At 50.9% G+C, this 265217-nt stretch overlaps 2 protein-coding genes and 1 non-coding gene across 3 annotated transcripts; 2 read left to right on the top strand and 1 right to left on the bottom strand.

Annotated features, from left to right (window-relative positions):
- Positions 1-22995: 22995 nt before the first annotated feature.
- TRNAV-UAC lies at positions 22996-23068 on the bottom strand. The gene has a single exon. It is a non-coding gene; the product is annotated as a tRNA-Val (tRNA).
- Positions 23069-34689: 11621 nt separating this feature from the next.
- WWC3 (WWC family member 3) lies at positions 34690-144529 on the top strand. The gene is made up of 23 exons (XM_044236067.1): positions 34690-34973; positions 74432-74541; positions 79751-79954; positions 88288-88364; positions 89498-89577; positions 100445-100574; positions 102995-103141; positions 105887-105960; positions 116728-116970; positions 119585-119674; positions 121104-121669; positions 126942-127062; positions 127809-127883; positions 128243-128329; positions 129282-129474; positions 130617-130781; positions 131131-131282; positions 132104-132269; positions 136021-136185; positions 138796-138888; positions 141417-141644; positions 142297-142424; positions 143966-144529. The coding sequence occupies exons 1-23, from the start codon at positions 34690-34692 to the stop codon at positions 144030-144032; spliced, it is 3645 nt and encodes a 1214-aa protein (XP_044092002.1). The 3' UTR covers positions 144033-144529.
- A 20436-nt stretch (positions 144530-164965) lies between these two features.
- Positions 164966-223895, top strand: CLCN4 (chloride voltage-gated channel 4). The gene is made up of 13 exons (XM_044235066.1): positions 164966-165101; positions 166303-166557; positions 189351-189505; positions 191495-191594; positions 195725-195912; positions 198567-198689; positions 203480-203686; positions 203809-203889; positions 205094-205639; positions 207099-207285; positions 208883-209281; positions 215684-215900; positions 222978-223895. The coding sequence occupies exons 3-13, from the start codon at positions 189362-189364 to the stop codon at positions 223066-223068; spliced, it is 2283 nt and encodes a 760-aa protein (XP_044091001.1). The 5' UTR covers positions 164966-165101; positions 166303-166557; positions 189351-189361; the 3' UTR covers positions 223069-223895.
- Positions 223896-265217: the final 41322 nt, after the last annotated feature.

Here is a 265217-nt window from a genome sequence, read left to right as displayed (position 1 = left end):
ACCCTTTGGATCTTGACAGGAATGGGGATGACCATTGCCCTCAGGCCGGAAGCCATCTAAGTATGGCTGGCGTCCTACGGCTGTTGTTCCTTCAATGTTGAGTTCCTCTGAGTAAGAGAATCGTGTCTTCCAGAGATGTTGGGACACATGAGGGATGTGAAGACTCTTTCACGCAAACAAGAGAAAAAAACATGCGTTTGTTTGAGTCGGTGATTCTCAGCTGGGATGATTCTCTCCCTTACGGGACATCTGGCAATGTCTGGGGACATTTTTGATAGTCACAGCTTAGGAGGTAGAGTGCTACTGGCATCTGGTGAGGAGAGGGATACAGCTCAGCAATCGACAAGATGCAAGATAACCCCAACACAGACAAATATCTAGCCCCCGATGTCCACGAGCCCTAGTTGCAAAACCCTGACCTAAACCAAAAAGTAAACAAACAAGCAAAACAATTTATTGGAATAGTCCTGGGATAAGTTCGCAGAATCTGAGAAGCTGAATCAGTCTCAAAAAAAGAAAAAAAGACTATACCAGTGCTGATCCATGATCCTGAGCACCTGGGCAGTAGAAGGGTAGAAGTTCATGGCCATTTGCCAAGGTCTGCTGTACGTATGACTTGCCTCCCCAACATGCAGTCTATCAGGAAAGAATTTGTTTGGCCCAGTAAGGGTCGGAGCGCACTCTCAGGAGGTTCTTCTCCGGCCAGCTGCATGGTGGAAATGGGGCACACGGGGGACACTCCTTCGGCGTTTCCTGTATGAATGAATGACCACCGGTGCTGGCGGCCATTCCTGTGAGCCGCGATAGCGTTACGGGGAAGGGGGCAGAAATCCGGCAGAGAACCAGTCACAGTCCGCCTGCAAGGTCATCTGTGTTAACCCACGTCCAACCCTCTCTGCTTGTCCACTCTCCTCCCACCGTCCAGTTGCCCTCCTGTAAATCCCCTCCTGCAAATGCCCTTGCCTGGAATGTCATCCTCCTGCGCTCCGGGCAGCTGGGAGTCGTTTTCCTTGCCCTGCGCTCCTCCGGCCAGCCCATTCTTCCAATACCTAATTCCGTGTCTTAAATCTTTCCGGCTCGAAATATCCAGAATTTTCCTGACTAAACTGGACTGACATAGCAGAGTTGGTTTCCAGCACTTCTCACTGCACATTTGATGACCCCCTCCTCGACTGCTAGCCCCGTGGGAGGCAACCTCGGACACCAGACGTCTTCCTGCTTCCGGCCAGGCCTCAGGTCGCTGCAAAGCTGGGCTCCATCCTGAATGTCTCAGAAAATTCAAGGAAGGCCTGTAAAACAGGTTCCTAGACTTCCTCCCTCCCCTGCCCCACACCCCAGAAGGTCAGGGTTGGGACTTAAGAATTTGCATTTCTGAAAGCTGACACTGTTGGTCCAGAACCCCTTCGGGGATACACTGCCAACCAGAGCCTCCCCTCTTCCCCCAAAAGTTCACTCGTATTGAACACCTGGTTGAATTATTAGAATTTTTTTTTTTTTTAAGATTTTACTTTCAAGTCATCTCTACACCCAGTGTGGGGCTCAAGCTTACAACCCCGACATCGAGAGTCCCACACGTCAGCGACGGAGACAGCCGGCGCCCCAGAATTATTGGCTTATTTTATTTCATATATATTTGTTTGTTTGTTTGACAAAGAGAGACAGAGGGAACACAAGCAGGGGGAGTGGGAGAGGGAGAAGCATGCCTCCCGCCGAGCACGGAGCCCGATGTGGGGCTCCATCCCAGGACCTGAGCCAAAGGCAGACGTTTAACAACTGAGCCACCCAGGCGCCCCCATTAGAAACATTCTTAAGAAAGCTTGAGGTCGGGCGCCTGGGTGGCTCAGTGGGTTAAGCCGCTGCCTTCGGCTCAGGTCATGATCTCAGGGTCCTGGGATCGAGCCCCGCATCGGGCTCTCTGCTCAGCGGGGAGCCTGCTTCCCTCTCTCCCTGCCTGCCTCTCTGCCTACTTGTGATCTCTCTGTCGAATAAATGAATAAAATCTTAAAAAGAAAGAAAGAAAGCTTGAGGTCAATGGTCCATTTTCAAACAAACTCTACTTTCGCAAAAGGCACTTTTCTCGAAAAATCCAGTTTGGAAGGAGAAGGGGCTGGTTGTTCAGCCCATCTGTTGGCACAAAGCTGCGACACGATGACAAGAAGACCTCTAGTCAAAAGGAAGAATCCACCGACCCAACCGCGAATCATGGCGTTGCCTTCGTCCCACCGGGTGCGTGGGTCGGGAAGTCAGGGCCCCAGAAGCTCCGCGCGGTGGCGCGGGCGACATACGACACGGGCACTGACGTGGTGAGTCCAGCGAGGAAGAACAGTGCTTCCCCTGCCACGTTCGTGCTTCTCTCCGAGGAACCTCCCAGGCGGCCCCGGGACCTCAGACACACCAGTCCCAGAAGGACGGCCACCGGCCCGAGAGAAGCGGCGACCCAGGCGGCCCACAGGAGGACGCGGGCCACCAGCACGTCGGTGGCCGGGTTCCGCAGGCCGCTGGAGGCCTGGCACACGCGACCACCGTGTCTTGAATCGCGCACGTTTCCCACAGGCCCAGCACGCGCTGCTCACTCTCAAGCAAGCCCGAGGACACAGTCTGCCACCGAGGGGCGCAGAGCGTCCCCAAGAGCACGCCTGGCCGGCCACGGAGCCCGGGAGCCCCGCGTTCTTGACCGAGCCCAGCGCTCCGCTCCTCGTCTTCTGGCTGGGCCCGAGCACCCCGGGGAGACCGCGTCTCTGGGAGACCCGGGCCGCCTCGCTACAGGACAGTCTTGAAGAATCCGCGGCACTTGGTGCCACCTGATCGCAAGGGTCACCTCACTCCCTTGTTAGCCAATCGGAAAGCAGCTGCTTATTCCATCAGGGGCCTCCTTAATGGGGCCGCCGTGTTCCCCCTTAATTCCTGCACCTGAGCGCCTGTCACGCACACAGGCCAGACAGAGAAGGGGCGGCCACTGCCCGCCAAGCGGAAGGACAGGCAGGCAGGGACAGGTGCACACACTTGGGAGAATTCTTCCCAGGTGTAAGCGGCACCCACTTTAGCCATCTTATTTTCACAAAAAGGAGGCAGTTTGGACCGGAAGTTATGAAGCATTACAACCACTGGCCAAATTTTTTAAAGGATCATTTCATCGTTTTTAACTAGTTTAAATTCTCTGTAGTATTATCTCTTCCCAAGGTTTGGTATAAGCCTCTCCTTATCCACACCTTCCATTAAAACAGGAGACTGAGATCTTCCTGAGTTTAAAAAAAAAAAAGAGTTTCATGGACCAGCAATTGCACTCCCTGGCATCTGCGCAAAGAAGCTGAGAACATGGGGTGCCTGGGGGCTCAGTTGTTAAGCATCTGCCTTCAGCTTAGGTCATGATCCTGGGGGATTGAGGCCCGAATCGGGCTCCTTGCTCAGAGGAAGCCTGCTTCTCCCCCTCCCTCTCCCCCTGCTTGTGTTCCCTCTCTCGCTGTCTGTCTCTCCGTCAAATATGTAAATAGACATTTTTAAAAACCTTTTTTTTTAATGATACGAATAGTGACAGAATGGTGAATTTGATCTGTACTCTCAGCCATCCTAGCTGTAAGCCATGAGAAAATTTCTGAAGATAAATAAAGAACACAGACCATGTTACTCAGTGATAAGGAGGTAACAGACTGGTGAGAAGTAGCACTGGACTGGGCTAGGGCTTTGGCTTTCAATTATGATCCTTCATTTTTTGTGTGCTATGCATATACCCATTGTTGTATATTAAATATGAAAAAATAAATCAATGCACTGTATAAAAAAACAAAAAAAATCTTTTTTAAAAAAGATTTTATTTCTTTATTTGACATACAGAGATCACAAGTAGGCAGAGAGGCAGGCAGAGAGAGGGGGAAGCAGACCCTGGGATTATGACCTGAGCTGAAGGCAGAGGCTTTAACCCACTGAGCCACCTAGCCGCCCCATAAAAATCTTTTTTAAAAAGCTGAAAACTTATGTCCACACAAAATCTACAGCAGCTCTATCATCAGGGCCAAAATTTGGAAGCAACCAAGATGCCCTCCCCCTGCTTGTGCTCTCTCTGTCTCTCTGAAAAAATCAATAAATAAAAACCTTTTTTTTAAAAATGGAGAGGGGTGCCTGGGTGGCTCAGTGGGTTAAGCCGCTGCCTTCAGCTCAGGTCATGATCTCAGGGTCCTGGGATCGAGTCCCGCATCGGGCTCTCTGCTCAGCGGGGACCCTGCTTCCCTCTCTCTCTCTCTCTCTCTCTCTCTCTGCCAGCCTCTCTGCCTACCTGTGATCTCTCTCTGTGAAATAAATAAATAAAATCTTTAAAAAAAATAAAAAAATGGAGAGAGAGACTATCTATCACTCCAACTCCCAGCTGGAGTCGTCATGACCACTGGTAAAGAAGAATGTTCCACCGTCTGTCTGCTGACTCCAAAATAATGCTCGGGTCCCAGTGCCCCTCTCGGCGGGAAATGTTCTGCGCTGCCCTCTCCACGCATCTCATCTCCACCAGCAGGACGTACCCCCTGGGGCTTCCAAATTCTCCTCCTCTGGGGCTTGGGGACGCACCATTTTCTCTTGGCATGCTGCCCCCTCCTTTCTGCTGTCACAGAGCTTTGTCAAATGGAAGACAAATCCACCCGCAAATCTAGCTGTGTCTGGCCCGGCTTGAGACATGGGGCTGTGAGAAAATACAGAAACGCAGTCAGCCCATCCATTGTTCTATACTAACAAGAATCAAGGAGATTTCTGTTTCTCCCACTTCTAGAACGAGCTCTTGAAGGAATAGCACACACACACATGCACATGCATATTGTTCTATGAGAAATGAAAGGAAGAAAAGAAGAGACCTTGACCTGCTGGGGGGAGGAGCATCTCGCCAGGAAGACGGTGAGATTATCCCACACCCAGTCCCCATTCCTAGTTTCCAGGTACCATCTAGAGGATGGTCACCTACAGCCCAAGGGACACACAGGTCTGAATGGATCTCTGGTTTGTCAGGAGGCCCGAGTCTTCGCTCCAATGCCAAGGACAGAGAGACTAATCCTGGTGAAGCCCAAACAGGGAGCTGGTGTAAGCAGAGTCCACGCTGGTCAGGGCCCATTACGTTAGGACAAGTTCCCAGATTGCAATCCTCTGCTTAGGGGCACTTGGGGGGCTCAGTTGATGAAGCTTCTGCCTTCGGCTCAGGTCATGATCCTGGGGTCCTAGGATTGAGCCCCACATCGGGGGTTCCCTGCTCGGCAAGAAGCCTGCTTCTCCCTCTGCCTGCCGCTCCTTCTGCTTGTGCTCTCTCTTTCTCTCTCTCTGTCAAATGAATAAATAACTTCTTTTAAAAAAAATAAATCCCCTATTTAGATGTTTTTTATTCAATGGTTTTATGGAACCCCGCATCTCGCCGTGGCTTTCTCACTTTTCTGGGACAAGTCTCAAGAAGGTCTGGCTTTTGACAGCCAGTGCAAGGGCTTTGCACACACCCGTGTTTGTCTCTTAAAGAGAATTAATTTGCTTCCTAGAAGAGAAAACCACGTCAACACAAGTCTCGCCAAAATGGCAACATTACTCGTGATAACAAAATCCTTGAGCTAATTGGCCTGCCTCTCTGATGGCCCAACGACACCTCCCACCCAGGACAGATGCTGGTTAGAGCAGATCGCAAAACAGTCACGCACCTCCGGCAAGGTGCCCATGTCTCTTGCTCCAAGGGACTCTTGATTTAATTCTTAGAATCATTTTCATTTTGTTTTTTATTAAGATTTTTATTTTCAAATTCCAGTGTCGCTAACACACAGTGTTGTGCTAAGTCTCAGATGTACAATACAACAAGCCGATGCTTCATCCATCATCCAGTGCTCGTGGTGACAGGTGCCATCCTTCATCCCCACCACCTGCTTCCGCCATGCCCCCACCCAGCTCCCCTCCAGTCACCATCTGTGCATTCTCTAGTGTCCAGGGTCTGTTTTTTTGGTTTGTCTCTTTTTTTCTTTGTTTTGTTTTTTAAATTCCACAGGTGAGTCAAACCATATGGTATTTGTCTTTCTCTGACTTATTTTGCTTAGCATTACACTGTCTAGAACCATCCATGTTGTTGCAAAGGGCAAGAGCTCATTCTTTCTGTGGCTGAGTAATATTCCAGTTCTAGTAGTTTCCTGTATGTAGTATCACATCATCCATAAGTAGTGACAGCTCGGCTTCTTCCTTACCAGTGTGGAAATCTTTTGTTTCTTTGTGTTGTCTGATTGCTGGGGCTCTGCCCTCTAGTACCGTGTGGAATGAGAGTGGTAGGAAATCCTTCTTGCACCTACCTCAGGATGAAGATGTCCTGGTCGGGAATGCTGCCCCACAGACGGAGTCCTGTAGACACGAGCTCACAGTTTCCCTTCTGCCCCGATATTAACCTGGAACAAATCAAGATTCAGAGCTGGAGAAGCTTGGATCAGGAACCAAAGACCCTGGCAGTTGTCCTTGTCAAGCGGCTTCCGTGTCAAATCGGTGTGTGGTCTCAAGCATTTGGGCTCTTCTCCCGCCTTCCTGTTTGCTTCTCCTTGACCTTGCCTGGCAAGCTGGAGCGGGCACCATCTCCTCGGGCTGTTGTGTGTAAGCCGGGCTGTCGCAGGCAGCTTAATTACGGCTCAAAGGCTTTTGAATAGCGTCGACATTTATATTCAGAGACGCACAAAAGTATTTTCTTAAGATTTTATTGATTTATTTGAGAGCAAGAAGGGGGAAGGCAGAGCGCGAGGGAGAAGCAGGCTCCCCACCAAGCGGGGAGCCTGATACATGTTGGGGGGGTCTCGATCCCCGGACTCCAGGATCACAACCTGAGCCAAAGGCAGATACTTCACAGACTGAGCTACCCAGGAGCCCCAGAAGTATTAGTAACAAATTTTACCCAGATTTTTACCCAAATTTTACCATGCCCGCACACCGCGGGCTCTTATGATGACGATTCAGCCGGCAAACGATTTCCCTTATGTGCAACGATTGTAAAATGCCTCGCATATCACAGCCTCAACCGCAGGCTGTTCCCAGGCCTCAGGACCCTTTCCTTCCTACCGGGCACCGGCACGCACAAGACTTACGAAACGGAAAGCCCCGTGGTAGGAGTCAGACTCTGTTCCATATTTTAAAGGTGAAGAGACTGTAAGACTGATTCATAACCTGCAACCGTCTCTGCAGTTTTCCAAGTAATTGCCCCTTGATTATACTGGCTGTTTTTTAGTGGGGGAAGGGAGACATGGATGTAACAAAAATGAGAATGGAATCTCAAACTGTGTCTCTTCGAAAGCCCCTAAGCAGATTGAAAGAAGTGCTGTCACCTACAGCCAAAAAATGATGGTGTTCACTATTTAAAAACCCCGGCCACTCAGCCGGTTAAGCAGCCTGCTCTTGATTTCAGCTTGGGTCCTCGCGGTCTCAGTCCTGAAATTGAGCCCCAGGGGGTTGTCTGCTTCAGGATTCCCTCCCTGCCTCTGCCCCTCCCTGCCCCCAGTACATAAATAAATCTTAAAAACAAAAAACACAAAACAAAAAACACCACCAAAGCCCTCCAGCCATTCATTCATGCATTGCAGCTGTTAGCATCTGTTGAGCACTTCCGGCGTTCCAGATGCAGTCCTAGGCACTGGGAAAGCAAATAGGTCAAGATTTGAGGTCAGAGGACAACCCAGGGTAGCACTCCAGTAAGGACAGAGGGAAGCAGGCGTTGGGACTCAGGGCACGACAGGGTTGCCGTGGAAGGCGGGGAGCAGGCGGCCAGCAGAGGGCACCAGCGAGGAGACAGAGAAGGCCCCTTCCAGGATCTGGAGCAGGGGAGGGGGCCTGACGGCCAGAGGAGCGGTTTGGAAAGGCCCTTCCGGCCACAGTTGAGAAGGGGCTTTTGTCGCAAGCTTCTCGTGACCAGGAATGCAACTGCGGGGAGTGAGGAGGCGGAACGGGGGAGCACAGCCACTGGAAGCGGAGCAGCACCAGGCATGCCAGAAGCTTCCTGCACCTGCTGGCTGTCCTGAGCACCCCTGCCCGCTACCCCCGCCCCCGCCCGTGCCCCAATGTGAGAAGCTCTCTCAGAATGGCATGTCACTGAGCCTTGAAAGGGCCCATGCCAGGAAAGAGCGGGGTTTGAATTCCGACACTGTCGCTGAGGAGCGCTGGGGCCAACTGCGAAGGCTTTCAGCCTGAGCCACGTCGGGGTGGGGTGTGCTGTGGGCCAGGCCCTGGCCCGTGGGGAGGGCTCGGTAAGGGGGATCAGCCTGTGCGCGGGGCGGGGGGCAAATAAGGGGGAGGGAGAGTTTGTGTTAGAGAAGCCGAGAAGGCGGAGGACGGGGATAACTGGGGCCTTGGGGAAATGGTTTCAGCTGGTGTTGACCGCCCCTGCCAGCCCTAATGAGGAGAGTGGAGAGATAGTGGAAGCCGCGGGGCAGATGAGGAAAACAAGTTGCCTGAGTTCCCGGCTCCGGCTTGGTTTGGTTTCCGAGAGCTGTGCGGATGTGAATAGAATAAAGAGAATGGTTGATCCACCCCCCCACACCCCCACCCCCACCCCCCCCCCTCTCTTGGGTCTCTTTGTCTCCTCTGACTCCAGCAGATGGAGCAAAGGAAAAGTGGCCCCATGGCGTTTAATCAGCGCCAGCAGCGGAGTCCATCTCAACAAGAATCTCTCCCTGGTGTCTTAAAGGGACAGTTGCGATGCCTGGGGACATTTCAGGATGTCCTGGCCACAGGGGACTGCTGCCCTCTGGTTGGTAGAAGCCAGGGATGCTGTTCATGCAGTGTCCCGAAATGCACAGGACAGCATCCTCGCTGCCCCCTCCGCCCAGCTTCATCTGGGCCCCAATGTCGCTAGCTCAAGGTCAAGCAACCCCAGACTAAAGAAACATCTCTTGGGAGCCTACTGAGGGCCTGCTTTAGGGGTTGGGAGTGTGGTGGTGAGGAAGTCAGTCTCAGGCTTTGTAGCCTCGGGGAAGACAGCAAAGCGAGTTCAGCCTGAAAAGAGCCACGTAGGGGAGACAGAAGCCGTCAAAGGGGCACCAGAGAGGGGCGCGGCCGGCCCCGGCCGGCTGGAAAGGGCCCCTGGCGGCACGCAGGGAAAGGAGTGCTGGTCTGCCGGGGCGGGGGCGAGGGGCCCGGTGGGAGGGAAGCTTCCAGGAGCGGAGAGAGAGGACGGATGCCCAGCTGGGTCTCGGCCGGAGGCGGCTGTGGCGGCGACGCGGAGAGGGCCGCAGGGTGGGACAGCGAAACACAGGAGAGGTGACAGCCCAGTCAAGGGCGTGGCGGCAGGAACGGAGGGAAAAGAGGGGACGGTCGCAGCAGGACCCGGATCTGGGGCTTGTTGGGAAAGAGGACCAGCAAGTGCGCGGACTAGAGGTGACAGCCATGTGCGGCCCTTGGGCAGCAGAAGCTTTGCGGGGAGGGGGGGTGCTGCTGAGGCTGGTCACAGCTAGACTCCGAACATCCTGGCTGGAAAATCCACCCGAAGCTTGCTCTGTCCTGGCTGCTGCGCAGGGGCTGGAGTTCGGGGACAGCGAGCAAAGCACGCACGGGAGAGGACGTGTTTATAGAGTCAAGACAAAAGCGGGGACAGGAATGCCGTAAAGTCACCAAATCTATGAATGGGACTCTGCTAGGACCCCGTGGGACCAGGAATGTGGAAGGCCACGGCCATCAGGGCACTGGCTGCCACACTGTTGGTGCCCTCCCCTTGCTGAGCCCCTTGAACTTGGCGGAAAAAAATCAGCAAAGGGCTCTTTTTCTCCTACTACCACGTGGACAAACCTTGAAAAGGAGACGTTAAGTGAAAGAAGCCAGATACAAAAGACCCTACAGGCTCTGACTGCACCTGCATGAACGGTCCAGAGCGGGCACGGGGCCAGAGGAGGGGGTGCTGGTGGCTCCAGCGGGGGGGGGGGGGTTGGGGGGGGGGCTGGGACCCGGGAGGGGAGCCACTGTGAGCAGGGACGGGGCTCTTTTTGCGGGGACAGAAATGTTCCAGAAGCATTGTGGTGAGGCTTAACCCCGTGAATATACTACAAATCATTGACTTGAACGCTTCAGATGCGTGAATTGTGTGACATACGGCTAATAGCTCAATAAAACGATTCTATTTATCTGAGAGATTCACACCATCACACCATGAATTGCTGATAAACACTCTTTGTAAACTAAGAAACACAAGACACTTCATTTGATGATACCTATTTGGTTTTTTTTTAGAAAGGTTTTTATTTATTTGTCAGAGAGAGAGCACAAGCGCGGGGAGGGGCAGGCAGAGGGGGAAGCAGGCTCCCTGCTGAGCAAGGAGCCCATCGCAGGCTCCATCCCAGGACCCTGAGAGCATGACCCGAGCGCAAGGCAGACGCTTAACCCACTGAGGCACCCAGGCGTCCCAACGGCGTCTATTTTAAATGAACACTTAACTCTTCGCTGAAACATGAAAGCCGTCTTACCTAACCTGGGGGAGGTGGTGCCCTTTAGAATCGCCTGTGGGATGTTTCAAACTACTCATCCTCCCCCTCAGCCCCCCGCAAGGCACCCCTCCGCTGGCCCTGCAGTCCCGCTGGGGAATCACCTTGCTGGAGGAATTCCCTGAAGATGAGGGATCAGACTCAAACACTCATCATTGCCACTACTACGTAAGATTGTTCTGGAAGGTCTGGCCATGGTGACGCAAGTCAGAGACAGAGAAATAAGGTATAATTATCCTAGAGGAGTGCATAAATTATTGTTCAGCTAACTGGATTCTGCACCTAAAAAAGCCCAAGAGAATGTCTGAAAAAGCCATTGCAACCCAGCAGAAACTTCCATTATGTTGCTCTGCACAAAACACACAAAATCAGCCGCCTTTCTATGTACCTACAGTAGTCCTTTGTAAATTAGAATTGAAACGAAGTCCTTTCACAAAAGCAGCAAACTCACAAATACCTAGCAATGAGCTTGATGTAAAAAGTGCAGGAGGCTTTCTGAAAATTCCTCAGCTCTCCCAAGAGCCAGTGAGAAGGCATGATGCGCGCCGTGCTCCTGGAGGGAGAGACTCCCTTCTTTTTTTTTTTAAGATTTTATTTATTTAAAAAATTTTATTTATTTATTTATCTGACAGAGCACAAGAGAGGGAACACAAGCTGGGGGAGTGGAAGAGGGAGAAGCAGACTCCCCACTGAGCAGGGAGCCTGATGCTGGGCTCCATCCCAGGACCCCGGGACCTCAGGATCATGACCTGAGCCACAGGCAGCCCCTTAACCAACTGAGCCACCCAGGCACCCTGGAGGGAGAGTCTTATCTCAAAAAGTTGTTCACCCTTTTTGGATGAATTGGTTGACTTAATGTGATTCTAAGCAAAAACTTAAGATAAACAGTGAATGAGAAAAAAATGGGTAAAATCCACACATACAAAGATGGGTGTAATTCACTATGTGCCAAACTTATTGCCAAGAAAACCACTGTTAACACAGGTGGATCACTAGTTAGTGGCATTCTTGGCAACAGACTTAGAGAGGCGTGCCCACAGGTGTGTGCATTTTACTGTAAAATGCAGCAAAGAATCAGATGGATTGATTGATGGAGGCAGGAATGGACACAGGATAGACGTGTGAATAAGGAAATCTAGTAAAATGGCAACAGTAGAACGTAGGAGGTAAGTATTGGTGTGTTAGCCATACAATTTTTTCAACGTTGTTGAATATTTGGAGATGCTCATAATAAAAGGTTGGGGAAGATACGGAGCAAAGAATAACAAACCCAAAAATGCTTACATAGTATGAGTCCAATTTTAAAAATATGAGCTGAAAACAGATGGGGAGGAAATGGATGAAAATATTAACTTATGGTGAAATCATATGTGGTTTTTTTTCATATTCCATGCCTTGACCAGATTTTCTTTTTTTACAATATCCAACGCATTGCTGAATACATGTTGAGTACAATATTGAACATAATATGAGGGGTATCGCTACCCACCCACTGGCCCCCTGGCCCAGTGAGAAAAGCCCACTGGGCGGCAGCATCTCCCAGGTGCACTTCCCTCCTGGCCACGACTCTGAGCACCTCCTGAGTTCTCAGAGTGCTCTAAACACAGCTTTAGGCATCTGTCCACCTTGGCTTCTCAGGAGATAACCAAACCTATGGCTGACTCCTGTATTTTGAGTTCTCAGGCCACAGCCCCGCCCATCTTCATCTCCGCCCCCTGCAGCCATTTCTGGGAACCATACCAGTAGCTTTCTATATTTCTTGTCAGTTATTTACAATGTCTCTTTTTTAAAAAAGATTTTGTTTTTAAGTAATCCCCACACCCAATATGGGGCTTGAACCTACAACCCCAAGATCAGGAGTTGCGTGCTCTACTGACTAAGCCACCCAGGTGCCCCTAAAATGTCTTATTTTACTTACTTATTTTTTTTAAATGATTTTATGTTTTTATTTGACAGAGAGAGAGAGAGAGAGTGAGAGAGGGAATACAAGCAAGGGGAGTGGAAAAGGGAGCCGCAGGCTTCCTGCTGTGCGAGGAGCCGGATGTGGGGCTCTATCCCAGGACCCCAGGAGGATCATGACCTGAGCCACCGCTTAACAACTGAGCCACCCAGGTGCCTCAAAATGTTTTATTTTAAATGATCTTTGTCCAGAAACTGAAAAGGAAGAATTTACAAATTTTTCTATGTGATGATATAAAATCCCTGCATGGGAAAGGAAGGAGGGAAGGAAGAAAAGAAGGAAGGGAAAGAAAGAATTATAAAATGATCCTTGAGAAAAAAAAAATTAAAACATATATGACAAAGGGCTGATTTACCTAATTTATGCAGAGCCCCCCCAAAAAAGACGAAGAAAAGCAAATGAAAAGCCCAATAGAAAAAAAAATGAACTAAATGAAAGGGTACAAAGAAACCTAAGTCACGAAGCAACAGGAGAAAATGGTTGTACCTCTAGTTACAACAATAAAACACACCGTAATAAAACACATGCGATCCCAAACAGTAATGGAATAGAATTTCTTAGCTTGCAAATTGCCAGAAGTTAATTGAAGAAGCTGAGTGATATTGGGTGGCGTTGAGGACGGTGGACTGGGCAATGAGTCCTCACACCCTGGTGAAAGCACAAAGGGATGCAACTTTTTGAAGGACGATTTGATGATATCGATGAAATGTATAAAGGCATGTGGCCATCAAGCCCGACCCTGTGCCGAATTTACACTATAGAAATATTTACGTCATTTCACCAAGATTATACATATATATGATATTTATTGCAACATATTTTATCATAGAAAACAAAACCAAACCAAGAACTTGAAGAGACCAAAGTATCCGAACAGGAGTCAGAATGCTAGGCATTTGTAAGAATGAGGAGGCTGGGGCGCCTGAGTGGCCTAGTCAATTAAGTGTCTGCTTTTAGCTCAGGTCATGATCCCAGGGTCCTGGAACGGAGCCCCGCATAGGGCTCCCTGCACAGCAGGAAGCCTGCTTCTCCCTCTCCCTCTCCCGCTCCCCGTGCTGTGCTCCCTTGCTCACGGTCTCTCTCTGTCAAATAAATAAATAAAACCTTAAAAAAAAAAATAGGGGGCACCTGGGTGGCTCAGTGGTTTAAGCCTCTGCCTTCAGCTCAGGTCATGATCTCAGGGTCCTGGGATCGAGTCCCGCATCGGGCTCTCTGCTCAGCGGAGAGCCTGCTTCTCCCTCTCTCTCTGCCTGCCTTCTGCCTACTTGTGATCTCTCTCTGTCTATCAAATAAATAAATAAAAATCTTTAAAAAAAATAGGTAAACAAAGCAAGGATCAAATACAAAAACCAACTTCAAGGTTAGCACCCAAGTGGCAGGAAAGTAGACTTTATACCGAGAGACCTACAACGTCCCTGATCTTTCTGTCTCCCCTGCCCCGGGGAATCAGAATCTTGAGCCAATGGTGAAGCGAGAGTCTGTGTGACTTTTTTCCTTTCTTTGTACTTTTCTGGGTGCTCTTCTGTAATGAGCATGTATCAATTTTAATAATAAAGTTATATATAGTGTCTTTGTTAAAATGCAAAGAATACTTTGGGATTTTATAACTTAACTCCACATTCATAAGCGTTCTTCCATTTCTCCACGAGAGGGCGGCATAAGTACATCAAATAGCAAAAACACCTTCAAGGTATTTGGTCTGAAATTGAACAGGGCTGCTGATTGTCCGGTTGTTCAGTTTGATGTGTTAGTTGCACCCAAAAAAGGTTCATTTAATTGTTTATTTGTATGCTAAAACAACTATGTAGTCATTGTAAAAATTGATATATAGGAGAAAACACCAGCAGTCTACAGACACACTCTCCAAATAGAGCCAAAATTGACAATCTAGCGTTTATCTTCATGTTTATAGATGTATGATGAAAGAGGAAGACACAGGTTTTTATTTTTTATTTATTATTTTTTTTAGATTTTATTTATTTATTTGACAGGGATCACAAGTAGGCAGAGAGGCAGGCACAGAGAGAAAGGTAGGGAAGCAGGCTCCCTGCTCAGCAGGGAGCCCAATTCGCTGGATCCCAGGACCCTGGGATCAAGACCTGAGCCAAAGGCAGAGGCTTTAACCCACTGAGCCTCCCAGGAGCCTCAATACATGTAAATTTGTGTCATCTTTTCTCTGGATATATTTTTTAAACATTTTATTTTTAAGTAATCTCTACACCCAACGTGGGGCTTGAACTCACAGCCCTGAGATTAAGAGTTGCGTGCCCCACTGACTGAGCCTGACTGCTGACCCTGCCTCAGATATTTTTAAGAAAGAAAAGTTTACAGGTAGAGTTGAACATACCTCTGTCCAGTTAAAAAGTTAGTCCCTCTAACGTGAAGTTGGTGTTTGTTTTTCCTATCCTTGATCTTACACTTTGATTACAAAAGTATGTTTCATGAACAACATAGTATTGTTCTGAGTTTTAAAATTCTACACATAATGTAACCAGGAGGGCATATCCTTAATTCACTTAACATTATGATTTCGAGGGGCGCCTGGGTGATTCAGTCAATTGAACATCTGCCTCCACTTCAGGTCATGATCCCCGGGTCTTGGGATGGAGCCCTGCATTGGGATCCCTGCTTGGCAGGGAGTCCGCTTCTCTCTCTCTCTCTGTCAAATAAATAAAATCTTTTAAGAAATATGATTTCAAGATTTACTCATGTAGATATAGACCCAGTTAATTTCAACTGCTCTATGATATTATCATTTATAAATAGAATGCATTATCACATTCCCCTACTGATAAGCAGTTAGGCTGTTTCTAATAATTGAAAATCGCTAGGGGCGCCTGGGTGGCTCAGTGGTTAAAGCCTCTGCCTTCAGCTCAGGTCATGATCCCAGGGTCCTGGGATTGAGCCCCGCATCAGGCTGTCTGCTCAGCAGGGAGCCTGGTTCCTCCTCTCTCTCTCTCTCTCTGCCTGCGTCTCTGCCTACTTGTGATCTCTGTCAAATAAAAATAAATAAATAAATAAAATCGTTAAAAATAAATAGATAGATAGATAGGTAAATAAATAAATAATTGAGAATCACTGCTTTTGTGATGGGGCAGTGGCTCAGGAGCTTTTCTAGAGGCCCAGAGAAGGCTTGAACGTACTGAGCTGAGGAGCTCGGCATTCCAAGAAGGACCGATTCTAAGGCCTGAGCATCTTCAGCTCTACTAGCTACTGCTGAATCACATTTCCAAATGACTGCGTTTTCCAGGTCAGCCAGTCTTTTTTTTTTTTAAGTTTATTTATTCGGGTAATCTCTACACCCAACATGGGGCTTGAACTCACAACCCCAAAATCAAGAGTCGCACGCTCCTCCAGCCGAGCCAGTGGGTGCCGCAGGTCAGCCAGTCTGGCATGAGAGCCCCATTTCTCCACCTCCCCTGTGTGGTGGGACGCGAAGCTTGGAAAATCCGCCAGGTTAAGCATCTTTTCGTGGTCATCGGCCAGCAGGTTTTGTCTTTTGTAAATTTTCTACCCTCAGCCTTTGCTTCGGGTCCACTGGCGTTGTTATCTTTTCCTTATTGATGTGCGCATGTTTTTTTTTTAAAGATTTTATTTATTTATTTGACAGACAGATCACAAGTAGGCAGAGAGGCAGGCAGAGAGAGAGAGGAGGAAGCAGGCTCCCTGCTGAGCAGAGAGCCCGATGTGGGGCTCGATCCAGGACCTGAAGGCAGAGGCTTTAACCCACTGAGCCACCCAGGCGCCGCTCTGATGTGCGCATGTTTTGTGTGTGTTTCTGATTCAGCGCCCGAGGCAGAGCACGAATCCAGTCATGACGAGGGGACGACTATTTACAGAAACACGCACGGGCTGGGGGCAACAGACAAGGGCTAGGCGCCACGCAAGGCAGGCGACAGTGGGCCTGCTCACCACCTCAGGCCTGGGGCGGCCAGACAAAGGTCGGACAACAATTGTCCCTGGATTTCTGGTGTTTGCACACAGCCCAGCTCTGCCGAGCAGCCGGCACTGGCGAGTTTGGTAAGGACGACTGGCTAGTAGCCCGCGCTGGGAGCTGGATAGGGACATCATGAAGACAGAGAAGAACAGTGCCCTCCCCGGAGACATTCCAGGATCCTGAAGTCTTATCCTGCCATCCCGAGACCTTCAAGACCTTCGCTGAGCTTACCTTGCAGTGTGGCCCTGGGGGAGTTCTGCATTCCAGACACGGTCGTCTCCGGAGGGGAGGGTGGGAGCAGCCTGATAGCCTGATATCCTAACTCAGGATTCCTCTCTGGCGGTGCCCTCCCCCCACGTGCAGATGCACGGCACCCTGTGGGGATCGGGGAGCTGGTACCCACTCGAGGGAGTGCTCCGGGCTGCTTTTTGCTGGAATAAAGTCTGTGTCTCTGACCAGGGCTCTGGTGCTTTCTGTCAACATATGTACATGAAAAAGAAAAAAAAAAGACGTGTACGTGAAACAGGGCCAGGCGGACGTGTTAGCTCACACAAAATCTCAGCCTTGGCGGATTCTGAGGCAACAGGAACAAGCAGGGCCTGGGAAAGTGACCGCACTAACCAGAGCTAAGCCCTGTTGGAGGGACGCGGGCAGCTTCCTCCACAGGTGGCCGCTAGGGCCACAAGCTCACTCCACCTGCCTTCGGATGTCCCCCCAGAGGCTCCACCTGGAAACCACAGGGAGCGAGGAGGACGCCAGGTCATCCCAGCCTCGCAATGCGCAATGCGTGGTGCAAAGTGGGGAGGGGGGGGTGGGGGGAATGGGGGTGGGGTGGGGGTGGGGGCAATGGCCGGGGGCCCAGGAAAGGCACGCAGCGCAGCGAACGCTTCTGCGCCTTGCAAAGGTCTTCTCTGGGACTGTGGCTTGTCTTTCCCTCCGTAAGTGCGGTCTGTCTGATACTGATAGTTCGGGGATGCGTTCGGACTTGCTTTGTGTACTTTTACCGGGTCCGTATTTGTAAATGGTCCATGTGTGCACTGACTTCATGTTGTACGCCTGCTTCTGTGTGTGCCCAGTGAGCTCGGGATGCACATCGGTCACGGTAACCAGCCGGCGCAGGGTGTGTTTGTGGGCTGGTTAAAAAAAAGTGGAACTATGGAGGCATCTGGGTGGCTCAGTGGGTTAAGCCTCTGCCTTCAGCTCAGGTCACGATTCCAGGGTCCTGGGATCAAACACCCTCCCCACACCCCCACCCCCGTGTCGGGCTCTCTGCTCAGCAGGGAGCCTGCTTCTTCCTCTCTCTGCCTGCCTCTCTGCCTACTTGTGATCGTCAAATAAATAAATAAAAATCTTTTTTTTAAAGATATTTAACTAAAGATTGATTTATTAAAAAAAAAAAAGTGGAACTACAATACTCAACAATAACCACAAGCAAGAGGGCAGGCGTTTCTATGACTTAGAATGTTCTGGGCTGTGATGTCAGAAACCATGACTCAGGGGAATCAGACAGTGGGGAGACTCAGAGCTCTTTGAGCAAATGCAGATGTAGCTGACTTCAGGGTTGGCTGAATCTTCATCTTCGCGATGTCATTTCGGATCTAGACTTTTCCATGTCTCTTCTCTACTATACTAATTTGATTAACATGTTGGGAGCAAGTGCTGGGTACCTCATGAAACCTGACCACGTCGAGAGGAAGAGATACATAATATAATAAATAAATTATAACAACAAATAATATTGTCCTGTGGCTCTTTCTTAAAAAGAGAGGAGGCTTCCCCCCAGAAGCCTTCCTAGCCTACTCCCGTCACGTGGCTAGGATCGGGCCACACTGGTTTTCTTGAAAACAGGACTAATAAGGCAGAAGATAACATGGTTACTCACGCTGTTGATTCTCAGAGCAAGACAAGGAGTCGGCTTTCCCTTCAAGAGACCTGCTGTGCAGTTCAGGGGTGGATCCCTGGACAGTATTCGGATTCTCGCAGGTAGAAAGGAGAGTAGGTGGGTGTTGGGCAGGTGAACCAAAGCCTTTGCTACAGGTGACCAAACTGTCAAACTCACCAGGAAAAGCCAAGTGATCCAATCACAAACTAAGCCAAAGACCTGAAGAGATGCTTCCCCTCAGAGGACATGCAAATGGCGACAGATGAAAAGGGGCTCAAGATCACTAGCCGTTTGGAAAATACAAATCAAAACCACAGTATTACTGCGCACCCATCAGAAAGGCTAAAATTTAAAAAACAGCGACAGTAGTGAAAACACCAAATGCTGATGAGGATGTGGAGAAACCTGTGCCGTTCCCCACCCCCTTTTTTTAAGATCTTATTTATTTATTTGAGGGAGAGAAAGAGGAGAGAGTGCTCGGGGAAGGACAAAAGGAGAGGGAGAAAGAGTCTTAAGCGGACTCGGTGCTGAGTGTGGAGACCGACCGGGGGCTCGATCTCGTGACCCTGAGATCATGCTGGAGAGGAAACCAAGCATCTGACACTTAACGGATTGTGTTGCCTAGATGCCCCAACCCTGAGCTGTCCTGCATGAGGGGTAGAAATGTAAAATGGTATGGCCCTTGGAGAAAACATTTTGGCAGTTTCTCAAAAGGCTAAACCTACACTTAGCCACATGAAATTCAAATTTCAGCGTCAATAAGGCGGACCTATCGGTACGTGACTGTATCCATCCACTTACGGATTAGGTAAATACGTAACGTGGCTGCTTTCAGGCTCCAATGGCAGGGACAAGTAGTTGTGACAGACCCTCGGCCCGCAATGACTAAAAGATTGAGCACTTGACCACTTACGGAAAAGGTTTGCCAGCGCCTGGCTTCGGTAAATCAGCGCGCGCACAGACACCTTGTCCCGGCAGCGAAACCCCCCCCCTGAGATCGAATGAGCGAAGACGACATAGGACACCAGGAAGGAATCCCACGACATGAAGTGCAGAAAAAGAAACCAGATACAAAAAGGACACATGGAACGCATCCTAGAGACAGAACATTTCAAAGCAGGCCTGGCCGACCCACTCGGACAGGACGCAGGAGGCTGGTCCCCCGGAGGGACAGTTGCGTGACTGGAAGAGGCCAGGCCGGGGCGTCTCAGGGGCTGACTCAGCGGCTGCGTTCAGCTTGTAAACATTCCCTGAGGTTTACACTTACGATTTACACACTTGTAGCAAGTCACGCTGCCACCGAGATGGGCAGAGGAGACCAGTGGTGGCCGCGCGGCTGCTGGGCCGCGTCGGGGACCCGCTGGGTAGATCAAAGCAGGCCCGGGTTTCTTCCGGACGTGCTCCCTTTCTGTTTCTCAGCTCGCCTTCCCTTTCTTGGCTTTCGTCGTTTCCTACGTTTTGTTCCCCGCTCGAGCGGGAGGAAAATCCTCTCAGCTTTGGCAGAGCCATCCTGTGGGCAACAGGAAGGAGGTGGCTGGTACGCAGGTCTGAGCATGTGTCATAGATGCTTATCACCAGGTGACAAATCACCTCCAAATGAATGGCTTCAGCGACAATATTTTCGGGTGTGTTCGTGATTCTGCGGGTCAGCCAGGGCTGTGGCTTCAGCTGTATTCATGCTGGCCAAGATGGAAAGTTCGAGAAGCCTTAAACTTAGACAGTGGGCTCCTCAGGGTTCCTTGCCACAGAGCTATCTTGGGCGACCTTTGAGCAGAGCGGTCTCAGAGTAATCAGACTCCTTACGTGGTGGCTGGCTTCCCAGAGCGAGAAAGCAGAACAGGGCCCCTTCTCTCTTAAGCCTGGGAATGGAAGGCCTAGCTCGTCACTTCCATCCAGTTATGGTCAAAGTAAGAGCGTAAACAAACTCTCTCCTCCTGATACAAGGAACAGAAGTGCATTTGTGACCTTCTTTAATCCACCCCGAACTTTATCTAGGGCGATATGACCGGCGTTGGCAGGAGCTTAGCACACTTCCTGCAGCCCCAGCACTGCACTGATGACAGTCGCCGGAACGTCCCGCCCCGTCCGACTCCCCAGAGCCTCCCGTGGAAACAGCGTGTTTCAACCACCCAAGCGCCGTTCGCATTAACTCAATAACAAATATACACATAATTGAATGACTGATAGAAGAAACTTGCAGAAAACTGACGTTTTCATTTCAAACAAATGGCACTGGGTGATGGACACGAAGGAGCGCCCATGATGGAAGAGCTCGGAGTGTTATGTAAGACTGACCATCACTGACGCGTCACGGACCTCTACTCCCAAACCAATAATGCTCTATAAGTGAATTCGTTGAATTTAAATTAAAAAATAATTTTTTGAAGATTTTATTTGTTTATTTGACAGAGACACAGCGAGAGAGGGAACACTAGCAGGGGGAGTGGGAGACGGAGAAGCAGGCTTCCTGATGGGCAGGGAGCCCGATGCGGGATTCCATCCCAGGACCCTGGGATCATGACCTGAGCCAAAGGCAGAGGCCTAACGACTGAGCCAGCCAGGCGTCCCTAAAAAAATAATTTGAAAAAAATAAAGATTTCATCTTTGACATATAAAAAAAAATAAAAAGAGAGAATAATAAAATAAAAAATAGAAATGATAAAAATAAAAATAGAAAAAATAAAATAATAAAATAGAAGATAAAAAAAATAAAAATAAAAAGAGAAATAAAAAATAAGTAACTAAACCAAATGTTACCGTGTACTCTGTTGAGCAGAAACCCAAGCAACACAGCATCATGGCAAAAGCTGTTAGTGCTTCTTGGATTCTTCTCCAGCCGGCTGCTTCCTAAACCGTCACCTGCATGGGACTCGCGGGGGGGATCTTGTTAAGAAGCAGATCCTGCTTCCGTAGGTCTGGAGTGCGGGGTGATGGGGCTGCCCTGCGGACCACAGGGTATGACTTGGTTTGCTCGGGCACAATCAGACCACGGCGGAATTCAAACAGTCAGAGATTGGGAACTTCCAAAGCACACAGTGGCCACGAATGGGGTTCTTGGGACCAGATCAACAGTCCCTAGTTCAAGTAGTACAGGGCTAAGCTGGTGCTTTATAAGGAACCTAAACAAGCTGGCTGGGGGGAAATAATTTATTCCGATGACAGCCCATCACTCACACACACATCTATAGTGGATGAGAACATGACAAGGGCAGACTATTAAAAGTGAGATTCTGTTCAAGAGAACAGAAGCGCCGCACCTCAGGAGGAAGGCAGCCTGGCTCATATCAGACCTCATCAGCTCTAAGAAGGGTCTGGAGGGCTGAGTAAGGTTCCTGAGTTGGGTGGAATTTATCTGGTAAACAATGCTGGTATTTGCTCACATTATTGCCGTAGGCTTGCAAAGACGGACTTGTGCGTTTGTAAATGTGAGCATAGTAATTTGTGATTTGTCCATCGTACAGCTCTCTGGAAGTGGCGATTAGAGCCCCCAAAAGTGGGGTGTGTGTGTGTGCGTGTGTGTGTGCAAGAAAGATTTATGCATTTTTAAAGATTTGATAGTTGATTTAAGTTGCAGGTTTAAATGCCTTGTTTAGGGGCGCCCAGGTGGCTCAGTGGGTTGAAGCTGCTGCCTTCGGCTCAGGTCATGATCTCAGGGTCCTGGAATCGAGCCCTGCATAGGGCTCTGCTCGGCAGGGAGCCTGCTTCCCCTCTCTCTCTCTGCCTGCCTCTCTGTCTACTTGTGATCTCTGTCAGATAAATAAAATCTAAAAAAAAAAAAATGCCTTGTTTACGTTAACCTTTTAAGTGCAGCCGAGAAACCTTATTATTCTTTTTATTAATTCATTTTTAAGTCCAGCAAATAGTAACAACCTCTTGCAAGGGACCTCTGGAAAATGCTTGATCCTACTGGCAAACTTAGTTCATTAAATACTGTCATGAATTTGCAAGCACATTTACAACTCAGTGTGGGGGGCGCCTGGGTGGCTCAGTGGGGTAAGCCTCTGCCTTCGGCTCAGGTCATGATCCCACGGTCCTGGGATCTCAGCAGGGAGCCTGCTTCCTTCTCTCTCTCTCTCCCTCTCTGCCTGTCTATCTGCCTACTTGTGATCTCTCTCTGTCAAATGGATAGATAAAATCTTTAAAACAAAACAAAAACTCAGTGTGAGGCGCTGGCTGGCTCCGTCAGGGAGCATGCGACTTTTGATCTTGAGGTTGTGAGTTTGAACCCCACATCGGGCATACAGATGACTTAAAAATAAAATCCTAAAGGAGCACCTGAGTGGTTCAGTGGGTTAAAGCCTTTGCCTTCAGCTCAGATCATGATTCCAGGGTCCTTGGATCAAGTCCCGCATCGGGCTCTCTGCTCCGCAGGGAGCCTGTCTCTCTGCCTACTTGTGATCTCTGTCTGTGAAATAAATAAATAAAATCTTTAAAAAAAATCCTAAAAAAAAAGCCCCAAATGCCCCACACGACAGTGTACTGCAGTTTCCTTTTTAATCACTTCAACTGTCTCAATGAACAAGTACACAAATAACTTTCAAGTCTAATGAATTAAACATATAGTGAAACTTAAGTTTTCTTTCTTTTTTTGAAGATTTTATTTGTCTATTTGAAAGAGAGAACATGAGTAGGGCTGAGTAGCAGGCAGAGGGAGAAGCAGACCCGATGCAGGACTTGATCCTGGGACACTGGGATCAAGACCTGAGCTGAAGGCAGATGCCCAACAGACTGAGCCACCCAGGCGCCCCAGAGAAAAAGAACTTCCCACCCGTGGTTCCACTGGGGCTCAAACCCAGGACCTTCTGCGTGTAAAGCAGACGTGATAACCACTACACTATGGAACCTTCATTATTTGTTTTTATGTTTTCTTAAAAATGTCCCAATACTGAAAAAGAAAAAAAAAAAGGTTCCAATACTGTGGATAAAATTAGTTTTCAACTAAAATGACAAGTTTAGATTAATTACCTAATTATGCATTTTACAGTGGTTTCCAAAGCTCAGAAAATCTTGGAAACTTTACAAATGCATAAGATGTCAAATATGCACAGATTCCCTCTTCACCCCAAATACGAATCCTGTAGTTTTGCTTCTCTTAAATTTCTGTACTTTTTCTAAATTCTCAGGCTCAGGTGTATCCCCGTCACAGACAACAGTTACCATCCCATGCCCGAGCCTGCATATACATCCAAGATTTGAGCTGGCCCCTAGCTAGATTCCTGTCAATGCCCCTAATGGGACACTTGAAGGCTATTAATGATTGCTACGTATTGCTGTATTTCATGGGACGTGGTCTCAAGACCCTGACCCTTAGTTGTTGCTGTAGTTGTTTTTAAGACTTTATTTTTAAGTAACCTGTACACCCCACATGGGGCTTGAACTCATGACCCTGAGGTCAGGAGTCACACACTCCCCCAACTGAGGCACCCCCCACCCCTGACCATCCCTTAGTTTTAAGCTCTATCCCTTGGCTGGAGTTTGCATTTAGGTGTAGTGGTTCTCACAATATACTTTTCTCTCTAGCTCCAAAGACCTTTGCACTCGAAGAATCCTAAGATGTGTAAATACCCTTTTATCTGCTAATAAGACCTTGGGAATCCATGGAATCTTTCTAGAAGCTTTGATCAGACTGGGATTGGTTTCTAGGGCAAGATTGCTTAAGAGGTGGTGTGTTTTCTTCCCTACAGGCCCGTCAAGTCTGGGCGCCTCTCTTTTTGTGATTTCAGCAGGAGCGCATACTTTTTTGGATATTCTGAATTACAGTCAATTTTTAGCATCTCACAGGGCCCTGTCTGAGCTGCGGTCACCAAATCTGAGGCCATTTGATGGCAAGGTGTGATGTATCTGTGGAGCAGGCTAATTATTCATTCAACAATATTCATCGATTACCTCTTCTTTGTAGATATACAGCAGAGAACAGAAGATGTTCTTTGCCTTTCCGCTGCTTCTTGCCCAGAATTTCTCAACCTCAGTGCTATAATGCGGGGCCTCTGCTCGCTACATTCCAGCAGCTCCCATCCCACTCCGCATCTTGACAATCAAAAATGTCTCCAGATATTGCCGAATGTTCCTGGGAAGTAAAATCACCCCTCTTGAGGGATGCAGGAACCATAACAGCGTGTCCTGGTTTTGAACGAAAGCGTGTCACATCTTGGTCAATGCGAAATACCTGGTCTGAATCACATCTGTGGGGGGCAGAAGAATGGTCCCGTAAGATGTCCAGACACAACGGGGGCTGTGCAGATGTGGTTAAATTACAGATCTGAAGAGACAGGAAGATTATTCTGGATTATCCAAGTGAACCCAATGGAGTCACACGGGTCCTCTTATGAAGGAAGCAGGAGGTCGGGGTCAGGGAAGGAGGGGTAAGATGTAAGTTGAGGGCAGAAGAGGGACCCGATTGCTGGAAGGGGCCTGAGGCAAGGGCTACAGGCAGACTTTAGATGTTGGAAAGGGTCAGGAAACAGAACCTCCCCAGGAACCCCCAGAAGGGATACAGCCCAGCTGATGCCTTAATTGTAGCACAAGAGACCCATTCTGGACTTCGGACCTTCAGAACTGTAAGATAGTAAGTTTCCGTTCCTTCAAGTCACTACATTTACAGTAATTTGTTACAGCAGCTAGAGAAAACCAATCCAATATCCAAAATTCAGATTCTACTGACTCAGCCGTTTTTACGAAGTTCCGATGGAATTAATTAAAACATTTTTTGTTATGATGGAAATTTTAAGCATGTATATGTGACAGAGAACAGCTCATGGAACCTCCTTGACCCATCGCCAGCTTCAACAATTATCAACTCACGATGACCTTGTTTTTAAATCCACTCACTCCTGCTCTCCATCGCCTGTATGATGTTTAAACAAATCCTAGATATATCATATTTCCCATAATTATTTCCAAATGCATTTCTAAAATGTATGGACTACTTAAAAAAATAACTGAAATATTTTCTTTTTTTTTAAATTTTATTTATTTGACAGAGACACAGTGAGAGAGGGAACACAAGCAGGGGGGGTGGGAGACAGAGAAGCAGGCTTCCCGCCCGGCAGGGAGTCCGATGCAGGGCTCAATCCCAGGACCCTGGGATCATGACTGGAGCTGAAGGCAGATGCTTAACGACTGAGCCACCAAGGCACTCCCGAAATATCATTTTCCAACCCAAATTTAAAAAACAAGAATTCTTAATACCATCACCTCTCAAGGAGTGTTGCCATTTCCGGTTGCCTCATAAATATCACAGAGGTTTTTTCCAGTTTATTTATTTATTTATTTTTAAAATATTTTATTTATTTATTTGAGAGAAAGCCAGAGGGAGAAGACAAGTGAAGGAGAGGGGCAGAGGCAGAAGCAGGCTCCCTGCTGAGCAAAGAGTCTGATGCGGGACTTGATCCCGGGCCCCCGGGATCATGATCTGAGTCTAAGGCAGATATCTAACCGACTGAGCCACCGGGTGCCCCTCCAGCTGCTTTATTAATCACGATTCAAATACAGCCCACACCAGGCTACCAGTTGTTACGTCTCTATAGTCTCTTTTTCTTTTCTTTTTTTTTTTTTTTAAAGATTTTATTTATTTATTTGACAGACAGAGATGACAAGTAGGCAGAGAGGCAGGCAGAGAGAGAGGGAGAAACAGGCTCCCTGCTCAGCAGAGAGCCCGATGTGGGGCTCGATCCCAGGACCCTGAGATCATGACCTGAGCCGAAGGCAGAGGCTTAACCCACGGAGCCCCCCAGGCGCCCCTCTAGTCTCTTTTTCATCTGTAGCCTCCCTTTCCAACACTTTCGTACCCCTAGAAGTGTATTTCTTGGAGAAACAAGGCCATTGGTTGGGTAGAGCCTGCCCAGCTGGGATTTTGCTGATAGCATCGCCAAAGATGGGACTATGGTCCTGCGATGTCTGTGTTTCCTGGAAGCTAGTAATCGGATCTGCAGGCTTTGATCAGATTCAGGTTTGATTTTTTGGCAAGACTGCGTCATAGGTGGCGTGTTCTTCCACGGAAGCGCGTCGGCCCGGCTGCTATCTGTCCGGGATCATAGCAGCCCCCGCAGCTCAATGCCAGGATCCAGTCCCTCTGCAGGGGTGGGGGCTTCTTTCAAACCCAGATTCCATCACTCCTGCTTGAGGATCAGCCGAATGTTCTCACGAAGAGACACTTCCTTAACGACAGGTTGAACGCCCTGTGGTTCAAGGTACTTGTGAGCTTCGGGCTGCTCACGGCAAATACGGGCATTTCCCGCTTGCTGGTGGTCTGCACGGCGGGCACCATTTCTGTTTACGGAATGGGGTCTTGGAGTTAAGCGTGACATACCTGGGGCTTCTGGGTTTGGTGGGATTTCTGGGTGCTGTCGAGGTGGATTTCTGTTGTCTGGGATTTCCTAGCATTGGTTGGGACTCTGTGGACGGAGTCCTATAGATTGCTGTGTGCCCCCACCCCAAAGCAGCAGGAGCCTGGGACAAATTTGCAGGCGTATTGGTTTCCTGGGGACGCAGCAACAAAATACCAGAGAATGGGTGGCTTAAAAAACTTGAAATTTCTTTTCTCACTGCTCTGGAGGCTGGAAGTCTGAAATTAGGTTGTTGCCAGGGCCACGCTACCTCCCTCTGAAGCCTCTCAAGGGAGCGTCTGTTCTAGGTCTTTCTCCTAGATTCTGGTATTGCCGGCAGTCTTCGGCATTCATTGCCTTGTCGCTGCATCACCCCGATCTCTGCCTCCTTCATCACATGGCCTTCTCCTGCATATCTGCATCTTTTCCCTTCTTCTAAGGACACCAGTCATATGGGGTTAAGGTATGATGGTGTGATTTCATCTTAATTTAACTAATTACATCTGACCCTATTTCCAAACAAGGGGATGTTCACCAGGACCAGGCATAGGACCTGAACGTATGTTTTGGGGAGCATACTTCAACCCACAACACCAGGCAGCTTAGGGAGTACGAGCACAAGATGTTCTTCCTGCTGGCAATGTCATGCTGACCTTGGGGAGGTAATTGGCCGGGCAAAGAAGCCTTGGGGAGCAAGTGGTTTGATTTGCAGAGATAAGTTCTTCCTGCCCCTCAAACAATCTTCTGTGCTATAACCAAAAATTGGTGTCCCCACGGAATGTTCAAAGGACATGGCAGCTAGAAGGTATGGACAGGGCCCTGTGCTCCAGAGGACTTGTGCTAGATTTAATGCTCTACTCTCGCCATCTTGAAATTCTTCATATTTTTTTTTTTCAAAGGAGGCATCTGCTATGGTCTGAATGTTTGTGTGCTTCCTGAATTCATATGTTGGAATCCTAACCCCCCGTGTGATGGCACCAGGGGGTGGGGTCTTTAGGAGGCAGGGAAGTCATGGCATTGGAGTCTCGTGAATGGGATCGATGTTCTTTTAAGAGAGACCCAGAGTTCCCTCACCCCTTCTGCCATGGGAGGACACAGAGACCCAGAAGATGCCACCATGCTGGCATCCTGACCTTGGACTTCCCAGCCTCCAGAACTGTAAGAAACAAATTTCTGTTGTTCATAAGCCACTCAGTCTGTGGTCTTTTGTAAAAGCAGTCTGAACGGGCTAAGACAGGACCCCACCTCTCCACTGTGCGCTACAGAACACAGACCACAAGGGATGTGGCCAGTTCTCGGTAGGAACACCTGGCTGGGAGAGGCATAGGAAACAAGGCAACAATCACACGTTGTTTACAGCATAGCTGGCTTGGGGCTGGCTTTCTGCCCGTTTCTTCTTCTGTGTCAGGTAATTCTGGCTGGCCTTCACGGAGGCATGGCCTGAAGTTGAGTGACTAACAGAGCCAGTTCTTAAATGTGTTTATCGTGCAGAGAAAGTGTGAACGTGGCCATGATCATACTTTGCTCACTGACTGGAGTAGGGCTTGGCACATCTTCTTCTTTTTTTTTTTTAAAGATTTATTTATTTATTTATCTCTCAGACAGAGAGAGAGAGAGCGAGCGCGCACATACAAGCAGGGGAACGGCAGGCAGAGGAGAGGGAGAAGTGGACTCCAATGAGCAAGGAGCCGGATGTGGGACTCGATCCCAGGACTTTGAGTTCATGACCTGAGCACAAGGCAGATGCTCAACTGACTGAGCCAGCCAGGTGCCCCTGGGCGTGGCACCTCTTAAATCAATAAACCCCTACTGATTATGAAGTTAAGGAAAACATTACCCAGATGGCTCTTGGAATCAATAGTGGGAAATGGCCCCTCCCCCATCCCATCCCCTTCTGTGTGTGTAACACGGGGCTTGGCGCACGGACGGCTCTGGGCTGGGGGCTTCAGTGAGCTCCCCACGATGCTGCTGCAGCCGGCTTATGAACCACTCTGTGAGCAGAAGGACTTGTGGGGACGCCGAGCGGCTGGGAGTAAAGCGGGCAGATACGATTGCTCATTTCCACGTTGACCCGACTGGACCACGCGGCGCCCAGGTATCTGGGCAAGCGTTGTTCTGGGCGTGTCCGTGACGTTGCTTCTGGACGAGCCGTGTTTGAGTCAACAGACTGAGGAAAGCAGATGTAGGTGGGTCTCCCGCGGTTCGTCGAGGGCCTGAATGATACAGAAAGAATGACTCTCCGTGAGTAAGGGGCAGCTCCTCCTGCGTGACCGTTGGGCCGGGACCTCGCTTTTCCTGCCTTTGGACTTGAACTGAAACATCAGCTCTTCGTGAGGCTCGAGCCCGCTAGCCTTGGACCAGCTACACCATTGGCTGTCCTGGGTCTCCAGGCGCTGATGGCCGATCCGGGGACTCATCAGCCTCCGTAATCACATCAGCGAATTCCTTAGAATGAATCTCTTTGTCTAGCTCTCCGTGTCTCTGGAAAACCCCGAGTAATACGGAGGTCAGCTGGGAACACTGAGCTTCCTGCTCAGGGCAATGCTTTATAGCTGTGGTCAGATCACACTCGACTCGTTACTTACTTACGTTCTCTGAGCCTTGGTTTCCGCGCCATAAAAGCCTAGGCAGTGCAAGTGTCCCTCCCCCTTTGCCGGGGGAGGGGTGTCTCAGCCTCGCACTAGTGGCACGTGGCGGGGATGGCTCTCTGTGGTGGGGCTGTCCTGTGCCCCGCGGGGTGCTGAGCAGCCTCTCTGGTTTCTCCTCACTGGACGCAGGGCAACCTCCTTCCAAAACTGTTTCCAGGCACTGCTACATGTCCCCTGGGGGCCACAGTCGTCACCCTGGCTGAGAATCACGGGTACATAACAACCATCTTGTGGATTTGCCGGGTTGTCACTCTAGGATCTAGCGAGGTTAACCGTATTTCAAAACTGTTCCATTCATGTTGCAGAAGATACTCATTTGTAACACTAGTGTTGTCAAATGGAAAAAAAAAAAATGGTTCATGACCCAGAGGCTGCTCCTTTCTGTGTTGCATAAATCCTCCTTCTTGTTTCTGTAAGTGGGAGACTTCCAAGCTGCTCGGCTTGGCTCACGAGGCTGAGGTCTGCAGTGTAAGAATCTGTTTTTCCAAATACACAGGGGACCGGAGTCATAATCCTGAACCGGAGAATCCAGCCAGAAGGAAGCGTCCTGTAGTACGCTGGCTCACGGCGGCTGTGTTTTCCTAAAATTACGGTTTGCCTGGAATACATTTTCAGTTTACTCATTAGCATTTTGTTGAACATAACCCACGGGCTGGGAAGGAAGAGAGGTAAAAATGTAGCCTTGGCGGGGGTTGGGGGGGGCGGGGAGACTTGGAGAGGAAGGAAGTGGGTGGTTCCGAGCGTTTTAAGATTGGGAGAGAAATCGGTCTAACATTTTTTTAAAATCTGAATTTTAATTACTCAGAAACAAATGGGGTCCACACAACAGCCACGATCAATGCCAAGAACACTGCTTGGGGCTGAGAAGCCGACACGCAGCAGAATACTGCACTGAGATGCACAAAACACAGACTGCCAGGCTTGGCCACACGGCTGTCTTTCCAGAATATCGTGCACGTCTTTGGAGTGGAAGATTAGGAGATGAGAAAACCCCGAATCTCCAAACTGGCCGCACTTACACTTTTGGGAAAAGCGCTGTCAGGCTCTCAGACCACATTCGAGATCTAAACAACAGCTTTTCTGATCACAGGTCAAATAAGTGTCTAAAGTTAAAGTCATAAAGCCACAAAGTAAAACATCAGGGAATAGCCCCACCCTGTCCCCATTCCAGTCCCTGAGCCTGCAGAGGGTTCCCAGGTTAAGAGTTCTGGCATTTTGTCCCTTCCTTTGCAGTCCCTAAGCCCGCCAGACAGGAATTAGCAGGAACTCCATCTAATGTCCTCCACAGCCTGTGGATTTGCATTATTTAAATATATGGGAAGTGCCCATAATTGAGTAATTATTCCAGCATTTAAAGAATGCCAAACAATGAGCGGTTTCTTCTTCAGACCCAATCTTTCCCACTTCCGGTTTCCTCTCAGCGCAACGTGCAGAATTAGCCAATGTGTCATTTCCTAGAACACTTGATTGTTTACACGAGTAAGCAAGACTCCTTTGGCAGTATTTATTTCTCTCATTTTGGATGCGATGATTGTGGCCTTCATGGTACTCCCTTTTCTAAAAGTTTCTCAAGCATCGAATGTGTCTAGATGCAATTCCGCAGTTTGTTTTTTAAAATGAAGACTTTCCTTTGGGAAGAGCAGAAATCTTCGAGCTCTGTGTCGGCTCGTCTGGCATGCAAAGAGCGTGCTGCTTTTACTCCTTAGCAAGCATTTTAAGGAAAATCTTCTGCAAGCTATGCTTCGAGTGCATTTTAACCGTTTCAGAAAAGGGATTTCCCAGAACGTCGGGGCAGCGAACAAGCATCTGCTCCTCACTTCCCCAGAGCCTGCGTGGATTTTTCCTGAGCTGTTTTTCCATCAGAAACCTTGGGGAGAGGATAGGTCACGGCAACGTTGGCGCTCGGCGTTGGCGAGGCTGTGGTTTTTTAATATAGAGGCAACGAAGAATGTGTAATTGTGCCGTCAGCTCAGACCAAAGACTTCTTCCGCTCCAGGCTCCGGCGTGTGCCTCTGGTTTCAGTCCCACATGGAGAGCTCCCCTAGACCGTAAGGAAGATGGGCCTTCGTCTCCCTGACGATCCGCATGCGTACCGTTCTCCCGGATTCCTGGCGGGGCTGGGGAGGCCGGCTTCCCTTCCTCCCCCACCGCCTCTCATCTGTCCCAGCCCCCTGCACGGGTCTTCAGGGACCACCAGAGGCTGCTGAGGGCAAACCTTACGAGTCAAAAAGGGCTAACGGTGCTGTCAACAGGCCTTGGGGGCCCTAGATTCTGACCTTCTTTAGTTAGCTCAGTTGGGGAAGAGAAAAGCACTAGGCCTGCTGCATGTCTCAAGTCAGAGGGGTCCAGGGACCACGAACGCGTGTGTGGACAAGGCTTTTTCAGTGAAGGTCTCCCATCTGTCTTCACTGGCACGCTGTGTCCCCCTTTTCCGAACTCTTCTCTGGAATATCCGCGGGTGTTGTCATGGTGGTCAAATGATTTATATTTGCCAAGTGCTTGGAAGAGAGGAAGCACATCTGACTCTCTTGGGTCAGGCTCCCTAGAAGGATCTCCCTAGAAGATGGTCCCTGTGGGGACCATCGTCTTGTGAGTGACAGGACTGGGGGGGGTGCAGACTGAAGGGGTTTGGGAGGCCGGTGAGGGTGGGGAATGGCTAGCAAAGCCACAGTAGCCCACAGGGAGCTCTGGAGTGTGGTGGCTTGGACTTTGTCTCACGAAGGCAAGAGGCAGGACTGTCCTGCTGCGGAATCAGTCCCTGGGCTGGGGGGTGGGGGACATAAACCTCTCAGAAGTCTGTCAGCCAAGGGTGAACCTCCACGAATGGTGTGTGCCCCAGCCAGGGAGATCTGGGTGGGATGCTGCCATCTGCTACCAGAATCAAGTATTTGGGGTCAGCAGATCCACATGCCAAGGGGACAGGGCTCAGAACTGGGGAATCTGAAGACACGAGCCTCAGTTTCCGCATCCGAGGTGTCTTCCTTTGAGTCTCAGGGGCCTCTCTGCATCCTCAGTTTGGGGTCGGAACCCGGACTTCATCTGTAGACAAATCACAGTTGTACGCGCCTTGTGGCCTGGGGGGCACACAGAATCTATCTTACTCTCTTCAGCATGCCCGTCCCCAGCCCGGGGCTTGTACGCAGAAGGTGTGCAGCGCGGTTCCACCGGTACGCCAGACCTCCCACCTGCAGGGAAAAGCCAGTCCACGCCTGCCTCTCAGCACCTAACTGGATGGAACTCACCCCTCCCCTCCCACCCCTGCCCTTACGCTTTACCTGATGCTTTCTCTTCTTGCTGTTCTTTGTATGAGTCCTTTGATATGTGGGTGTTCTTCCTCTCTCTGGAGAGGCTGGCTTCACTCTCTAACACCCCGCAACCCCATTCAGGGCAGATTTGAGCGACGGTATCCAGATCGGTGAAATTCTGAAAGTACATGATGCCTGGGAAGGCGGGAAGGCAGCTTCAGCCCCGGCACGCTGGGTGGCAAAGTGACTGCGGGTGGGTGGCAAGAGAGAGAAAAGGCAGCGGCAGTTCCCTTGGCAATAACTCATGCCGATCAGGAGGGAAGATGTCAGAGCCGGGAGACTTGGCATCTGGGTATCCTCTGGAATGTGCAAGATCGGGAAGTATTTGCTTTTCTGTCCTCTCCCTGCCTTTCTCTGGAACATCCAATAATCATCCATGTTTCACTAAAAGGACTCTAGTGGTGGGATTTCTGGCATGTAAGTTTCGGGTGGGGGCAGATACTTGGAGAGCAAGGAAGCTTCTGTGCAGTGGTGGGAGGAGGGGAGGAAACACCTTCCTTAGGTTAGGGTTAGGGTTAGCATGTCTAACCAGTTAGCAGTCTCCATGCCTTCACAGTCTTTAAAAACATTTTCCCCTCATAAAAGTAACATTACCATTTTACAAACACTTTGGAGGGTAAATAGTTTTTTAAAAAACCATCTCACTGAAGGATTGCCAACTACTGTGAGCTGTTTGAAAGGTTTTCCTTTAGTTTCTTCTATGTATCTAGATTTGGATCGCTGTTTGACTTTTTACTAGCTATTTTTATATCATCATAACAGTGTTTTAAAACCTTCCTGATACTTTCCTGCATTTCCTGGCATTAAGTCCTGTGGTCAGGGAACTGGAGTACCAAGTAGCTGGGACACTTGGAGCAAGAGAGAACCCTAAAGTTGGACTTCAGTTTCCGTAGCTTGAGATGCGAGCGGAACGTAATTACCACCGAAGTTTCGAGGTTTCGGAATTGATCTGGCCACCTCCCCAGCAGTGGCCGACTTGGGTCTCTGCTCAAACTATCAGATCCTCCAGTCCGGAAGGTGGAAGAGCTCAAGGCAGGTCAGGTGTCCTGGTCCAGAGCGGGGACTCCGGACGAGCCCTTCTCGGGCTCTCCCGGCAGGGACGCATAAGCGCCCACCTGCCCAGTTCCCCGCTTCCAGGTGTGTCCTCCCAGCTCCACCCCAGATGCCTGGCCACGGGTACCTCTTCCAGCTACCCGAGCTCCCTCGGCCTCACTTACGGGGCTTTACCCCACTTCGCGGGACCATCTTGGGTATTCGGGAGACCCAGGGCACAGTTCCCCGCATCCCAAGTGGGCGGAGGGGTGGCTGTCCGCGAACTTCCAAAGCCTGGGAGTGGGTAAAGTGAGGTGACCGCCCTCTCCCCCGGGAATTGTTTGGGTCCCAGGGGTCAACCCGAGGCCGGCCGCGCCTGCTGCTCGGGTGGGGTGCCGTCCTCCCGGCCCTCCTTCCTCTCCGCGGTGGCCCGGGGGCGGACGGACGCGGCGGCGCCCATCCTGGCCCCGGCGCGGTTTCCCAGCGAGGCCGGAGGAGGGAGGTGATGGAATGGGAAGAGGGAGGAGCGCGCGGGGCGGGAGGGGAAGGAGAAGGAGGGGCAGCGGCTTCGGGGAGAAGGAGCCTCCGGCTGGGGAGCCGGAGGAGCAGCAGCAGGAGGAGGTGGGGGCCCAAGGGTAGAGGAGCCGGGAGCCGAGGAGCCCCGGGGGAGCTTGGAGGCGGAGCGGCGGAGGGAGACTGCAGAACTAGCAGGGAGCGCAGACGGTGCCGCCGAGGGCTCCGGGCGGAGGGGGCGGAGCAGCGAGAGGGCGGGGCACGCGGGCGCCCCGCCCCCTCCCGCCCCGGCCGCGCGGAGGAACGAAGATGGCCGGGCGCGCCGCGGGAATCAAGGGGCTGCTGGCAGCAGCGGCGGTGCCGGCGGCGGCGGCGGCTCCGGGACTGTGACTCCACGCGTGGCGGCGATCCGAGCGACCCGGGCGAGCGGGCGGGAGACGCGGGCGACGACGCGGAGGGCCGGGCGGGCGGCGGGCGGACGCCGGTGCGCGGGCGCCGGGCGGAGGATGCACCGGGTGCGGCGGGCGGCTCCCCGCGACTGCCCCCGCGCCCCGGGCGCCGGGCCTTAGTGCTGGCGGAGGAGGCGGCGCGCGCAGGGCGGCCGGGCGGCGGTAGCGGCGGCGGCGGCGGGGCTCGTGCGGTCATGCCGTGGCTGAGCGGCGGCCGGCGGCGGCGGCGGGGAGAGCCGCGGGAGGCCCCGCGGGAGCCGCCGCCGCCCGCGCAGCCCCCTCGGGAGCCGCCGCCGCCCGCGCCCCCCGTCGCGGCCCCCGCGCCCCCGGCGCCCTCCGCGCCGCCGCCGCCGCGGGCCCGGGAGAGCGCCGAGCTGCCGCTGCCCGCCGGCTGGGAGGAGGCGCGCGACTACGACGGCCGCGTCTTCTACATCGACCACAACACGCGCCAGACGTCGTGGATCGACCCCCGCGACCGGTAAGGGCGGGGGCGCTGGCCGGGGCTGGGATCCGGGCGCTCCATCCCTTGGGCTCTGGGAGTGGATCGAGGACGCCCGGAGGCCTCCGGGTCCGGTCGAAGATCGCGTGTCTTCGGGGCCCCTGCGGGGCTCCGGGCGCCCCTCGCCCCCACCCAAGGTCCGGGGGCCTTGGACGAGGATCGAGGCGCCCCCTCTCCGGCCTCGAGGCCCCGAAGTGCGGAGCCCCGGCCGCCTCCCGGCCCCCGCTGCGGGGCCGGCACAGTGACTTGGTTCCCTCACGTCACCCGCTGACCGGCGCCTGGAAGCTGGGCGCCTGGAATTTCCTCTCCCAGGGCTGACGGATGGCCCTCTTTTCCTTTTTCCGCCGGGGCCTCGCCCATCCCTCGCGGGCCTCGGCGGCCCACCGCCCCCGGCCCCGCGGCGGCCAGATGAGCTGTCATCTTGGAGCAGAAACGTGCGCCCCAGCTTCGTGGTGTGGGTTCCTTGTCTGGCGGGCTCAGCCTAGTTTCCAACCAAAGACTGCTGCCAGATGGGCCACTTGAGGGATTCCTAGTTCTTTCGGAGCTGCGAGAGCCTGCTCCCAGACCGTGCTGGTTGCTCTTTAGCGCCTTTTAAACAACCGACTTGAAATTCTGATTGAAATAGCCTTGCGTACTGCAGCCAGAATGGAATATGATTAGACCCATATGCTTTTGGAGTAAGCGCAAAACAAAAGTTGAATTTCAGGTTTTCTTTTTGTGCAAGACGTGAATGGGGCATTAAGTTGTCTTATAATTCATGTGAATCTATCCCGTGGAGTAAAAAATGGATTCTTCTGAAAGCACTACCAGATTCCATTTAATTAAGTTCATGTAATGTGCTTTTCCTTAACTCTCTGTGTGATTGCTGCTTTCAGTGGTTCCGCTTTTTTGGAGAGATGCTTTTGTGCGTGTGTGTGTGTGGGGGGGGGTGGGGGGATTGGGAATTCTGTTGAAACCGAGTGTTTCTAGTGGTTACCTGATATCTTGTGCTATTGGGAGCAACTTCTCACTGCGCTGGGCCTGGGTGCTAGAAAGGAAATTCTGCAGGCTTCCCAGTGGTTTTAAGACTTGAAAAGGCTCAGTGTGATGACATTGCTCCTGCCTCCTCTTTACCTGCACAGGAAAGTGCTGCATGGCACTGGCCTTTGAAAATCAACTCTGGAGGAGGGAAGCTGTGGAATTACCGTTTGAAGAATCTCTCTGGGTTCAGATAGGGAAAAACAAAGCAAAACGATCCTGTTTCCCCGACATTCTCCCTGAACGCAGCTAGCCTCTGGACTCAGAAACTTAGATAAATCCTAGCCCAGTTTTATGGGTTAAAAAGATGCTTAGTTATTTTGAAAATCAGGTGAGATCATATAATAATTTTAACCAAAGGCTAGAGCCACAGCTGTCTGATCAAGCCTTGGATGGTTCTGGAATTGGTAGAACTGCTTGGAACGTAGCGCCCTTTTATGCTGTATGTCTGTTAAAAACCCAAACAACTGGAAAATGAACCAATTAAAAATCCTGTTTGGCTCAGAAAAGGCTAAGGCTCTTTTTTTATGAGGGTAATATAAAACAGTTGTGATTACCCTGGAGTGGGGATTCAAGATGAAAAATAGAAATGTGCAACTTTCCATTTTAATGGTAGGACCCAGGACATAGTTGAGCAGACCCTACAGGACTCAGCTTGTAGAATCTTCCTTTCTGTGTGTTTCACACACATTTCCTATTTCTTTTATTTTTCCAGAAATCTGTTTGTGGTGCTGAATGACATTTTCACCCTTTTCAGACATCACTTATGTTATCGATTTGTTTTAAAGTCCTGTTTCTAATGCTAAAAGTGTCAATTGAGTGAACAAAAGTGCATATTTTACATTTTTTGTAAAGTAAAAACATGTGTATACTTTTATGAGACATTGTTTTTATAGTGAGTGAAAATTCAGCAGGGGACAGCTTGCACTTCAGCTCCCATAATACCTTGCCCGAAATATGTATGGAATGCTCAGCAAGCCGCAAACATTTAAGTGGGTTCTACCGAGGGGTGTAAATGGCGTCTGGTGTAATAGCCACTCTTCTTCCTCTTTCAAAACAGAACCCTGCCGATTTTTATGGGTGACTGATTATCCTTGAAAGTTGTAATTGATTTTTATTATATGGAAAAACTGTTCGTCGGAGCACATTTTCTCCATGTGCATCTGCCACTTAAAACCCTTTTGGAGTTGTGTCTGATTCACACAACTGGAAGACGGTGTTCAAGGACTTTCTCCAAATAGCTTCCAAATAGAGAACTGACAGGAGAGTGGCAAATAAATAAATAAATAGGTCTTTAAAGAAAATGAAGTTAGGAAGGAAGGAATAAATGAAGGTAGTAGGCGAGGCAAAAATTGTTGTTGACTCAGAACATTATTTCATATACCATTTAGTAAAAACTGTATCGCATAAGATATGTTCCTGTAAACAAAGCAACTGAGAGCCAAGGGTTGTAAATGATCTCTTGTAGAGTTTTATAGTGATTCCGAAATTCAGTGTTGTGTTTAACGTCAGTCTGTATTGGCAGCTCAGGGTGTGTTGGTGAATTAGTGGAGTTGTAATTTCTTCTTCTTCTTTTTAAAATTTTATTTATTTATTTGATATATAGAGAGAGACAGTGAGAGGGAGAAGCAGGCTTCCCGCTGAGCAGGGAGCCTGTCGTGGGACTCCATCCTAGGACCCTGGGATCATGACCTAAGCCAAAGCAGGCTTTGAGCAGACGCTTAAACAACTAAGCCACCCAGGCACCCCTGGAGCTGTAATTTCTTTCTCAGGTCACAACCAAAAGGTTGTAAGTATAAGGAAATAATCTTTACAGATGTGGCATCAGATGTATAAAAAAAAATCTCAGTGTTTTCAAAACGGAGTTTTTTTGGTTTGATTTTCAACCCACCTTAGGCTTCAGTTCACTCTCTCTGCAGATCAGTACCGTCTGTATAATTTTCATAGTTTCCTGTGAATTGTACCTAAAGACCTTGTTAAAAAATACAGAGTTGATTGTTTCTGTGGCTGGTAGTTTCTGTGGGTCAGTCTTGCGTGTTTTCTGTTAGTTGCATGCATGTATTCTGTGTATATTAACTCGGAGTTCAATGACCACTGTACACAAAGATATTTGCTATTTAGGCAGAAAACATGGGAAAAACATTTTTGTCTCCTTTGGAAAAATTTAGTGCCTTTGACAGTTGTGTATATATGTGCTTCCTGCATGATTGTGTTGATGTTATCCTACAGATGGACTGAGTGATTGAAACTTCATGTTCTGTTTCTTGGAGCTTAGTTGAGATTTCAATACTGGAATGCCAACCTCGAACAGCTTAGAGATGGTGGACCATATCCCATTTGAGATCAAAGCAGAATGTAAATAATCCTGACGATGGTAGAAGACCCAGATTATATCATGACATAAACTTTCAGGGACCCATTTGTTCTTGAGATGGGATTTCACCTGCTCCAACTGGAGAAATTCTGTGGCATATTAACATTCCTTTGAACAGGCCATTGTTTTTTGGGGAAAACAATCCATGGTTTGGGAATTTGCCAGGCTAGAGCCCCATATAACAGAGCCTGATGACATCATTGCCACCTTCTTGCGACCTTTATCTAGCATTAATTAATAGGAGGTTTACTATATTTACTCCACAGAGTCTATTTCTGGATTATACAAACTTTTTGATAAACAATGATTTCTCCATTTTTCATATTTTAAGATTATTGGTACTGTCTGCATGAACATGGGGAGTGTCTTGCTTTTAAGGCCATAAGGGGTGGGCTCCTGGAAGAATCTTTGTTTAGATTATCAACAGTCATTTCTTGGTCTATTCTTGGCCTAATATCTTTCTTTTTCTTTCCTTCTTTCCTTCCTTCCTTTTTTCTTTCCTTTCTTTCTTTTTTTTTTTTAATGAATAGAAAAGTCATTTCTGAAAATAGAGCCCAGATGTTTAGAAATCTCAAAGTTGCCTTTCCTTCCTTTTCACTACACTGATTTCGGAAGTGGAAGTAACATGTTCTACCTTCTCTGGTAGGTTCTGCTTCAGGAACGCACAGGTCAACTGTTGAGTGTCAGAAGGCACCTGGCGATCCTGGTGAGCTTCTGTTAGCCCAGGTCTTTTTGCTAATGTTGGTTGCCTTTCTGATACATTCAATAAAATTACTCTGATAGAATAAGGCACCGTTGAATTCTCCTGAATTCAGTTATTCCCATTTAAATCCACTAAAATGAAGAAATATTTACAGAGATTCTTGGCCTCCTGTGCCCTGGGAAGGTGGATGGAGGCCCAGGTTTTCTGGGAGTTGGGAGACAGACATATAAAATGAATACAGTGGTCAACAAGGTGGTCATGGTTTCTGAGAAAAGGAGGGAGGGCTCATTTGAGCCTGGTGGTGGTGGGGGTGTCTTTATCTTCTTTCATTGATTTCCTCCGTTGAGGGTTTCTCCTTGGCTTTCTGGGAGCTGAGGAGGAAGGGGAGGAATGTGAAGAAAGTGCTGGAGGCAGGAAGTGCCTGTGGGCTATGGCTATTCGGAACCAGAGAGGTCAACTTCACCGAGCCAGCTTTGTCTTTCTGTGTGAGGTGAGACTTGGACAGGACCGTGAGGGGCTTGCAACCCTCAGCTTGGGAGTTGGAAGTGCTTGGACTGTCTCGTGCAGGCTCCTCATTTCGCACTGCAGGCCACAGCTGTGGGGACGTCCTGCCGGCCGTTGGAAGGACAGGGACTCCTGCGGAGCCTTCTGGCGGGGAACCAGTGCTCCTTCTGGAATGTCACTCAGCTGCCCAAAGTCCACCTGCTTTTAAGCGTCCTACCTCTGTGTGTTCGTTCGCTCATTCATTCATTCATTCCTTCCTTCCACAACTGTTGCACAGCCTCTCAGTCTCAGGTGCTCTTTCCGGGTTAGGGACCCCAGCGGTGAGCACCGGGAGTCTAGTCCCTGCCCCACGGGGCTGACCCATCCCACCATGGTGAGGGTATCTCAAAAGGGTGCCTGCAGAGCTGTGCAATCTCCAGTGTTTTCGAAATGGCGGGTCCTCTTTTTATTTCTTTAAAGCTCAGGGGACTAAGGAAGTGAGAGGAAAGGAGAAAGGGAGCAGGTTGGGGCAGCCCCCAGACAGCAAGCCCGGCAGTGGGGTGGCTGGGCGGGCCGGCCATCGCGCCAGGCGGGAGAGCCTCGGGGCGGCCGTCACGTGAGAGCCGGCACTGCCGGGGCGCGAGCAGCCTTCCCGGGCGGTGTGGAGCTCGGTCAGGGCACCAGAGAGCCACCGGGCCCGGTGAGCTGTCGCTGCCGCTTGGAGCCCTGTCCCACGGGAACGTGCCCGTCTCCACTGTGTGGGGAGGACTCGGAGCGTAGGGATCAGCTGGATTCGCCCTGAAAAGCGTCCTCACTTAAGAGAAAACAAATTTCCGTAGGATTTCCACACCACGAGGTGTTCCATTTGAAAGTACACAGTGCGGTGGCGTTTCGTTTATTCCCAGGGTTGTGCCGGCACCACCGCTATCTAATTCCAGAACTTTCCTGTCACCCCAGAAAGAAATCCTAGAGCTGCTAGCAGTCATTCCCCACTTCCCTGAGGTCCTGGCCACCGCTCCTGTGCTTTCTGTCTCTGTAGATTCGCCTCTTCTGGCTGTTTCCTCTCCGTGCAGTCGTACACTCTATGGCCCCCTGTGGCTGGCTTATCTCGCTCCGCGCAGCGCGGCGGTTCCTCCGTGTCACGTGTAGATCGGTGCTTCGTGCCTTTTCATTGCCAAGTGCTGCTTGGCTGTGTGGCTTGGGCGCAGTTTGGAAGCCGCCCGAAGGGCCCCCTCATCCAGGTGTTCCCTGCCCAGCGGAGGAAGTAGGCGTGGCTTGAATTGCGATGTGTCAACAGCAGCTGTTCTACTCACAGAGAAGTGGCCATTCCCGTGTTCACAGTGACAGAATGTAAATGCGACCTCGTGTAGTCCTTGAGCAATGCAAGACGAGCTTGGATCTGCTGTTGTCTGTTCCCATTGCTTTGCTGCTTGGTTTGGCTCCCCGATAGCTGGAGCCAACCTCTCTGGGGCGCTGGGGGTCCTCCGGGTCCTGGGGGCCTTTGCACATGGTGCCCAGGAAGCCCCGTGTTTTAGGCTTCAGATTCCATTCCTTAGCACGAGCCTCAAGTAGATTGCCGTTTCTGAAGATGGTGTCACAACTCAGTGCAGGTTCCCGTGCTGACCCGAGGTGACATTGGTGGTTCTGTTCCTGCGCTTGGCGTTTCAGAACTGAAACAGAAGCTCTTGGTTGCGGACTGTTTGGGAACTGCTCATCCTGCCTCTCGTGAGAATGTTTTCTTGCCTTTTCTCCCCAGCTGCCTGTTCACGTGGGGCAGTGGCCGTTATCCCGCGGATAGACAGGCGAGCTAGGTGAACCTGTGAGGGCTTGGAATGGGCGAGCGAGTTCGGGGCTTCGTGGTCTCGGGCCGGCTGGTGGACCTTGGCTAGCGGGCCCGGGCCCCCCGAAGTACCGTGGTGGGGCCGGGCCCTCGGAGACCAGGGCAGAGCTGGTCTGGCTGTAGCTGCACGCGTTTGCTCCCTGCCTCCGTTCTCTCTCGGCCAGACAGGCCCCTCGCACACACTGGCCCGCTTCTTAGAGAAGACGGACATTTTTAAGGCTGGGGTGATGCTGTCCTGACAGTAGGCCCTTCTGCAGCCCCTGAGACTTGTTTGTGAAGGGATGTACTGCTTATGCCTGGTCCACGGATGGGTGCAGCCAAAGCAGCGGGAAACGCTGTGCAGATTCATGGTTTGTCGTAATCTCAACTCTCTGTCCTCGCTTGGCGCTCTGCTGCCCTGCGCAGCTGCCCTTTGAAATATTCAGGTCCATGGGGGCCTGGGTGTTTTTTCTTTTTTTTTTTTTTTTAAGATTTTATTTATTTATTTGACAGAGAGATATCACAAGTAGGCAGAGAGGCAGGCAGAGAGAAAGGGAAGCAGGCTCCCCGCCGAGCAGAGAGCCCGATGTGGGGCTCGATCCCAGCACCCGGAGATCATGACCTGAGCCGAAGGCAGCTGCTTAACCCACTGAGCCACCCAGGCGCCCCCCCCTGGGTGTTTTTTCTATGACACGGGGAGCCCACTGAAACATTCTTGCCATATGAGAATGAAACAGCGCACAAATATGCAGAACACATGGAAATCCCCATCTGCCTCTTCCCAGACGGAACCTCCTATAGCAGCTTGCTGTGAGTCCTTCTAGCCCCTTCTCTAAACCAACTAAATACATGTGCAAAAAGCTGGACCTTTGTCTTGGAGTGGGATGGTGCTATCAACTTTTTTCCCCCGTGACTTGACACTCTCATTTAATAGTATGTCTAGGTCCTCTTTCCACTATTGGAGTGTACAGATCTACCACCATTCTTTAAAAAGTTTTTTCCTGAGATAAATTTCACATAACAGAATTACTCATTTTAAAGTCAGCGGCTCTGTTCCATTTACTGCAGTCACAGCGATATGCACCCGCCCCCTCCGTCCAGTTCCAGAACATTTCCTTCAACCCAGAAGGCAACCCTGTCCCCATGAAGCAGCCCCTCCCTGTCTTCCCCTCCCCACAGCCCCAGGCTGCTTTCCCTTCTCTGGCTTTGCCGGACCTGGACATTCCATCTAAATGGAATCGTGTGATATGTGGCCTTTTGTGTGGGGCTTCTTTCCTCTAGCCTGATGGTTTTTTTTTTTTTTTTAAAGATTTATTTATTTATTTATTTGACAGAGAGAGATCACAAGTAGACAGAGAGACAGGCAGAGAGAGAGGAGGAAGCAGGCTCCCTGCTGAGCAGAGAGCCCGATGCGGGACTCGATCCCAGGACTCTGAGATCATGACCTGAGCCGAAGGCAGCGGCTTAACCCACTGAGCCACCCAGGCACCCTAGCCTGATGTTTTTGAGGTTCATTTTAGGGGTCTGGTTTTATGCTTCTGCTTTTACTTTAATACAGGGACGTGCCCTCACGTGATCCTAACCGGCGCAGCTGGGCGAACTGAGCCCATGGGGGCAGCCAGCACGCTCTAAGAAAACTCAGTTGACCATTAAACAAAAAGAGTTTAGCTTTTCGTTTGTTCCTTAACTTAGTCTTTGATTCGTTACTTTGAGAAAGAAGTACAGACTCATCCGCATTTCTTTTTATCATTAGGGATGGGGAGCCAAAGTACTAATGTATGGTAAGACTTTTTAATAGTCTAGATGTTATGTCTGTGCTGGGTGCCACGGAGAATAACAAATGAACATCACCAGCCCTTCTCCTCAGGGTGCTGAGATGCCACCAGGGAAGCAGAGGGAACATCTGCAGAGTAAGAAGCCAGTGCCTTGTGGTTACCCGTGTGCTGCGGGGGGTCGGAGGGGGGCAGCCCTCAGGCCAGTGGCCAAGGCTCCGGCCCCAGCTTGGCTCCTGCCCGCTGCGCCACGCTGCCATGCAAGGTGCTGGATGTCCCTGTGCCTAGATTATCTCACAGGGACAAGGAGGACCATGATACTTGTTGTTATTGAGTTGATGAACCAAGATTTCAGTATGAGTTGTTTCCCAAGCACCATGGCAGGCCCTGGGAGATCCTAGCCCCAGGGCTGGCCTCCCGTAACCCACAGGCTGAATCCAGCCCACCTGGTGTCTTTATCCAGCCTGCAGGAGAAGAATGGGTTTTCCATTTTTAAGTGGTTGGAGAAAAATAACAAGAAGCAAAGTGTTTTGTGAATTTTATGGGAAATTGACATTTTGGTGTTCATGAATAAAGTTCTGTTGGAGCTTAGGTCCACATGCTGTGGCTGCTTTCGAGCTAGAACTGACTACAAGGACAGAGTGAGGTTGCTGGACAGAGACTAGATGGCCCACCAAGCAGAAAATATTACAGTCTGGCTCTTTATAGAAAATGTTTGCTGACCTTAGATCTTAGATCTTAGAATACAGGATCTTAGAATACAGGATTCATTAAGGTAACCGTTGGTCAGTGGGCATGTAGAAGGGGGGAGCACAGGAGAAGACCTGAAGACCCCAGTGGAAAGTCTAACCAACGAGAGGAAAGGGGCTCAGAATCACAAAGGCCAGTGGGGATGTTTTAGTCAAGGATCCCTTCCATAGAAACTTCTTCAAAAAAGGATGTTGTATCTGTCATAAGACAACCAGTGAAAGTAAGATTAGGTCATTTAAATAATATGTGAATTAAGACTAAGAAGGCAAGAGAATAACCACATTTAGAAAGATTTTCATTAGGGGCACCTGGGGAGCTCAGTTGGTTAAGCGTCCGACTCTTCTTTTAGGCTCAGCTCATGATCTCTGGGATGTGAGATGGAGTCTGCGTCGGATGCCTGCTTCAGATTCCTCTCTCCCTCTGCCCCCACTCCCACATGCACGCACTGTCTCTCTCTTCCTCTTAAAAAAAATGAAAGGAAGATTTTCATTAAAAATATGCATTTAATTCTGAGTATCTACTGTACAACATTGTGATTATAGTTAACTACTGTATTGTATCCTCAAATTGCTGAGAGAGTAGATCTTAAATGTCAGCACAGAAAGGAAGTGGTAATTATGTAATGTGATACTTGCTAGTGATAATCGTATTGCAATATAAGTATCAAATCGTCATGTTGTACACCATAAACTTACACAATGTTTTATGTCCAGTGTATCTAATAAAGCTAGAAAGAATACACAGTTAAAAATCGAAGGTTTAGGGGCACCTGGGCGACTCAGTAAATTAAGTGTCTGCCTTGGGCTTAAGTCATAATCCCAGGGTGCTGGGATCGAGTCCCGTGTTGGGCTCCCTGCTCAGCCTAGAGCCTGCTTCTCCCTCTCCCTCTGCCACTCCCCCTGCTGGTGCTCTTTCTCTGTCAAATAAATAAATAAAATCTTAAAAAAAAAAAAACCCACAAAACCCCAAAAATGTGAGGTTTAAAGGTGCAAAAAGCTTTAGTTCCTAGGAGAATTTGAGTAAGGGACTCATTCTTTTGTGCTCCTGGGTAAATGGACCCCCCCCACCTGTACTTTATGAACTTCAGTGAGTTTTAAAGGCCCATTAAGGGAATTGTGTGTGTGCACATATGCGCCTGCTCAGAACATGCAGCTGGAAAGAAGAAATCCAGCTGTTCCCTACCCTTCCACAACTCCCTTTGCAGACCTTGGAGGTGCAGAAAATACCCTCTGGGACTGGTGTTATAGGAAGAGTCCTTCATTAGCCTGTTCCTTGTCAGAGCAGACTGAGAGGCAGTCAAGCCCCAAACCACCATACGATTCCAGGCAACGCAACACACAGAAAGAAACTGGTATGATTCTGTTTATATAGCATTCTTATGGAGAACCGACTAGTGGTTGCCAAGGCTTGGGGATGGGAGGCAGGGGTAGATGTGTCTCTAAAAGTCGCTTGAGAGAGGCTTGTAGTGGTGGGATCTTTCTAGATCTTGATTGCGGTGATGGAAGCTGCACGTGATCAAGTGGCACGGAACTAGTATGTAAGGCGTGCAGCTGCTCACGTACATGGCGACGTCCGCACACATGCAGACTCGAAGGGAGCTGTGCGGGGCGTACCAATGTCAGTTACCTGGTCGGGCTTTGTGCCCTAGTTATGTAGGATGTGCCCCCCAGGGGGGAAACTGGGTGAGGGATGCTCCCCATACATTTCTTGGCGACTTTCTGTGAATTTATGATTGTTGTAAAATAAAGAGTTAAAAAAGAAAAAAAAAGGAAATCAGAGAATGAAGGGACCAAGCAGTTATTTATAGTTTTTTAAAAAATTTAAACCATCTCCTTTCCTTTATTTAGATATTTTTCCAGATCTTCCCTGCCGTTTTTTTTAAAAATGAATTTATTTATTTATTTATTTATTTATTATAAGGATATAATATGTTTTTATCCCCAGGGGTACAGGTCTGTGAATCGCCAGGTTTGCACACTTCACAGCACTCACCATAGCACATACCCTCCCCAATGTCCATAACTCCACCCCTCTTCTCCCAACCCCTTCCCCCCAGCAACCCTCAGTTTGTTTTGTGAGATTAAGAGTCACTTATGGTTTGTCTAGATTTTACTCTGCTTTTTCTACATAGTACCAAGCACATTGTGGGTCCTCAGTAAATGTTGAATGCAATTATGCATGTAGAAACAGATTCTACTTATATGTGTATTTGTGTATTTCACTTGTTTTTTTCCCTATATTCTAGACTTCTCAAGATTGGTCCCCTTTGTCAGCCGTCAGAGCCCCCATTTTGTTGGAGTGGCTACCCTTGCCTTGATTCAGGGGATGTGACCCTCTCTGCAGCTCCTGGAGAAGTCCTGTTTGCTCAAAGTCAGTGGCTCTCAACTAGGAGTGAATTTGTGTCATTTCCCACTCCCCCTCCCGCCCCGGGGGTCATTTGGCAACCTCTGGACAGATTTTTGATTGTGGTAACTGGGGGCAGGGGTGGGGTGCTCCTGGCATTTAGAAGGTAGAGGCCAGGGATGCTGTGAAAGTCCTACAGTGCATAGGACAGTGCAGGTAGGTAACTCCGCCCGCTGCTGACTGTCCTGTCTCCATCCAAGCCTGGAGCAGGGCAGCTAGGTTTACCACAGAACCCAGGTGGGAGCTGGCTGAGAAGCCCAGGCTGGCAGAGGGGAGAGGCTCCATCCTTGGTGAAGGGGGGGCGGTGTGGTTGATTGAAGGTTCTAGAGCTCCTTGCCTGCAGCCCCTTTTCTTACACGAAATGTAAAATGACAGCATCTGCTTCTCCTTCGAAGCCGGCTGAACTGGGGTTTCTTATTTGCAAGCGGTAGAGGTGTTGTCACTCAGGGGCTGCTAGCTTGGGTGTGCGCACCTCCCCCCACTGACCTTGTTACTGGGGGTGTAGGCCGCCACCGGGTAGCTGTGCCATCATTTATTAGATGGTCCTCTGTTTCTGACCATGTAGATTGCCTCTTGATATTTATGACTGTGCAAATACTGTAATTTTAGTGCTGCTTACGTGCAGTGGTTTTCTCTATGATCGGTATAGGCGTGGGATGAATGCAAACCAGCGGTTGCTTGGTTGCTTTTAATACACATGCATTTTGGAACGTAGAATTACAGAAAAGTTGCAAAGATAAGACAGTTTCCCCCATTGTTAACATCTTGTATCAGCCTAGTATCTTTGTCAACACCAAGAAGCCAGTTTTGTTCTCTTCCTAGAACTCCAGACATTACTGGATTTTACCAGTTTTTCTACGAATGTCTTTTTTTCTGTTCCAGGAGGTTTTTTTGTTTTTTGTTTTTTGAATTGTTGCGTTGTTGGTATTTGTAGAGCTCACACCTAGTGTTTGCAGGTTTCTCCTGTAGCTCTCTTCTGCGGGCATTCATTCATCTTTGGTGCCTGTGACAGTCCTGTTAGAAGCGCTCCGAGGCTTCATTTCGTTTAGGGCAGTGACGTCCTCGGGCATTCGCTGAGCGGCGATTTGTGGAGAAGCCTCAACTCTTTCTCGAGCTCTTCTCCAGCCTCACACGCACCCCAGCATTCAGCTGTGGTGCGCAGTCACAGTGCCCGGGTACTGGCTAGATTTCACACGGAACGGGAAAGGCGAGATGGACCTCAGAGGCTCAGAGGCACGCAGAACAACACAATGTCCCCCAAAGGCAAATCCGTAGAGGGAGAAAGCGGACTAGTGGTTGCCCGGCGCCGGAGGTGGGAAAAGAGAGTGATGGCCAGTGGGCACTGGGGATGTTACCGAGGTGCTGGGAATGTTCTAAAACTGGATTATGTCTCGTACAAGTTGCTAAGTTTACAAAAAAAAAATCATCGAATTTTACACATAAAAAGGGAGGATTTTATGGTATGCAGATTATACCTCAATAAAATTGTTTTATTTATTTACTTTAAAAGATTTGTTCATTGATTTTAGAGAGAGTGCATCTGTGAGCGGGGTGGGGGAGGGGAAGAGAATCCTCTCGCAGACTCCCTGCTGAATGTGGAGTCGGATGCAGGGCCAGATCCCAGATCCTGAGATCACGACCTGAGCTGAAATCAAGTGTTGGATGCTTAACCAACTGAGCCACTGAGGGGGTAGCCCCTCAGTAAAATTGTTTTAAAAAAATCTTTCAAAGTGAACCATTCTTACATTCAGGTGGTTACCTTGCTTTGATGGTAGGACAGACCAGGCTGTGCAGATTGGATCTGGCAGCCTCTAGCCGTGCAGGAGGCTTCTGGGCTTCTCTGAATGCTTATACGATATAATCCTGTTTGTTAACTATACTTCCATTAAATATAAAAAAAGTTTGGGGCGCCTGGGGGGCTCAGTGGATTAAGTGTCTGCCTTTAGCTCAGGTCATGATCTCAGGGTTCTGGGATCGAGTCCTGTGTTGGACTCTCTGCTCAGAGGGAAGCCTGCTTCTCCCTCTGCCTGCTGCTCCCCCTGCTTGTGCTTTCTCTCTGTCAAATAAATAAATAAAGTCTTTACAAAAAAAAACAACCCAAAACTTGGGGCACCTGTCTGGCTCAGTCGGTTAAGTGTCCAACTCTTGGTTTTGGCTCGGGTCCTGATCTCAGGGCCGTGAGATCGAGCCCCTTGTCAAAATCTCAAGAGAGATTTTCTCTCTCCCTCTGTCCCCCACTCTCTCTAAAAAACCCGAAAATCAGAAGTAAAAAAAGCTTTAAAACTTTTGGGCGGTCAGCAGGTACACTTACCAGGAAGCTGTGTGTTGGCATTGTCCGGGAGCGTTGCCCACTGTGAGGGAAGAATGTGATCACGCACCGCCTCGTGACCATTACTAGATCAGTGAGATTGGTGGTTTCGTGAAGGCAGCTACCTCTTTTGTTCAGGGGAGTTTATCTTCTGGGACAACTCACTGGCGCTGCTGTTTGTTTTAGAACAGTTGATGTGATGACTGATGAGGTGGCAGTGTTGGCAGTGAAATGAAGTTTGTGGCTAAAGGGCCGATGGATACTTGGGCCTTTACATATCAGCATTCTCACCTTCTGCACATTTTTTGAAGAACCTCTTAAAATTATGGGACATGCTTTTCGTTTCTTAGATATATTAAAATGTGACATTTTCTTGATAGGGTTTGGATGGGTGAACAGGGGCATTGGTATGTCCTGGAGTGTACCGCCAACCATAGGGACCGCTCAGGAGTGGTGACCCCCAACTTCAGCCATAGACAGTCTGAAGTCTGACTTCTGGCTCTGCCATTGGATGTGTGCCCTAAGGCAGTATTTGGGCTCTCTGAGCCTCAGTTTACTCTTGCATAAAACGGGGGCACTTAGAGCAATGTCCAGGGCATAATAGACACGTTTTAATTGTTTTTGTGGTCATAGTGAATAGTCATTCCATGTTGTGAGGCTTCAGTGTCTGTTTTCTTTTGCCTATCAAACTTTCCTCCCTCTGTCCTATGACTTGTGCTTCTGAGTTGCTTCCTTACTTTCCTCGTAGCTCTGTGGCCCTGGAGGCCCACCAGGGGGAAGACAGGTGCTCAGATTCCATGATACCTGTTCTTCCTTTCTGCTTGAAGCTGTTCTTTGCATTCTCTTTGGTTTGGAGGCTGGGGAAGTGAAGTTGCTGGAAACGAAATGTTACTAAAGAGAATGAACAGATCAGAGCAGAGCCACCATACTTTTTTGGTAAAGGGCTAGAGAAAAAATAGCTTAGGGTTTACAGGCCACGGGGTCTCTGTCTCCACCACTCAGCTCTGCTGTTGTCTCCCAAAAGCAGCCAGAGACAGTCTGGAAATGTGGATGGGCCAGGCTGTGCTTCAGTAAAGCTTTATTTATAGAGATAGGAAGCAGGCCGGATTTGGCCCACGGACTCTACATGGCCAATCCGGGAATGACGTCAGGCTAGTTTGTATACCATGTTAACACCCCCAAAGCTTTCGCATGTGTAACTTTCGTTAATGTCACGCTAGCTTAAGATACAAATCTGAAGGGGCGCCTGGGTGGCTCAGTGGGTTAAGCCTCTGCCTTCAGCTTAGGTCGTGATCCCAGGGTCCTGGGATCGAGCCCCGCATCGGGCTCTCTGCTCAGCAGAGAGCCTGCTTCCCTCTCTCTCTGCCTGCCTCTCTGCCTACTTGTGATCTCTGTCTGTCAAATAAATAAATAAAATCTTAAAAAAAAAAAAGATACAAATCTGAAAATACCCCAAATATGTACGCAATTACTCATTTCCAGGTTTTGGTATCGTCCGGTTCTGCAACTAGGTATTTGGGCACCCAGTGATGCTGGAGATCTCGAAGAATTCACATCCTGTGATTAGACCTCATTCCGTAGTTAATGTTGGATACTTAATACTGGACAGGTGTTAAGAATAGGAGAAGTTGATTGAAGGCCAAGATGTTCAGCTACATCTTCTCAGCAACCTTGTGCAGTATCTGCAAGACAGTGTCTGTGTGTATATTAATAGCTTTTGGCTGTACGTTGAATGGATGAACTTACTTTTGGGATGAAATTAAGTTTACACAAATCACTGTGCTGTTTGAGCCTTGGAGGGGCTTCTCAGAGCCCGGGTCCACATCCATCCTGGTGCCTCAGCAAAGTTCTCACTCTTGCGGGGCTCACATGCTGGTGGGAGACGGGAAGGGGGTGAAACGGACTTAGGGGGAGGCAGTGAGAAACAAGTAATGTCACTTCCGCAGTTAAGGTCGATATTGTCCTAGCAGCATGTGGCCAAAGCTGTAAAAGCTGTTTCCACTCGTACATTCACCAAGTCCACTAAAAGAAGCATTGTCGGCTAGGGGCGGCTTTGCCCTCTGGGGGACAGGTGGCGGTGTCCGGAGACAGGTGCGGTGGTGCCCACACGTAGCGGTTGGAGGCCGGGCCGCGGCTCGGCAGGGCGGCTGCTGCACGAAGACGGATCCGGCCTGTGTGTCAGCCGCCCTGGGGCTGGGAACCAATAAACCTTATTGGGGGCACCAATAAACCTTACCGGGACAGCCCTCGCCCCTTTTGGGGACCACACTGCGGTGGGGGCAAGTGGCCGACACCGACCCCATCAGTGCTCACTCTGGGTGAGGTGGCCGGACCGGGTGGCGGTCGGGGAGGCCTCGCTGTTAAGGCACCTTGGGGTGATGCTTGCCAGAGGTAGGGGGAGCCCGAGCTGTCGGGGGGTTGAGGCTTTCGGGGAGAAGGAAGCACAGGTGCTGTGGCACGGAGGGTGGGGGGAGCGCTTGGGGCGAGGTGGCTCCTGATGGGTTTCCGGCACACAGAGGTGTGCCCTGGCGGGGACTCTGGCTGGGACTCTGAGCAGGCCAGGGAGCCTTCTGTGCGGTAGATGTACCACTTTATTGGGGTCCCTCTGACTTCTGTGGGGGGAGTGGGAGGGGAGGGAGCTGACGCAAGAAGACCGGGCGGGAGATAGGGGCTGAGACGGGAGGTCGCAGTGGGGGTGCTTTTCGTTTCTTAGATATATTAAAATGTGACATTTTCTTGATAGGAAAAGCATCCCTGCTGAGCAGAGAGCCCGATGCAGGGCTTGATCCCCAGATCCCGAGACTCTGACCTGAGCCGAAGGCAGAGGCTTAACCCACTGAGCCTCCCCGGCACCGTGGCCCGGCGCATTCAGCCCTGCTCTGGGGGCCTCCCTCAGAGCCCTGGTGGGCTTGGAGAAGCAGGGGTCGGCCGGAATGGAGAGTGTAGCTGTCACGTTGGGACCAGCACAAAGGAGCTGGGCCTTTTGCCTGGCTTTGCTCCTGGTGGCTGTGAGGGATTCTGTGGAAAAGGGAATGTTGTGCAGCGGACGTGTTTTATTCTTGTTATTTTAGCAGTTGGGCTGTGTGTGGACTTAAAGAGTATGTGTTTAGGGAAGATTCCTCTGTGCTTTGGAAATGCCCATGTCATGTTACAGATTGTAGGGTTTAGAATCCGATATTTTATTATGAATTAAAAAAAGAGTGGTGGGTAGTTGCTTGCTAACGGGTGGATGATTTGGGATCTATAATAAGGCACGAGTCCACGGTGGCCAGCTCCCAGGAGTTTCCCCGCCGGGACTTTTCTTTAGAAGCACTGTGGCGCCATTTAGTTGGCCGGACGTAGGCTGCTTCGGGAGGCGTCGCTCGGAGATCGGTCTGTGATTGATCTGGCCCAGGTTAGCCCAAGATCGGCATCTCCTTCATCGCGGTATTAAAAGCCGAGACATCAGAAACCAAACCCTCCCTCCTCCAGTATTATAAACCTCCCAAATGTCACCATGCAGATGGCATATTGACAAAAATGTCGAGGATTACCAAGAATAGCTTCTTGCATTCACATGTGTATCTAGGAGGAGAAGGACAGAGCAGCGTTTCCATTTTAAGCGCCGCCTCTGTGGCCAGAACCAATAATTCCTCTCTGAGCCGCTCTCAACACTCAGCTCTATCTTGGAGCTTTCGACATACTAACTTTCACCTTTGAAATACGAACTTGTGTACTTATTACGCCTTTAAAACTATGAATATTTTCCTTACGCCATATATCACCGAGCTCCTTTAAAAATATAAATCACTCTGAAGTTCGATATAAACACAGAACAGATAAAACACACGTTTTCCCTGAGTCATTGTCAGCATCTCAGTCTGAAATCTCCTGCCAGCGCAATAAATATCTGGGATCCACAGTCTGTGTTTCCTTCAGATGGGCTGATTTTTATCTTGTGTCAAGTGGAGAAACCGGTCACTTTCTTGCCGTCTGTTTCGGGGTGATCGGTAGCCACTTTTTCCTTGGTTGGAGTGGCTGTCATCCCTTTTTTATGGCGGTGAAAATAACAATCTGGCTTGCCACTTTGGGGACAAAGGCTGTTTTTGTCATTTTCAGGGTTATAAAACCGTGTGGATTAATCCCAGCCAGGTGGTGGGGAAAGGAGCAAGAGCTAAACTGGTTCTTCTCCCTCCCTGAGCTTGGAGACCAGTTCCTGGGACACTGTCCAAACTCCGGGTAGTTCAGAGATGACTTGGATCGCCCAGTAGCTAGACAGTTTGCTGGTGAACTCTTCACTGGTCATGCCTCTGAGTCTTGCCTCTTTTTCCCATGGTCTTTTTTTTTTTAAGGTTTTATTTATGTATTTATTTGAAAGAGAGTGAGTGAGTAGGAGGAGCAGAGAGAGGGGAACAAGCAGACTCTGCACTGAGCTCGGAGCCTGACATGGGGCTTGATTCCATGACCCTGAGATTGTGACTTGAGCTGAAATCGAGCCAGACGCTTAACGGGCTGAGCCACCCAGGTGCCCCTCCTGTGGTCTTTTTTATGTTTCACTGGGGGTCAGGCTGCTTTACCTCTCCACCCAGAGTTAAAGGAGGTGCTTTGGCACAATCCAAACTATGAAAACAAACGAAAATCGAAAATTTTCCATGAAGCCAGTGACATCATGGTACCACAGGCATACGAGTTACTGGAATTGGTTTTGTGGAACAGTTGGCCCGTCATGTTTTCATGTTTGCAAAGCTGGGAGGTGTAGGAAGTGGGTTTTTTGTTTTTTTTTTTCCTCACCAAACAGGTAGCCCTACAGTAAAGTTGATACATTCTTATACTAATTAATGGGTTTCAAAGAAAAAGTTCTTTTTTCCTCCTGTGCAGGTAAAGGTGAGACAGAAGTGTGACCTTCAGGCCGCCGCTCTCTTGATAATGAGGTCTTACACTTGCTAGAAAGCTAGGATCACAGTCAGAAGTCTCCAGAAGCAAGGAAGAGAAAGTGCTGGAGAAAAAGTGTCCATTGCAGTGCAGTTTGTTTATAAAGGAGCAAAGGAATACTTTGTGCAGTGGTCCCTTGGGGTAGCTGCCTCCCGGCTCGGGGAGCTCTGTAATGCAGCAGTGTCTTACCCTCTCCGATCAGCTTTCGCAAAACAAGATTTGGGAGCTACCCACAGCGCGCTGGACTGGAGCAGCCTAGGCTTGAAGCCACGGGCGTATTTCTGTTTCGAGCTGGCTCCTCAGCGTCCCTGTGGAGTCTCAGCCTGCGTGTGGCCATTGACAGTCAAGGGGCCCCGTCCCTTTCTGCCCGGCATCCTCTCCAGCCCAGGATGGTTAGCCGGCTCCAGGTGAGAGGGGTTTGTCTTTCGTGGGGCCGGCCCGACCGCAGCTTCCGTCTCACCTACCCACTCGAGTCCTGGTTGCTTCCCAGGAAAGCCATTAACACTTGCCCTTGTTCCGTGTTCCTAATGAGCACACCACGCCCGGTGCTTATTGAGGACGCCCCCCATCTCTCCACCCCCCAGTTTGCATTCGTCTGCGCGTTCTAACCTCTGGACCCCTCCCATTGTTCTGGGGGCATGATACCTGGCATCCACACTCAGCCCTGGTTATATGGCTCTCGAGGGCTTCATAGCTGGGAATTTGGGGCCACTTTGTGTTTCTGAGTGTTACATACCTGTCTGTATTTTTAAAAAAGCATTGATTTTTTTTCTCCCCGGAAGGAGGGAGGACAGCATGTCATACTCTACCTGTGATGAGGGTAGCATCAGATGAAAGCCTGCGGTCTCAGCCGCAGGAGCGCGCTCATTTCTGCGCGAGGGTACAGCTGTCTGTATCTGTATGTAGTACCCTAACCCGCGGCTGTTCAGTCCTAGATGCCAGATTAACCTGGGAGCTAAATGCGTGTGTGTATTTGCATTTACACGCATGCATGCACGCACACACACACACACACACGCGCGCGCGCACACACACACGGCCCCACCTTAGGAGACTCTGATCAGCAGGGCCCAGGAAGCCCCATTACCCATTTTTCTCCCATTTTGAAAGACCGAGGTAAAATTGACATAACATGAAATTAACCGTGAACCATTCATTTTAAACGGTTTAAGTCTGTGACATTTAGTACATTCACAGTGTCGTGCAACCCCTATCTCTGTCTGGTTCCAGGATATTTTCAACACCAGAAAGAAAACCTTGTACCCATTAAGCAGTCGTTCCCCATTCTTCCCTCCTTTCCTCCCCAGACTGCTTTCTGTCTCTCTCGTTTGCCAATTCTGGCCATTTCATAGAAACGGGATCACAGAATATATGGTCTTTTGCGTCTAGCGTGAGGTTTGCAAGGTTCATGCGTGCAGTAGCCCGTAGGGGGGCTTTGTTCTTTGTGTGGCTGCTGCACATCATGCCGCCGTGTGGAAGGCACATCACCCCTTCATTCGATGATGGGCATTGGGTTGTTCCCACCTTGTGGCTGCTGTGAACACGCGCTCTAAGTGTTGGTCGAAGCCTGCTTTCGGTATCGCTGCTCACGTACCTGCGGTGGGATTTGCTGGGTTGCGTCATAATTCCATGTTTAACCTTTTGAGGAGCCGCAGCACCATTTTCCGTTCCTCCCAGCCGCGTGGGAGGGTTCCGCGTTCTCCACATCCACATCGATTCTTGTCGTTTTCTGTTTTTTGTTTGCTTTTTAAAAAAATGGCCATCCTAGTGGGAGTGCAGTGGTGTCTATTGTGGGTTTAAGATTTTATTTACTTATTTGGCAGAGAGACAACATAAGCAGGGGGAGCGGCAGGCAGAGGGGTGAGGGGAAGCAGACTCTTCTCACTGAGCAGGGAGCCCGATGTGGGGCTCGGGCTCAGGACCTCGGCATCATGACCTGAGCCGCAGGCAGACCCACCCCCCCCAGAGCCACCTCGGCATCAAAACCACCTAGTGTGGCTTTGATGTGCATTTACCTGATGATTAATGACAGTGAGCATCTTTTCCCGTGCTTGCTGGACATTTGTATACCTTGGAGAACTATCTATTCCAGCCTCTTGCCTGTTTTTTACATCGGGTTGTTTGCCTTTTTGTTGTTAAATTGGACAGTTTGCTTCCACATTCTGGATATTGGACCCTCGTCAGACGTGATGATTTGCACCTGGTGTCTGGTTTTGAGAGGTTCTGGTGGTTATGAGTAGTGGGCAGGCCCACGAACCACAGATCCAGACCAGTGGTTCTGTTTATTTTTTGTTTTTGTTTTAAGATTTTATTTTATTTATTTGACAGAGAGACACACAGAGAGAGGGAACACAGGGAGAGTGGGAGAGGGAGAAGCAGGCTCTCTGCTGAGCAGGGAGCCTGATGAGGGGCTCGACCCCAGGACCCTGGGATCATGACCTGAGCCGAAGGCAGCCTCTTAACCGACTGCCTTCTTAACCGACTGCTTAACTGAGCCCCCCGAGGCACCCCTGGAGTAGTGATTCGTGAGGCATCCTACAAAGTACCTAGAAAGCTTTCTAAAACCAAACAAAACCTCTCCAAAATGCAGCCCCCTACCCTCAAGCTACCCAGGGGTTCCAATAAGCTCTCTCCTCACCAAAAAACAAATAACTACGTGACAAAGCAGACGTTAGAGGTGACTGATGCCCTAACTGAATGGATAGGTGTCGTTAAAACAGACAATCCAGCAGTCCTGTAGAGAATCAGCCAGCATCAGTTCCCTGCTCCCCCTCCTCCAGAATGTTCTAGGTAGAGCATTTGTTCGGTGTGCAGTAGGCCATCCTTCACCATGTTCACGCGCGTCCCAGGATGGCTTGGGCCTCCAGAAGTGCCAGCACCGAGGCTTGCCATGTTGTTTGGTCTCTCCGGGTAGCACTCGTCTGCACATTTCTTCTGTGCCCAGGGGCAGGCTACCTCAGCATTTGCCTGTAGGCCGTGGAGCTGGGCCCTTAGTATTTCTTTTTAAGTTTCATCTGATGGAGAGAGCCCCATTGGTGCTTGGTTGAAGCATCATTTTATTTTAAATTAATTAATTTATTTGTCAGAGACAGGGAGAGAGCACAAGCAGGGGTAGTGGCAGACAAAGGGAGCAGCAGGCTCCCCTGCTGCGCAGGAGCCGGATGTGGGGCTCACTCCCAGGACCCTGGGATCATGCATGACCTGAGCCGAAGGCAGACGCTTAACTGACTGAGCCGCCCGGGCATCCTGGAAACATCATTTTAATCATGTTAACGTGGAATGTTGTTTTCCACTCTAAAATATGTCATCGGCCTGTTTCCCCCCTACCTTGTATACCCTGAATCCCAAAGGATGGCTGGAGGCTTGGCTTTTGATTCTGGGCCAGTTGGTGAAACTTTCTATCGAAAGAAGTTCTCATCTGATAGATGTGATAGGAAGCTGGGCGTGGGTGGGGAGGGCGGGATCCCCAGGGCTCTGCTTCATAGGAATCTCTTAAGAGAAAATACCTCCCGCTGATCTGGCCTGTGTCCTGCGGCACCCTTTATCACCCCGGGGGGCCCTTCTCGTTCCTCGGTTGGTAGGTTGGTAGGAGCCAGGAGCGTGCGGTGTGCGGCGTGCTGGGGGCTTGGTTCTCCCTCCCCGTGCGTTCTGCCCCAGGCCGCCATCCGCCCTCTTCCTCCCGTGTGTCCAGCTGGTCTGAAAGACTAACTTCCGAGCACGCTTTGGGAACCACATAGGATATGATTTTGATGCCTGGGAAAGGAAAAGAGAAAGATCGCCTCAAAGGGCTTCAGTGCCGTGGAACTGCCCGTGTTTTATGAAATTCCAAGTTAGGGCACAAGGTGGTTTTACTGGGCAGTTTTTATAGGGTCCGTATGTGCTGCGTCAAGTTCAGCCTCAGAGGACGGTGGCCGCACCGTCTGTTTTGCGTAACTGCCTGGCCAGCCACATGTCGCCTGCCTCTTAGCGCGCGCTCTCTGTGCCGTGTCCGACATCGGGGACTGTGTCAGAACTGCCATCTCCCTGCGAGAAAAGGAGAAGCCGGCCCCGTGCAGAAGAATCCCCTCCCAACGGGGATGGTCCTCGTCGGCTTTAGTCGTCATTTGTCTTTGGGGACTGTGATCCCCTGTGCCAGTTCTTCAGTGTTCAAGAGAGTTAGAAATTCTGGCGTTTGAAATGAGATCTTCTGAGTTTTAATGTGGGCAGCTCGCGGCGCCTGGGTGGCTCAGTGGGTTAAAGCCTCTGCCTTCGGCTTGGGTCATGATCCCAGGGTCCTGGGATCGAGCCCCGCATCAGGCTCTCTGCTCAGCAGGGAGCCTGTTTCCTCCTCTCTCTCTGCCAGCCTCGCAACCTACTTGTGATCTCTCTCTGTCAAATAAATAAATAAAATCTTTACAAGAAAAAAAAAATCTTGGCAGCTCAAGGGGGTTTTGTTAGAGCACTCCGAGGGCCAGCACTGCAAACCAGACAGACCACGTCTGCAGGCCCAGTTGGCCCCTGGCTTGCCCCTGTCCCAGGCGGAGAGGCAGGAACCCGAGCGGAGTGCGGCGGTGGCCACACTTGCCCGGGTGGATCATGGGAAGAGGAGGGGAGACCAGGCTCTGTGGGATTCTGGGTAAACTCTCCCTTTAAAAAATGATCTATTTGTATAAACGTACCACAATTCAGCCCAGCCCCCTCTCTACAAATACTGCTGTGCTCACTTGTCTTCTCTAGCATTTTTGCTTTTCGTAAACAAAGGAACCAAAATGTGATCATATATCCACTGATTTTATAGCCGCTCTTCCTCCCTGACCAACAGTCAAAGCACTTGCAAGTCACTGCAGTGTGTTGGTTTTTTAAAGATTTATTAGATTTCAAGGATTTATTTTAGAGAGAGGCTGCACGTGCACACGCGAGCTGGGAGAGGGGCAGAGGGAGAGGGAAAGAGGGACTCCTCAAGCTGGCGCCCCTGCTGAGCGTGGAGCCCGGTGTGGGGCTCCATCCCAGGACCCCTGAGACCACAGCCTGAGCCGACGTCAGGAGTTGACACTGAACCGACTGAGCCACTCAGGCGCCCCTGTCACGATGTTATTACGTATTAAATGTACTTTAAAATTACCCCAGGTAGGCCTCACAAGGGCAGGAATTCCGTTTCAGTGATTACTCCTTCCATCCGTAGCGCCTAAGCAAAGTCTGGAATGGAGCAGGTACTCCGTGAACAGCTCTTGAATGGTTGTTGGTGTGCAGTAAGTTACTGGGTCCTATTGTTGACCATTTGGCTTGTTTCTTTTTTTCTTGTTACTGTGCATAGTACCGCGATGCACCTTTTTACACATGACGCTCTTCACATATTTTAGGTAATTTTCATAGGCGGTGCTGTTGACATGACAGGCTTTGGGGTGGGGGCTGTCCCGTACGTTGGAGGACGTTTAGCGGTGTCCCTGTCCTCTGCGCAGCCCCTGCCAGGTGTCCCTGGGAGGCAGAATGACTCCCGGTTGAAAGCCACTGGGCTAGTGGGATTAGCAAACCAAAGAGCGTCAACGGATTTTAAGATCTTGGATCTTAAAATATATGCTGCTTGGAAAAAATATTTCAGCGAACTATTATTTGCTGCCGTTCTCTCCTCCCCCGTTGTACCCAGTCTCCTTCTCCCGAGAGAGCAGTGTCTTCCCGCTGCCCTTTGACCGGCGCAGTGCTTCGGACAGAACAGTCCGTGACGACGGATGTGGTCAGCGTCTGCCCTGTCCGGGATTGCAGCCACGAGCCACGTGTGGTTCTGGAGTACTTGAAATGTGGCTAGCGCAACTGAAGGATGGGGTTTTCATTTTATTGAATTTTCATTAATTTAATGCGAAGTAGCCACGTGCCGCTAGTGGCTGCCGCCGTGGGCAGTGCGGGAAAGGCTCTCTCTGGAACCCCCAAATTACCTGCCCTTCGCACAGTGGTCTGGCTGAAAATCAAATCAGTAACAAGTTTTGAGGCGACGTCTCTGTGGTCGGTGTGTGGTTACTGTTGAGTTCGGCTCCTTTGCTTATGTTCCAGCCTCCCGGGCAGGAAAGCAGTCTAAAGAAATAAGGCCTGATTGAGACACGGAGGAGCCGGGCTGCTCTCTGGCGCCCTGAGCCTGCCTGGAATGTGTTTGCCTGTAAATCCTGATGCACCTGGTTTGGGAATTCTGGCTTACAGTTCCCCTTAGCTCGTACCATTCACTTTCTCCTTTTCAAGACCTTTCCTCCCCACTGGCCTATATAGAGGGCTGTCTGTCTAGCCCTCCCTTTCTTCCTCCGTCCGTCCCTCTGTCCACTCATTTGTCCGTCCACCCCCATCCTTCCTTTCGTTCATGCCTTTCCATGCATCCATTCCTCTGTCTATCCATCCATCCATTTTTCTATCCATCCATCCCTCCATGCTTCCATTGACCACCGTCCAGCTGTCTGTCCATCTCTCCATCCCTTCCTCCATCTTTGTCCGTCCTTCATTCGCCCCTCCACCTGCTCTCCCTCCTTCCCTTCGTCCATCCGAGCACAGTCACTCCTGCTGTGGGTTCAGGGTCTGGGCTAGGTACCACAAGGAAAGACCTCTATGATCCTTGGCTTTGCGGTGTACACGGACTAACGGGGGCATCTGAAGACCCTTGTCCTTCAGTGAAGATTTAGAACAGAGCACAGTGTTCGGACCAAGATTGCCTGGGCTTGCGGTAAGGTAGCTTCTCCAGGAAAAGGGGGTATGGATGCTCAGAGTGAGAAGCTGAGTTAAGGGTGCCTGGGGGGCTCAGTGGGTTACGCCTCTGCCTTCGACTCAGGTCATGATCCCCTGGGATTGAGCTGTGTTGGGCTCTCTGCTCAGCAGGGAGCCTACTTCCCCCTCCCCCTCCCCCTGCCTCTCTGTCTACTTGTGATCTCTCTGTCAAATAAATGAGTAAAATCTTAAAAAAAGAAAAAAAAGAAGACGAGTTAAGGTCATTTCAGGGTTTAGAGCACTGGGCTGGTTTGGGGGAGGATCGCGAAGACCAAAGGCCTGTGTCCCTGCAGTCTCATTCTCCGCCACCGGGTTGTCGGGCCACCCTGTCTGACAGCCCCTTGGTCTTGCTTGTTTTCTGGTCCTGAGAACAGCTCCTTTTCTCATGCACCCCTCTGACCCCACGAAGCCGACCTCAGGCGCCCAAGGTTTGCTTCAGCAAAAGGACCTTGCTGTCGGGTCCTGGTAAGCAGTGTTTTGGGGATCCCAGGGGCCCCCGGCAGTTGTGCTTGTGTGATTAAGCCGGCACGATGTACCGCACCTTTGCTCTTCATTGACAGCGCGGAACTCTGCGAGGGGCTGCGGCTCCAGGGGCTGATGGCCTGGCCTTGGAGTTTGGCATTAAGAAGTTTGACAGAACAGATGCTTTCTTCTCCCGAAGAGCCGGTGGCTTGTTCTAAGCACTGCTTTCTGATTTGAGGACAGCCGGCGGCTGAGCTCTGGGGTAGCGGCCGGTCCTGCCCGGCTCTCCGGGCCCGTGTCCCGCGTGTCCTCCGGGAGGAGGAGCCCCTGCTGCTGCCGCCCGCCCTGCTGGCAGGGCCGAGGGGCGACTCCACAGGCTTCCCGGTGGTGGCTTTAGAGCTGGACGAAGCCTCGGAGAGGGCCCGCGGTGTGTCCTCCGAGGGAGCTAACCCCAATCCAGTGCGCCCAGCTGGAGGGGCTCGCCCGGGGCTCCTCGGACCGGCCCGTGTGTCCCCGCGCCCGTGCCTGTGGACATGAAGGCTCTTCCGGAGGTGTTAGGGTGCAGAGGTTTTGGCCAGGGTGGCAGGGGCCGCGAGGAAGAGGCACTGGAGCTGGTGGGCTTGGGGCGATGCGCCCTGGCTCGGGTCCAAGTGGAGTCGCATTTCAAGTAGTTGTCACGATGTGCCGTGTTTCCTGTGCGTGTCCAGGTGGGAGACTCAGCTTTGTTCCGGGCTCACGGAGAACTGGGGGCTCACTGTGAAGCCACTTCGTGGTTGCTCACGGTCCTGCCCTGAGCACTTTTTTTTTTTTTTTTAACAATACTTGCAACTCGGTATTTGAGCAAAATGGCAGATTGCTGACTGCAGCGCCTACTGTTCTGGGGGTAGCTTCTTATGGTGGAGGGGCACCAGCTGTCCTGACCCCAGCTCGGGTCACTCACTCAGTCACGGGGTTGCTGGCCCGTGCCCTGGGTCCCGGCTTGGGGTGCTGTGCTCTCAGGGCTGCAGTGACTTGTTCCCACCTCTTTGGAGAGTGGCGGGGGGCGCCTTGTGGAAAGCTCCCCGCTGTCGAATGAACCCTTGGATGGGGGTGTGCCGAAGACCTCAAACGCAGCACCTTCCCCACGTGACTTCCAGGGAGCCCTGCAGGGTCACAGGAGGAAGGGGAGGAAGGGAAGCGGCGGCCAGGTGGGCAGAGTTACTCGCCCTGTAGCACATGGCCTCCGGGGGCGTGCCCTCCCCACCAAGGTCCTGGCCTTGGCACTGCCCATCCGCCCCATCCCCCCTGCCCCCCTCCCCCCCACTCCTCCACTTCTTCGTTTTCTGGTTTTCTGCCCGCCCCTCCAGTCCCTCTACCTGCTATCCACTTTCTCCGCAGCCCCGGGGATCTTTCCGGATGGCTGATCTGATGGTGGCCTGTGTGCCCCGCCTCCATTCCTCCTGACTTCCCACGGCCTAGAGACTGCGCCCCTGCTTTGTCAGGCCAGCCCTCGCCTCCTGGGAAGGCTTCCTCTTGCCGAACACGCCCTCGTGACATCTGCTGGGGGCCAGGGCAGGGCCCTGGTTCATCTGGCCCTGGCCTGTGTGGCTCTGGCAGCCTCCTGTGCCCTCCCGGGCTAGGGCAGAAGCAGCCTTGAGTGCTCCAGTCTTGGGCTTTGAACCTACCGCTGGGTGAATCTGGCCCTTCCCCCAGGAACTGCACTCCCTACCTGCTGCCTCTTCCCCTGGCTGGGGAGCCTTGGGAACAGGGATCCTGAAACTGGAAGGCCCGGACTGGCAACATTTTGCATACATCTGAGGGCAGTGTTCTGGGTGTATGTGTAGGCACATTTTTCTAGGGAGGAGATCAGTGGCTTATCTCTGATTCCCAAGGAGCTCCAAGGCCAGAAAGACGCATGGTCCCTGGGAACTTAACTATTCCCGGTGTCCTCTCCTGGCCTGTGTTTCTTCAGAGGAGCGTGACGAGCGGCTGCATGTCTTAGATGTTCTGGCATTTCCCCCTTTGCTTCTGTCGTGGATTCAGTTGGTGATACATGCAAAGATGCTGAGTTAAGGAAAGGAATGAAATTCTCAGCAAAGATGCTGAGTTAGAAAGGAATGAAATTCTCATGCCGAAAAGAAAGCAGATTGCAGGAAAGTTGGCTGTTTTGGTCGGGGGAGAGGTGATTAGTGCAAGAAAGAATGCATGATAAAATCCTTTTCCTCTTAAAAGCCTGGCGCAGGACCTTTGCAACTGGGAACCACCCAAAGGGGTTAGCTTGATCCCGGCGCTGTTTGCAAAGCTGAGATTGAGATCACAGAGCCCAGAGGACTGTGACGTCACTGCTGCATGCTGCTTGTCTGAACTGATGGCCAGGACCCTCCCTGGTCGCCTCCCCCTGTGACGCCATTTCTAAAGAATGTTATTGTTGGGCCTCCCGGCCTTTGAGGCTTTCCTCTCCCATTTCAGTTGAATTTACTTCTTCCGTCAATTGTTACTATTTCTTTCCTTTTTTCCCCCAAATCCTTCCTTAAAACCTCCCCTTTTGATTTTTAAATATCTCTTTCTGTCAGTCGTATTTGGTAGTGGTCAAGAATCAAGCTTCTGTAGCACTACATTTTATTTTTAAAGGTGTAGGTTCCCGCCTCCTCTAGCCTTTTGTCCATATTAAAAATAAGGCGGCCTTTTGCTGCCTAACTGCGCTCCCATCCGAGTCATGGCCACCAGAGATAAAAGTTACTTCGAACGGGACTGTGGCGCATGTATGCTTATAGGCACACCTTGGGTTGGGTTCTAGAACGCCACCGTAAAGCAAATGTCATTAATAAAGTGAGCCAAGTGAGCATCTTGGTCTCTCAGTGTGCATAAATGTTACATTTACACCACACTGTAGTCTCTTAAGTGTGCAGTAGTGTGATGTCTAAAAAATAGTGTATGTACATTGATTATAAGATCCTTTATTGCTAAAAAAGTGCTAGCCATTATCTGAGCCTTCGGTGAGCTGTGATCACGGGTCACAGATCACGGTAACAAGTACAACAATGAGAGAGTTGGAAATACTACGAGAATTACCGCAACGTGCCAGAGGCAAGAAGTGAGCAGATACCGTTGGAAAACAGGTGCCAACAGACTCACTCTGTGCAGGGCTGCCACAAACCTTCTATTTGTAAAAAACACGGTATTTGCACGTATTTGCAAAGTGCAGTAAAAGGAGGTAGACCTGTATTCTGACGGCGTCTTTATTTCTAGCGTTTTCCCCGGGAATGGTGGTTGTTGCCTGATTGGCTCTTGGGGCCCTTTCATTTTTGTCTGGACTCCTCCGAGCCCAGTGGGCCTTCAGGGGGCCAGCTAGTGACCCGTAAGGGCTTCTTCCCAGTGCTGGGACCAGTCTGGCCACGTCTTAGGTGCACATCCCTGAGTTCAGAGTCCTGCTAGGTGAAATGGGGGTGATGATAATGGACTCAACTCTGAAAATTGTGCTGATTAAAGGAGGTTCTGCCTGCGTGGCCGGAGGGCGGGGTGGGTTGGCCCCGGCCCTGGTGGGTGTGGCCGCACACTTTCCACTGTGTCTGCCAGACGTGGGCGGAGGTCGGCGGTAGCCCTCGAGGTAGCCCTAGACCCGAGGTAGCCCTAGACGGGCTTCACTCACCTAGAGGCGTGTCCGCGAGCACCGCCTTTCCAAGCACTGCCCACGGCTGCAGAAGGGAAGGACACTTGCTGCACACACAGAACCGGAAGAAAAATTTCATAACATGGCATGTGCCATGCTACCCCCACGAGGCGTGGTGCATTCTCCTCTTTTCTCCTTAAACTACAACACCGATCGGGACCCACTCCGTGGATTTCTGTACTCACGATAGTGTGAGGGCCCGATGCGGAGTAATGTGGCCAATGCATGCAGCACACTGCAGATGATTAGTTTACAGACCGTGTCAGCACATGCCCCACTGTTCGGAGGACGCACTGGGACACTGGTGAGCCATAACTTAGAATCTGTGGATCCGGATCACCAAGATGTTAGTTCTGACAACCTAAGGTGAGGTGACAGTGAAGTGTTTCCACGTGTTTCATAGACTCGGACTCTTGAAGTTGTTTCTTCCCACTGTAAGTGACCAACTTAGGAGGAATCTCAATGCGTGTGTGTACACTTTTTTTTTTTAAGTTTTTTTTTTATTTGACAGAGAGAGTACAAGCACAAGGGAACGGCAGGGAGGGGGAGAAACAGGCTCCCCACTGAGCAGGGAGCCCGATGCGGGGCTTGCTCCCAGGACCCTGGGACCATCACCTGAGACAAAGGCAGTCGCCTAACCAAATGAGCCACCCAGGCGCCTGTGCGTGTATAGATTTTTAACACACTTACAGTGAGGTGTAACTTACATCCCTCAGACTTTCCCATTTCAATGTTGTGCGATGCATTTTAGTAAATGTTTACAGCTGTGTGAGCATCACTGTTTGTTGGTTCAAATATTGCCATCTCCCATTGTTTCCACCTCCGGCCCATGCCCCTTTCCTATTCTAGTCTCTCAGAGTCACAGATCTGCTTTCTCTCTGTGTGCGGATTTTGGAATGCCAGCTTTTCTGGTTCCTCCTTGGAAAAGACAGATTCCAGAACCCAGACTCCTGGAAGTCATCATCTGTCCACCCTCCCCACCGAGCGAGACCTGCCGGGGCTGGGGTTTTCCCCGGTGACCAGCCGCGTGGTCTGGAGCCCAGGGAGTGGGGGCCAGCTCGGGTCCGTCTGCAGCAGTTGGGCACCAAAGGCTGGACTGTGCGGGCACAGGGTGGGTGTGTGGACTTTCAAGGCAGCCGGGGAATCTCGGAGGACCCAGAGGTGACTTTCGGTCCCCTTGTGAAGGCCCCTCAGTATGCACCGGCCCCCCTCCGCACCAGGGGTCTGGGATGCCATTTCTAACTCGACAGGCCCGCGTTTCCTACTGCACTAATAAACAGATCCTGAGCACCTGTTATCCCGTCCCCAAGAGGAAGAGAGGCATCCGCCACACGGCAGCCCACTCCCTGGGACCCAGTCTCTCAGGCCTGAGCGCTGTGCGCCTGCCTTGAGCTGGTTCTGCCGAGACGGAGACATCTACCAAGGACTCTAGAGCTACTATAAACGTACATGCGGTGGCAGACTCCATTCACCATTGATCGGGTCAAGTCCGTGACTCCCCCCATGTGCGTGTTGGTGAGGCACCTAGGGGACACTCCCTGGAGCTCTGTGGGGGCGGGTGAGAAAGGGAGGAGACCCCGTTCCTGTCCGGAAGGAACAGACACCCGGGGGGGGATGCGACCCGACGTGAACAAGTAATGGCGTTCTGCTCGTAGTTTTAACAGGTGTCCCAGAGAGAGAGAAAGGGCTGCGGCTGGCCCCAGAAAGGGCAGCTTGCTTCCTGCTGGGCTGGGCTGGGTCAGGAGGCATCTGGGGCAGCGCTGGGAGAAGCTGGACTTGAATAGGAGGGGATGGGAGGGAAGCATGGCGAAGGGAAAGCACATTCCAAGGTGGGGAAGAGCAGTTCCTGCGGTTTCTGTCCGGTGGACAGCGGGGGGCTGGGGGGAAGCAAAGAGTTCCCCGCGTGAGGTTCTGCGGTCTTAGCAACCTTAGCAGTCTTTCCACATCCCCACTAGGGGCTTGTGGAAGATGGCCTTTCAGGCTTGATATTTCTTAAGGACTCTCGGTCTCAGCAGGTGGGGCTTGCCGTGATCTTTCATAGAATCAGACGGTCACCGAGCGAGGTGAGACCCTGGAGCTGTGCCGACCAGCCCCGTGGACACAGCCACGTGGGAGATGGCGCACGTCCGTCGTCTCCAGCCTGGGATGAGATGCGCTCTGAGTGTAAAGCATAGACACTGTAGGCAACAATGTGAAATACCTGCTTATGGTCTTTCTAATCACATCATACGAAGTCGCTGTTACAGGTTAGATCCCATGTCAAGGTAATGGCCCCGCCCCAGAAGTCTGTAACGCTCCCTGGGAGCCAGGTAGGTCAGAAAATTTGAAGGGAAGTCGTTTTAATTTCTTGAGGATGGATTTGGAACTAGAATGGAAACCAATGGTATCCCCTCTGAAGAACATACTAAAAACAAGCACGGACTGGGAATACCGAGTTGAGCTCGCTCTAGGAGCCTGGAGCAGATAGTGCAAGTGCCGTGGGGCCGTCCTGCTCTCCCTCGCGCGAGGAGGATGCGTGAAGACTCAGTGACGAGCCTTCTCTCCACCGTCACCCTCTGCTGCCCACCGCCCCTTTCCTGCCCCTCGCTGCGGTTCCTGGCAGAGCCCAGCCCCCTGCGCCTGGCCGGGAAGGAGGGCACCATCTTGGAGGCCCTGGATCCCTATCAGCTGTTCTCCCCGGCCGTGGGTTGTGGCCGGCCAGATCATGGCCTCCCAAGACGTCCACGTCCTCATCCCTTGAAACCGCGACTGTGTTACCTGACGTGGCAAAGAGAGACTTCGCAGGCGTGACCAGGTTCGGGACCTTGCAGTGGGGAGATTATCCCAGCTATCTGGGTGGGCCCAGTGTCATCACGAGGGTCTCTGGAAGTGGGAGAGAAAACTGGAGAGGTGGCATCCTGAGAAAGACTCGACCAGCCGTGGCCGACTTGGGAGAGGGAGGCAGCTGGAGAAGCCAAGAGAACACATTTCCTCCCTAGGGCCTCCAGGGGGGAGGCCGCCTCCTGACGCTTTGGTTTTAGGTCTGTGAAACCAAGCTGCACCGGTGAGCTCCACACCTGGAAGATAATACACGTGTGTTGTTTAAAGCCACCAAGTTTGTTGTGACTTGTTACAGCGGCAAAAGGAAACAGATACAGTCTGAAGCGGGTCTGCTAGAGAACCGAGAGGGAGGCGGGAAGGGGAGCGGCCGGAGCCGGTCTCTGCGCTCCGACTGGAGAGGCCACGCGTGGCTAGCGCGACCCTGGCAGGTGTGTTTGCTCATCCTCATTTTGAAGATTGGAAAATGGAGGCCCAGAGAGAAACAGAAGGGCTCATCCAGGGTTTCACGGCAATAAATGGCTCTCTTGGAGTTGGCACTGACTGAGATGGTCCATGGCCACTTTCTAAAGAGCCCTGCAGGATGCGACAGGCAGATGGGCTCCGAAAGAAGCCAGCGTCGGTGCCGTCCATCGTTCTCTCACTTCTCGCGGACCAACTCCGGTAAGACTGGCCCGCAGACCGTGTTCATTCCCTCAGCCAAGGCCAAGGAGAGCCGTTCATTAAGGGGAGACTCTGCATTGGGAATCTCTGTGAGGGGGGCTTGAGGGCACCTCTCCTGGCTGGGGTTGCTCAGGTCAGGGGATGGTGAGGGGACACTGTGAGAGCATACTTTGCAGCATGGGGATAGTGGGTACCCCGCTTCTCAGTTCATCACTGACCATGTTTCCCCCGCTCCCCTGCATTCGGAGAATGCTATTAAACTTACCCCGTACTCCCTACCAGTGTGTTCCTCGAAAGTAAAGCACGCTTGTGCCGTATGGATTTACTCTGAGCGCTCAAGCAAGTGCACTGAAGATATCCCCAGAGAGTAATGAGAAAGGCCATCTCTTACTTCACTGTGTGCAGGAGGGTAACTCACTTTGGAAGTTGATGTTAAGTGCTTCCTGTGAGCTCATACTCATCCTTCACAATGAAGAGCAGAAAATTGGAACATACCTCAAGAGCTGACCCGAGGTCCTTGGTAGATGAATTATGATTTACTGCAAATGATGGAAGATGCCAGCGGGACGGAAAGTGGTGCCGACAGGGAGGCGAAGGGCACGGGGAAATATGCAAATAAAAAAAATCAGTGTATGAAATTGTATGTAGTATGATATCAGCTGTGGAAAAATGAGCTGTAGGACAAAGGAGAGAAAAACAAAAACATGAATCCAGGGGTCTGGGTTTTAGGTGATTTTATTCCTGTTCCCTACACTTGACTGTGGAGGTTCCACATTGACTTGGAGATACGGAGAAAGGCTTCGTATTCTTCAGACTTGCAAATGTACTTTGTGGACCCTTTCGAGGAAGATAATTATAAATACAGATTATGAGCTTTATAATAAACAGAGATGTTCCTTTCATCATAGTTCTAAAAATTGGGATATGATTCACATGTAGCACGGGACTCAACAGTTCAAGCATACAGTTCATTCGTTTTCTGCACATTCACATTGGCCAGGCATCACCACTGTCTCATGTCGGAACATTTCTGTCCCTCCCAGCAGAAGCCCTGTGTCTATTAGTACTCGCTCCCATCCCCTTTCCTCCAGGCCCTGGCAACCACCGGTCTACTTTCTGTCTCCGTGGCTTTGCCTATTCTGGACATTTCTTAGAGATGGAGCCGTGCAACACATGGCCTTCTGTGTCTGGTTTTTTTCGCCTGACACGGTGACTTCAAGGCCCGCTGGTGTTGGAGCCTGTGTTGGTACTCCGTTCTTTTGTAATGGTTGTGTAATATGCCGTTGTGTGGGTAGACTGTATTTTCCTGATCCACTCGTCAGTTGATGATGGCCTTTGGTTGTTTCCACCTTTTGGCTGTCGCGAGGAGTGCCAGTACGGACATTCGTCTGTGTGGACATAATGTTTTTCATTTTTCTTGGGTATGTACCTAGTTGTAGAATTACTGGGTCATATGGAAACTCAGTGTTTAACTGTTCTTTTTTTTTTTCCTTAAGATTTTATTTATTTGAGAGAGAGAGAGAGCGACAGAGAGAAACCATGAGCTGGAGGCAGAGGGAGAGAGATTCAGACTTCCTGCTGAGCAGAGAGCCCGATGCGGGGCTCGATCCCAGGACCCTGGGATCATGACCTGAGCCGAAGGCAGACGCTTAACCGACTGAGCCACTGAGGCACCCCAGTGTTTAACTGTTTTGAGAAATTTCTCCACTGTTTTCCAAAGCAGTGCTTATGAATGTTTTTATTAGCAGAGATTGGGAAGTAATGTAGGTGTGTCAACAATAGGAGAGCGCTTAGCTGAATTTTATCAATCCCCTTAAGCAGGCTGTTGGTAAAAACGCAAGCTCTTATTCCGAGATCACCTCCTAGGGCTCAAAGGCAGTTGAGACAGGGTAATTGTTCTCAAGGAGCTTAGCCTATTTAACTGTTCCAGGTGATCTTTACAGAGAATTTATGAGGGAGGCAGAATATTTAGGCCATAGTGTTAGGCCATCTCCAGGAATTTTGGAGGAGACGCAAGGTATGAATTAATCAGTATCCGTGTTAAAATGTTAAGTGGAAAAGACAGGATAGAACATTGTATATACTGTGTGATCATGATTATGTCAGAAAAAAAATTTAAAAGAACACAGAAAAAAGATGGAGGAGAATGCATCAAAATAGGAATGATGGTTGTATTTGAGTAGTGGTTTGAATGGACATTTTTCTCCTAGGTAGGTGTAGTTCCTAAACCCTCTAATGGAAACAGAAATGCCTGAGTTGCATGTGAGCGTGGGAAGAAGTTAGTTGGAAAAAATCCAACGTCAGATTTCTGGAGAGGGGTGCCTGGGTAGTTCAGTCGGTGAAGCCTCTGCCTTTGGCTCAGGTCACGGTCCCAGGGTCCTGGGATCGAGTCCTGCCTCAGGCTCCTTGCTTGGCAGGGAGCCTGCTTCTCTCTCTGCCCCTCACCCTGCACGTGCTCGCTCTCTCTCTCTCTCGCTCTCTCTCAAATAAATAAAATCTTAAAAAAAAAATTTCTGGAGAGATGAGGACTCAGGAATTTGGGCCGGCATACCTGTGAGTGGGGACAGAACCCCGGGCTTGCCTTGGGGAGGACTTGGAACAGCAGCCCTGGGCTTTGTGCCGCGTGGCCCTCAGCACTGTGCCACATGCTCTTGAGGAAGAGTCCTTGGTCACCATGTCTCCCCCCAGTTGGAGGGATGGCCACTAGCAGCACAAGGGGTCACGGGATCGTCCAGGAGGAAGCCCAGCACCGTGCTGAGGGTCCTGGTTGTCTCTGGCCGTGGATGGGATCTTGTCCAGGCGGCTTCTGGCCGCAGCCTAATGTGCAGGAATCCTGCTTTTTAGCCAGCAACAGCCAGAAAGCCCTCCTTGCTGAAAAACTAATACCCAAAGAACTCCACTGTTCCAGACTCCTTGCCCTTCTCACCATGAAAAGGGAACCAAGAGTTGTTCAGCTCTCGTCACCGAAGCAGTGTGATCAGATACCTTCGAAATCGGAACAGCTCATCTGAAGTGATTTACTGGTCACTGAAGCAATTGTTACCCACCAACACCTTTCTTGGGAGAAAAACATCATTTTGATATTGATACGGTTGCAGATGTTCTTGGTGGCCTGTGCTGAAGTCTTTGTCCCGTAAACATGTTGGAATGATAATTAGGACAATAAATGTAGACATTCTCAATGCTGTGATTGAAAGTCATGCCAAAATGTGTGTCTGCGCAATGAGGTTGCAGCTCTCTGGAATCTGATGGACTAATCGGACGGGCAGTGTGGATGTTTCTTCTAATGTTCTAGGATGAAGAAACCTTCTCTGTATTTCACTGCCTCCTAACAGAGGACAGCCTGGACTGTCAGCACAAATGTCCACTACAGTATCTGGTAGACTCGGAAGGGACGTGAGAGATTAGGATTTTATTGGTTACCTGTTGTTGCACCATGAATTACTGACATCTGGTGCCTTCAGATGACAGGGGGCACATGATTTCTGTCGTGCAGGAATTGAGAAGTTTATCTGGGTGGGCCTTGCTTGGGCCTCATGAGGCGGCGTGGTCAAGATGCTGCCTGGGGCGGCTGCCTTCATCTGAAGACTTGACTGCGGCTGGTGGGTCCGTGCTCGAGGCGGTTTACTCATGGGGCTGGCAGCTCGGTGCTGGCTGTTGGCACGAGGCCTCCGTTCTTCTCCACTGGGGTCTCTTCCTGGGGCTGCTTGTGTGAGCTCCCAACACGACTGCTGCTTTCCCCCAGAGCCGGCGATCTGAGAGAACGTGGTGGAAGCACAGTGTCTTTTATGACTCCCACCTCGGAGGCCACGCGCTGTCCTTTCCACGGTATCTGGGGCGTCACAGGCTCAACCCTATTCAGCGGGGAGGGGAGCACACGAGGCCGGGAGGAACAGGAGGCAGGAAGCGCCGGGGGCCCTCTCCGGAGCCGGCCGCCGTGGGGTCCTGCCGCAGGTGTACGTGTTTCACCGTGTGCTGGGTGAAGCCGGGGAGTGGGTGCTTGTGCTTCTCCTCTGTCCTCTGGACCCTTTGCTGCGTTCGGCCTGCCCAAGCGATCCCTATATTGGCCTCCTTGTTCACCACTTCTGTCCTTTGGGAGCTGGAACACTTACTTCATCGCTGAGCATGTTGAGACGACAGTCAGGTGAGAAGATGGGCTCAGAGTGTGGGGCGCTGGGGCTCGATGAGCCCAACAGCAAGGACTTGGTAACTTCTCTGTGGGCGTAGAGACCCTGCTTCTGGTGTGAGCTGGACCGTGACAGCCGTGCCCTCTCATCGGGTGGCTTTGTAGTACAGATTCCTGGGTAACCGTGCAGACTCTGTGCTCTGTCTGGAGAGAGTAGAATCTGAAACATACAGCTTCTGTATCGAGCCCAAATAAAATTCACCGAGGGGCGCCTGCGTGGCTCAGGGGGTTAAAGCCTCTGCCTTCAGCTCAGGTCATGATCTCAGGGTCCTGGGATCGAGCCCCACATCAGGCTCTCTGCTCAGGGGGAGATTGCTTCACCCCCCACCCCCGCCTGCCTCTCTGCCTACTTGTGATCTCTGTCTGTCAAATAAATAAATAAAATCTTTTAAAAAATTAAAATTGAATTCACCGAGACAGTAGACGTGTCCTTTTGTTCATTTTTGGAACGCCAAGTATGGAAGTGTTATTAGAATTACCTGCATTGGGACGCCTGGGTGGCTCAGTTGGTTAAGCAGCTGCCTTCGGCTCAGGTCATGATCCCAGGGTCCTGGGATCGAGTCCCACATCGGGCTCCTTGCTCGGCAGGGAGCCTGCTTCTCCCTCTGCCTCTGCCTGCCTCTCTGTCTGCCTGTGCTCGCTCGCTCTCTCTCCCTCTGTCTCTGACAAATAAATAAATAAAATCTTTAAAAAAAAAATTACCTGCATTGTTTATTGGATCAAAAATTGAAAATAGGAGCTCAAAATCATTTTGTAACAGTTCTGAATTACGAAGTGAATTGGGCTCAGTAGGGCAGGAAGGTCAGGTTTCCCACCTCTGCTGATGAGATGAGGTCATAGATGTGAACATGCTTAAAATGTTCTTTTCTCTAAGCTTATTATTTTTTTTCCTCGAAGCTTCTGTGTGACTCTAGAATGGCAGAATCTATGTGACTGTAAATAGCAGAGATGTGCTCAGGACTCCGTTTACCTTAAAATAGCACTGTTCTTGTTGTGGTTCGGTCCCCTTCGGGACTGGACTCACGCACAAGACCCTGCTGTTACCTGCTGGACTTGGACTGTGCTGCCCTTGCGCCCTTCACAGCCCGAGGAGGACTCCTGCCGTGGACGGGGGGGGTGGGGTTTGTGGATGGGGTGGGTGGTGGGCGGGGTTGCGGATGGGGCGGGTGGCGGGCCGTGTGCTCATCATGTGAGGTCATGCAGTTCGGAGTGCTTCGTATTTGGTGGGCTGTCGGCAGCAGATTTCACCTTCGGCATTTTCCTGTTTTGGTATTGACTCTAATGTCTTAGAACTATTTGTAAAATGAAGATGAGTTATAATCTGCCATTCTGATGGTGTTTACTGGCTTCTAAATGCTCCTGGGAGGGACAGAGGCTGGTTGTCCAACCAGTTTGGGGAAATAACATGTTCCGTGTTCATACCGGTCTTGTGAGGTTTGGCTGTGGTTGCGGTATCTTGCTTTCCTGGGGCCGGGGACTTGAACAGAAGATGGGGAGGACTGAGTTAGTGAAATTTAGGTTGTCAGATTCCCGTGCATACCGGTCAGTGTGCATTTATAGAGACAGCCGAGGAGAGAGCTGCCCAGACTCAGACAATTATAGGGCGTGGCCTATTTTATACAACAGCTGTCTTGTCAATCAATGTGATGGTGGGACGTGGCGGAGGGAGAGGTGCTCCCTAAAGACACCCATCTGGAAACCCTTTATCTGTGTCAAGCTGAGGTTTCCTTAGTCACGTATGCTTCAAAGGGAGAGGTCTGTAGACAATGGGCTTTTGTTGTTTTTCTCCAGAAAACAAAAAGGACCCTTTGCGATCTCAGACTCTTACAGTCTAAGGACCAATTGGTACCTCCTTGTCTGGGGGCCGGGTGCGCTGCGCTTTTTGTCTTTGGTCAGTGGTAAATGTTTAGCTCCTTAACTGATGACCTCTGGTAGATGAAACTCACCAGTGTTTTCGATAGATTCACGCTGTCCTGCCTGGAAACAGACCCCGGGGGCAGGGGCCGGGGGGTGATGTGGGGTGGGGACATGTGTCAGGGAACGGGAACAAACCACGGCTGTTCTGTTGCAGAGGGTTCTAACACCGTCACCCCGTTAAACGTACTGCTTGGAAGAAGATGCTCCTTTTACCTGTTTTGTAACTGTCCATATCTATTTTCGCTGCTATTTAAAGTTGCACTTTGAGCTAGGAATGCTTTTAACTGCAAGTGTACTGATATTGTTGCTGAGTATTATTCAGGCAAAGCCAGTGAATTAATTTCCCAACTAAGTAGTTGGAGCAGAAGCAGTCACTTAGATGAGATAATATCTAATTTCGTATTAAGACCTAATTCTAGAGTCGATTCAGCAAACTTAATGAAATTGACCTTTCACATTGGATCTCTTGATTTTATTTTGCAGGATAACAAAGCCATTGACCTTTGCCGATTGTGTTGGGGATGAACTTCCTTTAGGATGGGAGACGGTATACGATAAACAAATTGGAATTTATTACATGGACCACATAAATAGTAAGTAGACTCCCACATTTGAGTTCTATGTGAATGAGTTTTCATGTTGCTCTCCAAGATGCCAAGAATTCTCTTTGTAGGGCTAAGACCGTCGTTACTATCCACTGCAGCACTAAGCTGGATTTTACTAACGTAACCTGAGGTTGTCTGTTGTGGGGTTCTTCAAAAAGTGAAGCCGTTGTGGGACACCTTACCTGTGTGTTGCCCAGGACTGGACGGAATATGTTTAGTGGAGGGTTTTAATGCCTAGTAAAAGGAATACATTTCCCAGGTGGTCTAGAAATAGAAATATCTTTCCTAATGAGAAGGTTATTTGTTGCAAAGCGGAGCTTACGAGTTCCTGGAACAATAAATGCCCCAGTGATTCCCTTAACTTCATTTTGTCTTACACATTCAGTTTCAACCTTAACATACCAGCCCTTTTTGATCTTTGTGAAGGGAGAAAGCCGGGTAGACTGCAGCTAAAATAATACAGTGGGTCCTGAGCACGCCGGCTTTCTTGGAAGAATTGGGTAGAGCTGTGGCTCTCGACCAGGGATGATTTTGCTTCCCAGGACCACTTGGCAACGTCTGGAGGCATTTTCTGTTGTCACGTCCGGGAGAGGAGCTGGTGGCATCTCGTGGGCAGGGCCTCGGCCTGCTGCCGAACTCCGTGTGCAGCTCGGGACAGCCCGCCACAGAAGACGAGCTGCCGCCCGAATGGCCGAATGGCCGTGGGGCCGACCTTGGCACCCTGGTTCACAGGCTCCGTTCTGCTCTCTGCCCCTCCCTCTTGGCTTGCCGCCCCGTTATCAGCCTTCCCGGTCCCACTGGGGGCTCCCTTCCCTCTCAGATTCCCACGTTTGCATTCACTCCCATTTTCATGCCAGCTATGCTCAGTGTTTCTGTCGTTTTCATTTTTCACTCCCGGCGACATGAAGTGTGGCTTCCCCTCCGCGCGCTTTCTGTCTCTCAGTGTATGCAGGGCAGGGGAGGCTGGGGGTCCCGAGGCCGCACAATGCCCGCCATGGGAGTGATCTGAAGTTCTTTCCTCACGCCAGTCCCACGGGCCCTCCCGTCCCCTCAGTGCAGGCGACCCAGGTTGGTGTCTTTGGGGCTGATTCCTGCATTGGCACTTCCTAGCCAGCCTCCCGAGTCGGTGCTCAGAAACCTGAATGGCAAGACTTCCGTTCTCTGTCCGGGGCAGTGGGATATCTGACACCGGCGGTCAGCCTTGCACTTGATGGCGGCCCTGACCCGAAGACTGGGCAGTGGGGAGAGGAACCGCCCCGGCTCATCGGCCTTCCCAGGCGGTTGTCTAAGGGGCAGGAGGGCTTCTGGATAAATCCTCCAGCCACTGGGCAGAGCGCGGTGGTCAGCGAGGCTCCCGCCGAGGCCGCCCTCCCTAGTCCAGCTGACCTCATGCCTCACGACTGAGTGTGTTCGAGGCATCTTGCTGTCCGGGCCTCCCTTCCCGGCTACCGGTGGGCAGCTCCCGTGGGGGACGGCTGCTGCCCTGTGGGCCTGGGCACATGTGTGCCTGGGCTTCACCCCTAGGCTTCGGCCTCTCCGAGACCGGGTGGTGGTACTGACTGAAAGGCGGAGGCATCTGCCTTACACAGCCTTTCTGGAAACTCTGCCTGCCACTGAAGCCGTGGACTGTTCCGGCTTGTAAAACCAAGACTCGTCCCTCTGCACCTGCCACTTTGCTGTGGGCGTTCCTTGCTCACCTGTTTGCTGTAACAGGGAATGTTCCAGAGCGCCTCTCTGTGCTGGCCACTCTTTGGGCTCTGGGGACCCAGGGAAGTGAGACCCAGCGTCTACCCTCAAGGAGTTCACATAATACTCTAGACGTGCCCATGAACCCAAAAACTGAGTAATCACCAAGGACTTTGTTCCAGCCACTGAGTATAAGCGGGATGACTCAGCACTGTGGGTGATAAAGACATCAGAGAACGCAACTCCCTCTCTCTTTTTTGGGGGGGACAAGAAAGGTTATTGTTGTAATAAAATGTATGTGGGGGCCAAACACTGCATTCCAGAAAACTTGCTCCCGAGAACCCAAGCCTTCATAGCACAGCTTGAAAACTCTCTGAAGGCCTGACCCTGAGGAGTCAGACGTTAAATTAGAACTGTGCAGGTCGACCAGAGGGACCCTGGGTCGACCGCCTTCGAGGCCCCCAAGAGCCTCCAGTGTGCTGGCCAGCATGTAGGCCACGTCCGCGGGCCACGGCGGGCCTCAGGGCTGTGTACATGGCAGTGGCTCTGGTGGCCACAGCCGTGACTCTGCCCCGCCCTGGCCCACGGAGTTTGAACTGGGGCTAGCTCAGAACCCTGACTGTTGTTATATTTGGTTTCTTATTTCCTGGTGAGACCTTGGAGGCCTGGAGGGGCTTTCCAGTGCGGACCTGGGGTGGCAGTGTGAAGGGGGTAGGGGATGTCGGCGGAAGGCAGTTCAAAGGGAGGACATCCTTGAAACATCCTAGCAAGCACTCGTGTGTGTGTGTGTGTGTGTGTGTTTGTGTGTGTGTGTGTGTCTATAGTAAAGAAAACATGACATTCCTTTCTCAACCACTTTGAGGTGAAATCTACAGAACGTAAAATTAAGCCTTTTGAATTGTGGAGTTTGGTGACATTTGGTGTGTTCTGTGTTGTACGCCCACTATCTGTGTCTGGTTCCAGAACACGTCATCGCCCCGAAGTCAAACCTGGCACCCATGAGCAGTCACTCCCCGCTCCCCTCCAGCCTCCCAGCCCCTGGCTGCCGGGAAATCTCCTTTCTGTCTCTCTGGATTTGCTTCTTCTGGACATTTCGTAGAGACGGAGTCATACAGTATGTGGCCTTTGGTGTCCGACTTCTTTCACTGTACGATGCGTGTGAGGCTCTTCGTGTTGTAGCGTGAAGCGGGACTTACTCCCCGTCACGGCGGACTGCCCCGCCTTCGTCTGGGCCGACCACGCTTTCCTGGTCCGCCCGCCAGCTGCTGGAGTCAGGCTCGTTTCTGCCTTTGGCTGCTGTTAGAGGGCTGGTCCCGCGAACGGAACTAAATGTACGGGCGCGCGTGCGTGCGTGAATGCGTGTGAAGACCTAACCAGCTTTAGGAACTGGGTTGTGAGTGAGGTAGCATCCCATCTAGCAAACAAAGGAGAGCTCCTGGGTACATTTTAAAAGAATTATGTTTCTTTCTTTCTCTCTTTCCAAATTTTATTTAACTTCTGGTAAGTTAACATAGAGTGTGTTGCGTATTTATTTACAGTTTGGGCTGGGGGAGTCGTGCCGGCATGTCTCCGAGCTCTCCCTAATTTCGTCGGGGCTGCCTGCGCCCGCCTCTGTTTACCAGCACGTCATCGTTGCGGCGGCCGCCGTGGCCCGGGCTCTCTAAGCTTGGAGCGGACACGCGGCTTCGCTGTTTTTACTTCCTGGAGGCAGCACTTGAGTTGAAATCTCCCCCAGGAGCTCTGTTGTGGTGCAGGAGGGGAGCCTTCTCCGAGTCTGGCTGTGTGGCCCGTTTGCTCAGTCTGCCACCTCAGGGTCAGGACCAGCTTTCGGGCACGTAGTCCCCTGCGTGTGGAGCAGACTGCCCCGTCCATTCCGCATTCAGTGAGCTTGCGGCCAACAGTCCGATTGCTTCTGGCTCTCTGGTGACTGAAAGGTTCCGAGACTGGAACGCTGACCGAGGCCGTGTGCCTGTCTTTGAGGCGCTTGGGAGTGTAGGGGGGAGGCAGAAACACGGGAGCAGTTATGTGCCCGGCGGTGAGCACAGCAGTCCTCCCCATCGCATAGAGGTATACCTGCTTGTGGGGGCCGAGGGGGCTTCAAAAAGGAGGTGCTTTCACAGAGGGTCTTGGAAGACAGTAGGGCTTCCCGGGGGGGCAGAAGAGGACAGAAGCAGCAGCACTTCGGAAAAACTTGTCCTGGGGAAGTGACAGAACGGACTTAAGCTGGGGAGCTAGTTCCAGGACTCCTACGTCACGTGGAGGTTGTTGCTTTAAAAGACACTCGTGGCCTAAGGAATTGTGAACAGAGTTACGAGGACGAACTTGGTGAGCGCACTGAGCGTGGCCTTTGGTGGGATGCGGCGGGCAGCCCGTGTGGTTCTGGAGAGGGGTCCCGCGGGTCTGAGTGAACTTAGGGGAGCGGGAGTGAAGGGTATGTCGCCAGTCATTATTATATGTAGGGGCAGAAATCACCCGTTCTTGATGACCCATATGGAATGTTCTGGGTGAGGGAGAAGAGCAGGCGTTCTCTGAGGATGAGTCCCAGGTGGGCTGAGCAGGTACATGCAGATGCTGCTGCTCGCTTCGAGGAGGGAGGCGGGGGGCGCCTGGGTGGTTCAGTGGGTTAAGCCGCTGCCTTCGGCTCAGGTCATGATCTCAGGGTCCTGGGATCGAGTCCCGCATCGGGCTCTCTGCTCAGCGGGGAGCCTGCTTCCCTCTCTCTCTCTGCCTGCCTCTCCATCTACTTGTGATTTCTCTCTGTCAAATTAATAAATAAAATCTTAAAAAAAAAAAAAGAAAGAGGAGGGAGGCGGAAGGAGAAGCACGTGATGCCGCTGCCCCTGCGGTGCTTCCAGTTTTGGTGAAGAGGGACACTGCGAGAACGAGTTCCACTGTGGATGAACGACTCAGAATGGCTCTGGGTCCGTCCAGGTGGCGCCGCATCTAGGGGGCAGTGGGGACAAAAACTGGAGCCCAGGAGAGAGCCTGGGGCCAGAGGGAGGCATGAGCCTCCCTTGCAGAGTGAGGAAGCTGGAGGGGGGCAGGGGCGGGTGTACAGGTGGGACGAGAGGACGTTGGCAGGTGCCACAGGTGGGCTGCAGGCCCGGTGCCGAGGCAAGGACGAGGGGCCCAGCCTGGGTCAGGGGGCGCGTCCCGAGCCACAGAAGTCAGCGAGAAGGTTGGAAATAGCCACCAGTTTGACCGAGACCAGCTCATTTGGTTTCGTGTCCACCCATGTGCGCGCGCAGTGTGAGCGGTTGTGTGGCGGCGTCTTGGGCCCGGCTGCAGCCAGCGTCTGCACGGCCGTCGGGGCTCCTGCTCCTCTCAGCCGCGCCCGTGCGGACGGAAGGCGTGCGTCCCGCGCTCCAGGAGGCTTCGTGGCGCAGAGGCTCCCGCGGCGCGCGTGCTGGCGATGAGCGACGTCCGCGTCTTCTCGTCGCGGGGCTGCGGGAAGGCGGCCAGCCGGAGGGTTTTACTGGGAAGCCGCTCACGCGCGCCCTTTCCGTTGCAGAGCTCACGCAGATCGAGGACCCCCGCGAACAGTGGCGGCGCGAGCAGGAACGGATGCTGAAGGAGTACTTGATCGTGGCCCAGGAGGCGCTCAATGCCAAGAAGGAGATCTACCAGATTAAGCAGCAGCGGTTCGAGCTGGCGCAGGAGGAGTACCAGCAGCTGCACAGGCTGTGCGAGGATGACAGCCGCTCGCACGCCAGCTGTGAGTCCCCGCCTCCCGGGGCGCCCCCGCGTGTCGCCAGAAAGCCCCCCTGCCCCAGCCCCCTCTAGGTCACCCGCACACACCGCGCTTGACTCGGGCGAGGCCGACTCCCGGGGTGTCTAAGCATGTACTCTTAGGGAGGGGGCCCTCTCAGTTTTAGAGGCTGCCGTGTGCGGACCTCTGAAGCAGCAGCGGGTGCTCCGGTGTCGGAGGAACCCGCTCCCCTCTCAGAAGCCCAAGCGTATTGTTACGGACGCAGCCAGTCACCGCTGGAGCCTGTCCCCTCCCCACAGAGTTGTCACACTGAACCGCCCGCCAGGGTTCACAGGACCGTGACTGTTGGGGGTGCCACTGAACCTGGCAAGAACGCGTGGGGGTGCTACCGCTAGGTCTGTGTTACAATGGCCTAGGTCCACTTGAGACGCGGACAGATTTACCTGGGACATGACTGCCACCGTGCCAGGGATTTGGCTCTGGTGACGCAGCCTTGAGCATTAAAGACACGGTCAGAGCTTTACTCTGTGTTGCAAGTCAGAATGGAGTTAAGGCCGAGGAGCTAGAGGTCTTTCTTTTTGCACCTGCTGTTGAAGGCGAATATGCCTTTCAAGCTGTGGGGAGGAGAGGGGTGCGTGTCCCCCGTAACAGGAACGGAAGAGCGTTCTGCTGTCAGTGTGCCCTGACAGAAGGTCAGGACTTGGGTATAATGGTATGTTGTTTCCAGGTCGTCTTACCTCTTGTTCTTCAAATATAGGTAACTGCTAGATTTTTGTGGTTTTTGGTTTAAGTGTCCATCAGAATGCAGTGCTCAGCTCAGTGCTAAATTTTTAGAGTCTGGTTTCTTATCTCTAGTTTCTTTTCTTACACTGTCTTTCTCCGATTCTTGTATCAGGCCTCACAGAATGAATTGGGAAGTGTTGCCTCCTCCTCTCTTTTCAGAAAGAGTTTGTGTGGGATTGGTATTTGCTTGAACTTGATAGAATTCACCAAAAAAGCCATCTGGACCTTGAGTTCCTTGTGGGAATGTTTGTAACTATAAATTCAATATCTTTAATAGATACAGGACTATTCAGATATTCTGTTTCTTGAATCAATTTTGGTATTTGTGTGTTTCAAAGAATTTGTCTATTTCATCTAATCCAAAAGTCTGTAAACTTTTTTTTTTTTTTTTTAAAAGCAAGTCTTAGAAAGTAAATACTTTAGGCTTTGTGGGCCATATGGTCTCAGTGGCAACTACTCAACCTGTCTTCATAGTGCAAAAGCAGCGAGAGACAATACATAAACCGATATGTGTGGCTTGTTCTGATCAAAGTGTAAACACAGGTAGCAAGCCCGATTTGGCCTGCAGGGAATTTGCAGACTGCTGATCTAAGTTGTCAAGTTTATAAAGTTGTTTGTAGAATTTCCTTACCCATTCTTTTAGTATCTAGACACTCTGAGGTGGTGTCCTGTCTTTCATTCTAAATGAATACTAAATACTAAATACTAAAAATTTGTTTGTTTGTTTTCTGAATCAGTGTAGCTAAACTTTTGTTGATTGTATTTATCTTTACAATAAACTGGCTTTGGTTTTTTTTTTCTTTTCCCATTTCTTGTCCGCTTCTATTTTATTGATTTCTCTTCTTTATTATTTTCTTCCTGCTTCTTAGTTTGGCTTTACTCTGTTCTTCCTTTTCTAGCTTCATAAAGTAGAAACTTAGATCATTGATTTTAGGGCTTTCTTACTTCCTCACATAACCTCTGAAGGTAGGACTTCTTCGTTAAGTGCAGCTTTAACTACCTGCCACAAATGTTGGTATTTTTTCAGTCAATTCAAAATGGTTTCCCATGTCCTTTGTAGTTTTTCTTTTGAGCCATGGGTTCTTTAAAAGTAAGTTGTTGGGACTTTTTAAAGATGTCATGTTGATTTCTAATTGAATTCTGCTGTAGTCAGAAACTACACATGTAAGATTTCAGTCTTTGGGAATCTACGATTTAGCGCCCGGCATTTGGTCTCTCTCAGGGGACTTATGGGATTAGAAGCCCATGGACTTGGTACCTCGAGGTCACACCTAGCTGTAGTGGTGGCTTATAACTTTCTGAGAGCATATGGTTAGGGATTTGGAGCCTTTTAGAAAGTGCCTTGATAGAAGCTGGCTTGAACCATAGGAAGTTATTTTTGTAGCTTCAGAAGGACTGCATACTGGTGGTCTCATGTGAGTTTGCCTACTAGAATGTCTCTTCCCAGTACCCTTTAGGGACCTTATCTGTCTCCTGGTTGGGTTTGGTTAGGTCTCCAAAGGCTCTTCCATTGGTTTTTCTAAGACTGGAATGTGAGAAAGACATAGCAGAACAATTTGGCAGGAAGTTTCTTGCCAGTGAACATGGCCCTAGTGTTGACTTGAGAGTCTGACACGCTCACCAGAATCCCGACCAGCCTAGAGGTCTCTGTACACATAGTCTCTGCATCCACTTGTCTGAGTGGCCTCGGGGGCCAGACTGGGCCTGCCTGTTTTCACGAAGGGTGGGAGACGCAGGTGGATTTTGCTGGGGCCCATTGGCTCATCTGGGGAAAGACTCTGAATGGGATCTAGGACTTAACTCTGAGTGCTTTACCGAAAGGTTGCTGCTGTCTGTCCCTGGGGTTCCAACCAAGCTTTCAGCTTGCCATTTAACCTGAACTACCCATTACGATGAGGAAAGCTCTGTTCGATGACTCAGAGGAATTCTTTCTGGCCGCACGGGTCTCCCTCAGCCCAGATTGCTGTCAGGGCTAGTCCTCTAAAGCAGGGAGGCGCCTCCGTGCTCCGGGACTGGGAACAGAATAACCCTTGGACGCAGTTCGCATTACTTCCTTCATCGGCAATGACTTGAAGCAAAAAGAGCCAGGATTCAGTGGGCTAGTGTTATTATCTCTGCATTGTTGGGATTGCAACGTTCTGAGGTCCATGAGGCCGTCTGTCTTTGCTGTACACATGAGAAACGGTATCGGGAAGGCTAAGTTACTTCTTCAAGGTCACATACCCAGTAAATGGTAGAACTTGGCCTTGAACCGAGGCCTGTGTGTATGTGTGGCCTTCGATGCCTTGTACTGTGTCCTAGACATGGGAGAGGCAGCACCTAAGAGCTAATCGTGTTTTTGAAACATGTTGCCTTCCTGTTGTTTGAGTAATCCGGAAATAAAGACCTATTATAAACAGACAAGTCACCTGGCAGTTTTGAAACTAAAAGGGGCAAGTGGAAGGCAGAGCACTATCTACTTCTGAGCACCTGCTGTTGGTATATACTAAATGTCGGGGACACGATTTATCCCTAACGGCTGATTGTAGGGAAAAATAAGACCGTGATGGTGAACAGAGGAATGAACTAAAACAGCCATTTTTAGGGGTGCCTGGGTGGCTCAGTGGGTTAAGCTTCTGCCTTCGGCTCAGGTCATGATCTCGGGGGCCTGGGATTGAGCCCCACATTGGCTCTCTGCTTGGTGCGGAGCCTGCTTCCCCTGCTCCCTCTGTCTGCCTCCCTGTCTACTTGTGATCTCTCTCTCTCTGTCAAATGAATAAAGAATTAAAAAAAAATAAAACAGCCATTTTTGATACTGAGCAGAAGGGGGAGGGTGGGAGGAAGGGATGTGCATTTCTCCCACACCCTTCACAGATTTTCCCCGGAGTTATGGAAATCACCAGAATAAAACTCCATTCACTGGGGAGAAAAGATTTTGTGTCAATATTGGGCCATCTGGTATCTAAGAATATCCACGCCTTGACCTTTTTAAATTTTATTTTATTTCATTTTTTTTGTCCCTGAGCAAAGCAGATTCAGATGCTGGCTGGATTTGAGCATACATGTCCCCACGAGACCAAGAACCCTATTCTGCTGTATTTCTGGCGGCTGCTTGGTACCCAGACCAGTTTTCTGCTCTGTAGAGCACGGGCACAGAGCTTCTCGGGAGCGGATGCACTCTGACGCGCACCCACTACTTCCCTGCAGCTCGCTTTGTGGTGTTCTCGCACTTTCTTCACGTGTTATCTTGTGTTGTGTTGCTGGCAAAGGAGGTTTATTAAAGCTGTTGTAGTGAAGGAATTTATTGCAGCTTTCAGGAGCACTACAAAAATGGAAAACTGAAGTACTTCCTGACAGTTGGAGACCTTTGTGTTTCTTGACCTGGTTGGTCCCGTTTGTACTGGCTTGGCATTAAGTCCTTTTCTTTACGCTTTTCTTGATGGGTGTTATTCCCCCACCCCAAAGGAGAAAGAAAAATGAGGGGGGACCGCATTAACTTGTTAACATTTGCTCATATCTCGAGGTGGAAAGAGGGAAGTCTTTTTCTTTTTCTTTTTTTTTTTTTTTAAATTTTTTTTATTTATTTGTCAGAGAGAGAGGGAGAGAGAGCGAGCGAGCACAGGCAGACAGAGAGGCAGGCAGAGGCAGAGGGAGAAGCAGGCTCCCTGCCGAGCAAGGAGCCCGATGTGGGACTCGATCCCAGGACGCTGGGATCATGACCTGAGCCGAAGGCAGCTGCTTAACCAACTGAGCCACCCAGGCGTCCCGGGAAGTCTTTTTCTTTCTTTAAATTTATTTTAAAAATTTGTCTCCCAGTTCTATGTGTTTGTTTATTTCGTATAGTGAGCTGATTCCTCATCTAGAAGAAGATACCCTGCTTTCTGCATTGTTACGCGGTCTTCTCTTTGCCTTTTCCACTGAATACGTTTGTTGTGTCCGAAGCTTTCATTCTGGAGCTAATCGTTCAGTTTTCCTGAGAACCTTTAGCTTCTGGATGCATTTGGATGAAGCCTGTGACCATTTGCAGGGTCAATTATAGTCTAATCCACAGGTCAGCAAATGTTGTATGGCCTCTGGGCTGACTCTTGTCCACTCTGGCTGTTTATAAATAAAGCATTATTGGAACACAACCACATGCCCTCACTTACCTATTGCCTATAGTAGCTACGGCAGCAGAGTTGAGAACGAGGCAGAGACTGTGTATGGCCCACGTCGCTGTAAGTATTTACTGTTTGGCCCTTTGCAGAGAAAGTTTCCCAACACCAGGTCTAGACCAGTAGCTCGGAACTCTGGCTACAGGGTATAGTCGCCTGAGGGGCTTTTAAAAACTGCTGCCTGGGGCGCACTCCCAGAGATTTTGATCTGCTTGGCTTTGGGTGGGGCCAGGCCTTTTTTGGTAGAACTTCCAGGTGATTCCCAGCATTGGGAATCCAGTAGTCTGGATTGACTTGTGATGGTGTCTTCCAGCAGCAGGCGCCTGACTTCGTTTCCCTGGCTCTTAGGAACTACCCGAAGTCTGCACCAGAAGTCTGTCTCTTCAGATAGTTCGGAGAGTTGGCCTAAGGTCCCGTGAGAAAGTGCCGACCCTCCCTGAATTCCTCGGTTGGGTGGTGAAGCTGGACCTTATCAGTTCTCAGTTTGGCCGGCATTCTTTCTGACGCTTTACGCCCATCCCACAAAGACTGTCTTGCCCCGGTTATCCCCACAGAGGGTTTCTCCCCTTCCGTCTAGGTTAGGGTCATGGCCACAGTCCATCCATTCAGCCCTCTGTTTTCCTTCCTGCAAGCATGTTGGAGCTGGCAGGAGGAGAATGGGTCACGCAGCATTTTTCACAGGTATTAGTTGGCAAGACTCAGCCTCGAAGGTGCTTGTGGAGCGTACGTGTCTGTTGAGAAGTAACCCCCTAGCCTGCCCCAGAGAACATTTCCGAGCGAATTCTTGGTTTGAATTTGGTGGCATCTTGTGTTACTTCTGCGGGGACCTCTGAGTGGGCCTATTTAATTTTTTTCTTCCATTGCTTATGGCGCCTTTAAAAACAAATGTCATGCCCTCCGTGGGCCTGGGTTGTGGACATGCGTGCCTTTGTTGCTGCTTTGGTAATTAGTACCTGTCAGCATGGGAGCTGTCGGGGCTTGCCAGCCTTTCTGCAGCCGTTCTCTTGGCTTCCTTGAGCCCTCCCTGCAGTGCTGACCCCTGGAGGCGCACACCCGGTCCTAAGGCGCAGTGTGCCCTGAGCACATCTTTGGGGAAGGACTGCTGGTCTTCTAAAGCATGTCGTCGCCCCCCTCGGGTGACCTCAGGTTCTCACAGCACAGAGGAGGCCTGTGTGGAACAGAGCAACAGGGAGGCAGAGACAGACACACGAGCGTACATGTTTTCCCTTTTCCATACCCCATAAAATCCAAATCCAAAATCAGTTCTGGGGTCTGCAGCATCTCGAGGGCTAAGGACACAGGTGACAGTCACCTGTTGGACAGTCGGCCCTGGGGAGCCGGAAGTCGATGCCTGCGCCCGATGGGGAAGCGAGTCTGATTCAAGAACCTTGGGCAGCTGGCCCGCAGGAGCCCAAGCTTCAGACGGAAGTCCCTTTTTGACTCATGTAGAGCAAGTCACTACAAGCTTAGGCTTTGTCAAGTGGGGAGTGTAATCATCATTTCTCAGAAGATTTTTTTTAAAAAAGATTTATTTATTTGGGACGCCCAGGTGGCTCAGTTAGCTAAGCCTCTGCCTTCAACTCAGGTCATGATCCCGGGGTCCTGGGATCGAATCCCACATCAGGCTCCCTGCTCAGCAGGGATCCTGCTTCTCCATTGCTCTATGAGGCCATGGCTTTCCGGGCTCCCCCTCCAGGACTGGGTACACGCTGAGTCTCCGGGGGAGAGGTGCGTACCCGACAAGCTCAGGGTCCCGTTAGTTCGGCAGGGTAAGTGGGGGACAGTTGCTGTATTTGTCCAGCTCTGTGCTGTTGTTTCAGGTGTCCGCTTATTTTCCCTGTGGAATCGCAGAGGAATTTCGTGGCAATGATTTAAGACCGTGGTCACTGCTGTTTAACATTGCAGTTAACACCGCAGGGCTTGGGTGACGGGGCTCCTCTCTGCCCCAAGTGGAACAATCCCAGGTGATCGCTGTGGGCACTGTCTTCCTCGAAGGCAGGGTGACACACAGGGAGGTGAGGAGTCTGCGAGCCCGGCCCTCATTGGCTTCTTATCCGGGGCCAAGTGACAGTCCCTTCGGCTCAGGTCTGGGAAGCCTTTAAGGCCCAGGAGTTTGATGTAGAGATGTTACAGAAATGATTTCTAAATCTTCAGGGCTTTGTCCAAGGTGTGGCTTTCAGTGCTGCTCTTCCGTGAGGCGGAAGAGGCCGTCAGGACGGAAGCTGTAGGCCTGGACATAGATACTCATTGTCTAAGAAGGAAATCTGTTTTAGAAATATCTCACTCTGTGTCTTCAAGAGATTACGATTCTAAATCTAAGAACATTTGAGATCAAGTTGGCAATTGCTTGGTTCTTCCAGATGCTTATTTCTAGTAGATTCTGGTGGCTTGAAATTCTGACTGATAGGGACTTGAGTAGCCAATGTCTTCGAGAGCTTGTTTTAAAGAGGTGTCCAAACCGCTCATGTGAACGTCGGACTTGCTGTGTCAGCTGCCTGATGACTTGAGCCATCCTCTCCGTGACAAAGTCAGGAAATGGATTTGAGCTAGTCTCCGGCCACTGGCACCTAGTTATCCCAGTGACAGTCACCCTCCGGTCGCCGGATCACAGGAGTCTGGGAAAGAGGCTGGGCTGCAGCTGGGCCTTCTGAGCAGGTGACATGACGGTCAGGGCCCCGGAGGCAGGTCACACCAGGGCGGGGTAGCCACGGAGGAGGACAGGGCAGCGCCCCAGCGGTGAGGCCCAGGCTGGACCACGTGGTTGCTGTGCACAAGCTCGTGTCTTCTGGAGCCTAAGAGAAAGGAGACGGAAACAGCAAGAAAAAGCAGTGTGGGGAGGAGAATGGGGGCGCTTAGCCACAAGACGCAGCCACTCACCGCCTGAGCAGCTGGCTCACCGGCTCGGGCTCCCCGCTGGCCGCGCCACCGACAGTGGGTCCGCTGTGCCCGGCGCACAGCTCGGCAGCCCTCCGGCTCGCGTTCGCCCCCGCGTGCGGGCCCTGCACACTCACGATGCCGCAAGCCTTGCCAGGAGTTTGGACCCCAGAATGGATTCGTACCGCATGTACTATTTTCCTGGTGAGAGCAGTTTTCCAGACCACAACCCCCACCCCACCCCCGCCTGCCAAGTGTATCTGTGGTTTTTGACCCTAGTAATTTTGCAGTCGAAGTGAACACAGAGTTTTGTTTTACCGATAGCCATGGATTTTTCTCATGTGGAATCACGAAGGAAGGCCTCATGCAGAAATCCAACATCGAGATTTGAGGATGTGAAATGTTAATTCCTTAGGAGCCGGTGCTGACTTGTAAACTGATTATTGACCAGAGATTTAGAATTGATGATTGATTCACAAGTTCCTGTCTATGTGTATTGCCTTATGTTAAAGGATCCATTATAAAATAAAATATTTTCCTTCTGTTTAGCCTTCTCTGGATATTCAGCAAATACAAAGTACGACCCATACCAAATTAAAGCAGAAATAGCAAGTCGTCGGGATAGGGTGAGTAGAATGAGTGCTTTCGTAACTAGAAGCCCCATTTGTGTTTCTCTGTAATATTACTTATCGTGGCTCATTTAATGCCGGTCAGTGTGACTACCACTCAAATTTTGGTTTAAAGATTTTCACTTACATGGATTATTATTACATTTGGTTTTACTCTTCACGTTTTTCTAAGAGGACGGGGAAAGTTTCTTTTTGAAACCGCAGTGCATCTAACAAAAAATCGCCTGTATCCCTCTGTATTTTTCATAGAGCTAGACTCCTCCCGCCCAATTTGTTATGATTTGGTGACATTAAGCCCTAATCTCCAAGGACTGCTTCCCTTTATTAGTGGGATGGCAGCCTTGACTGTCGGCAGCTTTAGCATCTGCCGGTGTTCCCTGGTTGCTGTATTCCTAGGGAGAGCCTTCCTGCACTGCCGTTTGACCAGAAGGTTCTGATGCCTCTTGCCAGTGACAGTGGAGTTCTTTCCGTGCTGCCCCGTTTCATCCCTTCAGCCCCGTCTTGGGTGTAAGGGAAAGGGGACTGTTGTGTCGCGGTTGCAGCAAACCGTGGCAGACACCTTGGAAACGAGGCTTCCTCTTCTGGTGTCTCGTTCCCGAAACCAGAATGTCAGCGCAGTGGTTCTCAAAGCCTCGCGCACCTGAGAAACACACGTTGGGGTGTCCGTAAAACGTGGGAGCTGCCAGGCCCAGCGCCTGAGTCTTGACACGGGCCTGCAGTGGGTGCCGGAAGCTGCCGACGGTGGCGCTCAGGGGACTGACCTTTCCCGGCCGGACAGCATGCTTTCAGCGACAGCGCTGCAGGGCGGGATCTAAGCAGGAAGCAGAGGGAAGGTGAAAAACGCGTGGCGTGGTTTGCTGATGGCGACGGGTAATCCGTGCCTTGAGAAAGAGAGCGGTGGCCCGTTCTGCAGAGGCAGGACCCTGTCGGGGATCCGGGAGGTTCGCATCTCCGCGGGACACTTCTTCCAGGATGGCCGCTGGGTGTGAGCCCGGGAGAGAAATCCGCGACGGGGGAGGCGACGCGGTGGGTTGTCAGCTAATCGGGAACGTAGGTGGCAGTGCGGGCAACTGCCGACGTCATTTTCACCACAGCTTTTCTTTGAGGAAAAAAATGTCATTTGTCTTCAGCTTTCCAGACTGAAACGCGAGCTGGCGCAGATGAAGCAGGAGCTGCAGTCCAAGGAGAAGGGGGTGGAGACCCTGCGAGAGTGAGTTGCCCTGATTGCGGAGGGGCGCCCTTCCAGGCGCTTCCTCCTGTGCTCCCCTGTGCGCCGCTGCCCTGGCCCTCCAGCCGGGCCGGCGTTCCCTTTTATGCTTTTCTTCATGCTCCTTTATTTCCCAATCCTGAAGCCTCAGAGTCCTTTTTTTCCTCAAGGGTACTCGTTTCTTTTAAGTGGAGAAACGTGGAAAACAAGACCTTTATTTTCTATTTATGCACGTTCTCTGTAGCTGCGCTGTCCGAGGCATGCAAGGCTGTTTAAATTTGAATTCCACTCTTGTTCGTTTTAGTCTCAAAGTCTTTTATTCTACAATTCCAATATCAATTAATTAGAACGAAATACAATTAAATATTCAGAACCGTGTCTCATAGCCGCATCGGAAGTGCTCAGCTGTCACTTGGGGGCTGGTGTAGATTTTCTCTGCCTCTGCGCAATGGACATTTTGCACCCGGTGACTCTTCGTGCATCATAGGGTGTTTAGCTCCGACCCCCTGGATGCCAGTAGTACCCTCTCACCCGGTTGTGACAGCCAAGACTGCCTCTAGATGTTGACGCTGTCACATGTTTCCTGGAGGGCACATGAGCCCCTGGTTGAGAACCACTGGGCTGGAGGCCACTGGCTTGAAAAGCACAGATAATCGAACATTCCCACTGTCCCAGAACATCCTGTTGGACAGTCCGGTCTGTAGGTCTTCCTCCTGTCAGCATCTTTACAGTTAGAACTTTATCCCTACCAAGAGCTTGGGGTTGAATTTCTTTTTTGGGGAGCTATGTTAAGTCAGCAAATTCAGTGAACAAAAGTGATTTTATAAATGGTGATACTGTTCTTTCGATAGAATTGATTTTCTTGAGAAAGGGTGGCGTATGCCTTTCGGTCAGCCGAGAGTCCATTCTGTCTTGATTCCGAGCCCGGCTTCACTTGCCGAACTTGAGCATGACCTTCACGAAACCTTCTGTGCCTACTTTTCTCATCAGTCAGTGGGGATGGTTTTCGCTCCGGCTGCTGTGACAAAATACCGGAGACTGGGGGGCTTAACCAGCAGACACTGACTTCTCACAGTTCTGGAGGCGGGAAGTCCAAAATCAAGGCATTGGCAAGTGGAATCCGGCGAGGGCCTGCTTGCTGCCTTCTTGCCCTGTCTTTATGTGCTGCTGCTGGTGGTGGTGAGCTCCGGCCTCCGGGGTCTCTTCTTTTAAAGACACTGACTCTGTCATGGGAGACCCCACTCTCACGACCTCCTCTGTCACTGCCCCCCCCCCCGAGGGCCCCCTCCATATACCATCACAGTGGGAGTTAGGGCTCACCTTGTGAATTGTGGAGGGCCAGGCACATTGCGTCCGGAGCAGCGATCATTGGGCCGAATTGTCCAGAGGGCAGCCCCAGGCCGAGCCTGCTCTGGTCAGCCTTCAGCAAGTGGCAGGGGTCCGTGCTGCTGCCTTCTCAGGAAGCGTGGGCCTCATGCTGCTCTCTTGAATCCTGTGTGCGGAGGCAAGGACAGGGTGCCGCACCTGACCAAAGGATTGCTCTTTATAGGGGAGGGACACGAGAACGTCAGTGTTTGACAAGTGTAATTATCTCAGCCTCATATAAAGGCTGATTACCGGGCGTGTCAGACCCTGTTGTTTAATACTAGGTTGAGATTCGCTTTCTTAATCATCCAGGATTGTTTTGGTTGATGATTTGTTTGCCCAGTTTTATTTCTGGGCTTATTTATCAAGGACTTACTATAGGCACCAAAGGAGTCACAGTAGAAAGGGGAGCTGGCTCCTGCCTGGGGGGGACTTGGACTTGGCTCTCTCTGGCCCTGAGACCCAACCGCGCCTTCTGCAGGTCGTGGCACATGGCAGGCTTCAGTAGTCCTGTCCACAGACTTAGTGTGACCTGGACCCTGTCAACCCTGCCGTCAGCTTTCTGTTTCTCTGTGGTTCCCCGGCGGCGTGCGCGCATGTGTGCGACAGCCCATGCGCTCTCCTGCGATTCAGTCCGCCGTGGGGGTTCCTTTCATTAGTCCTGGTCAGTATAGCTTTTGAGAAAAGTTTTGCTTGGGCAGAGCCATCTTCTTTCTAGTATCGGCTCCTGGTTTTGTGGCTCATCTTGGCCCTCTGCTGCGGTGCCTCCCAGCGTGCCGATACGGGTCCTGTAACTACCCCGGCCTCCGGATGCTCAGATGTGTGCGAGGTGGCATCTGGGTGTGCTGTGGCCACACTTGCCCGTGTCAGTTCTGCTCACGGGCCAGGTATGACGTAGGCAGAAGCAAATTGTTAAATTTGGGAGGCCTTCTCAAGTTTCTAGGGCTGTCTGCTTGAATCGGAGATTGACTTTCTCCTCCCCTTTGGCCACAGAGTGGCTTTCTCTCATTACCGGGGAGGAGGGCGGACATTCGGCAGGGTCTCCAGATGACACGGCGCAACCGAACGTGAGCCACGTGCTGGCTGCACGTTGCAGTTAGGACCCTTGTCCCTTGTAGAAGCTCTGGGGAAGGTGATGGAGGTTCGGCGTGCTTCGGGAACTCTCTGAAGCCACACAGGACCCCCGAGCCCCAGCCCGGTGCCTCTCCCTGCTGGCTCTGGCTTTGGTAGCAAGATTGACGGGCCCAGGGTCCGTCCCCTTGGCCTCCGCCACCCTGGCCGTGGCCATTCCCTTCTGTGAATACAGAGGTTCCAACGCCCTGGCAACTGAAGGCTGATCGCTAGAAAAGCAAAGGTGCCAGGGCTTGGGGCATTGGGGGGAGTGAAGAAACCCCTTCTCTTGGCGCCTCTAGGAAGTCAGTTCATTGCTTGTAGTGGAACTAATTTCAAGAGGCAGCCTCGGGTTGTCCAGATTTATGGGATGGGAGGCAGCCAGTGCAGGGACAGCTGTGACCGGAGACCTGTGGGGGTAAATGGGTCCCTGCCCAGGGAACCATCCTTCCTCCCTGCCAGAGCCTGTGGGGATGCCCGCCCCTCTCTAGGGGAGGCTGAGGAGGGGCATAGGAGAGGGTTCTGGACCCAGCCTTGGTCCTGGGTGACTCACTGCAGCTTTCCAGCTAGAGCCACCTCGAGAGGCTGTTTAATTGTACATGCTTGCTCCGTCTTCCCAGGAAGGAGACAAAGCATGGGCACGCGTGCCATGCCTCAGAATCTTTTGCAAGTGAAAAATAATCCCGTAGCCTTCCCCTGAATTCTACAGGCTAGGTAGGCGACGGAAACAGCTTACTGTTTTTCTGGTGTTGGAGACTGGCTGTTAGGCTTCCGCCGGACCCTGCAGGTTGGCGTTATTATTGAGGGATTTTGAAAACCTTCTGTGAGCATGGATGATGTGATTACCTTTCCCCTACTGTGAAATTCTAACTCTAAGCAGATAATACACGAGCCGTGGAATGGAGAAGGGCTTCTTGGATGCTGTTACCAGCATTGATTTAAGGCAGAGACCCTCGGTTTTCCTCCAGAAAATTTTCTGCTGCTCTTGCTTCCCAGAATATCCAGGATATTCTTTTCCAGAGCACCTCGCCAGGAGTTTAGCCGCTTATAACATTTTAAACTCTTACTTGTTTATCTTGGTGAGCTTTCCTGGCTAGCAAGGAAATCCATCATTACGCTTGGGTCCAAGTGAAGTAAAAAGAACCTTTTGTATTTTTTTTTTTTAGGTCTATGTGTATTGTTAATTTTTGTAAGTGGGAGCTGGCCATGGACACAGTCTCTGGGTTAGTGGTAGAATAGGTATGTGTGTGTGTGTGTATGTGTAATATATATAAACTTCCACTGATGGAAAATGTCAAATACACACAAAAGTAGAAAGAACAGTAGCGTGGAGCCCTCCTGTACCCTTCTCCCCGCCTCACCACCCAGCCACATGGGGGCCAGTCCTGTTTTGTCTGTCAGCCAGCCGGCCACGTCCCCCAAACCCTTACTGCCCATCGAGGCAAATCCCAGAATCATATTGAATCCACAAATAGCTCTTCTAAAGTTAGGGATCCCTTGTGAAAACATAACTATAATGCCTGTACCCCACTTAATAGTCATCTCTTAACATTATCCCTTCTCCAGCAAGTTTTCCCATTTCTCTGGCGAGTTTGGGTCCAGCTTCGGACGAGGCCCAGGCCCGCACAATACGCTTGGTTGGTGTGTCTCTGAATCTCTAGTCCCCTATCCCCTTTTTTTTTGTCTTCCCCTTTCTGACAACTTATTTGTTGAAGAAACCAACTTGCTTGTCCTGTAGAATTTCCCGGACTCTGGATTTCGCTGCTTTGCTGCTTTCACGTGTGTCCCCCCCCCCAACCCCCCAGCTTACACAGGTGAGTGTGGTTAGCTCGAGAGGCCTGATCTGATTTGAGTTCAAGTCCTTTTTCCTCTTCTTTTTTTGGGGAAGGGGCAAAGTCTGTTTCGTAGCTGATGGTAGCGTTACTTCTGTCGGGAGCCGCAGACTCTCCAGTGACATGGGGAGTGTCCACGGGTTCCGGTGCGGTCAGCCACATCCGTCCGTTCCTAGTGTTTCCCATCAGCTCCACACCTGATGCTGGGCACGTGCCCATACGAAAGCGCTCAGGATACGTTCCCACAGCGGGGTTTGTAGGGTCAGAGGGCAAATGCATGGGTCATACTGAGGAGATGTTGCCAAATCCCCCTGTGGTGTCTTCTTACCTCTAACCGACAAGTTTCTGTTCCCACGGCTGTGCCAGCAGAATGTGTTGTCAGTGCTTCTGCGCTGCTGCCAGTCTCACAGGCGAGAGATAGGATCTCAGTGTAGTTGTAATTTGCATTTCTCTTGAGGCCTTTTATAAATGTCTTTGGAGGAAAGTAGGAGCAGCATTTATGAGTATGAAAGTCTTTTGAAAATCGAGATTTTTCCAGTGAAAATGCTGTTGGGCTCCAGTGCCCTCAAATTTGTGAAGGTTGTTTAGAAAAATGATCTTCCTGTAACTTGTTAACCACATCCAGGGCCAAGGGCGGGGGACTCAGGAGCAGAACGTGCGCGGTTTCCCTAATGGGTGACTGATGAGAATGTGCTGAGTGTGCCAGTAGGTGTGGGAGATTTCCCTCTTGAGTTATTCTGAGATCTCCTGGAGATAGGGAGTACACCTCGTGTCAGATTCCGAGCTGTCCTGCGGCCAGAAAGCTCATTTAACGTTGCTTCAGCCCGAGCTGCGCACGCTTACGCGCCACTGAAGCCTCTTTCCACCAGGACAGCCGTAAGGTCCCCGTGTACTAGCGGGATGGCCCGAGACGCCCTGGGAGGGAGGCACCGTCCTGCCTGCTTCTTAGCATCTGTTTGTTGTTCATGGCATGCTGGTGCCACTCCTGGCCCCCATTCCCTTCTTGTACCTTCTGCCGTGGTCACCGGTGCAGCTCACCATTCTCATGCCGAAGTCATGGGGACTCTTTGGGTGTCTCCCATGCTTGTGGCTCCTGGGCTTTCTCTCCTGCTTAGAGTACGGTCCCCAGTACAGAATGAGTTGAACCCCATCCTGACCTCATTCCCCCACCCCCCGGTGTCACCCCCCCACCCCCCGCTCACCTGTGTCTACCCCTGGCCACCCTGTGACTCTCCCCACTGGAACTTTTAACTCCCTGTGCCTGGGACACCCATTTCCCCCACATTCCACGCACCTGTTCCCTCCCTGCTGTAGTTTTCTGCTCATATGGTGTCTCACCAAGATCCTCGCTTAAATACTGGCTCGAAAAAGGACTTCTTTCCATCACACTCTGTCCTGGAAACTGGATTCCTTTTCCTCAAAACACCAATCACCGCCTGCCCTAGTGAGCTACTTTTTGTGGTCTGTCTTCTTGACGGGCACACCGCATGAGAAGGACTTTGCTTTGTGCCCGGCGCGGTCCTGGGGACGCAGGTGGGTTGCAGGCAGAGGGCAGGGCTGAGGGGCGCGCATGGACGCTGCCCCGGTTGCTGGGCCGGGGGGCCGGGGTCGCGGCTCCTGGCTGCCGGGAGCCGTTGTGCGGTCCGTGTCCCTGCTGGACGCTGGCTGCCCCGTACCACAGGTGGGGGGCTGGTGTCCTCTGTAAATCGGCCCCGTCGTCGTCTTCTGAACTGCCCTCCAGTACTCCTTCTGTTCTGCAGCTCGCGCTCCGCTGTGGTGTAAGGAATCCTAGTCCCCGTTGCTGCTGTGCAGATCCTAGCAAGGGGTGTTGGCTAGACGTTCCGATATGCAGCGTCCGCACGGCGCTTTCCTCGCCACCAGGCCAGAGCCTTTGTGCTTCGAGCTCGCCGCTGCCCGCGGCCCCTCTTCCCCGGCCGCCGGTGCGAGGAAGCGGAACCCGTGTGTCTCCTCCGGCAAGAGCGGCCCCCCTCTCCCGAGCAGTTCGATCTGGGGCTTAGCGATTTCTGTGCCAGGGGGTTTCGTGCTTTCAGGAGACAGTGGGGCTGCTAACGGTTGGGACAGGCTCGGACCCACGGTATCCCAGGCCCCGGGCCCGCCGGGTGCAGCCGGGCCGCGCCCCCCCCGCGCTGCGCCGCGGACTCTGGGGCCCGGGGCGGTGGGGGCAGGAGGGGCATGAGCACTGTTCTGGCTGCGGGTCTGCTGCCCCACGCACGACCTGCTGCTGACAGAAGCTGCTGGAAGCTGCCTGAGGAGCATCCAAGGCCGCCTGCCAGAGCTGGTGGGGTAAAAGATAGAGTCGGAACCAAACTTCGCATTCGTTTGGGTTGTCGTGTGTGGTGTTAGCGCGGGCTAGCCTTAGACGCTTGCTGTGGGTTTACGGAGCCGTTTGGTTTGGGGGCCTTCAGGGTTTGACGCGGTGTGAGTTGGGAGGCCTTGACTTTGAGTGTCTTGCGAACCCGGTGAGGAAGAGGTGAGTGCCAGTGTGAGGGGCCTTGCTGTGTCCCTGACTGGCTCTGTGACCTTGAGCCAGTCACCGAATCTCCCCGAAGCCGCTGCGGATGTCAAGGGCTGAAAAGCAAAAGTGCCTTAGTCCCCGTGGGCTCCTCTAACCAAACACTACAGACCGGGTGACTTCTAAACAACAGAAATTTATTTCTCCAAGTTCTGGAGGCTGAAAGTCCAAGATCCAGGTGCCTACGTGGCCGGGTTCTGTGTCTGCGGATGGCCCGCTTCCCAGTTCCCGAATAGCTGTCTTCTCGCTGTGCTGTCACGTGACGGGAGGGGCAGGGATCTCTGAGGGGTCTGTCTTATCACAGCACTGATCCCCTTCATGGGGGGCTTCTCCCTCATGACCTGAGTACCTCCCGGAGGCACCAGGCACATCCACACGGGGAGTTAGGGTCCCAGCGCATAACCGGGGGCTGGGGGAGCTCAAGCGTCCTGGTCGTAGCGCACTGTAGAATAACCTACATTTTTATTGTACCGCCTTTTGTTCAGCGGTTATCGCTTTTCTGTCATTTTATTTCAGATGTACAATCACTCGCTTGGGCTCTTAGTTAAAATAAAAAAAAAAAAGAAAAGACTGTTCTTTTGGCAGTGACAGATGTTACTATTTTATGAAATGGAATATATTGGTATTTTAGAAAATACCAAATCACTGACCACATCCTCTGAATTTGATCAAAGCTCTAGAGGGAATTCTCTCTCTCTCTCTTTTTTTTTCTTTCTCTAGAGGAAATTTGAGCAGAGGGAGAACGTTCTCAAAGAAATGAATCTTGCAGATATAAAGGAAGAGGCTTCCTATCCTTTGCAGTTTTTATTAGATGAAGATTTATCACAGTTGAAAATTGGAAGTGGTGTGAATTCTGGGAAACATTGCTTGTCCGCGTAAAAGCATGTGGGCCCGACCTTGGCCGCTGTGAGCAGGTGCGCGCCTGCAGCGTCTAGGGCCATCTCTGCACTTGGCTGCCCAGTGCTGACTTGAGAACTGGGGTTTGAACCCTGGCAGCTCTGCCAGATCTTAGCTTGTCATCCTGGGCCACTTAGTTCAACGCTCTGAGGCTCAGGTTCTTCATTATAAAATCTGAGAAGGTCCTGCTTATCCCATAAAGCCGTTGAGGGGGTTCCAGGAGGCGACAGATGCAAAGCACACAGCCAGACCCTGACACCCAGTAGGTGCTTCACACATCGAACTATTCTAATGTACTCTTTATACAATATAATTATGTAATTATCAAATAGTATATGCTATATCAAATGTTTATGTAAGGTTATGTTTAGTACATAATAATCTTTTTGTAGGAGTATATTCTCATATAACGTAATAGTAATATGCAGTATTATTGACATAATAGGTAATGTATACATATATAATGTAACAATAATATATAACTTTTAAACAGCAGTATTCTGTCTGAAATACCAGGACTTCCAAGATCCTGTTTCCTGGTAGCTTTCATACTTTGTAAACAGGGGCATCTTCTCCCCTTTCCTTTCCCGCAAACGACACCTTCTGTGCATCTCAGACGTCCCCTGTCTGAGACAGAGCAAACAGAAGGTGCTTGCTGTAGCAGGGGTAAGGGTCTCTAGGGGTCCCCAAGCCTAGGCCGAGGCTCTCCCTTTAGCTGCTCCCGACACCAGGGTGCCCTCAGAACAGAGTGGAAACAGCTGTTCTCGGCCAATCTGCTTTCTCTTCGAGGTCTCAGAGCCACTTGGGTAGAGCTCCGAGTGCAGGTCCGTGGCCTTGAAGTTGAACAGTCGTCCTCCGAGGCGCTCTGCGGTGTGTGCTGGGCAGATGAACGACGGGGCTGCTGATCCCCCCTCCCTGAGGGGATTTGGGGCCCAATCGTAGAAGCTGGTGGCTCGACAGGCTGCTGCCTCAGTCCCTGGGGTTGCGGGTGGCCACACTTAGGCTTTATTGCTGCCAAAAGCCAGAAGGAAGCCACGACACCGAGGTGTGACTGCAGCTGACGCGTGTAGCGGCTCGAGCCCCAGCCTCAGCACCGCCTGCGTGTGTCTGCCCTTTTCTGGTTGTTTGATTAGCCTCGATTTTCGAGCCGTTGAAAACGTTTTGCTCTGTGTAGTGGAGTTCCTCTTCTCTGCGTGGGGGTCAGTGTCAGATGATGATCTCTTGGCTGTGATCTTCGTTCCGGAGGAGCAATAGACCTATTAGCAGAGGGACTGGTCCTTGACCGTTAGAGAGGAATCTGCTTTCTCTGGCCCCGGGATTTTTGTCCGAGAGTGACGTACATCCTTTTCTACCGACTTTATCAGCCTTTGTGGGTTGTCGGTGGTGACATTAAATGAGACGTTTTGGAAAGCCTTTTATCAGAAGATGAATACAGGGAGGCATTATTACATAAACGAGTCTGAATTTTCTCTGCAAGAAAAATTGGGCCACTTCTTTGGCTGATGGGCTATGAGCTAGATGACCTTCAATGTCTGCCTTCTGTTAGATACTCTCGGTCCTCTGTGAAACAGCCAAAAAGGGAAAACATGTGGCCCGGCCATGTTGGGACATAGGGGTGTCACGGTGACTTATGTGGGGACCCATGAGGCACCTGCATCCAAGCCACGGAAGAGGACTTCGGACCAGTTTTCATAAATACATCATCTGTAGCCGATGCAGGCCCAGCAATGCTCTAGAGCCCTGGGGTCTGACTCCAGAGGGAGGGAACAGGTTCTTGCCTGTTTCATTTGTCCTTCTCTTATTCCACGGGGGCTGATGGCTCAGATCAACTTGGGGTTTTGAGTACCGGAGCTGGTGAGTTTTTGACTTTGTGTCCCGTGAGTACGCAGCTTCGGCGTTGTCCTGACGGTCAGAATAGTCCTCGCAGACATTACACGTAAGGTGCCCAGGTAGGCCTTCTCCTGACGTTTTCTCCGGAAACGGGAAGAACGTTAAGTGGAGGTGTGAAGGGTTGAAGTGACTTGCCCAGGACCCCGCTCTAACGCTGGAGTCTCGCTGGTACTCAGCAGCCTTCCAGGATGCTTCCGTGAGCGGAGAATCGGGGAGCGCGGGCGGGCCGTTGTCAAGGACCCAGATTCCCCGGTCACGTGGGGGAAACACTTTCGTGTAAGGACCTGTGGAACAGGGATCTCGAATCTGAAAGGCCTGCTCACGGCTTTGCAGAGGAGGAGCTCATGCCGCTTGTGGACCAAAGTATTCCAGCCTCCTGAGCCCTGAGGGCCTCCAAGGCTCAAGATTTGGTGGGGAAGGTGAGACAGAGGGCGCACTGTAGGAGGCTGCCGGCTCCGTGAGGGCCCGAGCCAACCCTCGGCTTGGTCAGCAACCACTTCCCCCACACAGACCCGGCCTCGTGTGCACGGGGGCAGATGGGTCGGAAGGAGAGAGGGATGGAGGGAGAGAGGGATGGAGGGAGAGAGGGATGGAGGGAGAGAGGGATGGAGGGCTGGAGGAAGTTGGAGTGGATGGAAGGAAGGGTGAACGGGTGTGGGACTGAAGGAAAGAATTGGAGAGGTGAGTAGTAGGGGGCGAAAGAGAGAGAGAGCAACTGGAACCAGAATGAGGTAGAAGAAAGGTAGAGGAGACAGGGAGTTTGCAGTTTTGTATGCGGGCCTCATTATTGCATCGTTCACAACTTTTCTTCTGTCCCTTATGTGTTTGCGTGCAGATGTCATTCGTATGCTTGTTTAATGGACATTTTTGACCACTAACCCAGGTGCTGGGACTAAACAAATAAGACATGATCCTCCGCTCAGAGAGGAGTTTCAAATCCCAGGAAATTACTCAAGCCACTGTTGGTTGCGTAATCGTTAGTAGAGGTCGTGAGAACCGGACTGGCAAGTCCTCACCTGCGCTGGCTGTTCCTGGAGCAAAGAAAGTCGCCCGCAGGTCAAGCCTCATCTCCGTGTAGTACCACAAGCAAGGAAGGGCTCCTGGGATATTGAATTATCCCTGCCAAACCAGTGTGTTTAACTTGTGTCCCATCTTTCTAAAAAGCTTCTGAGTTTTTCACTGTTCTTCAGCCTATCGCTGGACTCTCGCACAGAATAACTCTTGCGTTTTCGTTTTAAACCAGGATTGATCGGAAGATGTCAAGCGCGCATACCAGCTACAAACCGGACGAGGCGCAGGCGATAATGACCGAGCTCCGGACCATCAAGAAAGCCATCTGCACCGGCGAGAAGGAGAGGCGGGACCTGATGCAGGTAGGGGCTGGCCCTCTGTGCACCCTGTGTCCGTCCGTCTGCCTGCCTGCGTGTCCATCTGTCTATTCGGTAACATGTTAGGAAGCTCTGGGTTTATGATATATATTATGTATTTGTCATGTATACGATTCATATATACTTTAAAACGTATGTACATGTCATACATGTATGTATGTTCTTTATGTGTGTGTATGTTTCTGCATACTGTGTATTAAAATATTTAGAAGTATGGGTGTTAGTTTCCTAGGGCTGCCATGACACCGTGCCACAGACTGGGAGAGAGTACCTGAAAGTCATTCTCTCAGAGTCTGGAGGCCAGAGGTTCATGGTCAAGGTGCCGGCATGGCCACGCTCTCTCTGAAGGCTCTAGGGGAGACCCTTCCTCGCCTTTTCCAGCTTTGGGAGCTGCTGGCGATCTTTGCCGTTCTTTGGCTCGTCGATGCCCTGCTCTGTTCTCTGCCTTCATTGCCCCATGGTGTTTGCCCTGTGTCTGTGTCTACATGCTTCTCTTCTTATAAGGATGCCAACCACAGGATTCAAACCCACTCTGATTCAGTATGACCTCACCTTAACTTGATTCCATCTGCAAGGACTCTCTTTCCAAATAAGCTCACTCTCACGGGCTCTTAGCACTTGGATGTATCATTGCGGAAGACACAGTTGAAGCCATAGCGATGGGCAACACAGATTGTTCAATAATCAAAATAATTTAGAAAGTCTGATGAGAAATTGGCTGCCACCTCATTCGCTCATCCCCAGTAACTATTTCTGTTAGCTTCTTGGGTGGCCTGCCAGCATTTTTACAGACACGGGAGAGTATGAACACATGTTCCACTGTCCCCACGGGAAGGTGGGGCTTCCTCACGTGACCCTAATGCCCTGTCCCTTTTCCGCACTTGTCCGCATGAGCTTCTGCCTTCCTCTATGTGGCCACGTGGTATTCCAGCTCATGGGCAGATTTTAGTTATGTGGCTGGGATCGTTGGAGCTTTCTATTGCTTTATTTTTTGGTCCCTGGGACTTCTGGGGATTTGGGTATTTTTAGAAAAAGCTTGATTTTTTGCATGTGGACGTGCACTGGTGTTTTGACTTGGTCCTGGGGTGCACTCCGGTGCTTCTGTTACGGCTTTCATTTTTTGCTCAACACCCCGAGTGCCTGGTAGGCGCGTGTCTGGATTCTGCAGAAGGACATGTGAAGCAGAGCTCGGACTTGTGGCCCAAAGGAGACAGGTGCGCACATAACTGCCTTGCACGGCAGTGCTTCCGAAGTCAAGGTCAGGAGACTTGTGGAGTGTCCCCACAGTGGTTGTTCAACTGCCCGTTACTGGGCCCTACGCCAGGCCTGCTGGATTAGGCTCTGGAGGTGCAATCCACCAATCGGTATTTTCAGGTGCCCTCCCAGGTCACAAGAGGTAAATGGTCAACGGTTCGATTTTCTCCAGGCGCTGGTGGCAGGAACAGCTCCTGCCGCTGACTGCAGCCTCTGAGGGCAGCATTGGACAAGGTGCGGTGTGGTCATCCCCCATTTAATCTAAGCCCAAACTCCGGGGCTGAACCAGGTGGTAATCCACCATGGGGGCTTGGAGGACTTGCCCCAGGAGGTTGAACTAACTCCTCTGCCTTGGCCTTTCCAAGTGTGCTGAGCTGGGGCAAGCCACCCACTTGTCTCCAGTGGGTTCCCCACCGGGGAGACTTATAGAATTTCCGTAAGAAGCTCCGGACCCCAGCGTCCTCTTTGAGAAGCTCCTGGGAGAGGCCTGGGCAACGTCTTCTCTAGGAAAATCCAAGAAGTTGTTCGGTCTTTTATGACCTTAACAGTACTGGCCCATTTCAGCATGCCTCCATCTGGATCCAGAGCCAGCTGTGCATGTCATGCTGCACCTGCACGTTCTGGTGTCTATGGAAACGTCTGCTGGAGAGAGATATATTCCAGAGTCTTCTAGAAAATTGTAGAAAATTGGAGTTCTTTTTTACTTCCACCCAAAGGAGTTATGTACACAAGGAGATACAGTTACTCTAGTTTCTGGTACACTAACATCCATATGCAAGGACTCTTGGCCATGTAGAATTACGACTGAAAAATCAGGCTCTAAAAATACATAAACCTCACCTGGGAGTGGTTTTCCTTTTGTGTGGTGTATCGCAATCTCAAGGCGGCATTCATCTCTGTCAGACTCATTTATCGACACAACATTTTGGATGGCTGTGCTCCCCCCATTTTACTGAGGTACAGTTGACAGATAAAATTTTAGAAATTTAAGGCATACCACCTGATGATTTGCTATACACATAGAAGGTGGAATGATGACCACGATGAAGTTCGTTAACATGTTAGGAACCCCCATCGCCTCACATCGGTTAGGGTTAGAAAGTTTCTATCACACACAAAGAACTCAAGTAACTCGTTTCCTTCTGTTGCAGAGCCTGGCCAAGCTGACTGATGGCTTCAGGAATAGCTTTTCTCTCAGCGACCCTCTGCAAGACTTCCCTCACAATCCAGGTGTGCCCGGCGATTCCTTACCTCAGCAGTTCTGCGATGCTGGGTCTCAGACTGACATCATTGGAGAGGTACGCCAAGAACGGGGGTACAAGCCGAGGATGGCAGGATAGAAAAGAGCTCCTTTTGTGCTGCCATCACTCATTTGTTTGATTTTGCCACTTTCTCTTCAGAAATGTTTTCCCTTTTGTGCCATTACATTTGAAGGAAAAATCCAGCTGTGAAGACTCCATGACCTGGAAGGCAGTTGAATTGCTTATTACCTCTGACCTTGTGATTTGGGTTCTTTAAAACAGCAGACTCCTTCTGAAAATTGAGTTTAGATGTGTGTGTGTGTGTGTGTGTGTTTTAAGATTTATTTATTCAGAGAGAGGAGGACTGTGGGGGTGGGGGGTGCAGAGGGAAATGGAAAACTTAAGCAGACTCCACGCTGCGTGGATCATGACCTGAGCCAAAGGCAGTCGCCCAACCAACTGAGCCAACCCAGGCACCCCTCCATGTCCTTTTGATAGACGAGGGAATCGAGGTGCCAAGTTCCCAGAGGTCATGTGGCCAGGGAGAGGCAGGTCTTCCTGGGTTTGAATTGACATCTCTGAGGCCTAAACACCTGTGCTTTCTACTACATCACGCACTTGTAAAAAAGTGTATAAAAAGGCTGAACTGGATTGGTTGGCTGTTGCTGCATAGCCAATTACTCCAGAACCTAGCATCTTAAAGATTTTGTTTATCTATTTGACAGAGAGAGATCACAAGTAGGCAGAGAGAAAGAGAGGGAAGCAGGCTCCCTGCTGAGCAGAAAGCCCGATGCCGGGCTTGATCCCAGAACCCTGAGATCATGACCTGAGCCGAAGGCAGTGGCCCAACCCCTGAGCCACCCAGGGACTCCAGAACCTAACGCCTTTATTATTTCAGACTTACACCATAGCTCAGGAGTCTGGGCAGGGTCCTCTGCCTCAGGGGCTCTCCCAAAACTGCCAATGAGGAGTCACCCAGGGCTGGGGTCTCGTCTTGAGACCTCAACTGGGGAAGGGGCCACTCTGAAGCTCACATGACTGTTGGCAGGATTCACTTCCTCATAGGTTGCTGGACGGAGGGCTCTGCTTCTTTACCGTACAGACCTCTCCGGCACAGTAGCTTGCTTCATCAAAGTGTGCAAACTGAGAGAGTCTGTTGGCAAGATGGAAGTCACTGTCTTATAATGGAATCACAGAAACGGCTTCCCGTTATCTTCCCGTCATGTGTTGTAGTCTACTGGTTACAGTCAAGGGCATTCTCAAGGGGATTTCACATGGGGTGAATCCCAAGAGGCAGAGACCATTGGGGGCCACCTTAGACATCTGCACAACTGACTTCATTCTCAGTTTCATGCTATAGGACTACACCGGAACCTGTTGAATCCATTGGGCCGTAGGTTTCTCCTTTTTTGACCAAGATGTCCATTTTGTTCTCAAAGAAGAGTGCAAACACAGACCTGAGAGATCTATAGACAGCATTGAGAAGAGTGGTTTTAAAAAAAAAAAAAAAAGATTTTGTTTATTTATTTGAGAGAGGGAGAGTGAGAGAGAGCAGGAGAGGGGAGAAGCTCAGAGGGAGAAGCTCTGCGGAGCGAGGAGCCCGGTGTGGGACTTGATCCTGGGACTCCAGCATCATGACCTGAGCTGAAGGCAGTGGCTTAACCGAGCCACCCAGGTACCTGAGAAGAGGTTCTAAGAAACGACATTTCTTGGTCTTGATGAGCTCAGGGTGATGAGGTGACAAGTGGCCATTTCCAGTGTAGACAGTTTCTGGAGCTGTGATGTTATAGCCTAAAGATATTTATGTTAAGGAAACCGTGGAGAAAGGCTTTGGGCAAGGCTGTTAAAATGTGCCCGATGATGACCCGTCCCCTCATTCAAAGCAAGAAAGATGCAGAGAAATTCCTATTGACTTATATCAAAATTGGTATCAATAAATTTAGCACTAGTCGTTCAAATAGAATATTTTCAAATGTTTGTTGACACGAGGTTACTTAAAAAAAAAAAAAGACTTGGTGGCTATAACATGTGGTCTAGGTAAGGTCAGATCTACAGAGATAATTGATTAATGAACTAGTGTTATGTGTTTCCAGGAATGAAGGGAGAGGTAACTGAGGTGAGCTATAGCTACCTCCCATACAGGTCTTTTTGGTTTTGTTTTAGGAATTGTTTAGTTCAGCATAATTGGTATGAAAATAAGCACAGCTAGTGATCACGTCCGCGTGCCATGTTTCAGTTCCAGCTCCTGGGGTGACGGGCCCCATCAGACTCTTCCACATGTTGCGCTCCTTCCTTTTGACCTTCAGTTCTATAACATGCTACGTCACATTCCAAGGAGGCCTGTAGCCCATGTCTCATCCAGCTAGTCCGCCTTCTTCAGATCTCGCGACTTCGTACAACATTCTTCTGCATTCATTGAAGAACAAGAGAACGTACTGTACAAAATGGGATGAATATTTTTGTCTTTGTGTCAACTTCTACTGACTAATTCCCCATTTTTTTAAACTAATTTGTTGTTGTTGTTAAGAACTACACAATAGATGAATACATTTCCACTGTTAAAAAAAAAAATCTACCAGTGTTGGGGGAGCAAAGTCTTCCCAGGTCCACTCGCAGCTTCTGCCAGCCAGGGTGGTGGGCGAGCCCTGTTGGGTGTGTTTCCTTCCAGACCCTTGAGAAGTGGAAATGCAAAGACAAATGAAAATATTCTCCACTGTCGCTGAAAGTTTAAATGAATTCTCTGTTTTGAAAATGTGTCTTTAATATGTCTCTTCCCCCTTTTTTTCCTTCTGTTCCGGAAAGTTTGTCTTTGATGATAAAACAAGACTTGTGGATCGTGTCAGGCTTAATTGGCAGTATGAGGAGGCCAGAAAGAGGTAAGAAGCTCCTTTCTCAAACCTCGCCTTCTGCCTCCTTCCTTTCTCTCCTGGAAAGAGGTTCTTGTGGAGCTCCAGGCTGGGACTGTCCACTTTTTATCAGAAAGCAGTGTCTGCTAGAATGCAAAATCCACGATCTTCCTTTCTGGGTAAGGCTCTTAATGCCCGTGACAAAATTTCATGTGCATTTAAGATGCGTAATTCTCACTATTGTGGACGGTTCTGAAGCCATGACTGAAAAAAGACGGAGACTTCTCAGCTTCCGTCTCCATCCCCGCCCGCCCTGCCTCCCGACCGGCCACCGTCCCTCAGACCTGCTTCAACAGAATTGCCTTATCTTTTATATATGTCGTTTCTAACTGCAGAGGTTAATGGAAACAGTCACATATCTTGGTTTAAAAGACAGTTTAATAAGGACCAGGTCAGCAGGTGCTCGCGGTTCCTCGGCCGCGGGCCTCGGGTGGAGAGCATCGCAGCCTTTTCTGTTGACTTCCGCTGTAAATCATCCGCCTTTGGAGAATGGAGACTTGAGCCTGTCTGTGCATGTTCAGAATTTGTCTTCCGTCCCCCTCTCCCAGCCCTAAGCATCGGACAAGGGCAGAATGGAGAGGCAGCGCGGAGCGCTCGCAGGCAGGCTGGGTTTGTGGCACGTCCCGTTCCGCCCCGCCTTCGCAGGACCCTGGTTCCCGGATTCCGACCCTGCCCTCGCTTTCGGGTCCCCTTGCTAGAAACCCTCTCTCTCTTTTGTGTCTTCTGAAAAGAGCCTTAAAACCAAATTATTTCCACATATGTGCTTCAGGAAGCTATGAGGCATGTCTTTTCAAAAAAAAGTCTTTTAGTCACATGTGAACTATTTTCTGAGAGGCTGGGGGAGAAGGGGCGCAGTGCCAGGTGGGGTCAGGGGCTCCTTTCCGGAAATGAGATAGTTGGGTCGGCTGCAGATCCTGTATCGTTCATGATGTCTGGAAATCCACTTTGTTGCCTTTTTAGAAAATGTAAAAATAGCAACAAAAGCGGATCAGATGACTCCGTGCTGGAGGGCCGGCGTGAGCGGACACGGGCTTTCTCATTGCTCGGAGCTCGAAGCCCCGCTTCTTCCTGGCTTCTCACCTCGTATCTGGGCTGGGCCTTACGTTTCCACACGGACCACTGCCAAGTGCAATCAGCCGTGCCGCTTATCACTGTGGTCATGTTCTCCATGTGCCCCGCGTGCCTTCTCCTGAGCTCGAGGCTGTCTGTCGGGCCGTGGTCTGCTTGGAATACGCCTCTGCTCGTTCTCGCATGTTTCTGCTGGGCCGCACAGTGTGGGTGCTGGAATTTGCTGTGTCGTATTAAAATGCAGAAAATAGTTGGTTGCTATGCTTTGCGACATAATTGTTACGTGTTTTGCTGCGACATTTACTAAACATAGCAAGTGATTTCTTTGTTTTCTAGAGGTACAACGGGTACACAGTGAGTAACCTTTTAAATGCTGAGACAGCGCTATTTCAGGATGCCCAGGACCTTGTTAGGAATTGCACGCAGCTGCGGGGGTGGAGGGGGCAAGACCCAGGTGGGCCAGAAATGCCGTTCTGGGCTCCATTGGCCACATTTAAATATCAGGTACCCACGTGGAGATGTCCTGGATTGGCTTGCCCAAGCACAACGTTTCCTTTTCCCATTAGCACAGGGGTTCCCGCCGGGCGGAGCGGAGGAGAGGGGACTTTATCCCCAGGGGACTCTGGCCGCGTCCTGAGGCAGGTTTGGTTGTTACAGCTCTGGGGGACCTGCTCGGCCGCTGCTCAGCATCCTACGGCACACCGGCCGGCCCCACACAGAGAACGAACCCCCGTATGTCACCAGTGCCGAGGCCGAGAACCCCTGCTCTGGCTGGAGGACTCTGGTGCCTCAGCGGGGCCATCCCCACGGGATTTCCTGCTGGCCTCCTTGTGTGGGTGACCCCACTAGCTTCATCCGCACGCCCCAACAGTGGGCAGAGGAGCTGCTGGGAGAATGGGAGATTGTACTCCTGTCTGTGCGGTACCTAACCCTGTTCTGGACATTTCAGAAAAAACAGTGTGCTTTATGCGATGCGATGACGTATGGTCTTCAGCCTGTTCGGGAGATAAACTCCTCCCCAACTAACAAGAATATGTCGGTCTATCAGTGGCTCTGCCTGCGGGTGACGACCTCTCGCTACCCTACCCCAGGACCTGCTGGGGCTGTGCGTGCGTGTGTGTGCGCACTTTTGTTTTCCTCTTCGTCTTTATTATAAAAATAGTACATGAGTACATTGTTTTTGTCGCAGGCGCACACAGTGGAGACCACCCACTTCCCCTTCTCTGATCCCGCTTCCTACCCTTCGTGATTTGGTGTGACACCTTCCAGGCTTTTACCTAAACATTTGAATAAAGGAAGCCCATGTAGTTAAACGGAGGATGTGATGGGCATCTGGCTTAGAGTGCACAGCCCTCCCTCGGTGCACAGGCATCTTAGACGGGGTGTGGTTCCTCCCTTCCACAAACAGCGCACATCTCTTCACAGGCCCCAGCCTCGCAGAAATGACTGTTTCCTTGGACTGATACTTAGCGATGAAATGTGCAGATCTTAACACTCATATGTTGAAAGGTTTTGGAGGGGCGCCTGGGCAGCTAAGTTGGTCAAGCGTCTGACTCTTGATCTCAGCTCGGGTCTTTATCTCAGGGTCCTGAGTTCGAGCCCCACGTGAAGCCTACTTTTAAAAGAAAGAAAGTTTTGATAGATAACCCCACATTGCCTTCCAGAATGACTTAGCCACGCTGCACTGCCACCAACGCCAATTAAACATCTTCATTCTCTGTCAGTTTTACTAGAGTAACAGGCAGAGACCTTCTCTCAGTTGTCATGTGCTTCTCCCTGGTGTGAATGGTGCATTTCCTCGTGCTGGTCAACAGAATTTTGTGTGATTTTTGATTCTTTTAATTGCTGGGCCTGATTCTTTTTTCTAGACAAGTGATCCTTTCAAAACATGTTAGATGCTGTCATTCCCCTGTTCCACATGGCTCTCAAGCCTTGAAGGAGGCTGCTTTTGCTCCCCAGGGAACAGTTTTGATCCTCAGGACTAGCGACAGGGTACTGCCGGCAGCCAGTGGGCGGAACCCAGAAAGGCTGCCGACCAGCCCACAGTGCACAGTGTGGCCTCACAGCAAAGACTTCAGCCGGCCAGGGTGTCAGTAGTGCCTCAGCTGAGAAACCTTACTCTTGGCCTTCTGCTTTTGCTTCTAAATCCCTACTGTGAGGAGCCAGTTTTCCACTAACCCCGGGTGTTAGCCCACTCCCTTCCGTGTCGTCCCTTGCCCGGTTATGGACGGACACACTGGGTCTCCAGCCTGCCAGGCACACTCCTGACTTAGTGCCCAGAGTTGGCAGAATCACGGCCCCCTCAAGGTGTTCACGTCCCAGTGCTCAGAACCTGCGGGCTGTGTTGCCTTCTGTGGCAGAAGACACTTTGTAGATGGGATTAAGTTAAGGACCTCGAGATCGGTGATAGTTCCGGATGACCCAAGAGGGCTCAGTGTCGTCACTAGGGCCCTTAGAAGAGGGACAGTCTGGGAAGGAGATGTGAGGAGGGAAGCAGAGATCAGAGAGGCATGGGCCACAAGCCAAGGCCTGGGGGCAGCCCTGAGAAAGGCCAGTGCCATGGATTCTTCCCTGGAGCCTCTGGAAGGATCACAGCCCTGCCCACCCATTTTGGTCTTTGGACTTCTGAGCTCTAAGATGATGATGTGTGCGGTTTGAAGGCACCGGGTCTGTGGGCTTCTGTTACAGCAGCGCGAGGACACCCGCACCGTGCTCTTGGCCTTCGCTGTTTCCTCTCCTACCGGTGGAATACTTGGTCTCAAGTCGGTCAGGTGGCTTCTGCTCTCCTCTTGGTCCCCTTGTCGGAGATGCTTCCTTGATCGTCTGGAATGAAGTAGCATACCCCATTCCCACCCCCATCACCCCGATGCTTTCAGTAGATGTGACCACCTAACCCATTCTCTGCGTGCGTGTTTTCTCTTTTATCATCTGTTTTTCCCTCCGAGAGCATAACAAGGGCAGGGAGTTTTGTTGTTTAGGTCATTGCTGTGTTTCCAGTAGCTGAATACCACTGAATAGCTATTGGATGAGTAGACGAAGGCCCCCTCCGGTCGCACTTGCTGTCTGGCCCTTGCTTCCGGCAGCGGGCAGGCAGAAGGCGTCCTGGCGGCCCAGGGCAGCTCCAGGCGGACGGCGCTGCTCTTGGGTCCCTTCCCCAAGGCCCACGTCCTGATGGGAGCCTTGACGTACTTCTCCTTGAGCTGAGGAGAGAAAAGGCATCAAGACGTGCCTGTCTCTAGGGATCTAACAGGTGGGGAAGGTCTCTCCATTTCAAGAACCGTGCTTGCAGGATCTGTAATCACACCAGGCTCAGCTTACAGCTCTTGGGCCTTCATGGACATTTGAAGAGGCTTGTGATCTTGACTCTTTCTATAATGATTTCTCTTCCTGGGTACTGGAGGAGATGGCATTGGCGCTACACCCTGAAGGATGCTGGGATTCTGGGTGCCTGTGCATTTGGGGAGCAGGGATCAGGGCGGAAAGTTGTGCGATCGCAAGTGTCTGAGGAGGTGGGGGGTCGGTCTGCGGCAGCGGGGACAGGCTTGTAGTTGCAGAACGAAGGGGAGCGGGGATGGGGACGGAAGAGGCTGCGAGCAGGGAGGCAGGACCGCATCATGGCAGACCACTGGTGCCTTGGAAAGGAGTTGAAATTGCTGGGCATTCTAGGACCTTTGAGTCGGGAATGTTCAGTGTGAGCCGTCCCAGTGGGGAGACGTCCAAGAGGGCAGTGGGAGGTACCAGTCTGGGAATCTTCGGCATCTAGGGGATACTGATGTCGCAGGGTGGCAGAGCTCACCTTGGGAGACAGCGTGCACTGAGAAAGGAAAAGAATTCACGGTTGAATCGTAAGGAAGTGCCATAGCTATTGGCCTAGTGAGAGTGAAGTTTGCCGGAGAGGGGAACAAAAAGTCCCAGAGAGCCTGGCTAGGAGTGAGCAGAAGAGAAGAAGAAGTAAAACCTCAGAAGATACTCCCCTGCGGGGACCCACAGCGATGGAGGAGATGCTGGCAAAGGGCGAAGGACAGACCGACCTCCTTCCCAAGCACTGCCCCGAAGTGTCCCTGTTCCACCGCGGTCCACCGTGCACAAGGAAAAGGAGCGCAGTGATGGGTTTTTATCACGCGGATTGGCCTTTTTTTCCATTTAAAGAACTCTTGTTTTGATCATTTTTTTTTTCCTGTTAAAATACCTTCCTCTTACAAAATAATGATGATAGTTGATGTGAGTAGGTTTTTGCAAAATCTCTACTTGGGAAAATAAAAAGTCGGCTGCCCTTCATCAGCCCCTCCCCCCGTGTGACGTGGATGGCGCTCCCTGGAGCCTAAAGGAGGCGAACGGCCCCAAAGAGAGAGTTCTCAGAGGCCCACTTCGTGGCTGAGGATCACTTAGAAGGTGGATCTGGAGTTTGGATGATGAGTTGTTCTCATTGGACTTGAAGCTGCTTTAAAATGTCTGTGGAGCATTCTTGTGGGCAGAGCCCCACCCTCTGTCCAGCAAGGCCGTTGATCGCGGTGCCCTCTGTGGGGCACCTGCGGTTCTGCTCCCCTGAGGTGGCTGCAGGGCACCTTTCCAGACCCCGCGGAGTAATTCGATTTTGCCTCTCGTCACTGAAGTGAGTTTTTCTACATCTGGCTCAATCTGGTGAGCGAGTGAGCGCCTGCCTTGTAACCTACTCGGCTGTGGGTCATGCAGTTGCCCGCTGCACCTGGCAAGGCGCTTGGCTGGCCACACCTTGGAGCCGTGGTCAGGACAGCCACACGTCCCCACCCCGCTGTAGACATGTGACATTAGGGAAGTTCATTCCTCCACGAGAAGTTCAGCTTGCCTACCCTCCGCAGAACCTCCTGGGCTTTACCACTTCTAAGCTGGGGGTGTGGGGGTGTGTGTGTATAACCCTTGCATGTCTAGATTTGAGATGGTTTTTCAGAGTCGTGAAATTGACAACATGCAATGTTCTGGACAACGAGAAGTATCAGGATGTATTCAGATCTAAAGGAAGTTTGTGGAAGTGGGACTCATAATTCCAAGTGATTGCTAGAGAATTCCCTAGACCAAACTGCCACTCTCGTGGTGACTGGCTTTGTGTTTTCAACTCCGGCTCATGTGAAATGTACCAAACAAGTGCTTCTTTGTTTCCCTTCGGGAAGTCACTTTGGATTCTCAAGGCAGACCTTATGATTGGAATATTTTCACATTATTGGTTAAAAATTTTAGAATTTTTCTTTTCTTTTTTTTTTAAAGATTTTATTTATTTATTTGAGAGAGAGAGAGACAGTGAGAGAGAGCATGAGCGAGGAGAAGGTCAGAGAGCGAAGCAGACTCCCCATGGAGCTGGGAGCCCGATGTGGGACTCGATCCCGGGACTCCAGGATCATGACCTGAGCCGAAGGCAGTCGTCCAACCAACTGAGCCACCCAGGCATCCCTCTTTTCTTTTTTTTTTTTTTTAAAGATTTTATTTATCTGAGAGAGAGTGAGAAAGAGAGCATGAGAGCGGAATGAGGAGCTGATGGAGAAGCAGGCTCCCTGTTGAGTAGGGAGCCTGATGCGGGGCTCGATCCCAGGACCCCAGGATCTCTTGACCAGAGCCGAAGGCAGATACTTCATCAACTGAGCCACCTGGGTACCCCAAAATTTTTTAGAATTTTTCAAAGCCAGTTTGGAAGAACAAGGCTTGAACCAATCCCGGTGACACAGATAGTTCCTTATTTTTAACCTAAGAGCACTTGTTCCAGAACTGTGCACAAACTGTTGCTGTTTCCATAGCGACACTCACAGTCCAGCTAGGAACAAAACATATGGCCCATCCGGTTTCTCTGTGTCTTAGCATGTGTTGCCAGGATGGGTCCTGCTGTTCCTCCGCTGTCAGGAATCAGTGTCCTGTTAGGGTTCCAGTCGGCTTGACATTTACTCAGTCATTTTATCACCCACCTGACCTCGATCTTAGCTGAGGATTTCTTAAACTTCTGCTGTTCACTTACATGGATATTTACAAAAAGAAAACTAAAGAGAGAAAGCATAAGCAGTATCAAATCTGTAGCTGTGATTGAAATCTGAAGGCCCATGTCTCGAGGCTGACCCTGTGTCCCGGAATGTGGCCTTGCCATCCTGCCATGTCTCATAGCCATGAGATGGGACCGCGGCTTGCCTGGAGTTCCGTCTCCCTTCCGGAAAGCAGCCATATTTTAGGAGCACGCAAAATTAGATGGTAGACTGCAGACTTTAGGTATAAGTTCAAATAATTAAGGATTATTTTAGATATATAAATATATCTCAAAACTGTGTTATATTAGAAGTGCATTTTTTACAGTAAAAATGCAAATCCCATTTAGGATTGCCGTGTGAATTGTCAGGGTCTCAGTAGTTTCTGCAGCATCAATGCACGTTTCCATTCATGGTTGAATGGTGCCTGGGTTGTAGCAGAAAACCTGTTCAGGGAAACACAGTGAGGGAGAATGATTCCTCTTTTACTTCTGCCTGCATCAAACCTGCTCGGGGGATCGATTTTGGAGATCACATAATAAATATGAAACCTGAATGCTTGATTTAAGGATGTGCTTTTGTTTCTTCTCTGTCATGAGCACATGGACATACATTTTAAAGCTTTTAAAGGCATTTGCAAGAGGTTATGTATCCTCTGCTAATCCTGACGCATGAAGTGTCGTCCTAGCAGATGCTTGTTTCCAGGCCAGCTGCAGAGTAGATGAGGCACCCTGCATCACAGGCGAAGCCGGCTTGCCTGTCCCATGGTGAATGCGCGAGAAGTCACAGAAGGAATCCTTCTAGAGCTTTTGGCTTCCAGTGCAGACAGACAGGACGTATGTGCCTCACCCCCGAATGTCTGCATCTGGAGTGTGGCTGTACGGAAGGAACTGGCACTTGGCAATATCTCTCCATGTTCTTCTAGATTCACAGCTCTGAGACGACCATGCAGTCATTTGCATCCTTGTGAGGTTTAATTATGTGAACAAGCACTCCTCTTCAGCATAGAAACGCTTGCCCCGTGTTCAGCACAGCCCGAACAGCTTTTCCGGGTGGGCCACACGAAGTCAGTTTTGTCCTAATCTTGTCTGTTCTGCCAAGGTGGTCCCTTGCCATGTGTCTGTGCATACTTGTCCCGTAAGCCGTGCACCGTCACGGTACACTGGGTGTCACTTGGGCCACTGTACTATTTGTCTTGTCCTTCGGTGGACAGACCGTTTGAAGTTGGCCCTTCGCCTCTCTTCCCACCTATAATTCTTCTCTTCCCGCATTCTGTTTTTCTGGTAGCGGATGTGACTTGAAATTTGCCTGGAAAGAGGAGGATTATCTAGGGCTGCGTCTTCTGCCCCCCTCGGCAACTTGAATGCTTACAGAACGGCAGCTGACCAGCACCGGGCCAGCTCACGTGAAATCTTGATCACCTCCCATGTACACCTCAGAAAACTCACAGGGAGTGCTTTTAAAAACGTGGGTGCCTGTAGCATGTGAATGAGAATTAGTATATGTTACAGAATAATACCGCGAACGTCAGCCAGGTTCGGAGAGGCTTTCCTGCGGCTTGTTCGGATAAATGACATGAAAAATTATGAGGACACAATGGATTTGCTCAGTGTTGTTCTTCTCTTTCACATTCATTCCTTACTCTTGACTTGTCTTGATCTCCAGTAGAACGTTCCAGAAATTTCATTGGGTATAATGTCTGATTTGGCACCAACTTATTTATGGGCCGACTCAGAGTATGTTTTTCTTGGGCTTCAGTTATATGACCGCCATAAATTTTCATTACACTAATTAGACATAGATGGATGTTCCAGCCCGCTCGGATCCCCAGTCCCGGTGAGCAGCCTCTGCCAGCAGTATTTTTCAGTGACATGATCTGGCACCATTTTCCAACACATTTTCAGGAAATTAGTTTTAAGTTGGAAAAGAACTTGCCTAATAAAGCTACTACGTTCAACTGTTTTCGTTACCTTCTTGGGGAATTGGACTTGAGTAAATGTGCACATTTAAACTATAACTTGTATTTTTTTTTTAAAGATTTTATTTATTTCTTTGAGTCAGAGAGAGAGTGTGCAGAAGCAGGGAGGAGGGGTAAGAGGCAGAGGGAGAAGCAGGCTCCCCTCGGAACAGGGAGTCTCACGCGGGACTCGATCCCACAACCCCAAGATCGTGACCTGAGCCGAAGGCAGACGCTTAACGGACTAAGCCACCAGGCTCCCCTACTCTGATTTTTTAATTTTATTTTTTTACCATTGGCTTCCTCGATGGGTTTGGTACTTGAAGAAGGCGTCTTACCCAGCGCTCTAGCCAGGCTGCCCAGTCCCCATGCTCCCGTCTAGCTCTAGAGGAGCCTGAGCTGCTACGGGGCTGAGACTCCAACCCGTGGGCCAGCGCCCGCTGATTGCCGGTATGTGCAGGGAGCACAGCACTGAGAAGGATTCCGAGGTCCGGACCCAGTGGCCAGGATGCCAGCTTCGATGAGTTTGTGTGTCTGGCGCAGGGGACACGGTGGTGGCAGGAGTGCTCCCGCCATTCCTGTCGTAGTGAGGATCGTCAGCCGGGAGCCTAACGCAGGCCCCTAAGAGCTCTACGGTCAGTTAGCACCCAGCAGGCCAGGCCGGGCTGCCTGAAAGCAGAGGGTTTTCAAACAGAAGTGAGGGTCAGAAGTACCTGGTACTTGTTAAAGCCCAGGTTGCCCATCCCCATCCCCAGAGTGTTGCGTTCAACAGCCCTCGAGCGGTACCCCACGTTTCCATTTGTAACAGAGGTCCTGGTAACGCGGAGGCTGCCTGCCGGTCAGGGATCCCACTTTGAGAATCACTGTCTTAGAGGCTACAGGGCCATGCACCCCTGCTGCTTCCCTGTCTTCACAGCTCTCTGTGACCCGAGAGGAGTCCCTGGGTTTTGTTTTGGGGGCACATACGCCAGCATCTGCCCTCCACCGCGCTGGGCTCCGGGGGAGTCTGGCGTCCCTCGTTTCCGTCTGAAAACAGATAGCCCTCCTAGGCAGCCCCACTTAAACTTGAAGGGCTGAAACCATTCTCCTCCACCCGTGAAAGACTGTTCTGAAAATATAAGCCACATCCATCTCATTTAATCTGCATTTGGCGACAACTCAGGACACAAAGCCACGCTGCCTGTGTGCCAAGCAAACATGCAGAAGGTGGCGTGGGTCGCCGGGCGCTCCGGGGTTTCTGTTCCAGAGCCCTGTGCTGGGGGCAGTGCTCTCCTGTCCAGGTGCTGTTGCCAGTTAGGCCCGGCAGAGCAGGCAGGAAGCCAGAAGCATCCCTTGGGGATCCAGCACTGTGTTTAGCTCCTGATGATGGCAGGTGGGGAGAGAGGAGCTGCTTCCGTCCTGCTCTGCGTCAGTGCCATGGAGGAAAGCACGGATCGGAACAGCACGGGGCCTGGGGTGTGGAGGAGCCGGCCTTCCCGTCCGTCCTTTGAGGCAGGCCTGCCGTGCTTACTGCCATCCCTAGTCTCCTAGACCGGGGCAGGCGATGCAGAGGGTCTACACGTTCCTTTTATCATCCATCGTTTCCAGCTGCTTTCTTTTTGTCATTTAGGGTTCACTCGGTGCAATAATTTCCGTACTTAGCACAGGGAGTTTCCAGAATCCGTGCGATGGTGTGGAGAACGTGTGGTGCTATGTTGGCCTCATGAATCTTTCTGGGCTCGTCTCTTGCAGAGTCTCGACGATCCAGCAGCAGCTGGCCCAGCTTGAGAACGAGTCGTGGCCCGGCCTGGCGGAGGCCGACAGGGACCGTTTGCAGCTCATCAAGGAGAAGGAAGCCCTGCTCCAGGAGCTGCAGCTCATCGTCCAGCAGAGGAGGCCGGCGGAAGACGTGGCGCGGCTGGAGGCGGAGAGGAGGCGCCTGGAGGAGGAGATCCAGCGCGCCCGGGCCACATCGGTGCAGGGCGCCACGGAAAGGTGGGCGGCCTTGCGCGGTTTCGGGAGCAGGCGGGACTCAGCATCCGGGCAAGGTCCAACCAGAAATGCGAACTCGGAGAACTAGCCCGTGACCCTCGATTGGTCCTGGTCCTTAAGACGCAGGGCATCGACTGCCTAGTGTGTTTCCTGGCGGAGCGGGTGGAAGGTGGGTGCTGGAGGGAGCGCGCGCCTTCCCTGCTGCGGGAGGTGCCAGCTCTGCCCGGGCGCCCGTGGTTCCCGTTCCCTGTTCGGAAGCAGGAGGGCATGCAGCGAGGGGAGCTGGGAGCCCCTTGCTTAGCGCCCCCCCTTCCAGCATCGGAGTGCGTTCCCCTTGTCTGCGGGATGGCCGGCAGCAGGCTGGGAGGCAGGCTGTGGGCCCGGAGAGGGAGACCCGTTGCTGGCCCGGCCGGCGTGGCGGCAAGCCACCCCTTCGCCTCGTCTGCCATTTGGGTCTCCCCCGGGAGCTGCCAGCGGCCTGGTGCCTGCCTGCCCGCTCCCAGAGGTGTCTGTCCGCGGACCGTCTCGGGCTGTCTGTGGGCGTCGGAGGGGTGAGGCCGGCCGGCAGCCCGAGTCCTCGTTGCCCGGCCTTTAGGCGTGTGCCGGGCCACCGCCTTCCATTTGCCGCGCGCGGTCCAGGGCCGTGTCGGAGGCCGGCTCTGTTCTGCGTTTCGCAGCTGTCAGGAGGGTATCTGCAGGGACCCACTGAGCTTTGGAGAGCACCCCCAGGGTGATCACCCATGTGACCGTGTACTAGACCTTCACATGCGGTGTGTCAGGAGGGCTGTATGCTGTGTACATATGAGCCTTTACAGGTAGCATGTCACAGCTGAATCACTGCGTGTGGATGGACGCCCTTAGGGCTGTCATCTAATCACACGGGAGTTTACCCAACCGAGGTACGTGTTGGGGTTATCGATGCTTGGATAGTCATCATTAATGTCTGTGTGGTGACATTAGTGGCTGATGTCATTGCTGGCGGGAAGTGGTGGCCACGGGAGAGCCTGGCTCAAAGGAATACAGGAGTGAGTTTTACTTTGCTTGAGGCGATTGCATGCCCTGTCACTTCACTCCGAATAAATGCGGAGTTGATTTTGACCCTGGAAAGGGACCTTGAACTGAAGTTTTCACCTGTGCGCCTGCGCTTCCGCTCTCCCCTGGGTGCTCTGTGGTGTGTGTGTGGGTAGGAGGGCCTGGGAGTTCGTTGGCCGGATTGTCTCTTAAGGAGGGTGGACTCTGTCCGGCGAATGCCCCCTGCTGCTCAAGACCCCACATGAATGCACCCTTGACTGTTTTTGCCCTTGCCACGTGGAAATCCCAGCACACATGAGTGCCGGGGTCCCAGGGTCCAAATCCACAGAACCCCATGGAGCTAGTGGGACTCTCGGTGCCCGGGTTCAGGGACTGGGTTGGCCAAGCTCGTCCAGCTGATGGAGTCTCTTCCGGGACCAGGCCAGGCGCTGAGTCCTGGGATGCAGAGCCCTCCCCACTGGAACTGAGTTGGCCCACGTGTGTCTCCTGAATCTGCCGCTGAGTGGCCTTGGGCCAGGAGGGGTGTCCCCTGCTGCTGACAGGCACTTCCACGGCGGCCATTTCTGCCAGTGGTCACTGTCTGCGACCCACGCTGTGCAGCAAGGTGGGGTTGGGGGGGGCTAAGTGCCCCCCGCAGGGCTCCTGCTGCCGGGACCTTCTGGGCCAGGTGGAGGCAGGCCTGTTTCTCTGTGCGCCTCCCTTCATTGGATGCATGCTTGAATTGGGAGTAAGGACCCGGAGGTGGGAGGCTTTCCCCGGAACAGGCTGAGGGCTGTTAGACCCAATGTGGAGACAGAGCAAAGTGGCTGAGGTCGGCGTCTTCCGGCTGAGGTGGGCTAGTGAGTATCACTGGGGATTGGGACGGTGTCAGGCCTTTTCCCCATCAAAGGACAGACCTGTTTTAAGGGTGCCTACTTGGTCACATGTTAAATGCCGTGGTTTGATTTATAAACAAGGACTATTTTGTTCTGAGGCAAACACATTCATTCATTCATTCAGCGTTGAGTGCCTGGATGTGTCAGGTTCCATTCAAGGCGGTGGACTTAGTGCAGTGGACAGAGTTCATTTCAGAAATCCTAAAGTTGAAGATAGTGGAAAGAAGAGAAAAAATGCCCTCCAACTCTGTGACAGTTGCTGTTTTGTTTTATTTGTGTCTAATCTTAATTCTATGGATTTTAGAATCACATGTGTTTTTGCCCAGAGGGGGGCTTAAGCAAGGGACTCTGATTCGTTTGCAGGAATTCCAGCGGATTACTGCGTGCTGTGCATGTGAGGCCGTCTTCTAGTCTAATCCAGGCTCTCATCCTTTCTGTCTGTTAGTGTACCTGCCCAACCCCCCATCCGTTCACCCACCCATCTCTGGAGTTTCTACGGTGTATCAGGCACTGTTCAGGGTGCTGGGGGGACAGCGTCAAGCAAGACACAAGCAGTCTCTGTTATCGTGGTGTTCGTGACCTACAAGTGTATTCTAGAATGGAGTCATTCAGACCTAAATCATTTCGGGGAATTTACAGTTGAGTTTCTTGTTGGGAAAGTAAACTCACCCTCTTTGAAATCTACCAGTGGACTGTTTTCTTACCTACAGGATTCTGCTTCAGGAAAAAAGAAATTGTCTCCTTATGCAGCTGGAAGAAGCTACCCGCTTGACATCCTATCTCCAGTCCCAGTTAAAAAGGTTGGTAACTTTATTTATTTTTATTTTTTTCAGCGGGTTGGGGGGTGCAGAGGGAGAGAGAGAATCTCAAGCAGGCTCCACGAGATCGTGGCCTGAGCTGAAATCAGGAGTTAGAGGCTTAACTGACTGAGCCACCCAGGTGCCCCTAAAAAGGCAGATAACTTTATTTTATCTTATTCAAAAAAATTTTTTTAAGACTTTATTTGAGAGAGGTAGAGAGAGAGCACAAGTAGGCAGAGCAGCAGGCAGAGGGAAAGGGAGAAGCAGGCTCCTCAGCAGGGACCCCAATGCGAGGCTCGATCCCAGGACCCTGAGATCATGACCTGAGCTAAAGGCAGAGGCTTAATCGACTGAGCCACCCAGGCGCCCCAAAGCAGGTAACTTTAAAAGAGCAAACTAGGGGGCACCTGGGTGGCTCAGTGGGTTAAGCCGCTGCCTTCGGCTCAGGTCATGATCTCAGGGTCCTGGGATCGAGTCCCGCATCGGGCTCTCTGCTCAGCAGGGGGCCTGCTTCCCTCCCTCTCTCTCTCTCTCTCTGCCTGCCTCTCCACCTACTTGTGATTTCTCTCTGTCAAATAAATAAATAAAATCTTTAAAAAAAGAGCAAACTATGCCTAATTATCATGTTATGAAGGCATGTCCATGAACTTCATCATGCCCTTGAACGTGTTTTTCCTCCTACCAGAATTTAGAACCAGAAGTGGTTGTAAACACAGAGGCGGGAAGCGGCTACGTTGTATTTTTAAGAGGAGCCGAGGAGCCGCTGATGCAGGGTGCAGGGAGCGGGAGGAGAACTGAGCTTGGCTGCACAACAGAGGGTCTGAAGTCAAATTTGCCTGGTGATTTTATAATTTACAGCTTTTGCGGTGTATATATCCATCTCCATATGCACATGGATGGTTTTAATTTTTTTTTTTTTGCTAAATGATATGAATATTTTTAAAGTAAGATTTGATTGCTCAGTGGTAGCTTCCTTTTCAAGTACGTACATATATATATATATTACAGGCTTTCCATGTCTTATTTTCTCAGTAATTCCCCCTAACACCACCACGAGGTAGGCATGATTATCTTGAAGCCCCCAGTGAGAAAGCGGGGTGGGGGGGATCCTGAAAGGGCAAGTCACTTGACCCGGTGGGCTCGGCTGGTCGGCCTTGGGAGCTGGGACCTGAAGCCAGGCATGAGTCTCCGATGTTACCTACCGCTCTCGACTGACAGTCACAAGAAGCAAAAGAAATACTAGTGGCGGTGCCTCACAAATGCTTGTGAGTGGTTAGAGACACGCTCTGTTCCAGGGCAGGGGACTGGGGAGCAGGATTCTGTTCCCCCTGGAACCGACCAGGTGCTCCACTTCGCAGTGGACCGCGGCGGGGTTCAAGCACGGGTCTCCGGGGCGCTTTTCTAAGAGTGTGGGCATCTCTTGTTGCAGCCTGTCCGCCAGCACCCTGACTGTGTCTTCAGGGAGCAGTCGCGGGTCCCTGGCCTCCAGCCGGGGCTCGCTGGCCTCCAGCCGCGGGTCCTTGAGCTCCGTCAGCTTCACCGACATCTACGGCCTCCCACAGTACGAGAAACCCGACGCCGAGTGTGGCCAGCTTCTGCGCTTCGATCTCATTCCCTTCGACTCCCTCGGACGAGACGCCCCCTTCTTAGACCCCCCGGTGCCCTCGGCCTTCCACAAGCAGAGGCGCTCCCTGGACACGCCACAGTCCTTGGCCTCCCTGTCCTCCCGCTCCTCCCTGTCCTCTCTGTCTCCCCCGAGCTCGCCCTTGGACACGCCCTTCCTCCCGGCCTCGCGCGACTCGCCCTTGGCCCAACTGGGGGACGGTTTCGAGGTGCCCGGCCTGGGCACCCTCGACAGACTGCGGGCCCAGGCCTCTGCTTTGGGGGATGAAGACTTGCAGGGCACGGCTTCCCTTCAGCCGCACGCGTTCCTCGGGGAAGGGGAAGGACCTCGCGAGCGAGGACCCCAAGCGACCGTCGCTCCCCCGGCTGCCAGTGAGTACTGAGGAGTGCTGCGGGTTTTCTCGTGCTGGGGAAACGGCGGTTTCGGGTTCGGGGACGAAATCGCGTGCAGTTGCGCTGACGTCAGCCGGCTCTTCGATTCCGTAGCGAGCTTTGGTTTCAGACGGTTGGTGGGGTCGCGCCTGCCGCCTGCATGCTTCCCTCCTGGGGCCCCGGGGTCTGGGGTCTGGAGAGGTCGTGGAGCTGGTCAGGTCGTCTTCCCCAGGAGTTCGGCTTGTCTTCAGAATGTGCTCCATTGTCGAAAAGGATGGTAAGCACCCCCACCTCCCGCAGTCCGAGGCCGCTCAGGAGGTCCTGGGGCCTCCGTGAGCTCCCCGGGGTTCGGACCCCCAGAGAGCAGCCCTGGCCTGGGTCTGCTCGTAGCCCTGGTGGAAAGCTCTACTTCCGGTGAACCTGTGACTTCATCTCTTCAGCCTCTGTCCTCCCAGTTTTCAAAGGTGTAATTTATCAAACGTGGGAATGAAAATAATTGGTGTCGTTTCAAAAGACACGCCCGTAAGCATCCGTCATTTCACCCAGGCGATGTCTCTGGTGCCCCTCAGATCGAGCCAGGCCGACCTTGTGCATCCAGTCAGTTACCTCAGCTTGTCCTTGGTGCCCGGGCCTGACCAGTGGTAGCCCCCATAGAAAACGGGTCTGTCGCTCCAGAGAACGTTCCAACTGATGGCTTATGCACAGAGCAGGGCCTAGGCTCTGCCCCTCTGCATCTGGACCCCGTGTGCTTTTCTGAGCCAAACTGCAGCAACTTTAACTCCCTTAGAGTTCCGAGAGGACCAAGAGCGAGGTCTCCTTCTTCGGGTTCGTGAACTTTTATATGCACGGCAAGGTTTTAGACATTCCATTTAGGCAAAGACAAGATATTTGTGTAGCTTAGTGGGTCTCAACCAGGGGAGTATTTGAACCCTGAAAGGTACTGGTCAGTGGCTGGAGACAGGTTTGGGTTGTCACAAGTGAAGGCTGTGCGAGGGGGCACTGCTGGCGTCTAGTGGGTGGAGGCCAGGGGTGCGGCTCCCCATTGTCCAGTGCCCGGCACGGCCCCCCGTCACAAGGAGCCATCCGGCCAAGAGGTCGGTAATGCTGAGGCCAAGAGGCCTGGTCTGGCCGTGCACCGGTGAGCGGTCCTGCAGCAGGGGGCAGAGACGACACATGAGGACAAAGCCAGGGCGGTATGGTGGGAACAGCTTCAGACCCACAGCTTCGAGGCCCAGACTCTGTTGCCTGGCCTGCTGGCTGGCTAGCTGCATGACCTTGAGTGCATGCGCGGACTCGGCTGAGTCTTGGCTTCCCTGCCCACGAACAAGGCGGTCTTCACTCACCACCGTTGTGTTTGCCTGAGTTTTACGTGTGTAAGCACGCTGGTTACTGTGGCTCTAATCAAATGATAGGCTCTGTTAGCACCTGCCTGCTGGACCAGGGATGTGTGCGCTGGGGAGACCGCCCTGTGGCTTTGCGGCACCTGTGACTTTGCTGTCTCCTCTGTGTTTACGAGCATGCCTTTCGCATCCCCAGGCGTACGGTTTCTGGCATTCACGTGTGCAGGTGCCCTTCGTCCCTTTGTTCTTTATAATCACAGGTTCAGCGCTCCTTGTTTACTCCTTTAATTCAAAAAAGAAAACACAAAATCGGGACCAAATGGCACATCTGTTGCTTAAGCTGATTGCCCTCAGTGACTTGCCTCCCTGCCAGCCTGGGTTTAAAGGTTGAGGCACGAGTAGCAGTCTTGTTAGGCAGAAAGTCCCAAGGCCCAGGGGCCCTTTTGGGCCAGGGGAAAGACAGGGTGAGAGGGGAGAAGAGCTGATTGAGTTTCCCATCCTGATTATTTTTTTCTTCCCACTCTGGCTAACGTGTATGTAATGGTTCAGTCCCTAGACTGGGAGGTATTTGGTTATGCTGTGTCCGGGTACTGCCACCTCGTGGTCAGTTCTTGTATGACAGTGTCCCTTGACTTGGGTCTTTATAGATTCGAAATCGTTAACTCTGTGAATGCATTGGTCCTAGTGGGTGCCCCCTGCGAAGGCTGGGTTGGGGAACCAGCTCCAGGCGTGGACACTGGGTGACTTCTGGCCTCTCTTGATGTTTGTGGGAACACTTGAGCCTAGAGTCATCGTAGCTTCCTAAAGATGGCAGGGATCTTGGTACTGCTTGTTACTCTGCCCGCGTTTATGACGCCTGCCGTCACGTAGTTCCCCCCGACTTTCTAGTTTCCTTAGGAACAGGAGAGCCTAAGTTTGACCTCCGGCACGTTTAGCTGTTAGAAAGATAAAATTGTGGTATGTGGAAGTTCAAAATTGCCCAAACCTATAAAGCACTATAAAGGAGTCACTTCTTCCATTGTGTTTTAAATCAAGCTGAGGAGGCAGAAGGTGGGCAAGGGGAGTGGGGGAATAGACTATAATCTTGAACGTTTTTAATATTTTTACTACACTTTTATCTTTCTGGGATTTCAAAAGCCAACTGTGTCGGCACACCCGGCTGACTCAGTCCGTGGAGCGTGTGACTCTTGGTCTCGGGGTTGTGAGTTCAAGCCCCACGCTGGGTGTAGAGATTCCTTAAAATCTTTTAAAAAGCCAAATGTATCATGACTTTTGAAGGCTTTTCCTGTTTTCTTTTCCCATTAGTATTTGCTAATCTAAATCTGGGAAACCTTGATTTTATTCATCCGCTGATTGACTTTTTAATGATACTCATACTCTGTTTAAAACTGTTGGCTTAAATTCTGCAGTTTTTTCACTTTGTGCTTTTTTCTTTATCTCCTTTCTCATGCGGCTCGACAGAAACGTTCACTGTAAGTGACCTCGGAATCCCTCACCTTGTTGGTCAGGCAGTAGGCACATCTTTGTGCGGTGAATCTGTGTAGTTAGCGTGGGAGGGGTGTGGCCAGGAGGGGCGTACCGCATAGCTGTGCCTTAAAGAAGCTTGCTAGTTACCGTTATCATTATTATTAATATTATTATTATTATTTCAATGTTAATATTTATCATGGCTACTAAAGTTGTATAAGAACTTGTCTAAAAGCTTGAAGTACTTATTCCTGTGTATTTTTCCCACATACCAGTGGCTGTCATTATTTTACTAATAGGCCACCTGGCAGCTTTGCCCACAATGTGACTTTCACTGTATTTTCTTTTCATCAAGCAGTGCTGATGTCCTTAGGTCCCAGTGTCTGTCTGTCTGTCTTTAACGGTGGAAAAGTCGGTGATGTTCACAAGGAATGTCGGGAGGGCCGTCGGTTCCTTCCTTCCCTGGCCTTGCGCCCCGCGCCCCGTCGCGCCGTCTGGAGGCCCCGGAGCAGGTGGCCGCGGATGGAGCGTGGGAGCTGCTAGGCGCTTTTTCTCAGCCCCGGCCCCGGCTGATCTACTTCCTTCCGACACCTGCTGCCAGTTGCCAGTCGCTCTGTGAATGCGGTGACTAAGCCTGGGATCACTGAGGATTAATTCCTTCGTTTCCTTTTTCTCCTCCGAGACTGGCCCTGCAGTCAGAGAGAAGCCGAGTGAGCGCTGCACTGGCGGCCTCGCCGGAAGTGCCCGGGCTCCTCGCTTGCGGGCCGGGCTGGCCTTGGAGGAGCGCGAGGCTGCGCCCGGGAAGCCGAGCGGAGTGCCGGGGCGCGGGGTGCAGGCAGGGAGCGCTCTGGTTTGCGGGGGAGCGGCGCGACAAAGGGCTTCCGTCTGCATTCCGAGCTGGGGCCTTCGGGGCCTCCCGTGGGGCAGGAGGGACGAGAAGAGCTGGGCTCCGAGAGTCCGCTCCTCCGGCCGCCCCGGCACGGCGCCGGCTTCGGTCCCGGCTTCGGTCCCGGACCGGAGAGGCGCCCGGAGCTGCCCGGGCCGGGCGCTGCAGACCGCCGGAAGGACAGCCTTCGTCTGCGGCCGAGAGCTGCGGCCCGAGCCGGCCCGTCCGTCTGGGCGCTGTCTAGCGTGTTTGGCTTGGCTCGGTGTGCGAACGACGATTTGGTTGGAAAGCGAGCTGGTGCTCAGTGGCCCGGACCCTTCCCTCAGCGGAGGGCTGCGCAGGCACCTAGATTGTCCCGTTCAGAGCTGAGATGGCCCAAGGGAAGCACAGAGAGGTCAGGGGGACCCGCGCTGCTAACAGGAGGCATCGCGATGTCCCAGGAAGGCCCCGTTCGGGGCTCCGTGTTCACTTCCCGTCTTCTCACCAAGTGTGCCCCTCTGGAAGGCGCTGACACGCCCGTGTGCACGTTCACACCTGGCACAGGAGGGTGGCGGCCCGGCTTTCACTGGCTTTGTGAAAAGGAACTTGTGAGGGAAGGAGCAGAGACAGGGCATGAAGTGCTAAAAGGAAGAATGTCGATGGTTACTTTCGGCTCTTGATTAAGAGAGAGACCAGGCAAAAATAAGCTGCCTAGTACCAGTAGCTGGCTAACCCCAGGAAAGCAATTTTAGAAAGAAGCAGGTCTGGCCCCTGGGCGGCCGGGAGGACGTGGCCATCAGAGGAGCTGTTTCCACAGGCTGAGTCTGGGGCCAGCCTGTCCTCTGACCTGAAAGTCACCACATCTTGTTAGGGTTTATTTGGATAATTTAAAAAAAAATTTTCTGGTTATGAAATATAGAGTATATGTTTATTGTATAAAATATGGGAAGTACCAAGCATCATAAAGAAGGAAATGAAAATCACCCCACCCCCCGTTCACATGCATTTAGGGAAGAGGTGCTGTCGCATTTGGGGTACCCTTTCTTTCCTGGTCTTTCTCAAAGTGTGATACGAAGGGGCGTCTTCTTCTGTTCTGTGTGCTCATTAAGGAGGTGAAGAGAGATTTGTGACTGTTTTAAAGAGATTTTAGGGGAGCCTGGATGACTCAGTTGGTTCAGCATCTGCCTTCGGTTCAGGTCGTAATCCTGGGGTCCTGGGATCAAGCCCCATGTGGAGCTCACTGCTCAGCGGGGAGCCTGCTTCTCCCTCTCCCTCTGCCTGACGCTCCCCCTGTTAGTGCTCTCTCTCTGTCCAATAAATAAATAAAATCCTTAAAAAAAAAAAGAAGTAAAGAGCTTTTAAAGAAGTAGCCAGAAGTCTGTTTTTTCAATTTTTCAATATTAAAAAAATTTTTGAGTGCAGTGAATTTAAACATATGCATGTCTGTATGATGATGTCTGTGTGTAGAATGATGTCTGTGTCTTTGGAACACTCAGTAAGTCTGTATGTGCCCTAACATAGGGTGCTCATTTCTTGGCATCACGGTCCCTGGCCCCCCGGTGCTGTCACCTCTGACCCCAGGTGTGTTTTTTGTTTATAGCAGTGACTCTTCGAGAAGACAGTGCCAGGAGGCTGGAGAGGAGAGCGCGCCGAGTGTCCGCGTGCCTGTCGGATTATTCGCTGGCGAGCGATAGCGGAGTATTTGAGCCTCTGAACAAAAGGTGAGAAGCTGATCTCCTCCCTCAGCAGACTTCCCACAGTGTTACTGTCAGGCACAGGACGTGTGCGTACGGGGACTTGTGCAGTGTCGCAAACGTGTGTCTCCAAGGCTAGCATCTCCTCCGGGCTTCTCTCCACTTTGGAAGTTGGGCCTTAGCAACCCACCGAGAAAAGTCCTCCGGCTTCTGTGTGGCGGCTGGAGGATGGCCCTCCTTCCGTGGCTCGAACATGACTTCCTCCTGTCTGGCCCTGGTCAGCTGGAGGCCCAAGCCCCTGCTAGCTGGGAAAGGAGAGCCAGTGGACAAGAGAGACCTGACCTTCTAGAAAGGGCCTTCGTTAGAAATGAATGTTCTCCCTCCTTCCCCTCTTTCCTAAGCTAGAGGAATCCCTTCGTAACGACAGAACACCTCTTGGGATTCTGGGCTGTGTTTTGATTTGACACGTTTGACATCATTGTTGCCTTCCCGGTGTCTGTCACACATTTTACTTGTCACAGATGGTGTAAGAGTTAGTTCGGAAGTTTGCCCCGAGTAGTTTGCTCAAAGACAACAGCACTTTGTAGGCGGGTCCCCACAGAGGTATGTCGTGGGCCTGCTGTGTCCTTTCAGTCACAGTCAGAGGTCATTTAAGTCACAGTGTAAGAAAGCCCCTGGCAGTAAGAAGCGCCCGGAGCACCAGAGAGCTTCTGGCGAGCCCGCGGTCACCTGTGCCCTGGGCGGTAACGCCGGGGACCCTGCGCTTTGTTCAGGAGTGAAGATGCTGACGAGTCTGTGCCTGGAGACACCTGTGGGAACGAAGGGCCCCAGATCCACGTGGGATTCTTGTGAGTATGGGACACTCCTCCCCTGTCACTCCTGGAACTGATCTGTAGACCGACACCCACCCGGTGACCCGCACTTCCAGGCCGGGAGGAATGTGGGGACCCCCACCGTCTGGGCGCTGCTCCCGGCCTGGCCCGGCCTGGCCCGCTTCAGTGGCTCCCGGGAGGGGACAGAGGTGGCGGGAAGGAGGGCTGGGCCAGAGCGGCTCCATGGTCGTCCTCCAGTACTGAGCACTGTGGCAGGGAGCTGGCCCCTCACGGGGCCAAGACGCCCAGGGAAGTGGCCGCAGCAGCACAGGCCCCCGGAAGGTCTCCAGCCCGGGGGCTGGGGGTGCCAGCTCGAGCTGCTCTTTACTTCCCAGGCTTGACAGCGCCAACGAGTGTCTTCTTGTGAACGTGCTCCAGCTGAAGAACGTGGCGGGGCTGGTCCTGAAGGAGGACAGCAAGATGTAAGCCAGCTTGGCGACAGCACTTCTCCCCGGGGTCCGGGGACCAGGGACCACCCCGCCGGCAGTGGTGGCCCCTGTCGGGGGAGAGGATGCCTGGGGCTCATGCGTGCCAGGGCTCGTTCCCGGTACAACGCCAGGCAGCGTCTGCCCGGGAAGGCTCAGCGGCGTTCAGAAGAGTGGGTGGCGTGGCTGCGCCCCAGGCTGTGGTCGTGCAGAGCAAACGGAGAGGCTTGGGGCGGGAGCCGGGGCCCTTGTCGGAGCGAAGGACAAGGGAGAACGCAGGGTTGTGCCAGCCGGGTACCGCCACTGGGAGCCCCGTGGCCCGGGCTGGCTGCGCGGCGGGACCCCTCACCCGGCGGCCGAGCGCACCGCTCACGGTCTCCTTGAGCCCAAGGGTGCAGGCCCTCCCAGGAGTCTTTAAAGCTTGTCTTCTGAAGGCCTCGGGAGCGGCCCGGTTGTCAGTGGCCGCAGGCTCACCCTGGGGTTTTGCCCACCGTCACGCTGTACTTTGCAGCTGGTGTTTGCGCTTCTCGTTTGTTCCGTGCTGGGGGTGGACAGGGCGGGAAGCCCGGGCTGGTGTGAGCGGTCTTGGAGGCCAGGCACGCGGAGCTTGAAGAGGGAGCCAGGAGGCCGTGGAGAGATCAGTGCAGGTGGCTTCCCCAAAAGCCGGTGAAAGCAGGACCTCTGTTTGACTCCTTCCAAAGTCGTAGCTCCTGACTTGTAAGCCTTTCTCTTCGTGAGCGTTTCTCCCCCTGGTCTCAGGGGGCACGTCAGTTCTTGGACTTACTCTTAGTTGAGAAAAGGACCTTTTCCAAAAGACTTTAAAATTCTGCCCTTGGGCATCCGAACAGGGGACTGCGTATACACATGCATGAAGTTTGTGCACTGTATCACACAGACCTGTCAGGAAGTGTCACGCCTCTGTTTTTTTCTTCCTTCTCTCTGGTTCCAGACACATCCGAGTCTATCTGCCGCCGATCGACTCTGGCACCCCGAACACTTACTGCTCTAAGGCTCTGGAATTCCAGGCCCCCCTGGTATTTAATGAAATTTTCAGAATCCCCGTGCATTCAAGCATGTTGACGTTGAAGTCACTCCAGCTGTACGTGTGTGCCGTGACTCCGCAGGGGCAGGAGGAACTGCTGGTGCGTCCTTCCCCTCCCTCCGCCGCCCCTCCCCGGCCTCTCTTTGTGTTCTCAACAGTCTTTGTCTCTTTCCCGCCCCTTCTCTTCTTGTCTTTCTGCCTTTCTTTTTGGTCTTTCGTTCTTTCTTGTTGCTCCATCTTTTGTCCTTTCTTTGGTTTTGTCTTCTTTGTCTGTCTGCCCACCTTTCTCTTTCCTTTGTCTGTCTCTGCCTCCCTTCATTCCTTTCCGTCTCCCTCCTACCCCCCTCCCCTCCTTCCTTTTTCCGGTGGTGGGCTGCTTAGAAGTTGTCCTGTGAAGTGATCTCTGCAGCTGGGAGTACAGAAAGGGATTTGTCTTGCCAAGTATGCTTTAAATATAGTAACTTTAAATATATTATCTCAACTAACCCTTGCAAGACTTCCATAAGACCCCCGTTTTCAGTTGAGGGAACTAAGTAGGGTTGAAAAATTGGGCAGATTAAAAAAAAAAAAAAGATAAATTGGGCAGATAAAAAATAGAGGATGGTCGGTTAAACATGAATTTCAAATAAGCTGTGGATTCTTTATTAAGATAAGTATGTCCCATGCAGTATTTGGGACATACTTACACTGTAGAGAAATCCATTGTTTATTCGAAATCCACATTTACAGGCTGCTCTAGGTTTTACCTGGTCCTCCTTGAACTAGGAGTGTGAGCAGCTTGTGTTCAGTACCCCAACCACGCCCTATCTGGGGCCGTGACCCGGCAGCCAGGATGGTTTCTTTGTGAGTTTGGAATTTCTCCCCTTGGTCTCACCCCTCAGCATTAGAATTAGATGGTGGAGTTCAGCCAGCCCTCTCTTGTTTCCGAAATCTCGGAGTGATTCCGCAGCTCATCAGTGGGCGGACCCTGAGCCTGACCTCCCCTCCCCCAGGTTGTCCACTCTCTGCCTCCGTCCCCCTCCTGGCACCTCCCCATGGGGCTGAAGCAGTGGCCCGGGAGCCTCCCTCAAGGATACCCTCTGTTACCACTTTCATTTCACTGCAGTCCTTTGGAGAGCAATGACACATTCTGCGTTTCTGGTTACAAGGTTACAATGGAAGGGCAACCCTGATCTTTTATGAGATTCCCCTTGGTTGTTAAGGTGAAATCATTTTGCTTTTTTTTTTTAAACACCCGTGCAGGGCATTGCTCAGATCAGCCTGGCCGACTACGACGGGTCCAGCGAAATGCAGCAGCGCTGGTACGCGGTGCAGGTGTTCAGCAGCTGCGGGCCGCCCAGGGCGAGGGGGAGTGAGCGGCCGGGGGCTGCTGGGGACCCGGCACAAGCTGCCACCGCTGGGAAGACGGTACGTGTGCCCACCTCTCGCGCTGCGGGCACCCACTGTCACAGGGGCTTCCTCTCTCACGAGCGTCTCTGCGCGCTTAGCATGGGAGCGCAGCGGTGCCCAAGAGGCAGGTATAAGGGAAGGCCCAGGAATGGGAGGTTTCGGTGTGTATGGCCGTTCACGACCGTGGCTTTAATGTAGACGAGCTAGTGATGGGGGGGGACGCGTTGGTGGTTTTAAACTTGAGCCCTCAGAGCTGCACGAGGTGGCCTGGCCGTGTCCCGCTGGCACGGTGGGCACCTCTTGCCCCCGGAGAGTCGCAGAAGGTGGCCAGCCAGGGCTCAGGCGCTGACCTTGTACCCCCCCGCAGGATGCGGTGACGGCGCTGTTGGCCAGAACCACAGCCCAGCTGCAGGCCGTGGAGCGCGAGCTGGCCGAGGAGCGGGTGAAGCTGGAGTGCGCGGAGGACGAGATCCTCGAGCTGGGGCGGAAGGAGGAGCTGGCCGAGGCCGTGTCCGAGAGGTACCGGAGGCGGCCTATTGGCCGAGCCTTGTCTCGGCGGCGGGCGCTGTGCCGTGGGGGCGCCCCACAGTAGATGGGCCAGTGCCGCGAGGGAATGGACTTCTGTCCCATCCCTTCTGGAAGCACCTTGCTACTGCTTTACTTCCACATTTTCCACGAAGAGCATCCCGTTTCCAAAGCTTCCTGCTGCTTCTGAAGGGCTTTGCCTGAATTTACTGCAGGGAGGGAAGTGCACGGCCGAGGGCTAGAGTGTGGTATTCAGCGGCTGGCTGGATGCCGGGCGAGGGTGGGGGAGGCTGGGAGCGAGGGCTCAGGGTGCTGACCTTGGGTGCTAGAGACGCACAGGCCCTCTTACTGAAAGGCCTCCTCACGTCGTGTCCCCTAGAGAACAGGCCCTTTGACCTGATGGGAAGAGTGCCTGTGTGCGACCACTGACAGCGCGTAGGTCTCGCTGGGTGCGTCTGCGGCAGGGCACCTGGTCCCATGATGTGCTGTTTCCCCAGTTTTGTAAGAAGTAGTATCTTTTGTTTTTGTGACACGTCCGTCCTGGTGAGAGGTTTTTACCAAATTCAGTGGTGGTTACACAGAATGTTTTATGTATGGGATGGGGAGAAAGGGGAAGATCCACAAAATGCAAAACAGGAAATCCTGGAGAGCTGTTACCATCTGTTCCGCTCACCACACACTAGTAAAATTCACAGGAGAATCCCTGATAAAGGACAGAGGGCAGGGCGGCCGGAGGTAGTTGGGGAAGAAAAGAGGAAGGGGAAGAAGGCCAACTTGACCCACACGCTGAGGGCTTTGGCAACGTCTGTCTGCAGGAGCTGGCAGGCCGACTCGGTGGACAGCGGCTGCAGCAGCTGTGCCCAGACCAGTCCCCCGCACCCGGAGCCCTGCTGCGTGGGCGGCGACCCCCTCCACGGACATGCATTTGCTGGCCAGGCCGACCCTTTCAGCCCCGAGAAACTTCAGCCCCCACCTCTGAAGGTGAGTGGAAAGGCTCAGGGGACTTTTGGGGCCCCCCCGATGGTCTGCCGCCCAGCCCCGGGCACAGCCCTAGAAGGAGGGTGTGTGTGCCCCCCACCCCCACGAAACGGGAGGGGATGGGTGGAGGAGACGGACGGGATGAAGCTGACCGGCTCCAACATGAGAGCAGAACGAGCAGAACGCCACGGCTCACCTGCAGACTCGCCCTGTGACAGCGGCTGTGGGGGCGGTGTGGCTGTTGGATCAGAGGGCTGTAGCCCAGGGGCATTTCTCGGAGAGCCGAGGGAGAGAAGGGAAGGGCCTAAATCTGTAGATGGCTTAAAATGGGCACAGCAGGTACCGCAGAAATGTCCCCGACTCTGAGTTGAAAAGAAAGAAAAGCTTCAGCTAGAAAGGGCAGATCGGGACTCCGTGTCGCCCGGCGGTGACCCGCTCCCACCTTCAGCGCCCCCCACGGCTCAGGAGGTCTCCTGTGTCATCGCTTGGACTCGTCTCCTCTCTTTGCTCCCCTTGCGACGTTAGGCACTACGAAGTGGCCCTTGGCCGCGTCACCCCTTCTCTTCACCCCATCTTAGCTGTGACCAGGGCCATGTTTTCAGTGAGGATGTCTTTCGCGTTTGCCATGACCGATGTCTAAGGAAGCCTGTGAGGTCGGGAGACGCTACCTCTGTGCGCTGGGGAAAGTTTCCTCGCAACCGTTCAGCTCCTCGAACCGTTTCATCATCGTGCCCCCCACTGTTACCCCAAAGCACAAGTCCCGAGAGACATGGTGTCCGCTTCCCAACCGCACACGTGCGGCCGCTCTACACGAGCGCTTCTGGGGCCCGGTCTCCCGGTGGCTGCTGGGGGTCAGCGTTTTAAGACCCTTTAAAGTGTGGGCTCGAACGGGGGAGGGGGCTGCGGGAGCTGAGTTTGGTGTGCGGTGGTCATCCCCACCTCCCAGCCCCGATTTTAATTTTGAAATACTTCAAACCTACGAATTGCTTGAGTAATGGAACAAATACCCATATGCCCTTCACCGGAACTCCCTGGCTGTTTGTTCTTGACCGCATTTTCTCTCGGCATGTGCACTTGCGCGGGCGCGGGGCAGTGTAGATGCGGCCATGAAGAAAATGAATGGGAAATCTGGCCCTGGTTGGGGGGTGGGTGCAAACGCCGTCACTCAGCAGACACAGCCGTGCTTGAGACAAGGGCTGCTGGTAGGCAAGTATGGTTTGCATTTTTAGAAAGATTTCTTATTTTAGAAGGGATTTACATTTAGAGATAGAGATTTGCGGGGCGCCTGGGTGGCTCGGTCATTAAGTGTCTGCCTTCAGCTCAGGTCATGATCGCAGGGTCCTGGGATTGAGCCCCGCATCGGGCTCTCTGCTCGGCGGGGAGTCTGCTTCTCCCTCTCCCACTCCTCCTTCTGTGTTCCCTCTCTTGCTGTCTCTGTCTCTCTGTCAAAAAAAAAAAAATATATATATATATATATACAGATTTGCATTTATATTTTATCTATTTATTTTTTAAAAGATTTTATTTATTTGATAGACAGAGATCATAAGCAGGCAGGGAGGTAGGTAGAGGGAGAGGGGGAAGCAGGCTCCCCGCTGAGCAGAGAGCCTGATGCAGGGCTCCATCCCAGGGCCCTGAGATCATGACCTGAGCCAAAGACAGAGGCTTAAACCACTGAACCACCCAGGCGCCCCTGCATTTATATTTTAGATCAGGATTGTGAAATGGTGCAGCCTGTATGGATAAAAGTATGGAGGTTCCTCCAAAACTTAGAACTGCCGTATGATCCAATAATCCCACTTCGGGATATATATCCAAAAAAGTTGACCTCAGGGTCTCCAAGAGATGTTTGCACACCCTTGTTCCTAGGGATAGAAGGAGCCCAGTGTCCATCGTCAGATGAATGGATAAGGAAAAGGTGGCCTGTCCAAGCAGTGGGGTAGCAAAAAGTCTTCAAAAAGAAAGAAATCCTCTTAGATTCTACAACACAGGCAGACCTTAAAGACACTGTGCTCAGGGAAATGAGCCAGCCACGGAAGGGAGAATACAGTGCGATTCCACTTACAGGCTCATGTGGACAGGAAGTACAAAGGTGGTCACTAGGGGACAGGAGGATGGGGAGTTGTTTAATGGGGACAGAGGCTGTTTGGGAAGATGAAGAATTTCTAGAGCTCCGTTTCCCAAGCACATGAATAGATTTAACACTACTGAACTGTACACTGAAAACCGGTTAAGCTGTATTTTACATGTTTCGTACAATAAAAAAGGATGAAAGGTCGTGGAAGCCTCACGGAGAACGCGGTTTTTGAACAGAAGCCTCAAGGCAGGAGACCCCGGAGCCTTGTGGGGGGCTGGGAAGAGCACTCGGGTGCAGGGAGCTGCGAATGCAGGCCCACAAGTGGGGGGCTTCAGGGGGCTGATGACAGGAGAACAGTGAGACCGGTGTGGGGCAAGGGGGCAGGACGGTCGTCAGAGCCGAGCCCAGAGGGAGGCAAAAGGACCAGATCATGCAGGGCCCACTCCGGACTCTCCCTTTCCTCTGAGATGATCAGGAACGTGATGGGTGGTTCTGAGCACAAGGTTGACATGATCTGACTTAAGGTTTTCTGTGGATTTTTTCTTTTTTCTTTCTTACTTTCTTTTTTTTTCTTTTTTAAATTTGAGAGCGTGTGCGTGTGAGGGGGTGGGAGCGGGTGGGGGCAGAGGGAGAGAGAATCCCAAGCAGACTCCACACTGAGCGCAGAACCCGGCCCAGGGCTGGATATCATGACCCTGAGACCTTGACCTGAGCTGAAATCAAGAGTTGACTGCTTAACCGACTGAGCCACCCAGGCGCCCCATGATTTTTCTTTTTCTAAAATTGGCATGAAATGTACAGAAGATGAAGGGAACTTATTCACAGTGAACAGTTCAGAGGCATTTAGCATGTTCACAACGTGGGCGGCCACTGCTCTGTCCAGTTCCAAAAGCTTTCCATCATCCCGACGAAAAGCCTCGCACCTGTGAGAGGGTCGCTCGCCAGCCCGTCTCCCCCAGCCCCTGGCAACCCCCGGTCTGCTTTCTGCCTAGGAATTTGCCTGTTCTGGGACCTTCCCTCTGTTCCGTGACCGAGTAGTATTTCCTTGATGGGTGTTCGGCTCTTTGGTCATCCGTCCATCCATGCACGGACGCTCGGGCTGTTTTTACCTTTTGGCTACGTGAATAACGCCGCGTGATTGTTTGCGGGCAAGTGTTTGTTCGAACACCTGCGTTCCGCTCTCTCTGTGCATGTCGGGGAGCGGAGCTGCCGCCTCCAACCAGCTTTACCAGGCTCTCCCTCTTTGCTGGGTTGAGTGGAGACTGGAACGGGGAAGGAGTTGCGGAACCACGGAGACCGGTCAGAAGCTTGCTGTGCCGGTTAGGCTCGAGATGATGGTGACCCAAATGGAAGGCTGGTGACAAGTGGTCAAAGCATGCATCTGCACGGGGCACCTGGGGTGGCTCAGTCAGTGAAGCGTCTGCCTTCGGCTCAGGCCATGATCCCAGAGTCCCGGGATCGAGTCCCACATCCGGCTCTCTGCTCGGTGGGAAGCCCGCTTCTCCCTCTCCCACTCCCCCTGCTTGTGTTCCCTCTCTCGCTGTCTCTCTCTGTAAAAATAATAAGTAAATAAAAAAAACAAAACAAATCTCTAAGTGGAGAAGGCCAGGGGCATTCGTGTGAGGCTTATCACTCATGTCCTTAAACAAGTCATGGTAATAACGAACCACTCTCTAGGTGGATAAAGAAACCAACACAGAAGACGTCTTCCCGGACGAAGTGGCGAGTCTCCCGAAGGAGAGGCCCGGCCGCAGGGCCCGAGGGTCGCCTTTCGTTCGGAGTAGCACAATCGTGCGGTCGCAGACCTTCTCCCCTGGAGCGCGAAGCCAGTACGTTTGCAGAGTAAGTTGAAATTCCTTTGCCGCTTGTCTGAGATGTTTTCTTTTTTCTTACCCCCTTTCGTGTCTCGTTTTTACTGTTCATCCTGAAAGACCTGTGTGTTCCCCCAAGTGCCGGCGACCCGTGTGGCACACGGGAGCCGTGCGATCCGCGTAGCCGCTCCTTCTCGCCCCTTTCCTGTGCCTGTCGCCCTCTGGATGTCCTCAAGATTCTCACACATTTCTCCCCGGATTTTCATTTCGTGTGTGCACCATCTCATGGTCGGGAAGCCCGGAGAATCGTTTCCACAGTGGCCTGCGGGGTAATGGGTCGGAACAGGGCGTATTCTGAATTGGGTTGAGGTTGGGAAATCAGGCCACTGAGCGGTTCAGGAGTCCTGAAGTGTCACTCAGCCGGGTCCCAGGGCAGACAGCAGCACTGAAGACTCAGGACTCAGAGGCCGGGTTCAGAACCCCCAGCACGTAAATTCTCTGCTTGAGGGGACGGCAGGAGACTACGGTGGTTCTCAGAGATGTGAGAACCACTGTACCCTGCAGTGAAGTCATGTCGGTGCCATTGAGGGTGGAGGTGGGGCCTCCCAGAATGCTGGTGCCCAGGTCCCACCCCCAGGATTCATGGTGGTTTAGGGTGCGGCTTGGGGAGGACCCCTGGTGCTTCTGATGTTGAGAACCGCACTATGGTCCTTGAAGATAGGACCACATGTTGGAGCTTGGCTGGCAGTGGTGGCGTGACAGTGACAGGACGGATTAGGAAAGAGAAGGGAAGTTGAAGGATAAGTGGTCACGATCCAGTGGCCAGATGGGGCTGTTTGGATCAAGGAGAACTTTGACCCTTCCCACCTCTGAACTGGGGTTGTTGAAGCAAAACACCTTCCCTTGACCGGGACTGCTGGGGAGCCGGCCGCGTCTCGGTCACGTGAGAGAAACGGGCTCGGGCATGTGTGGGAGATGAGACACCGGGAATATGGTTCCCGGGTCCCCTCGCCCACACTCCGTTTCCGTAACTTACTAGGACCCACAGAACTCAGCCAAGCGGCTGTGTTCACAGTTGTGGTTTATTACGGTGACAGGATCTAGACCAAGGTCAGCAGAGGGAAGAGGCACATCGGGCAGTGCTCAGGGAGACCTGCCGCAAGCTTCTGGTCTCTTCGAGCGGGATTGTGCGGACGGCTCTGGTCACCCGTCCCTGCTGGGAGAGGCCGCCCGCGTGGAGTGCTGCCGGCCGGGTTTTGTGGGAGGGGGTCACAGAGTGCTGATTGCCTGCATTCCTGACCTTCGTCTCCAGCCCCTCCACAGGTCAAGCTGATGGCCTAAGGCCCCCACTATAAATCACATTGTTGGCAGAGACTGGCCTGGCCCGAGGTCCTCAGATAAGCAGAGACACTCAGGACATTCCAGGGGGTTATCCGTCACTTCCCAGGAGCTGGGCAAGGACCAGACCCTTCTTGGAGCAAAGTTAATCCTTTACCTTGAGGCACAGTGGGGCGGGGGCAGGGAGAGAAGAGCAGGGGGCAGGGCCAGGTGGCCCAAGCTGCCCCGGGGCCATTTGCAGGACCTGCCTAGCTTATCCCCGCAGAAGCAAGGTGTCCCGTCGTGGCTGCCCGGGGTCCCATGAGTCAGGCTCGGGCACTCTGGCCCCATCAGGCTGTAGCTCCGTGGAGGCTTGTGCTCAACCAGACGCCTGCCTGGAGGCTCTAGACCCAGGGCTGCCCTCGCGTCCCTTCCTCATCGTGGGCTGTTGCCGACACAGCACAGAGCGGGCCCGGGTCTGCTGTGGGGCGGAGCAGGAGACCTTCCCCAGAGGAGGGTGTCCAGCTCCTGTGCTGGCTTCCATGCCCTGCGTACAAGCATTTGCAGTTGATGCTTTTAGAGGCTTCGTCGTTTTTCCCTGTTGCCCGCCATCGAGTGAGGGGGCACGGACGCTGCCAAGCGACGGCCTTCCCTGGGTCTCTGGGCTTAGCTGGCGTGGGAGAGCAGCCCCGGAGCCAGGAGCCGTGGCTTGCACACAGAGGCACACTGACCCCGAAGCAGGAACCTGCCACCGGCTGTCTTGGCTCCCATGAAGAAGGTGTTATTTCTTGTTCTCTTTAAAAAGCAGGCCTTTTCTCTTGGTGGGCAGAGTGGCTGTTAGTAGTGTTGGCTTGTCTTACTACCAGCAACGGGTCTCTTTTTGGAAAGTCATTTTCCCCCCAGCTCTTGGCAAAGCCAGGAATAGAGCAAGCCAGAAGGACTGAGAGCAAGTGAGAGGCGCCGAGGCCGCTGCTGGCTCGGTGAGGGCCGCGGGGCCCCGAGAGTCCCTGCCGGTGCTGGCGGGGCAGGAGGCTTGTTGATGCCGCCCCCTGGAAGCTTCCCACGGTTCGGGTGACATGTCATGTGAGGGACGGTGGGGGGTCGGTTTGCTTACTTGGTTTGTTCAGGTTTGTCTTTGATCTTACTTAGTACTTGAAATAGATTCCTTTCTCGCTGAGCCCAGAAGGCTGGGTTCAAGTGCCCACCTTATCAGTGTGTTCATGCCCCCGTGAGGCAACAGGGAATCACGCAGTTCGGACACACAGAGAGCATGAATAGTGCATTTCTGAGAAAGTGTTTCTAAACATCATTCTTTTTGGCACAGCTTTACCGTAGTGACAGCGACAGTTCAACGCTGCCCCGGAAGTCCCCGTTTGTCCGAAATACCTTGGAAAGACGGACCCTTCGCTATAAGCAGGTACGTGCCACGTAAACCCATATGGAAACTGTCTTTACCCTGGGAGTTGTATTACAGAATTTAGACGGTAAGAGTTTATGTAACATTAATTTAAAGGGAATATATTTTGTAAAAAGGCATTTATTTTCTTGTTTACCGAGGTATGATTTTCAGGAGCCTATATAATGTCCAAAATGTTACCAATATTTCTTAATTTCCTAGGATAACATCATGATCTTAGATAATTCATGATCTTTACATCTTTAAATATAATAAACTAACAGCCAACCAATCTATATGAAAGACCCTCTTTTCGGGGTGCCTGGGTGGCTCAGTGGGTTAAAGCCTCTGCCTTTGGCTCAGGTCATGATCCCAGGGTCCTGGGACTCGAGCCCCGCATCGGACTCTCTGCTCAGCAGGGAGCCTGCTTCCTTCTCTCTCTCTCTCTGCCTGCCTCTCTGCCTACTTGTGATCTCTGTCTGTCAAATAAATAAATAAAATCTTTAAAAAAAAAAAAAGACCCTCTATTCTTTTCCAACAAGGGGGTACATATAGTTGAGAAATTTGTTTTTCAGCATAGGGCGGTCTTCTACATGGGCCTGTCCTGTTGTTTCCGTTTACTTTACCCACCGAGTGTTTTCTCCCCATGGCGTCAGTTTACAGAGTTTTGTTGCTTTTTGTTTGTAAGCAAGCAGTTCTTGTCTTTTTTAGGCTAAGATTCTTTCAAAGAAATAATAAATCCAGATTTCCTTGTGGTTCCTATATTTAGAGCAGCTGCCGACTGGGAACGAGAAGAAAAGACAATTCAGCCACAAAAGTGTTTCTCAGCAGCAGCGCTGTTGACACTTCGGACTGGGTCACGGTTGTGGGGGCTGCCCTGTGCTCCCCACCCCAACTGGTGACAACCAAACTTGTCTCCCGACGCTGCCCAGTGCCCCCTGGCGGGCCAAGTCACTCCTGCTTGAGAACCGCTGAGTTCTACTAGGAACTGAGCAGGGCTTTTTTTTTTTTTTTTTTTTCCCTTTTTTTAAGATTTTATTTATTTGGCAGAGAGAGTAGGCAGAGAGAGGAGAAAGCAGTCTCCCTGCTGAGCAGAGAGCCAATGTGGGGCTCCATCCCAGGACCCTGGGATTATGACCTGAGCCGAAGGCAGAGCCTTCAATGCACTGAGCCACCCAGGCACCCCCTGAGCAGGGCTTTTTAAGTAAACTTGGTTTCTTAAGTCAGATCATGAGTTTGCGTTCCAATTCTGTATGTGTGCGGAATAGTGTTACGTGCATGTAAAAAGCCTACAGCTATCCAGCCCGCTGAACAGCGCTGGTGTGGGTTAACTGCCTTTCCTGGGGTCGTTTCCCATTGGGTGGGAAGTACTGTTCTCAGCAGCACACACAAAATTCTTCTCTCATCTTAGGACTTTTCTTAAACATGGCAGGTTTGCTTACTTGAGGCTTATATGGGAAGGAAAGGTTTGATAGCTTGCATGTGGGTATGTATAATCTTTTAAACAAAGGCACCCAGATGATTTATGACCTGCTTTTCCCCTTTTATTCCATGGATCATTTAAGATTTTCCAGTATATTTTTTGGACTTTTTACAGTGTGGCTGTATTTTCTGCTGGCCTTATAATTCACTTAATCTGTTTCCTCTTGTTACGTATTTAGGTTTTCTCTATCCTAAACTTTAATTGGATCCCTTCTACGCATTATGAGTTGTGCCTTTCAAATGCAAATCAAAATGAAATTTCAGAACCAAAGAAAATGTACATTTTGTCACTTGATGTGTATTGGCAAGTAGAACTTCAGAAAGATTGTACCCATTTTTTTTTTAAGATTTTATTTATTTATTTGAGAGAGAGACAGTGAGAGAGAGCATGAGAGGGAAGAAGGTCAGAGGGACCTCCATGCCCGTGAAGCTGGGAGCTGGATGTGGGACTTGATCCTGGGACTCCGGGATCATGACCTGAGCCGAAGGCAGCCACTTAACCAACTGAACCACCCAGGCGCCCTGTACCCATTTTTTATTACTTATTTCTTTTTAAAATCATACCCATTTTTAAAATTTATTTTTATTTTTATTTATTTATTTGACAGACAGAGATCACAAGTAGGCAGAGAGGCAGGCAGAGAGAGAGGAAGGGAAGCAGACTCCCTGCTGAGCAGAGAGCCCGATGTGGGGCTCGATCCCAGGACCCTGAGATCATGACCTGAGCCGAAGGCAGTGGCTTAACCCACTGAGCCACCCAGGCGCCCCTAAAATCATACCCATTTTTGACCCCACCAGCTCCATATGAGAGGGTCTCTTTCTTCTCACTTTTGCAAATGCACAGGTCACCATTAAAGCAGACCGTTGGCATCACTAACTTCATACTGCACTAGAGACTTAAATTAATCTCGCCCAAATCTCTGTTTGTCTGACATCGGCTACGACGTCCCGGAGAAACACTGTCCCCACCCATCATGGAAGGACCTCGCCACCAGCCGAGGTTGCTGGCTCCGCCGCACCCCCGGCCCCCCCACTCCCCGGTGTGCTCACAGCTGTCGTCCCCGCAGCCCTGCAGGTCCTCCCTGGCCGAGCTCATGGCCCGCACCTCCCTGGACCTGGAGCTGGATCTCCAGGCTTCCAGAACGCGCCAGAGGCAGCTGAACGAGGAGATCTGCACCCTGCGGGAACTGAGGCAGCGGTTGGAAGATGCGCAGCTCCGAGGCCAGACCGACCTCCCACACTGGGTGCTGCGGGACGAGCGGTTCCGGAGCCTGCTGAAGGAAGCCGAGAGGCAGGTAAGAGGCCCGGGCCCCGCCTGGCGAGGCCCACTACGGAGTCCCTCCGGCCTCTGGGGCCTGCCTGGTCATGATGATGAAGCTGTGCTTTGAACACTCCCAGGGCTCCTCTGAAGGGACTGGGTTTCTCCCTCTGTGGGCCAGGCAGCTGGTGTTCCCTCAGGTGGGGGGCTGCTGGAGGGCAGGATCCCCAGACCCTCCTGCTGGCATCGCCACCCTCTGCTTGGTAGTGGAATGTTCTGGGTCCGTCTGCCAGGCACTACCCCAGGGACCCCGGGAGTGCCTGTGAAGATCCGCCGTTGCCGGGGTGTGTGTGGATGGAGCACCCTTTCTCCCCTCTGGGAGCCCGGAGCCGGGAGGGGCTTTATTCCTTCTTCCTCAAAACCAGAAGTAAAGGGACGCCTGGTTGGCTCAGTTGGTTGGGCCACTGCCTTCAGCTCAGGTCATGATCCCAGCGTCCTGGGATCGAGTCCCACATCGGGCTCCTTGCTCGGCAGGGAGCCTGCTTCTCCCTCTGCCTCTGCCTGCCTCTCTGTCTGCCTGTGCTCGCTCTCTCTCCCTCTCTCTCTCACAAATAAATAAATAAAATCTTTAAAAAAAAAAAAAAAAACAGAAGTAAAAATATCTCGTTCATCCAATGTTGCCGTTCCAGACAAGACAGACCAAACTTGACTTCCATCAAGAACAGGCAGCTGAGAAGATGCTGAAGAAGGCCTCCAGAGGGGTGTGCCAGCTGCGGGGCCGGAACCACCAGGAGCCCATCCAGGTGCAGACCTTCAGGTAGGGAGGGCCTCGGCCCGCCTCCTTGCTTGCTTCTTACTGTCCTGCCATTGTCATTATAAAAAGTAAAGTAAATATTAAAAAATAAACCCCACAGGCAGTTAAGAATAAAAGCGAAGTCCCCACTGCTATTAGCATTTTGCCTTTTGATCCTTTTGTCTAGATAATAGTTTTGTTCATGCTGCCCACCATCGTCATGGCTTCAAGTGTGCATTTAGCTTTTTTTTTGTCCTAAATAAAAATATCCTGCATTGCCACATAATTTGTCCTCTTTTTTGGCTGTAATGTTTCACCTAAGATGTAACTTGCCTAACTACTCTATTTTTGTTTTTTTTTTAAATTTAATTAATTTATTTGACAGAGAGAGATCACAAGTAGAGAGAGAGGAAGGGAAGCAGGCTCCCCGCTGAGCAGAGAGCCCGATGTGGGACTCGATCCCAGGACCCTGAGATCATGACCTGAGCCGAAGGCAGAGGCTTTAACCCACTGAGCCACCCAGGCACCCCATAACTACTTTATTTTGTAAACTTCTTTCCAAATATTTGTTATTGTGAACAGCACAGTGGTTTTACACACATATATTTATATGCACACATGTCAGTTTTGCCTTTTTACTTAACTTTAGCAGAGGCATAACAGACATTTAGGAAAGCATGCATTTTGTGTGTATAAAACAATGGTAAGATGTCACAACCCCATGTGGCAAGAATCGAACATTATTCTCCACCCACCCCCGATTTCCACACCAGAATAATCAATAGTGATTATAAGACAATAATGTCTTAAATTTGAATAGTGTATGGTAGTTTTCCCTGTTTTTGTTTCTCGTATGAGGAGAGTTACGGTGACATCTATATTCTTTTGTGTCTGACTTTTTAAAAAATCGAGGCAAAAGTCACATAGCTTACAAGTCAGCATTTTAAAGTGAGCGGCTCCATGCCATTTAGTGCAGTCACAACGATGCGCACCTGTCCCCTCTGTCCAGTTCCAGAACATTTCCTTCGCCCCAGAAGGAAACCCCGTCCCCATGAAGCAACACCTCCCTGTCTCCTCCCCCGCCCCACAGCCCCTGCCCACCCAGTCTTTGCTGGTTCTGTACGCTCAGTGTAAGGGGGGTCCTACTCTGTGTGATCCTTTGTGCTTGGCCGCTCTGACTTGGGATAATGTGAGGCTTCATAACTCGTATTAAAATTTAGAGAATCGGGTGCCTGGGTGGCTCCGCGGGTTAAAGCCTCTGCCTTCAGCTCAGGTCATGATCTCAGGTCCTGGGATCGAGCCCCGCATCGGGCTTTCTGGTCAGTGGGGAGCCTGCTTTCCCGCCTCTCTCTGCCTGCCTCTCTGCCTACTTGAGATCTCTGTCTGTCAAATAAATAAAACCTTTAAAGATAAAATAAAATAGAATTTAGAGAATCCGTATAGAGACAGATGTGTTGTGGAACAGAAGTTCAGTTTTCCTGTATGAGTGAGAAAAGCTGTCATCGATCTGAGAGCTTTTGTTGCATTTGCATCCACTCCTAACCTGTAATCCTTTCCAATCCCAGGGAGAAGATAGCATTTTTTACAAGACCAAGGATTAATGTGCCTCCTCTGCCTGCCGACGACGTTTGACATAGTGCTTTGTACACATGAAGTATTTATCCGCCTGTTTTATTTTCATGACGTCCTTAGACTAGCTGAATTTGTCCTTAAAATATTTGTGCAAAGCTATTAATATACACACTTTGTAAAAAAAAACACACACATATATCTATACGTATATATTTTATAATAGTGACGGCAACAGGGCTTGGTTTTTCCTTGTTGTGAAACTGACATCTCTGAAAACAGGTTATTTTGTAAAAGAACAGCTGTCGTGTTAAGAATGTACAGTTTTTACGCTGTTTTATTTGACTTAAAGGCTGGAAGACAGAAACAAAGTGAGTTCAGGCAAATTCACTGTATTGTAATTTATTTATAATACTTTTTTTTCCTTGAAGGAAAATACTGACTTTAATTTGTATTTTAAAGACTAAACTTTTGTGCTTCAGTATTTGTCATGCGGTTACAATGGAGCTCTGGGGCCGGTTCTGTTTCTGCCACCCAAACCGCGAACACTCTGTGCTGCACGCGTCGCTTGTGTCCGTTTCCCGCGCGTACCTACCGTGCATCTCGCACGCTCCGCTCTCTGCCTTCGCTCGCGGTCGCACGCGCTGCGGCCGTGCGAGCCGAGCTGTCCCGCATGTGTGTGGCGCACTGGCCGCCTCTCCTGTCGGCTGCGTCTTCGTGCGCTCGCTGTGAGTCTGGGACAAGCTCCCGGCCCCCGCAGCCCGGCCTCCGGCCCGGCCGTCCAGGGTGGCCGTCTGCACCCCCCTTCAGCAGACCACCGGCAGCCCCCCCGGGAGCCTGCCCCAGCCGATGCTCGTGACCGACGAGGCCGCGTGGAGCTCCCGCACTACGGCTCTGTCAGGGAGGGACGCCAGGAGAGCTAGGAGCGCGCGTTGTCGCAGATCCGTGAGTCCGCGGGTGGACAGACTGCTGTGACACAGGCGCGGCGGCCTTTGAAGGCGCTTGTCTGGGGAAGGCAGCGAGCACATGTGGGGAGCGACGCTTGCCCAGGGAGTCACTTACAGGAGAGTATTTGATTTAAATCAAAATCCACCCCCCACCCCCCCCAATACTGGAGTCTGCCCAGTATTTCTTAAGAAATCTTAGAAAGTAGTTCATGAGCAAAAAAAATTTTTATGTAATAAAAATATACCGATATTCTTTTAAAATGTCAAATGATCTGAATGTTTTGCCGAATGCCTATTTATTATATAAGAACTGTACTCTCCTTTCCGAGGCCTCAGGCACGTAAGCAAGGCGGGTCACACGGACCGCAAAGAAGACAGAACTCTCTTTCTCCATCTTCCTCCCCATCCCTGGGAAACTCGCACCTTGAGTTGGTCTCTCTCTCTCTCCTCGTTAGTCTGTAACTGGCCCCTTGCATAACCTGCCCGCCTCTTTCCATTGCTAAAATGCATCTTGTAGAAGCAGTTCATGGACGTGAGACCTCTGACGGACGGTGGGGCCTGTCACTGGCGCGGGGGCTGGAGACGCTGTGCTTTCACAGCACGGCCCTTGCTCCCCTTCCCGCCGCCAGGCGCTGCCTTTGTTGGCTGATTGCGGAGCCCGTGGCAGGGTGGGGGGGGGACACACCGAACCTCAGTCCCTGCCAGACCTGCCCCCCACCCCCCCAGCAAACCACACTGGCAAGCAGGTGGCGACAATGACAGGCCTTCCCTGTGCCCCCAGCTCATGACACTTTGAACTCCAACGAAGAAATGTCTGCCACCAACTTGGGTGTCTCGGGGGCCCTGCTCCCGGGCTGCAGAGGAGTCCCTGGGCTGCGGTGCCTGGCGGCTGTTTCTCAGCACCTGCCGCGCGGAGCGCTCGGATGGGGCCTCGAGGCAGCTTTTCCTCCTGCCCCTGCCAGTAACGGTCACTCCAGAAGGCCCTCAGCGTGGGGGTTTCAGTTAACTTCACTGCCCAGTGGATCCAGGCTTCTGTTTGGGGCTCTTCCCCCCCCACACCCCAGAGTTTAGTTGGGGGTGTGTGTGTGCGTGCGTGCGTGCGTGCGCGTCCGTGTGTGTGTGTGTGTGTGTGTGTGTGTTTAAAAAGCGCTTCACCCCCCTAGAGACGAATACAGTCCCTACTCCAGTGTCAGTCCAAGGAGCGCTTGGATTTGCCACCCAACTTCTCCCGCCTCCCGGCCAGGGTCTCCCTCTGCACCTGAATGGGACCAGAGTGAGCGGGAGGGAAAAGCCAGACAGATGGGGCAGGTGGAGGACAGGGGGCTCCGTGCTGCTCCGGCCGGGCTCGGTGAGCGACAGGCCAGCCGAGCTGGCGGGCGGACAGGAGGTCCCATGATTGGCTTCTCTCTCCTGACCTGGTTTTGCAGCTTCTTTCTAGTGAAGACTGCCCCCCACACTCACACACATCGGGAAAGTGAGTCCTGTTGTCTGAAGGGCTGTTTCCATCTTCTGCTTGAACTTGCCCATAACCGTGCCTTGGGATAAGAAAGCTGCCGTGTTTGACCAGCACTTCTGGCCCAGAGACAAGCCCAAGTCCGCCACCAGGATTCTTTAGAAACGGTGCGATGAGTAGAAGGGAATTTGGTCTTCACGTCATGCCATCTCTAAACTGTCACTGCTGAAATAACCTGTCCTGGGAATACGTTAGAATCAGTATTTATCTCTGTTTTTGTCACTCTTCCCTCATTGTGTCATTTGTATCGTTTGAAAGTATTCCTTCTATAAAATTAAACTAACCTGCCTTAAGAACAGAATGGAAATGTGTGATTTTTTAAAAGAAAAATGTAATGACATGGGCTTAAATATGTAAGAATATACTCATCTTTTCGGGGCTCAGTCAGTTAAGCGTCCGACTCAGATTTAGCTAGGGTCATGGTCTCGGGGCCCTGAGTTCGAGCCCCGTGTCGGGCTCTGTGCTCCGTGTGGAGTCTGCTTGGGATTCTCTCTCTCTCCCTCTGCCTCCACCCTCCACCCCTCACTCCATCCCCAACCCAGCCTCCCCCCACGCATTCGACTTCTCTCTCTAAATAAATCTTTTTCAGAAAGTATTTTTTCCAACATAAAAACAAAGGTATGTAAGTAGAAAAAGAAAAGGAACACACACGCAGCCTCCCCCGCCCCAGCATGGATTGGTCACGGCGGGCTGCTTGGGCTACACCTCTACTCGTCTCCCCGCCGTGTGTCAGAGCAAACGCCTTCTCAGTTGAGCTGTACATATTTTCAGTATGTTCCGCTAAAGAGAAAGGCATGCACGGTATCCTTATCACATTTTAACATCTAATAACGTCTAACGACCTTCAATATGCAGGGTTCACTTTTCCAAATGTCTTATACGTCATTTTTTAACCGAATAGAATCCAAATACATATTTATTAGGATTTTTTTGTGCCTGTGGGGGTTTATCTGGTAACAGTTCTCTTGAGGTAGAATTCGCATCCCATATAGGTCACCTGTTTAAAGCGTGTAATCTGTCAGTTTGGGGCTACTCATAATTATGCAGGTGTCATTACAATCAATTGTGGAACTTTCTCATCACCCCAGAAAGAACCCCTGGACCCATTAATAGTCACCCCCAATTCTCCCTCCGAACTCCTTGGCAACCTCTAACCTGTTCTCTGGCTCTGCAGATTCGTCTGTTTTGGATATTACAGATGAACGGAATCGCGCTCTAGGTAGCCTTTTGGGTCTGGCTTCCTCCACCCTTCACCCAGCATTAGGTTTTCCAGATTCGTCCATGTTGTCGCCGGTGTCAAGACTTCATTCCTTGTTGCTGAAGAATATCCCGTTGTGTGGGTAGAGCACATCTTGTGTCCGCCTTCCGTCAGTCGAAGGACATTTGGGCTGTTGCCACTACTTGGCTAATATGAAGAATGCTGCCGCCATCATTCACGTTCAAGTGTTTGCGTGCACGTGTGTTTTCATCTCTCTTCGACCTGAAGCTAAGGGTGGAACTGTCGGGTCAGGCGGTCACTCATGTTTCACCTTCTCCAGTCCCCACCGACAGTGCACGAGGCCTCTAATTCCTCCACATCCTGGCCAACAATTATGTCATTTTGATCGTGGCTGTCCTAGTAGTTTGTGAAGTGGTGGCTCATCGTAGTTGTGTCTGTCTTTAATCTACAGAATCTATCCCCCGCCCCAGTAGCATAGCAGAGCAGGGTAGTTTGTTGAAGAAACGACATTTCATGTTCTCAGAGCCTCCCCTGTTCTGGGTTTTGCTGATTATATCCCTGTGGTGTAGCTTAACGCGTTCCTGTTAATTCTACTGTCCAGGAATAAATACTGGTGAAAAAGCTGTTGTTGAATCTAGAAGCTTGACCAGGTTCCAGTTCATTTCCTTCTCCTTTTGGCGGGAAGGGGGGCAGGGAACAGGCGGTGAGAATCATATGTTTATCTATCAGGTGGCTTACAATGTCTTTTTTTTTTTTTTAATGCTTGAAACTGTTGGTAAGCAATGACTAGATCCATTAACTCACTAAGGTTGCACAGTGATGATACTCTAATTCTATAAATTTTTAAAAACTTACTTTGAAATACCTTTATAAAAAGAAACCCATCCATTTGGTTACCTAGTGGTACAGTTCCTATGGGTAAAGCAAAAGAGATGCTTCATTTTTTTTCTTTACTAACCACTTTTAAAAATAATAATAGGGATGCCTGGGTGGCTCAGTTGTTAAGTGTCTGCCTTTGGCTCAGGTCATGATCCCAGGGTCCTGGAATAGAGCCCCATATCAGGCTCCCTGCTCAGCGGGAAGCCTGCTTCTCCCCCCCACCTGCTGCTCCCCCTACTTGTGCGTGCACTCCCTCTCTCTGTGTCAAATAAATAAATAAAATCTTTTTTTAAAAAAATATTTTTAAAAAGAAAAAATAATGAATTACTTTCCTAGCACTGCACAGTGGTAAAAATTTTGGTTTTGGTTTTTGAAAAAAATAGTAATTTTTTTGCTATCATCATTATGAACACACAATTTAAATACGTTTGGTGTGCTTTGACCCATTGGCCTTGTCCTTATTGATGCTTGAATTCTCCCGCCTTTGGCTGTGGGGAACCTCTTCTGGTTGGCTCCTGGGTCCTTACTTGTGTGTCCCCAGCATCTTAGCTGACTTCCTTGCTAGTCCGCGTGACCTCATGAGTCTGACCTGAAAGTGGGCCTTTCTCCAAAGAGGGTTGGTACTCATTGCTACTGGGCTTGCCATTGTTTTTAGGCCTTTTAGATAGATAGTATTTTCTTTTTTTCTTCCCCCAGGATAAAGGGATGACAGACTGTCATATAATTACTCATTCGCTTTATTCCGTATCACACACACACACACACCACAGTTCCAGAATAACAGAACCAACGTGAGCGCCCATAATCGAAGGACTAGAGATCACCATTTTTTTCTCCGTTCTTTTAGTTTCTGAGGTGTGTCTCGCTAGGAATATGTACTCAAGTGTAGGGTTTTTTAAAAAAAGATTTTATTTATTTGAGAGAGAGAGAATGAGAGCGAGCATGAGAGGGGGATGGTCAGAGGGAGAAGCAGACCCCCCGCTGAGCAGGGAGCCTGATGCGGGACTCTCTCTCTCTGCCTGCCTCTCCATCTACTTGTGATTTCTCTCTGTCAAATAAATAAATAAAATCTTTTAAAAAAATTTACAAAGTAGAGAGAGCTGACATCTTTATGATGTTGAAGCCTCTCATCTGAGAATGTATTATATATTTACATTTGTTCAAGACTAATTTCGTGTCTTTCAGGAATGCTTTGCGGTTTTACTCATTTATATTTTAGACATTTCTTGAGAGGTTTTGGCCTATTTTGTTTTCTGTCTTTATCCACATAAAGACTGAAAACAAAGATAAGTTCTTTGCAGACAAGGCTATATACCTTTTTTACAGACTTCAGTGAAAAAGCTAGTGTTTCCCAATAAATAAAGTGTTGGCTTCAGGAGGTGAGTTTCACACACATATTTATGATGTTAAGGACGAACCTGTCAATCAATATTTTCTTGAGTGTTTTTTTTAAGATTTTATTTATTTGCTAGAGTGCTCGAGAGAGAGACAGAGAGAGACAGAGAAGAAGAGAGCAGGGGCAGAGGGAAAAGGAGAATCAGACTTCACCCTGCGCAGGGAGTCCAATGTCGGACTCGATCCCAGGACCCTGGGAACATGGCCTGAGCTAAAGGCAGACGCTTAACCGACTGAGCCACCCAGGCACCCTTCTTGAGTGTTTTCAACATGAATGGGTGTTGGGCTTTTCAAATCCTTTTTCTCCATCTGCTAAAATGATCATATGATTTTCCTTAGCTTTAAAAATATTGATTGTATTAATGGATTTCCTAATAGAGAACTTTTGTAAAAAAAAAAAAAACTCCATTTGGTCACAGTACATACACATTCGTGGGCTTTGGAGTTGATCTGCTGGTGTTGCATGTATAAATGTTGTATTGCTTCACCAGATTTTTTTTTTTTTTTTTTTTTTGTGGTGCAGGCTTTGCCAGGTTGAGGGTCAATGTCATCCTTTATAAAGTAAATATGAAAATTCTTCTTTTTCTTGGCTCCAAAAGGGGAGGTTTGGAAGCATTTGGCTGAGGAGGCTTTTGGGTGGGCTCCGGGCTTTTTATCACAGGCGCACTCTTGAACTCACTTACTCTATTTCTGCCGTGGAAATTGAGCTTGTTAGACCTGTCCCTTGAGGTCAATTTCAGTTGAGTTGTATTTTTCTTAAAAATGACCAATTTCACCTGTTTTCCCGTCTGTCAAGAATGCACAAGAATGTTTGGGAGGGCACTGCCTTCCCTTCCAGAAGGTTCTTCCCCCTTGCATTTCCTACTTTCTTTCTTTCTTTTTTTAAGATTTTATTTATTTATTTGACAGAGAGTGAGATCACAAGTAGGCAGAGAGGCAGGCAGAGAGAGAGAGGGAAGCAGGCTCCCGGCAGAGAGCAGAGAGCCCCACTTTATGTATTGGTCTGCTCAGGCTGCAGTTCGGCCCCTAACACCGTTTCCCCATCACCTGGGCCTTCTCTCGTTGGAGCGCTGCCTACTCTCGATTGGAAAGGCTCGTTTCATGGCTTTCTCCCCAGAGACCAGAAACTCTGAGCTCAGAGGCACCGGGTCAGTCCAAAGCATTGCTTCCGGGGCGCTGCGCACCCTGGGTGCGTTCGAGCAGGATGAACTGGGTGACTCAGCAAGTCAAGGCTCCATTAGGTACCCATCACTGCTGTAACAAATGTCCAAAAACTTAGCGGCTAAAACAACACAGATTTACTCTCATACATTTCTAGCTGGAAGTCAGAAGTCTAAAGGCTGCGATCCTTCTCGAGGCTCGAGGGGAGAGTCTGTTTCCTTGTCTCCCAGCGTCTCCGGGTCACTTGTATTCATGGCTCCCGGCCTCTCCCTCCATGGTCAAGGCCTACAGCTCCGTGTCTCTGACTTCGACCCTTCAGGCCTCCCTCTTGGGTTGACCTTGGGCCCCTCCCCGCATCAACCAGGGCCACCTCCCATCTCAGGAACCTAATCACAGCTGCCAAGTCCCTTGTGCCGCGCGAGGTGACCCGTGGAATCAGGGAGTGAACATCTTCGGGAGGGTCAGTATTCAACTGACTACAGAAGCGCTCGTCTCTGAAAGCCCTGTTTCTCTGTTCTCAGGTGCATGCCCATGTCAGGCACCGAAATTTCTGCTTTGAAACAAGTGACCAGACACTGTCCTCTCACTTTTGAACAAGATTTGCCGGCCCTGAGTGAAGTCCGACGGCAGAGGCTGCACATCCTCGCATTTGGGACCCGCTTGCCCAGGACCTGCGGCGGGAGGCACTGAGCCTTCTGGAATCCGTGTTTTTCTGTCCTTCCCACAGACAGACACTCTGGCCAGGTTGCTTTTCCTACCCTGCAATTACAGGCTGAATGCCCTGGGCAATCAACGTAAATTGCCTTGTTCAAACAGAATTAGTTTAAAAGAAATGCTTTACAGCACTATCTAATAGAACCATCCGTGATGGTGCAACTGTCCGCTGTCTGCGCTAAAATGGTGCATCCGTTAGCACTTGTGGCTATTGGGTAGTTGACAAGGGGCTAGCGTGACTGAGGAACTGACTTTGACATTTTGGGGGGAAGGATTTATTTACGTATTTATTTTTAAGATTTTATTGATTTATTTGACAGAGAGAGAGTACGCGGGCAAGCAGGGGGAGAGGCAGGCGGAGGGAGAAGCAGGCTCCCCGCTGAGCAGAGAGCCCGATGTGGGACTTGATCCAGGACCTTGAGATCATGACCTGAGCCGAAGGCAGACGCTTAACCCACTGAGCCACCCAGATGCCCCTGACTTTTAAATGTTATGACTTTAATATAAAAGTAAACAGCACCTCGAGGCTCTGGGCTCCCACACTGAAGCAGTCCAACTGACGAAAATCACCTATCCCATCTAAAGCCCTCGGAAGAGGAACAGCTTTTCTCGAAAACCAGGTCCTAGGTGAGAAAAGCTGTCCCTTGCCCAGGCGCAATAAAACAGCTTGCTCGTATCACCCACGTAGGAACAGTGTAGACGCTGACTCACACTCCGGGCGCACCCTCGGTGGCTGCCAGCGGGCTGTGGCGGGAGGACTTTGGCCATGGAATTTGCAGGCGCTGCAAATTAGGGCGCCGCACCCCCCATCTCCACCCGCATGGGGCTGCCTTCCTGAACCCTGGCCAGCACGCCACTGTGTATACGCCAGTTTGAGGGGACAGTCCTACCGAATTGTCCGAGCACCATCTAAGGTTCCTGGCACCCAAAAAGAAAAAAGCGCACCCTGCCAGCTACACGGTCTTCACTGGAGTGATTTCTCAGGGGACGAAGCAAGGATTCTCTTAGCTGCACGGGATCTACTCTCCGGCTTCCCAGAAGGACAACTGCCTGGACAACTGCCTGGACAACAACTCGACGGCAAAAGCGCAGAGAGCTTTCACCGCCGTGCCTTGTCACTTCGTCCGAGGTTGTCCCTCTCGATAGACGTCAGGGGAGTAGGGTCCACATTTGCAGCTTTTGGACGCCAGCTGGGAGCTATGACTGCAGCTCAGAATGCCGGGGAGAGGCCGGAGGGCATCTACTTAGAGTCTACACCGCTCACTTTTCCTTCGCATCTTTTTTTTTTTTTAATTTTTAAAAATTTTATTCATTTATTTGACAGACAGAGATCACAAGCAGGCGCGGGGTGGGGTGGGGAAGCAGGTTCCCCGCTGAGCAGAGAACCCGACGCGGGGCTCGATCCCAGGACCCTGAGATCATGACCTGAGCCGAAGGCAGAGGCTTAACCCACGGAGCCACCCAGGCGCCCCTCATCTGTGGGTTGTTTTTTTTTTTTTAAGATTTTATTTACTTGTGTGTGAGAGAGAGAGAGGCAGACAGAGGGACATGTAGGCTCCCCACTAAGCAGAGAGCCCGATGCGGAGCTAGATCCCAGGACCCCGAGGTCAAGACCTGAGTGGAAGGGCGCCTGGGTGGCTCAGTGGGTTGGAGCCTCTGCCTTCGGTGCGGGTCATGGTCCCGAACTCCTAGGATCGAGCCCCGTGTCAGGCTCTCGGCTCCGCGGAGAGCCTGCTTACTCCTTTCTCTCTGCCTGCTTCTCTGCCAACTTGTGATGTCTGTCTGTCAAATGAACAAATAAAATCTTCAAAAAAAAAAAAAAAAAGACCTGAGTGGAAGGCGGATGCTTAACTGACTGAGCCACCCAGGTGCCCGTCCCTCTCATCTTTGATGACACTGACCATGTGTGTAGCACTGAGCTAGGTGTGAGGGGACACAGTCTTTCATTCATTCATTCATTCATTCATTCGGAGAAGGTGTTCGGATGCATTGTAGCTCAGGACATAGAGACAGGATGAAACAGGGTCCTCAGCTCCAGGTTTTATCAGACCCACCATTTACAGAATAGTTTGCCAGTCACTCAGGGCTGGAATTCCGAGGAGAGGAAGGGACTTGACTCGGGTACAAAATTTAAGTGGGCACCAAGAAAAAAAAAACTGATGATCAAGATAATATGTATAAAAATCAAAAGTAATGCAAAAAACACAAGGAGCAAAATCTCATAATTAAAAAGTGAAAACAGGCTGTCATTCAGTGCCCCCGCATTACCTTGGCAGGGGAAGCGAGAGGTCATGCTCCCTGCTTGTCCCCACCGGGTGGGTTTATCTGGATTAAGAAAGGTGTGAGAAGAAATTGGGCCCTGTGGGCTTTAGAGATAGCTGTGGATGTGTGTGTTTGAATGTATACTTTCTGTGCAGCCTTTCCCCTGGGCTCAAAATATTGAATGCTCGTTTGATGAGCATTTATAGGCAAATAGTTTTCTTTGTGTCTCCGGTTCCAACGAGGCTTTTCAAGGCACTGCTTACACATTCCAGATCCCTGACTTAAGTGTCACAGCGCCGTCAGATGGTGGATACTATCATTACTGTCTGCTCCTGCCGCCCACTTTACAGAAGGGAAAATCAAGGCTTGCAGACACTTGGCAAAATAGCACAGGCGACTGTAATACGGTCATGTAATCCCAGATGGTGCTTGGCAAAAGGTGCTAGTCTTTGGCTGAGGATATTCAGAGACATTTTTGGTTCTGGAATAACACTGTATCCCAGAGACAGTCCTCAACACCGGCCTTGCAAAGCCCGGTAGATAAATCCAGCTCTCTTCTCTTCCTTCAGGAACTCGAGGCAAATGGGGGCCCATGATTTGGGTATAACCTGAAACGCGCTCTGTAGAAAGACTCAGGGAGCCTGCCTTCTTACCCTGCCAGCAGCCTGCTGCGGCAATCAGGTGACATCCTCAGACCAGTGTGCAGCCACTGAACACTCATGTCATTAATATAAGGAGGCTTGAAAGCTGCTTTTTAAAAATTTTTTTTATTTTTATTTTTTTTGCTTTTATTTATTTATTTATTTTAAAACCACGTAACTAATGTGTTTCCATGTCTATGAAAACTTCCCTTCACGGCGCCTGGGTGGCTCAGGCTGTTGGGCATCTGCCTTCGGCTGGGGTCGTAATGGCGGGGTCCTGGGGTCCTGGGATCAAGCCTCATGTCAGGCTCCCTGCTCAGCAGGGAGCCTGCTTCTCCTTCTCCCTCTGCCCCTCCCCCTGCATGTGTTCTCTCACGAGCTCTAGCTCTATGTCAGATGAATGGATAAAATCTTTAATCTGTGTGTCCCAGCCTCCAGGGTCTCCTCCTCAGACAGAACTACCTCCTGCAGTTTCCTTCACATCCGTTCCAAAATAATATGTGAGTATATGCAGGCAATAATACTTCCCACCTGCCAGAACAACCACATTTAAGGGACTCAAAATGAAGCAGAGTTTCCAGCATGTTACACAATGGTGGACTTTTTTTTTTTTTAAGATTTCATTCATTCATTTGACAGAGATCACAAGTAGGCAGAGAGGCAGGCAGAGAGAGAGGGAAGCAGTCTCCCTGCTGAGCAGAGAGCCAGATGCAGGACTCGATCCCAGGACCCTGAGATCATGACCTGATCCGAAGGCAGAGGCTCAACCCACTGAGCCACCCAGGTGCCCCACAATGGTGAACTCTTAAAAGTGGCTGGGAAACGGAACATTTTTGGCATCAGATTCTACTTCGTAAGTAATTTCAAGCCAGGGTTTCCTGTGGTGCTGTTGAGTCGCACTTCTAGCCTTTCGCCACTAGATGGCAGTAGCGCTCCTCTCACAGAGCCCAGGCAGCCAAAATTGTCCCTGTCGCAGAAAGGAAGGAAAATGTCAGGGATTCAAAGGAATACAAAGTAGGAATCTGTGAAGACAGAAACTCAGAATTTGCTACGCAGGTATGTGGAGGATGTTCTCCAGGAGGCTGGTAACGGCTAGCTTTCTCTCTCTACAGGAAGCCGGGTAAGAAGGGAATTTATATGGAAGAGAAATTCGGACTGACCTGCAGAAGATGAACAGTAACGCTGGCTTTGGGTTGGCATCTTCTTTCGTTAAAATTTTTATGAGCAGAATCATCTAGGGTGACTAGGAATTGTTCTCTCGGGGCTTTGCAGTTAAGATGTGAGAACCTGGGGCTCCTGGGTGGCTCAGTGGGTTGGGGCCTCTGCCTTCCGCTTGCGGTCCCAGGGTCCTGGGATCGAGTCCCGCCTCAGGCTTCTTGCTTGGTGGTGGGCCTGCTCCCCCCTCTCTCTCTGCCTGCCTCTCTGCCTACTTGTGATCTCTCTCTGTCAAATAAATAAATAGAATCTTTAAAAAAAAAAAAGATGTGAGAACCTTTGAGTAATGAAATCTGCATTCGAAAGCAGCCAAAAATGTTTGTTCTTGGACCATCCTGTCTACTACTGTGCTTTTAGGAGAGCAAGCAGTAGCTATTTCTTGTTATAAAAGTAATATGAGTAAATCGTAGAAAACTTGGGAAATGTAACTAAGCTAAAAGGAAGACAAATGTAAAATGCCCCTAATCCCACTAGCCAGGGAAATCCCATGGTTGGTTGAGAATTTAGTGGTTTCGCCTAACTGTTTTACACGTTCACTTACGAAGGAATTCATGTAGATACAAATATAGTACATTGTAGGCGCAGAAAACTTTGCCCGGCTTCCCTTCCCGGTTCTTGGGTTCTCGGGCTGGTCTCATCATGACACGGACAGGAGACAGATTAACAGGAGAAAAACAGATTTAGTTTTGTACCTCTGGGAGCCCACAGAAATACGAGACCCCGAGAAGTGACCAAGGCAAGCCGTTTTTATACCTTTTAGACAAAGAAACCATAAATCCACGAAGAATTGACAGACGTTGGGGCTTGGAGTAACAAATTCGTGGAGAAGTCGCCGGTTCGCTTACACGAGCTTCTAGGCCTTGACGTCCCCATCTCTGGCAGAAGGACGTCTCCCTTCCTCCCGGGACAGGCCGGGGACCTTCACGGGGGACACTGTGTCCCGCCTCCAGGGCACAAGGGAGGTCCGAGCGTCCTCACGCTCGCTCTTTCTCACGGAACTTAAATTCCAAACAATCGCTCTGTGGAAGTGGCGAGGCCGCGAGCGAGGACGTGGGTCCGCGGTGCCCGCGGGACACCGGCGCCGTCGCGTGCGGAGAGGCAGGGCCGCCCTGGGCCGGCGCAGGGGACACGCGGGCTCCCGGCTCTCCCTGGGGCGCCCGGGGGACACCGTCCCGCTCGGCCACCATTTCCCGCGGGCACCGACCCGCCCTTAAGCCCGAGAGAGGGTCGGCCTGGCCCCCCTCCGGCCCGCGCATCAGCCCGTCTGGTGGCGGAGGGCCCCGGCCCCACGCCGAGCTGCGGCCCGGCTCATTCCAGCGGCTCACGCAGACCGGGCTACCTGGGCCCCCTTTCCCGGCGTGACAGACGCGACGTGCAGTTTCCCTGGACCTCGAAGTACAGGACGAGTGCGAGAGAGGACGCTCCGGCCCATGCGACGTCCTTAGCTGTTGGGATCGTAGAGGCTGGCCGGGGTGGCTGAAAGGCTCATGTCACCGGCTGGGAGACCCGCCCGAGGGAGAGAGCCTGCTTCCTCCTCTCCCTCTCTCTGCCTGCCTGTCTATCTGCTTGTGATCTCTGTCTGTCAAATAAATAAATAAAATCTTTAAAAAAAAAAAAATTAAAAGACAAAGTGACCTCAAAAAACAGTTCTGAAAGGATCTCGACAGCATGCAAATAAAAATCTTTAGTAAAAACTTTGGTCATCGGGGGCACCTAGGTGGCTCAGTTATTACGTGTCTGCCTCCTGCTCCGTTCATGATCCCAGGGTCCTGACATTGAGCCCCCCCCATCCACCTCCCTGCTCAACAGAAAGCCTGCTTCTCCCTCTCCCACTCCCCCTGCACTGTTCCCTCTCTTTGCTCTCTCTCTCTGTCAAATAAATAAATAAATAAGCTTAAAAACACATGCAAGCACACACAAAACTGGTCATCTGAGCATGTAACCTTAATTTACTGTATCTGCCAGAAACACAGTTTGGATCTAACTATTGTTTTGAGTTTTTGTAACTGAGACATGGCTAAACTTTTTAAAACAAAAGCTGTCAGAGCTCTGTGTCTTTTTGTATGTCTGTGTGTGTATGTTATAGACATGTGGTATTTTTCTACCTCTGGATGGTATTAACGAATTTTTAAAGAGCTCTATTTTAATTGGCTTAAGGAAATTTCTTTATATAGATCAAGTATACTCTCAGAAAGGAACCCAAATACTTTTTCTCAAGTTCACATGATCTGCGATAATCTTTGATAAATAAAAATTAATTTAAATTCGTTGATTTAATAAAAGCAAGCATGTCTTCAAATTTGTCAACAAAAAATAACTAAGAAAATAGTTAACTATTTCATGTCGAATCCAACATCATTGTTATTAGAAAGAAGTAATTTAGGGGGGCCTGGCTGGTTCAGGTGGTTGAAGGTACAACTCTGTCTTGTGGCTGTGAGTTTGAGCCCCATATTGGGTGTAGATTACTCAAAAATAAAATCTTAGGGCACCTGGGTGGCTCAGTTGGTTAAGCGTCTGCCTTTAGCTCAGGTCATGATCCTGGAGTCCTGGGGTAGGGCTCCCTGCCCAGCAGGAGGCTGCTTCTCCTTCCCCTCTCCCTCCTGCTCTCTGTCTCTCTCTCTCAAATAAAATTTGAAAATAAGTAAAAATAAAATCTTTTTTAAAAAGAGCGATTAAACGAGCATAAATAAGGTCAAAGTTCATACTAAGTTCAATGAAATGATGTCTATTCAGTGAAACTGTGACTCATTTGCAAGTAAGGTGGACATTATATATGAAACCTAAGTTTATCTACTTTTGTTGTTTTACTTCTTACAGAGAGAAACAAATACGCGGGCCTATTGATAACCATGTCTTAGGCCACACTGAGAAGAAATTATTACGGGAAAGAATACACTTCCGATCATTTTGAAGTGTATTTGTTGGTTTGCTCACGTACCACAGGATCCTGACTTGTGCTGGACAGCTCACGGCGGCCTGCTTCTCAGTTTTCCGTGGAAAGCAGAGATTACAACCAGTTTAAAAAGTTAGGAGAAGGGCTGGGACTACAAAATGAACCAAAAAGAGAGTAAGTCAGAGCACCGGGAACAGGAAGGAACTGCGCCCAAGCCCGGGCTTGGAAGCCGGCGCGCTCCGTCCTGCTGGGCGAGGATTTGCTGTAACTCCCTGGTTCCCAAACTGGGCTCCCAGACCCAGTGGGGAGTGAGCATTAGCATTCATTTAAATAGAAAAGACACCTGTAATTTGCATCTCTCTAGATACATGGATAATACATCTCTGCAATTTTATCTACAATTTATTGAGATTTATTATAGATGGATTTATTAGCTGCATATAGATAAAAGTATCATTTCACAAAGCACAAAAGAGAGAGCTTGCGTGGCATATAATCAAAATGGGAGATACGTGTCTGATTTTCTTCCGGTTACTCACACGGTTTTATCGGTGCAACTTTGTGCTGGGCCCTAATGCCCCGTCTTTCTGGCTGTGGAATGATCCAGAGTGTTTGAAGGCCGCCACTCTTCTGCCACAGAAAACTGAGCAACGGACGGGTCTGTGTGGCCTTGCTGAAAAGGCCAGTACAAGAATCACCACGCTTGGAGGAAAAAAAAAGAAAGGAAAAGAAGAACAAAAGGGGGGCGGGGTGGGGAAGAAGGGAAAGATTCATCTAAAAAGCATTTCCCCCAGTCCTGTTAACTACTTGCGACGCTGGGAATCCTGATGGCGGCTTCCCAGCAAGTTACAGCCCCGCCCTCAGTTGGGACCTCGCTGTTCTACCTTTCGAATTTTTATTCCGTCTGCTCAGCTTAGAGCAAACGCCTTCAGCAACAATGGGGGGTCCCGTCGCCCCTGCCCGCCGTGTCACCCGAAGCCTCCCAGAGCGATGTCAGGATGAGCCTGGACGCACGAGTAAATCTCGTGCTGTAAGTTTTAAAAAGCATATGGTTTGTTTTAAGTGCATTAACCAGAAGGGAGGTATATTCATTTAACTTAGTGCAGAGGTGACTTTGGCGCCCTCTCTGAGTATGTCTGTGATGATTCCCTAGCGCCGGCCTTGGGCCATTCATTTATTTCCAAGACAAGCTTTGTAAGTTTTTGAAATTGAGAAAACAACATTTGAACCGATAAAGTGGAAGTTGTCAGAAAAAAAGAGGGTTTCGTTTGCTTGGTTTGGGGGTTTTTCTTTTGGTGTTTGGTTTTACAAAACTACTAGAAATAAGAAGGATTAAAGAAAGTGACTGTATACAGAAAGGAGGAGATGTATTTTGGGTCAAAGAAGGTTTGAGGGACGGAGATACATTTTTGGTAAGGGGAAAAAAAGCAAGTAATTTCATCCTAAAGGAAAATCGTTATTCAAGAATAAGAAGGGAAAAAGATAGGACAAAACCCAAATGGATAGAGAAAGCTGTAGAAGGCTTACAGAAAAGGGATCTTGAGAAAGGAATCTCTTGTGTAGCCAGGCAGACCAAGATTAAAATGGATTTATTTAAATTAAAAAGAAAAAAGGGAAGAATTTTAATATCAAAAGTGCAGTGGCGCACAGTTAGAATTTGCTTCTCTCTTAGTTAAAAGGATGACGTGTTCTTAGATTATTGCTCTGCTCTTAATAAGAAATCACAATCAAAGGTTTTTCTTTACCTTTTATGTAATCTGCCTCAAAAGCAAAGATTCTGTGTTTTGGCTTTATCAGATTATTAAAGGAAACTTTTCTTTATGTAAAAAGCTAAGAGACAAACCATGAGAGACTGTGGACTCTGAGAAACAAACTGAGGGTTTTGGTGTGGCGGGGGGTGGGGGGGGTTGGTGAGCCTGGTGGTGGGTATTAAGGAGGGCACGGATTGCATGGAGCACTGGGTGTGGTGCATAAACAATGAATTTTGGAACATTGGAAAAAAAATAATTTTTTTTTTAAAGCTAAGATTTTTTTTCTCAATGAACTTCTTTTTTAAAGGGAGGTTTCTTTCTTTTTTTCCTTTTTTAAAAGATTTTATTTGACAGAGGGAGAGAGACAGCGAGGGAAAGAACACAAGCAGGGGAATGGGAGAGGGAGAAGCAGGCTTCCTGCCAATCAGGGACCCCGATGTGGGGCTCCATTCCCAGGACCATGGGATCATTACCTGAGCCAAAGGTAGCAGAGGCTGAATGACTGAGCCACCCAGGCGCTCTCAACTAACTTTTTAATGTTATGTTAAGTTTCATGGGAAGCATTGTCAAATAAGTGATGCTAAACTTTAAGTTATTAACATAAATATTCCAGAAATTATAGGAAGTTCATGGGGATCTGATGTACTGACACAGTGTTATCTGTCATGATCCTGATGAGGGAGCAGGAGGTTGGCTGAAGACAAAGCAAAAGCTGGCGCCTTGCACCCCCTCTCCACCCGCTCCCCTCCGTAATATGTGTCACATTCCTCAGGCACCCCTGACTGCCAAAACGATAAACAAATAGTTAACTTGCAGAGATCACAATCCTGCAAGACAGGAATCTCCCTTGCTCTACAAATGTCCTAGAGATCTACAAAGAAGTTACCTTATCAATAGCACAAATTTCCAGAGGCAAATAACTCTCAGTTCCTCAAGCCCTAATGTCTCCCTCCCCACCATAAACGAAACTGGAGGAGGCTGAGGTAGAAGGGAATGTAAATGATAGCAGGATCATAACACCCCACCAAGAATCTCCCAACTATCTTGATGTTAATGGCTGGCCTAAAGACGACATTGATCAAGCCACAAGGGCAAGGCCTCCCTCCCCGCCCCCCCCCCGCCCCCCCCCCCCCGCCCCGGGCACCTTGTAGGTCCTCTTTAACATTGAAACCTCCCTTCCCCTCACCTTCACCTAACGGCAAGGTATATAACCTGCCATCCCCTCACAACCCGCGGCAGCAGCTCTTCCTGCCCATGGGTCCTGTCCCCGTGCTTTAATAAACCACCATTTTGCACCAAAGATGTCTCAAGAATTCTTTCTTGGTCATCGGCTCCGGACCTCAGCCCACCGAACCTCACGTAGGCTCTAGAACTTCATCAATCCCAGCTATGATCTTAAAATATGGTATATCGGAGAAAGAATCGAATTTTCTTGTCTATTGCATTATAACGACTTCTCATCCGAGCTTTGACCATTGCCAATTTTTAGGCCTTTTATCATTTACAGAAGTTACTGTTTTATTCTGATGTTTTTGTAAAAAATGTTCCCGCAAAAATGCTTTATTTTTGAGAAGATTCATGAAAAAGTCCCCTTCTCCCCACAAGCACTCTGTACAATACAGGTTTCCGATGACTTCAAGATCATAACACAGAACTGTGTAAGAATTTCTAAAACTTTCATGGAAAAGTGATGAATTCCTCAAACTAACAAAAGATCGAGATCAACAAGAATTGATTACAGGAGACCAAATAAATTAATGAAGATGGTTAGAATTTTTCTGACCTCATTTCAAAAGTTGCTGGTTCTTTAATGTTTTGTTTGCAGATTTATTTATTTATTTATAAAAAAGATTTTATTTATTTATTTGACAGAGATCACAAGTAGGCAGAGAGGCAGGCAGAGAGGGGGGAGGGGAAGCAGGCTCCCTGCCGAGCAGAGAGCCCGATGCAGGGCTCCATCCCAGGACCCTGGGATCGTGACTTGAGCCGAAGGCAAAGGCTTAACCCACTGAGCCACCCAGGCGCCCCTTATTTATTTATTTTTAAAGATTTTATTTATTTATTTGACAGAGATCACAAGTAGGTAGAAAAGCAGGCAGAGAGAGAGGAAGGGAAGCAGTCTCCCTGCTGAGCAGAGAGCCCCTTGCAGGGCTCGATGCCAGGACCCTGGAAACACGACCCAAGCAGAAGGCAGAGGCTTCAACCCACTGAGCCACCCAGGCGTCCCTGTTTGCAGATTTAAAAGGAACTGAAAGAACATGATCAATCACTTTTCCTGCTTACTTACATAAATAATCAGGCCAAGTTTATTAAAAGTCAACTTAATTTGCAAAACAAATTAGTCTTGCCATGGTTGTCTTTGGAAATGGAAATGATTATGGAGAGAAATTTATGTTTCAGTAATACACCCCTGTGGATATTAGATTCTAGGGCTGTTGATCATCTCTCTCTCTGAGTTTATTTTCTACTTGTAAACTGGCCTGGATCTTGAGCTCTAGCTTCCTCCAATATCTGGCTAAAACTCTCCAGACCAGCATTATCAATTTTCTCCCACTACTTTCACTTGGAATCACTACGAAACTAAACCTGCTTCCCCCCCCACAAGCCATGCAAGCTGAAACTGAACAACTTGAAATAAACATCGAAGAAATCACAGCAGCGCACTGCGGAGGATGTTTGTGCCTGCTTGTACGAGGCCACTTGGAAAGATACCGGGGACCTTCACGCTGCAAACAGGAAAAATCTGTCTGATTGCCTGACTGTCCTGCTTGCACTCTATGTAAAGATACTTTGAAACCAACTTTTTGAAATCTCAACTGACGGCTCTCCCAATTCAGAAAACGGAATTTCTAATTTGCTTGAGCTATTAGTCTTTGGTTTTCTTTTGTTTCCATAGGTACACTGCTCATTAAATTACCTGATGGCTCACACCATATAGATGTTCTAATTCAGAGGGAAGCCCACGTGCATCGGCATCTCCTGAAATACATTTTTTCAATTCATCCCGCTCCGGATCATCATGAGGATATGTGCTTGCTGATAAATCACGTTATGCTTATGAACATAACTTAAAAAAAATTCTTTTGAGATTGACTTAGTAAAGGGTAACCTGAATCTCATTACAACACATTGGATTTATTGGGTTCCTTAAACGATGGCTCCTGGGTGTCTCTGCTCCAGGGAAGTCTTCAGTGTTTGGCTGTTGTCTTCCCTACAATCATCCTGTTGACCTTTCTAGGGCATTGTATATTCTGGAAGCTTTAAGTGCTTGTTGGCTGCTAATCACACGCAGACAACTGGATGAAATCAACAATAACCACATGAATGATGAAGCTGATGCCTACATGGCCCTCTAGCCCCATGACTCAGCTAACGGAAACCGCAAACCTGCGATCTTCCTGCCTGACCCCATCAATGGTGGTAACCGAGAATTAGGCTCCAATGGCTGGTCCTACTGTGAGTGTGACCCAAAGTGGGGGTGATTGTTAAATTTAGAAACAAAGGGAGACCAACCTTGAAGGGCTCCTGAGCACACAGAACCAGTTTGGTCATGCAGGTGAAGCTTAATTTGGCTTATCCTGCAAGCCTAATAGAACGCGGTCATTTCTTCCTTGTGTCTCTGGAAATGATAAAACTTGAGCTGCTTCCGAAAGTTGATATGACTGGTAACTACTGAAAATTACAATATTGTAACGAATCACTGGGAAGAATGAACAGTCACAGCTTTATTGCGGGAGAAGCTGCGTTGTAACAAGGCACCCGCGAGCCTCATTCGATGTGTTGGTTCACGGGCTCCCCGTTTGCAAACTTTCTGGGGCGTGCACAATAATTTCTCACTAACTGCTACTTCAGTGATTCATTTGGGTTTCTTTTGGCTGTTTTGAACGTAGGACAGAAGGTGTCTCATTCTGTTGCAAATGAGATGGCGGGTGTAGGCCTTTCCTGAACCACTTGTTTGCTGTAATGTTCTTTACACTTGAGCAATCAACCCCCTGCAAAAGAGAAGGCGAAAGTAACCTATGGGCAACAAAATCGCCCCACGGTGAGGAAGGTGCCTGTACTTGAATCATTTCTGCCCAGCTGGAACCCCGAGCAAGTCATTTTGGGCCGCGGGAGGCCACCTTACAGCCCACTCCCTCCTCCCCCCTCCCCTTCTCCCCCGCCCGGTGAGTCGAGACTCTCCGCCGCAGCCGCCGGTGCAGCCCCGCCTCTCCGGACAGGGCGTCCCGAGTCGGCGGTTGGGTTCTCTCTGGCCGGGAACGCACCGCGTGTAGGAGGCGAACGAGATCGGAAGGGCAGGCCTCCAGAGCAGAGAGGTGACCCAGCTGGCTGTGCGGGACTGAGTGGCTGGGCCCAGCACGTGACCGCGCAGCCAGGCTCCGCGGGGGGTGGGGGTGCCCGGGCGCCGGGGGCTGAAATCGACATTTGCCTGGGGCAGGAAAGTGAGCCGGTCAGATTCCGTCCCCCTCAGACCCTCCACCCACGGCAGCGGGCATTGCCGTTGCGTTTTAACTTTGCATGTCAGGAACCAGAAAGGAAAAGGTAAGTTACTTATCACCTAGAAAAACAAGCTGGAGAGGAGTGACCTAGAAAACCACACGGCCGGCCACATTGTTGGGTTTTAAAACCCGGTGCAGAAAATAATAGATCGATGTGAAGGGCAAGGGCCCTTATTTATGTCCCAAATTAGAGGCTGACCTTCTTCACGGAGATTTGGTTAATTTGGAAGGAGTGGTGGCAAAAGGGCCCAGGTTAAATATAGAAGGACACCAGAGCGGCTGGAATAAATAGCAAGTAGGTAACTCCTGCCTGCTTTTTTAAAAACGATCTATTTCACATCTCCTTCTGGGCCAGCAGGCGAGGTAATGTTAAAATTGTGACTTAAACTCTGTCGAAAGTAAATTAGTAGATGAAACTGGAATACAAGTAAGACCAGTTTCTGCTTTTGTCCCTTTCACGTTTCAAAACCGTTTGTATGGTTTGGCAGAAGAAACCTTGATGGGTTCACCGCTTAGGTTTGAAATATGCCATTTCAGGTTTCCCTGATCACTGCTGGAATTTTCCTAAGGCTTTCTAGGCAAGGCTGTTTCACTTGTGAATGAGAAATGTTGACGTCGTGTATATTTTCTGTAACAGTAAGATGACTCACTTCTGCAGAATGTGATAAAAATTAAAAAGCGTGAAATAATGAGTTATTGTGAATTAACTCTTTCATGTCTGAGATATCAAATTCCTTGCCAGAAGATTTAAGAAAACACAGAAATAAGTACAACCATGCTCATGCAATAGTGCTTTATTTTCCATAAGCAAATATTCCAGTATGTCATATGAATATGTGGTAACCCTTCCCCCCCCCTTTGGCAAATGCAAGTTAATACTACAGTGTAGCTATTGAGAGTAAATAAAAACATTATTCATCAGTGCAATTAGCATAATATTCCATAATGAATATGCTTCAAATCAAAGTATTTCAGATCATATTTGATAAGTGATATGAAACACTGAAACTCTGTGCAAAGTTGGTTCCATGCACTTTTTTTCCACGCACTTTATATTTTAGTTGTGATTTTGATTTACACAAAATATATTTCTCCGTTGCATTTGATAAAGACTTTTAAAAATAAAACACTAAATTGTTCCCTTTCATGATTAATCCCTTTATTGCTCTTTTGAAATCCTATTACATGCTTGGAGCCTGTAATCGTTGGGATTTCTCCTTCTGTGTTCTGCCCGTTTCCCACAGTCGGTGAAAGGCCGGGAAAGCTGCGCACATCAAGCAGGCGGCCCAGCAGGGAGGCAGGAGCCGGGAACTTCCAGGGTCTTCCAGGGTCTTCCTCGGCTTCCCACCCCCGCCTCCCCGCCTAGGCCCGAGGCGTCACGTGGCGGCGTGGGGCCCGCCTCCGGTGACGTCACCGCGCTCGCAGCCGTCGCGCTGAAGAAAGGATGCTCTAGGATGCTGTGCAGGTGGGAGGCGGGGATGCGCCATGCGGCACTGCAGGTAAGGGACGCGCGGCGCCCACCCTGCAGGTCTGCAGCCCCTCCGCGCCCCAGAAAGCGAAAATGGGGGGGTCTTTGGCCGCTGCGGCTGCTGCACGCGCCGGGCGGGGATGCCGGGGCGGGGGTGTTGCAGGCCCACGCGCGAGCTTGGCATGCCTGTCCGGGAAAGTGGGCAGGGGCCAGACGGGAAGACCGGGGCCTCTTGTTCAGGAGAGGAGAAAAATCTGGAATGATCACCGTACACGCATGATAAAGACAGAAAGGGGCTTGTCATGGGTAACTGTCAACTGTTTGCCAGCTGTCATTGTGCTTCTTAAATAATGACACATTTACTAATTCTCCTTCCAGGGGTTTGTCCTCAGTATTTAGCCTGATTTCTTTTAAAGCAAAAGCTGCTTTGCTCTGAATGGAATGGAAACTTACTGGTTAGCAATGTAAAGAGCTGAATGTGCAATATAAATCGTTTTGCTTTATTTTTGCAAGCTTCCTGCGTTTGAAGGGGATATGTTGGAAATGCATTTTTCCCCCTCTAGGTGTTTTAAGTAGATTGGAAAATAACAGTAGCCAATAAAATGAAATGCAACCTCTGAGGATTGACTGTGAGTGTAAGAGAGCGAATCAGCTACAGCTCTGGAGAACAAAATGGTTTTTTGAAGGGGGTGGGGTGAAGACAAACAACCAAACCGAATTCCCAGTGTTCTTTTTAATTTCCGTGTTGAATAATTAGCCCGCTGGAAGAAGGGGCTTGATGACTCAGCGGCAGATGGAGGGGGTCAGGTGACTTTTCAGTTCTGGCTGGTTGAGGGGGGGCGTTTAATGGACTCTGTTAATTGGTGGGACCTGTTTACATTCCTTTCTCTGGTTCAAATAGGGCCTGAGATATGGGTGGGCACCCCTAGGAGGAGAATGTGGCATTCTTTTCTGTAAAACATGACCCCTCTGGAAGTTGGGGCGTCAGTTAATTGTACTGGAACTCACACTATGCATAATTTGATTCCCCTACAACTGTTGGAAGACAGTGTTAAAAAGCAGTGCTATTTTAGTTGATAATATAAAGGTTTCCCCTTGTGGTGGGCTTACTGTTTGGCAGACCAGATAGCTTTGGCTCTAAGAAGGGGATTACAGACTTCCTCTCTCTGCTTTATATTCTAACCAAAGTTCAGTTGATTTTCTCTGATTATTTCAGAGTAAGGCAGTGCCATAAAAACAATGGGGAATCCCATTTGGGATGGGGATGGGGTGAAGTCAGTGAGACTTACCTTTGATTGTGCCAAAAGCAGAACAACGTTTCTGTGAAATTAACACTATGTCTGAAAATGAGCCGGCAAAACACTGGGCCATAGCCTTTCATGTAGTTCAGCCTAGAGATCCAAATGTCAAAGTCATATCTTTGTCTATATCCATGTCTGTATTTTTATATACCTATACATTCATGTCTCCATCTCTACAGCTATGTTTTTGCTACTGTAATCCTTTTAAAAAAAATAGTGCTTATATAAGAAAATGCCAAGCTATTTTCCAAGGTGGGCGTACCATTTTGCATTTCTGCCAACAATGTATGAGAATTTCAGTTGCTTAGGATCCTTGCCAGCACCTTGGTTTGGTTTTGTTTTAATTTTAGTCATGCTCATAAGTATGTAGGGCTTATCTCTTTGTGTGTGTGTGTGTGTGTGTGTGTGTTTTAAACGAATGAGTCTTATTTCATGTAAAATTATTCCCTGCAGCCCCTTGGTTATTGTCAGTTTTTAAAAAAATTTTTTAACCATTCTGGGAGGTAGTTATGGTATCTCATTGTGGTTTTTTTCTTCTTTTTAAAATTTTTTAGTAATTTACTTACTTATTTTATGTATTGAGTCTATTTCTTCCTGCTGGAATAGGGGGTCCAAGAAGGCTGGGATTTGTGTGTGTAAGGTTCCTTCCTCTATCTCGAGCACTGGGCGTGGTACCGGGAATATTTAGTTGCTGTTTAAGAAATCGGTCAATGTTTAGTAATTGCACAAGTTCTGAGGGCCTGGGGGAGTCACGTGACTCACCTCCGGGGGTGTGAAACCATCGGAGGGCCATCCGTCCACCTCTGCCGTTTCCTTTCCGCAGGTGGAGGAGTCAGGCATGAACAGGCTTTGGCAGCACGTTTCAGGCTGAACTCATTTTCAAGGAGCGAGCTAGCAATTCTCATTACCTAGCTGGTAACTGAGCTCCATTTTTCATTAATCATTTTCTAGTCCCTGGATCCAACCATGCTTGAAGCTTCAATTAAAAAAATTTTTTTCTCCCACTCCCTGCCTTTGGCAACTATCAGTCTGTTCTCTGTGAGCTCCTCCCCCTTCCATTCCACTTACAAGAAGGATCCTACCGTATTTGGCTTTCTCTCTCTGATTTACTTCCCCTTAGCATAATGCCCTTGAGGTCCATCCCTGTTGCAAATGGCAAGCTTTCATTCTCTCTTATGGCCGAGTAATATTCCGTCGTCAGTATACACCGCGGCTCCCTTGTCCATTCATCCATCTGCACTTCCGTGGTTTCCGTGCGTGGCTCTTGTAAATAATGCTGCAGTGAACATAGTGATGCGAGTATTCTGAGTTGGTGTTTTTGTTTTCTGTAGTTACCCAGAAGTGGAATTGCTGAGTCGTCGTATGATAGTTCTGTTTTTAGTTTTTTTTTGAGGCGCCTCCGTACTGTTTTCTACAGTGGGGGCACTAATTTCATTCCTCCCAACGGTGCACGAGGGTTCCCTTTCCTCCACATCCTTGCCAACACTTATTTCTGGTCCTCCTGTTAACAGCCATTCCAGCAGCGTGCGGGCTTCCTTAGTGTGGTTCGGATTTGCGTTTCCCTGACGATGACTGATGTTGAGCATCTTTTCATGTGCCCGTTGGCCATCTGTCTGTCTTCTCTGGAACAATGTATATTTAGATCTTCAGCCCATTTTTTGATCATTTAAAAAAATTTTTTTTTTTGCTGTTGATTTGTATTCTTTATATTTTGGATATTAGCTTTTTTTTTCTTTTTAAGATTTTATTTATTTATTTGACAGACAGAGATCACAAGTCGGCAGGGAGGCAGGCAGAGAGAGGAGGAAGCAGGCTTCCCGCTGTGAGCAGAGAGCCCCATGCGGGACACTGGGATCATGACGGGAGCTGAAGGCAGAGGCTTTAACCCACTGAGCCACTCAGGCACCCCTTTGGATATTAGCTTCTTATCAGATAGATGCTTTGCAAATGTTTTTTCATTTTGTAGGTGAATTCTTTGGCTATGTGGAGCTTTTTTTTTTTTTTTTTTAAAGATTTTATTTATTTATTTGACAGACAGAGATCCAAGCAGGCAGGCGGGGGTGGGGGGAAGCAGGCTCCCCGCTGAGCAGAAAGCCCCATGTGGGGCTTGATCCCAGGACCCTGAGATCATGACCTGAGCGGAAGGCAGAGGCTTTAACCCACTGACCACCCAGGTCCCCCTGTGTGGAGCTTTTTAATATGATATCGTTCCACTTACTTTTGCTTTTGTTGCTTTGGCTTTTGGTGTCAGATTCCAAAAATCATCGCTAAGTCCTATGTCAAGGAGCTTCTCTCCTCTTTTTTTTTTTTTCCTAGAAGTTTTATGGTGTCAGGTGTTATGTGCAAGCCTTTAATCTATTTCGAGTTAATTTTTGTATCTGGTGTAATTTTGTATCTGGCCTCTCTTAACCAAGTCTGGATGCCCTGATGTGTTGTTGTAGTCATTCAACAATTTGTTGAATTTGGTTCAGGCTGGTGACAAGGATTAAGATCCTTGGGTCCCTTCCTTCCTTCACCCCCATCCAGCCCTAGACAGAGCAGAACTGATGACAGAGATGGTGTGGAGACCCGGCTTCTCCTTCTGGCTTTGGGACTGTGTAAGCTCAGGCGAGTTACTTTTTGTCTTTAGGCCTCAGTTTTCTCTTCCTCAAAGCAACCAAGAGATTTTTTTTTTTTAAGATTTTATTTATTTATTTGACAGAGATCACAAGTAGGAGAGAGGCAGGCAGAGAGAGGAGGAAGCAGGCTCCCTGCTGAGCAGAGAGCCCAATTCGATGAGGAGCCCCCCAGCTCCCCAGGACGCTGGGATCATGACCTGAGCCCAAGGCAGAGGCTTTAACCCACTGAGCCACCCAGGCGCCCCAGCAACCAAGAGATTTTGATCAGGGTTTCTCCACCTCAGCACTGTTGACCTTTGGGGCTGAATCAGTCTGTTGTGGGGGGTCGCCCTGTGCACCAGGGGAGGCTGGGCAGCATCCCTGGGGACACTCACTAGATGCCAGGAACGACCCTCCCCCAGCTATGACAACCCAGAGGTCTCTAGACGCTGCCGCCTGTCCCCTTGGGGTGCGGGAGCATTGCCCCTGGTTGAGAACCACTGCTTTGGATCTTCTCTAAATGTCCTCCTGGCTTCAGGGTTCTAGAATTCATTTTCCTATGATGGGTTTGGTGCTAAACCCTTGACCAGAGGTCAATTTCCCTTTCATTGCGTCTGTATTTTGGGAAATACAATGCGAAGGCTTTTTTTACACTCTGAGGTTCCAGAGGTCGCTTCTGTTCAAAAGGGAAGGCTTGTTTGTGTGCCCCTTGTTGCTGGGAAGCAAGCTGGGCTGAGAGGGGAGTGCCGGGGAAAGGGGACGCCTGGCCCGAGAGCCCCGTGTGCTGGAGCCTGGTGCGCCTGGACAAGGCTGTCCCCGCTGTCTGCTCACCTGAGAGCCCGGCCCAGGCCTCCCGGGACTCGGCTGACTCCCTCCCATATGCAGGGGGCGGAGGTGGTGTGGGCAGTGGCTTGGGGGTGTGGGGGGGGTAGGGTGGGGGTGGCGGCTGGGTGGTGCTGATGGTGGTGGCCCTGGGGCCGCCACCTGCCCGCACAGCCCAGCACCCCCCCCCCCCGCCGCGGGGGGGGGGGGGGCGCTCACCCACCTGCAGCCTCAGGGCAGGACTCGGGGGCGGGGCTCCTGGCGAAGGCGAAGCTGCTGGCTCTGACCCGGGAGGGCAGGACGGCTTCTTCCGCATCACTTCCCTCTTGGACAGCAGCCGCTGGGTCCATGGCTTGGGGCCCTGCTGGTTCCTTGGCTTTTGGGGGGCACCAGAGGGATGTCAGCGGGTTCTGCGAGCTGGGGGACTCCCAAGAGACGGCAAGCGGCGATGGCAATGGCATTGCAAGGTCTGGGCCCCGTGCAGCGCGGGTGGCAGTGGGAGGCTTAGAAGGGCCAGGGGACTCCCGTTCCCTGGGCCTGGGACTGCTCTGTGCCCGCCACCCCAGCCCCTGGCCATCAGCCTCCTCTCCCGACTCTTCCAGGCCCTGTAACAACTGGTCTCGGTGGGCGGTTTGGCCGGCAGCGCGGGAGTGAGGCTGTGCCGGAGGCCGCGGGAGGCGGGCGTCCTCGCTCTGGTCGCGTGGTCGCCGCTCATCCTGTCCCCGAGCCGTTCCCTGCTCCCCGCGCCTCATCGGGGCTTGACACCCTTGCTGGGCCTTCTGGCCCCATCGCGGCAACAAGTCCACGTCGCGAAAGAAGATTGAAAAAGGAGGGTGTTCGTCCTCAAATGAGACTTGAGAGACTGAGTAAGTGTCCCAGTCCCCGTGGCGGCTGTGACGGAGACCAGAGACTCGGGTGCTCATCGACAGCAGCCGTGGATTTGTCACAGATCTGGAGGCCGCCGCGGTTGGCTTCCGGCGAGGGCCCTTGTTTGGGGTGCAGGCGGCCGCCTTCTCACCTCCTTATGTCGGGGAAGAGGCTGGGAGCTGGCTCTCGGGGGTCTCTTTTCCAGGGCTCTCATCCCATCCCGAGGCCTCCTCCTCCGGGACCTGCTCGCCTCCCAGAGGCCCCGTCTCCGAATACCATCCCGCTCGGGGTAGCCTGCATCATCTGAATTTTGGGAGGACATGTTCGGCCCGTGACAATAACCAGATAAAAAGCAGGAGCCCCTGATCGGGCCCTGGCCTGAACAAAGAGCTGTACTAGGCACCTGGGGCCAGCCGGGTTATTTGCATGCGACTGCCGCTAGCCGGTATCAGGAAACTGCTGTTCGCTTCCTCAGATGTGACAGTCCTGTGGGGTGGCAGGCGCCCAGTGAAGCCACTCCGGGATTCCGGACACAGAATCAGTGAGATAATATGTGTTCCTTTCCTGCTGCTGTGTTTTGGGGGAATTTGTTCTGCAGCAATAGTTATCTGTTAGTGGTTACCTAGTTATCTATTATTATACCTAGTTACCTATTATAATTACCTACTAGTTAACTATTTTACAGCAATGGTTATCTATTATTAGTTATCTATTTGTCTATTATTAGTTATCTAATATTTTCCTATCTAACCCACAAGTATGTACAAGACTCGTATTTTTTGGTGATGTAGGCTAAAGTATTTAGGGATAGCGTGTCATGACGGCAAGTTACTTCAATTTTTTTTTTTTTAACATTTCTGGAGATCTCTTTAATGTATGGCTGGACACAACACAGGGAATTCTCATACCTGCTTCTACATTCAATCTATAGCCTCTGGAAAATTCTACTGTATGCTCACAAGAGAATGAGAATGAGAAAAAGGCAAATAGTTTAAGATTATTATAAAAATATTTTTAAAAATACTTTAAATATTTTATTTATTTATTTGGCGGGGGGTAAAGGATAGAAGGAGAAGCAGATACCCCGTTGAGCAGGGAGCCTGATGTAGGACCCGATCCTGGGACTTCAGGATCATGATCTGAGCTAAAGGCAGATGCTTAACTAACTAAGCCAACCAGGTGCCCCCATAAAAATATTTTTGACAGCATGGATCCCCTAAAGGGTCCTGGAGACCCCAAGGTGTCTCCAGGTCACAGTATGAGAACCACTGCTCTAGTGAAATCATTTACTTGTAAGTGGTTCGGTTGAATGGGAAGAGCACAAGGCAAATATGGCTAAATGGGAGCCCTTACTGAATTTGATTGATCGTTAGATTCTTCTGGATAATGTTCTGTGTATTTGAAAATGGTCATAATAAAAGGATTTTTGTTAACAAGATAGAAAAGGGGGCACCTGGGCGGCTCAGTTGAGCATCCAGCTCTTGGTTTCAACTCAGGTCATGATCTCAGCGGCGTGAGATGGAGCCCTGCGGCGGGCTCCGTGCTCAGTGTGGGGCCTGCTTGAGACTCTCGCTCTCCCTCTGCCCCGCCCCCTGATCGCACACTCGCTCTCAGAAACAAACAAACAAATAAATAAGTAAAATCTTAAAAAAGAAAAGGACTGAGGGGTGCCTGGGGGGCTCTGGGTTAAAGCCTCTGCCTTCAGCTCAGGTCATGGTCTCAGGGTCCTGGGATGGAGCCCCACATTGGGCTTTCTGCTCGGCGGGGAGCCTTCTCCCCCTGCCCCCTGCCTCTCTGCCTACTTGTGATCTCTGTCTGTTTAATAAATAAAAAGAAAAGGACCCAAAAGAAATGTAGACTCGTGGACATGTGAGGATTCTGACCAAGTAGGTCTGGGGGTGAGGCCCAGCGGGAGCGTCTTTAACCTGAGCTCCAGGTGCCCCCGACAGACCCGAGGCCCCACGTGAGGCCGGCGGGTGCAGAGGCTCCCAGCATAGGTCCCCCCAGCCAGATCAAAGGGTGATAGCTAGCGGTGAGGCCTACCCCTGCACGGGGGCAGGTGTCAGGGGACAGTCCGCCCCCCCCCACAGTCTCCCTCAGCAGGTGCTGCCGTGCGGGCCGCGGGGAGGCCTTGTCCTCACACAGTGCTTCACTGCCCTTTCCGTGGGCGGCAGAGAGAAGCTTTCCTACCTGTGCGTGGGAGTGGGTTTCCTTCACAGATCCTGAGAGGTATTTTTGAATAACTTGTTCCGAGTCATGTACACCTAGTGAGAGTTTCTGGAAGCATCAAGGTTGTGGAAAGGAAGGGAAGTCTCCTCATTTCCAGTCCCCGGGGCCTTCTCCCAAAGGCATCCCCTGCTACGTTGGGTCGATGAGGTTTCTGAAAGCGTCTGTGCACATACAGTCATCTGTAGAACACAGAGATGGCTTTGTTTGTTGGCTTTATTGGGATGTAATTTGCACGGAGCAACATGCGTGGCTCTGATTCAGTTTTGACCAAGAATATTCCTAGCACCCCCCAGAGGGCCCTATCTCACCCTCCTTCAGCCAAACAAACCCTCTGGCAGAGGCAACCCCTAATCTGATTTGTATCAGCACAGTTTACTTGTGCCTGTTGAACTTTATGCGCATGGAATCCTGGAATATGTCTGCTTTCCGATCTGGTTGCAAAGATGTTTCTGTAAGACACAAGCCTCCATATTCAGTCATGCGTTCACTCCCTTACTTACTTCTTGTTCAGCGAGTCCTTGTTGGGTCCCTGCTGTGTGTCTGGGCCCAGATTTTTCCAGGCCCTGAGTGTTCGGGGCTGAGGGAACAGCCAGTGCAAAGGGCCTGAGGCAAGTTGTGTCCAGCAAGGAGGTGGGCGTGTCCAGAGAAGAGCGGCTCAGAGAGCACAGGGTGGGAAAGGTGCCCTGCGGGGTGGCCCTGGCGGACCACGCAGGAGTGTGGCAGGAGTGGTGCCCATCCTGGATTCTTCTGTGGGCTGGAAAGCTGCCTGAGGCTTCCAGGTGTGGGAGTGACACGTGGGGCCTTGCCTTTGAAGGGTGACTCTGGCTGCCTGAAGAAGGGTCAGGAGGGGACTCACGCACACCTGCCGCGTTGTGTTCGTCGCGGGGGTACCCGCTCCTTGCCTGCTGGCCGGGCCCCTGTGGCTCCTCGCTCGGGGCTGTCGCCGCCACCCCTGCGCTCGCCGGCACTTCGACCTCGTCTGCCTGGGCGCTGGCTATGTGTACCGGCCTTCTTGGTTCTTCGTTTCCCTCCGGCTCACGTGAAGCCCTTTTCCTCTCTCCGTTGCAACCCTCGGAGGTGCTGCTCGCTTGGGAGGGCTCGGCGGCGAGTAGCGAGGGGGGCTGACTACAAAGGTGACAGACGCGCTCTTGTCCCTTTTAGCTCAGCCAGGCCTTCCCCCAGCACCCCCTGTGCCCCAAACCTTCGAACGGACCACGTGCCAGCCATCACCCGGGCGACCCAGTTAGAACATGGGTCAGCCGCCTGGTAACCTTGTTCTAGGGCTCCGGGAAGAACACCCCAAAGCCATCTTCGATGACTGCCTGAATTTACCCTTTACAAATTCTGTTTATCCCTCACGCAAGCAGGAAACGGCTTGTTGCAGTGGGAAGGGTCCTCGGAGGCCCCGTCTGAAGAGGTCCCTGGAGCTGGAGGGACTTGACCTGCGCTTTGCCACCAGTGCTGTCTTCAGCGGTGGTTCGGGCCGAGTCGTGGCTCTCAAAACGCCTGTGTCCGGTACCGCCGGAGCCCCAGAAGGGGACCTTCTCTGGGAATAGCAGGTACCTGTATCGAGGCCATCAGATGCTGTCCTGGTGAGAAGAGGCAGGCCTGGAAAGAAGACAGCTGAATGGACACGGGGAGGGGATGGCCCCCTATAAGGAACAGAGTGTCCCTCGGCGCCCTTGGAAGGAGGCAGCCCCGCTGTTCCTTTGATCTCCGACTTGTGGCCCCCAGAACCGTGGCCCAGTACTTTTCTGTTATTGGAGCCGGGCAGCCTGCGGTCCTTTGTCCGGGCCACCCTAGCGGACTCGCGCGGTGGCACCCGGCAGCGGCAGCGGGCGCTCCGCGGCCCGGAGAGGATCGGGGCGAGGCTGTCGGCGTGGATGGGCCCTTGGGGCCTGAGCTCCAATCTGACTCTCCACTTGCCTTCTGTGAGGCCCGAACCCCTGACCGAAGGGCTCCTCTGCCTCAGTTTGCTGATCTGCAGTTTGGGCCCGAGGGTGACGGGAATGCCCAGAGCCCTAGCGACCGAGTATACGCGAAGAGCTTAAAATGCCGCCTGGCACAGCGAGTCCTTGAAAAAGTTGTTCTTCCCGTGAGGAGGCGTCTCTGGGGAGAGTCTCATTCCTTGGCCCTTGACGCCAGGAACACAGGGACCCGTGCCGCCCCTCCAGCCCCTGCGGTGGGGATGGCAGAACACTGCGCCTGTTGTGTCCCTTGAGGCCACATGCGTTTGGCCTCGTCCCCCTTCCAACTCGCGGGCTGTGTTCCCGATCCTGCCGAAGAGCTGTGCCGCCCGGGGCCATCGGAGGCGAGCCGTGGAGGGAAGGTCATGGTCCCACACCGGTGCCCCAGTGCCATGGAAGCCAAGCGGGAGCAGACGGCGCGTGAGAGCTGGGAGGAGCGCCAAGGAGGAAGGAGGAAGATGGGGAGGGGGAGGGGGAGGGGAGGAGGAGGAGGCCCTCCTCTGTCTCCAAAGGTTAATTCTCAGTCTTTCTGCCTGTCCTTGGGCCCTGAGCTTCCTCTCTTTGGGACTCTTACTCGTCCGGTGGCGCTTGGCCCCTCGCCACAGGCCCCCGGGGAGCCCCGTCTGGAGGATCAGCCGGGAGCGACTGAGTCAGGGCCCCCTCGCCCTCTAAAGGTGTCTGCGCGTTAAGAAGCCAGAGTCCGCGATCTCAAATGAACTTGAAATGTAAGAAGCCAGAGTCCGCGATCTCAAATGAACTTGAAATGGCTGTGGTTTCGGGCAAGGTGGAGAGGGGAGATGAAATGCTTTGACCGGTGTGGGAGCCAACCTCCAGGGCGGGCCCCAGGTCCCCCGTCTGATGCGCAGGCCCACATGTGGTCGCCTTCCTCGTCACTCGGGGCTGACCTGTGCGTCTGGCAGGATACCGTGCGAGTGACGCCGGAGGCCCTCCCAGGCTAGGTCACAGGACACTCTGCTGCTTCCGCCTTGTTCCCTCGGCCCAGCTGCTTTGGAGGAAGCCACTGCCCTGTCCTAAGGACACTTGGGCAGTCCTGCAGAGAGGCCGGCTGGAGCACACCCGGGGCTTCCCGGCAGCAGCAAGCACCAACTTGCAAGCCCTGTCTGGGAGCCAACTTGTCAGTGGGTCCTCCTGTCCCCATCAAGCCTTCAGATGGCCACAGCCATACCGGACAGCTTGACCACAACCTTCTGAGAGATCTTGAGCCGGAAGGACCCAACGAGGGGCGCCTGGGAGGCTCAGTGGGTTAAGCGTCCACCTCCGGCTCCGGTTGTGATCTGAAGGTCCTGGGATCGAGTCCTGTGCTGGGCTCCCTGCTCAGCGGGGAGTCTGCTTCTCCCTCTCCCTCTGCCTGTTCCCCCTGCCTGTCCCCTCTTGCTTATTCTCTTTCTGTCTCTCAAATAAATGAATAAAGTAGTAAAAAAAAAAAAAAAGGACCCAATCAAGCTGCTTCTAAATTTCTGACCCACAGAAACGGGAAAACACCCTAAGTTTTCCTGTTTGAAGCTGCTGAGTTGTGCAGACTTTTGGGGGGCAGGGGCTGGTGCTGGCCACACCTTGGGCCACTCCCCAGGTGGTGGCAGCCTTCCTCTTGTCCCTCTGAAGCTCTGCCCTCTCTCATTGCTCCTTATTTGTTCCTACTGTGGTCTCTCCCCCTGTCTCCCTCCCTTCTTTCTCCCCCTCCCACCCTTTTTCCAGCTGAGGAGTAGAAGAGTGTTCTGGAAGGTTTAGGTATATTCATTGTAAGTTGTTTTTTTTTTTTTTTTTTTCCCCAAGATTTATTTATTTATTTATTTGACACAGACAGAGAGACAGCGAGAGAGGGAACACAAGCGGGGGCAGTGGGAGAGGGAGAAGCAGGCTCCTTGCAGAACGGGGAGCCCGATGGGGGACTCAGTCTCAGGACCCTGGCGTCATGACCTGAGCTGAAGGCAGACGCTTCACCGACGGAGCCACCCGGGCGCTCCAGTCGGGGGGTACTGATGATGAGTTTGAGTGTGTTGATATTTTTAAATTTTGCACAGCATACATCCCCGTATTCATCCGCACCGCTTGGAGACTCCAGCCCATGTCCCTGTCATCTCTTCCACTTGGAGAAGAATGGCGAGGAAGAGTTTCACTGAAGGAACTGTCAGTGGCTCCTGGTGCTTTAGGCCCCTACTCTGGGTTCAGAGCCCGCTGCCTGGGGCCCCAGGGATATTGGGCAGCCAGGATGCGCCTGGGGCAGCGGCCCTGGGGGAGGGTGTCTGTCTGTGTATTTGTCAGCTCAACTTTCTTTACGGTGAAAAGTAATAAAGGAGAATCAAGGTGAGTTAAGCAGTTAGGAGAAAAACCTACAGACCTAGTAGGGGAGCCCTGCTCTTCTGACCTGCGCTGTTACAAATGATAAAGCCGTCGGATGGCGTGTGTGCAAGGTGACAGGCGAAGAAACGTTTCAAAGCCACTCACATTTTACACATGTAGTGATTTCAGCTTGGTTTTTATATTCTCTTTGTCCTAAGTATATGCGCAGATAAAATCTCTCTTGTGTGTATTTTTGAGCATGTCTGTGCAGTGACGTCAAAAGCATTTAGCCGGGGGACTGTGGTGGGCTCAGTCGGTGAAGCCTCTGTCTTTGGCTCGGGTTGTGATCCCAGAGACCTGGAATCGAGCCCCACGTCAGGCTCATTGCTTGGTGGGGAGCCTGCTTCTCCCTTTCCCTCTGCCTACTGCTCCCCCTGCTTTTGCTCTCCTTCTCTGTCAAATAATTAAATAAAATCTTTAAAGAAAAAAGCATTTAGCTGACTATTCCATGGAGTTCTATATCTGTAGATGGATTATAGTAACAGTAATGCTTTTTGTAGAATAGACATAGTATATGGTGGCTAGCTAAGCTTTTTAGGTTTAGCGGATTACTGTAGAGTGGGGCTCAGCAAACACTTATCAAATGTCCAGATAATAAATAAGGGTGAGCGACAGGCCCCTGACCTCAAGGAACTCATGATTCAATATGGGAAGAAGCAAGCTTGTAAGTAATTATTCCAACAAATGCAAGTGATAAATAAGATCAATACCAAAAATATTAGTGATTAAAACACAACGGGAAGGATGCAGGGCGCGCAGGACAGTGGGGCATAGGAAGGGGCAAAGGGTTAAGGGACCGGTGGTTCTCCAAGTACAGTCCGTGGGCCAGCAGCATCAACCAGCCTCCTTGGGAGCTTGTTAGAAATACAGATCCCTGCGCCCCACAACAGAGCTGCTGAAGCTGAAACTTGGGGAAAACGGGGAGGGTCCTGGCCAGCCCCGGTGGTCATGCTGACAACACCGGAATTTGTGTATCTCCAGTCCCGGCAGTGGTCAGCCCCCGGTGTTCTGTGGAGGAGCACACAACAGGCCTTGTCCCAGAATCGCTGGTGGCCGTGGCACAGCCTGGACCCCTTTGCTGGTGGTCTGTCCATCATTGCCATCGATTGAGTGTATCTGGGAGTTTTCCGGAATTCTTACATGGATGGGAAGTTTGGCTTTGCTCATTGGTATAATTCGTCCATCTTTTCTTCTACGGATCGTACTTTTGGTGTCATTTCTGAGAACTCTTTGCTGAGCCCCAGGTCATGAAGGGTTTCCCCGTTTGTCGCAGAGCTGTCAAAACCTCACTCACGGGTTTCACAGAGGCCAAGGCATTGCTAGGTGATGGAGCAGAAGACGTCTTGCCGCCTTCATCTGGATTCTCTCCTAAGTGGCTCTGGAGACAAGGCTCCCAGCGCCGGGAGCTTCCTGGGAGGGTCTCCTGGGAGGGGCCTGGGGAAGTGTGCCCGGGAGAAGAAGGCGCCCGCAGAGGCTGGGCTGCTAATGCCCCTCACTCAGCAGGCGACTGGAGGCTCCTGCTAGGCTTTGGAAACTCTAGGAAACAGAGATTGCTGTGTCCCGGGTCCCCAAGATCATCTCTGGGTTCCACTAGGAGTACTGACAGCACAACATACAGTTGTTTTTCTGCCTATAATTTATTATAGTAGGGAGTATAGGGCACAGTCAGCAAAGGGAAAAGGCAAGCTTGGTGGAGTCTCAGTGCGCATCAGTTTTATTGGAGGTTGGTCCTGGAGGCACTGTCTGTCAAGCTCACTATCAAAATTGCAATCTCTTAGAAAGAAAGCAGGAGTTCAGCATAAATTATGTTATTTGGACAACCAGCGTGGGCACAGAAGCCATTCTCATCAGTTCTGGGACTGGTGGGAATCTCCTGAAACCCAAGTTCCCAGATGCTAGCCAAAGGCCAGCCATGGCAGCAGGCCTTCCTGACGAGAGCGGTCTTGGGCCTGCTGTAGTTCATCTTTTCTGCTTTAGAAAACGCGTGTCTTGAAAGGACTCCATTCAAGGGGTGAGGGAGTGGGGTATTTATGCGCCCGTTCCCAAGAGTCATCAGTTAATATCTGCTCCCAATAACGTGCTTCAGGTGTGGACAGACAGTTGGAAACAAGCTGCAGCTTACCAGGAGGTTTTGAGGGATGCGCGTGGGGCCCTGGCTGCCACAGATACAGTAGTTTATTCCAGAAGTTGGGTGAGGACAGCAAAGCCACCTGTATAGGGCAGTTCACGTGTATGTGGTCATGTGATGGTTTTACAACTGTGGGCAAAGAGATCAAAGTCAAGTCTTCCCTAACACTTCCTTCGGCTGTGGCCAGAAATCTGTGCAGGCCGTTGCTGGCCCTGGAGGCACAGGGAGAGCCACAGGTGGATTCTGCCTTTCTGGGTCTGCCTGTCGGCTGGATGGGAAAGAATGTGTGTACGTATGTGTGTGCATGTGTGCGTGCACGCGTGTGTGTATTGTGGGGACAGAGAGTCCCAGTACGTTTGTTTTTTTATTTTTATTTTTAAAAAATATTTATTTATTCTAGAGAGAGGGAGAGAATGCACATGTGCATGTGCTTGCGGGTGGTGGAAGAGGCAGAGGGAGAGAATTTCAAGCAGACTCCCCCCCCTACCCTGCCCCGCTGAGGCAGAGTCTGGTGCCAACCCTGGGGCTGACTGTGGGGCTTGATCCCACGACACAGGAGATCAGGACTCTGAGCTTATGACCTAAGTGGATACCATGGGTCAGACGCTGAATGGACTGAGCCACCCAGGTGCCCCCATTTGTTACATTTTAAACTTCCTCTTTCAATCTTTGGATTGGGAGCAGCAGAAACGGGAGATAAACAGGTGTGTGCTACGGCTTCTGATTTCACGGCAAAAACCCTTTCCTTGCTCTGTCCACTTGAGCAAATCTGGAGAACCAGGCTCTGTTGTGTAATTTGAAGCTAGGAATGCGTTTGGATTGGATTATGTTCCTTGAGTGTGTCGTGATGTTGTGTGCACAGAGATCCTGGGTCAGAATAAAGGCAGCCTGGGGGTGGGGGGGTGGGTATCTTCATTCGGCTTAAGCTCCTCGTTCCCTCTTCCTGTCAGAGAACTGTGCAGGGAAGGAGCCGGAAAGAGACGGGGAAGGAGGAGGCATTCCTCGCAAGTGTGCCCTGGACCCACAGAACCTTCCCCAGGGACTCCAGGGTCCTAAGCAGAAGGGCCCCCGGCAGAGCGCCCTCTGCGACCAGAGGCCCCCATTCTGGTGACATTTATAGGAGTGGCTGGCATGTAGGGCTGGAGGACAAGGGACTTTGGAGTGGCTGCTTATGATGTCTTTTGGAACTTCTGGAAAAGCTGTAGGAAATGAAGCTTTTTGCGGTATCTTGTGATTACAGGTAACCTCGAGCTCAAACACTTGTTTAGAGCTATGGTATGATCATATCTTTATTCACCAGCCCAGGGCATCTGGAGTCTTGAAGCATTGGGGTAGCTAATTAGTTGGAGAAACTTCTGATTGTAGGGTGTCGTAGAAACCTCTAAGTGTGTGTGTCCGTGTTAGTGTTAGAAACTACCTTTTTGCTTTTCCCAAAGCTTCCAGGTTGAAATGTTGCTAGTGAGATCCTTTAGTTGCCTTTTTGGGGCCTAGCCTGTTCATCAGTTGATGGCATTTGGGTTGTTTTCATGTTTGGCCTCGTGGGAATAATGCTCTGATCATTTGTGTATAAGTCTTCGTGTGGGACATGTTTTCAGTGCCCTGGGGTCTAAGCCTGGGAGTGGAATTGCTGGGTCACGTGGAAACCTTCTTTGGAGGTGCTGGCAGACTGAGATCCCTCTTCTTAGCTGAGCTTTTTATGTAAGTAAATTATCTACATATAAAAATGCACGAATCACAAGTGTGCATGTCCACGAATTTTTGCCAGGGGAACTCCCCTACGTAACCCACACCCGGATCAAGGAGCAGAATGCAGCTGGCCCCCAGAAGCCCTCTGTGGCCCCTTCCACCCCTAAAGGGAACCATTGTGCATACACACCTCCCACCACAGACGAATGTGGCCTGTTTGTGAATGTCACATAAATGGAATCTTTTATTTCCAGCTTTTGTCTGACACCCTTAGCTCGTGCGCCCTACGGAAGCAGGCAGTGCTCTGCATTTGGCCCACGGGTCATGCATCCGACCGTCTCCGCGTCCGCGGCATTCCCCCGTGGGTCTCCTACGGAGAGGCATCCGGCTGCTTTCCCGCGACCCCTCCCCCTGTCGCCGCCTCTCTCAGCCCGCCAGTGGCCAGGTGCCCTCAGAGCCTGACAATTTTTCTGCCAGTGTTCCTCCCCCAGATCGGACCACGCTGCCGTGTTTACCGCCTTCTCTATCAGCTAATTCCCAGATGACATGGGGAGTTGGAACAGAAAATGCAAACTCAGATGGAAAGACGCCGAGCCTCTAGTTCGCGGTGAAGGCCGGTGGCTGCAGGGGCGAGTGCTGGGGGATGGGCCGGCAGCGTGGGCATGGCACAGACCACTGCTGCCCTGGCCCCTTCTCCCCTGCACGTCCCCTTGTGGTGACTTAGCTGCCACTCAGGGCTTAGCTTGTGTTTCCTGTGAGGGGTCAGATGGGCAATATTTTCGGCACGGTGAGCCTTCCAGGCCGCGTCGCGGTTACTGTGCTGGGCCTTGGGAGCGCCAAGCAGCCCTAGCCATGGCGTGAACGAAGGCGTGTGGCTGCGTGCCCCTAACACTCGATTTACAAAAACAGGCTGTGGGCTGTATTCGGCCCGTGGGCTGGGGGTCGCCGGGCTTGCTTTATACTGCACGCATGACTGGGCATCTGCTGCCTCCCAGCCACTGTCCGAGGTACCAGAGCCCCCTGCAGGCCTGTGCCCCTTACCCAGTGGTGGAAGCGCCATGATCCACTGGGAGAAGGACAGAGACAAGTAGGCCACCTGAAGACCGCCGGCCGATGGGTGGACGAGGAAAATGTGACATGTACGTACACTGGCCTCTGAAATGCAGTCCTGCAGCCACACGGATGGACCTGGAGGATGTTCTGCTGAGTGAAATAGCTGGTCACAGAAAGACAAATCTGCGTCATTTCACTTACACGGGGTGTCTCGAGGGGCCGAACTCTTCCTCCCGTTGGTTGCTGGGGGCCGGGGGGAGCAGAGATGGGGAGTCGTGGTTCGGTGTATAGAAAGTCTCAGTGACGGAAGATGAAAAATACCTTGAGATCCGCTCTACAACCTTCTGCAGAGAGCGCTGTCCCCTGAAAATTTGTCAGCAAGGTGGATCTTGTGTTATTTTGTTAACCACCAATTATTTAAAAACACGAGAAAGAAAGAGAATGCTTTTAGTTGCCAAGGAGGAAGCCCGCAGCTCGCTCTGGGGAAATTAATGCACGTGGCGCAGAGCGCGCCAAACAGAACAGAATTTTGGAGGGGGAGAGGATACAGCACACTCAGAAGAATGGATTTCTGCCTGACGTGCTGACAGTCTTGGCGTGGGGAGCTCTGTGTTCGGTGTGGCCTTGATCATGCTTAGAATCTGCCCTTCTTTATCTTGATCTGGGTGATTTCCCACTTTCATTTGTTTTCTAGAAACCATTTTGTTATATGACTATGCGAAGTCCAGTTTTCTTTTAAATGGTACAGATCCCTATTTTGAGGGTGAGCCAACCCACCCAGAGTTGTCTTCAGTATCAAAGTCATAAATCGCATCACTAATACTGTCCTAGCTAACACAGGTCGTGTTCACTGGGCCCTGGGTGAGATGAGTTTTACTGGACACGGTCTGTTGTCATCTGCTGCGGAGCACTTGGACTGCAGCCCGTCGCAGTCATCACCTGCAAGACTGAACCTGTAGGTACTTTCTCGCCTGAAAGGACTGGATAAAAGATCTAGATGCCCTGCGTGTCTTGCAGAGTCCCTTTGTAGGTAAATATGGTTGGGTAGGAGAGATGTTACTTTGTCAGGCCAGATACCTCCAACCCACTGAGCCACTCAGGCCCCCCCCCTTTTTTTTTTTAAGATTTTCATTTATTTATTTGACAGATCACAAGTAGGCAGAGAGGCAGGCCAGATACCTCCAGCATGAAATTTGATTCCATCCCATCTCTGTTGGCAGTTTTATCCTCCATCATTGTTCCTGTCCTTCCTGGAAGTCTGTCTGCGATACCGCAACTAGCTTATCTGTCTTCATTACTCATCTCCCTCGGGAGCCCGAGGAACACTGTTAAACACTGCTACGTGACAGCCCCTTCAACAAACCCAATGGCTTGAATCAATGACCAGTTATTTTTCTGGCGGTCTGTGGGTGGTTTGGGTGATTTGATGGGGCTAAACTCTGCTGATCTTGGCTGACTCATTCGGAAGTCTGTGCTTGGCTGGGCCTAGGTGATCTTGGCTGGCCTCAGCTGAGCTGCCCCTGCTCCATTCCATGTGGTGTCTCATCTTCCAGCATTCGAGCCTAGGCTTCTTGTCATGGCAGAGGCAGAGGTCCAGAAAACAAACAAACAACCCCTTGGCCCCCGCAAACCCGCAGAGTTTGCATCACCTCTTGGGATCTAGACTCGAACGTGCATGCTGATCCCTTCTGTGCTGTGTCACAGGCCAGTCCAGATTCACTGCGTGGAGAAACGGACTCTGCCTCTTAATGAGGGGGACCCGGGAAGTCCCATTGAATGTGCGGTAGACCCAGGGAGGCGTAGAGAATACGGCCATTTTTGCAGTCAGCCTGTTGCATAGATCAGGGATCAGCAAACGTTTTCTGTCAATGGTCAAAAGAGTAAACGTTTCAAGCTTTGTGGGCCACGTAGTCTTTGTTATGACTCCTCGGCCCTGATTTTGTTATGGGAAAGCAGCCATAGACAGTATGTAAATGCCTGGGCATGGTTCGCCTTCCACTAAAACTTCATTTATAAAACCAGGCAGCAGGTGCTGATCCGGACCACGTAGGGCTCTCAGATCCAGGTTCTCGGATGTTGTCCTTCCTGAAACCAAGGCCTTGAGGCCATAACCATGGGTGGCATCTGTCAGAAGTGCTCATATTGGCGAGAAGAAATAAAAACAGATAAGAGGAGATAGTGACTCCCTGCTAAGTATCCATTTGGGGTTGTTCCTTGTGCTGTAACAGACGTATATAGGTCTTTATTTCTTTATTTCTCAGTTAGTGAGTCCTCGGAGTTCACTTTGTCGCTCCCCTGTTGGGCTGGATGCTCATTCCTCAGCCATCCACCTCTCCCAGATGGATTCCAGGTAGAATTCTAACCTGTATGTCCTCTTCTGAGACTTCTCCTGGACCCTTCTGTCTCACTTAATCCCAGAGTCAGAAGTGATCTCAGCATCTCCTTCTGGGCTCCCAGCGAGCCCCCGATTAGATCTACAAGTTAGATCTTGTTTATTTTCCTTTACCAGTTACGTGTCTATGTGTCAGAACCGTGACATGCTCCATCAAAATGTAAAGATGTTAACTGTCCTCGAGAGTGACTTTTTGGTTCAACCATCATTGCCTGGAGTTGTTGCTTGACTAGAGATTCTGGTTTAATTTCAGGTAACGTGAACTCCCTTTTCATAGAATGTCCAAGTCTCTGCTGTTCTTCTAGGCTGGTTTTTCCTCACGAGGGCTCTCTGTTGTGGGTCAACAGTTGGCTGCCTCATTTTTCCCATCAGAGATTTTCTGTGCCACATATAACATAAAGCTATTACCACCTTGTTTTTTGTGGAAATGAGAACAAAGTCTTTGCTTTCTAATTTTACTCCTTCCCTTTTATTAGTGGTTGCTACTGACTTATGCAACATGACTCTTCCCTGGGTACTCATCAACGGGTATACTTTTCAGCTTGGCATGGCTCAGGCCTCAGACTTTTAAAGTTTTAAAGCAGCCGAGTTGCACAGACCGTCAATAAATCACTCACTATCGCCACTTTATTGCTTGTAAGGTGATTACCTCGCTTTGCCCATAGCGACTTTTCAATTTGATTAAAATGCAGTTTCATCAGGTCGTGGTTGAGTCCTCCGTATGTAAAAATACATAAAGCAACGAGAGTAGCCCATGCTACAATATTTTTATAACTGCCCTTTACCTCTTTTACCGTCGACTCCAGCACTTTTGTGGTCCTCATCCTATAATTCACATTTCCATGCTCTTTGCCAAAGTGATTTTTATTTAGTGCTTATTCCAACCTCCTGTCTTTGTGAGACTGTATTACTTTTTTCCCCTGCTAACTGGTGGGGGAGCGTTGGTCCTGCTGCAAAGCATTTTCTGCATCTCAAATTAGCTCTTGGGTGATGTGTAAATCAGGCTCTGATGGCAGTATAACGTGGAAGGTGTCTTGCTTTATTCGGGGTTGTTTTCCAGACCCAGGGAGCCAGGAGAGTGGGAGTAGAATTGTTATCTTAGGCAGGAAAAGGAGAAACTCTCAGCTTGGCTACTGTCCTGGCAGCAGGAGCCCTATTGACTGTATTTTAAGAAAAATGAAAAGTGAGCGCCTGTGACCCCGGTTTCCTTGCCCAGGGCGGTGTGCTGCCAGCCGGGCGTGGCTCTTGGCTTGTCTTGGTCTGTTTGCGCTGCGGTGATCAAATCCCACAGACCGGGGGGCTTCTACACACGAGACATTCATTCCTCACGCTTCTGGAGGCTGGAAGTCTGACATCGGGGTGGGGGGCTGGTGCTGGCAGGGTTGGGGGAGGGCCCTCTTCTCCACCAGAGACTTCTCGTTGTGTCCTCACACGACGGAAGGGGTGAGGGAGCACTCTGGGGTCTCTTTTATATAAGGTTTTGTCTTCCCGACCTAGTCATAGTCAAAGGCCTCACCTCCTAACACCGTCACACTGCGGGATGGGGTTTCAGCCTACGAATTTCTGGGGCGCACACACCAGAAGATGTGGCAGGTTGTCCATCTCCAGGGGGTCCCCCGCCTCTGCCCTGCACCCCCTAAACAGGGCCACTGCCCTCACGGATTGCCTTGGCTTCCACAGCGAGATAATGTCAGGTCAGCATTTCACTCCGCTCTTGCCGTGCGGTTTGAATACCTGCGTGCTTCGTACTTCATCTCACAGGAGAACGGATTATGGGTTTGGGTGCAGGGACTGGATTGGGACTGGTATGCCCTGACCCCATTTGCCCCTCCAGCCCTCTCGTTTTGACGCCTTGCTCTTTGCAGAACTTGAGGTTTTTCAGAGATGCATGTGGTTAAACTTCATACTTCACGGTTGTGCATTGGCCTCCCCACTAAAATGTACTCGTAACCCCCAAATTGGTACGTGGGGGACTCTCCTGGTTACTCACAGACGTGTGTGCACAGAGTCGCACGGAGTTCGAATCACCCGAGAAGCACACTCGGGCCCCGCCATCTTACGTCATTCAGCTCTATGAACAAGCGTCCTTTGTACAGACTGTTTAATGCCCTGTTTTTCACATTTTTGTGCCTTTTTAAAAAAATTATTGGTAATTTGCTGTTTGTCATGGGCCCAAAATGCAGGGCTGGAGGGTCTCTGGTGTCTCCAGGTGCGAGAAGGCAGTGGTGCGCCAAGTAGAGGGAAGCCGTTGGGCAGATAAACTTCGTTCAGGTATGAATTGTAGTGATGCAGTCGGGATTTCAGTGTGTATCAGTGAATCAGTGGTATATGTTCAAGAAGAGGTCTTTTTTTTTTTTTTAAAGCTTTCATTTATTTGACACAGAGAGAGATCACAAGTAGGCGGGGGTGGGCTGGGGAGGCAGGCTCCGCGCTGAGCAGAGAGCCCGATGTGGGGCTCGATCCCAGGACCCTGAGACCATGACCTGAGCTGAAGGCAGAGGCTTCACCCACTGAGCCACCCGGGCGCCCTTCAAGAAGATGTCTTAAAACAGAAACACAGAAAGCGGGGTCGTGTATTGACTGGTTTACAAAAACATGACCAGAGGCTTGTAGGAACCCAGCCCTACATAGCACTTAGGGACATCGCTTTGATAGTCTCTAACTTGTTCGTGGAGATTTATAGAACGTAACGGGTGCAGATAACAAAACTCGACTGAGCTACAGACCGAAGGTTGATGTCTCCCCCAAATTCATGTGTTGGAACCCAACCCTCAATGGGATGGTGTTAGGAGGTGCAGCCCTTGGGCCATGGTCAGGCCGGGAGAGCTGAGCCCCCACCAGTGGGATCGGTGTCCTTATAAAAGAGAGCCCGGAGAGCTTCATGGTTGTTTCCGACACGTGAAGACACAGCAAGAAGATGGCTGCCTATGGGGGCGCCTGGGTGGCTCAGTGGGTTAAAGCCTCTGCCTTCGGCTCGGGTCATGGTCTCAGGGTCCTGGGATCGAGCCCCACATCGGGCTCTCTGCTCAGCGGGGAGCCTGCTTCCTCTTCTCTCTCTCTCTCTGCCTCTCTGCCTACTTGTGATCTCTGTCTGTCAAATAAATAAATAAATTTTAAAAAAAGATGGCTGCCTATGAACCAGGATGAGGGTCTTCACCGGACACCGACCCGGCAGTGCCTTGTTCTTGGACTTCTAGCCTCCAAGACTTCGAGGGAGACATTTCTGTTTCTAGGCCGCCCTGTCGGCGGTCTGTTACAGCAGCCTGAAGGGGCTAAGACAGAGCGTATCTGTATTTCGTGGCAGCAGAGATGCCCGTGCGGAGGCGATTTCTTGTGTAAGAAATTGCTACGTGCGGCTTGCTCTGCCGTGTCTCTGCGGACGTCCTGAGTGACGGTTTTCATGCCAGGCTTTCTCTCCCAGGTGTAACTAGCATGGTCAATGCCGGAGCGATGAGCGGCTCTGGAAACCTGATGGATTTCCTCGACGAGCCTTTCCCTGATGTGGGGACGTACGAGGACTTCCACACCATCGACTGGCTGCGGGAGAAGTCCCGGGACACCGACAGACACAGAAAGGTGGGTGGCGTTCGCGAAGACGTGTCGGAGGCGCTCCCTTCGGGGGCGGTCGCCGAGGTAGGGTTAGCTCACCTGTCACATGCTGGGCGAGAGTCCGAGGAAGAGAAGAGAAGGGCTAGCGAGGCAGGCAGAGATGTGGACAGGTGATCACGAGGTGGCCCGCTTGGGGCGGGAGGCCCTGTCGTACAGGGGTGCGGTGTGGAGGGCGATGGGGGGACTCCGGAAGCTGACAGATCAAGTACATCCCGCCCTCAGCGCCTTGAGGCTGGGTGAGCTCTGGGGCGCCGTTCCTAGACCCTGGTTTCTGCTCTGCAAGGCTGGAGGTCGTTCTGTCTGCAGATGGAGGGAGCTGCGTGTGTATGAAAGCACAGACCGCAGGGCCTGGCAGCTCGTGGGCCATCGGTCCCTATTTTCGCGGCCACCGTACGGCTGGGTGTAAGTGCTGTACGGTCATTCAGGCGGGGCGGCTAGGGAAGGGTTTTTTAGAGATGGTGACATTTCTGTCGGGCCTTGGAGGTGGACTAGGAGTTTACTACGCGGAGAAAGGAGAACAGTTTTCTAAAATCAGGAGGGGCCCTTTTTTAAGTCACAGAGGCCTGAGAGAATACGGCCCAGTAGACGGTTCAGGAGCTCTGCGGCCTGGGGGAGGGCCCCCCAGGAGGGGAAGACGTGGGCAGGGGGCTGCGCCGGGAACGACCAGGGAGGCATGAAGACGTGTTTGGGTTTCATCTTGACCGTCACAGAGTAGAAGAAAGGCGTACGGCAGAGGGACAGACAAGGAGCTTGGAAGTAAGTGCAGGAGAAAGAGGAAGAAGGTCTGACCAAAGGCAGTGAAGCGCACGTGAGAGAGGCTCGGGGTCAAGAGTTACTCGGGGAGCCCCTGACCAGATTTGGGGGTGCGTTTATTGGGGATGGGCAGGGAGCAGAGTCCCGGATGAGGCCCCGGCCACCGTTAGAAAGGGGGTGATGCTCTCGTTGGCGAGAAGGGAGGAGAGGGGAGCAACAGATGTGAGGGGGAGTTCTGTGTCAGCCACCGTGAGTTTGAGCCACCGTGAGTTCCCAGCCTGCAGCTGAGGGTGGGGTTGGCAGGCAGCAAGAACTCTGAAGTTCAAGGGTGAGGTCAGGGCTGCGGTGCGGGGGTGGGGGGGACCCGGCCTGTGAGTGGGCGCTGAAGCTGTAGAAGTGGCCTAGGTGGCCTGGGTGGGCGGAGGGAGAGGTAAGGAGGGGGTCAGCGCTCTGGGCCCTGCCGAGATTGAGTGGGTGCCGAGGGAGGTGGGGGGCGCCTGGGACAGACACCGGGGAGAGGCAGGGAGAGGTGAGGGAGGGGCCCCAGCGAAGTGGTGGCGAGCAAGTGAGGTGGAGTCCAGAAGACTCTCCGGCCTCCGGGCTCTGGGGTGCAGTCCGTGGGCGAGGGGACGGCCTGCGGCCCGGAGCGGCGGTTGCTGGACTCTGGCCCTCGGGCCCGGGCCAGCCGGGCACCTGCTCCGGTCAGGACAGTTTCCTCGGAACACGGCCGCACCCACTTGCCGGCACACTCCTCCCGGCTCCGTCTGGGCCGCCGCAGCACAGCTGAGTGCTCACGACAGAGGCCGGCTGACCCGCAGAGCCCAACATCTTTCCAGAAAATGTTCTAAGGGGTTGTGAGAGGAACGGCACCTCAGAGCAAGGGTTGCGGGGAGGGCGTGTCCCCACAGTGTGCTCGGACGCATCCGCCCGCCTGGCAAAGTTGACCCATGCCAGCCGATGCACTGTTCCAGCTGTTAACATCTGACCTTGAAGACAAAAGAAGGCTTCCTGAGCAGACCATCCGGGGAGGGTGAAAGTGGTCATTCTGATTTAAAACCATGACAAGGAATCGCTGTCTCCCTTCAGAATGGCCTCTGAATCATCGGGGTTCAAATCCCACTTAGGAAGTTCTGTAATCAAGTGAATCTGGGTGAGGGGCTTCCCAGTCTTCGGCGGTCAGCTACCGTGTCTCTCTGCTTCTAGATAACCAGCAAAAGCAAGGAGTCCATATGGGAGTTCATCAAGAGTCTGCTGGATGCCTGGTCAGGCTGGGCGGTGATGCTGCTCATCGGCCTGCTGGCGGGTACGTGCTGGGGGTGGCGCGCGGGACCCTCCGGGGCTGGAGCTCCAGGGGCGGGGCCCCGGAGGCCCAGCTGCCCCGGTTCGGGCTGGTGTTCTAGAAAGGGACCGATTCTCTTTTTTACCATGTGCAAGGGATCTATTACTTGAAATACCCGGGAGCAGAACCCATGACCGCACCTTTAACATTAAACATATCCCAGTAAGGCAAGAGTCCAGGGCATGGAGCCCAGATGCAGTCACTTTTGTACTCGGTGAGCTGGCTGGCTGTGTCCACACAGGCCCTGGAGTGAATTGTGTACACGCTGGGGAACTCAGAGCACGTTCGAGACATGCACAGGGTTGGAGGGAGGCCCACGGCAAATACCTCCGGCCCGTGCGTCGATCTGACGCTTGGGGATGCTGCGCCCTTCGTTTTTATAACCCCGGCACCAGGCTTGTGAGCAGTTGATGCTTCCAGAGCAAATGGAGGCATATCTGGAGGGGAAACCTGCCCTTTCACTATCAAACGCACCAGCTCTCCGTGGAAACTCTTTCCCGAGATGTAATTCCTTTTAGGAGGCTCTGAAGGGTGATGTCTAAGAATAAAAAAAACTGAGCACGCTAAAAGCGAGTCCCTTAATAAAAATCACTCACCTGTGATAACATAATAGTGACAGTTACCGGATCGATCAGCGAGTGACTGTCATAAAGGCAGAATATAGTAGATGCTCTCAGAAAGATCGAATACTAACGGGGCACAGACACAAACTGTGATGACCGAGGAGCCCGATCTCTGGGCATTCTTTCATTTCCCCCGTACCCCGCTGTGGGGGGGGCCTCGCTTGCCGGGAGGGTTCCTGCATTTCCCCAGTTTTAGTGTTCCCTTCCCGGGGCAGTGTTGACAGGGATTCGATTTCATGGCTATCTGGTGTCTCGCCACCAATTTGTTTGCTTCCACGAACACCTTTGAAGGCGGGCAGGGTAGGCATTTGCTGTGAATTTTGATGTCTTTATTTAGAAGAGATTTATGAAACTGTGTACCGTATCATGATTCTTGGCTTCTAGGCAGGAAAAATAAATAGAGGAAATGAAGATATCCGGAATAGATGTTCTAGCATCTGCCGGAGCAGACAGCAGAGTGTGGATTTACTGACTCCTGTAAGAGCCCGATTGGGCTCTGTTGAACAAATCTGATATCTCCCTCTTGGTTTCCCCGTCTGCCCAATTTCTGCCAGTCCTTTCTGGAAGACTCCCCTGGGGAATGAAAGCAAAAAATTTTGCTGCCTGGGCTTTAAGAGTCTCCCTGGAGATGGTGTCCTAGCATTGGGGAGAGCCCCCCCTCATCCCAGCCCCCACCCATGATCCTAATGTGGGGCCAGGGTTGGGGCCCCCCACCCCGGCGAGGGGCACTCTGGGCACACCCTCCAGAGGAATACAGGAGGACAGTGAGAAGGCGGGGGAACGCTGACAGTGCAGGTGGCTGCAGAGTGCCGTGAAGGGAGAGCAGAAAATCGTGTCCCCTTCGCTGTGCTCCTCTCCAGCTGTCCTGACAGTGGGGAGGACTCAGGGGTCCCCTGGCTTGGCCAGCCCTCCCTCTGCAGCGGCATCCTGGGCGGGGTGTTTTGACTCTCACAAGGGCGAGGCCGGCGGCTCTTCTGCGGGGCGCTTATCGGGAGTCCCCACTGGGTGTCGCTGTTGTTCCACCGAAGGAACGGAGCCGGCCGCTCAGCGCTGCCTCCTGGCGAAGATCAAGATCCAGGCCTGCAGAGGGAGCGGGAATTTGGAGGCGGCGCTCAGGGAGTGCCTCCAGCGGCAGGAGACGTTTGAACAAAGACCCAAAGAAGGCGAGGCGGTTAGACCCAGTGATCTCTGTTCTTCTCTCCCTCGCCCCGTGCCCCTCGCTCCAGTGCGGGTGTGTGCCTGTGTGTGTACAAGCTTTATTAAGATAGTGTTCACATTCCACACCGTTCACCTCGGCGGAGTGTACAGTGCGGCGGTTTCTGACACGTTCAGAGTTGCAAAACCCTCCGTGTAGCCCCTTTTAGAACATTCTCTCCGGCTCCCAAAGGACCTGCACAGCCCTGGCTACCAAGGCCCGCGGCCCCCAGCCGCCTCCCAGCCCCAGGAAGCTGCTGACCCTAACTTGTGGCCCCCCACATTGGCCCGGCCTGGCCATCTCGGGGCGGCGGGAGCCCCCCGCACGGGGTCGGCGATCAGCCTCCGCACTCGGCCTCCGCACTCGGCCTCACGGGGCCTGGCCCCAGCGCCGAGCGGGCAGCAGCTCCGCTCGTTTTTTGCTGCCAAGTTCGAGGCGCTGTGTGGCTGGAGCCCATCCGACCCGGCCGTTCCGCAGGATGGGGCTCGGGGCTGTTTCTGGTCTTTGGCTCCCGCGAGTAGTGCCGCCGGGAGCATTCACGTGCGCGTGTTGCATAGACGCGTGTGGTCCCGTCTCCTGGGCACTCGCCCCGGAGTGGACTTGCTGAGTCAGATGGCAGCTGTGTGTTACCTGAGGGACTGCCGCGCTGTTTCCCAGAGGGGCCGCACCGTTGTCATGGGCTGCAGGATGCTCCCTAGCACTTAGCTGCCTTCTCCCAGAGCCCCTGATTTCCTTCCACTGTCCAGTGGCCCGTCTCCCTGTGCTGTGCGGTGCCGCCGAGGCAGGGATCTGAGCCTGCTGTGTTCACTGCCATTTCCCAGGGGCGTGGAACAGGGACTAGCTCATAGGCACTTGGTGCTCAGTAACTACCCCTCGAGTAAATGGATAAACCTGGGTTCTCTGATTTTCATTCATTCATTTACTGCCCCATGGAAATGAAGTTCTTGCCACATACTTGATACATAAAACAGTGGACAAGGCAGGTGACCCTTGCCTGCTTAGAGTGGACACACGGTCTGAACATCTGCCCTGACCCCTACCTTGGTGTGTAAACCGCACTACACAGCCCCCCACACACACTTATGGTCTCGACACCATACACACACACACACACACACACACACACACACACTCGTGTGATGAGGATATGAGTTATGATGATGGGGGAATGGCCGGAAACTATGCGTAGCCCAGACTTGGACTTCCCGGGAAAGGCTTCCTGGAAGAAGTGATGTAAATATTGAAGCTGGAAGATAAGTAGGAGCTTGCCGGGCCCTGGGCGGGGCAGTGCTGCTGCAGGTGGTGTAGAGAGGCGAACCAGGGGCGCTCCAGGAACATGGTGTGGGCAGGATGGGGGTGTTAGTGATAGAAAGAGGTGAGGCGCGGAGGGTTTGAGGGGCCGGCTGTTCGAGTCTGGCACCTGCAGTGGATTCGGGTGATCTCCCAAGAGCAGTGGGCGCTTTCGATGTAATGGGGGAACAGGGAAGGGCAAACCCTGATGCAGGTGTACGGGTGCAGGTGGGGAACTGATAGTGTTAGAAGGATCCAGTAAAAGCTTGAAAAACTTAGTAGCCTGAAAGTATTCCCTGCCTCTGTAAAAGACTCCGGAACTGTGGGTTATTCAGAAGGAGATCCAAGGTAGCCTCCCGTGGCCCACTGCACTCTCTAAGATATCTCACTTCTATCCACCTTGAAAGTAGTTACCTACTTACATAATAGATCCACAATCCCTTATCCATGATTTTAAAATCCAGAAAGTTCTAACAAGTGGGATTTTCCAAATTTGGTTCCCATTTGGTGGCAAAACCTTACTTAAATGATGAGGCTTTTATGGTCCTCATGCCTCCCTTGTGTCTGGATTGTCAGGTTTGCCTGAGAAATATTTCAAGTGTGTGATCCCAGCATCAGGGCCCAGAAGCCACTGAGGGGGTAGCCTCGTTTATAGGGCCTGTGTACCCTGTTTCTAGGATTTGGAAGGGATGAGTTTTGAAAGCTGCTTGTGAGAACTTAAGCCCTGAATGTCTGTCGTTCCTGCCGGATTTCAGCCACCCAAGCACCACTGTCCTCGGCCTCTGTTTCTTGTTGGGGCTGGGCATGGCCTTGGTCGCACCGGGAGTGCTCAGGAGACCTCTCTCGTGCCCCATCCGCAGCATGGTCCCCCTCTCCCCCGGCAAGGCCTGCCCTGCTGCGGGCCTCCCGCGTCGGCCCCCGGGCCCTGTGTTCTCCCGCCTCCTCACAGGACACTTCCTCTGAGTGGCTCTTGCTGCTTCTTCCAGGCACCTTGGCCGGAGTCATCGATCTCGCCGTGGACTGGATGACCGACTTGAAGGAGGGGGTCTGCCTGTCCGCCTTCTGGTACAGCCACGAGCAGTGCTGCTGGACTTCCAACGAGACCACTTTTGAGGACAGGGACAAGTGTCCCCTCTGGCAGAAATGGTCGGAGCTGCTGGTGAATCAGTCGGAGGTGGGTTTCTGGGCAGGGTCCTGGCTGGGAGCCCCTGCCGCTCCGCAGGCGCGTTGGAGCAGCCGTGGGCCTTCTGAGGCTGCTCGTGCTTCCTTCCAGTGTCGGTTCTGATGACCGTCCTTGGCTCAGTCCCCGAGCGGCTTGGCTTCCTCTGGCTCTGATGCGCAAACTTGAGTCAGAAGAGCTTTCCCTACTGATTTATGTGCACGATATATATATATGTATTTGTGAAAGTCTTGTTTTTTCTTCCCGAGGGGGATGTGCTGACTGTGCTGAAGAAACAGGGCTGCTTTTTATACCTTCCGATATGAAAAGAAGTTATCTTTTTTTTTTTTTTTTTTTTACAAAAAACAGTACCAGCTTTAGTGAGATACTATTCACATTCTACATGGTTTGCCCGTTTAAAATGTTCAGGGCCCTGGTTTTTAGAAGATTCAGAGTTGTGCAGCCGTCACCACAATACAATTCTGGAACACCTTCATCATCCCCAAAGAACCGTTGTACCCATTGGCAGCCACTCCCCATTCCTCCCAGCCCACCAGCCCTAAGCAACCCCTGATTTCTTTGTCTCCAAGTGGAGTCCTGCACCGTGCGGAGTAGAGCGCTAAAAATAACTCTAACTCAGTGTGCCCACCTCTTTCACTCAGCATCACGTTTTTCGGGTTCATGCTGTAGGATAAATTGCCGTTCCCTTCCTTTTAGTAGCTGAATCCTGTTTCCCTGTATGGCTAGACCACACTTAGCCACTCCGTAGTTGATGAATGTGGGCTGCTTCCCCTCTTGCGCCGTTAGGAATGATTTTGTTTTGAGCGTTTGTATACAGGTTTTTGCGTGGGCTTATTTTTCATCTCTCTTGGGGCTCGACTTAGTTGGCGAGTTGCTGTGTCCTGTGGTAACTCTGTGTTAAACCTTTGGAGGAGTATTTTCAAGAGTGAGTTTCCCATTTTCCAATGCCACCAGCCGTGTGTGTGAGGCTTTCCGTTGGTCCACCTCCTCGTCTGCACTTGTGATTGTCTGGGTTCGATTCTAGCCATTCTAGCAGGTGCGACGTGCCACCCCACTGTGGTTTAAGTACTCGTCTTCCAAGGCATTTTAAGAGTGCATTGCTGAGGATGTTTCTGGGCCTTCTGTGATAGGAGGGTCTAGGGAGCTCCAGACTGGGCGCTTGCCTTCAAGGCACTTAGAGCTTCCCATCTGTACAAAAGTCTTCATTCAGGAAGAGTTAACTTGTAACTGAATTCAGGGGCCATTACAGTGCCTGTGGGTCATGGACAGATGGGAAGCCCAGGTGGGGCGGAGCAGCTAGGTTGGCGAGATCACATGAGGGCTAGTGCGAGGGTGTATTTTTAGATGATGGGTGTGGCTTATCCCTTTTCTCCCCTCTACCCCATCCCCAACCACGTGCATTCCCCCCATGGACTTAGCCACAGCTGAGGATGGGCCATTTTGCTAAACCTCTTCCTCAGCAGAATTGAAAATTGATTCTTTCCAATCTCAGAAGGAGACAGGGATCTTGAATGTTCTCAGTGCTCTCCATTTCTTCCCAAAATAAATTCTCTGCTTGGGTTGATGGGAATGGGCAGGCAGAATTGGCTAGATACCGTATTTTATTTCTTGTTCTTACTTACAATATGTTTTTTTGTTAGGGGGAATATGGCTGTTCATCTTTTCAGCCGTTTCTAAGATTTACACTTTGATTCAAGGAAGAGCTATTAGTAAGAATGAGAAGTTATTTTTACTCTCAAAAAAGAATGGTTTTAAGTGGCTGGAATGTATTCCTCAGTCTGATTGCTCTTGCACAGGGTGTGAATAAAAGTGATTGCCAAGGCCAGAGCAGTCTCCTGGAATGTGGTTTGGCATTTCCTAGGCGCACGTGTGGCCTTCTCCATGGCCTGGCTTGTCGGTGACCTCGCTTTCCTTCGCCCCTCACTGGGCTAACCCAGATGGTGGCATGAAGCTGAGGCCACCAGACATGTCCCCACCCCGCAGACCAGGTACTCGGGGTCGAAGATCCCAGACTGCGTGTTCTTCATTCATCAGATAATTTGGAATAAGTGGTTCAGTGCATGAATCTGCAGGAGAAGCTCGTGTTTTGCCCTCGAAGTGCTGGCCAGCTTGCCCAAACAACATTTTGCACCCACCCCCCCCGCCACCCTCTGTGTCTGACTCGGCAGCCCTGGGATAGGGCCTTGAGTGTCTGCATTTTGCCCGCGGGGCCTGGACCACAGCGGGATACGGGGCTGCCACTGGCCTGCGGGAGGGCCGAGAGAGGCCAGTGCACTGCGGATGGGACCAGAGGAACCTTCCAGGGGCTCTGCGGCAGAATTTCCGGCGTCGCACTGTTCATGACCTTCATCGTGACGGATGAGACCAGCTGCAGGCCCTCTGCCGCACTCACGCAGGCGGAGATCTCCCCGGGGGAGGGCAGGTGCAAGCAGCTCCCAGAGGGCCCCCCCGGGGCTGGGCCGGTGTGTACCTGCCAGCGCAGTGGCAGCCTCTCTGAAAACCGACACCGGCCTCTCTGGGGACACGGGGCCAGCGGAGCAGCTGTCCCCGGCCCAGGCCCTGCTGTCCCCGAGGAGAGGGTGGGCGGGGGTGGTGCTGGGCTCTGCCTTTGCTCACGTGTCCTTTCTCGTTTTGTGCGTGTTGTTCAGGGTGCCAGTGCTTACATTCTGAATTACCTCATGTACATCCTGTGGGCACTGCTGTTTGCCTTTTTGGCCGTCTCCCTGGTGCGCGTGTTTGCGCCATATGCCTGTGGCTCCGGTATACCAGAGGTGAGTGGTGGCCCAGTTTCTTCCGTGCCGGTAATAAGAAAAGCAAATGCTTAGGTGCCCAGCACGGTCCCGAGCATTTGCTATGTGTTAAGTCATCGAGTCCTTACAATGAGCCTGTGAGGTGGGTTCTGCTATTTTTCACTTGATAGTTGAGGAACCTGAAGCACAGAGAGGTTAAGCAGCTTGCCTGGGGCTGCACATCTGGTTTGCTACAAGTTGAACCCGGCCGTCTGGCACCAGAATTTATGCTCTGTGTCAGGACTTAACGCTCTTCCTCTTCTCAGATGATTAAATTCTTGTCTTTGCAAGCCACGCATAACTCTCAAACCTGCGCAGTCAGTTCATCGACCCCATACCTAAATGTGGCCCTTCAGGAACTTGTCAGTGCACCTGTGAGGTAATGGGGGCAAGACAGTAACGGGGGTTTGTCGCTCAGAATGTTGACTGCTGAGTCAACGCTCTTATGAGCGAGCTCCCTTGCCACATTTTCCTCTTCTGGTGACAGGGTAGTAGCAATCTTTAAAAAACTTACTTCCACATTCAGGACATGCTCTGTGAACGCACCCCCCAAGTTCGAGTTCTTACGTTGTCTAGCACTTCCATGTAACGTGAGCGTGAGGGAAGTGACCTCATTGACCAAGAGGAATGATTGTGATCAAACTTCAGACCCAGGAGGATCTACCAGCTAGAATGATGGTAATTGAGTGAGTTCCTCCGAGAGCCCAGACAGTGAATATTGTAGCCAGAAATAAGTTTAAAAGTTCCTTTTTAAAAAATTTTATTTATTTATTTATCTAAGAGAGAGAGAGAGATTGAGAGACCACAAGAGGCAGAGAGGCAGGCAGAGAGAGAAGGGGAAGCAGGCTCCCCACCGAGCAGAGAGTCTGATGCGGGGCTCGATCCCAGGACCCTGAGATCATGACCCGAGCTGAAGGCAGAGGCTTAACCCACTGAGCCACCCAGGTGCTCCAGTTTAAAAGTTCTTATATTGGGGTGTCTGGGTGGCTCAGTCGGTTAAGCGACCGACTCTTGGTTTCAGCTCAGGTCATGATCTCGGCATCCCGAGATGAGCCCTGCGTGGGGCTCCATACTTAGCACGTAGTCCGCTTGGGACTCACTCTCTCTCCCTCTGCCCCTGCTCCCTGCGTGTATGCGCGTGTGCTCTCTCTCCGTGAAACAAATCAATAAATAGATTTTTAAAAAAGTTCTTATATTATCACTATAATCAAGCTGGTGCTTCAGCTGGGCCCCTAGAGGTGGAGAAGGTGAGTTCAAAGATGGGACCGGTGGTGGCAACAGATGCACATTGGTCCCTGCTCCCCCACACCCACCCTCTTTGGTGGTCTTTGCCAACACGGCCGCTGTTCTGGGCAGTTCCTGGAAAGGGCAGGAGTCCTTGAAAGATTGTCAAAAGAAAAGCCCAACGTTGTCCTGTTCCAGGAAAGAGAGAGAGAAAAAAGAATATGTCAGGCCGACTTTGTGTTGGTTTGCGTTAACCTGTTGCTGCAGGAACCGGACGAGCAAAGCCGCGGCAGCATCCTGTCGCCTTGGTGAGTCCCTTCTGCTCCTGCGCAGCCCAGGAGTTCCCGCGGGTCCCTGGGGCGTGCAGCATCGCACGGGCAAAACCGCCGCGCTGCTGGGCCAGACAGAAGCAGGAGCACAACCCTCAGAAATGTCCATCAGTGACGCCTGTGAAAGAGATAGAAACCTAGAAAACCAGTAACCCAGGGACCTGGCTCAGTCTTTAAGCCTCTGCCTTCGGCTCAGGTCCCGATCCCGGAGTCCTGGGATCGAGTCCCACTCCGCGCTTAGTGGGGAGTCTGCTTCTCCCTCAGCCTGTCCCTCCCACTGTTTGTGTTCTTCCTGACAAATACCTTAATAAAATCTTAAAAGAAAACTGACAAATACGTTAATAAAATCTTAAAAGAAAACCCCAGTAGCCTGGCTTACACATGTGAAGCGGTTAAGAAACGGACTTGCTAGTGCATGTGTGAACTGGTGGCCGTTGGAGGCCCATGCTGTGTGCGTTTTGTGCCTTCCAGTCCCGCTCGGTTTGGCTGGGGCCATTTTCCATGTGCATTTCATGTTTCTCCCAGATGAAATTGGGCAAAAACAGACACGAAATTTGATTATGTTCTAGTTCTTCCCCAGTGCACAAGTCGCACTAAAATAAATTTGTGTTTGCAAAAGCAGTGTTACGGCAGAACGGACTGTGTCCTATTTGGTGTCTTGGAGCTGAGGCCCCTGGACACTAAAAAGCGCAGACTGGCATTGGGCTCTCCATCCGACGATCCCACTCCCTGACTGTAGGCTCTCTGGGCCCCAAACTGCCTTTCCAAAATGAGCAGGTGGCCGATGGGGAATTGGAGAGTTTAAAGCAGTAATAAAAGGGGTGATGTGCCGTGCCATCTCCCCGTTCCCAACCAGAGAGCCCTGGCTCAGCTTGGGATCTTGTAGACAGACAGGGGGCTTGGACATGAACTCTGTCTGTGAGGGGCTCCCTGGACTTGGTCTTTGTCCAAAGAGGGCATGTATATGTGACAGCTGAACTCGAAAAGAGTTAAATCCCAAGTTGAGTGTGATGATCTTGATGTGGTGGACGTGTAAGGCACACGCTGGTATGCGTGAAACTCAGGAAAGCAGCAGCCAGAATTATGTAGAGTATGATTCTGTTTAGACGACGTCCACACACAGCCACAGTGAAAGCACACACTGTTTACTGACACGCACGTGTGCTAAACGTGTAAAGGCGGGCAAGGAGATGATTGGGCCGGGGGAGGAGGAAGGATCCACCAGGAAGCCAATACAGGGCTTTCCAGTCTTCTCTCCGGCGTGCTGGTGGGTACACGGGTGCTTGTTTCATTAATACAGTTCTAACTACACATCACATGTAACAGATTCGTTTCTCAATTTGTGAAAGAGTTCGCCATAATCTTTTTTTAAAGACTTTATTTATTTGAGAGGGAGAGCGTGCACGCACGAGTTGGGGTGAGGAGGTAGGGGCAGAGGGAGAAGCAGGCTCCCCGCTGAGCAGGGAGCCCAGTGCTGGGACTTGAACTCAGGACCCTGGGATCATAACCTGAGACAAAGGTAGACGCTTCACCGACGGAGCCACCCAGGTGCCCCCACAATAATCTCTTAGGATTATTCCTCCAGGCACCCAGTCGCGATTATAATTTAGTTTTGGTTACTGTGACTCAGCAGTAGCAGAATTCTCACTATTATTATAGGAGAGCTTGCAATCCCTAATTTTAGGGTCCAGCTCTCAGAGGAAAGGGGCAGGGTAAAAAGGAAATATAAATAAATGTTTCACACGTAAAAAGAGCCTCCTAGTCGAAACCCAGCCACCTGTGTAAATGGACTTCACTGAGATTGAGCTACAGCCCCCTTCTCCCTCCTGTCACGTGGCGCGCAGCGACAGAGCGCACTTAGGCTCGGGTGCCCTTCGGCAACATTTACCCATTGCTTGTCTTCCCCAGCCTTTGCTCCGGAAACATTTTGATCGCCTGGAATGGACATTCCTTTGGAAACGCTGGTAAAAATGCAGACTGAGAGAACACTGATTTTTGTGTAACAAATGCTCTAGTTTAAGCTCTATGAAGCACCTGAACAGTGTCCTTGGACCAGGGAGTTAGAAGTAGGCAAGGGTGTCCTTCTTCCCGTCGCGGTCTGCTTTGTTGGTAGAACCATTGTTGCTCTAAGAAATCACGTCCCCGTAAAACTGACTTTGAACCGATGTTGCAGTTCATTACAAAAAGGAAGCGCTCTCGCAAATACTTACTTACCAGGAAGGTTTTTACCTTGAACACCTGCGGGTTGGAAAACCACCCCAGTACCTCCCACGACAGCTCTGCCTGATTCAGTCTCTGTTGATTCAAACGAATCAAGTGATTAGGTTTTGGCATTTACTGGCAATGAATTTGCTTTCTTTAGTCCCTAATGTGATCATGACAATTCCATAAAATCATTCTAGCGAATTACCAAATACCTGTTACATTGTTCATTTCACCGCGTGTCACAGCTGGCAGAGGCTCAGGTAATTTAGATGCTTGTGATCTTCTAAAGGGTATTACACTTTCAACTGTACCCTAGGGTCCAAATCCACATTAACTAACTGACAAAAAATTATAGATAATTTTATCCGAGGCAACACAAAAGGGCAGGACTGTGGCAGGCATAATAAAACATCCCTTAAATAAAGAGATCTGAGATCCCTCGAGCACCTGCTCAAATAAGCCCGCTACCCCTAGTTAAAGACCCGCCAGTCTGCCATGGGTTAGGGGCTAGTTCAGGAAACACCATCCGACTGTGTAGCTAGAAGACCTCACTGGTGCTTTATAGGAAGGAGCTCATTGCGTTCTTTGGAAACGTGTGCTTGCACACTCCCTCGCTTGGTATTTTTCCGTGAATTAAGAAACCGATCTCTATCAATAATGCCAGAGATGAAAGTATTCCATTCAGGAGCCTGACGCGAGGCTCGATCATTTGACCCTGAGATCAGGACGAGAGCTGAAACCAAGAGTCAAACACTTAGCTGACTGAGCCGGCCAGGCGCCCCCCGCCCTCCGCCTTTAGAAATTCTTAAGGTTCGCTGTGCATCAAATGGTTTCAAGTTACCATTCATGTGGTATGTTATCATAAATTCTGTTAATATAAAATTACAGTCAAGTCCAAAACTAAAGTAGCTTCTTCTCTGTACGATCAAGCAAGTCTAGTGCTGGTGAATCAGTTCCTTTCCTCGCTGCGGCATCCAGGCGGCTCACTCGCTCCCGTTCTCCATCCTCTTGCAGATAAAGACCATTTTGAGCGGCTTCATCATCAGGGGCTACTTGGGGAAGTGGACCCTGCTGATCAAGACCGTCACCCTGGTGCTGGTGGTGTCCTCCGGTCTGAGCCTGGGGAAGGAAGGGCCGCTGGTGCACGTGGCTTGCTGCTGTGGCAACTTCTTCAGCAGCCTTTTCTCCAAGTACAGCAAGAATGAGGGCAAGAGGCGCGAGGTGAGCAAGGTGCACTCCCGTCCACGGCGATGGCCTCTTCTGGAAGCCCCGTCCCGGCTCACCTGCTCACGCGGGTTTGCATGGCAGGGCTGGGGGCTCACACGGAGCTCTTTGTCCCGCAGGTGCTCTCCGCTGCCGCCGCCGCCGGAGTCTCCGTGGCCTTCGGGGCTCCGATCGGGGGTGTGCTCTTCAGTCTTGAGGAGGTGAGAAGGGGCAGTGGGTGGGGGGCGGATCCGCCAGTTCGGGGGTCTGAGGATGGCTAGCACAGAGGGAGGCCTCCATCTTTAGCCCTTTAGGACTGCATCCGAAGGGTAGTGACAACATTCCTGCCGCTCATTAAGAAGCCGCGATTTTCACGGTTAAATATTTTCAAGTATTATTTTAAAAACTGCCAATGTAATTATTACTATTATTATCTTTTGGAAGTTTGCAGCCTCTTTCTCCGAACCAACTTCATGAGGCATTTCTGGTTTTGGCAACCCAAACGGATCTATTCCAGGGATCAGCGAATGTTCTCTGCAAAGGGCCAGAGAGTAAATATTCTGGGCTCTGTGGGTTTTCCGGTCTCGGGTGGAACTACTCGGCTTTGTGGTTGCAGTGGGAAAGCCTCCACACACAGCACTCGCATGAGCGGGCATGGCTGCATTTCTTTTTTTAAAATTTTTTAAAGATTTTTATTTATTTATCTGACAGAGAGAGCAAACATGGGCAGGGGGAGGGGCAGAGTGAGAGGGAGAAGCAGACTCCCTGCTGAATGAGGAGCCTGACTTGGGACTCAGTCCCAGGACCCCAGGACCATGACCTGAGCCGAAGGCAGACACTTAACGACTGAGCCACCCAGGCACCCCTCTGGCTGAATTTCAATAAAACTTTCTTTGTGGCTGCTGGAGTGTGCATCTTACATAATTTTCACATGTCACAAAATATTGCTTTTGACCATTTCAAAGCTCACAAAATATTTCTTTTTGACCCCCAGCATTTAATAATGTAAAAAAAAAAAAATTCTTAAGTCATGTGACATACAAATACATTCAGTAGGCCAGGGTTTTCCTACCCTGACCGATTCCATTTTATTCTGTAGAATGAAATCCAGAGGTTTATTCGCTTTGGGGAGGGTCTTTGTGACATAAACAGAATTAGAACGAACTATTCCCATTTCTTTTACAAGAGCTCAAACACATCTGGAGTAGGATCTGCTCCACTTGAAGACACAGAGTCCTTTAAATGTCTTCGTTGGTGCATCTTGGTGGTAGCGAACCCTAGCCCGAGGAAGTCGGTACCGCCCGTCTTTGGTCTGAGTGCGACCGTCCCACTAAGCGCCACTGGGGGGGCTGCCGATCAGGGGCTGGGGGCTCAGGGCAGCTCTTCCCTCCGCCAGCCTCATGTTGTCCTCCGTGTTCGCCCCAGGTCAGTTACTACTTCCCCCTGAAGACCTTGTGGAGGTCCTTTTTCGCGGCCCTGGTGGCAGCCTTCACGCTGCGATCCATCAATCCTTTCGGGAACAGCCGCCTTGTCCTCTTCTACGTGGAATATCACACGCCCTGGTACATGGCTGAGCTCTTCCCTTTCATCCTGCTCGGGGTCTTCGGCGGCCTGTGGGGGACCCTCTTCATCCGCTGCAACATCGCCTGGTGCCGGAGGCGCAAAACCACCAGGCTGGGGAAGTACCCGGTGCTGGAGGTCATCGTGGTGACCGCCATCACCGCCATCATCGCCTACCCCAACCCCTACACGCGCCGGAGCACGAGCGAACTCATTTCCGAGCTGTTCAATGACTGTGGGGCCCTCGAGTCTTCCCAGCTCTGTGACTACATCAACGACCCCAATATGACCCGGCCTGTGGATGACATCCCGGACCGGCCTGCCGGCGTCGGGGTCTACACGGCCATGTGGCAGCTGGCCCTGGCGCTGGTCTTCAAGATCGTCATCACCATCTTTACCTTTGGCATGAAGGTCAGTGAAGGGGAAGGAGGGGTGGGGAGGCAGGCACCCTCCTGTTCGGGAGGAAAGGGGGGGGGAGGGAACTGACCTTTACCAACTCTTTTCTCATGCTGGGCACTTGACCTTCTTTTTAATCGCGAAGATGCGAAGCTTTTGATAAGCAGCGCGCCTGGGAACCAGACTGTAGTCACTGTGCAAGTGGGCGAGCGCGGGCTCAGAGTCCGTCATTCATCTGGGGCGGAGCATAGCTTCAGGAATTCCCGTAGAACGCACGCTTGTGTCGTAAGCACCCAGGAGCCGAAGCCGGACATTTCGAACCCCGAGGAACCCCTGTAGTGTTCTGCTGCTCTTGCTTTCTCTGCGGGACTTTCATGATTTGTTTCATTTTAAAAAGGCTAAGCAGCCGTGTACTTGAGTGGGTAATGGTCAAACACAAACCTGAATTTTTGCCTTAGGGGCGAAGACGGGTGGACTTGATTAAGCAGCCAGCTGTCTCCCCTTCGTTGTCTCCCAGCAAAGGGATTTTGTGTCTGAGAGAGACGCCAGCAGCCTCTTGTGCCCACTGAGAGGGGTCTGCTTTGTGGTTATAGGGAGTTAAATGACTAGGAATTGGGGGACCACTCAGAGCACCATCCCAAAGTCTAGAAATCATCCTCGAGGATCCAGACTCGCCTGGAATTTGGTTACAAATCCACTCGCAGCCTCAGATCGATGACTGTCCTGGGCCACTGCCAGGCGGGATCGGGGATCCCGTGCAGTCTCCATGAACACGGAGGGTCCGCTCGCTGGCCCACGTCCGATCCCTACAGAAGTGAAACACGTTTCCACGCAGCAGAATGTGAAGCGCGCTGCCCCCAAGATCTTGCAGTTTACACAGTCCGGTTCTTTGCTGCCTTTCACCGGCTTGAACATACTCAGAATACTTCTGGGAAAGTACTTCGTTAGGAAGAGGGGACAGCCCCTGTCTCTCTGACAGGTGTGGCACCGCTGTGTCCTCACGGGGACTGTGAGCCCGTGGAAAGCTCCTGAAGGAGCTGGGCAGCCGCACCGGGCTGCTTGGTGTGACCCGTGAACAGTCGCACGCCTTCCTTTTCCATTCCCCTGCTGCGGCTTCACATTTAATGGTAAAAGCTCGTGTGAATGACGCACAGGGGCGAGAGCAGGGGGAGTATTTGCAGGGGGTCATCATCCTTTAATCCCCAGCAGGAGAAGCAGGCCCGGTTTTGAAGGAGAGGAGGCAGACGTGTAAAGTCGCGTTCTGTCCGAGTCACAGTAGCTAGGACTGACCAGATGGGTTAAGCCACTTGTCCTGTTTGGTCCACACCGCTGACCCTCCATTCGGAAGCGTTGTGCCCCCTCTGAAGAGCAGCGGGGCACAAGCCCGTGGAGGGGGGGATTGATCACCGGGAGTGGGGAAGCGGGGCTGCGGCCTCCTTCCCTCATACTTCCCTTCCCTGTGTGCCCCCCGGAGATCCCCTCAGGCCTCTTCATCCCCAGCATGGCGGTGGGAGCCATGGCCGGCAGGATGGTGGGGATCGGCGTGGAGCAGCTGGCTTACCATCACCACGACTGGATCGTCTTCAGGAACTGGTGCAGGCCTGGAGCAGACTGTGTCACCCCCGGACTTTATGCCATGGTGGGAGCAGCGGCCTGCCTAGGTACAGCCCCGGCTGGGGTGCAAGGGAAAGGGGGGTCAGGCCAAGCACCGCCACCAGCCGCTCTGGGTTGGGGCACTGGGGAGAGGGAGGACATGGCCTCGAGTGTTGGCTTTCCCAGGACAGGCCGGGTTGTGTCTCTGTTGCATATAAGGCCCTAAATCTCAGTAGCTTAACACACTGGGGCTTGTAGCTTGCTCGCGATGCGCAGGGGGTTCTCATTATTCGCGGAGCTCACATTTGGGAATTGGCCTCCTTGCTAAAACCTGTGACCCCTAAGTCAACACTTGGGGTGTGTTTGCTGTGTCATCCCGAGACACGCGCAGGAGCTGTGGAAAGTGCGAGGTGCCTAGTGTGTGCTCCCGGCTCCGGGCCAACGAGGTGGGGAGGCCGGTCCTCTTGTCACAGCTCGGATGCTCTGCACACGTGGCCTTTTCGTGTCTATCTGCTGCCGTGTGTTTTGCATTTTGTGAATGATTTTGTTGTTTTAAATGGCCCCTAGCCAGAGTGCTAAATACAGTCCGTCTGGGCATCGTACGCACAAGAAGGCTGCGATGTGTCTTGGGGAGAAAATAGGAAGGTCAGAGAAGTCTCTCACACAGGAGTTTCAGTCTGCGGGCCGTGCGTTCAGTGTTCGTGAATCATCTATGTGTGTTAAGTAAGGTGACTTTAAATAGAAATACACAGGAAATAAGGTTCTGTATTGGTCGGCCGACCAAAATGGTGTGAGCCGAAGCTCACACAAACCCAACCTTGCGTTTTCCCCAGAGCAGTGATTCAGCATTTGCTCCTTCCGTATTTGTGGCAACTTTGTAGATCACGGCTACCGTGACTAGTGAGACTCGACCCTACATGTGCGTGTGCACACGTGTGTGTGTTCGTGTAGTGGGAGTGGTTGGGAGCTTCTCTCCACTCAGTCATTCAGGGCCTGGGTGAGGACGTAGTCTCCACCATGTTGCGGCTGCGCCTTCTAGAATACTGGTTTTCAACCGGGACAGTTGTGCCTCTTGGGAAGACTGGGGGACGGAGGGGACATTTTTGGTTGTCACACCTACGGGGCGTTGCGACCGGCATCTAGTGGCTGGTGGCCGGGGATACCACCGTAGAACACAAAACACCCACCCTCGTTGTCCTAGTGCCGAGGTCGAGAAACCGCAGTTCAAGCCCCCTGAAAGACTCGTGGGAGTTGGTATGGATACCAGGGGACCCACAGTTGGGTCCCTCTCCTGTCCATAGCCACTAAGAATCTCTGCAGTTTCCCAGCTTACGGGGTTCTGGAACACAGCCACATTTGCTGCGTCAGAGCCCTGCCTAGCCCACTCACCCGAAAGCCAGGCTCGTGGTCTTGGGTGAAGAGACAGCCCAGTTGTCTTCTCACCGAAGAGCCCCCCAGGCAGCTGTGACTACAGCCCCCTGAGGTCGCGCTGCGTTCACCAGAGCTTGGCCGGCGTTCCAGAGGTCTGTGCTGGGCGACATGCCGGACCGTGGCTTTGGAACAGGTGTCTGGAGGCTTTAGAGGCAGCTTGTCCGTTTCCACGGTTCATGCCCTCCTGAGGGTCTGGAGTTGAGTTTCAGAATTGTATCTTGTCTTTGGTTGCAGGTGGAGTTACCCGGATGACGGTGTCATTAGTGGTCATCATGTTCGAATTGACGGGTGGTCTAGAGTACATTGTGCCCTTGATGGCGGCAGCCGTGACCAGCAAATGGGTGGCCGATGCCTTTGGGAAAGAAGGCATCTATGAGGCTCATATCCACTTGAACGGGTACCCATTTCTGGATGTGAAGGACGAGTTCACCCACCGCACGCTGGCTACCGACGTCATGCGGCCACGGCGGGGCGAGCCGCCTCTGTCTGTGCTCACCCAGGACAGCATGACCGTGGAGGATGTGGAGACGCTCATCAAGGAGACCGACTACAACGGCTTCCCCGTGGTGGTCTCCAGGGACTCCGAGCGCCTCATTGGATTTGCGCAGAGGCGGGAGCTGATCCTCGCAATAAGTGAGTAGAGGGAGGGAAGCTCAGGCTGTACTAAGAGGCCAGGGGCCGCCTTTGTCCCCCCTGAATTCCCCAAGAGGTTAGAGAGTGCCAAGGTCAGAGGGCTTTAATCTCACACTTTCTCGAGCCTATTCGAGGGGACTCTGCATTACGCCGAGCTCCTGGTTCACGCTGCTGCTGCCGCCGGTCCCCAGGTCCCACCGTGAGGAACGATGTCTAGGGAAAGACCCGCTTGGCTGGAAAGTAACAGCCACATTTGCACGGGGCCTCTGGGACCCGTCCTGCTAGGTGGCCCGTGGCCGCCACTGCCCTTTTTAGGGAGATGTCAGGTGAAGCTGGGAAGGATGGAGGCGGGGGAGCCCGGACTGGCCCTGGCAAGCTGCTCTCGGCCACAGGCTTTCCGGTGGCCTTCCCGACGTTGAGGGTGAGTTCTTTGCCCCAGCTGCCTCCTGGGCCACCGCACAAGCCCTTCCCTTGGCTGGTGGCGTTAGGTCCCACCCCACTACTCTGAGGCCCGCGTGAGGCAGTTCCGTGTGATGCGTTTCCTCCCGGTGTGCTGGCTGCAAGCGGCGGGGCCGAGGGGCAGGCTGTCGCGTCGCGAGAGGAGCCAGCGGCTGATGCCCGAGTGCGGGCTGCCCAGGATGGTGGCCCAGAGAAGCAAGTCTGCCGGCCCCGCAGCCTAGGGATGCGTGCACCGAAAGGGAGGTGGGAGGTAGGATTCCTGAGAGAAAGGCCTGGGTGTGAGCCACACGGAGACCTAGGAAGGACAGCGAGCCTTGGAGACCCCCTTCAGGCTGGAGTCCCGCTGGCGCACGTGAGGCGGCAGGACAGGGACCAGCAGAGCCCCCCACCCTGTGTGCGGGCTGGGGCCAGGGCCATCCTGTGCAGCCCACCTGCTGCCGTGATCTCCCCATCCAGTGGCTCATGGCGGAATGGGGCCCGCAACATGGCTTGTGTGGTTGCTTGAAGACCGAGTATCACCGAGTATCCCATCTCCCAGGGCGCTCAACAAGTTCACCGGTGGGACTAGCCAGAGTAGGACTGCCTGTGCCCTCACCAGAGGACCCCTTGCTTATCCCTGCCCTCGGTTAAGGATTTCTGAGGCCCCCTTTCAATTTCTAAAATCTTTTTGTGATGTTGAATAGCCTTTCCAGTATCTTTGAAATACCTTCATCAAAGGCTCTCTAAAAATCAGTTTGGGTAAGCCGTATGCTCTCACCTTAGCTTGTTGCTCGAACAGATTCCCCTCCCCCAAAGCAATAACGGAGTTTATATTTTGGACCCGATGGCACACGGGTGCGTCTGGGCTCAGCCTGTGCTCACGTCCTGTGGCTTAACAGTCAGGTGCCTTTGGGCATAAATATTGCCTTCTAAATAACGAGGTTGGTTTTAAGCTGTATGAGCAGGGTTGGGTTTGTTTTTAAAATAATGTAATCAGTAGCCTTGAAAAATTTATTCAGTCCCTAAGATCTTTTAAGCAAAAGCTGAAATTTAAAGACTAAAGTGATGTCACCGGACCCATTCCCTGTTGTGCCGCCCCGGGCGCACCTGCTAGAGACAGCTCACTAATTTCGCTGAAGCCCATTACTGTAATCAAGTGGGAAGCGGTAATTGTCATCAGCCGCTTAGTGCAGAAATCTAAGCTTGCCGACGGAGCGGGCTCTTAGAGGCGATGTTTGGAATGTCTAAAGAGGCAACCCGCCGTGTAAATAGTACCTGTGTGCTTTCAGCCAGACCGATAATAGTATAGAAGCTGCTGTTTACGTGGTTTGTGGAAAGGCAAGGAGTGTTTCACTCTAAGCAATCAGAAAAGCTGTTTTCTCGATCTGTGGAAATAGAAGAGTCCCTGTATCCTGCTGGAGAAATGTGTGACCTGTATTTGTGAAATGATGTGGCCTTTTGTGAATATAAAATATGATTTTAGCATTTAGCTAGTGACTGTCTCATGCTGGTTTCGTTTTCAGGGGAATTAGGAGCCAAGAGTATAGTTCAGTAGAGCCAAGATGGTTTGAATAAGAGTGGTAGATGGGGTAAATAAGGGCTTTTCTTACACATCACGTTAAAATTGTAGCAACTGGGGCACCTGGGTGACTCAATTGGTTAAGCATCTGCTTTTGGCTCAGGTTGTGATCTCAGGGTCCTGGGATCGAGTCCCGCATCAGGACTTCCGCTCAGCGGGGAGCCTGCTTCTCCTTCTGCCCCTTCCCCCTGCTTGTGTCCTCTCACTCTCTTTCTCAAATAATAAAATCTTTAAAAAAAATTGCAACAGCCGCTCCCGTAAAGCTGGAAATGTTATTTTCCAGCCGTCTCTGGAATGCCAAACCGCAGCCAGTGTCCTCGTCAGGGAGCGGTTAGCCCCACGTAGGACATGCGGCGCCCTTCCCCATCACGTTCCGACACATGGGGCCGCGTGTGACCCATGTGCAAATTCCCCGTCAGTGAGACTCTGCCTCTCAGTGCTGTTTGCGAATACAAGGCTCTTTCTGTGCTTAGCAGGGCTCAGACTCTTCCAGTCTTGAATTCTGCAATTAGGTGAGGATGGGTTCCGAGAGGGCTCAGCGGGAAGCCGCAAAGATGATTAAAGGGACGGAAAGTTAGAGTCACAGGCAAGAGTTAAGGGGAACCCTCATTTTTTTCGTCTGGCGGGTGATTTAATGATGATTCTGCAGCGTGTGGAAGATGCTTGCTTGCAGGAAGGGGTCTGTGACCAGAACTGAACCTCTTGTCAGAGCTGTTGGAAGGGCTGTGGAGGGATAGAGCGGTTTCTTCCTAGGAGGGCTGTCCCTGACCCGCACAAGCCATGGAGGACAGCGCTGTCATCTGCTGCCTTCTGCTGGGGCTTGAGCACACGTACAGAGGTACTTCTCCGGGCCGCTGTCTGCTGTAGCTTATTATAGAATCATCTGGTTGTTCTTTGAAATAGTTTTTATTTTATTTTTATCACATTTTTTTTTGGTGCCAACTACCGCTATATAGTTTCAGTTTTGCTCTGCAGCCTTTTTAGTTAACGGCGTCTGTTACGTGGAAGCATTTTTTTTTTTAAATTTTTATTTATTTATTTGACAGAGAGAAATCACAAGTAGATGGAGAGGCAGGCAGAGAGAGAGAGGGAAGCAGGCTCCCTGCTGAGCAGAGAGCCTGATGCGGGACTCGATCCCAGGACCCTGAGATCATGACCTGAGCCGAAGGCAGCGGCTTAACCCACTGAGCCACCCAGGTGCCCCCGTGGAAGCAATTTTGATGGACAGGGTGAGAAGGTTCTCCCAAGTAGGGCTTCTCAGCCTTCACGCTATTGGCACTTGGGGCCGGATCGTTCTTTCCTGTTGGATGCTGAGCAGTATTCTTGGTCTCTGGCTGCTAGGTGCTGGTAGCACCCCCATCTCCTAGTGATGAATAACCAAATAGAGTCCAGAAAGTTCCAAATGTCCCCTGAGGGTCAGGGCAACCTTGCTCCCAGTTGAGAACCATTGCTCTAAAAGCTATGGGACTAGCTAACTGCATATGTGAGTATTTCCGGCCTTCAAATTCCTTGGTGTATCAGAGTTTGTGACATTTACTTCTCCAGCACTCTGTGCCTGGTGTTGTCATCGTATTGTCCACTAGAAAGTGGAAAATGTACCTCGTTCTTCAGGAGCTGTGGCCCCGATACTAGCTCGGGTAGAATAGATAACGAAGCTCTTGTATTAAGCACAGCTTAATTGATCTTTAAAACAATTAAAAATGAAGTTTATGACATTCTTATGTGTTTGCTTGTTTTAAAGATTTTATTTTTTCATTTGAGAGAGACAGAGCGAGCACAAGCAGGGGGAGAACCAGAGGGAGAGGGAGAAGCAGACACCTCACTGAGCTCTGAGCTTGACGTGGGGCTCGATCCCGGGACCTGGAGATCACGACCTGAGCTGACAGCAGACGCTTAACTGACTGAGCCACTCAGCCATCCCTATTTTTAAAGAATTAATACATATTCACAGAATATTGGGGAAATCAGAAGCAAAAGGGAAAATTTTAAAAAAGCACCCACTTTCTCAACAGCATAGAAGGCCATGGTTAATATTTTGGTGCATTTCCTTCTTAGCTTGTGGGCCTTCTACATACGTAAACATTGGGCCTTTTTTGCGGGGGGGGGGGTGGTTCTTTTTTGACTCTGGCTTCTGTGAGTCCCTAGGGCCTGGGAGTCTACGCTTTTGTAGCCCCGGATCATTCCCAGGGTGGGGAGTTGTTTTAAGCTTTCCAGCGGGATCTATGTCTTGTGCAGCCTCCGTGTGCGGGCATTATTCCGGTCGCTGGGAGGGCGGGGAGCAGGAGCCAGTGACCGCCCTCTGTGAGCATGCATGCTGGCCTCTGTTGCGGGCCTCGTGGTGACTGATGGAGGTTTCTTGCCCCAGTCGGGGCTAGATGGTTGGACCTAGCAGAGAGCTGCAAAAAGCTTTCTTTCTGGTCCTTCCATTCATCAGTTTTTGGCCTGTATGTAGCCCGTTGGAAGCGTTCAGCTAAATCTTGGTAGGACAGTTCCAAAGTGGCCTAGCGGAGCCCTTCCAGAGCAGCAAGGAACACGGGCCCGCATCTCTGGCTCCGAGCCCAGCTGGTGCCTTCGATTCTTTCTGGCAGCGAACAGCTCGTGGGTTTCCCTTCCCGGGGTCTTCCCCATGAAACGGGCTGTCCCACATTGCCGGAGGGACCGAGTACGCGGACATTTAGTAGAACCACTCGCTCATTCGTTCCCCTGTTGACTGATTCACGCACGCGTTTGGCAAGCATCTGTTGTGAGCCTCCTGTATACTAGGCCTTGTCCAGGCTCTGCGAACGCACTGGTGAGCCAGGAACTGGGAATCACCGAGCTAGCTGCTGATAGAATCGGGGCTTCTGACCTGATCAGGACACTCGGAGGAAACGGAAGGTGGTTCTCTATTTCGACAGGTGGACTGATGGTCACTCACTTGTGTTTGGTCTTACGAGGAGCTCAGCAAATCCTCGTTTCAGTTCGTGACTGAGGTCTGTGGCTTGATCCAATCCCAGTGAAGACTGATCCTTGATCCAGTCGCCCCGATGGTTCCTGTCACGTGTCATTCTCGGGCTGCGACGATGAGCCGTGTGTCGCTAGTCACCAGTGCACCTCAGGGCTCCGGGCCAGAACAGTCTTGATTGAGGAGAGAGATGGGCAGCGTGTACCATGCAGTGTCCACACTTGAAAAACACACCGTGCCTCCGCGTCCTCTGGTATTTGTGGTCGAATCCCAGCCCATTCACTGTAACCGCATTTCCCCTGACCCACATAATGCGCCGGCATTTGCCCAGCGGGCCCACAGTTTCTTTTTTAACAGAGACCCTTTTTCAAACTCAGCCTGACCCCGAATGCTGCCAGTTTTCCATTAGAGTACTCAGGCAGTTCCAATTTTGTTTTTCAAAGAACAATGTAGGTGAATAGTAGTCTGTGAGAAGGCCAGAGACGTATTCTAGAAACCCAGGATCCATTTTAAGACAAGCCTCACTTGTACATTTTTCCTAACCGTTTCCCATGAACCAAAAGAAAGATTAAAATTCCAACAGAAGGAAAATTGCCTTGGAGAAATATCTTGAGACCGATGGATTTATTTCACGTGTGACTTAAAATAGCCTGGGTTTCTAGTACTGCATAAAGCTGTATTTCTAATGAGTTCCTGTTACCCTACTTTTCTTCGGCTTGCGTTTGCATGTCCTTGCCTACAGATAGAAAGAGCCTCATTGTTACCATAACAGTTTTACTATCTTTCTTTGAGGAATCCCCAAAATGATCCATTTTTAAGAGAGGCCATCCAGGAGGTGGGGGCATGGTGGCTTTTCTGGAGTTATTTCTTTGGTCCCAAGGGCCATATTTGGAATTAAGCTGCATTTCTGGGCTGTGAGCCTGGGATGGCCCTATAGGTTTTTGTTCCTTTCAGGATTCATAATGCCATTTGGGCCAGTTAAAAGTTAGTTTATAAAAAAAAAAAAAAAAGAAAAACAATTTACTAAGGTCGTTGGGCAGCAAAGTGCGGTTTTTTGTCATGTCCAACTTGAGCCCATGATGAGGGAGTGTTAGGAAAGCAAGGGTGGAGGGCCCTGGGCCTTCTGGTGTCCCCGAGCCCAGGAGGAGGCAGTACATTCTCCCAAAGAAGTCGCCTTGCTCAGGCCCACGCGTCAAGACTTTGGCGACGATCGGGTCACAGCAGAGGGACCCTCACACGGCGTTAGCTTCAGAGAGATGGCGATTCTCCAGATGTTTGGCTGAAGCCCTTCATTAAGAATGTGGCATTTGCCCCCGGAACCCCTCTCTGTGGGATTGTGGGACGCGGACAGAGGGAAGGCCGCTGTTCCTGTGGTGGGGGCTGGAGGCAGTTGCGAAACAGGGTCTCTGCGTGGCTCACTGTTCCCGCTCACCCATTCCAGAGAACGCCAGACAGAGGCAGGAGGGCATCGTGAGCAACTCCATCCTGTACTTCACGGAGGAGCCCCCCGAGCTGCCGGCCAACAGCCCGCACCCCCTGAAGCTGCGGCGCGTCCTCAACCTCAGCCCGTTCACGGTCACGGACCACACGCCCATGGAGACGGTGGTGGACATCTTCCGGAAGCTGGGGCTCCGGCAGTGCCTGGTGACGCGGAGTGGGTGAGTGTTCCGGCCGGACTCCGAGGAGCCCAAGGTGAACGAGTCACGGTCTCTGTCCCCGGGGGCCTCGCGGGGCAGCCGGTGGGAGGGGAAGGTGGGAGGAACCTGCCGGCGGGGCAGCCGGCCGCCCCAGGCTGAGGGTGCGTCGAAAAGGGGAGGAGCCGAAGGAGAAGGATTTGGGCAGCTTTTCTGCTCCCCACCCCCGCCCTGGGTGGCACTTGGCTCGGGGAGGAGGGACAGCCTGTTGTGCTGTCACGGGGTCTGGCATGCCCCACATGCTGGCGCCACACCGAAGCGGGCAGTGAAAGGCACAGGCTCGTGAGAAAACGAGGGTGTGCGGGCACGCGGGGCGGACCTCACGGGGCCCGGAGCGCGGCCTCTGCACGGTGCCTGGTTAGGAGCTGCGGAACCGCTACGAGACGTGGATCACTGTATCTTAAGACGCGCCGGGGGTTTTTGCAGAAGCGGGTGTTGTAAGGGCGGCGGCGGCTTGCGGGCTGTGTCCGGTGGAGCCCGGATTGACCCTGGGCTGGGGGCGCCGGCGGCCCATGCCGTCTAAGGTCACAAAGAACTTGACTCCCCCCAAACGTGACTGCGGGTAGCCTGCTGTTGACCAGATCCTTACCGATAACGTGAGCGGTGCATTAACACGTATTACACACTCTAGTCTGGAAGCCAGAGGAAATGGGACTAAGAAAATCATAAGGAAGAGATCGTTCATTTACAGTACCGTCCTGCATGTTTCGAAAAAAATCTGCATGTAGGTGGACCCATGCGGTTCAAACCCTTATTCTTCAAGGGTGGCCTGTATTCCCGTGCCCCTGGGTTCAGCCGGGGGCAGCTCTCTGCAATCACCTGGAATTTCTCATGGATGACATGACCCATAAGCAGATGTGAAGTTCACATTATGCTCGGATTGTTCCCTGATACAGCAGTCGGTTCAAGACAACCTCTTGTTTTCAGAACAGCTGTCCCCGAGTTTCTGGCAGATCTGGTGGCCCCATGGCATTGTCTCTGCGGTGACAGTACTACATTTGCTTTGTGTTACCGCGAGCTAGGAAACTAGCATTGCACAGACTGAAGGCTCATGATGGTGTACGAGGTGCCGTGCCCCAGGCCATTCTTTGGGCTCAGAGGTGCACCCCAAATCCCACGGCTTCAGAGGCCTGGGTAGAGGAAGAGACTGGCCCAGTCAGGGCAGCCTGGAACCTTGAATTGTCCGCCCAGCATATTCTCTGTAGGCTGAGGGGAGGCGGTGGGGCTTCAGGGACGCTGACACCCCGTGTCGAGGCCTGAACTCTCTAATGTCAGTTACACTGCAGAGCCCACCACCCGGCTTCACCGAGCGCTTCTCACCCAGGGTGATGTCGCCTCCCAAGATGGTGGGTGTCCTTGCTAGAGAGAGGGGATGCTCCTCGCACTTGGAGGGTAGAGACCGGGGATGTTATTCGGAAGCCTGCTGTGCACGGGGCGGCCCGCATTGCATCAGAGACTCACTGGCCCCGAAGGTCACTTGCTCTGAAGCTCAGTGACTGTGGGCTAGGTGCCCATGAGCAGCCAAGTGAGCCCTCCTTGCTCCCTTGCTTCCCTCCTGCCATCCTGGCTGTGCAGGGGGCCAAATGTGCGCACTGACCCAGAGAACCCCGAGCCTGCGCGCCAGGTGTCCTCAGCTCCAGCTGTAGCGGGGGGCGGGGGTGTTGCCCATGGGAGGGACTGTCGGTAAGCGACGAATTCAAGTTCCGGACCAGAGATTGCTTCTGCTGGTGATTTTTATTTTTATTAACTAATTAATTAAGTTAATTTGTAAAAAAAGATTTCATTTATTTATTTGAGAGAGAATGAGAGAGAGCATGAGAGGGGAGACGGTCAGGGGGAGAAGCCGACTCCCCGTGGAGCTGGGAGCCCGAAGCGGGACTCCAGGATCACGACTTGAGCCGAAGGCAGTCACTTAACCACCTGGGCCAGCCAGGCACCCTGTTTATTAATTTTTTCGCTGGTGATTTTTAAAGGTACTCAGTGGGTCACGGGATCCCCCAGAGTATTGAAGCTCCAGGCTAAACGTGGAGTGTCGGGGCCAGTGCAGCCACTGATCCCTCGGCTGGGGGTGGGGCCTCTGAAAGCGTGTTTCTAGCCAACACCTAGGAGCTGCCACTCGCTCGTCCCGAACTCCACTTTGCAGAATGCTGAAGCCCATTTACATACTTGAATTTCCATCGCCCGGCGTAACTACCACTGTGATCACCCGCAGCGTCTCAAGTGCGTAGCCATTTCTCTTTTCCTTTAAAAAAATAATCATCCAATGTCAGTTATCATTGGAATTTCCAGTTCTGGCAGGAAATTCTGCCCTTACCGCCCGCTCACACCTCACGCAGCCCCATGAGGTTTTCCTGTGAAGATCTGGGTGCCGAAATTGGCTCCGAATGTTCTGCGAGAAAACAAAATCGCACTCTCTCTCGCTCTGCATATTTTAAACAAACACAGATGCTGATGCGTTACTGCTGGCAAGGGAGCCCCGTCTGCAGGGCTTTCATCTCCTCGGGCTCGCGGCCCAGCTTGCGTGTTTGATGTACTCCGTCACCATGTGCCTTCCCTGCTCGCGGTGAGGGCCCCGGCTCGTCCTGTGGACCTGCCTTGGCGGCAGGATTTCCTGGGGCCTGGGCCCCAAGGTCATGGCGAAACCACGCCAGGAACCACAGAAGGCTTTGTTCCCAGGAGGCTTCAGTCTCCGGAGCCTCCAGTGGCTAAGCCCGCATTGCATTTCGGTGGGATTCTCCCCACAGAGGCTCTTGAAGGCCAAAGCGCGCGCAGGGGAGTGGGGAGGTCGAATCAGCTTTCCCCAGGCCTGCTAGGTGGGCCCCCAGGACTTGGACGGGGTGGCCTTCTCAGAAGAGCCCGGCTGTTCTAACTGGATATGTTCATGGCCACAGACTGGCCATTTGTCATTCCCTCGATTCACTTGAACTGCAACGCAAAGGGGCCAGAAGGTCAGACACTTGATTTACAGTAAGTCCTGTCCCACCACTACGATCTCTGCCGGCTTTGACGTTGTCCCTTCCTGGGTGGGTGTTCAGCCTTCCTCGCCTTCCTCTTCTGCAGTAATTGTTGTAGGCCAAGGCACAGTTTATGCCCAAACCCGAGACCGCTCTGAGTTCCTGTTTCCCCAGAAGCATTGTGAGCAGCTCAATGTTCCATGTTTCTAGTTACAGAGTTTGAAGAGGACGTCGTCCACGCTGCCCCGGAGGGAAGAAGGGCAACCAGACCAGGCTTCCTAGATATGGGAGGGGTGGTGTGTGTCTATGTGTGAGTGTGTGTGAGTGTGTGTGAGTGTGTGTGTGAGAGAGAGAGCGGAGTCCTCGTCCCTTTGCCAACACTAAGAAGCCCTACTTTTTCAAAGTCACATTTGCTTCAGCAGCATCTTACAGGGCGTCTCTCTGAGACCTGGTGAAGGCTCAAAAGTGTCCAAAAAATAATAAAGCCGAGAGCTCGTCATCTACTAGGAGACATGGACATCATCCGATTTGGGCGGCTTGACCCTGGTGTTCTAGAGGGCAGGGTCCTGAGCCAGGCTTCAAGGGAGAAAATGGCAAAGGACAAAAGAGCGGTGTCAGAGGAGGCTGTTGGCTAGTTGGCGATTGCCAGCAGGAGACCCCTCCCCCCCCCCCCCGCCGAGACCCGCCCCTTAGCCGCCCCACCCCCCGTGCACCCTGCTGCTCACGCCACCTCCCATTTCTCCTCTGACCCCAGCTTCTAGTGGCATATTACAGGCCCATGCTGGTTGCCTTTGTACTGTCCCTTTTAAATGCGATGGAAGAAGTGTTGCGGACTGAATTGTGTGCCCCCCAGATTCATATGTTGAAGCTTCCCAGTCCAGGGTGACTGGATTTGGAGATGGGGTCTTCAGTGCGGTAATTAGAGTTAAATGAGGTCCTCAGGTTGGGGCCCTAATCTGGTAAGACCGGTGTCCTTACAGGGACAGGAAGAGGCAGCGGGGATGTGCGGGCCTGGGGAGAAGCCAAGTGAGGGCTGCGAGCCGAGAGAGGCCTCTGGAGAAACCGACCCCCCGCCCCCGGAACCTTGATCTGGGCTTTCTGGTGTCCGGGACTGTGAGCGCAGTCACCACCCAGCCCGTGGGACTTCGTTGCGCCGCCTGAGCTGAGTCAGGACCCCGACTCCGTGTGGCCACTTTAGTAGAACAGCGTCTTGTTTGATGGGACATCGACAACCTTACTGCATTCTCATACCCTCTAGAAAAGTCCTTAAAGTAACTAACATATGAACACGGTTGAAGCCAAGTAGCTCTGAGCAGCTAGAACAGAGAGCGATGCCCAGTTCTGCCCTTCCGCGCTGGCACCCCTCTCCTTTCAGGGGACCACTTTTCTTCCACAGGGGTTTGTTTTCTTTAATTAATAGACTATTTTTAGAGCAGTTTTGAGTTTATAGAAGAATTGAGCATGAAGTACAAGGTTCCCATGTACCCTCTCCTGTCCCCTCAATTTCCCTTACTAGTATGTTGCATATGTTACATTTGTTGCCTTTGAGGAACCGATACTGGTACATTAACTCCCGTCGGTAGCTTACCTTAGGGCTCGTCCTTGGTGTGGTACATTTTGTGGGTTTTGATAAATGGAGAATGACTTGTATCCACCATTATAGCATCACACAGAGTGGTTTCTCTGCCTTAAAAATCCTCTGGGTTCCGCCTCTTCGTCCCTCCTTCCCTCCTTCCAAACCAGGCAACTACTGATCTCTTTACTGTCTCCATAGTTTTGCCTTTTCCACAGCGTCCTAGAGTTGGATGTGGCCTTTTCAGACTGGCTTCTTTCGCTTAGTGACATGCATGTAAAGTTCCTGCATGGCTTTTCATGACTTGACCACACATTGCTTTATTAGCGCTGAATAGTGTTCCATCACTCGGAGGGGTCACAGTTTAGGAATCCAGTCACTCACTGAAGGACATCTTGCGTGCTGCCGAGGTTTGGCAGCTATGAGTGGAGCATACGTCTTCTAAGAGTTAAGGAAATTACTTTATGTCACCACTAAACTGTAATTATAAAGAATTAACAGTGACTTAGTATATCATTCAATATCCAATTCATATCAAATTTCAACCCAGAATTCTTTCAGGGTCCACACATTGCATTTGGTTGTTTTGCCCCTTTAGCCTTTCATCTAGAACACTTTCCTACCTTTTTTTGGTGTATTATTTATGACACAGTATTTGTTTTTGTTTGGGAAGAGTCCGGAATCAGTAGTCTCACATTGGGAATCTGTTTGATAGCTTCTGGTGGTTTGATTTGGCTAAGTGATGTGCCAGCATAGATGATGTCACAACGTCAGCTTTTCCAGCTTTGTTGGTGATAAGCTGTGCCACTTAGATGAGGTGGTGGGGACCAGAGCCCTCCGCTGAGAAGGGACATTTTTCTCTCTGTATGTAATCTGTGGAGGGATCCTGTGAGACCAGGCGAGTTTTTTGCTTTCCAGCAACCATTCACCCGGCGATTTTGGAACCCACGGATGGTTACTGACTAAACTAATTATTACAGCAGGCATTGCAAAATGTCCATTTGCTGATTCTGTCTCGCTTTGTACGTTTCCTTCCATTTCTTGGAGCCTCACAGCAGAGTCATGATGCTTGCAGGATTTTGACATTCATGCTTTTCAAGTCCCCCTTTGCTATCTTCCCCTCTCCTGCAGACATTCCTGTGAGGGAGAGGGGAACAGGCAGTACCCGCTGTCTCCCCCAGGGTCAGAGGTACGCAACTAACACCAGAAAACAATCGCTTTTTCGGGGTTGGTTAAGGGCCGTGTGGTCAGGGACAATTCTGGCCTGACAGTTTCACTACCCAGCATGCATTTCACCAGTCCAGCGCAGCCCCGGATGCTACTGTTCCCTCTTCATAGTCCCTTCTGTTGCATGGGAGATGAATTTGACCAATTTGGCCTTAATTAAATAAATCACAGAGTATTGCATTTGTGTTTTCTGATTTGGGAGTATCTCATTATTTTACATCGATATAGAGTAGAAATCTTTTTCATTTTATTAACCACACAGTATTCCAGGGTCAGCCTGACCCTGTTTAGTTCTTCTTTTTTTCTTGGGTGTTCGGGCTACCTGGCAGACCAATTTGGCCAGTGGAACTTTCTTTCTCTAAAGAAACTGTGCACACCCCCTTCCTTCAAACCTTTTCCTTTACCGAGGGGCTGTGGGGCCGTGGTTTATCCCAGCAGGTGGTCCTTTAAGTAGTTAATAAAATCAAGACTGAGTGAGGGCTGCGGGCTGTGGTTGCACAGGTGTGTCCTGGGCAGTCTGGGGCACATGTTGCATTGTCGTATTTGCCAATGGCACTCCTTGGGGTTGTGCAGTGTGTAGTCTGGGGCCCTTACACAAGGAGCCCTGTTAAGAGGCCTTGTTTTCGTAAGTTGAAAACAATAGAATTTTGGAAGAGGGGTCATTTCCGTTTATGGCGAGAAATACGAATGTTAAACTTTACCCATCCACTATGATAGACTTAAAATAGGATCAGCTGTTACCTTCTGCTTGGAATTTCTGTGGCCCAGTTTTGACAAAGGCTTTCACAATTGATTTTTTCAATTGATCATAGTCCTGAAATTTAGGCAAGTGTATTAGTCACTGTAGGTTTCTTGCTGTAATTAACAACCTTGCCATCTCAGTGGCCTAACACGGTAGTGATTCATTCCTCCCTACGTCACGTCCAGTGTGGGTTTCAGCAGGTGTGGGCTCTCTACCATAGAGTCATCCAAGGACCCAGGTCTTTGAATCTGGTGGCTGCTAAGTCAGTCCTCTGTGACCTCAGAGTCCTTCACTGGCTCCCCTGCCTGTGGCCACCAGTTGAGGAGAGAGAGTGTCTGGAAATGTGCAGGTGACCTGGGAAGCACATCTCTCCTCTCCACCTACAGGCCGTTGGCCAGAGCTCACTCACTTGTCCCCACCCGACTGCAGGGAAAGCTGGGAAATGTCTCTCTGTGCGTCCAGGTGGAGAAGGCCCTGGGGTTTAGGGCAGGCAGGAGTCAATCTTGCAAAGCTGACCTCTTTTCTCTATTGTGTTTCTTCTCCAGGAGACTTCTTGGCATCATCACGAAAAAGGATGTCTTGAGACATATGGCCCAGATGGCAAACCAGGACCCTGAATCCATCATGTTTAATTAGAAACAAGGTGGCATTTATTTTCAGAAAAACACATTTTAAAAGAAATAAACAAATGATATGTTATTATCCTAATGAACGATTGTGCGCTGGGGGCAGTGGAAACAAAAGCTTTGTTGGAAAGGAAGAAGGATGAAACCTTAAAAAAAAAAAAAAAGAGACATCAACGAGTAGGCATTTATAGCTTTAACCCCTTATGAGTTTCCAGCTGTGTTTCTTAATGAGTTTATTAACCGCCTTCGGGGCATGAGGGTGGGGGTCAGCAATATGGTTTGTACAAGGACACGGAACACAAATGCTGAGTCCAGAAATGTTTGCCCCTTGTTTTAAGGCTGATGTTTGTGAAGCTTTGACTCCAAAAGGCAAAGGAGTATTGGCCTGGCGGCATCTTTTATTTCTTGGTTCCTGAAGTGTTGCTGCTATTTCGCTGAATTGGACTAGAGATATCTGCACTCACTTTGTTGGAAAAGACAAAAGAAATTAAATCGGCACACAGTGAAAGCTGAAAGTTTGCCAGTGGGTTCACTCCCGACCATCCCATTTCTTGCTCCCGTTCTTGGCCCACTGTTTCGCTTCTGCCATCAATTTCCGAACCAACATCCAGGGTCTCCTGCGATGATGAGTATGAAGAAATCCTTTCTCTGTGCAAGGCCAACACCTTGGGACTGCATGATGAACTCCTGGCGTGTTTAGTGCTGCCTGTATTTCCTCCCACACAAAGGGGTTCATCCTGATTTTGAGTGTGTACACACCTGCTCGTCATGTTGCATGTGCATTCCTAAATATTGAGCCATCCAGCACTTTCCATGGGCCATATCTGTGTGCTGCCAGCTTGTCGTAAGTGTGCTTTAATTTCCGAGCAGCGTACGTGAGGGTCAAACAGGCTGCCCCGTGTTACCACTTATTTTTCCTTTCAGATCCTATTAAATATGGCTGCAGAGAGGGTGAGGCATATAAGTCTCAGTAGGAACTCCTCCAAATGGATTGCAAGAGAAATACTAAATTGATTCTAAATCTGTTCCATTATCTTCTCTGTAGGATGCAAAACGTCTGGCGTTAGTGTCTGAGTGTGCACTTTCGTGCTTGTACGCAGAACACAGAAGGGCAGAGTTAAATCATCCACAGCCAGTTTGAGCACTGGGCTTCTATGTATTGAACTTAATGGTGCACTTGTTTCCTTAGTCAGGACTTCAGTCTTTTCTGGGAGAAGGCCCGGTGCTGTGATTGAAGTCCACGGTGTTCTCGGTGTGAGCCTGGCCGCTGCTCCCACTCGCCCTCTCCCGTCCCTCTTGGCTCTTCCCAGCTCCCTGAGCCGCCCTCACCCTGTGCGTTGTTACTGGTTACTGACGGTGCAGGTGCGCGTTTGGCGGCAAGTAAGAGAAAAATCCAACGGACAGTGGAGAGTTGAATGAGAAACCCGGGGGTCAGACAAAGGACTCATGTCCTTTGGTATTGTTTTCTGCTGTCCTTTGTCCTCTGGCGTCCTTCGTCCTCCGGCGTCCTTTATCCCCTGGCTTGCCGCCTCTGAGCCACAAGGTGGTTACTGAGCTGCCGGGTAAGGTGTCTGTTTCCTAGACAGGGAGAGGGAGGAGGAGGCCTGAAACAAGGGGCAGCGCCTGTATTAGGAAAGCAGAATTCCCAGAGAGGCTCAGCTTATATCCATTGGCTAGAATTCTGTCATATGACTCCCCCCACCGCCCAGCTGCATGTGAGTGTGGGAAGGAAAGTTTGTAGCTAGACATACTATTCTCTGAATGAAATTTGCTTCTCTTAATAAGGAAGGGGACGGGTCCTGCGGAGGGAATGCTGTGCACTGGGTTGGGCGCCGTGAGCGTGTCCAGGTTGCCGTCCTTCCTGTCCTCCTTACCCTTTTCCTTTTCTTTCTTTTTTTTTTTAAGATTTTATTTATTTATTTGACAGAGAGAGATCACAAGTAGGCAGAGAGGCAGGCAGAGAGAGAGGAGGAAGCAGACTCCCCACTGAGCAGAGAGCCCGATGCGGGACTCGATCCCAGGACCCTGAGATCATGACCTGAGCCGAAGGCAGAGGCTTCGACCCACGGAGCCCCCCAGGCGCCTGTCCTTACCCTTTTCGTTGCCGAACACTCGAGACACTCTTTTCTTACCTTACAGTTTCCCACCCCTTCTGTCAGATTTGACATAGAACTACCAGTTAGAAGCCATCATTTCTTAGCCCTAATAAAAACCTAGAAACTTCTAGTTGGTGTAAGTAAATGTACTGTTGGGTTCTGTGGGTTATTAAAAAAGTTAAGTCCAACCATGCTGGCAAACTGGAAGATTTGTTTCTGTGATTGGCCGGTCTCCTCCAAACTAATACCAAGTCGCCCCTTCCGCGTGGAAACACCAGTCAGTAGTAGAGAAGTCAATCTTCGTGTCTCTTTTGCGGCCCGTGAGTATCGAGGAACAAATCCTAGTATGAGTGTTGTTGCTGGGGTTTCCAAGTGAAGCCGGGTTCTTCTGAACTTTAAATCCTAGAAGGTCTTAAAGATGGCTTCGTGGTGTTCCCTCTCACTCCCAAGTGGTCTCCCAAAGAGTATCCATTAGTCATAGCCCGGATTTAGAGAATCCAGTACGCCCTTTTAGCTGAAATAAAGAGCTTCAGAAGGGAACACGAAACAGTGAACAGATAGCCAAAGGTCAGTGAAACCACAAAATTCCTTCCTCCTTCAGCCGAGGCCATGGAGGGCTGAAGGGATGGTTTATTCCGGACCAAGGTCACCGAGGGATGTTACGCTGTGTCCTTCCCCTCAGTGCTTATTGGAGCGAGGTCCACAGTTCATGGGCAACCACTGGGAGTGCTACTGGACTCAGATAACCTTGTTTTCCTTCATAAGCCAAACGTCTCATTTGTGGTGGGGTTCGGGCTCTTCGCTCCAGAAGGCCAGGGTCAGGTAGGTCGGTAAAGGTCCAGAATGGGGGAATTGGCAGGGCGGCTCTCTGAAGGATTGTTTTCTTCCTCTGGAACCCTAACTCCCCTTTGGGGTCCACTTGCCCCCGCCCACCCCCGCTGCCTGGCCTGAGGTCTCAGACCAACTTGATGGGGGACCGGCTCCCCAGCTCTTTGTCACTCTTTCGTCACTCTTTCTTGTAAAAGTTCGTGGGTAGGGATTTTGAAGCCATTTGCTGTGTCCAGATGTAGAACTTCCCCAAGAGGAGTACAACTGGGATGTGGAGGGAAAATAAACATTACTTAATAATAGAGTCATAAACATTACTCTATTACTTAGAATAATGTGGTTTTATCTTTTTTCAGAACCAAAGCCTTTAGACTTTCGTAGAATTTTCTGGATTCTTTCTGAATCAGTGTTTTCATGTAAATAGGCATGAACGCAGAATGGAAAAAGTTCTCCGATGAGACACATCAGCTTATTTCTTGTTTCTTGCCCTCCCTCTCTGCTATGAACGAAATGTGTTGTAGAAGGACAGACACCGAATAAAGGGTAGCCCAAAAGGGACTTGTGAATTTCTTGCATTTTTCAGCGCATCCCCTGGGACCGCAGATGTGCACAGGGCGTTAGTGGAAACGGAAATGTGGTAGAACCAAATCACTACCCAGTGTTTGCTGTACAACCAGGCGATTCCCAGTTTCTCTATTTAGCCCTTCCCAAAAGACCTTAGAAAGGAGAAGACATCTCAGGAGATCTGTTTTTGGCCCCAAAACGTCACAGAAACTGAAAAATTTGTTTCGCTTAGGTGAGAAAGGGTTACTTGACACCCTCAACACATGCAAACCTGCTCTGTACTCTGCATCTGGTGCCGAGCTGGCAACGGGGACCAGAGGAAGGGCGCTCTCCAGTTACATACCTGTACTAGTCTGCTTCATTCTGATTTCACGTGGGCAGCGCTTTCTCACCCCCCCCCCCGCCCCGCTCTGAGCCTTTGAAATGAGTTACAATGCGGGAGAGCACGTGTACCTAACTTCACAACATTAACCAGATTCCATCCTAACGGGTGCAGTAATAACTATTTATTTGCCGTCCTAGGTGTGCTGGGAATGAGCCTACGTGCGACTTTTATGACATCTGTTCGCATTCGGTGTGGGAACGACCACATAGCAATGTGGTGTTTTTTTTTTTTTTCATTGTAACCCTCTGTGTAAACGTTGGCACCTTATTAAAAATTAAATGTTTGAACTTTACCTTTAAAAATAAAACAAGCCCGTCCTCGAGAAGCATGTTGTAAATGGAAGAGATACTGATTTCGCAGCACGTTTCTGCCCAGCGGAACCTCTGTAAACCTGATTCCGAGGACAGCTGAAGTTGAAGCCCGATTCATTAAGATTTTCCTGTAGGACAGTGACATCCGTGTGGTCAGCTTTAAACTCCCTTGGTCTTCGCCCGGAGGCTAACGGCCAAGTAACAGTTCAGACTGGAGCTATCACATGTCCAAGGATGGGACGAGCCCGCTGTCCCCAGGCCACCTGTGTCTCCGCCCTGTGCACAGACGCCGGCAGGACAGCTTGGACCGTGGGCTAACACAAATTCTGTTGCCCTTTCAAACTTTTTATTCATTACTTTGGGAATCACAAGAACTTAAACTAAGTTTGTCTTCACCCACCAGTTGCCTTTTTTTTTTCTTTTTAATTTTCCAACTTGACAAAAATATCAAGGAGAAGACAGAATGCCCACATCCCTTTGATGACCTAGAAGAGGCAGTGAGAGGGAACCCTTCTAATTCCCGAGGGGGCTAGGGAGCCAGACTGGGCACAGCTGAGGGAAGATCATCCTCCGCAGGGGGGCCCAGCAGATGCAAATGTCCTGAGGTGGGAACAGGCCTAACCTCCCGGGGCCCCCCAGGGTGGGGGGGCTGGTGAGTGATGCAGGCTGGGTGGTTCTTGTGGAGAGAGTGTGGGGCATGTGAACTTGGGTTTTGTTTTTCCCTCGGTGGGAGGCTAACACAAGCAGGTGCTTCCAAGTCTCACAGGGCCAGGTACAGACAAGGAGTTTAGAGGAAGGATGTGCTTTGACTTGCACTGTTCATGAACCTTCCTGACTGCGGTACAGTGGGACCGGAAGCTGGCAATCTGGCTAGGAGGCTATTTCAAATACTTGAATTATGATGGAGGCTTGTCCCAGAGAAGCCTTGAATTCTGGAAACATTTCTGAGGGAGAGCCAACAGATTTGCCGGTGGAGTGGGTATGAAATGGTACAACCAAGTTGCCATTTACTACCATGGGCGAGACAAGGCGAAGAGCTCCGTTGTCCAAGTGCTACACTGGAGATCTTGGTGGGACATTGGAGTCCAGGGTTCAGGGGAATCGTTGAGGTTAGAGACGTAAGTCAAGCCTCTGGCGCATATCAGGGGTATTAGAGCCAGGCCTGGAAACTTCCATGGCCTAAAGAAACGCTAAGAGCCAACAACCAATATTCTGACAGAATTTCAACATTGCGTTTTCAGGGAGTCCTGCTGATTTCGTGCACGGCCGAGCTTGAGTTCCAGCTCCGCTGCCTTTTCACTGTGTGACATCATCAAAGGGTTGAACCTCTCTGAGCCGAAATGATCCCATCTCTGTCGAGTCAGCTGTCGCTCCTGACCGGCAGCACAGCTGTGAGAATTCCACAAGAGACACCGTACAGAAGGCTCTTGGCACCGACTATTTCACGTTATAAAGCCCCTCGGGGAGCTTTAGTTGGAAATTAATTTTATGTTGTTTTCAGTTGAATTATAAGACCCCTAACATGAGAAACACAGATCGGGCTAAACCCCTGCCTTCTTTCCGGCTCTACCTGCAGTCATTTCCAAAAATGTGAAACAAACAAAAACTCAGGTCTCTTAAGGAATGCCACAAAAAATCTCACTCCAAACGTATGGTAAATTTTTATTTATTTATTTATTTATTTTAAAATATTTTTTTAATTTATTTTTAAAGATTTTATTTATTTATTTGACGCACAGAGAGAGAGATCACAAGTAGGCAGAGAGGCAGGCAGAGAGAGAGAGGAGGAAGCAGGTTCCCTGTTGAGCAGAGAGCCCGATGCGGGGCTCGATCCCAGGACCCTGAGACCATGACCTGAGCCCAAGGCAGGTGCTTAAACCACTGAACCACCCAGGCGCCCCTAAATGGTAAGTTTTTAGAAAAGAAATCACTTGGTAAGAAATTCCATTTCTCTGTAGCTTTCTATGGGCTTAGAGAGCGGGAAGGCAGAAATACACACGGGCACCAAACTATTGATTAGCTTAAAATTTGGAGTAAGAGTTCATGAAACACGAGACTGTGCGCAACTTGCTTATTTTCAGACGACATAAAACCCAGTACCACTGAGCCTCCAGACGGAAAAACCTCTCTAGTGTGGTGTTAATGTAGAAATAAGTCTCATTAGTAAAACTCATGAAAGACCAGCCTTCTGTGGGCCTTAGCTATTTCCCCTCAACACGTGTAGTTAAAAACCAGAGGGGGAAAACGAACAAGCAGGATTTGTCCAAAAGGTGACAACCCATCAGTTTTAATTCTGGGAGCTTAGCTAGAGCTAACTAGAACGGCCTTGCCAATAAACATCTGGGTCAGGCAGGCTTCTTCGTGGGCTTTCATGAATTGAGACGGGACCAGAAACTTCCATGGCCTCCTGGGGCCACGCACTCTGCCCGAGCGCAGGGGAGCCTGGCACACCCGTCGTTAAAGCCCGTCCCCAGTTCATTGGCAGTTAACTGGCTAGAAAGAAGCTGCCATATGTGAGAGCGGATAGGGAACATCTATTTTTGGCAGTTCCTCCACATTGCATTTCATTAAAGAAACGGTCTTTTCTTTCCGAATGAGCAATGAGCAAAGAGCACCTTGTGGGGATTTCCAAACCCCTTCAGTCAGGGTTTGGCTCACAGAGCGGAGGGAGCAATTTCCATGTGATTCCAGTATTTGTTATGGAACACATATCCTGAAGATTAAACAGCCGCCCTCAATCCAAACAGATTCTGTCAGAGAAATTGGAAACACGTACATAAATTCTCGTCCCGCAGGCTGTGTGTGACAGGTTGGGTCCAGAGGATGCTTGCCGGTAGAACATTCCTTCCTTCTGCGGGGCTCCGTGTTCATTTCACACTCACTCGGGGCCTCCACCTGTTTCCAGCTGAGACTAACCCAAGCGGAAATTGGAGCTAGCTTCCTCTGGATGGGCTGGTTTCCTTTTTTGACATTTCTCAAGCTTCAGTCCGTCCGCAGAAGGATGAGCCTTTCCGGCGATGGCTGTGGATGACTCGCATTCTCCGGGGAGTTGCCAAGCCCTCAGCTGCTGCTTGGCTCAAGAGTTCCCCGGAGAACTGGGGAGGGTGAGGAGGTCTGCACACACTGGGCAGGCACTTCCCAAAGCGCTTCCAGGATCCTGGGCTTGAGCACCATGCTGCTAGGTGCCTGGGGGCGAGAGTGGATTCTGTGGCTATCTAACTGGAAAGTTCCATCTCCTGTGACTGGGGTCCTGAAGACCAGTCCTTGGGGAGCACTGCTCTGGGGGTGGGAGCCTGAGGGTCCAGGAAGTCTCCTTTTTAGTTTCTTTGCAGAGCTGAGCGACCTGGGAGATGTGAGTCACCTTTTATGGATGCCCAGCACATCTGTGCAGCTGGGACCTTACCTTCTGCTTGATAACCAGAATGATAGAGGCTAGCCTCTTCTGTGTCACCAGAACCGGTGAGAAATGCAGCGTTTCAAGTCCTGCTCAGGGTCTGCTGAGCCAGAGTCTGCATTTTCCCAGGGGTTTTGGGTGCAGAGTAAAGTTCGAGCCAGGTGCCAGGTCCCAACGAGACCTCCTGAGTTGACTTTCAGCTCTAAGACCCAGACTCCTCTGTGGGGACTTTCAGGGAGCTTCGGTTGCGGTGATGGGGTCACCAAAGGAGCCTGTCCAGAGAAACGAGGAGGAGAGCAACTTGGCATGAGGTCCCCACGTCCAACTTCTCAGCCCCCAAACCATCCCACTCGCCACTTGGCTGCCTCGTGATGCTCTGTCTCCGGTGGCTGCCAAGTGTGTGCAAGGGTGCAAGGGTCGGGGGACAGTCCCCTCCCACTTGAATTGTTGTAGAAGGAAACCCTGGGATTTAGAAAACATGGACAAAGGGACCCTGCTTTGGGGTAGTTTTTTTGTTGTTGTTGTTAGATTTTATTTATTCAACAGAACACGAACACAAGCAGGGGGAGCAGCAGGCAGGGGGAGAGGGAGAAGCAGGGTCCCAGCCAAGAGGGGAGCCCGATGCGGGGCTCGATCCCAGGACCCTGGGATCATGACCTGAGCCGAAGGCAGATGCTTGATGAGTGAGCCACCCAGGCGCCCTGGGGTAGTTGCAGTGAGCTTTTCCTAAAGCTCAATGCAAATCTCTACTGTTAGGCAAAGACAGGGTGGGCACGCTGTCTCTGGGAGCCCTGGAAAGAGTATCCCCCACCCTGAAGCGGAAAGCAGCAACATAAGGGAGGGGGAACATTTTCCTCTTCCTTTCTGAGAACCTAACAGCACGCCCGGGAAGACCGCACTCATCTTCCTGGCGCATGCACCTGGCGCCAACTTGGCCCGCACGCACGAGCACAAATAGAATACGGCTCTTTGCATCATCTCATTCAACAGATTCCCCGCTGCTTTCATGAATCGACTTTGAATATTTTGGTATCTTCCTTGGAAGATTAGAGCGGCGGTTGGCAAGCTACAGCACAGGGGGCAAAGACCGGCCCACCACCTGTGTCTATAAAGTTTTATTGGCACGCAGCCACGCCCATTCATTTACCAATCGTCGCTGGCTGCTTTCAAGCATTTTTTGCCATTTCGGCCTTTTACAGAAAGTTTGCCAACTCCTGTCTTAGAGTAACTTCGAGTCACCAGACCACTGGAGAGCAACCAAGACTCATTCAACTTACGCTGGCTGGAAAATACGAAGAGGCGGTATCGCATGGAGCACTGGGTGTGGTGCGTGAACAATGAATTCTGGAACACTGAGAAGAAATAAAAAAAAATTTTAAAAAAAGCAAGGAGAGGTGTGTGTTGGTGGAATGAGATGAGCACCTTCTAATGCTTTTCTAGCCTCCAAGTTTCTCCAACAGTTTACCTTGTGCCAGAGACAATCTGTCCTGATGAGAGTCTAACAGGTGAGCTGTTGAAATTTACACTTGTTTTCTGCCAGGGAAAGTACTTTGCTTCGCGATTTGTCATTTACAAAGGGATTTTAATATTTATTTATGGTTTTTCTTCTCAATGGTCCCACGAGGTAAAAATTATTCCACCCATCGTTCAGACGGCAAAGCTGAGGCTCAGAGAGGGTAAAGCACAGGAGAGACACCTGTGGAGCTTTGATGATAGCACGCTGTGCCCCGGTCCCGTGCCCTGAGATTCTGAGTCAAGGCATCCTGGGTGGGCTCTGGCATCACCTTTAGAAAAGGTGGCCGGGGGCGCCTGGGTGGCTCAGTGGGTTAAAGCCTCTGCCTTCGGCTCCGGTCATGATCCCAGGGTCCTGGGATCGAGCCCCACATCGGGCTCTCTGCTCAGCGGGGAGCCTGCTTCCTCCTCTCTCTCTCTCTGCCTGCCTCTCTGCCTACTTGTGATCTCTACCTGTCGAATAAATAAATAAAATCTTTAATAAAAAAAAAAAGGTTGCCGGGTGACTCCCAGGTGTGGTCAAGATTGAGCGCCCCTGGGCTCCAGGGACTTGCCCAAGTTCCTACAGGGAGCAGGTGATCCGACTCGAGCTCAGATTCTTGTTGGCTCTTCTTGCGACTGTAAGTCCAGGAACCTTTTCTGAAAGCATGACAGGTCACCTTAGATTAGTCTCTGAGTCAAACTGGTCTAACCAACCAGTCCCTTGCCCAGCAACGTCAGAGTCAGAGATTGGAATAAATCCTCTGTCCCACCCTGAAGTAGTGATTCAGAAAGCTGGGGGCCCGAGCCCGACCACCTGTGCTTAAATAAACCCTCCAGCTGATTCAGGCGCAGCTCACGTGGGAGGACCACGGGTCTAAGGCAACGAGAAAGTGCTGATGGAGAGAAGCCGCTGAAACCAGAACATGCCCCGCACCTGGCCCAGGCACCGCCTCCCAGGAGAGAGGCCTGGGTGCAGAGAGCCGGAGCGAGCACGAGGAGGGACGGAAAAAGTAAGACTGCGTGGGGGGCTTTGGCAGTATCCAGACACTGGGGCAGCAGAAAGGAAAACGTCTCCCCATCCTCCCGCGGGAAGCCTCTGCTGACCTCCTATTCCCATGGGTGCCCCTGGGAGCGAGAGAGGGGTAGGGTTTGTGGTTGCTTTTTTATTTTTTGAGGTTTGGGTTTTTCTGAATCAAGCACTTCTAGAGATGAGTGTTCTTGTGTGATTAAACGATGCCCCTTCTGCTCCGAGCTAAAGGCACACCGTTTGCTTCGATTTCAGCCAGGTGCTCCTTTTCCTTCGTGGGGGGCCGGGGGGGGGCCTGCAGCTGGGACTTCAAAGGCCCCAGAAACCATACTGTAACGTGAGCTCCCAACTGTCCCCAGAGAAAGGCATCTCAGTGAAAGGGAAGGGACACTTCCCTCCGTGGGGCACGAGTTGGGGGGGGTCGGCGAGAAGAATCCAGCCTCATCTTCAGTCGCCCTTGGAGCCTCCCCCTCCAAAGGCTTGCCATGCCTGATGCAAAAACCGCACCGAGACATCCATAATTCCAGGCGGTGCACTGGCTGCCCAGAGCCAGGGGACAGACGCGCCTGCCCTGGGAAAGAGTGTTTGTTTCAACCGATCGTTCACAACCCCAGCTGCCAACGGGAGAGGAAAAGCAGAGAGGGGGACTCCCGCAGACTGACATGGGAAAGTATAAACAATGCTTACAGGCTCTGGCAGGGCTGTTGGTGGGTGAAATCCCATCATCTGATTTGGGTTTTGGTTTTGCAATTACTGGACCTAGAGGATGTAACTGCCAGCCACGTGCTGTTTCCAAGCCGGGTGGGACTGTGTGAGCTCACGACGGCTTCACATCTGCACTTTGACCTTGAAGTTGGACTCTGAGCGCTAACAAGGGCAGGCCTTGCTTGCCATGGTAGCTTACTTGTCAATTCCAGAGCACAGTCCCTGGAAGCAGATGGGGTCACTTGTGATTCTCTTTCATTTCTTTGACCCAGAGCTAACATAGACTATTGCGCTGTAAAGTAGGAACTCTGAAGGTGAAACACTGGGATTTGCTTTCTTGGTCAAATCTGTGAGCTTCTGGGAGCCACGTTTCCGTTATCATTCTTCAGCATCCATCCTAGTAGCTTGCGTATTGGTGATGATCACATATTTTCAAAGAGTGGACAAGGGCCGAAAACCTGCTCTTTGGTCGTGACCTTTTGGAATAAATCAAGAAAATAATCCTGGCAGAGTTTTCTGGAGGCATAGAGGGTTTCCCCAAAAGAGACCCATTTACCATTGTATAAAATGTCACATAAAACCCTCGGTGTCTAAAGAAAATGGTAATCGGCTTGGTGTTTCATGGCCTGGCAAGGGCGGCTCAGTTGAGAGATCCTGAACTTCCAAAGACTGAAAATGAAAGCGGAGTCTGCAGACTCTATGTGTCCTGGTGTATCTTTGATCAAACTGAGCCAGAAAGAAGTGTGGCAGGCTCTAAATGCCGCAGAGACTAACGGCTCAGCAAATCCATGCTCATGACCTTACTGAACATGTCACATCAAAAGGAGAAATGCCCCACTGACTGGAAAGTTCTTTTGCTGTTTGTTGAGAGAGAATAGAAGTGAGATTAAATTTCAGTATTTCTGGATTTGGTTAATAGATGCTCTTTTAGATAGAAGAACCTTAAGTGATTGTGTTCACTTAGTAGAAAAATATCCAAAAGGTGCATCTGATAACCACATCTGAAGGGGAACAAAAAAAGAACTACATAGAAAGAACATTGTAATCTTGAGAGAAGTGATTCTAAAAGTTGCTCTCAGCTGTGACATCCAAAACAGCTGAAGTTCACCAGCACAGACGCCGTCACCGGGACACGCAGGTGTGTGCACAGAACCCAGGACACTGTTTGTTTGCAATTTGATTCCTTTCTTAGGGATTCGAGGAGGCTGAGACAAAATGCTGGGGAAGGGTATTGGGGGAATAAGCGTGCTAATTTATATTTTCTAGAAAGAAGAGATAATCTGCATAGTCGAGTACTTTGTGTTTGACAAACTGTTTGGACCGCTCTTGGCAGCTGCCGGCGCAGAACGTTACTGATGGCTGTCTGCCCTTGCGCCCTGCAATGGCCAGAAAGCTTCCTGGGGCCCCCCACTCTGTACCCGGAAGAACCCACTCTTACTTAGGCTCGCCAGGAAGACAAAAGACAGTGTCTGAAGGGGCCAGACTGAGAAGTATGTCTGCTCAAAGGAGAAGCGACTGGGCTGGTTTCTGACTTAGGATCACATTACCCCCAGCCCCCATTTTTATAGAGGGGCCATCAGGTGGAGGTGAGCGAACAAAAAGCTCTAACTTCAGCATAGGATGGACATGATTTCGAGTCCAGGCTCTGCTACTTCCTAGGCAACCTTAGGCAAATCACTTTGGCTAAGTTTCGGTTCTCATCGATAAAAGACACTGATTCATGTACCCATACAAATACAGGGAGCACAGCAACAGACAACACGCATACTCAGAAATGTGGTTGTGCAGAGACAGGCAATGCCCAACAAGTCTGTGCTCTCCTCCCCGCACCCCCACCGGCAAACAGCTAGACTACATTTCCCAGCATCCCTTGCAGTTCGCTGCGGCCATGTACTTGTCCCAGCCAAAGGATTGTAAGCAGAAGCAAAGCCCATCGAAAACTCCCCATGTGCTATCTGCAGCACTCTTCTGCTCTCCTGGGGTGGGAGGGAGATGGCTCAGGTGACCTTGGAAGCCTCTGAATGACTTTGGAGGAGGACCTCCTGGCTCCTGGTCACCTGCCCACTACTGTCATGGGATACTATGAGTTCTGTGGTACTGAGTCATCTTCCATGTTGGGGTCAGTCTGATAAGGTAGATAGTCTACCTTGGCTCGCATTTATTATCATTATGAATTCTGAGGTGGTGGTGTGATGAACTTGCATGGGCTCACGAGACGGATGGTGACTTTGCAGTTTTGTGAGCTGGTCACTGTGACATTCCTAGCTTGAAATCGCTCATGGTGGGTATTTTTATGCCATGGAGATCAGTAGAGACTATAGACCAGCCCCCCACCCCTCGCCCACCACGCCCATTGGAGAACATTTACCAGAACACTGCTGGCTGGGAATATATCTTTTTCCTCTTGGTCTTATCCCAAAGCCTTATAACTTACGGCGTTGTATATTTGTACAGCTCAGAAAGTGTTTGTGGCTATGAATCAAGGTCAGGCTTGAATAAATGAAAAGAGGACACGTTACAAAAGGATGAAAGGTTAGATAGAGCATAGAGTAAAGGGTCAAGATCAGTCATCCATGCCTTTCTCAAGTAGGGACATTGGACCTAGGGGTACGTCATTGTGTCTTGGGCCATGTTAGAAGCTTCAGGTCTTCAACTTGTTTATCCCTTGCCTTGGCCAGTTGTCACTTGTCCACTTGGCAGGTGGGTGTCTTCCAAAGCACGGTGATTCTGCCCTCACTCCCAAGCACTCTGTGATGAGAGCCAGCCGGGGAATGTGCCTTATTCTCTTTGAGCTCCTGTGGCCAGTACGGATGGGGCTGTCTCCGTCTGGATTCCCCTGACATCAGACCCCGAGACAAAGATTCAAGTGCAAGTCATTTATTTGAAAGGTGATGCCAGGAACAGTGTAAGGGAATAGGGAGGAAGAGGGACAGAGAGGGGAAGGCCTGCAAGTTGCCGCTGTGGACAGCTGGAGACAGGGCGGGGGATACTAGAGAGTATGAACCCGAGAACTATCACCCCCGTGGGGGACAAGGAGGCTGAGGTGTATAGTAGCTCCCTTCAGTCCCTGGTTGGTGTGTCCCCCTATGTCTAGGAGGTCCCTTTCCAGCCCAGACCGCCAGACCGTCTCTGTTCCTTCACTCCCCAACCCCTGGTGCTATCTTATTCTACCAAGACTTCCCTGATTTATTGGAGATGAGGTGACTCCTCTATTCTGACCTCTCTTAGCCTGGACTTCACATGGATTGTCTTGGCTACCCTTGATTTTGACTCCAGTCATAGTCACCTTGACCTCCATATGCATTAGATCCCTTGAGTACATTCATGTGTATGAAGAATGATTTCAATCACAATCTTAAAAATGACAGAACCAGAGAGTTCTTCTCTCATCGTCTAACATGATTATGATCCTCTTGGACCCGAGCTAGGCTTCACCAGGAGCTCTGCACTGTGGTGTACACAAACGTCGCTTCCCAGAGACGTGGATTGTGTATTTTTGAATGACTTTTCGGGGGATCCAACATGACCATGATGTCTGGCAGTCTATCTTCTTTGATTAATTTGGGAATCAGCTCTGCGGATTAACTGTAACCAAATCAAAATCAGGGCTGGGGGCTCTCTGAGGTCTGCTCTCACTCATCGGCTGGCGGTTTCTCAGAGCGGAGACCTTGACTTCACACGCAGGTGGGCTAGCCACTGCCGGGAGCCAAGTGCACCCACTCTCTATGGCGGCTGTCGATTGCGGTCTAGTTATTTCTGGATTGACTGCCCCTTTTGATTACCCGCACTATCTGTGGATACTCCCTCAACCAGGTAATTGAAAATTCTCTGCCGGAGTGCTCTCAGAACCCCAAGGTTTTATAGCTCTGTACCTCGGGCGGTACCTTCAATGCACCAATGACTTTTATGTTCCCAGCAAACTGGCTGGCTTATTCGAGAACCTGGCTCATTCTGGATAATAACAAATACTTCCTGAACCCTTTTCTATGCCAGGCAAACTCCAGGCAAAGCACTTTTCAAGTTCATTATGCTTTTGAACACTTGCTCGGAGCTGAGCCCACTTCATACAGATGATTGTGTGGGGGAGGCCAGGAGGGGTGGGGAGGCCTGGGGGCTCGAGGGGCTCACCCCGCCAGTGCACCCCAGAGCTCTCCTCTGAAACCAGGCCCCCTGATTCTTGAGCCCACGCTTCTCTCCAGTAACGACAGTCGCTCTTTTTCGAAAATGGCCCAAGTCTGTTCCCAGAAATGGAGATGAAATCAGCATTTCCCTTTAGCGGGTAGTGGCAGAGGCAAGAATCGGGAGCCCTTCTTCAGCAAAACAGCCCCTCCATGAACTGTGAATGTCCTGGATGGAGACACTCGGCTGTGAAGGGAGGGTCTCTGGGCACAGGATGGATGCTGGGTTCATCTCCCACCTCGCAAAGAACCGCGGACAATAGTTCTCTCAGTTTTTAGTGGCCTGAACGCATTAGAAAGGGTTCCTGCTTGGGTCCAGTGGCAGTTCAGGGAGAATGTCTAACCAACGAAAAGGAGAGGCAGGGGTGATTTCTGTGTTTCAGCTTCTGCGCTGCGGTTGCCATCCCCACGTTCCCAGCATGCTGACGCCCCTAACCGAGGTTCAAGGTCTATGGTGGCGGGGAGCCTTTACGGACTCGGGAATTCCTTCCTTTTAGATCAGGAAGATTCCTTCCCTTTCGAGTTTAAAAAGTGTGATGCTAGCACAGTGAGTCCTGAGCAGTGAGGACTCAGGTCCTCAGGGGACATTTGGCAGCAATTGGAGACATGGCGGGTTGTCCCACCTGGGGGAAGGTGCTATGGGCTTCTGGTGGGTGGCATTGGCTTCCCGAGGCTGCCGTATCAACCACCGCAAACTGGAAAGCTTAACAGGACAGACATTCATTCTCTCAGTTCTGGAGGCCAGAAGTCTGAAAGGTGTTGGCAGGGAGACCCTGGGGGAAAATCCATTCTGTGCCTCTCTTTTAGCTTCTGGTGGCTGCCATCTTGGGCCCTCCCTGGCTTGTGGCCGCATCACTGCAATCTCTGCTTCACATGGCCTCTCCCCGATGTCCCTGTGCCTCACGTCTCCCTCTCCTCTTCTTATAAGGACACCTGTCATTGGACTGAAGGCCTACCCTAAGTCTGGGATGATCGCCTCCAGACATTGTTAGCTTAATTCCATCTGCGAAGATGCTATTTCCAAATAAGGTCCTACTCACAGGTACTGGGAGTTAGGACTTGGACATAGCTTTTGAGGGGGACGTAATTCAACCCAGTGCATGAGGAGATGTCGGGACGCCAGGAGACATCCTGTGATGCACGAGATGGTGCCCACCAGTAAGACTGAGAACCTATGCTCTGCCACGAGTGTGAAAATCAGCTGTGGTAGAGCATACCCTCTCTGGGGCATTCTTCAAGTCCTCCCGCCCGCCGTCCTGCACAGTGCAACCCAGAACACCCTCACTGCCCGGTTTTGGAGTGGGGACGATCCTTTCCACTCAGTGGAGGCCATTCGTGCCCAGTAGGCGGCATTCAAATACCCAGCATGGCCAAGGCTGGTGTGTGAATGATACAAAAGGTCAGAAATGGGTGCGACGCTCAGAAGTACGTGTGTCTGGTACGTGAAGATACAGTTTGTGCCTCTCTTTTGAAGACATGGTAAGAACTTCTGATTTCCCAACAGAGGCTCTGGAGGCGACCCCCCTTGTGTGACCCCCTCTTCACCTTCATGATTCAGCTCCTGGACCAAGCATTTATGAGAAGGGACACAGAGGTCCGAAACTTAATTTGTTGTTTTGTTTTGTGATTGTTTTATTTTATTTATTTAAATTCCATTAATGAACATAGAATGCTTACATGTGGAATATAATATATATCTTTTATATATTACATATAATATATAGTAATATAATCACAATCAACACCAAAGAAATACAAATGATGATTTGGGGTCTTTTTTGGTTCCATACAAATTTTCGGATTATTTGTTCCAGCTCTGTGAAAAAAGTTGCTGGTAGTTTGAAAGGGATTGCATTGAACCCGTAGATTGTTCTAGGTAGCATAGACATTTTAACAATATTTGTTTTTCCAATCCATGAGCATGGAATGTTTTTCCATTTCTTTGTGTGTTCCTCGATTTCTTTCATGAATATTTCATAGTTTTCTGAGGACAAATTCTTTTCCTCTTTGGTGAGATTTATTCCCAGGTATCTTAGGGTTTGGCTACAATTTATTACTGGGCATGCCCAGTCTTCCTGTGACCCCAAGGATCCTGTGACCACACTGTCCCACCTAGGAGTCTGCCCCGATCTGCCACCTGAGCACCGTTCAGGCAGGAACATCCCCCACTGGAGCAGACTTCTAAAAGTCCCGATTTTGTGCTCCACTGCTCCCTCACTGTCCAGTGCCCACTGTCGGAGGCTCCCTCGCCCCACAGTCCATCTTCCCATATATCGCCTCGGATTCACTTCTCCATACCTCCTACCTTGCAGAAAGTGGTCGCTTTTCAATTTGTAGGGTTGTAGCTCTTCTTTTCTTAGATCGCCGGTGTTCACGAGTGTTCATGGTTTGATATGTGATATGGATGATTTGGTGGCTACCTGGCTGAATTCCTGGGACCAGGTAAAACCAAGGTCTCCTACTCCTCTGCCATCTTGGACTTTTCCCTCTCAAACTTAATTTGTAAAGGGCTAGGGAGCAAATCCTTTAGGCTTCGCAAGCCAGGAGGCAGAATTGAGGCTATTACGTGGGTTTTAGGATAATGAGAGAGACGTCCCACGGCGCCATGCCCCATCTGCCCTGGGGACTGGCCTGCACGGTGGGTGACTCTGTGCCCAGTTGTCATCTGCTGGAGATGCCTTCTCCCCTTCCTGTTGGGGCCTGGCACTGGGTGGAACAATGGTGGGGGGGGTTGGGGGGGACAGACAGGCTGCCTAGGCCAGCTTCACTCTCTGCCTCAGTGACCCCCAGGTCCCAGCACACTCCCCTGTCCTTTTATTTTTTTTTTTAGGATTTTATTATATATTTAAGAAAGAGAAACAGTGAGGGAGCATGGGTGGGGGCGGGGAGGGGCAGCGGAAGAAGGAGAAGCGGACTCCCCGATGAGCAGGAGCCTGAAACAGGACTGGATCCCAGGACCCTGGGACCGTGACCTGAGCCTAAGGCAGAGGCTTAACCCACTGAGCCACCCAGGCACCCCTCCCCTCCCACCCTGAAGAGTGAAGCCATCTCAGCCTGGACAGCTGGAGGGTGCCAGGCCATTCGTTGCCCAGCAGGTGCCGGGAGCGACAGCCCCAGTGTGTCGGTGGTGACCAGTACCGGCCCTGAACAGCAGCACTGGCCCTAGAGGCAGGTCTGGGCAGAAAGGAGACTATGGGGGTGGAGGGGGAGGCTCCGGCTGGTCTCCTGGCTCCCAGCGCCAGCTTGCTCCAGCGATGTCCGCAGGCCGGCCAAGCAGAGGCGAGATTTGGTGTGGGCCACGCTCTGCCTGTCCCTGGTTTGACCTTCCAGCCAGTACCCAATTAGTCCTTTTCCACCAGACTGTGTACCTCCTTTACAAAATCATGATGTTGGAAGCAGTAAGAACCATCCGACGCCCCTGTGCTAAGCTGGTCCACCGGTGTTTATGGATAATACATGGAGGTTCCAGATAGTGGCCGCTGTAAAGCCTCTCTTTGCAAATGAGTGTGTGGGCCAAGGAGAAACACAGAATTGGAGAGGTGAAAGGAACATTTTTGCCTTTTGTGTGGTGAAGTTCAGCTTCTTCACCATCCTATATCCCCAGCCATCTCCCTGGAGTCCGCGATCCTGCAAGAACGCAGGCATTAGGAGTCGAATTTAGTTTATTCCTGTGATCAGCAGTTCAGTTTTGCCAAAGTAACATTTTGGGAACGGTGACTGATGGATTTATCTTGTCTTTTACTATATAATCCCCAAAGGCAAAGATTAGAAGCAGTAGGCTCGGAAAGAATAAAAGAGCAGAGAATTCCAGCATCTGAAGTTTCAAATGTCATAATGAACCGCGTGCTGTATGCGCCAGCTGTCTGGCATTTGCGATATGGACACGTTGGTTAAGACAAAATGCCTTCCTAGTCTAAGCTCCGGAAAATTCTCTGCTATCGCAGTAGCAACCGCTGTCTGTCAGCAAGTATTCTTTCCTCACTTAGAAACTTTATTAAAATGCCTTCTCAAAAATCAGCTGTCAGCTCCCATTTTATTCAGCTAACCTCATACCGTACCCTCCTTCCGAGCATGCCCACCAGTCATGTCCGAGCCAAGTCTGATCAGGGCTGTGGAAAGTCAGCTCTTCCCCGTCCCCCTTCCAATCCTTCCGGGTGCACTTCGAGTGTGATCACGGAGCCTGGCGACCTTTCCTGAGTCCACCTGTGCACAAATTGGGAACTAAGTACATTTCAGGCCCGCTGCTCTACCATGGAAGTGATCAATGGCCGCCAGACGTGGAGAGGTTTTTTACGGGAAAGCAGGAAATCGGAGATAATCAGAGAATAGAGGCTAGAGCAGAAGGCAGAATGTGGTTCCCGGCCCCTGCCCAAGCCCTGGTCCTGTCCCAGCCAGTCGTCTTCGGTGGAGCTGCCAAAGCAACTATCTTGGGGGGAGGCTTGACGCTCAGACGTGTGGCTGACCGTGCTAGATGGCTTCCTTTTGGCCCCTCTTCCAGATTCTTCCTGATGCCCAGACAGCTGGAGTCCGAGTGGGTGGAGAGACTTTCCCAGCAAGGGTTCTGCTGCCTCTTAGGCCCCACCTTTACCTTCTGAAGCACCTGACACTCTGCTGCTGCGATTTCCTCCGGACCTGTAGAACGGGCTTGCAGTGCTGGGGAGAGCAGCAGCAGCAACGAGCAACGTTTCCTCCAACGCGTAAACATGGGGCTTGCGGGGCTCGGTCCTTGGCTTTCAGCTTGGACCTGCTTGGACCTGCTTGGGAGCAGCTTAGGCCTGCTTTCGCAACCTCATCCAGACTTCCGGTTTTGACCAGCTCTGGTCCATCTCTGGCCTTGATCTATCTCTGGAACTCCAGACTGGTTCTCTAACTTCCTGTTCGGATGCCAGTGGAGATCCCTCAGGTACTTCAAACTCAACGTGTTGTCTATGAGAGACACACTATAGATTCGAAACACCGAAATGTCGCAGGATTTGGCATCTGGCTGTATGTTGGAGGAGACAGGTGGGGAGGTGTCCCTGGTGACACTTCCTCTCCTTGGAGCTGTGACCAGGAAGGTGGAGAGTTATGGGAAGCATAGAGGTGGGGTAATGTGGTGGGGGTGATGAGTGACTTAGAAGAGGGAAATAGGGTTGTAAGGGTTGCAAATCACAAAGACTCAACTCAAAGTAGCTTAAACACACACGCACGCACACACACATACCAAAGAAAGAAAAACAAAGAAACTTTGTAACTTTATCGGTTCAAGGAATTGGGAAGTCCAAGGGAATAGTTTCACGTATAGTGGGATCTAGGTGTTCAGAGAGTGTTATCTGTCATGGTCTGGGTTTCTCCATAGGAGAACCTGAGACAAAGGCTTGTGTGTCTGTGGTTCATTTAGGACTGGCTTTGGAAAGGCGGCACAGGAGAACTAACCGAAGGATGCACGAATGGGTTGCCTGGTGAGGTGGGGGGTCTTCAAAAGACAAAGGGGAGAAGCATTGATTCATTGGCTCTGTGCCCCACTCATCAAGCACGGCCCGTGGGTGTTGACTCCTCCCACATTTATGAGTTGTCCACGTGAGTGCTGAGCCAGTTCCATAGGTGTGCCACGAGACAGAAGCCCTTGGGTAGACATGAACTTGATGTAGCCTCTGAGAAGTCCCGGGGTGACAAGGTTGTCCCTGTGTGAGGCTGGTCAAAGCCTGCATGGGATCAGCATTGGTAGCCATGGATGGAGTGAGGGCGGAGGCCAAGAAGACTTGAAGTGATGCAAAGGTGTCTCGCCCACCATCAGTGTGTATCTTCCCGTCCCTTGTTCCATCTCTTAACTACACTGGCGTTTTCCTGACCCTCAGACAGGCTCACTCACATGGTGACAAGATGCCCTCAAGAAGCAACACGTTCATGTGGTCCGTAGAGTTCATGACCTTCATGACCACAGAGGAAGAGGGAGACCCTCACCCACCTTAGGACCAATGTTCAAAACTGATTCTGATTGTCCTTCCTTGGGGCTGGTGCTGGTCCCTATGACCCAGAAGGCAAAGGGTCTCAACTCCTGGCCTGATTAGAGTTACATGGAGTTGGGAGTGGGGTGGTTTCCCATGGAAAAGTGGTTGGCGATGGCAGGCACGGAGGTGCGGTGCCCTGATCCTCCTTTGAGCTTCGAGGAAAAGCTTGCTGCTGACCTGCGAGGAGTGTGTTTGGCCAACTGCCTCGGCTTGAAAGCCAAGGTCATGCTCTTCATGGAGCAGATGTTTCTCTCCAACACAACTTTTGCATTCCCAACTCCCTCTTGAGGCCTGCTCCCTGGAGAACTCACCCGACCCATGTGCACCTGGAAAAGTGACTGTTGTTCACTCAGGACGTAAGAGATCTTGAAGAGGAAAAAGAGAAGCCCAAGCTTTGAGTGCATATGACAAAGGGCTTCCAGTTGCCATCTTACCCGTGCTTCTCACAACCACAGACAGGCCTGGATTTGGAATCTGTGCTTTTATCTTTCGATGTCTTATCAACGGCACTGTCATGAGTGAGTCCGGGGCTTGACATCGGTGTAGGCAGGGGCCATACCGAGCCATGGACCCAGGGCAGCACCTGACACAAACTACATGAATTCCAAAGACCACCTTCCATAGGAGTTGTCTTCTGCCAACAGCCACATTAAGGAAGGGTATGGAGTCACTCGGTCTGGGGGTTGGCTTGAGCCTGGCCACCCTGGAAATCCAGGATTCGAGGAACCATGTTGTTAACTTGGACTTGGTGTTATCGCTGCTCTGAGCTGCTCTGCCTAATGTGTCTCCAAACACCTGGTTTGCGCATCATTGGCCTTGGCTTTACAAACTGGGAGTGAATTTTATGGGAAGGTGGCACATAAAATTATGAGTCTATAAATGGCCATCGGAAGCCAGCCAAGTAAAAGCCACGAAGTCCAAATCATATGGTATGAAGAAACCGAGCTGAAGTTGCTGTTATTTTTGCTGGCAGACAAACAAAAATGAACAAAATCCTTATTTTTCTGAGTGAGCAAGAATCAGAATGCATTCCCATAGTGACTTCTCATGCCCTGCATTCAAGGGAATGAAATAGAAGGTCTGGTTCACCGACCTCACTTCGAACTGCAGAGATTTGACATGAACACAAATAATAATGGTATTCCGTGGTATTTTGTTCCAGAAATCCAGTACACAGTGCCATTAAACTTCTCCTGTGGTCCCAAGGAACAGATGGAAGGCAAATGATGTCACAATCATGTTTGTAGCTGGATAAATTTCACAAGCAAAGGATGATCTGATTGCTACTTTGTACTTTAAAGAACTGGGCTCTTCTTGTGTCCTTTCCTGTTAGATTATAAACTATGACAATGGAGAATGACTTTATGTAAAAGTTGTACTGAGTCTCTGTGGCCATGAGAGAATGTGGGGGCATCCGGGGAGGAGGTTTTACTAGTGCAGTTAGAGGTGAGCGAGGAGATGAAATGTTTGGCTGACATTTTAGGCATTGCTGGGGGTCGCCATGTTCCGGGTTTTCGAGAATAGAAGGCCTGTTTTATCAATGTTACCAGACATATTGGGCTCTGGAGAGTTGACTCAAGGTAACCAATCTGTTAAGAGCCTGAGGGCTAACACAGAACACAGATGTAAGCACTTACTTTGTATAGGGCTGGAATATTTGTGCCTGCCATCCTGAAGCCTTCTGTCCTGGTGTCCGGACATTAGGGGATGTCTTGGAAACAAGAAGACTGAGTGGATAACAAGGAATTAAAATTGAGGCTGGCAGGGGTCACCTGGAGGGCTCAGTCAGTTAAGCATCTGACTTCAGCTTGGGTCCTGATCCCAGGGTTTTGGGATTGAGCCCTGTGTGGGGCTCCCTGCCTAACGGGGAGTCTGCTTGTTCCTCTCCCTCTGTCCTACTCATTCTCTCCCTCTCTCAAATAAATAGATAAACTCTTTAAAAAAAATTGAGACTGGTGGATGGTTCCAAGGGCTATTCCATCCAGGTCCCGGTGACTCTGTGAACCACTCAGTTCTTTCAATAGTATTTATCTATAAGAAATAAGAGGGTTTGTATTCATCAGATTCAACATCTGCCTCTCTCCCGCATAAATACCACCGTATTTGGCTTTTATTATACACATTTTCTAGTCTACAGGTAGACCGGTATCATCCCCCCTTGGAAAAGGAGACTTTCTTTAGAAAGAGTATAACACAATGGAATCACTTGCAGTCACTTACTGGTCTGCCCGTCTGAGTTGATGCTGGTGTAATTCTGGAACTTCCCAAGACCGGGGACAACATATTCTTCTTGGTAGTCCTGATTCTCTCATCTGTTCTATTTAGATGGATGTTTCAAAACACTAAGAGGCAGGCAAGCACAGGAAGTTTCTTTTCCTATAGTTTCTTTTTTCCATGACAGTATCAAGTAATAATTACGGCCGATCCTTGAATAATGCAGGTCTGAACTGCATGGGTCCACTTACATGTGGATTTTTTGCAATATGGTACTGTAAGTGCATTTTTCTTCCTTATGACTTTCTTTTAAAAGATTTCATTTATTTATTTGAGAGAGAGAGAGCGAGCGCACAAGTGGATTTGGGGCAGAGAGAGAGGAAGAGGGAGAGGCAGGCTCCTCACTGAGCAGGGAGCCCAATGTGGGGCTCGATCCCGGGACCCTGAGCCAAAGGCAGATGCTAACTGACCGAGCCCCCCAGGCACCCCTCCTTATGATTTTCTTATTAACATTTTCTTCTCCCTAGTTTCCTTCATTGTGAGAATACAGCGTTTAACACATGTAACCTACAGAGCATGTATTAACTGACCGTTTGTGTTAGTGGGTAAGGCTTGTGGCCAGCAGTAGACTATTAGGAGTTAGGTTTTGGGGAGCCAAAAATTAACATGAATCTTCAACTGTGCAGGGTATGGGTGCCCCTAACCTTTGAGTTGTTCAAGAGTCAACTGTACATGTTAACCACTTTGAGATTTTAGCCATCTGTTGGTGAGATTTTCTCTGTCTTTCAAATGTTGGGACTGGGGTTGTCCATTCCAAGATGGAGGGCTGGACAAACGGCGGCAGGCCAGCAGCCAAGCTTGGCCAGCATGATCCAGTGATCTGATTTCATCGGGGGCAGAAATTATGAGAATTGGTGTTCTCTGTTTATGGTTTTCTCACTGGAAGCAATGAAGGGCAGGCTTTCTCCCCCTTTTCTCTCATAATGTCATTAAGAGAACAAGTCACCATTTGGGGAGAAGAAGCTTTATCTCAAGAGTTTTAGACTTGTATTTGCAATTCTCTTCCCCTTCGGCGGCACGTCTAGATCATATTTGGGGTCGAAATGAGAAAAGTGTCGCTTTGGGAAACCTTTCTTTCCCAGGCAAAAGAAAAATTGACCCAGTGCCAGGGACCAAAAGCACCTGTGCCTGTTAATCTTTAGATTAATCAATGATTTTCTAGAGCAGCAAGCTGTTTCCGGAGTTCTGGCCGCCTCCCAGACCCCTCAGTCGCCCATTTACCCACATGCTGCTGACTTCCCGAGTGCATCCTGGTTATGTGGATGTTGCCCTGTTTAACTCGCTGGTAGCTATCTTATTTCCCTTGTACGGCAAAGATGGTCGGTCACCAAATTTACATTGCGCTCCCCTGTATTTCCCAGCTTCCTTTGGAGCAAAATGGCAGCCATCTGACAAATTCTAGTGAATGGACTGTGTGTGGAAACTGCATATATCATTTATGGGCCACGGAAGTGAAAAGCTGTTGTGCCTTTCCACCCTCTCTTTCCCGAGCATGGCAACCTGGGGATTCACATATTATGATGGCGGCATCGCCAGATGGAGGAAGCTTGGACCCCTGAGTCACCAGATGGAGGTGAGCTCTGGCCAACTTGCATCGATCTTCGCATAAGTGAGAAGTGAGCCTGTGTCGTGCCAAGCTTGTGAGAGTGTTATTACTGTAGCATAGCCCACTCTGGGCCGACTAAACCTCATTTCCACGTTCTTGCAAAAAGACGCACGGTCTTCTCTATGACTGATTACAAATATCTTAATAGTATGGTGCTCTCAGCCTCTAGTATCTAAAGTATCAGAGTAAGCTAGATGGAGAAACCTGGTGACGCTCCCTTAGGACTCCAGCTAAACAAGTAAACAAAAACAAATAAGCACATACAAACCCAAGTTCTCTGTTCAAATGGTCTTCTCTTCCAAACTGCCCAGGACCCCAGAAGTCATGAAGTTTATCAAAGTGAAGGAGCAGAATTCTGCCATCTACGGGATGGGTCAGGGTTGGGCTGAAAGTAATGTTGAGTTACGTCATGGCAGGGGGTGGGCAGGGATGGAGGGCACTATGGAAGATTGTGCATTTGCCGAAGTGTTTTGTTTTTTTTCCTTAATTCCCGTCCCTTGTCTTGTTCTCTGGGTACTGGGCTAGACTTGATTATCTGAGAGGCAGATGGTGGGGAGGACTTGGGACCCTAGTAATGCACACCCCCAACACACTCATACACTCATGACCCCATTCTTGGGGCGAGAATAGATATCTTGAAAAAAGCAGCAAACTAATACTCAAGGGAAAAATCAGAAACTTGTTGGACATCCTTACGGTCATTTTTTCAGCTCGGCATTGTTTTTATTTAGGTTGACATCTGGAAGGGGGGTTGGATGTGGATGAGTTTCCATCACATTTTTCTGAGCTTTGGGCCTCTACAGCTCTTCACGGGACAGCGCCCGGATATCTCTTCACGATTGTATCTCGGAGCTAATTCTTCTTACATGGCTGCTGACAGGCATTTCATACAAATTAAACTTAATTTTTTTAAAAAGCAGAGGTCATTTATGTTTTGGATATTTAGGGATGCATTACTTAGAGTTTGTGGCAAAGTCTGACTTGTTGGTCACCAAATGGTTTTCCTTTTCTTTCTAGGGCATGCAGCTTGTTTGCGTTTCCCAGAATTCCTGTAGTTAGATGGGGTGTGTGTTGTAGGCCATCTTCATGCCTGGCCCATCGACAATTCCCATACTTTCTCTTTCCTTGAGGGATGACCTCATACAGAACATCCAGTGGAGGACTTTGAGCCCCCACGGATGTCGAGTCATTACATAGACGGGACCCGTGTCTTTGAATGTCTGTGTGGAGCAGAGCCTACCCGATGGGCTGCCTTGAACTGTGGTATGTCTGACGAAAAAACCTTCCAAGTGTGAGACCACTGAGATCTGAGAGTTGTTTACTGCAGTGATTAACTCCACTGTCTAATGCAAACCACTGAGCTGCTCACCACTTATTTTTCCCTAAGAAATGTGCATTTCTGAAGACACTGAGATGCCCTAAACACCTCCACTAAAGTCTGAGGGTTTGAGGATCACCACAAAGGGTTTGTACTTTTGTGTGGAATTTCCAGATGCATTCTTACAGAATTAGTGTTATTTCTCCTTTTCTGACAACATGGCGGCAAATTTTTACTTCTTTTACGTAGCGTGTCACGCAGTATTACAATCTACTGTTAATGGTGTAACTTGACCATCTTAGGCAAAGGTGGGGCTCGGGCCACCTCTCCTCCCTGTCCACGAGTGCTGCCCCGCCGCTCAAGGCGCGGAGCCTACTTCCTCCTCCTTTGGTGTCTAGACTATGGCCTGTGACTTGCTTTGCCCAATAGATTGTCAAGGATATGACATTCTGGGCCTTCCGAGCCCAGGCCTTGAGAAGAATGGCTGCTTTAATGTCTTCCCCGTTGGAAGCCAGCGGCCATCTGAGAGCTGACTGTCCCGAGACTGCCGTGCTATGAGAAAGCTCCAGGCGACCACGCGGAGAGCCCACTCCGGCACCAGAGGTGAGTGAAGGCTTCTCGGCCCTTCCAGCCACCTCAGATGCCGAAAACAGCCAAATGGCTCAGAAGAACCACCAGTGGAGCCCGGTCGACTCACAGAATCATGAGGAAAAAACCGCAGCTCACTCCCATTGCTGCTGGTTTGAGCCACTAAGTTGTGGGAAACTGAAACAAGAGGGAGTTTCGGTGTGGTTTGGACCAGCTGAGGAGAAGATCGTTGCCTCCCAGGGCTGCTCACTGTGTTTTATGTCATGAAGGTGGACACGTGGCTTTCAAAGAGGTCTGAGTTCTTTATGCTCAGGACCATGCTGGGGACACTTTCCCATGCTTATATGGGAGCCTCGGCAAACATGTCTCTAACAGAAGTTTTTTCAAGTGAAAGTGATTATTCCCTCTCCTCTCCGTTCCCTGTCTTGGGCCACGAGCTCCTTCTGGGGTGTGATCCCATGTCCCGGGCGCAAAGCGGGGCCTCAGTAAAGTTTCAGACTTGAAAGGTTCATTGATTGAGTGAATGCTGGGTGTGGGGGGGGACCTCGTCCTTTGAGAGGATAAGGAAGCGGTGAGGAGGAGCCCTTGCTTTACCCCAATGTCTCACCCCAAGGTCGAAAGAGGTGGTTCAATGAAGACAGATTCGGTGCCTGCGGACGGATGCAGTAAATCAATAAACACAGCACGGTGGGTTGTGAAAGGTATTCACTTGCCACTCAATAGAAAGAGAAAGCAGTTCCTCCTCATGAGGCCAGAAACCACTATCCGAGGACAAAGATCAATCGAGTTGCCTTTCAAACACTCTTAATGCTCTTAGTGTCCTTTTCTTGAGTAACAACTTCACACTCCCTCCACACAGTGGGATGACCTCCAGGCACAAATCACGAGGAGGGTGGCCTTGAACTTGGACAAGCCGATGTGAAATGGGACAGAAATAAACCTGGTGGAGACGAAATAGGTGAGGACGGCTGCTTCCCTGTCTTGCCCCACCCCCGCCTCCGCTCTGGGCACACTGAGCTTCAGCTCACTAGCCAAGTGCTGCATGTCCAAGTCGTCTGCCAGTTCATAACAGAGCCCGAGGGGTCCTGAGCCTGGGACTTTGTGAAGACAATGAAAGGATTGGCTGAGAAGAGATGAACCAAGCTATGGAAAGAGAACTAGATCCATTTTAATGTTGTTCAATAAATACTTAACCACAAACGACAAAGAATGCACTGTGGGGTTGTGTTATAACGTCCGGGTGCTGCTTTTTAGGGAGCTGACCAGAACTTCTAGTTAGTTTGACCAAAGGACCCAGGTTGGTACTCTCGAAATTTACCGATTGTTCTCCCTCCCTCCCTCCCTCCCCTATTTCTTTCTTCCACCCGCCCCTCCCTCCCCATCCGTTCACCCACCCACCCATCTCTGGACTTCTATGGTGTATCAGGCACTGTTCAGGGTGCTGGGGGGACAGCGTCAAGCAAGACACAAGCAGTCTGTCATCATGGTGTTCGTGACCTGCAAGTGTTTTCTAGAATGGAATCATTCAGACCTAAATTGCTTGGGGGAAATTTACAATTGAATTTCTTGTTGGGAAAATAAAATCACTGTCTTTGAAATCCACTTTTCTTACCTACAGGATTCTGCTTCAGAATCCTGTAGAAACCCTTCAGAAAAACCCTTCAGAAAAAGAAATTTTCTCCTTGTGCAGCTAGAAGAAGCTACCGGCTTGACATCCTATCTCCAGTCCCAGTTAAAAAGGCGGGTAACTTTAAAAGAGCAAACTATGCCTAATTATCATGTTATGATGTCATGTCCATGAACTTCATCATTCACTTGAGCTTGTTTTCCTCCTCCTAGAATTTAGAACCAAAGTGGTTGTAAACTCAGAGCGGGGAAGTGGCTACGTTGTATTTGTAAGAGGAGCCGCTGATGCAGGGTGCAGGGAGCGGGGCTCAGGTCTGGCTGCAGAACAGTGAGTCTGACGTCAAATTCATTCAACAATTTTGTGATTTAATTCACAGCTTCCAAAGTGTATATATCCATACCCATATGCACATGGATATATATTTTTTAAATTTTATTTATTTGTTTGACAGACAGATTACAAGTAGGCAGAGAGGCAGGCAGAGAGAGAGAGAGGAGGAAGTAGACTCCCTGCCGAGCAGGGAGCCCGATGCGGGGCTCGATCCCAGGACCCTGGGACCACAATCGGAGCCGAAGGCAGAGGTTTTAACCCACTGAGCCACCCAGGTGCCCCTGCACATGGATATTTTTATTTATTTTTTAAATTTTTTATTTATTTATTTTTTAAATGATAGGAACATTTTCAAAGATTTCGATACTCACCCTTCAAAGCTGTCATGACCGCCAGCCTTTTTAGCCCTTGGAGACTAGCCGGCACCTCAGGCAAGTGCATTTTCATTTCTGTGTTCGAGTTTCTTGAAGTGTGTGTCAGTGTCTGTTTCGTTGTTGAATCCCCGTCTTCTAGCGCGATCACCAGATGCAAACAAATAATTGAATACTGCCCTTCGTGACTTTTCCTATCTCGTGATGACTTCTTTTAATCACAGTTTTATCTCCTGATCTTGACATTTCAGCTCTGGTTTCTCTAGATCTGAGGGAGCTTTGAAGTTTATTTTAACCCGATTTCCCCTGAGGAGATATATCTCAGCACAAGGCGAGTCTGTCACCCCATGTGACTTGCTCCAGGCCCCACAGGCCTCCTGCGGAGAGGGTCCTGGTCCACCCGCAACACACACAGGGAATTTTAATGCACGGTTAATTGGAAGGTTTTTACCAACCTTTGCCCTTTTACTTGCTCAGATAGCACGGTGTGTACCAAGAAAATAAAAATGTAAAAGCTTACAAAACTAGAAAATATGCTGTGACTTATCATATGTGTTGGAGTCTTCGTTATATACAAAATCCAAAGTTAATGAATGAATGCTCGTATTCAATTGTTCATTCTTCTGTCTTACGAAAGAGTTGGAGGCAGCCTGAAAGAAGAGGGAGCGCTCCGGCCACCTGGGGGGCTCAGAGGGTGAGGCCTCTGCCTTCGGCTCAGGTCATGATCCTGGGGTCCTGGGATCGAGCCCCGCATCAGGCTCCCTGCCCAGTGGGGAGCCTGCTTCTCCCTCTGCTTGCTGCTCCCCCTGCTTGTGCTCTCTTTCACATAAATAAATAAAAATGGGAGTTTTCTCTGAACCCTGACAATGACCAGTATGAAGAACAGGGACTTTTAGCAATAAAATGGACAGCCATTCACCACGAGTTTCATTCACATTGCTTGTTTTCATTGGCATTGGGAGTAGACCTCTATATTTAGAAAGGCTGCGTGTTCATAATTTTTCTGGACCGACCTCTTGCGTGCAGTAAGGCACCCCTGTACGTGATAATAAGGGAAATGATCCTTGTCAGTCAGCAGTGCTCAAAACCATGGTGAACAGAAACCATGAGAATGGAAAAACTTACTTTCTTTCTGGGTGAAATACTGAGTCAGCACATTCCTGGGATCAATAGGGTTATCAATTCCTAAATTCTGAGTAATAAGCTTTCAGTTGCTAGGAATGAATGACCCATTATTCAGCTAAGGGGAAATAGTACCTTCTAGTTCCTGGGACAGACAGCTGCCCAATAACAGATGTTGACATCTGCTGGTCTCTGACCACATCTCATGAATGTGTTCTGCTTATTCCAATGCTGCCCCTAAAATGGGAGAAATACTGGCACCTTCTACCAATAGCCGAGGAGGCTGGGGTCTTCTTCAAGGCAGGAACGAGCTTGGAATACATGATGTGTTCAGCACAATTTATTTACGATAAGCCGCAGTCAGCCTGATACAGATGGCCTGACCTTCTCAAAATACGAAAGGTCGTCAGAGCCCGGGTCTCCTGAAGCTGATCTGGGCACAGCCATCTACCGCTGGGAACGTCCTTCTCTCTGTAGGAAGTGGACTGTGTCCCACGTCCTTGCTTGTTTGAGGCCTCAGTTTCAGAGATGAAAATATTTAATGAGGTTGAGTCCCCTGGTCTCTTGTCCAAAGAGTTTATTTTGGCCCTTCGAGTACTTGAAAGTTTGTCCTATGAACTGATTGCCTCTTTTTTTTTTTTTTTTGGCCTTTATTTGCCATAAGAAATGAATCCTCAAACACAGACAAACCTGACAACATAAAATTCATACTTTTTATTTTTTAAGATTTTAATTTATTTATTTGAGAGAGAGAGCTCGAGCAGGGAGAGGGGCAGAGGGAGAGTGACAAGAAGACTCCCCACTGAGCAGGGAGCCCCGTGTGGGGCTCGATCCCAGGACCCTGAGATCATGACCTGAGTTGAAGACAATCGCTTCACCGACGGAGCCACCCAGGCATCCCAAATTCATACAGTTTTAAAAAAGAAAGAAAATAAATAAATCTCTGTCCACAGATTCTTAGCTCAAACTAAAAGTAGTTTTCTTTGTGTGTAACCTACAAGCTCCTGCTTTCACAACTAGTCACTGTCTGGGGTTGATAAATGTCTTCAACTCATCAACCACGTGCATTTGTTTCCACCGCCCACTTCCTGGTTGTCACAGCTCCATCCAGAGAGTCAACATGTTGGCTCTGGTCTCATCTCTAGGCTGGAAATTCCGTTAGCAGCCTGGTGTGGGAGTTGGTGTGCTAGCTCTGTCTCTTAGACAAATGTAGGCCCCTGGAGTCTTTGTCTAGAAGGCTGGGCAGGAGCTTAACGGGCAGAATCTGGAGAGGAAATGGACCAGGGTGAGCTGGCAAGAGACCAGAGTTCCAACTCCGGTAATTGCTAACTTAATGACTTGGGACGAGTCCCTTAAAATAGTCTGGCTCTTATCTTTTCCCCTCATAAAGGGAACAGGTTGGCTGTGTCTTCTAAGGGCCCATCCGTTCTATGATTCTGGTTTCTAGACTCGTGCCTATCGGGAGTCACCCAGAGCGGAGGGTCTACTTGTCTGGAACTTTGCTGCGTGAATTCAGGGTTCCTGTCCCGGGACAGCACTACCCTTCATCTGGGAAGACGTGAGAGATTATAATGTGTTTCCCAAATACCAGTCTTTCCCCTAAAAACTTCCAATTTGTGCCACAGCCCTGTCCTATCTCTATTTTTATTTACGAGGTGTTTTTCTTTGAGATGACTTGGAAAGACTTAAATTTATTTATGGAAACATTGTGTCATTTCACTAAAGGGATACACAGGTTGGTACTGATCATAGCGGAACCAACTCCAAGCTCTGGAGGGAGGACTCTGGTGCCTTCCACTTCTCTGGCTCTCACAGGCCGGGAGCACAGTTGGTGTCCTGCCCACTGCGGGGTGTACACCCCCGATCTGGGAGAACTAAACACAGGGTGAACTTGGGGTCCCACTTGGCTCACCATGAAGTTGGCTCAACTCAGATTCTGTTTCACTTCTCCTCCCCATTGAGCCCAACCCCGACTAAAGGGTAATGGAAACACTCTGGTTCTCTAGAGATTATTAGAGGACAGTGACTGCCCTGTTGCCTTTCAAGGGCATTTATGAAACCTCCACCATTGCTGCTCACAGCGAAATGTTATCTGAAGTGAGCAGAGGCACAGGCCATGTTCTCCGGGGGGTTATGACTGAAAAGACGTGCTCTGTGCTTACACCATAGACTGTTCTAGATGCTGCTTCCAAAAACTTTCCTGCTGGCCCACGACTTTGGGTGGTAATGACATTCACACATGGAAAGGACCCAGCCCCTCTCCTTCAGCCAAGCCCCAGACTTCTGTGGTCTTAGCCCCAGAAAGAAGATCTCTGGAGGAGGGGGCTGGTGGACCCGGCACCCCCAAATCTTCACCTAACTTGCTTCTTTCCCCTGGGGTTCTCTCACCCGATGTCTACACTCACCACCATCCTCCTGTCCTTGGAAAATAAGTTGGTGCCCTGAGGACATCTGCCCATTTTATTCACTCCGAACATATTTAAGAGAAAAAAGGAAACAAAATAAAGGAAAAAGCCAGAACTGTAACTCAGAAAAGCCTTGACTAAATCCCAAGAGAGCTAAAATGATGTGGTTGCAAACACACATGGGGGATGGCCACACAGCGTAGGCCTCCAGCTGAGTCCCCTATGACCGCTGTCTTCCCTGTCTGAGAACACTTCTTTCCTCGGCGCAGAGTCTGCAGTCTCTCTCTGTTGGCCGCGCCTGAAACCCTTGCTCCCTAGACCGGCCCTCTAGCAGGCTTCCATCCCTGAGGCTCTGTTGACATTCGGTGCTGGATAATTCTTGGCCGCCTGGGCACTGTAGGGTGTTAAGCAGCCTCCCTGGGCTCTGGGGCAGTTAGTGTCTGAACGGAATTAAATTGCAGGCTACCCGGCGGAGGTGGAGAATGGAGAATTGGGTGTTGCTGGAGAAATGACCTAGCAGTTGGTGGGATCACTGGGACGTCCAAAATGACGGCTTTCCTGCTTCTGGTGGAAGTCCATTTACGGTCATATATCAAAAGTTAAAGCGAGACTTTAACAAAGTCTCTCCAGCCTGATGGAACGCTTAGACAGTAATTGGAAACTGATGAAGCATCATTATGGCGTCTTCGAATGTAATAGTGCTCACACACATGGCAACATGACCTCTCCTGGTCCTTCAGAAGAACTAGCTCTTGCAACAACTGATTACAATTGCTGGTTTCCCTGGAGGTATGGATTGTGTATCTTTATCACAGAGGACTTCCTGGCAAAATAATACAGTATTTTTCTTAAAATATTTTAAATGGTTAGACAAACTGGGAAGGCTAACCTCTTTTTTTTTTTTTTTTAAAGATTTTATTTGTTTATTTGACAGACAGATCACAAGTAGGCAGAGAAAGGGAGGGGGGGAAGGCAGGCTCTCCGCTGAGCAGAGAGCCTGATGCGGGGCTTGATCCCAGGACCCTGGGATCATGACCTGAGCCAAAGGCAGAGGCTTTAACCCACTGAGCCACCAGGTTCCCCAGGCTAACCTTTTGACAGTGTTAGTTGCTAGTTACAGAAATAGGGGACATGGTTGCGGGGGGGCAGGAGAAAGTGTCTTTCTCTTGGGTGAGGATGTTCTCTCCAGGCCTCATGGGCCATGGTCTTTGTGTCACCTACATCACACCCCAACGAGTAACACATTCCAACATGAGACTCTGCCAGGGTGGCTGGGAGCCCGGTTTTGCCCCCCTGTTTTCTGGGAAAACTGGACTGTAATAGTAAGGCCAAAAACTTAGTGGCCTGAAGCACAAATTCATTCACTTATGGTTCTGGAGGTTGCAAGTCTGAAAAATGGGTCTAAAATCCAGGTGTTGGCAAGGGTGGAAGCTTCTGGAAGCTCTGGAGGAGAATCCCTTCCTTGTCTTTTCTGCTTTCTTGGCTCGTTGGCTCCCTTCCAGCCAACAGTGGCCTCACTCCCAAATCAGTTCCCATCGTCACACCCCTTCTCTGACTCTCCCCTTTTCCTGTTGTAAGGACCCTTGTGATGACCTTGGGTCCATTCGGATTATCCTGGATAATCCCCCATCTCAAGACCCCTAACTCTATCACATCTGCAAAGTCCCCGTTGCCATCTAAGGCAATACCTTCTCAGTTTTCAGGGATTACGATGTGGACGTCTTTGGGAACTGTTACTCTGCCTACCACACTGCAGCCTGCACGGAACTATCCGTGGTGGAGTTCTTTAGCCCCGGACCTCAGGATTGTGAAAGAAGGAAGCGTGGTGTATCCCGCATGCAGCTAGGAAAACTACTCCATGAGGTCCTGTTGTCCATCTCTGTCTCCTAGTCATCAACGACCTTCACCAGACAGCTGCCAGAATGGCCTCCATTTTGGTGTGGTTTGGACTTGGCGCTCTCTGTCCCCACTTCTGCTGACCTTCTCTCCCAAGGGCTCAAGAAGGAATGTGTGTGGAGAAATAGGCAAGGGTGTGGGATTATCCCACTTCCTTGCACTCTGTAGTGCTCAGGCCCCGGTAGGCGTTGTTACAGGTGGTGGTTCTGGTTATCGTGCCTTGGCAGTACTGGTTGGCTGTCTGTAAACCAAAATTCTAGATGTCCAAGGTCAATGCCAAATCCCCGGGGCTCAGTGGCTGACGACAGCTGCCATTGTCATCTCCCTGTGTCAGGTTGTGCCAGAGAGTGGCCAGAGGAGAAGGGACCAAGTTCTGTTATTACTGCTGGAGGTTGGAAAAAGCATGTGTGGTAGAGTAACAAGCACACAAGAGGATGAGCTACAGGCTCCCTGAGACGGGGAAGACTATTTAGGACTTGGTGCTCAATGAGGATTGTGTATTGCAGTTACCTGGGAAGATCTGTTTATTTAATTTTTGGCTTACCTGGGAAGATTCAAACGGTGCCCTTGCTAGGCCTGCATTGCCGGGGATTCAAAGCTAACTGGTCTGAGCATCAGTTTTCAAAGGTCCCCAGGAGAGGCCAATGTTCAGCGACAGCAAAGAACCACCGAGGGAGGACTCTGAGCCAGGCGGTGCAGTGAGTACACTTGTACTTACAGAAGCCGTCTACACCAAGGCCTGTGTATTCGAATATTGGGGGTCTTGTTAAAAATCTGGGCATTGATTCAGCAGTTCTGGGCTGGAGCCTGAGACTCTGCATTTCTAGCAGGCTTCTAGATGATGTTCATGGTACTGGTCCAAGGACCAGTCTTTAAGGAGTGAGGATCTCCCAACCTATTTTACAGAGGAGACCATGGAGGCCCGGGAACACGGGTGACTTACCAAAGGTTTCGGGCAGAGTTAGAACCAGGATGGAATCGCTTCCTCCCAGTCCAGTGACCGTCCCATGACACATGCCTGTCTCAAGTGAGAGGAAGATTCACCAGTGTTAGCCATCAGCGAAAATAGGGCATCGACTGATTATGTAAAAATTATTAAGATTTAGCAACACGAAAAGAGGAAAATCATGATCGTGTGAATCAGCCATAGTGATTGTTTACGAGCCAAATGGGTATAAGTTATGAATTTGCTCAAGAGACCAAAGTCTATGTGTATTAAGGTTTTTTTTAATATATATGATTTTTATATAGATACTTTTTACCTTTATGAAACACTATTTTATCTCTTTTAAAAATTTTTAAATGTATTCATTTTAGAGAGAGAGAGAGCAGGGGGAAGGGGCAGAGGGCAAGAATCTCGAGCAGACTCTGAGCTGAGGGCAGAGCCTAACACGGGGCTCGATCTTATGGCCCTGAGATCACGACCTGAGTCAAAACTAAGAGTCAGATGCTCAACCGACTATGCCACCCAGGTGCCCCATGAAACACTGTTTTAACGAAAAGAAACCCTGATGTCTGTCAGAGAGTGAGATGGGACTCTGGACTTCGTACATCAGCTTGGACTTCCTTCCCCTTGGAGCTGGCCCTTTAAGGCCAGGAGCCCTCAGATGGACACGCAGGGGGCTCTGCTGCTGGGGGGCTCTCTGGTGGGTCTGTCGCCGTCCACAACACATTCTTTCTCTTCCTCCTCCTCTTCTTTTCTCCCCCTTTCCCTCCTCCCTTTCTCCCTCTCTCCCTTGCTCCCTGCTCCCTTCCGTTCTCTCATAAACATGGAAGGTGTACCCTTCAAAGTCTTTCTTCTCCAACTATCACCCCGCCCAATTTGATAAAATATTTAGAATGGCTAACTCTGTGTTTTAATCCTTCATATTTTTTTGGTAAAACGTTTCTTTTATTCCAGTATAATTAACATACAGTGTTATATTAGTTTCAGGCGTATGGAATATGGATTCCACAATTCTGCACATTACAAAATGCTCACCATGTAGAAGGGGGCGATAAGATTAAGTTTTAGGGTTGTTGTAAGATAATTCAGAGAAAAATGGAAAATTCTTCCTAAAAGGTGCTGTTGCTGTCCTTTGACTAAGGTGAGCTCTGATCAGGACCCCCACCCCCCCTCAAACCACAAGAAGACAGAGTAAAGAGCAAAAGGGACTCCATCAGGGAGTACATAAAGTAAAAGGAGGGCTGTGGCTTGATTTTGTCACCATCCGTGCCCCGGAGAGGACCAAGTGGCCTGGTGTGAGAGGTTCGTGCTCGGCCAGGCCAGGCCCGGAGCTGGCCGGGGGGGCTCGCATGGGTCCTGGGCGGTCGGCCGCCTGCCTCTGTGGCTCGCTGCGCACACAGGCTTTTTAGTGGCAGCCCCGTCTGAGCTCTGCTGGGAATAGGAATTCCACTGCTGGTCTGTGTGCTGGGGACAATACTTCATGAAAAGCAAAATGAAAACTCAAATTGTTTGAGAAATCACCGCTTGGAGATGGCATTTATCCTGCAGGAATGACTCGAAAAAGGGTGATGAAGAGAACGAATCAAATGTGAGCAGAACCTTGAACCCTGTAATGCCCGGGGCTGCTCTCCTCCATTTCAATGACATTTGGGAGGCTTTGCTGCTTGATCTTTTATTTTCTGGCTTATGTTGACTTAAAGTCTTCCCTGCATCTGAAAATAGCGATGGCAATAAAATGTGGCATTAGCCTGAAGATCCCAACACTGGAAGCAGTACATGACCAAAACATTTTCTGCTGAGTTTTTTCATTTTTCTTGCATGTCTTGGGTTTGTCTTCTGAAATTGTCCAGAGGTGTGAGAAGCACCCAAGGATCGTGAGTGAGAAATGGATCGTGACATTGATCATGGACCCTACCGTATAATATACGTGGCAACACAGTGAGCTTTGTGGATGACCCTGAGGCACTTGTTACAAACGTACATTCTAGGGCCTTGTCCTTGATGCTTACAACTCAGTGGGACTGGGGCGGGGGCTGGGAAATTGTATTTTGAGAGTTCCCCTGTTGGTTCATTTTTTTTTTTTTAAGAATTTAAATGTATTTATTTCAGAGATAGAGCAAGAGAGATCACAGAGAGGGAGAAGCAGACTCCCCACCGAACAGGATGCCTGGTGAGGGACTGGATCCCAGGACCCTGGGATCATGACCTGAGCTGAAGGCAGACGCTTAACCGACTGAGCCACCCAGGGCCCCCTCCCCTGTTCATTCTATAGCTTAACTAGATTAAACACATACAAGACCGCATAAGGACGCAGGATCCCCTAAGACTAAGTCCAGGATCTTTGGCCAAATATGATTGATTGGTAATCAAACTAGATCAAGAGGGTCAGTGAGGTTTTGGGAAAAAGTTAGTGTTCTAGAGAAAGGAAAACAGCTGCTGATTCTTGACTCCTTATCAGGGGCCGGCCGCTGCGCTGAGAGCTTCACAGGGATGAACCCTGGGCATTTACTTGTTTATTTATTTTTAGCAAATGAGGCAATCAACACTCAAAAAGCTGGGGCAACTCTGTCCAAGTCCTGCAGTTACAAGTGTTAGGAGTAACCGCTCGATCACAGATCTGTATCACTCCATAGTTCAAAAGGGAGGGGGGAGCGAGAGAAAGCGGCGCCCCTCCCCTCAAAGACATTTGTTTGAAAGGAGGTAGACGAATTTACATGCAACACCGCAAGGAACTGAGGAAAGGACACAAGATGATTTTTAGTGGCTGTTGAAATTCTCATTATGTTTGGGAGGATGAATCTTGTTAACGGGTCCAGAGAAACTCACTCTTAGGGAAAACGTATAATCAGATATTAAACATTTGTGTGACTAATTTTGTTTGGCTGACACCAAAGGCCAGTGTATTTTCTTGTTATAGCCTTAAATATAATAAATTGGTGTTTTAAATATAATATTAGCTGCATAATTTTATTCTGCTTTGTTAGCTTATGCTAGCCCAATAAAATCTGACAACGGAACAGAAGACCCTCCTTGGGGTGATATTTTAATTGTCATAAAAATGTCATATAGATTAGGGGGCCAGCTGAGCCCTTATAGTTTCTCAGGGACTAGAGAAACCATTAAAAAATGCATATGCTATTTCCAACATAAAATACTGGCCGTGATTCCAGCCATAATGTTCTTTTTATGTGAATTTTGCCAAATACGAAGCCATGAATTATATTAATTCCCAGAAATCATCTTCCAAAAAGCTTACATGAAATATTAGAGACTTTCTTCCCCCTCCTCCTCTTTCCTCTTTCCTCCCTGCCTGCCCACCCCTGTCTGCCTGTTATTATGGGGAATTTGAATCAACACAAAAGTTCACATAATTGTATAAAGAAATCCGGACACCAAAACATTTATTTCTATAGCAATTTCTGCCCCTCGGCTGTTGCTACATCTCGAGCCAAACTTTGGTTTCTGGCCAGCTTCTCCCGCAGCAGTTGAGACACACGCAATGAAAGGTTTTCTCTGCGCAGCTGTGATTACCTCCTTCCTTGGAGAATCCATGAGCCCTTCCCTGGCCAGCAGGAAATCCACAGAGAATATTAGACTGAGGTCCGTGAGAGTCTAGAGTCGTTAGCAAACTATAGCCTGCAGGTCTGTCCCGGCTGCTACCTGCTTTGGTAAAGAGAGCTTTCCCAGGGGCACCTGGGTGGCTCAGTGGGTTAAGCGTCTGCCTTCGGCTCAGGTCATGATCTCAGGGTCCTGGGATCGAGTCCCGCATTGGGCTCTCTGCTTAGTGGGAAGACTGCTTCCCCCTCTCTCTGCCTGCCTCTCTGCCTACTTGTGATCTCTGGCTGTCAAGTAAATCAATAAAATCTTAAACAGAGAGAGAGAGAGAGAGAGCTTTCCCAGAACCCTGCCATCCCTGTTCGATGACTGTCCCCGAGGCTGCCTCCCTGAGACACGGGCAGACGCAGATGGTTGTGACAGACACCCTATGGCCCGCAAAGTGGAAAATACTTGCAGAAAAGTAGTCTATCCCCTGCTTCTATCCCCCTGTTGTTGTTCAGACAAAGGTATTAAATTAGGTCAGCGTCTTTGTTGGTGGGGTCGGTCGGAACAACGGAGCGCCTGCCAGATGAGAACTGAATGCTAGAAACGGGACCCAGGCTGAGAGAACATTGACCATCTGGAATTCGCTGGTCATCGTGGCCAAGGGAAGGAGAGCCATCCACGGCTCTTAAAGCTTCTGCCCGCAAGTGACACATCTCACATCTGTCCACATTTTACTGGCCAAGGCAAATCGGATGGCCGAGCCTTCAGAGGATGAGTCACGGATGTGACTCCGCCATTGCTAGGAATAAGTCAGCCCAGACTCCTGAGATCCACCGTCCGCCTGGGGCAAGTACTCAAAACCCAGATGAATCAGAGCCATAAGCAGACGCGCTCACACACGTCAAATACTGACTTTTTTCTCCCTAAAGGGATGACAGCATTTCTCGTATTTTAATTGAGTTGCACTCTCGCGTTGTGTTCAATACACCGAAGACTTGGCTGAGGAGTTTCCCTCTTAAGACTTCAAATGCCTTTCCTCTTTGTCAACGTCACGTCTATAAATCACTGTGTTCGCGAAAAGAACGAAAACACACATGTCTGTACCTAATTAGAATTCCTTTTGTTTCACCCAGACTGTTAAAAGGGACTTAAAGCACATGAGCAGGGAAAGAAGCAAAACAACGGCACTTGCGGACACTTGGGGCTTGCAGGACAACTTCTCTGTGTTTTAATTTGCAGGTGCAGCCCCAGTGGCGCCAAGAGGCAGAAGAGCTTTCTCTCTGCCACAAGCAAACGCCTCCCGATGCCCGTGGACCTTTACCCGCGTCTGTGTCGCTTGGAGCGGTGACGGCCCTTCTCCGTCATCAGTCTGTCCTTCCCGTGAAAGCTCCCGTGAAAGAGGGAAGTGGTTCATTCACGTCCCTCCTTTGGGCAACCGGTGGTGAAGAGAGGGAAGGTCCGGAAAGAGGTAGATGAGGGCGTCACGAGCGCCCATCTAGCTCACTGCCTGTTTTTGTAAATAAAGTTTTATTAGAACACAGCTGTGCTCACCATGTACGTGGTGTTCGCGGCCGTTCTTGAGATGCCAAGGCCCAGTTGAGTAGTTGTGACAGAGACTGGCTTGCAAAGCTGAGAACATTTACCGTCTGGCCCTTTGCAGAACAGGTTTGCTGACCCTGTGCTTACGGTCTTTCTCATCTTCAGAGAGAAACTCAGGAGTCCACACTGATGTTCCCTCCACCAGTTGGCCACCAAGACCCACTGACTCTATCTTCTAAACACCCCCAGATATGTCGCCTCCCGTCTGTGTCTGCTTTCCCTTCAAACCCTCGTGTGTCGTCGGAGTGGCCTCTAAGTGGCCTCCTGGTGCCTCCAACCCCGCTCCGCGTTACGTGACACCCCGCACTCACGCCAAAGTGCCTTCCTCAAGCCAGATTTGATATACGAATGTAGTTGAAGTTCTTCAGCGTGTCCTCACCTCCTTGAAGGTCCCGTTCAGACATCGTGGCAAGGAGTTTAGGTGCCTTCGGGAAATGGCTCTTGCTTACTTCTCCAGCCAAATCTCTCAACCTCTGGGCTCCGGGCTCAAGCCAGCGCATACCTTTGCCCATGGGGTTACCTCCGACCTCAGTGCTTTGTCTGTCTGGATGCCGCTTCCTTTTTTATTTCATCCTTTAAACTGGAGCTCAGGAATCTCCTCTTCCTCTTATCTACACGAGATGATAAATGTTAAGTAAATCCATTGTGAAAATCATTTCACAAAATGTATCAATCAAACCATCATTCTGAACACCTCATACAGTCAATTATTTCTCAATAGAACTGGAAAAAATATATAAATTTCCGTTGGAAATAGTACTGGTGGTGGGGTGCCTGGGTGGCCCAGTCAGTGAAGTGTCTGCCTCTGGTCAGGTCATGATCCCAGGGTCCTGGGATCGAGTCCTGCATCTGGGTCCCTGCTCTGTGGGAAGCCTGCTTCTCCCTCTCCCTCTGCCCCTTACCCCTGCTTGTGCTCGTTCTCTTTCTCTCTGTCTCACAAATAAAAAAATAAATAAAATCTTAAAAAATAATACTGGTGGCTAGCTTTCATATCTGTATACCAACCTGGGCTAGCACTATGTACGTCTATCAAAATATACACACATACATTATTATATATCTATATAAAAATATACATATTTATACATACATATTTACATATGTATATATACATGTATTTATACATATATATTTGTATATGTATATTATATATACATATTTATATATATTAAATATACATATTTTTATATAGATATATGTGTGCATAGCCCAAGAGGTGGCTATGGAATGTACACCGTTGAGAATTTTTCAAGTTAAAATTTGACCCTAACCATTTAGGTTTCTTTAACGTCGAGGACAGACAAATAGTTGAACAATATTGGTAAACGTTGCCCACCGATGATCTGCTTAATTGCTCGTGTGAAAAGATCTGGACTCCGCAGGCTCTGCCCGCTGATCCCGCTTTCCTTCCGCTAAGCTGCTTTCGTCTGCGGCATCTGCTCCGGTGCCGGACCGCCCATGGCGCGGCGGCTAGCCTTCTCCTCACCACCTGGCCCGGACTCCGTGTCCATCACACACACGGCTTTTGGTCAAAGAGCTGCTTCTGCCCTGGCACACTCTCA

The sequence above is a fragment of the Neovison vison genome, chromosome X, assembly GCF_020171115.1.
Source record: "Neovison vison isolate M4711 chromosome X, ASM_NN_V1, whole genome shotgun sequence".
Classification (NCBI taxonomy): Eukaryota; Metazoa; Chordata; class Mammalia; order Carnivora; family Mustelidae; genus Neogale; species Neogale vison.
Note: the sequence above shows the minus strand (reverse complement) of the source record. Positions and strands in the feature narration are given on the sequence as shown.

Excerpts from the sequence above, each read along its gene's own strand:
- WWC3 (XM_044236067.1), top strand. The coding sequence starts at position 34,690 with ATGCCGTGGCTGAGCGGCGGCCGGCGGCGGCGGCGGGGAGAGCCGCGG. Across the intron at positions 88,365-89,497 it reads TAGCAAGTCGTCGGGATAGG|CTTTCCAGACTGAAACGCGA; the intron begins GTGAGTAGAATG and ends ATTTGTCTTCAG. Across the intron at positions 127,063-127,808 it reads TTTGAGCCTCTGAACAAAAG|GAGTGAAGATGCTGACGAGT; the intron begins GTGAGAAGCTGA and ends CGCTTTGTTCAG.
- CLCN4 (XM_044235066.1), top strand. The coding sequence starts at position 189,362 with ATGGTCAATGCCGGAGCGATGAGCGGCTCTGGAAACCTGATGGATTTC. Across the intron at positions 189,506-191,494 it reads ACACCGACAGACACAGAAAG|ATAACCAGCAAAAGCAAGGA; the intron begins GTGGGTGGCGTT and ends CTCTGCTTCTAG. Across the intron at positions 203,687-203,808 it reads ATGAGGGCAAGAGGCGCGAG|GTGCTCTCCGCTGCCGCCGC; the intron begins GTGAGCAAGGTG and ends TTTGTCCCGCAG.